General features: G+C 37.6%; 7 protein-coding genes, 1 long non-coding RNA gene and 1 pseudogene across 10 annotated transcripts; 1 reads left to right on the top strand and 8 right to left on the bottom strand.

The window, feature by feature from the left end:
• Positions 1 to 25,033: 25,033 nt before the first annotated feature.
• On the bottom strand, positions 25,034 to 32,635 carry OR5K1 (olfactory receptor family 5 subfamily K member 1). The gene is made up of 2 exons (XM_055381742.2): positions 32,529 to 32,635; positions 25,034 to 28,383 (listed from the first exon to the last, which is right to left on the bottom strand). The coding sequence occupies exon 2, from the start codon at positions 28,370 to 28,372 to the stop codon at positions 27,446 to 27,448; it is 927 nt and encodes a 308-aa protein (XP_055237717.2). The 5' UTR covers positions 28,373 to 28,383; positions 32,529 to 32,635; the 3' UTR covers positions 25,034 to 27,445.
• Positions 32,636 to 37,946: 5,311 nt separating this feature from the next.
• LOC109026182 (olfactory receptor 5H14-like) lies at positions 37,947 to 267,458 on the bottom strand. 3 transcript variants are annotated; one of them, XM_063703947.1, is made up of 3 exons: positions 267,064 to 267,458; positions 160,902 to 160,940; positions 37,947 to 38,138 (listed from the first exon to the last, which is right to left on the bottom strand). In XM_063703947.1, the coding sequence occupies exons 1-3, from the start codon at positions 267,118 to 267,120 to the stop codon at positions 38,007 to 38,009; spliced, it is 228 nt and encodes a 75-aa protein (XP_063560017.1). In that variant the 5' UTR covers positions 267,121 to 267,458; the 3' UTR covers positions 37,947 to 38,006. The 3 variants fall into 3 exon arrangements, with proteins under 3 accessions (XP_063560017.1, XP_063560016.1, XP_055237715.1); XM_063703946.1 differs by lacking the exon at positions 267,064 to 267,458 and adding an exon at positions 163,859 to 164,632; XM_055381740.2 differs by lacking the exons at positions 37,947 to 38,138; positions 160,902 to 160,940 and adding an exon at positions 257,256 to 262,469.
• On the bottom strand, positions 61,074 to 63,831 carry LOC101132877 (ubiquitin domain-containing protein UBFD1-like; annotated as a pseudogene).
• Positions 111,375 to 112,815, bottom strand: OR5K3 (olfactory receptor family 5 subfamily K member 3). Its single transcript, XM_004035957.3, has one exon. It carries the CDS (start codon positions 112,499 to 112,501, stop codon positions 111,536 to 111,538), a length of 966 nt encoding a protein of 321 aa, XP_004036005.3. The 5' UTR covers positions 112,502 to 112,815; the 3' UTR covers positions 111,375 to 111,535.
• LOC129532403 (uncharacterized) lies at positions 134,950 to 135,481 on the top strand. Its single transcript, XR_008678139.2, has 2 exons — positions 134,950 to 135,086; positions 135,194 to 135,481. It is a non-coding gene; the product is annotated as an uncharacterized lncRNA (long non-coding RNA).
• OR5K4 (olfactory receptor family 5 subfamily K member 4) lies at positions 147,584 to 149,154 on the bottom strand. Its single transcript, XM_019023258.3, has one exon. It carries the CDS (start codon positions 149,149 to 149,151, stop codon positions 148,201 to 148,203), a length of 951 nt encoding a protein of 316 aa, XP_018878803.2. The 5' UTR covers positions 149,152 to 149,154; the 3' UTR covers positions 147,584 to 148,200.
• On the bottom strand, positions 188,676 to 190,153 carry LOC134758073 (olfactory receptor 5H8). The gene has a single exon (XM_063703948.1). It carries the CDS (start codon positions 190,116 to 190,118, stop codon positions 189,189 to 189,191), a length of 930 nt encoding a protein of 309 aa, XP_063560018.1. The 5' UTR covers positions 190,119 to 190,153; the 3' UTR covers positions 188,676 to 189,188.
• On the bottom strand, positions 215,908 to 216,852 carry LOC101127832 (olfactory receptor 5H2). The gene is given in 1 exon segment (XM_004035956.2): positions 215,908 to 216,852. A coding segment is annotated over 1 exon segment (945 nt).
• Positions 234,225 to 235,563, bottom strand: LOC101127473 (olfactory receptor 5H6). The gene has a single exon (XM_004035955.4). It carries the CDS (start codon positions 235,415 to 235,417, stop codon positions 234,440 to 234,442), a length of 978 nt encoding a protein of 325 aa, XP_004036003.4. The 5' UTR covers positions 235,418 to 235,563; the 3' UTR covers positions 234,225 to 234,439.
• Positions 267,459 to 274,292: the final 6,834 nt, after the last annotated feature.

Raw genomic sequence — 274,292 nt, 5'->3', positions numbered from 1 at the left:
CCTTCATTTATTATAGCTACGTTTGGAAGCATATATGCATTGTCCTGATGTTGGATGCCTGTTTTATGTTACTTTCTTTAAAAGGTAGTTGAGACTGTTCTAGATATTTACAGATTGATAATTTTCTGGATAGTTATTGACCACAAGTACACTCCAAATTTCAGGAACAGAGAAAATGTTTTGGAGAGACATAGAAAGACCCCTTCTATTTTAGTTTCCTGAAAATATTGCTGACTTTTAAATATCAGATTATTTGGGGGATGGTATCTTTAGAAACAATATTTTAAAATGAACTTTGAAATGTATATAAATATAATTTGAATACTTTTTCATTAACTGGTTACCCTTGCCAGTTTAAAGTCACATAACATAAGGTTTCCTTCAGTTTTCTCAGTTCATTATAGTAAATTAAACAGAAATAAGGTTTATATTGGTATTTGATTTCTCTAAGAATCAAAAGAGAAACAAGAACACTCCCTAAAATTATATTGGGGGTTTAAAAGGTTGGTTTGAAATTATAGTCCTTGCTCATATAATTTTTTTAATACATAGGGAATGCCAAATACATTTTCAACACTATTTCACTGTAGAGGTTACCACATTATTTAAAGAAGTTTAAAAATCTTCCCTAATGTATTCTGTTATTACTACAAAAGTATGCTCTTATTCATTTTTGAATCAGTGTAGGCTCCTCTTGAATTCATAAGTGATACAAATGAATGATAGTAAATTGTCTAGAGTTTACACAATAGACTTTAGATTTAGAAAAAGAATACAAAAATCTGAAAAAATTGAAAAATTAGAAACATAAGGAAAAAGAAAACCATAAATAAAGAAAAAATGTTTCAGGATATCAATTTTTCTAGTTTCTAATTTAATAATAAGTGTTAAATTCTCACCTCGATTTTCCTGATAAGAGTTGTATAGAGACCAGTTGGTTGCCTGGTACTAGTTTTTAAATTAGATGCAGCAATTAAACTATCTTCTTGATCATTTAGGAGAATATATGCACAATGAGATCAATGTTAATATTTATGTTGTTGTAGAGAATGGCCCAACTATTCAAAATAATTCTAAGAGGATTTATTTGGCATTGACATCAAAGTATAGCCTAAGAGACTTAATCTTCTGAACATTACAAACATACTAAATTGGATTAATTAGCATATCCTTTGAGACCTGGAGAATAAGCCAAAAGCTGATTAATAAACAAATTTTAAGGGCCATATTTTGATTTCCATTCATTTGAGTTTATGCCACTTATCCTTATCATCAATCTGAATATAAAATCCTTAGTGGGAAAAAATATTCATACTGGAGAGGTCAGCAAAGGCTTCATGGAGGAATTGGAAACCAGGATTTGTTGCCTTAGAGGGGAGATTGCTTTTTGTGAGCAGAGGTTGGAAATTAACACATTCTCCATATTTTTTTCTTTGGTTAGTGATAGTATTTTATTTCAGGAGCTCTGGCCTTACTGTAATTTTTAAAATGTATTTTTTAATCGGCTCATAAAAATCGCGTATGCTTATGGCATACAACATGATGTGTTAATATATGTATATATTGTGGAATGGCTAAATCAGGCTCATTAACACGTATTGCCTAAACACTTATTATTTTTGTGTGAGTGATAACATTTAAAATTTATGTTCAAATATTTTCAAGAAATCAATACATTGTTTTAACTATAATCACCATATTGTACAAAAGTCTCCGGAACTAATTCCTTCAGTCTAACTAAAAGTTTGAATCATTTGAGCAATATCTACCCACTTCACTGTCCAACCGTTCATAACCACTCCACTGTACTCTGCTCTATGAGTTTGACTATTTTTAGATTCCACATATAATCAGATTATATGGTACTTGTCTTTCTGTGTCTGGCTTATTTCCCTTAACCTAATGTCCTCCAGGTTCATACATGTTGCAAATGACAGAATTTTCTTCTGTTTTAAGCAGAATAGTATTCCACTCGGTATATTTATGATGTTTTCCTTATTAACTCGTTTGTTTATGAACAGTTAGGTTGATTCCATATCTTGGCTATTATAGATAATGCTACATGGTTATAGGAGTGTAGTTTTTTTTGACATATGGATTTCATTTCCTTTAAATATATACCCAGTAATGAGATTGCTGGTTAATATGGAAGTTCTATTTTTAATTGTTTGGATTTGCCTCTATATGTTTTTCACAATGGCTGTATTAATTTTAATTACCATTAACGGTGTGCAAGGATTCCATTTTCTCCATATCCTCACCAAACCTTGCTATCTTCTGTCTCTTCAATGATAGTCATTCTGATAGATGGAAGGTCATATCTCTTGGTTTTAACTTGCGTGTATCTGATGATAGTGATGTTGAGCAATTTTGTATATATCCATTATTCATTCCTTTGAGAAATGTCTATTCAGGTCCTTTGTCCACTTGTAAAATCAAGTTGTTTTCTTACTATTGAGTTATTTGGGTTCCTTATGTATTTTGGATATTAATCCCTTATCAGATGTGTGGTTTGCAAATATTTTCTCCCATTTTGTGGGTTTCCCTTCATTGTATGCATGCTTCCTTTGCTGTGCAGCAGCTTTTTAGTTTAATGTAGTCCTATCTGTCTATTTTTGCTTTTGTTGTCTGTGAGTTAAAGGTTATATCCAAAAAATTATCATCTAGACCAATGTCAAGAAGCTTTTTTCCTATATTTTCTCCTAATAACTTTATGGTTTCAGGTTCTACATTTAAGTAATAACATTTTGAGTTGATTTTTGAATACAGTGTGAAATAATGGTTTAACTTTATTTTTCTTCATGTGGGTATTTACGTTTCCCAACACATTGAATAGAGGACTGTCCTTTCCCCACTGTATGTTCTTTGCAATTTCATTAAACAGCAATTGATCTTAAATGCATGGATTTATTTCTGGGCTTTCTATGCTATTCTACTGGCTTACATATGGAATGTCAGTACTATGCTGTTTTGATTTGTAGTAAATTTTGAAATGGGGCCAGTTTTGATCTTTTTGCTTTAGACTGCTTTTGTCATTTGAAATTTTTTATGTTTCCCTTGTAATTTAATAATGTTTTCTATTTCTGTGAAAAATGTTATTAAAATTTTAATATTTCGTTGAATCTGCAGATAGTTTTGAGTTGTATGGACATTTTCACAATATTAATTCTTCCAATACATAAACATGGGATGGCTTTTGTTTTATTTGTGTCTTCAATCTCTTTTATCAATGTTTAATAGCTTTCAGTGTACAGATTTTTTGCCTCACTGGTTAAATTTATTCTTAAGTATTCTATTTTCATTTAATGTTATGTTAAATGATATTATTTTCTTGGTTTCTTTTTCAGATACTTTGTTGTTACTATTATATAGAAATAGTAATTTTTGTATGTTGATTTTGTATCCTGCAAATTTATGGAATAATTTATTAATTCTAATGGTTTTTTGGTGGAGTCATTAAAGTTTTCAATACTTAAGACTATGTCACCTTCAAATACAGAAAATTTTACTTCTTCCTTTCCAATATAAATACATTTTATTGGTTTTCTTGCCTAATGTCTCTGGCTAGGACTTCCAGTTCTATTTTGCATACAGGTAGTGAGGGTGGACATTCTTGTCTTGTTTTTTTATCTTTCAGAAAAAGCTTTTAGTTTTTCATGCTGAGTATGATGTTACCTCTGGGTTTGTTCTATATGGCCTTTATTATTTTTAGGTACATTTCATCTATACCTAATCTGTTGAGAGTTTTTATCATATGAAAGCATGTTGAATTTTGTCAAATGCTTTTCTGCATATATTGAGATGATTTTTTTAAACTCTCTCATTCTGTTAATGTGGTATATCATATTTGTTGATTAGTATGTCAATCTTCTTTGCATCCCAGGGGAAAATCACACTTAATCATGGTGTGTGACCCTTTTAATATGCTGTGGTATTCAGTTTGCTAGTATTTTGTGGAGGACTTTTGTGTCTATGTTCGTCTGGGAGAGTAGCCTTGTAATTTTTTTTTCCCTGAAAAGTCCCAATCTTGCTTTTACCAGTATAATGCTGGGCTCATAAACTGTGTTTGGAATATTTCCCTCTCTTTAATTTTTTTGAAAAGTTTGAGAAAAATTAGCATTAATCGTTCTTTAAATTTTTTCCTAGAACTCACCAATGAAGCTATCAATTTGTGGACTTTTTTTCATTGTAAGTTTTCTGATTACTGATTCAATCTCTTTACTTGTTATTGATCTTTTGAGATTATTTCTTTATGATTCAGGCTTGGTAAGTGTTATGCTCCTAAGACTTATATATCTGTTTCTTCTAGGTTAACCAATTTATATATATATATATATATATAATCATTCATAACAGTCTCTTTTGATGCTTTGTATTTTTATGATACCAGTTGTAATGTCTCCTCTTTTATTTATAATTTTATTTTTGTGAGTCTTCTTTTTATTTTTCTTAGTCTAGCTAAAGGTTTCTTGATTTATCTTTTCAAAAACAACTCAGTTTCATTCATATTTAATTTTTTTTCTAGTTTTTGTTTTATTTATTGATGATCTGATATCTATTATTTTGTTCTAGTTCCTCGAGATGTAAACTTATGATTTTTATTTGAGATCTTTACTCTGTGTTAATATTGGCATTTATTGCTATAAACTTATCTCTTAGAACTGCTTTTGCTGCATCCGATATGTTTAGGTATGTAGTTTCCATTTTCATTTGTCTCCAGATATGTTTTTATTCTCTTTTGATTTTCTCTTTGTCCTATTGGATGCTTAGGAGTGTGTAATTTAATTCCTATGTGTTTGTGTGGATTTTCCAATTTTCTTCCTGTTATTGTTTTCTGGATGCATACCATTGTTGTTGGAAAGGACACTTGATATTATTTCAATTTTCTTGAATTTTTAGACTTGTTTGGTGGCCTAACATATAATCTACACTGGAAAATGTTTCATGTGCACTTAAAAAAAATAATACTGCTCAAGTATACTGCTGCTGTTGGTTGAAATATTCTGTATATGTCTGCTAGGTTCCTGTGGTCTATAGCGTTGTTAATGTCTACTGTTTCTTTATTGATTTTTTGTCTTAATTATCTGTCCATTGTTGAAAGTGGGGTATCGAAGTCCCTGACTATTATTATATTGCTATCTATTTCTTCATTCAGTTCTGTTACATTTGCGTTATGTATATTTAAGTGTGTCATGATTGGTGTATATATATTTATAATTGTTACATTATTTTGTTGAAGTGACTTCTTTATCATTATATAATGACCTTCTTTGTGTTTTATATCAGTTTTTGACTTAAAGTCTAATTTGTCTGATAAAAGTTTAGCCACTCTTGCTCCCTTTAAGGTCAATAATTAAGTAATTATTGATAGGTAAGGACTTATTACTATGATTTTTTAGTTGTCTTCTAATTATATTATAATTCCTTCATTTCATTCCTCTTCTTTTGTCATCTTCCTTTGTAATTTAATGATTTTTTTTTGTGGTGGTATGCTTTAATTTCTTCTCTTTATCTTTTGTGTATCTGCTGCAGGGCAACCGTTGTTGTTGTTTTGTGTGTGTGGGTGTGTGTGTGTATACTTACCATGAGGTGTACATAAAATATCTTATAGCTGATGAGTTTAAGCTGATGACAACTTAGCTTTGACTGCATACAAAAACTATACATTATATTTACTTCTACCCTCACATTTTATGTTGTCAATGTTACAATTTACTTACTTTATATTTTGTGTATCCAAACCTAAATTATAGTAGCTATAGTTATATTTATCCTTTTATCTTTTAACTTCATACTATAGTTAAACGTCATTTGTGTATCACCTTTACAGAATGAGAGTATTCCAGATTTGATTATATTCTTACCTTCACAGTGAGCTTTATACATTCATATATTTTCATGTTGTTAGGTAGCATTCATTTGTTTCAAGTTGAAAAACTCCCTTTAGCAATTGGGCTTTATTTTTTTTTGTCTGAAAAAGTTATTATCTCGTCTTTATTTCTGAAGGATATCTTGCTGAGCATAGTATTCTTTGTTGGTGGTTTTATCCTTTCAGCACTTTGAATGTATCACTCACTCTCTTCTAGCCTGAAATAATAGCGCCGAGAAATCTACTGATAGTCTAATTGGGCTTCTCTTGCATATAACAAATTGCTTTCCTCTTGCTGCCATCAAAATTCTGGGTTTGTCTTTGACTTTTTGGGCATTTTAATATAATGTGTCTTAGTGCAGATTTCCATATACTTAATGTATTTAGGGTTCTTTGGGATTCATGGATTTAGATGTTTATTCCCTTCTTCAGATTTGAGAATTTTTTTCATCATTATTTTTTCTAAATAAGCTTTCTGTCTCATTCTTTTTTGCTGACACTTCTGGATCGTCCATAATGTATGTATTGGTTCACTTAATGATGCCCCATAATTTTCATAGACTTTATTCCCTCTTTTTCTTTCTTTTTGCCCTCTGTTTCTCTGACTGGGTGATCTCCAATGCAATGACTTTTCTTCAAGCTCACTAATTCATTGTTTTACTTGATTGAGCCTGCTGTTGAACTCTTTGTGGAATTTTTCATGAAGTCATCTAAAGCTCCATAATTCCTGTTTGGCTCTTTTTAATGGTTTCTATTTCTTTAAGTTTCTAATTTTATTTATTGATTTCATTATTACATTTATTTGTTTATCTGTGTTCTCTTGCATCTTACTAAGCTTCTTTATTATTTTCATTCTTTTTAGGCAGTTCATAAATATCCATTTCTTTAGGGTCCAGTTATTGGTGCTTTATTTTGTTCCTTGGTTAGTTTCATTTCCCTGATTGTTCATGTTCCTTGTGGCTGCGTATTAGTGTCTGTACGTTTGAAGAAGTAGGCACCTATTTCAGTGTTCACAGACTGGCTTCAGCAGGAGATGCCCTTCAGAAGTCAACCAGTCTAGAGATTCTTGTTAGGCCATTTGGTGGAGTTCATGGGTGGGTGGACTTACTGTTGGAGTTCTTGGCAGTTTGGCCTGGAGCTAGCGTTCACTGGGATGGGTCAGGATCTTGGATCCATGGGGGGAATTGCCTACATTGTTGGGCTGCAGGGTTTTGCCTGGATGTTGGGTTGTTCTGGGGTGTCCTGGGGCTCTGGATGTCAGCTTAGTCCATGGAGCTGCAGGTGTTATCCTGGAACTGGGTTGGGCATGGAACCTGGGTCTGTAGGAGGTTGGGCTGGAGTCATGGGTTTTGCAAACAGGTCTGTCACAGGGTTGGCTTGAAGCTTGGGGCCGCAGGAGCTGGCCTTTTGATGTGGTGGGCCTGCAGTCTAGGGCTTCAGGGTTGGCCTGATACCTGGGTCCCTGCATACTTACCTGGAGCCTGAAGTTGCAGGGGCCAACCTGGCATGGATGTCAGCCTGAAGTGTGGGACTACAGATAGGGGCATGGCACAGGGATGAGCCTGAATTCATGGGCTGTGAGTGCTGGTCTCATCTGGGTCTGCAAGGGCTGGCCTGGTTCTGGGGTAGGTCTGAGACCTTGGAATGAGAGGCAATAAGTAAATGAGGCCAGCCTGGAGGCTCAGCTCCTGTGTACTGGATGGGAGTCTGAGGTCATAGGGGATGGCCAAGCGCTTGCATCCATAGTAAATTTGGGTAATTATTTCAATCTCCTTTCCCCAAGCAGAGTCTACCTCTCTCATAGCTGTGCATATCATACAGGCATAGGTATGTGTTGGGAGGGCGTGACGTGAGACATATGAAATTGTTCTTTTTACTCTCTTTAATCTGTCTTATTTCTGTTTTATGCCCATGTTCTGTAACCTTCAACCTGGTTTCCTTAGTTCTTGTGAAGGTATCTTCATGCATGGATAGTTGTTCTAATAGATGTTTCTCCTAGGAGACAAACACTAAAAAGTCTTATTTCACCATTTTGGTCTACCTTCAAGCTTTATCTTCTTTTTTTTTTTTTTTTTTTTTTTTATTTTATTTTATTTTATTTTATTTTTTATTTTTTATTGATCATTCTTAGGTGTTTCTTGCAGAGGGGGATTTGGCAGGGTCACAGGACAATAGTGGAGGGAAGGTCAGCAGATAAACAAGTGAACAAAGTTCTCTGGTTTTCCTAGGCAGAGGACCTTGCGGCCTTCCGCAGTGTTTGTGTCCCTGGGTACTTGAGATTAGGGAGTGGTGATGACTCTTAACGAGCATGCTGCCTTTAAGCATCTGGTTAACAAAGCACATCTTGCACCGCCCTTAATCCGTTCAACCCTGAGTGGATACAGCACATGTTTCAGAGAGCACAGGGTTGGGGGTAAGGTCACAGATCAACAGGATCCCAAGGCAGAAGAATTTTTCTTAGTACAGAACAAAATGAAGTCTCCCATGTCTACCTCTTTCTACACAGACACGGCAACCATCCGATTTCCCAATCTTTTCCCCACCTTTCTCCCCTTTCTATTCCACAAAACTGCCATTGTCTTCATGGCCCGTTCTCAATGAGCTGTTGGGTACACCTCCCAGACGGGGTGGTGGCCGGGCAGAGGGGCTCCTCCCTTCCCAGTAGGGGCGGCCGGGCAGAGGCGCCCCTCACCTCCCGGACGGGGTGGCTGGCCGGGCGGGGGGCTGACCCCCCCCACCTCCCTCCCGGACAGGGCGGCTGGCCCGGCGGGAGGGCTGACCCCCCCACCTCCCACCCAGACGGGGCGGCTGGCCGGGTGGGGGGCTGACCCCCCACCTCCCTCCCGGACGGGGCGGCTGGCCGGGCAGAGGGGCTCCTCACTTCCCAGTAGGGGTGGCCGGGCAGAGGCGCCCCTCACCTCCCGAACGGGGGCGGCTGGCCAGGCGGGGGGCTGACTCCCCCACCTCCCTCCCGGACGGGGCGGCTGGCCGGGCGGAGGGCTGACCCCCCCACCTCCCACCCAGACGGGGCGGCTGGCCGGGCGGGGGGCTGACCCCCCACCTCCCTCCCGGACGGGGCGGCTGGCCGGGCAGAGGGGCTCCTCACTTCCCAGTAGGGGTGGCCGGGCAGAGGCGCCCCTCACCTCCCGAACGGGGGCGGCTGGCCAGGCGGGGGGCTGACCCCCCCACCTCCCTCCCGGACGGGGCGGCTGGCCGGGCAGAGGGGCTCCTCACTTCCCAGTAGGGGTGGCCGGGCAGAGGCGCCCCTCACCTCCCGAACGGGGGCGGCTGGCCAGGCGGGGGGCTGACCCCCCCACCTCCCTCCCGGACGGGGCAGCTGGCCGGGCAGAGGGGCTCCTCACTTCCCAGTAGGGGCGGCCGGGCAGAGGCGCCCCTCACCTCCCGGACGGGGTGGCTGGCCGGGCGGGGGGCTGACCCTCCCCACCTCCCTCCCGGACAGGGCGGCTGGCCAGGCGGGGGGCTGACCCCCCACCTCCCTCCCGGACGGGGCGGCTGGCCGGGTGGGGGGCTGACCCCCCCACCTCCCTCCTGGACGGGGCGGCTGGCCGGGCAGAGGGGCTCCTCACTTCCCAGTAGGGGCAGCCGGGCAGAGGCGCCCCTCACCTCCCGGACGGGGGTGGCTGGCCAGGCGGGGGGGTAACCCCCCCACCTCCCTCCCGGACGGGGCGGCTGGCCGGGCAGGGGGCTGACCCCCCCACCTCCCTCCCGGACGGGGCGGCTGGCCGGGCGGGGGGCTGACACCCCCACCTCCCTCCCGGACGGGGCGGCTGGCCGGGTGGGGGGCTGACCCCCCCACCTCCCTCCCAGACGGGGCGGCTGGCCGGGCAGAGTGGCTCCTCACTTCCCATTAGGGGCGGCCAGGCAGAGGCGCCCCTCACCTCCCGAACGGGGGCGGCTGGCCAGGCGGGGGGCTAACCCCCCCACCTCCCTCCCGGACGGGGCGGCTGGCCGGGCAGGGGGCTGACCCCCCCACCTCCCTCCCGGACGGGGCGGCTGGCCGGGCGGGGGGCTGACCCCCCCACCTCCCTCCCGGACGGAGCGGCTGGCCGGGCAGAGGGGATCCTCACTTCCCAGTAGGGGTGGCCGGGCAGAGGCGCCCCTCACCTCCCGGACAGGGCGGCTGGCCGGGCGGGGGGCTGATCCCCCCACCTCCCTCCCGGACGGGGTGGCTGCCGGGCGGAGACGCTCCTCACTTCCCAGACGGGGTGGCTGCTGGGCGGAGGGGCTCCTCACTTCTCAGACGGGGCGGCTGCGGGGCGGAGGGGCTGCTCACTTCTCAGACGGGGCGGTTGCCAGGCAGAGGGTCTCCTCACTTCTCAGACGGGGCGGCCGGGCAGAGACGCTCCTCACATCTCAGACGATGGGCGGCCGGGCAGAGACGTTCCTCACTTCCTAGATGGGATGGCGGCCGGGAAGCGGCACTCCTCACTTCCTAGATGGGATGGCGGCCGGGCAGAGACGCTCCTCACTTTCCAGACTGGGCAGCCAGGCAGAGGGGCTCCTCACATCCCAGACAATGGGCGGCCAGGTGGAGACGCTCCACGCTTCCCAGACGGGGGGTCCGCCGGGCAGAGGCTGCAATCTCGGCTCTTTGGGAGGCCAAGGCAGGCGGCTGGGAGGTGGTTGTAGCGAGCCGAGATCACGCCACTGCACTCCAGCATGGGCGCCATTGAGCACCGAGTTAATGAGACTCCGTCTGCAATCCCGGCACCTCGGGAGGCTGAGGCTGGCAGATCACTCGTGGTTAGGAGCTGGAGACCAGCCCGGCCGACACAGCGAAGCCCCGTCTCCACCAAAAAAATACGAAAACCAGTCAGGCGTGGCGGCGCGCACCTGCAATCGCAGGCGCTCGGCAGGCTGAGGCAGGAGAATCAGGCAGGGAGGTTGCAGTGAGCTGAGATGGCAGCAGTACCGTCCAGCTTTGGCTCGGCATCAGAGGGAGACCGTGGAAAGAGAGGGAGAGGGAGACCGTGGGGAGAGGGAGAGGGAGAGGGAGAGGGAGAGGGAGAGGGAGAGGGAGAGGGAGAGGGAGAGGGAGAGGGAGAGGGAGAGGGAGAGGGAGAGGGAGAGGGAGAGGGAGAGGGAGAGGGAGAGGGAGAGGGAGAGGGAGAGGGAGAGGGAGAGGGAGAGGGAGAGGGAGAGGGAGAGGGAGAGCCAAGCTTTATCTTCTAATTCTTAATTTTTTTTAAAAAAAATCTGCTTTTTATAATTTAACATTTCAAATTTTTTAATATTAAGTTTCACTTCTATATTGCTTCTATTCTTGTATTTTGAATGCTACAAATTTTTAATTTGTTTGTGATATGATTACTTTTGGAAATTTTATTTTGTTTTCTGATTTGCGTCTTTTTCTCAAAGTATTTTTCCTTCTTTCCTTTTTGTTTTAAAAAAAAAGTTTGCTTGTTTTCCCATGAGATCTATGAAGCCCTTCTATGTCCAGGACTCCTGTGGGGTTGATTCAGGCTGTCAAGTGTCTATTGTATTGAATTCCTCTAGCTACCAAATCCTTTTTCTTTCATCCCTTCCATAAGAATTGACTCCAAGAGCATTCCCTATTAAACATCCACACACTAAACTCTATATAATATCTTATTGCTCTTGAAATCCAATCACTGACAATTAGTTTTGAGAGAGATGGTTTTGGCATAAGAAGGAGAATATATTTTTCATTTCTGGTATGGCCCCTACTTGATTAAGCCCCTCTAGAGAGAGATGTGAGGCAGAACTTAAAGTCTGCGTGAAGGATCTGCTGAAACTGTCAGCAAAGGCTGAGGGCCAATCTGCTTATGGAATATCTCAAAGATATTTTAATGAGATTATAGTTTTAAGAAAAGTTTGATGATCATGCCTCATATTGGAATTATTTGTGAAAAAATATATTTTGACGAGCCATCAAGTTGCCAGTATTATACCATTTTTTTGGTTAACAAAAAGGTTTCATATGGGTTAGTCTAAAACATTTTAGCTTCTTGAGTACAAGTTTTACTCTTTCAAGTTGACACCAGGTCTTATTTAATTTTTGTTTTAACTCAGCACCTACCTTAATGCTTCACATATTGCAAACCTCAGAAGTGGGTTGGCTGAATAAAGGAATAGATCTTGCACATATGGAAAAAATAAAAATGAAAGAAAAAGTCTTCTGAATTGATTAAATTAATGGAAAAACAGTAAACAAGGAAATAGTCAGACAGCATAATAAGAAAGGAGTGATGTTTTACAACAGTCTTAGGTGAAAATTGGAATTGCCATTTATATGTTATCTCCAGGGAAGGTGAGAAGAGGCCGTGTGGAAAAATATTTGTACCATATAATACTCTGAACTTACCCAACTTAGCACTGTAAGAAGTATAGACAGGAGAAGAGCAGCAGAAACCAGAAGCTTAGCCTAAGATAAATTTTGAAGAAATAAAAATGACTGATCTTTGCTACTACCTAGGAAACTACAAAGTTCTTGGTTAGGCAGAGCCAACATGGAAAGATTCAGGTATAAGTTGCAGGCTGTATGTTTAATGTTTAATAGAATGAATAATTAGTAAATGTTTCTTTAAGAAATATTAAAAAACAAATTATTATAGAGTCTTAAGGTTTTTATAATTATTTTAAAAATTATCTTTAAAATTTGGTTTTCTGAAGTTTTGAAAGTGGGTTATTCATTAACTACCAAGGACCAAGGAGGATCAATATATTTTGATAGTATCAGGACAATATAAATGTTTGTAGGAAAATGTAACCTCTTCTACTTGTGACTGAAGAGCTACAGAAAATGGAACTAAGTTATGAATATATGTATTATGTATATGCACATGAAATATCTTTTGAATACAGGTAGTAAATTTATTGTATATTTTTGTTGTTTTTGTATCACTGCATACATTTTTTCTTGCTATAATTTAGTACGTATCTTTTGAAGAAAGGAATAAGTTCAGCCCACTAACAAGGCTATTCCCTTTGAAAAAGAAATAGAAAATTATATTTTCAAATAGTTAAAATTTTATTATTTATTTTTAATTTTATTTAAATAAACACATTTATGACATTTCAAATAATAGAAATAATTCATCATAATATCAGTTTTAAATCTTTGAAAGACAGGCAAGACTGACACATCAAAAGGTAGAATAAGGTCTTTTATTTGCTCTGATACAGAAACAATTTCCTAGTATTACATATAACTTTTTTCTCCTCCTGTACATAATCTTAATACAGTCCCATCTTAATATATTACAATTACTACCTGAGAGTTATATTAAACTGAAAAATTAATATTTCAACAGTTAGTATGACTCTAGAGTTGAATGGGCTATAGTTATTACATTCTACTTCTCAAATGTTTAATCAGCATCACTTATGACCCAACATTTAAAATTGTGTTAGCTGGGCATGGTGGCTCGCACCTGTAATCCCAGCACTTTGGGAGGCTGATGCAGGTGGATCACTTGAGGTCAGGAGTTTGAGACCAGCCTGGCAAAAATGGTGAAACCCTGTCTCTCCTAAAAGTACAAAAATTAGTCTGGTGTGGTGGCAGGCCCTTTTAATCCCAGCTACTTGGGAGGCTGAGGCAGGATAATTATTTGAACCCAGGAGGCAGAGGTTGCAGTGAGCCAAGATCACACCACTGCACTCCAGCCTGGGCAATGGAGTGAGACTCAGTCTCAAAATAAATAAATAAATAATAAAATAAAATAAAATTAAGTGTTGAAATAGGCTTGCTGATAAAGCAGACTTCTACAAATAAACAGTGTCAACTTTAGAGCACTTTTCCTGAGCTGGAAATGTGTAGGAATTGAAGACTAATATGATCTGAAGGGGCATGATCTGTGGAAGGGAGATATATGGTGTCCCCAGAGATGAATATATAAAATAAATATTCTTGAGTCTACCAAACTTTGGATACTCAGTTAGTTGGCAATTCATCCTGGATGACAGGAAATGGCATATTAGGATTTGGGTAATACCTCAATAATTAAAATGTAAAAAGAAAGTGTTAGCAACATTAAACATTTCTACAAATTAGTTTTTCTTTTTTGAAAATAATGGCAGACAGGAGGCAGGACTAACTTGCAGCTCCCTCTCGGATGGACAGAACAGCATATGGAGACTCACATAGTGAGTCCAAGAACTCCAAGAACTAGCACAGGAACATACGAGGAAAACTGAAAGAATCCACAGACGTTTTGAAAGAAGTAGCTTGCTGATGCAAACTTTGTGAAGCAGCTGAAAAACTGTGAGTGCCCAAAGTGTGAGTGGGGAAGGTCCACCTCCTAACACACATCCTCACATCCTCACCGGGGAACCTGAAAACCCAGATCATGGGAGAAGAATTTAACCTTACCTAGAGCTGAAAAGAATTTAGAGAGCTGAACAAAATATAAAAGTAAAAGAAGTACTGAAAAAGCCCTGTAGGCACTCCTGGTTCGCAGGGAAGCCATTTCTGACTTTATCTCACCGAAGACATTGGGTAGGGCTGCCAGGGGAATTGGGGAAGGACAGGTAGAAGAAAACTTTCAGCTGAACTTTGTAATAATTTTGACCGAGTGCAAATTTTCCTGGGCAGAATCCGGGGTGGAGGGAATGGGAAGTACAGACAGGAGCACAGAAGCTGTGGCAGGTAGGGAGGGGTGGGGCCTGAAAGCCCTGCTTGCTTTCTCAGCTAGAAACCATGCAGCCTGGGGCAATATCCCAGCACTGTTCGTTGGCTGCCTGGATATAAACTAGGTGCTATTGGTGGGGCATGGTGGGATTGAGACTGGCCTTGCTGGCTGCAGAGGAGACGAGTGAGGCTTGTCATTGCCAGCTTTCTCCACTTCCCTGAGAACCCGTATGATGCAACAGAGGCAGACATTATGCCCCTGGGAACATAGGTCCATTGGCCTGAGAACCACACCCCCATCACCCACAGCAGCTGCAGCAAGTCCCACACAAGGAGAGTCTGAGCTCAGACACCACGAACCCTGCCCCCACTTGATGGTCTTTCTCTACCCACTCTGATAGCCAAAGAAAAAAGATACTATCTTTTGGAAGCTCTGTGGCCCTGCCCATCACTTGAGAAACCCAAATATTTATCCAAGTGACATTAGAGCAAGCTTGTATCTCCCCTATACTACTGCAGCTGATGCTGTCTTGAAACTGCCATCTCCTGGCTGGAGGCTGACACACTCAAGTGATTATATCAACTCATAAAAGAAAATCCCTGCTCCAAGAAAGGAGAAAACAACAGCTAATTCCACCACCGAAACATCCTGGCTAACCAGAGGTCCTGAGTCTGTCCAGGTGACAACTTCACTGCTAGCACAACCAACATTCAAGAAAATCAGCACACTAAAAACTACAATCATGGACCCTCAAAGAGTCTACTTCATATCCCTGCTACCACCACTGGCCCAAGTGCTGGTATCCATAGCTGAGAGACTTGAAGATGGATCACATGACAGGACTCCTTGCAGACACTCTTCAGTACCAGCCCAGAGCTCAGTAGCAGTGCTGGGTGGCTAGACCCAGAAAAGCAGTGACATCCACCGCAGTCCGAATCTCAGGAAGCCCCATCCCTAAGGGAAGAGGGAGAGCACACATCAAGGGATCACCCTGTGGGACAAAAGAATCTGAATATCAGCTCTTGAGCCCCAGATCTTTTATTTGATATAGTCTACTCAGATAAGAAGAAACCAGAAAAACAATTCTGGTAATATGACAAAGCAAGGTTCTTTAGCACCCCCAAAAGATCACACTAGCTCACCAGCAATGGATCCAAACCCAGAAGAAATCTCTGAATTGCCAAAAAAAGAATTCAGAAGGTTGATTATTAAGCTATTCAAGGAGGCACCAGAGTAAGGTGAAAACCAACTTAAAGAAATTAAAAAATAATACAGGATATGGATGAAAAATCTCCAGAGATATAGGTAGCATAAATCAAAAACAATCACAACTTATAGAAATGAAAGACACACTTAGAGAAGTGCAAAATACACTGCTAACTTTCAGAAATAGAATTAAACAAGTCAAAGAAAGAACTTCAGAGCTTGAAGACAAGGCTTTTGAATTGTCTTTGAACAAGGCTTTGAATCTGACAAAAGAAAAGGAATAAATGAAAAATGACCAAAGCCTCCAAGAAGTTTGTGATTATGTTAAGCAATGGAACCTAAGAATAATTGCTGTTCCTGAGGAAGAAGATAAATCTAAAACTTTGGAAAACTTATTTGAGGGAATAATCAAGAGAAATTTCCCTGGCTTTGCTAGAGATCTAGACATTCAAATACAAGAAGCTAAAAGAACACCCTGGAAGTTCATCACAAAAACATTTCATCACCTAGGCACACATTCATCAAGATATTTAAAGTTAAGATGAAGGAAAGAATATTAAGAGCTATGAGGCAAAACATCAGGTAACCTATACAGGAAAATCAATCAGATTAGCAGCAGATTTGTCAGCAGAAATCCTTCATGCTAGAAGGGATTGGAGTCCTATCTTTAGCTTCCTTAAAGCAATTATCAGCCAAGAATTTTATATCCAGCAAAAGTAATCTTTATAAATGAAGGAAAGATACTGTCTTGAAAATTAATAAGGATATTCAAGACTTGAACTCAGCTCTGGACCAAGCGGACCTAATAGACATCTACAGAATTCTCCACCCCAAATCAAGAGAATATACATTCTTCTCAGCACCACATAGCACTTATTCTAAAATTGACCACATAATTGGAAGTAAAACACTCCTTAACAAATGCAAAAGAATGGAAATCACTCACTCAAAACCACACGACTAAATGGAAACTGAACAACCTGTCCCTGAATGACTACTGGGTAAATAATGAAATTAATATGAATTAAAATGAAGAAATAAATAAGTTCTTTGAAACCAATGAGAACAAAGACAAAATGTACCAGAATCTCTGAGACACAGCTAAAGCAGTGTTTAGAGGCAAATTTATAGCACTAAATGCCCACAGGAGAAAGCGGGAAAGATCTAAACTCAACATCCTAACATTACAATTAAAATAACTAGAGAAGCAAGAGCAAACAAATTCAAAAGCTAGCAGAAGACAAGAAATAACTAAGATCAGAGGAGAACTGAAGGAGATAGAGACATGAAAAACCCTTAAAAAATGAATGAATCCAAAAGCTGTTTTTTTGAAAAGATTAACAGAATAGGTAGATCACCAGCCAGACTAATAAAGAAGAAATAGAGAAGAATAAAATAGACACAATAAAAAATGATAAAGGGGATATCACCACTGATCCCACAGAAATAAATACTACCATCAGAGAATACTAAAAACACCTCTATGCAAATAAACTAGAATATCTAGAAGAAATGGATAAATTCCTAGACACATACACCCTCCCAAAACTAAACCAGCACAAAGTTGTATCCCTGAATAGACCAATAACAAGTTCTGAAATTGAGGCAGTAATTAATAGCCTACCAACCAAAAGAAGCCCAGGACCAGATGGATTCACAGCCTAATTCTACCAGAGGTACAAAGATGCCCTAGTACCATTCCTTCTGAAACTATTCTAAACAATAGAAAAAGAGGGACTCCTCCCTTATTCATTTTATGAGGCCAGCATCCTCCTGATAAAAAAACCTGGCAGAGATACAACAAAAAAAATAAATAAAATTTTAGGCCAATATCCCTGATGAACCTCGATGCGAAAATCCTCAATAAAATACTGGCAAACCAAATCCAGCAGCACATCAAAAAGCTTATCCAACACGATCAAGTCGGCTTCATCCCTAGGATGCAAGGCTGGTTCAACATATGCATATCAATAAATGTAATCCATCACATAAACAGAACCAATGACAAAAACCACATGATTATCTCAATAGATGCAGAAAAGGCCTTTGACAAAATTCAACACCTCTTCATGCTAAAAACTCTCAATAAATTAGGTATTGATGGAACATATCTCAAAATAATAAGAGCTATTTTTGACAAACCTGCAGCCAATATCATATTGACTGGGCAAAAGCTGGAAGCATTACCTTTGAAAACCAGCACAAGACAAGGATGGCCTCTCTCATCACTCCTATTCAACATAGTATTGGAAGTTCTGGCCAGGGCAGTCAGGCAAGAGAAAGAAATAAAGGGTATTCAAATAGGAAGAGAGGAAGTCAAATTGTCTCTGTTTTGAGATGACATGATTGTATATCTAGAAAACCCCATCATCTTAGCCCCAAATCTCCTTAAGCTGATAAGCAACTTCAGCAAAGTCTCAGGATACAAAATCAATGTGCAAAAATCACAAGCATTCCTATACACCAATAACAGACAAACAGAGAGCCAAATCATGAGTGAACTCCCATTTACAATGGCTACAAAGAGAATAAAATACCTAGGAATACAACTTACAAGGGATGTAAAGGACCTCTTCAAGGAGAACTACAAACCACTGCTCAAGGAAGTAAGAGAGAAGACAAACAAATGGAAAAACATTGCATGCTCATGGATAGGAAGAATCAATATCGTGAAAAATGGCCATAATGCCCAAGGTAATTTCTAGATTTAGTGCTGTCCCCATCAAGCTACCAATGACTCCTCACAGAATTAGAAAAAACTACATTAAATTTCATATGGAACCAAAAAAAGAGCCCGTATAGCCAAGACAATCCTAAGCAAAAAGAACAAAGCTGGAGGCATCACATGACCTGACTTGAAACTATACTATAAGGCTACAGTAACCAAAACAGCATGGTACTGTTACCAAAACAGTTATGTAGACCAATGGAACAGAATAGAAGCATTAGAAATAATGCCACACATCTACAACCATGTGATCTTTGGCAAACTTGACAAAAACAAGCAAGGAGGAAAGGGTTCCCTATTTAATAAATGGTGTTGGGAAAACTGACTAGCCATATGCAGAAAACTGAAACTGGACCTCTTCCTTACACCTTATACAAAAATTAACTCAAGATGGATTAAAGTCGTAAATATAAGACCTAAAACCATAAAATGATACCTAGAAGGATACCTAGGCAATACCATTCAAGACATAGGCATGGGCAAATACTTCATGACTAAAATACCAAAAGCAATGGCAACAAACACCAAATTGACAAATGAGATGTAATTTAACTAAAGAGCTTCTGCACAGCAAAAGAAACTATCATCAGAATGAACAGGCAACCTACAGAATGGGAGAAAATTTTTGCAGTCTATCCATTTGACAAAGGGCTAATATCCAGAACCTACAAGGAACTTAAACAAATTTACAAGAAAAAGAACAAACAACCCCATCAAAAAGTGGGTGAAGGATATGAACAGATACTTCTGAAAAAGAAGACATTTATGTGGCCAACAAACATGAAAAAAAGTTCATCATTACTGGTCATTAGAGAAATCCAAATCAAAACCACAATGATATACCATCTCATGCCAGTTAGAATGGTGGTCATTAAAAAGTCAGGAAACAACAGGTGCTGGAGAGGATGTGGAGAAGTAGGAACACTTTTACACTGTTGGTGGGAGTGTAAATTAGTTCAACCATTGTGGAAGACAGTGTGGCAATTCCTCAATGATCTAGAACCAGAAATGCCATTTGACCCAGCAATCCTATTACTGGGAATATACCCAAAGGTTTATAAATTATTCTAGTATAAAGACACATGCACACACATGCATATGTCTATTGCAGTACTATTCACAATAGCAAAGACTTGGAACCAACCCAAATGCCCATCAATGATAGAGTGGATAAAGAAAATGTGGCACATAGACACCATGGCATACTATGCAGCCATAAAAAAGGTGAGTTCATGTCCTTTGCCAGGACATGGATGAAGCTGGAAACCATCATTCTCAGCAAACTAACACAGAAACAGTAAACTTAACACTACATGTTCTCCCTCACAAGTGGGAGTTCAAAAATGAGAACACATGGACACGGGGAGGAGAACAGCACACAGTGAGGCCTGTCAGGGGTTGGGGGGCTAAGGGAGGGATAGCATTAGGAGAAATACCTAATGTAGTTGAAAGGTTGATGGGTGCAGCAAACCACCATGGCACATGTATATCTATGCACCACACCTGCACATTCTGCACATGTATTCCCGAACTTAAAGTATAATAATAATAATAATAAAAGGAATGGGAAAAAAAGATACTGTCTTTTTTAGACAAACAAATGCTGAGGGAATTTGCCACTTCCATGCCAGCACTACAAGAACTGCTAAAAGGAGTTCTAAATCTTGATATAAAACCTGAAATACATCAAAATAGAACCTCTTTAAAGCATAAATCTCTCAGGGGCTAGAAAACAATAACACAATGAAGAAAACCCCAAGGAATTCAGACAACAACTAGCACTTTGAATAGAATAGTACCTCACATCTCAATAATAACGTGGAATATAAATGGCATAAATGCTGCATTTAAAGGACACAGAATGGTAGAATGGATAAGAATTCACCAACCAAATATCTGCTGCCTTCAAGAGATTCACCTAACACATAAGGACTCACATAAACTTAAGGTAAAGGAGTGGAAAAATATATTCCATGCAAAAGGACATGAAAACCAAGCAGGAATAGTATTCTTATATCAGACAAAATAGACTTTAAAGCCACAACAGTTAAAAAAGACAAGGAGGGACATTATATAATGATAAAAGGACTAGTCCAACAGGAAAATATCACAATCAAGATGTTTATGCACCTAACACTGGAGCCCCAAAATTTATAAAACAATTACTGCTATACCTAAGAAATGAGATAGATGACAACATAATAATAGTGGGGGACTTCAATACTCTACTGGCAGCACTGGACAGGTCATCAAGGCAGAGAGTCGACAAAGAAAAAATGGACTTAAAATATACCCTAGAACAAATGAACTTCACAGATATTTACACAGCATTCCACTCAACAACTGCAGAATATACATTCTATTCATTGACACATGAAATATTCTCCAAGATAGACCATATGATAGGCCACAGCACAAGTCTCAATAAATTTAAGAAAATTGAGATTATATCAAGTACTCTCTCAGACCACAGTGGAATAAAATAGGAAATCAACTCCAAAAGGTACCCTCAAAACCATGCAAGTACATGGAAAGTAAATAACCTGCTACTGAATGATTATTGGGTTAACAATGAAATGAAGATGGAAATTAAAAAATTATTTGAACTGAACAGTAATAGTGACACAACCTATCAAAACTTCTGAGATTCAGCAAAAGCATCCTAAGAGGACTGATCATAGCATTAAATACCTACATCAGAAAGTCTGAAAGAGCACACATAGACAATTTAAGGTCACACCTCAAGGAACTAGAGAAACAAGAACAAACAAAGCCCAAACCCACAAGAAGAAAGGAAATAACCAAGATCAGAGCAGAAATAAATGAAATTGAAACAATAACAAAAAATACGAAAGATAAATGAAACAAAAAGCTGGTTCTTTGAAAAGACAAATGAAATTGATTGACTGTTAGTGAGATTAACCAAGAAGAGAGATCTAAATAAGCTAATTAGAAATTAAATGGGAGATATTACAACCAATACCAGAGAAATACAAAACATCATTCAAGGGTACTATGAACATCTTCACACGCACAAACTAGAAAACCCAGAGGCGATAGATAAATTCCTGGAAATATATAACCCTCTTAGATAAAACCAGGAGGACACAGAAACTCCAAAGAGACCAATGAGAATCAGTGTTATTAAAATGGTAATTAAAAAATTGCCAACAACAAAAAGTCCAGGACCAGATGAATTCACAGCTGAATTTCATCACACATTCAAAGAAGAATTGCCTCCAATCTTATTGGAACTGTTCCAAAAGATAAAGAAAGAAGGAATCCTCCCTAAATCATTCTATGGAGCCACTGTCATCCTAATACCCAAACCAGGAAAGGACATAACAAAAAAAAAAAAAAAAAAAAAAGAAAATTACAGACCAATATCCACGATGAACATAGATGCAAAAATCCTCAACAAAATGCTAGCTAACCAAATCCAACAGCATATCAAAAAGATAATCCACCATAATCAAGTCGGTTTTATACCAGTGATGCAGAAATGGTTTGACATATGCAAGTCAATTAATGATACATCACATAAACAAAATTAAAAACATAAATTCATGATCATCTCCATAGGTGCAGAAAAAGCTTTTGACAAAATCCAGCATCCCTTTATTATTAAAACCCTCAGCAAAATCGGCATAGAAGAGACATACCTTAAGGTAATAAAAGCCATCTATAACAAACCCAGAGCCAACATTATACTGAATGAGGAAAAGTTGAAAGCATTCCCCTGAGAGCTGAAACAAGACAAGTTTGCCCACTTTCACCACTTCTATTCAACATAGTACTAGAAGTTCTAGCCAGAGCAATCAGATAAGAGAAATAAATAACAGACATCCAAATCAGTAAAGAGGAAGTCAAACTGCTGCTGTTCACTGATGATGTGATTGTATGCCTAGAAAACCCTAAAGACTCCTCCAAAAAGTACCTAGATCTGATAAATGAATTCAGTAATATTTCAGGATACAGAATTAAAGTACACAAATCAGTAGCACTGCTATACACTGACAGCGACAAAGATGAAACTCAAATCAAGAACTCAACCTCTTTTATAATAGCAGAAAGAAAAACAAAACAAAACAAACAAACAAACACTTAGGAATATACTTAACAAGGAGGTGAAAGACCTCTACAAAACTGCTAAACACTGCTGAAAGAAATCATAGATGACACAAATAAACGGAAACACACCCCGTTTTCATGGATGGATAGAATCAATATTGTGAAAATGACCATACTGCCAAAAGCAGTCTACAAATTCAGTGCAATTCCTGTCAAAATACCACCATCGGTCTTCACAAAATTAGAAAAAAAAATGCTAAAATTCATATGGAGCCAAGAAAGAGCTAGCATAACCAAAGCAAGACTAAGCAAAGGGAACAAACTTGGAGGCATCACATTACCTGACTTCAAACTATACTATAAGGCTATAGTCACCAAAACAGAATGGTACTGTTATGAAAATAAACACATAGACCAATGGAACAAAATGGAGAACCCAGAAATAATGCCAAATACTTACAGCCAACTGATCTTCGACAAAACAAAGAAAAACATAAAGTGGGGAAAGACACCCTATTCAACAAATGGTGTTGGGTTAATTGGCAAGCCACATGTAGAAGATTGAAACTGGATCCTCATCTCTTGCCTTATACGAAAATCAAGTCAAGGTGCATCAAAGACTTAAATCCAAGATCTGAAACTCTAAAAATTCTATTCTAGAAGATAACATCAGAAAAATCCTTCTAGATATTGGTTTAGGCAAAGACTTTGTGACCAAGAACCCAAAGCAAATGCAACAAAAATACAGATAAATAGATGGGACTTAATTAAACAAAAAATCTTCTGCACAGCAAAAGAAATAATCAGTAGCCTAAACAGACAACCCACAGAGTGGGAGAAAATTTTAACAACTTTGCATCCAACAAAAGACTAATATCCAAAATCTACAAAGAACTCAAACGAATCAGCAAGAAAAAAACAAATAATACCATTAAAGTGGGCTAAGGAATAGATAATTCTCAAAAGAAGATATAAAAATGGCCAACAAACATATGAAAAAATGCTTGACATCACTAATTATCAGGCAAATGAAAATTAAAACCACACTGGGATACCACCTTACTCCTGCAAGACTGCCCATAATTTAAAAATAAAAAATATTAGATGTTGGCATGGATGTGGTGAAAAGGGAACACTTATGCACTGCTGGTGGGATTGTAAACTAGTACAACCACTATGGAAAGCAGTATGGAGATTCCTTAATGAACTAAAAGTAGATCTACCATTTGATCTAGCAATCCCACTACTGTGTATCCACCCAGAGGAAAAGAAGTCATTATATCAAAAAGACACTTGCACACACATTTATAGCGGCACAATTCACAATTGCAAAAATATGGAAACAGCCCAAATGTCCATCAATCAATGAATAAAGAAAATGTACACCATTGAATACTACTGAGCCATAAAAAGGAAACAAATAATGGCACTCACAGCAACCTAAATGGAGTTGAAGACCATTATTCTAAGTGAAGTAATTCAGGAATGGAAAACCAAGCATTGCATGTTCTCACTTATAAGTGGGAGCTAAGCTATGAGGACGCAAAGGCATACGTATGATACAATGGACTTAAGGGGCTCAGGTGGAAGGGTGGGAGGGGAGTGAAGGATAAAAGACTACAAATTGGGTACAGTGTACACTGCTCCAGTGATGGGTGCATCAAAATCTCAGAAATCACCACTAAAGAACTTATCAATGTAACCAAATACCTCCTGTTCCCCCAATACCTATTGAAATAAAAATAAAATAGAAATACCTACAAATTAACCCGTGTTAATATTTGTATACATAATGAGGTAAAATTATGATATTAACTGATGAGTCAGCAAGGAGATTCACATTATCATGTCATTCAATATGTCAGTTCCTGAAGTGACAATGCTGTCTAGGCAAGTAAGAATTGTCAGAACACAAATATTTCTACGTGAACCAACCACTTCTAGAATTACTTTCCCCTTAACCATTTCTCCATGCTTCACTCTAGTGTCTATCTTCAGCCATTGTTCCAATATCTCACCCACTAATTTTCTGATACAGTAAACATGCTTGAACTTTAGTGTGAAATGATCTTGAGAAAGATGTGATCGATTTCATGAAGTGGATGAAAATTGTGTTGGATTGCCACTTGAATGAAATGTAAAGCCCTATTGACAAGTAGGTCCTTGCAGACATAAAACAATTAAAATGTGAAAAAAGAACAAATGAGAAAAATATAAACAAATTCAAAAGAGAAAAATTTGTACAATAAAGAAGTGATGCCCCTGTAGTGTCACTGACTGTTTTTTTAAAAAATCAATCTATTATTATTATTATTATTACTATTATTCCTTGAAGTAAAAAAGTAAAATAAAGGTTGTTTTGAATTTTCATACTTTAATTTTCTGAAAAATAATACCAAGGAAAATCCTTTATGTTTGATTCACTCTTTTTAAAATTTTTAAAAAATTATGTACACATTTGTGATTATAACTAAACTTTGATTAAGGATGAGATAAAATATTTATAATTTTTAATTTTATTTTTCAAAATATTGTTTTAAACATGTCTGTTTTCCTCTGCATACTATGAGTTGAGATTTTAAAAATATTCATTTTATCAGATATTTTTCTCCCATAACCAGTAATTCTCAGATAAAGCCTGCCTGTAATTCTGTCTTACCCAATAACTATGCCTGCCGTTTCAGACAGTAACCAGGGCAGTTCACATTTATTGATATAAGAAAAGGAGGCCAGAGCCATACAACAGTGTTATCCCTCACTTTTTTTTTTATTTCTGAGCATACCTTTGATATTCCAGACAGAGAGAATAGACTAAGACGGAGTCTCATTTTTGAGTCCAATTTTACTCCATAAAAGTACATCCGGGAAACATTTGTAATGATGTGAAAACTAAGTATCATCCTAGAATTAAGGATTCAGTCAGTTGGGAAAAAAAGCAACATCAAGAAGGGAAGAGTTCGTGTTGCCTGGAAAAGGTTCTGTGGTTTCAATTCCCAGGGGGTGTCCTGGCATGGGAGTGGGGTGACAATTGCTCAGGGAGGTTTGGTGACCTATGTGCAAAAGGGACCTTCAAAAGGGACCCATGTAAGCTTTCAAAATCCTACATTGTACTGGTATTGTGTAGCATCGGAAGTGCAAAAATGATGCATTTCAACATTTCCTGGACCCACTGGGAAGAGGTCAAGAGAATTTACTCAGAAATTAGCAGATGAAGAGTAAGAGAGAGAGAGCCAGCCAACCCAAAGCCTTGTGGGTTGGATAAATAGACATTTTAGCTGAAAATCAATGCAGCCTGAGGAGTAGACATGGACGTAGATACCTGAAGTGATGGTGGCATGAAGAAATAACCAACGGGTCAAATAGGCTCAGACATCTCACAGAATCATAGCTTGGACAGAGCTCATATATAATCTGGCACCTGTGCTCAGTGCCATGATACCAGGCAAGGACCTATACATTTATATGTGATGAAGGAAAGATGTAGGTAGTGTTGGGTAAATCCTAAATTGATGGAATTTAATTTGAAACAAACAAGATCTTCACGTGTCCAAGTATAATTGGAATGAACTAGGTTAGATTTTCTTGGAGGTTACAAAGAAAAACTAGGTGGTTATATTTTTGCATTGATGAGTTAGGGAATTGGAAATTCATCTGCTCTCCTATTACTTTTTCTGTGCAGACTCAGCATATTGATTTTTCCTGTGATGCCAGCCTCTGGCTAACCTGGAGCACTTGACAATTGCTTTCTGGGAATTTAGACAGGTCCTCAGAGCAAGAGGTGGAAGGGAGATTTTTTTTCTATTATGTGACATAGGTCCTTCTTAATCCAGAAGTTAGTAATAAAAATCGTGGTAATATTCTATTCTTCAAGAAGATGGAAAAACTGGCATTTTTTGTAACTGATATGGCCCAACACCCAGAACAATGCCTACCTATAGCAGGATTTCAATAAATATATGTTGAGTGAATAATTGGAAAGTAATTTTTAAAATGATATCACATTAAGGTCATTACTCTACCCACAATCCCAACTTCAGGTTTTGCAATAGTGAAAAGAAAAAAAAATTAGATAAACTCTACCTACAGTTTAACAACACTACGTTTTACATTTCTATATATAATATACCCAGGGTAGTGGTCTCTATTGTTGAAACCTTTCCTCACCTCTCAAGTAGGAGCACAGAGACATTGCACCTAACTCACTAACAAAGAAGCTCTTCAAATCCTACATGAGGTTTGAACTGCTTTTCTGGAAGTTTATGTTATGGTATCTTTATGCAGGTAGATATGGGAGTAGATAAAACTCTCTTAATGTCTTGAAAATTGACATTCTGTGTTTAATATTTAACTCAGTAATAATTTAAATTTGGAAATCTGATATTCACTATTATTTGACACCTTCGTTTTCCTAATACTTCCTTTCTAACTATAGTAATGTCCCCATAATGCTATTAAAATTGATTTCTCAAAATTCGCTTGTCACAATTTTGTTGCTCATGGATGTAAGTGATTTTACTGGTTGACCATCATATGATCTTAAACTCTTTCAGTTTAACCATAATGCTCATGCTCTAAGCTATTAAAATAGCTTATCTGGTTATCAATGCTTAATGGAATGGTCCTTTGAACTTGTAACTTCCAGTTTTGCTGTGTTCTTTTGGATGCTTATCATCCCTTATGCCAACACAGACCAAGAGCTTGACAACATATTACATTGTTACTTGAATGAGTTCAAAATTAGAATTTCATTTTTGTTATTTTGAATTAAGATTTACCACAGTTTACTCTTTTTTGTATATTCTACCCTTACCTCTTGCCACTTAATTTGAATGTATTCTTATATATTAAAATTTTACTTATAATTTGTGCATTTCCCCTGTGTAATTTCACATGGAAGTTTTTGCTGCATTTAAATCATTAAGCTATAGTAGATGTCACTTGTTTCCATCTTTCTTGAGATTATTTCTTCATCAGAATTTTTCTTAAGACACTTATTACTTCCCTATTTCTCAGGCTATAAATGAAAGGATTTAGTAAGGGAACTACTATTGTAAATAAAATTGCAGCTGGTATATCTTTATCCCCTTCTTCAAGCAAATTTGGTCTAACGTACATGAAGAAAAGAGATCCATAGAATAATGAAACTGACAAAAAGTGGGATGCACAGGTAGAAAAAGCTTTGGCCCTTCCCTCCTTGGATTTCATTCTGAAAATAGTAAGAAGAATATAGAGATAAGATATTAAGACACTACCTATGGTAAAGACTTGAACTGAACCTGAGAAGATGAATAGAACCAGTTCATTGATATAAGGATCAACACAAGAGAGTCTATACAAGGGAAGAATATCACAGTAAAAGTGGTTGATGTGATTCGATCCACAGAAAACTAACCTAAATACAAGCCCTACATGAATCATGGAATGCAGGTTTCCAGCTATGAAGGCCCCTGTGGTCATCTGAATGCAGAGTTTCTTGGACATCATGATGTGGTACTGCAGTGGGTTGCAGATGGCCACATAGCGGTCATAGGCCATTGCTGCCAGAAGAAAGCAGTCTGCAGTTTCCACAGTGCAAAGAAAATAAAACTGTACTGCACATTCATAGAGGGAAATCCTTTTGCCCTCAGAAAAGAAGTTCTCTAACATTTTGGGGGTAATAGCACAGGCACAGCAAGAATCCACAAGAGCCAGATTTCCCAGAAAGATGTACATTGGTGTGTGAAGCTGACGGTGTTTAAATATCAGTGCCACCAAACTAATATTCCCCACCACGGTGATCAGATAGATGGCAAAGAACACCACAAACAGCAGAGTCTTCAGCTCAGGGTGATCTGTAAATCCCATGAGGATAAACTCATTTTTCATGGTATGATTTTCTTCAGCCATTCCTGACTTGTCTGAAAAATAAATGTGGAGAAAGAAGGCACTAATTTATAATATGCCACAATTATTGAGGTCTCTTTGGCTTAAAGGAAGGAGAGCATCTTCCACAATGTTTCCTCATGTTGCCTGGACTTTGGTGCATGCCCCATTCATGGGGAGAATGAATTTCCATAAAGGAATTACCTCTTTGGCTAGTGATGAAATATATTTTCAGCATCTTTTAAAATCATTTTTAAACCATTTTAATAGTACCTAATAGTAGTTTTTCAGTCTCTCTGTCCTTCCACCCTCCACTGTCAAGTAGGCCCCACTGTCTGTCATTCCATTCTTTCTGTACATGTGTACTCAGTGTTTAGCTCTCACTTATAAGTGAGAACATGCAATACCTGGTTTTCTGTTCCTCCATTAGTTTGCTTAGGATAATGGCCTCCAGCTCTGTCCATGTTGCTACAAAGGACATGATCTCGTTCTTTCTTATGGCTGCATAGTATTCCATGCTGTGTATGTACCACATTTTCTTTATCCAGTCAATTGTTGATGGGCATTTAGGTTGATTCCATGTCTCTGCTATTGTGAATATTTCCAGCACATTTTGAGGAAGAAAGACATCAGATTATCTTCACAAAGATGGCTTTTGAGGTCTTGACAGAAAGATCCAGAGAACAACATTTCTCTATATGGGTTAAGTAAAGCTGATTCATAATTTAAATGTCAGCAATTAGTATCAACATTCCCCAAAATTTCAATGAATATATATGTACTGATTAACAATGTTGTTTAAAAGAGTATTTTTATATGCCAATGTTAATAGCAGCATTATTCATAATAGTCAAAAGGTGGAAACAACCCAAATGTCCAAGGGTGATGAATAAATAAATGGTGGTATATACATATAATGGAACATTATTCAACCCTAAAAAGGGAAGAAATTCTGACATGTTACAACATGGGTCAACCTTGGAGACATAATGCTAATTGAAGTAAGCCAGTCAAAAAAGGACAAAGATTCTATTATTCCATTTACAGGTACCTAGAGTAGTCAAATTTATAAAGACAGAATACAGAGTGGTGGTTGTCAGTGGGAGGTGGGAACAGGGAGCTATTTCTTAATGGTTACAGAGTTTCAGTTTGGGAAGATAAATAAAGTTCTGGATGAGTAGTGGTGACGGCTGTATTAATACAACATTGCAAATGTACTTAATTCTATTGAACTACACTCTTAAATATGGCTAAGATGATAAATTTTATGTATCTTCTATCACAATAAAAAATTTAAATGCCTATTTTCAGTTGTATATTCTTAGTAATTAACTATCTCCAATACTGCTGGAGTGTACACTTAAACATAACATGCTTTGGAAGCAGGCTATTTTTAAGGTTTTTGTACCCCTCTGGGGTGGGGAGGAAAAGGGATGTGGACGGAAGTGGGGAGGAGACAGAGAGATTAGGGGAAATGAGAAAAAATGCCTATACTAGAAACCATTCAGGTTATTTACAATACAATTTATGCATACAATGAAGAATTATTCATGTGTGCATGAAATTTAAATGCTATCAAAAATTCAAGAAAAAGGTTAAAAATTGACAAATTTATTTATATATGTCAAAAATCATGAATAAAAATTAAGCATCAAACAAAAACTGGGTGACTGGAATAAATAGGATATTGTTTCTCTAGTTGTATTCTAGGAAGGAATCAGTACAAATAATCACTAGAAAATAGGTCAATGGCGGAACAGAAAAATCTGAAGGAAATATAATTTTTTACAAATTAAAAATTTTTAACTTCATTACTAATCAGAGAAACATAATTTAAAATGGCTATGAGGCTATATTTATTTTGCCTATTAAAATGGCAAGATGTTTTTAAAAAGAAATGATAATATATAGTGTTATCTAAAATTGGTGCAATTACTGGAAAATAATTTGTAATAAATTAAAGAAACTCTTAAACATTCACATCCTTTGGCCAATAATAATGAATTGACCAGAAAGAAATAATTAGACTCTTCTACAAAGATTGACATAAAATGATGTCCATTGTAATTTCATTCATAATCATAAAAAATTCAAAACATCTAAAAGTGGTGGTATAACCATTTAGTAAGTTATGATGAAATAAATGTGAATCATTCACACGATGGCATATTGTACGATCATTAAAAATGCTGTTTACCTTGAAGATTATTGTAATGATAAAATAGATAGAAATACGTTATGTAAAAAACAAAATAGAAAGTTTTATAAACAAAATAAATGCAATTTCCAAATAAATGCTTACATATGAAGGTTAAAAAAAGCAGCATGACAATACATCCAAATATTACTAGTTTTTTCTATGCAATAAAAATTAGAGGTCAATTATTTTTCTGCTTTATATTTTCCTCCATTTCAAATTGTCTGCAATGGCTATTGCTTCAATAATCAGGAAAGAAATTTTTTATTAAGTAAATAAAAAGGCATGCTCTTAGGTCTGCAGTGTTTTATAACTTGATTAAGTGCACAATAATCATGGGAATTTAACTAATGTTTTCTGCACTTTACAATTCTACTGTGAATAACGTTACAACGGATTCATTGAGCAAATGCCTACTCCACTTTTACGATAATGGCATCACCAGTTATAAATAATAGTAGTTTGCTTGCAATCCTGCATCTCAAACTATTCAGGCATATGTCCACATCATGTGGTAGTGCAATCTTAAGGTCACCTCCTCTATGGAAGCAATATCTCTTTGGTGTCAACTTTTACTCTTTCAAATGTCATGTGTTTTCATTGTATTCCTAGATTCTAGGGTGTTCACATTTATTAAAATTTTGGGATATTTTAAAAACTTTCATTATCTACTCATTATATGTACTTATAGACAAAGAGTTCTTACCTATTGGGGAGCATTTTGTTTCAATCTACCTTATTTATCTTTGTTACTTTGGGAATCATGTATTCATTGAGCTGATAGTCATTGGATGCCTGCTTTATGCTACCTACTTGCTTTGAAAGGTTAACTGACCCTCCTAGATATTTCTAGATAGACAGTTTTCTGGATATTCATTGACCACAACTATACTCCGAAGTTTGGGAACAGAGGAAAACCATTTTGGAAAGATATAAGAAGATCTCTTCTTTTTGGTTTCTGAAGGTGTTACTAACTTTCAAATCTCAGATTACTTGAAGATGGTGTGTATATATAATTTTTAAAGTTTATTTTTTGAAACGGGGTCTTACTGTGTTGCCCAGGCTGGAGTGCAGAGGTACAATCTTGGCTCACTGCAACCTCCACCTCCCAGGTTCAAGGGATTCTCCTGCCTCTGCCTACCAAGTATGAAATTACAGGCATGCGCCACCTGCTTGGCTATTTATTTTTTGTATTTTTAGTAGAGGTGGGGTTTCACCATGTTGGCTAGGCTGATCTCAAACTCCTGACCTCAAGTGATCCTCCTGCCTCAGCCTCCCAAAGTGCTGAGATTACAGGCATGAGCCACTGCACCTGGCTGATGTAGCTTTAAGATCAATATTTTTAAAATAACGTTTGAAACTTATGTAATTTGAATAACTTTTTCATTAACTGCCTTGCCCTTGCCAGCTTGAAGTTATATAATATAAAATTTCCTTCAGTTCACCCAGTTGTCCATTGGTCAGATAGAAATAAATTTTACATTGATATTTTATTTCTCTAAGAATCAAAAAGAAACTAGAACATTCCCCAAAATTATATTGGGATTTGAAAGACTGGTTTGAAATTATAGTCCTTACTTATATAATTTGTTTAATACATAGGAATGCCCAACACAAAAATTTTAAACACCATTTCATTGTAGAGGTTAATAATTCATTTCATCAAGTTTATAAGTAATAGGACAAACTACATTATTCAAATAAGTTTCAAAGTCTTCATTAATGTATTCTGTTATTACTATAAAAGTGTGCTTTTATCTCTTGGTATAAATTTAGGCTTCTGTTGAATTCAGAAGTGATACAAATGAATGATAGTCATTTGTCTAAAGCTTACACAATAGACTTTAGATTTAAAAATAATTTAACAAGCTTAAAACATTGAAAAATTAGAGTTTTAAGAAAAAACCCTTAAATAACTTAGAGAAAGAAATGTTTCATGTGATTAATATTTCTAGCAAAAATAAGTTTTAAATTCTTTCTCACCTGAATTTTCCCTGGTAAGAGTTTTAAAGGGGCCAGTAGGTTGCCTGATAACAGTTTTTAAAGTAGATCCCGCAATTAAGCTCTATCTTCTTGATCATTTAGGAGAATAGTTTTACAAAGAGGTTGATGCCAATATTTATGTCACCGGTAGAGAATGGTTCAGATGTTCGAAATAATTCTAAAGGGATTTAGTTGGCATTGACTTCAGAGCACAGCCTGAGAGACCTAATCCTTTGAACATCAGAGACCTACTAAATTGTAAGAGCACAGTCTGAGAGACGTAATCCTCTGAACATCACAGACCTTACTCCTTTGAGACCTAAAGAGTAAGGCAAATTCCAATTTCTAAACAAATTTTAAGAGCCATGTTTTGGGCACACATTTACCTATGTAACAAACCTGCACATCCTACACATGTTTCCTGGAACTTAAAATAAGATTTAAAGAAAACAGAAATGTTTTAATTTTTATTCATTTGAGTTTATACTATTTATCCTTACCACTAATCTGAACATAAGATCTTTAGTGGGAAGAAAAAATTCCCACTGCAGTGGTCAGCCAAGGCTTCGTGGAGAAAGTGGGAACTGAGCTAGGATTGAGGGCCTCAGAGAGGCGATTGCTTGCTGTGATAAGAAGATAAAAGTGGCACGTTTCCCACCTCTTTTTAATGGCAATATTTAATTTGTAGAATCTTCCTTTGACATTTTATTCATAATGTTGCTAACTTTATACCTTAGTTACTAAAATAAACTTTAGAAAATTTCTTCCAAATCCAGAAGCAGCTGCATGAAAGCCTTCTTTCTTCATAATACCATCCCTCTTTCAGGACTCTCCTATCATTTTGATGTGTTTTTTTGTTTGTATGTTTGTTTCTTTTCTTTTTTTTTTTGATGGAGTTTCGCTCTTGTTGCCCAGGCTAGAGTGCAATGGCGTGATCTTGGCTCACTCCAACATCTGCCTTCCAGGTTCAAGCGACTCTCCTGCCTCAGCTTCCTGAGTAGCTGGGGTTACAGGCACGCACCACAATGCCTGGCTAATTTTGTATTTTTAGTAGAGACGGGGGTTTCTCCATGTTGATCAGGCTGGTCTTGAACTCCTGACCTCAGGTGATCTGCCCTCCTTGGCCTCCCAAAGTGCTGGGATTACAGGCATGAGCCACCATGCCCAGCCCACTTATGGTGCTATGACACCTACTGTTTAATTGATTGCCCACCAATTTCAAGTGTCCATTTGTTTAGGAGAGCTCATCAGGATTTACTGGGGGAAAGCCTCCACCAAAGGAACAATGGAAGAATGATGAATATTGCTCCTACCCAGGAAACTATGTAGAGTCAGTGGAAAGATTTGTAGGAGTCAGTGAAAAGAATCATGTAACTCATTTCTTGTTACTCTGATTTTCCTACAAATTTATGAAAATTTTTATGCTTTCTTTGAAATTACGTAAAGTCCTCATATTCAGAACTACAAATCAGCTTCCACTTATTGTATCATTTATTCATGCATTCATGTAGTAAATACTATACGGTGCCTACTTGTTACTGTCATAATTATAGATTCTGTTCTCATGGAACTTACATTCTAATAGAGGGGAGCAGGCAAGCATATATAAATAAATACATGAAGAAGAAAAAAGCAGAAATTACTAAGTGCTATGCTGGAGGTAAGATAGGGTGGATGTGATAAAGAATGCCTAGGAGTTACTTTAGATACAATGATTAGAAAACATGTATAGGAAAAGGTGAGCAGTCAAGCTGAGACATGAGTAGGAAGAAGTCAGCCATGGCAGATGGACACGGTAGGTTATGGAGGAGAGGCAGTGAAAATTCCTCAAGGCAGAAATCACCTATGCATATTTGAGGAACCCATAAAAGACAGACCACAGTTGTTGGTGATGGGATTGGAGACTTGATCTTTTTGGGTTTGTAACATAGATTATGAAATTTGTATTTTATTTTTAGAACAAATGAGAAGACTTGGGAGAGTATATTGGGAGAGTATATTAGTTTCCTATTGCTGCCCTAACAAATTATCACAAACTCAGTAGTTTAAAACAACAAAAATTTATTACTTCACAGTTCTGGGGATTAGAAGTCTGAAATATGTCTCACTGAACTAAAACCAAGATGTTAGCAGGGCTGAGTTCTGTTTTGGAAGCTCTGGTGAGAAATTTACATTTTTATCTTTTCCTAGATTCTAGAGTCGCTCTTATTCCTTGGCTCGTGGGCCCCCTTCCATCTTCAAACCCTGAAATGATTGGTTAAATTTTTTTCACATTTTCCAGCCAAAGTGAATGGCTTAAGTAAAAAAAAAAAAAAAAAATTCTCACACTGTATCACTTTGATTTAAACTCTTCTGCTTCTGTCTTCAACATATAAAGTATTATTTTGGACCCATCTGGATAATTTTTTTATTTTAAAGTTAGCTGATTAGCCACTTAATTCCATCTGCAACACATTGCAGTTTCCCGGGATTAGAATGAGGTTATCTTTGGGTGGCCATTATTCTGCCTGCCAAATGAGAGATTTTTAAAGCAGAGAAATGGCGCACTCTTATTACATTTTAAAAAGGAACATTGTGTCAGTTTTTAAGAAAGTGGGTCAAGAAGCATTTATTGAGTTGAAGGAGATTGGAAGAGGAATAATCTCTTTGGGGAAGTGGGGAAGTAAAAATATGAGTTCTACTTTATCCATATTGTGTTTGAGATACCTATCAGTTACCTGAGTGGGGATGTCAAATAGGCAATTGAATATAAAAGACAAAGCTGCAGATTGGAGGTTATCAGCACATATAAAGTGCTAGAACTGAATAATATCATCTAGGTGCAGTAAGAAAGTAGAAAAGAGAAGGGTGACTGGCCAAGAGCCCTCTGGGTCTCTATGGTTTAGACTAGACCACAATGTCTAGCAATGGCCTGGTGGGAGGAAAATTCAGTGGTATAGAAGTTACAGGAAGTACCCTAAAGCAGATGAAGCCAGAATGCAAAGTTACAGAGCTTGACATTTCTTTAGTTGGTCTCGAATAAATTTGTCAAGGTTCTGACTCTATTAAATCTGAGTTTCAGGAAAACAACTTTGTGTTTGACTCATTGCTTTATTCTTCATGCTACATTTTGCAGGTTAATATGACATAGATGAGAAATCAATCAACAAATATTACATTGAGTGCCTTCTATGTACCACAAAAGATTAAAACTATGAAATAAAAGTAGCTTTAAACTGAGATTGTTATAAAACAACAACAAGAACTCAAATTGAATGTAATGAATATTGGTTTTCTTTTCTGATCATGTTCGCCAAAAAGCTCTTTAAGCTGATAACTTCAGTAAAGTCTCAGGATACAAAATCAGTGTGCTAAAATCACTAACACTTCTATATACCAACAGTCAAGCCAAGAACCAAATCCCATTCACGACTGCCACAAAAAGAATAACATATCTAGGAATACATCTAACCGGGAAGGTGAAAGAGCTCCACAAAGAGAACTACAAAACACTGCTCAAAGAAATCAAAGATGACTCAAACAAACAAACAAAATCCATTTTCATGGATAGGAAGAATTAATATTGTTAAAATGGCCATACTGTCCAAAGCAATTTATAGATTCAATGCTATTCCCATTAAACTGCCATTGATATTCTTCACAGAACTAGAAAAAAACCATTTTAAAATTCACATGGAACCAAAAAAGAGCCTAATTAGACAAGGCAATCTTAAGCAAAAATAACAAAGCTGGAGGCATCACACTAGCTGACTTCAAATTATACTATAGGACTACAGTGACCAAAACAGCATGGTACTGGTACAAAAACAGACATAGAGACCAATGGAACAGAATAAAGAACCCAGAAATAAGGCCACACCTACAACTATCTGATCTTGAAGAAAACTGACCAAAACAAGGAATGGGGAAAGGACTCCTTGTTCAATATGTGGTGCTGGGAAAACTGGCTAGCCATATGCAGAAGATTGAAGCTGGACACCTTCCTTAAACCATATACAAAAATCAACTCAAGGTGGATTAAAGACTTAAATCTAAAACCCAAAACTATAAAAATCCTGAAAGACAATCTGGGCAATACCATTCTGGACATGGGAACAGGCAAAGATTTCATGACAAAGGTGCTAAAAGCAAAAGCAAAAATTGACAAATGGGATCTAATTAAACTAAAGGGCTTCTGCATAGCAAAAGAAACCATCAATAGAGTGAATAGAAAACCTACAGAATGGGAGAAAATCTTTGCAAACTATGCATCTGACAAAGGTCTAATATCCAACTTCTATAAGGAACTTAAACAAATTTATGAGAGAAGAACAAACCCATTAAAAAGTGGGCAAAGGACATGAGCAGACACTTTTCAAGAGAAGATATACATGAGGTCAACAAGCATATGAAAATAAGCTAAACATCACTGATCATCAGAGAAATGCAAATCAAAACCACAATGACATACCATCTCACACCAGTCAGAATGGTTGTTATTAAAAAGTCAAAAAACAAGGATGCTGGAGAGGTTGTGGAGAAAAAGGAACACTTTTACATTGTTTGTGGGAGTGTAAATTAGTTCAACCATTGTGGAAGACAGTGTGAAAATTCGTCAAAGACGAAGAGACAGAAACACCATTTGATCCAGCAAGCCCATTACTGGGTATATACCTGAGCTAATATAAATTTTTCTATCATTAACCTGCACACGTATGTTCATTGTAGCACTATTAACAATAGTAAAAACATGGAATTAACCTAAATTCCCGTGAATGGTAGACTGGAAATGTGGTACATATATGCCATGGAATACTATGCAGCCATAAAAAATGAGATCATTCCTTTGCAGAGACATGGATGGACCTGGAGGCCATTATCCTTAGCAAACTAAATGTAGGAACAGAAAACCAAATACCACATGTTCTCACTTATAAGTGGGAGCTAAAGGATGAGAACACATGGACATGTATCGGGGAACAACACACACTGGGGTCTATTGGAGGGTGAAGGATGGAGGGTAGGAGGTGGAAAAGGATCAGGAAAAATAAGCAATGGGTACTAGGTTTTTACCTGGGTGATGAAATAATCTGTACAACAAACCCCCATAACACAAGTTTACCTATATAACAAACCTGTACATGTACCCCTGAACTTAAAAATTAAATAAAAAGAAATATTTGCTGGTTCTTATTCCAATGCCAAGCATAGTGACCATAAGAAATAGTAATTCAAGGCAGTGTGAGGCCCAATCCCTGCTTGCTGTGACTTCTCAATGTACTTGGGAAGTGTTCATGTAAACAAGTAATTAGAATGCAAAGTGATAAAATCTATACTATCACACATTCCTAACTATGGGAGGACAGATGGGATATGACTTAACTTGCCAAGGGGAGTTAAGAAAATCTTTCTGTAAAAATAATTTCATTTTCCATAATAAAATAACACTTTTAATTTTGCAGTAGAGAGCAAATCTCCATGTGAAAGGAGTCATGGGCATTATAACCCCCAAACCTTTTCCCAGATACTTGTTTTCCCCTTGGGGAAGTAGTCACAACTGCTGCCCAAACCATGGTGATCGCAAGAAGGCACTGCTCTTCCATTCACATTCACTCTGGCCCAGATGATCCCCTGTAGCAGAGAAGAGTAGGAAGGATTATTTACTAGATCTAGGAGATAACCACTGGGAGCAAAATTCAGTAATATTCAACTAGAAGAACAGTTCTTCTTCTTCTTTTATTATTATTATTTATTATTATTATTATTTTGAGACGGAGTCTCGCTCTGTCACCCAGGCTGGAGTGCAGTGGCACGATCTCGGCTCACTGCAAGCTCCGCCTCCTGGGTTCACGCCATTCTCCTCCCTCAGCCTCCCGAGTAGCTGGGACTACAGGCGCCCGCCACCACTGGCTATAGCCCGCCATCACCGGCTAATTTTTTGTATTTTTTTTTTTTTTTTAGTAGAGAAGGGGTTTCACCATGTTGGCCAGGATGGTCTTGATCTGACCTCGTGATCTGTCCGCCTCAGCCTCCCAAAGTGCTGGGATTACAGGCATGAGCCACCGCGCCCGGCCTAGAACAGTTCTTACTTAATCCTTTCACCCTACTTAGAAAGCTGGCAAGCTGGCAGGTGACATGACTTTATGACATACTCCCATGTGCCCCCCAGGTTTTGAACAATTGCCCGTTAGCTAGCTAGCTAGCTGGCTCTGATTCCTCTTCATTTTCTCCCAAAGAGAGCATATTGTTTTGCAGAGCAGTGAGGAAGTTATCACTGAAGTAATCTGGAATCCACTCTACTTACTTTTTTTTCCCCCTGGAGATGGAGTCTCGCTCTGTCGCCAGGCTGGTGTGCAGTGGTGCTATCTCAGCTCACTGCAACCTCCTTTTCCCGGGTTCAAGCAATTCTCCTGCCTCAGCCTCCCGAGTAGCTGGGACTACAGGCATGCGCCACCACACCTGGCTAATTTTTGTATTTTTTGGTAGAGACAGGGTTTCACCAGATTGGACAGGATGGTCTTGATCTCCTGACGTCGTGATCCACCCGCCTCGGGCTCCCGAAGAGCTGGGATTACAGGTGTGAGCCACCACGCTTGGCCCACTCTACTTACTTTTTAAAAAGTTAGTCATATTTCAACTATGGAACTTTATTATTAGTAACACTTTAGTTGTGATACATCTCATAACCAATTGTGACAGGTCAGGGTGTTGAAATATTAATAGTATGAAAGCTGCTGATCGTGATAATCTGGTTTATACGACTGAGTTGCTCATCTTGTGCTTATGGTTCACTATAGTGAGACCTCCTTACCCATCTCCACATCTACCTCTGAAAGACAGTTGCTGCCTTTTCCTAGTCATCTGGCATAGCTCAGCTCCAGAGATCCATTTCCAAGAGTCTGAGGGACAGACGAGCAGGAGGGAGACTCACTCCTTTTTGTTGTTTAGGGCTTAGCTCTTCCCCTGTGTAATTGACACTAGGAATGGCCAGCTCTTCAGGGGAGAGTCCAACCTTAATAACAAGATTGTAGCCATATCTTTAATAGTATAATCATATCAAAATATCCTACAATTAAGCTTAGCATCTGTGTAAGACTGGGAGATGACATTTAATCTTGACCTTGAAAGATACATAGACATTTTCTCAGCAAAGAAGGGTTGGAAATGGAATAACAAGCAATATACCAGAGGCATAAAAGCCCATGAAGTTTTAGAGGAATGAAAAGTAGTCTCCAGTCTTGCTGGATGTAGGATGTATTAGAGAACTTGGTATTCATAATTATGCGATGGGTAAATTACTCAATGGTGATACAATTTTGATATTTTCTGCCTGAAATAAATATTAAATGAATCAGCTATTCATAATCAAGTAATTGCTCAGGAGAAGTTCTAAACTCATTAGGTACATACCAGAAAGGATGTCTGATTTTATTGTAGGCAGAGTAAAAGTCAGATTTCCTAAGGTAAATGTAGGAACCAAGATAGAATGTGGTAGACCAAGCTGTGCTCAATAGAGAAATTCATAGCTAGAGACATGGGACCCACTTTCTTTCACTTTTTTCTTTCCTTCTTTCCCTTCATTCTTTCTTCTTTCATATATGCATACATTTATTTTGTATCCTTTCCCCCAAATATATTACATGTCTACTTTATGCCAGCCACAATTCTAGGCACCATGATTAAGCAATAAACAAAGGTAGATATGGTATCTGCACCTCCCCTTAAAGAATTTGGGGCAAGGTATAAGAGAAAGACATTAACCAGTCACCCAAATGCTGTGGAATTACACCTTCTCTATTATGAAGATCCCTGGAGATATAAAACTTGTAATAAAGAATTGTAGCCTAGTCTGAAAAGATCATATAATGTAGCAGTTAACCCCATGAACTCTGGAATCAGGATGCCTAATTTTGAATCTTAGCTCTATCACTTTCTAGCTGCTCTTGGGAAAATTACTTAACCTGTCTGAGCTTTAATTTTCTCATAGAATAATGTATATTATAATGAATTATGTTCCAAAAATGGAGACTAAAAAAGATAGTTTTAAAAATTTACTACATTATTAGGTGTAAAGCACTAGAAAAGAGCCTATTACATACTAAGTGCTTGATAAATGCTAAATGTTCTCACCATCACCATTATTACTTATGGTGAGTCACAGTCGGGTTGCGGGGGGTGCTTAACAGAAAGATTTCCTTGAAGAAGTGATAACTGAGCTGAAATCTGGAGACTGAAGAGAAGTTACCAGGGAAGGGTAGACTGAGTGAGTTGTGAGGAGAACCTATATAATAAAGGCTTTATTTCTGGAGGGAACATGGCAAGTTCAAGGTACTGAAAGAGGGTCAGTTAGGCAAAGAGAGTTGGGGAAAATTGTGCAAGAGAGGTGAACAGGGAAGAGATAATACGTGGTATTGTAAACAATATTAATAATTTGGGTCTTTATTCTAAGAGCAATGAGAACCCATGGAAGGTTTTGATAAAGAAGGCTGACATAATTAGATTCTCATTTTGTAAAAAATCTGGGCCAGGCGCAGTGGCTCAGCCTGTAATCCCAGCACTTTGGGAGGCCGAGGTGGGCAGATTGTCTGAGCTCAGGAGTTCAAAGAAGGGTCTAAAATTCTGGCTTATGCAAGAGGGTGTTGATGACACTCACATAGACTGGACCATGGAACAGGATTAGGTTTGAAGAAAGAGGACAGCAGGAAGTAAGTTTGATTTCACACATGCTGAGTATGAGGTACATTTTTTTTTTTTCTTTCCAGAGACAGTGTTTTGTTCTGTCGCCCAGGCTGGATTGCAGAGGTATAATAGCTCACTTTTACCTTCAACTCCTGGGCTTAAGCAATCCTCCCACCTCAGCCTCCCAAGTAGCTAGGTGCACATCACCATGCTCAGCTAATTATAAAAAATATTTTTTAAGAAACTGGATCTCACTATGTTGCCCAGGCTGATCTGGAACTTCTGGCCCCAAGTGATCCTGCCACCTCAGCCTCCCAAAGCCCTGGGATTACAGGTGTGAGCCACATTGCCTGTTCCTGGGACTTCTAAAAGAAGATGTCTAGAAGGTTTGAGGCATAGCAATGATGTCTGAATGTGTTTCATGTGAAGATATGTATTTGCATATCAATTATTTAGAGGTGGTGTCTGAAGCCTAGGGAGAATGTATAGATAAGAAAATCTAGAGCAATGCTGTCCAATAGAACTACAATGTAAGCTACATATGTAATTTACTATGTTCTAGTAACCTAATTAAAAAATAATAAAAATGTGAAATTAATTTTAATAATGTTTATTTAATTTAATATATCAAAAATATTGTCATTTCAACATGTAATAATGTAAAAAATTAATAGGATATTTTACTTTGCTTTTATCTCACCTAGCTTTAGAAATCTGATGGGTTCATCACACTTAGAGCACATTGTAATTCAGACTATATACATTTTAGGCACTCAGTAGCTACATGGCTGGTGCTACCAGTTGGACAGCACTTACTTGTCTTGGAAAGGAGTGGAAAGGGAGGATAAAAGAAAGAGAAGAAAGAGGGCAAATGGGAGAAGAGGAGAGATAGTGCAGTGTGGTAAAAATCAAGGAGATAGTATATCCTAGAAGAAGTGAGTGGTCAAAATGTTCAACTGACTTCAGCCTTCGCTGCTGTAATAGGTATATTTTCCCCTGAAACTGCGTAGTTCTGCCATATTTTGGAAAACCTTAATTGACTGCACTGTCAATTCTTTAGTTCATGACTCATTTCTCTCATTTTTAACATTAAACTTCTTAAAAAAGAGTCTATACACGCTGCTCTTATTAACAATCTGCAACCCAACTTTTGTTCCCATCATTTTTCAAAAACTGGACCCTGTAGTGACCTATTCATCAAGTCAAATGATCTTTCCAGAACTTTTTATCCTTTCCTCTCTAAAATACTGAATAGCTTAAACATTCTTTCATTATTAAAATGGTTTCTTTCCATCTCAATATGGGCATTTGTTTTATCTCTGACCATCTCTTCTCTCTTAGAAAACATTAACTCATAGCTGGATGCAGCTGGTTCTCAAATCTTCATTTGCAGTCCTAATCATGTTGGATATGTGGGATAGTCCCATAATATCTAATTATTGCCTCAAATTCACCATGCTTGAAAGGGAAATTACTTTGTCCAATAAAAGAAATTTTCTTCCTGAGTAGTCTGTCACAGAATACAAGAGATGAGTCAGAAAGGGCATCCCTGAGGATGCTCACATAAGGTGAGGCTGGGGTGTACTTTGTAGTGAACCAGATAGCAAGGAAAGCAGGGAGAGAAACAGCATTTCAGGTTGTAGAATCTGTTTGTTCACTCATTCTTTTGTGCCTTTATTCAACAAAGAGCATCAGCTGCTTGCTACATGCCATGCATTGTGCTACTCTCTTCGGATAGGCAGTGAGCAAGTCAAGCACGGACTCTTCCCTCATTGGGCTTATCATCTCGTGGTGGAGAGAGACACATTAAATAAATCATGACAACTGGATTAAATAGTGTGAAGATAGCATTTGGAGGCTTTGAGTTGGGAAGTAGCTTAGTGCGTTCTGGGAACTGAGAAGTCAGTGTGAATTATGGGAATAGTAGCAGCAAATGGGGCTAGAACAGGAGTCAGTGTCAGCTATCATAGGGTTTTATAGTCCAGGCTCAAGACTCCCAAGTGTATACTGAGACCAATCGGAAGACTTCAACTTCTCCAGGCTCTGTACTATCATCTATGGCACTGCCATTATCCTCACTCCCTGTATCCAACTTATTATCAAGTTGTCATCAAGTTCCATGGATTCTTCCCTAATAAACGTCTCTCATTCTAGTCACTTGTGTTGTTGTTCAGGTCTGTATCCTGTGATTCTCATCTCATGTAATTCAGGGCTCTAAAATACCATAACAAACATTGTTCAGTACCATAACATTGAACTGGTACCAAAAATATTAAAATTCTGTCTCATAAATACTTAAGAGAGCTTGGTCATATCAGTGAGCAGTTCTGTTAAGACAGAAACAGTATGAGGGACAACAAAGAAAAGATTTCATTAATCATGGATACTTTTATAGACATTATAAAATGTTATTATACTATAGTAGTAATTTTGTTGGAATTATTGATGTCTTATTTAATGCTCTTGTGTCTTCGTGTTTTAGATAATGGTGCTAAAATAGCTAATATTTAAAGTGTATTATAAAAAACACAAACATGTTTGAGAATCATTTCTTTTTTTTTTTTTTTTTTTTTGAGACGGAGTCTCGCTCTGTCACCAAGGCTGGAGTGCAGTGGTGCGATCTCGGCTCACTTCAAGCTCCACCTCCCGGGTCATTCTCCTGCCTCAGCTTCCCCAGTAGCTGGGACTACAGGTGCCCGCCACCACGCCCGGCTAATTTTTTTTGTATTTTTTTAGTAGGGACGGGGTTTCATCATGTTAGCCAGAATGGTCTCGATCTCCTGACCTCGTGATCCGCCCACTTCGGCCTCCCAAAGTGCTGGGATTACAGGCGTGAGCCACTGCGCCTGGCCGAGAATCATTTCTTTATTGTCTCATTACTGCACTATTACAATACTGCCGCATGTGATGGTTCTTTGTCTTGCTTACATCCATTTTATACATAGGTATATCACATTTTATTGCATTTCACTTTATTATACCTCACAGATATTGTTTTTTTTACAAATTGAAGATTTGTGACAACCCTGTGTCAGACAAGTCTGTCCATACCATCTTTCCAACAACATGTGCTCACTTTCTGTCTCTATGTCATGGTTTTGTAAGTGTCACAATATTGCAAAACTTTTCATTATTATTCACTCTGTTATGATAGTCTGTGATCAGTGATCTTTGATGTTACTACTGTAATTGTTTTGGATGCTACAAACTGCACTCTTATAAGACAACAGACAATTAATAAATGTTGTGTGTGTTCTGACTATTCCACTGATTAGCTGTTCTCTCATTTCTCTCTCTCTTCTTGGGCCTCTCTATTCCCTGAGCCAAAAAAATATTGAAATTAGGCCAACTAATAACCCCATGATGGACTCTTAAGTGATCAAGTAAAAGAGTCACACATCTCTCACTTTAAACTGTAAACTAGAAATGATTAAGCTTATTGAGGAAGTCATGTCAAAAGCTGAGATAAGAAGAAGGCTATGCCTCTTGTGTCAGTTAGGCAAGCTGCAAATGCAAAAGAAATTAAAAGTTTTTCTCTAGTGAACACACAAATGATGAGCAAAACAGCCTTACTGCTTATATGGAGAAATAAAACAACAAAATTGAGGTGACAGCAAACCTATTTACAGTATGGTTTACTCAATATTGTAAGCCCATTGTTGAGACCTATTGCTCAAAAAAAAACCCAATTTATTTCAAAATATTATTGCTCATTGACAATATGCCTGTTCACCCTAGATCTTTGATAGAGATGTATAAGGAGATTAATGTTGTTTTCATATCTGGTAACACAACATCCATTCTGCAGCCTGTGAATAAAGTAGTAATTTTGACTTTCTAGTCTTATTATATAAGAAATATATTTCATAAGGTAATAGGTGCCATACTTAGTGATTCTTTGGATGGATCTGAGAAAATTAAATTAAACTTTCTGGAAAGAATTTATAATTCTAAATGCCATTAGGAACATATGATTGGTGGGAGGAGGTCAAAATATCAAAAATAACAGGAGTTCGGAAGAAGCAGATTCCATGGACGATTTTGAAAAGCTCCATACTTCAGTAGATTAAGAAACTGCAAACGTGGCAGAAATAATGAAATAACGAGACCTAAAATTAGAAGTGGAGCTTGAAGATGTGACTGCATTGCTGCAATACTGTGGTAAAACTTGAACAGAAGAGCTGTTTCTTATGAATGAGTAAAGAAATTTTTTTTTGAGATAAAATCTACTCCTGGTGAAGATGCTGTGAACATTGTTGAAATGACAACAAAGGATTTAGAATATTACATAAACTAAGTTGTTAAAGCAGCGGCAGGGTTTGAGAGGTTTGATTCTAATTTTGAAAGAAGTTCTACTGTGGGTAAAATGCTCTCAAACAGTATCACATGCTACAGAAAAACCTTTTGTGAAAGGAGGGTTCAGTCAATGTGGCAGGCTTTATTTTGTCTTTTTTAAAGAAATTGCCACAGCCACGCCAGCCTTCAGCAAACACCATCCTGATCAGTTGATGGCTGAAGCCGTCAACATGAAGGCAAAACCCTCCACCAACAAAAGATCACTATTCGCTGGTCTCAGATGATGGTTAGCATTTTTTAGAATTAAATTATTCTTTAAGATATATACATTGTTTTTTGACATAATGTTATTTATTGCACAATCAGTGGACTATAGTACAGTGTAAACATAACTTTTATACGTACTAGGAAACCAAAATATTTTATATATTCATACCTTCTGAAGATATCTGCATATATGGCCCCTTGTTTATAGAAACTTTCCTACAACGGCCAAACTTGTGAGCTACCCAACTAGGCCACAGGCTTTCCTGCTTCCTCTTCTTGCCTTTGCCAACCTACCTAGCCTGTTTGTTACTCATTTCCTTCTAGAATCTGCCTGATGTCAAATTGATCTTCAGTGTTTTTCTCGGTTATCCGGGTTAGAACTCTGTGCCACTTTTTAGGTCCTATGATAGACACAGTTGCCCTGCCCTTTGCCCCGGACCTACTCTGTGGGTCACACGCACACAGTTGCCCTGCCCTTTGCCCCGGACCTACTCTGTGGGTCACACGCACACAGTTCCTGTAGAAATTGACTAAGGCTTTTCGTGCCTTTTTTTTTTTTTTTTTAAAGTTCCAGGCAGAACTTGCAGGTACATTTGTGCCCTGGTGGTTTGCTGCACCTGGTAACCCATCATCTAGGTTCCCTCCCCTCATCCCCCACCCCCCACTCCCTAACAGGCCCCAGTGTGTGTTGTTCCCCTCCCTGTGACCATGTGTTCTCATTGTTCAACTCCCACTTATGAGTGAGAACATGCAGTGTTTGGTTTTCTGTTCCTGTGTTAGTTTGCTGAGGATGATGGCTTCCAGCTTCATCCATGTCCCTGCAAAGGACATGATCTTGTTCCTTTTTATGGCTGCATAGTGTTCCATGGTGTATATGTACCACATTTTCTTTATCCAGTCTATTATTGATGGGCATTTGGGTTGGTTTCCATGTCTTTGCTATTGTGAATAGTGCTGCAATAAACATACATGTGAATGTGTCTTTATAGTAGAATGATTTATATTTCTTTGGGTATATACCCAGTAATGGGATTGCTGGGTCAAATGGTATTTCTGGTTCTATATCTTTAAGGAATTGCCACACTGTCTTCCACAATGGTTGAACTAATTTACATTCCCACCAACAGTGTAAAAGCAGTCCTATTTCTCCACAGCCTCACTAGCATCTAATGTTTCTTGACTTTTTAATAATCCCTATTCTGACTGGTGGGAGATGGTATCTATTGTGGTTTTGATGTCCATTTCTCTAATGATCAGTGGGTTTGAGCTTTTTTCATATGTTTTTTGGCTGCATAAATGTCTTATTTTGGGAAGTGTCTGTTCAATCTTTTGCCTACTTTTTGATGGGGTTGTTTGTTTTTTCTTGTAAATTTGTTTAAGTTCCGTGTAGATTTTGGATATTAGCCCTTTGTCAGATGGGTAGATTGCAAAAATTTTCTCCCGTTCTGTGGGGTGTCTGTTCACTCATGATAATTTCTTTTGCCATGCAGAAGCTCTTTAGTTTACTCTGGCCATGCAATTTCACTTCGCTTTGGAAAGGGCCAGGATGACATCATCAGAAATTTAACACTGAGGGAATGACCCTCAACCAATAAAAATGGGGGCTGGGGCTGGGCGCAGTGGCTCACACCTGTAATCCCAGCACTTTGGGAGGCTGAGGCAGGGGGATTACCCGAGGTCAGGAGTTTCAGAACAGCCTGGCCAACACAGCAGAACCCCGTCTCTACTAAAAATACACAAAACTAGTCTGGCCTGGTGGCGCATATCTGTGGTCCCAGGTACTCAGGAGGCTGAGGCAGGGGAATCGCATGAACCCGGGAGGCGCAGGTTGCCGTGAGCCGAGATTACAGCCACTGCACTCCAGCCTGGGCAACAGAGTGAGACTCTGTTTCAAAAAAAAGGGGAGGCGGGGGTGGTCAGTGGATATGTACTTTGACTTTCACTTTCTCACTGCATGGTGAAAAATGTTGACGTGTGTTTTTAAGTCTTTCAGAAGGTCCCTGATTTCTTATAGATGTAACCTACTCATTAATGCATTAACGGGCTTTCCTCCTTCCTCTATCTCACTTCTTCATGCTCATTATGCATCTTGAATTACTAACCACATAAACTACTTGCACCCCTATCCTTTTCTCAAAGTCTGCTTTTGGAGAAACTCAAAGTAAGATTGGACTGGACAACATACTCACCAGCACTGTTTTTTTACATTTTCTTATTCAACCCTTACTTACCCAACTGTCATGTTATCTCTTTGAAAGTGAAACTTTGGGGTTTTGTTGTGGGAGTTTTATTAAATGATATTTGTAAAAATCTTAAGTTCTCTGTAAGAGGAGCCATTATGGTTGTTACTGAGTGTTTTTGTAGTTGAAAGCCCTCACAACATTATATAAGAGAAGAAGAGCAAGGAATAGTTATTGACTAAATTATTACAGTGTGATGGTGCTAGAAGGAATTCAGGCCAAAACCAATTCAAGGTCCTTCACTAAAGGGGCTATACCATTTTAAAGCTGAAGAGTGTAGAGATACTTTATGAAATAAACCTTTGATATAGATTACCCTGGAGACAGGGCACTAGGGTGATTTGTCGGAGGTTAGATTGTTGTAGGTTTTTTTTTTTAAAATAAAATAAATTATTTTAAAAAATCAGCTTTCTGAAGAGATTTTCTAGGGTTCTCTGTTTCATATAATAAAAATGTAATCCTCAAAGAGTAAACTTCAGCTCTGCCAGCTAATGATGTCTCTGGGCCAAAGGGATGACTCAATTCAAATGCTCTTCTCATTCTGTCTCACTAATGTATCTTTACCAGAAATCCCTGTCTAGTTCCTAATTACATCCATTGTGCATTGCTTACAAGTGAAACACAACCTCCTTACAGTTATGGAACTTGTCCAATTCCCAATCTCTGAGAGGCCAAACTTTTAATAAAGTCTCCAGTGAGGACATTCAGGTTTACTAAAACTTTCACTGAATATTATCAATTTAGGCAAATCTCCCCAGCTAACCAGTTAAAGTTAAAATTAACCAAGTCATACACAGATTTAATAATTCTCAGTGAGCTTAATGTCTTTTCCAAGAGCAGTACCCAAGAAAATCTTCAATTTTTTTTCTAGTCTGGAGTAAAAATAAAAAACAAAAACAGAAAGAAGCACCTATAAACTGGGCTGTTTAATGTATTTTGGTACTCTGTATTAGAATCTTTTATTTATATTTATATAGACATAAAATAGCAATATTAATATATTAATATACAAATATAAATATAAAGTTATTTATATTTATAAACTTGGTGGTGATGATAACATCCAAGCCTAAGGTGAAAGACTGAAAAGGGATTTCCATGTGATATTGTTTTTGGAAGAAGCCATAGTTTTTCTTTTCTGTTTTTTTGTTTTCTTATTTATTTGTTTTTACTTTGCTTCCAATTAGCAGGAATGGATTCTCTCTGACTCAACTCTTTAATTACCAAGGCATTTTCAGCCATCATACCCTGAGTTTACAGCTGAGGCTTCATGTATTTTTAAAAATTAAGATATAATACACTTGGGATATAGTATAAAAATCTTCTGCATATCGATGAATTGTTATTTATCCACCTGTGTAATATAATCACCTTAGTTGTTGATATCCTCTAATGTACAGCACTTTTCTTCATTGTATATATCCTTTTCTTCTGCCTCACCTTCTTTTCCATTTTCCCTCTTCCCATCTCTATGTTTATCCCTACTACCTCCCATTTCTCCACATTCTCTACATCTCTCTCTACTTACAGCTGCTCTCCACTTCTATTCTCCCTTTTGTTCTCCTACCTAGTCTCACTTCCTCTTGTGTAGGTGTATCTGGAAGTTCCTGTGCTGGTTATAACCTGTTGCTTGATTTTATTACTCACCACTGTAGAGTCTTGCTGAAGCTCTAATTGAGCCCAGGATCAAAGCACTTCTATAGAGGATAAAGTGGGACGGCTATGATTGGCCATTTCGTACCCACAGTGTTTGGGAGAAACAGTCCAGCCCCTCTTTTAAGAAATGAGCAAGACACTGATTCCATCACATTGACTCAAGCTGGCTTTCAAACCAGAGGACTGGATGCCGAATCAAGCTGCCTGATCTGTCTGGACATGTCACTCTGACACTGGCATTAAAAACAGTAGGTGAAGGTAGCTTTACGGACAGAAGAAAGAAAGCCAGTATTTACCAGTTCCTTATGTATTTACATTTTTTTCAAAATGAAAAGTTTTTATCATAAAATTGTAACTTTTATACACCATGCATAGGAAAAATGAAACAAAAGAAAACACAGCCAGAAATGTATAAAAAAGAACTTAAAAATCTATGAAATATACACACTTGGTGGCTAACTAAAAATAAGTATTATTGACATTTTAATTTATATCTTTCCAGAATTATTTCTCCTATTGTTTTAGAAACTTGGAATCATATTGGAAAGAGTGTTTTAACTTAACATATTAGAGAAATATGTCTCTATCAGCAAGCAAAAATTATATAATTAAACATAATCAATATGTACCACTATTTTAAATTAATTCCCTTTTAATGGGTATGTGGCTTAATTCAATTTTTCTATTATAAATAAGCTACTAATTAATATCCATTAAATATATCCTTGCTCTCTAGTCTAATAGAAATGAAATATTTGGATCAAAGTGTATGAACATTGTAAAGGCTTTTGATCTACTTTGCTGAAGTGCTCTCCAGAAAGATTGAGTTAATCTGGGAAAAGTCTCTGCCCTATTACACCACCAACAAACTGACTAACATCATCCTTTTTAGTTTTTGCCACACTGATATTTCTTCTTTTTCCTTGCTTCAGGAAAATAAAATAGATAGAACCCCAAAACTTGTTTGCCATTTGTATTTCTTCTTTGATAAATGTCCATTGATCTTTCCTTTTATTCAAATGTTTGCCTTTTTCATCATGATGTGTTAAGAGCCTCTTATACGTCAAAGGTGTTAATATTTCCCTTTCTCCCATAAATGTCCTGAATATTTTTCTTATAATACTATTTGTCTGTTAACTGTTTTTTTTTTGTTTGTTTGTTTGTTTTACATATAGAAGTTTTAAAGTTTTACATTGTCACTGTATCAGGGTATACTCAGGAAAACGGAGCCCTTGCCAACTATTTAAATAGAGAAAATGCAATTCAGGAAATAATTACAAAGGCTGTGAAAAGTAAAAATTCAAACAAGGTAAGCTGCGATAAGCTCCTACTGGGAGGACTGGTGTTAACAGAACTCAGAATTCTGTCCATAGGAGAGGTTATTCTGCAGAAGCTGGAACCTCTCTGGGGATACAGCCAAGTGCTAGAGACACTACCTATAGCAGACAAAGAGTGCAGAAATATTGTGGCTTATATCCTCCACTCTCCAATTTCTTATTAGTGTCTGCCACTGGGAAAATCTAGCCAGAAGTCATTTGAAAGAAATTCTGGGAAATATAGCATACAAAGGCAATTTGATTGTGATACAGAACTGACCAGGGGAAGCCGAGAAATAGAAGGGGAAGCTGAGAAATAGATTGAGGGTAAACAGTGAGTGTTTAAGAGAATCATATACATTAATTATTTCTATTTATGACTTCTGGCTCTGGCGTTAATAAAGTCCTCTTTTTCCCCAAGATTATTTCTTTTATTTGTATTTAATTTTGAGTCTTACATTTTTAGTTTACATAAAATATATGTTGGTGTAAAATGTGAGTATGTTCCCTGACAGAGGAAGGTCCAGCTGATTGTTCTCGAGTTCTAATAACGAGATGCAGACAAACTAGGAAAGATGGGAGTTTATTTCTGCAACCAGTTACAGGGAGAAGGTCAGAGTAACTCACCAGACCATCTCAAAGTTACAAGTTTTTTTCTGGTACTTACATACATTTTAAGCTCCATGCTATGTGCGGGATTGCACCTACAAGCAGAAGAGTTTCATTCAATCTATGTCTAATCTTTAACTAGGGGGTCTGGGGTCTGGAAAGCTTTCTTTAGAGTCTTAGTTTCTTAATCTTAAGACAGAACCAGGTGTATATGTAGGAATGCTATTACTATTCAATCACACTTCAGGGTCTGAGAAAACCCAGGGGGGATCTTAATGGGTTTGTTTTCATATTCCCATCCTCATACTCAGGCACCAGTTTCTCCAGTTCTTTATTTAACTTATCCACTCATCAAAATTATAGTAAAGGGTAATGGAAACTAACCGCCTGGTTGCTAATGGAAACCTGACCTGCCACAAGTAAGGATCTAACTAGATTGTTTAATGACAGCCTAGTTGGCCCAACACCATCATTTGAATTAGATCTTTACCATATTGATAATTTTTAAAGAAGTTTGGGTTTATTTTTGTACTTTTTACTTAGTTCCATATATCTCTTTGTATGTGTTACGGAAGCTAAATTTCAGGTAAGTGTGAGCAAAAGTTTGGGGAATTCCTTTTGCTACCCATTCATAGGGTAGAAGCTATACCTTAGGCATGGCATGACAACAATGCAGAGACAACAATCACTTTTGCCCCCCCTCATTGGTAAGGCAGAGGTTCCACACTGGGAAGCCAAGCTTAGAAAATAAGAGGCTATGGTCCACACCCAATGCCTACTCCTAAAGCAGGGATGTCACTCACAGAGAAGGAGGCCACTGTTCCCACCGCCAAGCTTGGGAGTGTAGTCTCAGAAATTTTCCCAGGAGAAAATATGATTATTCACATACAAAAGAATGAAATTGAACCCCTATTTCACAACATACACAAAAATTAGCTCAAATGGCTCAAATACCTAAATGTAATAGATAAAACTATAAGCTCGAATAAAAATAAGTATAAATATTGTGACATTGTGTTATGCCACAGTTTCTTAAATATGACACCAAAAGCACAGGCAAAATATCAAAAATAGGTGAGATTTCGTCAAAATTAGGAGTATTTTTGCTTCAGAGGACACCAGCAAGAAAGCAAAGGACATTACTAGATTTGGAGAAGATATATGAAAATCACATTTATGAGAAGAGAGTTTTATCTAGAATATATAAAGAACTCTTATCACTCAATAATCAAACCTCAAATTACCCTGTTTAAAAATTGGCAAAGGATCTGAATAATTATTTCTCCATAGAAGTTATACAAATTTCAAATAGTACATGGAAGATGCTCAGCATTATTAAACACCAAGGAAATGCAAATCAAAACCCAGTGTGACACCACTTCACATGAAATATAATAACTATAATAAAAAGACAGAAAATAGCAAGTCTTGGCGAGGATGTGGCAAAATTGGAACCCTCATGCACTACTCTTGGGAATGTAAAATGGTTCAGCTACTTTGAAACACAGTCAAGCTATTCCTCAAAAAGCTTAACACAGAGTTACCATAAAACCCAGCAATAACACTCCTACCTTAATACCTAAGAGAAATGAAAAGATATGTCCATATGCAAAGTTGTATGCAAATATTCAGAGCAGCATTATTCATAATTGACAAACTAATGCTAAAGCTTATAATGAAAGATAAAAGACAGGTATAGCCGGCCGGGCGCGGTGGCTCACGCGTGTAATCCCAGCACTTTGGGAGGCCGAGGCGGGTGGATCACGAGGTCAGGAGATCGAGACCACGGTGAAACCCCAGTCTCTACTAAAAATACAAAAAATTAGCCGGGCTTAGTGGCGGGCGCCTGTAGTCCCAGCTACTCGGAGAGGCTGAGGCAGGAGAATGGCGTGAACCCGGGAGGTGGAGCTTGCAGTGAGCTGACATCGGGCCACTGCACTCCAGCCTGGGCGACAGAGAGAGATTCCGTCTCAAAAAAAAAAAAAAAAAAAAAAAAAAAAAAAGGCAAGTATAGCCAACACAATACTGAAGAAGAACAAAGTTGAAGGAAATCACACTACTGATTTCAAGATTCACTATGTAGCGACAGTGATCAAGATAACATAGTATTTCTGAAAGAATAAACACAGAGTTCAAGGGAACAGCATAGACAGCTCAGAATTGACTCACACAAATGTCGTCAGTTGATCTCTGACAGAGGAGCAAAGGGAATCTATTGAATAAAGATGGCTTTCAACAAATGGTGCTGGAACAATTGGACATCCATATACAAAAGCTATAAAGCTAGATATACATCATACGTAATTCACAAACATTAAGTCAAAATGGATCATAGGTCTAAATGTAAAACTAAAACTACAAGCTTCCGGAAGAAAGATAGGAGAAAATTTAGATAATCTTTGGTGTGATTATGAGTTTTAGATACAATGCCAAAAGCATAATCTATAAAAGAAAACATTGATGTTTGTTATAGTAAAATAAAAACTTCTGCTATAAGAAAGACACTTTCAAGAGTGTGAAAAGACAAGCTGCAGACTTAGAGATGACATTTGCAATACACATTTTTGATGAAGAGCTTGTATTCAATATATACAAATAATGACTAAAACTCAACAATAAGCAAATAAATAATCCAAATTTAAAAGGACCAAAATATAGGAATAGGCATCTAACAAAATAAGATATACAGATGGGAAACAAGCATATAAAAATACACTAGACAAAATCCAATAATTCTTAAAATACAAAACGCTAATGAGGATGTGAAGCAAGAGACACACACATACATATCTTCAGTCTGCCAGCTGAGAGGGCCTAGAAACAATGATACAGAAGAAGCAATGAACACACCTATTACCCAGATCTTGGTTTCTAATACCATTCTTCAATAAAAGGAACTAGAGTTCTTGATTCTAGCAATGGAGCAAGAAATATACAGTATGAGTCTGGAGCATCTGGCAATGACCAAATAAAAAGATGCTAAAAAACCCCAACCCTATAAATAGAACTTGGGAGAAGGATTTTAATCCATATTTCAATAAGAATGCAGTAAAAAAATGGAGCAAGACAGGGTAGGGGCACATGTACATAAATGAACAAAATACATACAGCTAGAACTAGAGTCTGATGAACTTTTTTTGCCCTGAAGAGAGTCATCCCATTGAAAACAAAATTCCTGGGAAAAACACACCAGATGACCAGGACCATGCACAGAGACAAATCAGACACAGTGATTTTGAAGAAAACATGTTGTCCTTTTGTTACCAATATAACTGGACTTATTTTTTTATTCTATGTTAAGTGACTGAACTTCAGTTTTTACCTGTCAAAAGTAAAGAGAGCCTCTTTTAAGAAAAGCCCAAAGCAAACAAACAAGCAAAAATACAACCCAATATATACACAATGACGTGTATATGTACAGGGACGCAGGAACCAATGGAAACAGCTTCCAGTAGCCAAAGATTACATGATTTGATCAACAAAATTAAGGAAGTAATATTTGGATATGCTCAAGTTATAGAATAAATATTGTGTGTCAATACTAACGTCAATGAATGATTGAATAAGTAAACAAATAGGTTGAATAAACAAATATTCTGTACAAGAATTTCAACTGATTTATGTAAATATTTTGCCTTCAAAGAGTTGATGTATAAACTCTCCATTCCTTAAGTGTGTTTTGTTTGTAGTGACTTCATTCCAAAAAGTACAAGTTGGAAAGGGGAGAATCAGTTGAGTTTATGGTAGAGAAAACTGGCAAATACTGCCTTAGCCAGGTGGTCATAGTCAACATCAAGAGTTATGAGTCATGACAATAATATTTACCATTGATACAGTGTGATAAGAATGGCAGTTTGTTCATAGTCTTTATCCCCTAAACCCATAACTCTAGTCTAACTATGAGAAAAATATCAGAGAAATTCCAATTAAGTGACATTCTATAAAATGCCTGACTAGTACTCCTCAGAACTTGCAAGGTGATCAAAAACAAGGAGTGGCAGAGAAACTGTCACAGCCAAGAGAGGCTAAAAAGACACATGAATAAATATAATGTGGATCTTAGATAGGATTCTGGAACAGAAGAACAACATTAGGTGTAAACTATGGAAATCTGAGCAATAAAGCATGGACTTTAGTTCATAACAATGGATCAATGTTGGTTCACGAACTATAAAACATATACCATACTAATTAAGATGCTAATAAAATGGGTAACAGCTGTGTGATATACGGGAACTCTCTGTATTATCTTTGTAATTTTCTATAAATCTGAGGCTGTTTATTTATTGAAAAAGGCTTGGAGATAAAGTTCTACTTTTTAGAATGAATCCACATAGCAACTGGAAACATTTCTCAATTTTTATATCCTCAAAGGTAATATTTTGATTCATGCAAGAATTTTCAATGGGTGCTAACATCATTTATAAAAAATTATTGAGAACAGTAAATTCACACAATATCAGTGCATCAAACCCTACAAATTAGATTTTAATTAGTAAGGAAATAAGTTATCTTTTCATGAAAAGATCTGATGGACACTGCCTTGACCAAGTTATCAAACTTAGCATCCAGTAAGAAGAAAAACTGATGTTATGAATCTCTTGTGATGCAAAAGGGAAAATACAGCATACCTATATAGCCATAATTATTTAACTTGAATGAGTCAAATTATGAGGAAACATCAGAAAAATATACATTGCAGGATATTTTATAATACATCTGACCAAAATACTTGAAAACTTAAATGCCATTGAAGGAAAAAAATAGGTAAGATAATTCTCTAGATCGAAGGGGGCTAAAATATAATAGTAACTAAAAGCAAATAGTGACCAGTAATTGAATGTTTAATTAAAAGATAAACTGCTATAGGGAACAATTTTGGGATTATTGGTGAAAATTCAAATGTAAAATACATATTAGTGATGTTAAATTTCTTTGGGATAATACTGATATGATGACTATGTAGAAAATGTCTTTGTTCTTTTGAGATATACATTATTTATTGATAAAGTGTCCTGATATCAATTAACTATATATGTATTACATGTACATATATATATATGTATACATGTATTATATGTATGTACATACATATTTGTAGATAGGCAAATGTGGTGAGTTGTTAAAAGTGTCCAGCTGTTAACAACTATTTAACAATTGTTTAAATGTTTAGTTGGTTGAAAAACCAAAAATGGGTATTAATTGTATAATTCTCTGGGCTTTTCAGTAGGTTTTAATTTTTTCTAAATAAATTCAAGGGAAAATGTTATTGATCCATATCTCTCTTGAATTTCTGTGCTATCTGCCTGCCCATTTCACAGGTTAACTTCTGGAAAAGTTTTCTTCTCATGCTACACTTTTTAATGTTATGTATACTGTGACTTAGTGGTAAAGCATCAAAATTCTGGAGGCAAGCAGCCTGGGTTTGATTCCTGAGCTCCACCTTTGTATTTCTGTGGACAAATTGTAAAATCTTTCTGTACCTTAATTTTTAAAAGTGTTTTTTTAGAAATTAAAATGTAGTTGAGTAAAAAGCTTAATAGATATGCTAAATAGTAAAATAGATGCCTCTGATAAGTCACTAAATGTTTCAAAGTATGAGACTTTTATTGAGGAAAAGCATAAAAAATAATGCCTAGCTAATTTGTAGGTAGTATATACGGAAAGTCCAGTGACTAAGATTCTTTGCTTGGCCAAACTTTAGGCCACTTCTAAGCCTTCTTCTAGGCCCATCTGTGCACTTTTTTGTAAAATCCAGTTATAGAAAATAATGCTGCTAAGACAGTTCACAAGAATCCCCCACTCTCAATACCTGATCACCTTTGATATCTGATCAAATTGTTTCACTCGTTACCCCTGATATCTGATCACCTTGGCCTGCCCTCAGCAGGAATCCTGGTAGGTTGGTTTATTCAGCCAGAATTCTCCATATACTTGATATGTCTTCTTAGTAATTTTCCATCCATGAAACCCCCTTGTTCCTTGGCTACAAATCCCCACTTGTCCTTGCCATATTGGAGCCCAGTTCTATACTAGGGTCTCTCTCTCCCTACTGTAATAGTCCCGAATAAAATTTGTCTTCACCACTTTACTTGTCTGGCTGCTTTTCTTTGACAGTTTTTGGTGCTGAGATGCAGATCTGGATCAGAACTACCACTGGATTCTCAGATGTAGCAACAAGACCTCTCAGCACACACCAGGACCCTTGTCTCCAGACTGTCTGCTTGCTCATTCAGGTACTTGATGGTGAGCCCAACTCCAAAATCCATTGCTCCAGATAAATGTCCACTGATGCATGGTGAGGACAAATTTCGATTATTAAGATTTTGAGTATACTCTCTGAAGCTGGGTTAGAGTCTCGGGCTTCTTTTGAAAGGTGCCTCCTAGGCTGGAAGGGCTTCCTGCCTCCTTGTTCAGAGTGGGAATTATTATTCCCTGCTTCCCTAGGCTTAATGTCTTTCTTCCTGGCTCTCTGTGAGGCCTCTCTAGTCTTTCTCTTTTCTCTATTGGATCCTGCTTCTCCCACGAGAACTACTCGGTCAGCTGAAAACCCCTAGTTTAAAACCTCTGCTGACTATATAGTCAGCCACTATGGTCTAAATACTGTTTGCTTTCTTTCCCGTGGACAAAACTTTACTGAAAACTTTCCTGAGCCACAGTGGCTCCTTTGGTGCTCCTGAGATCTCTTCAAATTAGTCCACCTGAAAGGGAGTCCTAGAGCAAAACAAAACACAAATTTCAGATGCACATTGGCCTACTTATTTTGCCTGGTATGAAGAAGGCAAAAAATGGCTAAATCATTCAAATCTTACTCAAACTACTGAAGTTATTAGACAACATCTCCAGAAAAAAATTTCCAAGCTGATAAACTTCCTAGAGCCTCCACAACTCTTCCACCCTCCCCCTTCAGCTTTCTTTTGTATCAGTTTCTCCCAGAATGTCCCTCACCAGCTGCATCGCCAGCCCCTGAGTTCTCTGTAATCATAAGGTTCACTGAGCTTCCATCTCTTGCTGATAATAAGGGTGAGGCTGGTACACATTCTCAAGCAAGGTTAACAGAAGAAATTACATTTAAACATAGGTCTTGATTCAAATTATATGCCATCGCTAAGGACTTTCTGACCCCAGAAGGAAAGGGATTTATTAAACAATTTAGAATATTTCTCAGGGGACACTCTCTAAGATTCCTTCACTTACCACAACTTATCTACCTACTGGTTGGACCTGGAGATGCCTCCCTTTGGTTTGAAAAAGCCAAATGGACCACTATCTCTGAAGACCTTCAAGGATATTGGACTATTACTGATTTTCATCAGAGAATGAGGCAAATAAGAGAAAAATTACTAGGAGCCATCTCTCAAGTCTATCCCACCAAAATTGATTGCTTACATATCCAAAATTGTAAGCAACTAAAGGATGAAACTTGCTATCGTCATCAACTATAGATAACATGGGAAGAACACTTAAAGCTGGAACTGACTTACTTGACAGTTACTGCTCTGCCCACCAGCTTTGTAAATGGTCTCAGACTGGAGATTCATGATGCATTAAAGAAAAATCATATTAACTGGCAAAATTAAAACATAACTGAGTTCCACACATTAGTCTAGCATTATGTAAATAGTATTTCAGAAAGATTGGAAACCACACGCCACAAGCTTATGGCATCGCAAATGAAACAGTTAAAACAACCTGAGAATTTAAACTCACAGGAAGCTCCAAAATCACTGGCTCCTATTGATTTAGACACTTGCTGATATTATATGGAAAACAGTATCTGTGCCTGGGATCCTGCAGACCTCAAGAAAAAAACAACAACAACTGAGTACCCTCCACATCAAAGATTGTTCCCTCTCTTCCAGGGAAGTAAATGTCCAGTGCCTTCGGCTACCACTAAACCACAAGGAGAAATACCTTCTTTAGGCTTTAGCAAAACAAAGGTCAAAAAGTGGCTAGAGAAAAAATTCAATTATGCTCACTGTTTTTGTTTTATATTTTGTAATATATATATACACATATATAAATATATAAAATATATACATATATAAAAATATATGTATATAAATATATATGTGTATATATATATATATAGTTTGTTTCTTTTTTGAGACAAAGTCTTATTCTGTCACCCAGGCTGGAGTGCAGTGGCATGATCTCGGCTCTTTGCAACCTCTGCTTCCCTGGTTCAAGTGATTCTCCTGCCTCAGCCGCCCTAGAAGGTGGAACTACAGGTACGCACCACCATGCCCGCCTAATTTTTTGTATTTTTAGTAGCGACAGGGTTTTGCCATGTTTGTCAGGCTGGTCTGAAACTCCTGACATCAAACAATCTGCCCGTCCCAGTGTCCCAAAGTGCTGGGATTACAGGCATGAGTCACCGTGCCTGGCAACTGTGTGTTAAATATCCAGGTCATGATATTTCATCTTCAAGTAAAATCATTAGGCTGAGTCTCTCCTGCTAATCACTTTTATCTCCCTGAAACAAAATGACGATAGAAAATGTTGGGGGTTCTTGTGGCATATTGTAAAGTAAATACCTAATTTCTGTATGACTGCCTCACTCTTTATGACTAGTGATGAGGGATTTATCCCCAAACCCAGTAGCCTGGGACCCTCTAATCAGATTCTTCGGAAAACTTTAAGGACTCTCTACTTTCACCTCTCACTCTTAGACTTCCCAATTACTCCCTGCCCTTTTACTTGTTTTTGCATGAATGGGAAGAACATGTCCTTTGAGCGTTACCTCAAAAGCATAATGGACACCAGAGATATCTAGGGTATTATAGTTTAGCCTTAGACCCATTAGCTAAGGTATATCCTTGTTGCCTGCAAGCCATGGCCACAACCACCAAATTTGTCCAAGATCCTATTATTAATAAAGCACAACACTTTTCTGCATCTGTACTGATCTCTTATGAAACTGTAAAATTCTCCGCCTCCCACATCACTGTACATCACTTTTAAAACATTAACCTTGCCACTTGCTTCCTTTACCAACTGATGAGAAACCTCACAATTATGTCACTAACCCTAGATCATTACCTTATTCTAGGCTAAGTTTATCAGAAAGCCCCCTTGTTCAAGTTTGTGTTGATGGCTCCTACCTCAGAAGGCACGATGGGACTTGTCAGGCCCTATAAGCTGTCACTGATCAATATAAATCTCTTGAATATCATGCTTTGTCAAACTTAATTTATATTTAAACTTTTTCTCAGAATTCAGATTTATTGATTTCTGTTATGTTGACTTTTAAAATGGTATTAAGCGGTCAGATTGCCAGTCAGCAAGAAAGGGAACTGGTGATTTCAAGAGAAAATTAAGCTGATGGTATAAGTACATCACCACTGGCTGCAGTCATCACGTCTTAGATTGAATATGGATTTTTTTTTTTGAATAAAGTTCCAGAGCTCTGATATCCACGGACGCTGCAGATGTTTTCTGGCAATATCCTTCATTTTGGTCAGTCTCCTGAGCCAGCAGTGAAAGTGCTTTCAAAAACACTGTCATTTTCCCAGCACAGTGTTTTTGATTGCATCAACATGTTGAGTTGGAATCCAGCAGTAAGAGCCTCCTGTGGGACCCTACTGAAATATCACCATGTTGTAGTATTCATGACCCTAGTTTCGCTGATCGCATTTTTAATGAAGCCCGTGGGCACTTTCTCAATCTGCCCTTGAACTCTGAATACCTACAGTGCTGGCCAGAAACTGGTGAATTAGGCATGTTTGCTTCTGTCCAGGAATCTTTAGTGCTGATCTGGCCTTGTTCTAGCTTAAGTGAAGTCTCACTTTTCCCCCAGACTAATTGTACATGCCAGACAGGGGTAGTGTTGGAAGGGTTCCTGGGCACACCTAACAGATCATATCTTTAGGTTTTCCTTTATTTAACACTTATCTGTGTTGTTTCTGCCTGCAGAGAGGCTCCTTCTCGTTCTTTCTGGCATTTGCATCCTGCTGTGTAGTATCTTTGGGTGGGTTTACTGCTTAAACACCGCATTGTGGAGCCAACCACCATGATCTTGGCCCTACTGGTCACTTTTATTTCTCTCAATGGGTCTTATACTCAATGTCCTATTCTCAATATCTTGTACTTGGGGACCAGTCCCTTACACATGACTTTCTGCATGGCAGGTGGAAGACCTGTAATCAAGTGAATTTTCTCTTTTAGCTTGGAGCTTGTGCTGTCCAAAGGGAACTTCATGTTGTGTTTGGTTTTGTTTCAGAGGACCTTCGGGTGGTCCACCAACTCCCTGTCTGTGCTGCTTCCCATATCCTCGCTTTTGCTGACCAAGGCCTGGGCCAGGGGACTGGGCTGAGGCCAGTAGCAGGCTGCCTCAAGTGGCTCAGGAGTCCTTGGCCACCATCCCCACTGAAGCTTCAGCCTCTATGCAGTTGAGGGGCCAGGTGGGTGCCTCAGGCACCACTGTCTCAGTTACCATGTCCATGCCAGGTTTTTCCATACCATCTCGGGCTCCAACTGCCACTATGATGATTGTGTCACCAAATTTTAAATCAGCCCAAGTGGCTGCTAATTGCTCTTACTTGTGCTTGCGTAAGAGCAGAGGGAATGAAGGTTAACATTTATTGTGATAACCACTCTTCCTTTGGATAGTACATGACATTGGCATGTTATGGAAACAGAGAGGATTCATGACAGCAGCTGGCATCTCAGTCAAAAATGGAACCCAAATAGCAGAACTCTTAGAGGTAATGCTATTACCCCCAGCAGATTGCTGTATTTTAAAAGATGGACAAAAAATTCCAACGAGGCCTGGAGAAATGGATTGGTTGATAAATATGCTAAATTATCAGCTTTTTCCACAATCACCCAAGACATTCAGGTGGTTTCTAAGCCTTGATATTATGCCTTTGGGTCTCACTTCAAGGCCCTAGACTCCCAGTGGGATTATTCACCCTCCTTTGAAATAGTTCTTTGGACACCTGCTAAGAAAATAATAAAAGAAATTGCCATGGAGAAAACAACAGCTTCAGACACAGAAAACAATTGTATGGGTGAAAGCCAAACATTTCATTCACTTGGATGGGCCATGGAAACACGAAGGTGGCCACATGGTAGCTTCTAAGTTCGTGGCCATGGCTTGCAGGCAACAAGGATATACCTTAGCTAATGAGTCTAAGGCTAGACTATAATACCCTAGACATCTTTGGTGTCCATTATGCTTTTGAGGTAACGCTCAAAGGACATGTTCTTCCTACTCATGCAAAAACAAGTAAAAGGGCAGGGAGTAATTGGGAAGTCTACTAAGTTTATCTCCCAAGTTTTTGTATATGGTTTACTTAATGTGACCCACCACAGAAATGACAAAATGGGAGATATATTAGATAAGTAGTGGTTTGCACTGTTCAGTTTTTATTTGGATCAAGTCATTGCCACACTTGACTCATCTGCCAGAAACATAACCCTGGAAAAACTGTAATGTGGGGCAAGGAAGGGAAGTGATTCCCCTGGAATCTTCTTTCACTCGCAAATAGATCTTATCCAATTACCAAAAGCACAAGGTTAATGATATAGTATAGATATTTGTCATCTCCAAATCAGATGTTGAAATTTGATCCTCAGTTTGGAGTTGGTGGCTAGTGGAGGTGTTTTGGTCATAGGGGCAGATCCTTCATGAACATCTTGGTGCCAAGATGTTCATGGCTAAGTTTATCAGAAAGCCCTCTTGTTCAAGTATTTGTTGACGGCTCCTACCTCAGCAGGAGCTCACAGTAATGAGTGAGTTTTCACTCTATTAGTTCCTGTGAGAACTGATTGTTAAAAAGAGCCTGGTATCTCCCTCCTCTTTTTTGCTCCTTTTCTCACCATGTGACACACTGGCTTTCCTTTACCTTCTTACATGAGTGGAAGCTTCCTGAAGCCCCCACTAGAACCAAATGCTGGTGCCAGGCTTCTTGTACAGCCTGCAGAACTGTGAGCTAAATAAACATTTTTTCTTTTATATTTGTGTAAATATAAGGGATACAAGTGCAATTTTTTTACACAGCTATATTGCACAGTGGTGAAGTCTGGGCTTTTAGTGTATCCACTGCCTAAATAATGTACATTGTACCCATAAATAATTTCTCATCATCTACCCCCCTCTATCCCCTGTCACTGTTCCCAGTCTCTGATGTCTATCAGTCCACACTCTATGTCCAGGTATACACATTATTTAGCTTCTGCTTATAAGACCATGCTGTATTTGTCTTTCTGCTTCTGAGCTGTTTCACGCTTAAGATAATTACCTCCAATTCCATCCATGTTGCTGCAAAATACATGATTTCATTCTTTTTTGTGTCTGAATGGTAGACTATTGTGTACATATACCACATTTTCTTTATCCAATAATCTGTTGATGGACCGAATATTTAAGTTGATTCCCTATCTTTGCTATTGTGAATAGTGCTGTGATAAAGATATGAGGGCAGGTATCTTTTTGAGATAATGATTTCTTAATCTTTGAGTAGATACCTGATGGTGGGATTGCTGGATTGAATGGTAGTTCTATTTTCAGTCCTTTGAAAAATCTTCCTACAGTTTTTCGTAAAGATTGTACTAGTTAGCTGAGCACTGTGCCTCATGTCTGTAATCCCAGCACTTTGGGAGGCTGAGATAGAATTGTTTGTGCCAAAGAGTTTGAGACCTGCCTGGGTAACATAGTGAGACCCTGTCTCTATAAAAATAAAAAAAAATTAGCTGGATGTGGTGGTGCACGCTTGTGGTCCCAGCTACTTGGGAGGCTGTTGTGGAAGGATGGATTGAGCCCAGGAGATCAAGGCTGCAGTAAGCTGTGATAGCGCCACTGCACTCTAGCCTGTGTGACAGAATGAGACCCTGTCTCCAAACAGTCAAGCAAACAAACAAGATTGTACTAATTTACATCCTCACCAACAGTTTAATAAGCATTCTCTTCTCTTCATCCTCACCAACTGTAATTTTTTGTCTTTTTAACAGTAGAATACAGATCTGATTGGTATAAGATGATATATCATTGTGGTTTTAATTTTCATTTCTGTGATGCTTAGTGATGTTGAACATTTTTTCATATGTCTGTTGGCCATTTGCATGTCTTATTTTGAAGCGTGTCTGTTAATATCCTTGGCCCACTCTTTAATGATATTATTTTTATTTCATTTTATTTTAGTTGTATTTGGTTGTTGAATTGAGTTCCTTATAAATACTGGATATTAGTCCCCTGTCAAATGCATAGTTTGCAAATATTTTCTCTCGTTCTGTAGGTTGTCTATTCAATCTGTTGATTATTTCTTTTGCTGTGCAGAAGCTTTTTAGTTTAATGAAGTCTCATTTGTCTATTTCTGTTTTTGTTGTTTGTGCTTTTGAGCTTTTAGTCATGAATTATTTGCCTAGACCAAGGTCTTGAAGAATTTTCCCTAGATTTTCTTCTGGTTTTCTCATAGCTTCACGTCTTATGTTTAGGTCTTTAATTAATCTTGAGTTGGTTTTTATACAGGGTGGGAGAAAGAAGCCCAGTTTCATTCTTTTGCATATGGTAGTTCAATTTTCCCAGCATCATTTATTGAAAAGAATGTCCTTTCCCCAGTGTATGTTCTTGTCAACTTTGTCAAAGGTCAGTTGGCTGTAGATGTGTGGCTTTACTTCTGAATTCTCTATTCTATTCCATTGATCTATATATCTATTTTTATGCCAGTACCATGATGTTTTGGTTACTATACCCTTGTAGTATAGTTTGAAGTCAGGTAATGTTGGTAGAAGAGCTGAGGCAGGACTAGCTTGCCTGTCATAGTGTAAAAGAGTCTTGGAAGATGTCTGGAGTCCAGGGTCTAAAACCCCTTGTGGACTTTGGAACACCAAGCTCTGTGCCAAAGGGTGGAAGGCTGCCCTGCCGCACCACAGATCTAAGCCCAGGGCATAAAACCCCTTGTGGCTTGGATGGAACCCAGGACTCAGGGCATAAAACCCCTTGTAGCCTCTGGAATGTGCACAGACACAGAATATAGCTAATTGGGCTATATTTAAGTTATTAAAGGAATTTAAACAAGCCATTAGTCCGTCTCAGTACTTGCAGTTTAAAACTTGGTGGGCTGATGAAGCTCAAATTCAGGCAAGAGAAAACAGATTTTGTTTCCTACCCTGAATGTTGTTTGTTTACCTGCATTAATTCAACTTTTAATAAAAATTAGACTATCCTAATAATTAAAGCCAGGTAAGGAATCTGGATCCTTATGTCTTTAAATGGACCATGGGAGGCATCTCCATCCATTCATATAGTAACTGAAATCCTTAGAAAACTTTTATCCCATTCAAAAAGATTTATAGTTGCTCTCATAGTTGCTATAATTGGCCTCATTGCTGTTACTACTACTACTGCAATAGCTGGTGTGGCTCTACATTCATCTGTACAAACTGTTAAATTTGTCAATAAGTGGCAAAAGAATTGCACAAAATTATGGAACTCTCAAACTCAAAAAAATCAAAAAATAGTTAACCAAATTAACAATCTCCATCAAACAGTAATTTGAATGGGAGATGGTACTATAAGTTTAAAAAGTAAAATTCAAATGCAATGTGATTGAAATACCTCTGGTTTTTACATTACTCCTCATCTGTATAATGAAACAGAGCATGAGTGGAAAAAAGTTAAGAAACATTTAAAAGGTCATATTGGAAATTTATCTTTGGATATTGCAAAACTAAAGGAACAAATATTTCAAGCCTCTCAGGCACATCTGACACTAATGCCAGGAACTAAAGTGCTTGAAGGAGCTGCAGATGGATTAGCAGCTATTAACCCGCTAAAATGGATCAAGACACTTGGAGGCTCTGTGATTGCAATGGTGATTGTGCTTTTAATCTGTGTTGTTTGTCTTTATATAGTCTACAGATGCGGAAGCCACCTCTGGAGAGAAAGCCGCCACTGGGAACAAGCAATGATAGCTGTGGCGGTTTTGTAAAAAAGAAAAGGGACACATGTTGGCAGAAGAGCTGAGGCAGGACTAGCTTGTCTGTCATAATGTAAAAGAGTCTTGGAAGATGTCCAGAGTCCAGGGTGTAGAACCTCTCGTGGCCTTTGGATCATCACGCCAAAAGGTAGAAGGCTGCCCTGCCGCACCACGAATCTAAGCCCATGGCATAAAACCCCTTGTGGCTTGGATGGAACCCAGGACTCAGAGCATACAACTCCCTATAATCTCTGGAATGTGCACAGACTTGTTGGTTCCTTGCTTCTTACTTGTAAACATGTTCTCTATTATCTCAAGCAGCAGAGCATATTCTATATGAGTCAAAGAAAATGCTAAACCGTCACAGCTATGCTTAATGCACCACTGCCTTTCTACCCCCATGTCCTCACACCCTCACCTGTTTACCCTCATGTCCTCACCACCTGTTTCTTTGATCACCAATAAATAGTGTGGGCTCCCAGAACGTGGGGCCTTCGCAGCCTCCAATCTAGTGCTGGCCCCCTGGACCCACTTTATGCACTCTTAACTTGTCTTTTCTCATTCCTTTGACCCCACCAGAGTTTGTAGCCCCCACGACCTTGTGTTGCGCCTGATCACCCCAACAGGTAATGTAACTGTTCAGGGTTTCCATCTCTTTCTGGCTCAATCTTGGGAAGTTGCATGTTTCCAGGAGTTAATCCATTTCCTCTAGGTTTTCTACTTTGTGAATGTATAGTTGTTCATTATAGTCTCTGATGATCTTTTGCATTTCACTAGTATCAGCTGTAATATCTCCTTTTTCATGTCTGATTTTATTTGTTTCTTTACTTTTCTTGTTTAGTCTTACTAGTGGTCAATTTTGTTTACCTTTCAAAGAACCAAATTTTCATTTCATTGAATGTTCTGTAAATGTCTCTTAGTTCCATTTGGTCTAAAGTCTAATTTTAGTTTATTTATTTTTTGTTAATTTATTTTTTGAAGATCTATCTAGTACTGTAAGTAGGGTGTTGAAGTCTCCCACGATTAATGTATTGTTGTCTCTCTCTTTAGGTCTAGTAACATTTGCTTTATGAATCAGTGTTCCAGTGCTGGGTGCATATATATTCAGGACTACAATGTCCTCTTGCTGAGTTGATGCCTTTATGATTATACAATGACCATCTGAGCTTTTTTCTTTTTTTTTTTTTACTGCTTTGGATTTAAAGTTTGGTTTATGTGATATAAGCATAGCTATTCCTGCTCACTTGGTTTCCAGTTGCATGGAATATTTTTTTTCCATCCCTTTACTTTCAGTCTATATGTGTCTTTATGAATAAGTTGAGTTTCCTGTAAGAAGTATATAGTTGGATCATGGTTTTTTACTCATTACACCAATCTATATCTTTTAATTGGAATATTTAATCCACTTACATTCAAGGTTAATATTGATATGTGAGATCTGGTTTCTGTCATATCATTAATAGTTATCTAGTTATTTTATAAATTTTTTCTTGGTTCCTTTTTTCTCTGCCTTTTTCTTTGTGGCTTAGTGGAATTCTGAAGTGTGAACATTGATTCCTTTTTCTTTCTCTTTTGTGTGGTTGTTTTATAAGATCTGTGAGTTTTATACTTTTGTGGTTTTAAGATGGTGAATATCAACCTTTTGTTCCCATGTTTAGAACCCCTTTTAGCATTTCTGGTGGGACCAACCTAGTGGTGACAAATTCCTTCAGTGTTTGCTTGTCTGGGAAAGACTGCTTTTTTCCTTCTTTATGAAACTTATTCCAGCTGGATATAAAATTCTCGGCTTATAGTTTTTTTTTTTTTCTTTTGCACTTTGAAAATAGCATCCTATTTTATTCTGGCTTCTAAGTTTTTTTCTAAGAATTTGGTTTTTAGTCTGATGAGATTTCCTGTATAGGTGACTAGATGATTTTCTCTTGCTAATGTATTTTAAAGATATTCATCTCCTTGGTAAGTTTCTTGTTCATATTCTTAATTGATTTTTAAAAAATTTCTTTGTATTGTTTTTCAGATTTATCTTGCATCTCATAAAGCTTCTTTAAAATTAGTATTTTGAATTCTTTTTCTGATGTTTCAAGGATTTCTCATTTTTAGGTTCCATTGCTAGAGAATTACTGTGTTCCCTTGGAAGTGTTGTAATATCTTGCTTTTTTGTGCTTTCTGTTTTATTACACTGATTTTTGTGCATCTGGATAAATAGTTGCTTTTTCTTATTTTGAGTTTACTTTTGTTGGGGTAGGACTTTTTATTTTTTAGGGTGTGACTATGATGTATGTTGACTAGGACCATTTGGCTTTGCTTCTGATTTTACAGGCTCATGGGTGGAAGGAACTTGCCTTATCTCAGATGAGACTTTGGACTACAGACTTTTGAGTTAATGCTGGAATGAGCTAAGACTGGGGGTCTGTTGGGAAAGCATGATTATGTTTTGAAATGTGAGAAGGACATGAGATTTTGAAGGGGCCAAGGGCAGAATGATATAGTTTGGCTCTGTGTTGCCACCCAAATTTCATGTTTAATTGTAATCCCCAGTGTTGGACATGATTGGATCATGGGAGTGGTTTCTAATTGTTTAGCACATCCCCTTAATGCTGCCTTGTAGTAGAGTTCTCATGAGATCGGGTTGTTTAAAAGTGTGTACCACCACCTGCTTCTCTCTCTCCTGCTCCACTATGTAAAGACATGCCTGATTCCCCTTTTGCCTTCTGACATGATTGAAAGTTTCTTGAGGCCTCCCCAGCCATGCTACCTGTACAGCCTGCAGAACTGTCAGCAATTAAATCTCTTCTTCATAAATTACCAAGTCTCAGGTAGTTCTTTATAGCAATGCAAGAATGGACTAATACAGGAAGCCTGCACTTGAGCCCCCCATTGGCAGGTACAAGTACTGGCCCTGATAGTGATTGGGAGACAGTCCTCAGGCTTCCTGAAGAAATGTCTAGGCAAAGAGCAGAGTGACTGCTACTGCACTGATGTGTCACATGGGGGATGGAGATCCTGGCACCACATCCTAACAAGTAGGAATTGGACCTACTTGCCTCTCTTGCCGCAGACCCTTCAAGGTTTAATCCCCTGCTACAACCATGGCAGCAAGTTGGGACATTTAGTCATGGGAGTTTGCTTTCACTCTGCAAAGCTCCTCTGGGCCACAGAACTCACTGCCTGGGTTAAAACCATGCCTCCCCAGCAAGTTCCTCCTGCTTCAATTCTGTGAAAAGGGGATACTGGTTCTCACACAAGCAGCTGATGTCCATACTACACTCATTTCTCAGTTCTAGCTGTGGGAGCCCCTCCCACCTCAAGTCCTAGCTCTCTAATCTTTGACCCAAGTCTCTCTCATGCCAATGGCTACCACCATTGTTAGCCTGAAGAATCCTGCACAACTTGCTATGAGCTGGGATGAAGAAGGGCATCCAACAATCAGCCCTCAGACCTGGAAAAGTGAGTGAGACACTTCCCTGGAGTTGTTCTTTCTCACAGTCTGTTGGCTGCTTTCTAAGTTAGATCCAAGGCTTGGGAGGATCAAGATGCTCTCTTGTGAACTGAATTGCATGATTCCCTGGTTGGAAGTTGGATCACAGAGAGACATTCATCCTCCCTCCCCCATAATGGGCATTCACCATTTTCAGCCAGACCTGGCTGCACAAGCTATCTGCTCATCTTCTCTATACCAGTCTCAGAAGTTTTATTTTGCTCTTCTGTGTTTCTCCCTGGATAAAAGTTCAAAGTGCAGATCTCTACAAAGGGTTTTGCTTCTTCCAAATGAGTGAGACAGGTTGGAAAAACTTCTAGTCTACCATCTCCAGAAAAAAACCTCCAAAACCTATTTTCTTTATAAATCACTCAGCCACAGATAGTCCTGCATATCAATGCAAATAGACTGAGACAGAAAGCAATATGTACTCACTCTAGCCTGCATGTGTTTTAAATAGCTAAACTTTTTTCTTGCTAAAATGCCCCAGAAACATCAGTTGCCAAAGTTTTTCTGTAATAAATCTTCCCAACTTTAGGTGTACTCTCTACCACTTCTACCAACTCTAAGCTAACATTTTATTGGTAGAATTATATAGGAAATAGAAAACACAACACACAGTACTCAAAGACTCCACTGCCCCTACCATGCTCAGCCATCAGGAGACACAGAAAGAGCCGATGGGATTCTCAAGACCAAACAGACTAAACTAGCTAAGGAATTGGACTTACCATAAACATGAATCATAAGATCGTCACTTTTGGAATTATCATGGGAAATCTCATGAGGATTATTTATCTTGGCTAGTGGAGGACTTTAACCTAACTCTATCTGACATTTTTAGATGCTGTCAAGGGTTAATAAAATATGCTAAATTCTATAATCAACAAGTCAGGACTGTCTTCATTTTAGAGCTTCCTCATCAACAATTACTCAATTTACAAGCAAGCAGTCTGGTATTCTGGAAATGCCACTTTAGGAAAACTATTCTTGAGTTCAGAAGAAAAGGACATTATGCTGTTTTATTTGGGCTAACGCAGGTACCAAATTACAGGGTGTTTAACCTTAGATTTATGCTTAAAAACTAAAGAAATACAAGAGCAATTCAAACTGGAAAAATATTCAAACTGGAAGCCTCCACTGAGGCTCTACTAGGAGTTTCCCAAAGCAGACAAAGGCTACAGAAAGACAGTTACTTTAACAACCTCAGAACAAGTAGATATCTTTACAAGGTAATCAGTTTCTGCCCAAGACCATGGAACAAGACCCACCTGGATGCCCCCATCTCTTTATTTCTTTAAAAAATCATTGATACATAATAATCATACATATTTTATGGGGTACATGTGATATTTTGATACATGAATACAATGTATAATGATAAAATAAAGATAATTAGTATATAAATCACCTCAAACATTTATGACTTGTGTTAGAAAAATTTCAAATCTTTTCTTCTAGCTATTTTGAAATATTCAATAAATTATTGTTAACTATAGTCACCTTACTGTGCTATTGAACACTAGTACTTATTCTTTCTATTTACCTGTTTCTTTATAAGAGTAACCAACCTCTTTTCATTCTCCCAAAGACTTCCTATCTCCAGTACCATCATTCTACTCTCCACCTTCATGAGAACAACATTTTTAGCTCCCACATGTGAATGAAAATGTGATATTTGTCTTTCTCTGCCTGGCTTATGTCACTTACCAAAATGACCTCCAATTACATTCATTTTGTTGTCAATGATATAATTTCATTATTTAAAAATTTTTAGTTTTTCATTTATTAATACATATATTATGCATATTTATGGGATTCATGTGAGTTTTTTTTACATACACAGAATACATAATGATCAAGTAAGTGTATTTGTAATATCAATCATCTTAACTATTTATTATTTAGATGGGTCGATAACATTTCAAGTTCTCTATTCTAGCTATGTTGAAATATAAAAGGCATCATTGATAACTATAATCATCCTAGTTGCTGTCAAACAGTAAAACATTTTTTTTTATTTAACTATGTGTTTATACCCATTAATCAATCTCTCTTCATTGCCCCTTGCCACCCAAACACTTCTCCAGCCTCCAGTGTCTATCACTCTATTCTCTATCTTCATAAGATCAATTTTTTAGTTCCCACATATGAGTGAAAACATGTGGTATTGTTCTTCCTGTGCCTAGTTTATTTCACTTAACTTAATGACCTCCAGTTCCATTTGTGTTGCTGCAATGACATGATTTTCTTGTTTTGTATGGCTGAATAGTACTCCATTATGTACATATACACCACATTTTCTTTATCTATTCATCCATTTATGGACACTTAGGTTTATTCCATATCTTTGCTCTTGCGCATAGTGCATATGGATTTGAAAACCTATCTTCTTTTGTCCCTTTACCTTCAATCTATGTGTGTCTTCCCTGGTAAGGGAAGTTTCTCATTTGCAGTATATGGTTAGATCATTTTTAAAAAATCCATTTAGTGAATTAATATTTTTACGTTGAAGATTTAATCCATTTACATTCAAAGTTACTGACATGTGAGAGTTTATTCTTATCATATAATTTTTGGTGGTTTTGTGTATTATTTCCTTATTTTTCTTTTATTGTTTCTTATAATAGTTTAATAGTCCTCTGTAGTGGTGACATTTTATTCTTTTCTCTTTCTTGTTCATGTGTTTGCTCTACCAGTGGTTTTTATGTTTCCTTGTGTTTTCATGATAGTAGGTACTATTCTTTTGCTTCCAGGTGTACAACTCCCTTTAACATTTCTTTTAGAATGGATATAGTAGTGAAAAATTCCCTCAGCAATTTCTTATCTGGAAAAAACTTTATTTCTTCTTCATTTATGAGTGATAATTTTGCTAGGTATAATAATCTTGGCTGGCAGTTTTTTTCTTTCAGCACTTTGAATATATTATTTCATTTTCTCTTAGCCTATAATGTTTCTGCTGAGAGGTTCACTGTTAGTCTAAAGGGAGTTTCTTTATAGATGACTAGACTAAATGCTTATCTCTGGCTGTCTTTAGTATTCTCTGTCTTTGACTTTAACTATACTGTGCCATGGAGAAGACCTTTTTGTATTGTATCTGGGGATCTTTGAGGCTCCTGTATCTTGTTAGACTTGGGAAGTTTTCATCTATTATCTGGTGAAATACGTTTTCTAAACTTCTCATTTTCTCTTTGTTTTCTGGGACTTCAAAAATTCAAATATTTGGTTCCTTTATGGGGTGTCCCATGTGTCATGTAGGATTGCCTCACTCTTCTTCCATTTTTCTTTATTTTTGTCTATGTTATTTCAAAAGACTGTCTTCAAATTTTAAGATTTTCTTTTCTACTTGATGTAGTCTATTGTTAAGACTTTCAAATGTGTTTTGTATTTCATTCAATGAATTCTTCAGTTCCAGAATTTCTGTTTGGTTTTCTGCTATGATATTTATCTCTTTGGTAAATTTATCATTTATATCTTAAATTGGCTTTTTTATTTCTTTATGTTGTTTTTCAGAATACTTGTATTTCATGGGCTTCTGAAAAATCAGTATTTGAATTCTTTTTCTGGGATTTCTTAAATTTGCTTTTGGTTGAAATTTTTGGCTGGAGAATTATTATTTTTCCCTTTGGAGGTTTCATATTTTCTTACTTGTTAATGTTTCCTGAGTCCTTATATTAATATCTGGGCATCTAATGTAACATTCACTTCTTCCAATTTTTAAATTTGCTTTCATTGTGGAGAACTTTTTCTTGAAGATTTATCTATGGCTTTGCTTCTGTATGCTTGCTTGCAGTAGTGTTGTCTTTGTATAATTTGTTTGTTGGTTTGTTTTTTTGGCTGTAAACAGTATCAGTGATATATGTGATTTCCTTGGTGGTTTAGGTTGTGGTTATTAGTAGAGGCTGTGATAAAGGTTTGCTGGGTACTGGGACAACAGGTGGGCTAGTTTTCAAGCCCCAGTGGTGACAGCAGTGGGCCAAGTATGCCTGTCCTTGGGCCCCAGGGTGACATGGGACACCAGTGTTAGTGGGTCCAGATGGCCCAGTACTTGGGTCCTCAGGTAGCTAGCTTGGATGTGGATAGTGATAGTGGTGAGCCAGTTAGTGGGTAAGTTTTTGGGCCCCTGAACAGTTGGTGTGGCATGGGTGATGGCAGTAGCAGTGGCAAGACAAGCTGCTGATTCCAGAGTGGTAAGCAGTTGTGTTGTCAGTGGTTGTGATGCAGTTGGTGAAATAATAATTAGGCCTGTGTGTGACATGAGCAGGTAGGTGCCAGCTGTGGTGGTGGTGGCAGGGTGATAGGCTCACCATGGGCCCCCAGGAAGAGTGCTCCAGTGTCAACATTGGTAGACTGGGCCGGGAAATCTCCAGGCCCCCAGATTGCATGCTGTGGCATAGGGGGAGTGAAGCTGAGCTCAGTGGGCTTGTCCTTGTGACCTCTATGATGTGGGACCTCTATGATGTATGTACCAGCTATGGTAGTAAGGAATGGGGCTATCCCCAAACACCTGACAGTGCTCAGGTGAGAGGCAGCAGTGGCCTCACTGTGGTACTGCCACCCAGGAGGTGGCAGGAGGTGCCTTCATTGGTGGCTGTCCAGGCCAGAAGGTGTCACATTCATGCCTCAGCCAGAGAGAGTAGCCCACAACTTGTTCATGCCTCAGTCCATACAGCAGTATCCCATGCCCATGCCTTGCTTATGCCTCAGCCCCAGCTATCTCAGCCACATCTCACTTAAAGTTCAGTTCCAGTGGGAGCAGTCCATGCTTTGCTTGTGCCTCAGCCCCAGCACCTCTGGGCCCCAGGACAGTGTAAATGGAACCTTAGGTCTCAGGGAGTGTAGAACACAATATAAACTCCCTCTCTGAAGCAGTGCCATTGCGTAGTTTTCCAGCAGCTCCTTGTGTCAGCTTCAGGGTCTGCAAGGATCAAGGGATTCTCCTGTGGCTGGGCTTGCAGGAGTCCACAGCAGGAATGTGCACTACTGGAGGCTTCTCACTTAACATTTTCCCTGTGTCAGGAAGTCTCTTCTGGCTCTCAGCTGATTCCAGCTGAGCAGGCTGGCTTGCTTCACTCTTTTTCCTTTCTTTAGGTGTTTTCCGTCACTTTTCTCTTGAATTCTAATATTCTCTCTTGGACAATGTATTCAAAGTGTTATTATCTACTCACTATTTTGGTTCTTCTTAGTGGAGAAGGCATCTTGAAGCCCTGACAACAAATTTTATTCTTTTTTTAATGGCTGAATAGTATTCCATTGTGTATATATAAAACTTTTTTTAGTTAATAAAGAGATTTTTACATTCGTGTCAGCCACTGCAAATAAGAATGGAATGTGATTTGCAAATTTACTATGCCATTTGCATTAGCAAATAGTAAAAGATGCACTTTTTTTTTTTTATTTCCACAGGTTATTGGGGAACAGGTGGTGTTTAGTTACATGAGTAAATTCTTTAGCAGTGATTTGTGAGATTTTGGTACACTCATCACCCGAGAGTATACACTGCACCCTTTTTTTACTCCTTTATCCCTCACCTCCTTCCCACTCTTTCCCCCTGAGTCCCCAAAGTCCATTGTGTCATTCTTATGCTTTTGTATCCTCATAGCTTATCTCCCAATTATAAGTGAGAACATACAATGTTTGGTTTTCCATTCCTGAGTTACTTCACTTAGAATAATAGTTTCCAAAGTCATCCAGGTCACTGTGAATGCCATGAATTCAGTCCTTTTTATGGCTAAATAGTATTCCTTTGTGTGTTTGTGTGCGTGTGTGTGTGTATATATATATATATCTCTATCACAGTTTCTCTATCCATTCCTTGATTGATGGGAATTTGGTTGGTTCCATGATTTTGGTTGGTTCCATGATTTTGCAGTTGTGAATTGTGCTGCTATAAACATGCATGTGCAAGTATCTTTTTTGTATAATGGCTTCTTTTCCTCTGGTAGATACCCAATAGTAGGATTGCTGGTTCAAATGGTAGTTCTACTTTTAGTTCTTTAAGGAATCACCACACCATTTTCCATAGTGGTTGTACTAGTTTACATTCCCACCAGCAGTGTAGAAGTGTTTCCTGTTCACTGCATCCACACCAACATCTACTATTTTTTGCTTTTTGATTATGACCATTCTTGCAGGAGTAACGTGGTATCACATTGTGGTTTTGATTTGCATTTCCCTGATTATTAGTGATGTTGAGCATTTTTCATATTTTTTGGCCATTTGTATATCTTCTTTTGAGAATTGTTTATTCATGTCCTTAGCCCACTTTCTGATGGGATTGTTAGTTTGTTTTTTTCTTGCTGATTTGTTTGAGTTTGTTGTAGATTCTGGATATTAGTCCTTTGCCAAGGGTATAGATTGTGAAGATTTTCTCTCACTTTATGGGTTGTCTGTTTACTATCTTGACTGTTCCTTTTGCTGTGGAAAAGCTCTTTAGCCTAATTAGGTCCCATCTATTTATCTTTGGTTTTTATTGCATTTGCTGTTGGGCCCTTGGTCATGAAATCCTTGCCAAAGCCAATGTCTAGAAGTGTTTTTCCAGTGTTATCTTGCATTTTAATAGTTTCAGTCTTAGATTTAAGTCCTTAATCCATCTTGAGTTGATTTTTGTATAAGGTGAGAGATGAGGATTCAGATTCATTCTCCTAAATGTGGCTAGCCAATTATCCCAGCACCATTTGTTGAATAGGGTGTCCTTTCCCCACTTTATGTTTTTCTTTGCTTTGTCGAAGATCAGTTGGCTGTAAGTATTTGGGTTTATTTCTGGATTCTCTATTCTGTTTCATTGGTTTGTGTACCTACTTTTATACCAGTACCATGCTGTTTTGCTGACTATGGTCTTATAATATAGTTTGAAATCAGGTAATGTGATGCCTCCAGATTTGTTCTTTTTGCTTAGTCTTGCTTTGGCTATGTGGGTTCTTTTTTGGTTTCATATGAATTTTAAAATTGCTTTTTTCTAATTCTGTGAAGCATGATGGTGGTATTTTGATGGTAATTGCATTGAATTTGTAGATTGCTTTTGGCAGTGTGGTCATTTTCACAATATTGATTCTACCCATCCATAAGCATGTGACGTGTTTTCATTTGTTTGTGTTGTCTATGATTTCTTTCGACAGTGTTTTTGTAGTTTTTCTTGTAGAGGTCTTTCACCTCCTTGGTTATGTAAATTCTGAAGTTTTTTTTTCAGCTATTGTAAGAAGAGTTGAGTTCATAATTTGATTCTCAGCTCGGTTGCTGTTGGTGTGCAGAAGAGCTACTGATTTGTGTACATTAATTTTGTATCCAGAAACTTTGCTGAATTCTTTTATCAGTTCTAGAAGCTGAATTTTTTTATCAGTTCTAGGAGGAGTCTTTAGGGTTTTCTAGACAGTCATATAATCAGCAAACAGCAACAGTTTGACTTCCTCTTTACTGATTTGGATGCCCTTTATTTCTTTCTCTTTTTTGATTGCCCTGGCTAGGACTTTCAGCACTAGGTTGGAGAGGAGTGGTGAGAGTGGGCATCCTGGTCGTGTTCCAGTTCTCAGAGGGAATGCTTTCAAGTTATCCCCATTCAGTATTATGTTGACTGTGGCTTTGTCATAGATGGCTTTTATTACATTGAGGTATATCCCTTGTATGCCAAGTTTGCTGAGTTTTAATCATAAAGAGATGCTGGATTTTTTGAATGCTTTTTCTGCATCTATCAAGATGATTATATAATTTTTGTTTTTAATTCTGTTAATGTGGTGTACCACATTTATTGACTTGCATATGTTAAACCATCCCTGCTTCCCTGGTGTAAAATCCACTTGCTTATGGTGGATTATCTTTTTGATATGTTGTTGGATTCTGTTAGCCAGTATTTTGTTAAGGATTTTAGCATCTGTATTCATCAAGGATATTGGTCTGTGGTTTTCTTTCTTGTTTATATCCTTTCCTGGTTTTTGTATTAGGGTGATACTGGCTTCATAAAATGATCTAGGGAGGGTTCCCCCTTTCTCTATCTTGTGTAATAGTGTCAATAGATTGGTACCAATTTTTCACTGAATATCTGGTAGAATTCTGTTATGAATCTGTGTGGCTCTGGACCTTATTTTGTTGGTAATTTTTAAATTACCATTTCAAATTTGCTGCTTGTTATTGGTGTTTTCAGGGTATCAAATTCCTTTTTATTTAATCTAGGAGGGTTGTATCTTTCCAGGAATTTATCCATTTCTTCTAGGTTTTCTAGTTTGTGTGCAAAAAAAAGTACATAGTAGCTTTGAATGATCTTTTGTATTTCTGTGATGTCAGTTGTAATATCTCCTGTTTCATTTCTTATTGAACTTATTTGGATTTTCTCTCTTCTTTTCTTGGTATTTTTGCTAATGGTCTATCAATTTTATTTATCTTTTCAAAGAACTAGCTTTCATTTGATTTAGCTTTTGTAATTTTTGTTGTTTCAATTTCATTTAGTTCTGCTCTTATCTTGGTTATTTCCTTTCTTCTGCTGGGTTTGGGTTTGGTTTGTTCTTGTTTCTCTAGTTCCTTGAAGTGTGGCCTTAGATTGTCTGTGCTCCTTCAGACACTTCAATGTACGTGTTTAGGGCTATGAACTTTCCTCTTAGCACTGCCTTTGCTGTATCCCAGAGGTGTTGATAGGTTGTGTCACTATTGTCACTCAGTTCAAATAATTTTTAAGTTTCCATCTTGATTGCACTTTTGACCCAATGATCATTCAGGAGCAGGTTATTTAATTTCCATGCATTTGCCTGGTTTTGAAGGTTCCTTTTGGAGTTGCGTTCCAGTTTTATTCCACTGCGGTCTGAGAGAGTGCTTGATGTAATTTCAACTTTTAAAAATTTATTGAGGCTCGTTTTGTGGCCTATCATATGGTCTATCTTGAAGAAAGTTCCATTGACTGTTGAATAGAATATATATTCTGTGGTTGTTGGATGGAATGTTCTGTTTGTATCTGTTAAGTCCATTTTTTCCAGGGTATAGTTTAAATCTGTTGTTTCTTTGTTGACTTTCTGTCTTGATGACCTGTCTGGTGTGGTCAGTGGAGTATTGAAGTGCCCTATTATTACCAACACAATAATATTATTGTGTTGCTCTCTATCTCATTTCTTAGGTGTATTAGTAATTGTTTTATAAATTTGGGAGCTCCAGTATTAGGTGCATATATGTTTAGGATTGTGAAATTTTCCTGTTGGACAAGGATTGTGATATTTTCCTGTTGGACAAGGCCTTTTATCATTATATAATGTCCCTCTTTGTCTTTTTTTTAACTGCTGTGGCTTTAAAGTTCGTTTTGTCTGATATAAGAATAGCTACTCCTGCTCACTTTTAGTGTCCATTTATATGAAATGTCTTTTTCCACCCCTTTACCTTAAGTTTATGTGAGTTATGTGAGTCCTTATGTGCTAGATGAGTCTTTTGAAGGCAGCAGATAGTTGGGTTGGTGAATTCTTATCCATTCTGCAATTCTGTATCTTTTAAGTGGAGCATTTAGGCCATTTACATTCAATGTTAGCATTGAGATGTGAGGTACCATTCCATTCATTGTGCTATTTGTTTTCTGTATACCTTGGTTTTTTGTTTTTTTAAATTGTATTTTTACAATTTTGTTTTTTAAATTGTATTTTTGTGTTATAGGTTCTGTGAGATTTATACTTAAAAAGGTTTGGTTTTGATGTGTTTCCAGGATTTGTTTCAAGATTTAGAGCTCCTTTTAGCAGTTCTTGTAGTGGTGGCTTGGTAGTGGTGAATTCTTTCAGCATTTGTTTGTCTGAAAATGACTGTATCTTTCCTTTATATATGAAAGCTTTTCTGGATACAAAATTCTTAGCTGATAATTGTTTTGTTTGAGGAGGCTAAAGATAGGGCCCCAATGTCCTCGAGCTTGTAGAGTTTCTTCTGAGAAACCAACTGCTAATCTGATAGGTTTTCTTTTATAGGTTACCTGGTGCTTTCATCTCACAGCTCTTAAGTTTCTTTCCTTCATCTTAACTTTAGATAACCTGATGACAATTTACCTAGGTGATGATCTTTTTGTGATGAATTTGTGCTTCTTATATTTGGATGTCTAGGTCTCTAGCAAAGCTGGAGAAGTTTTCCTTGATTATTCCCCCAAATATGTTTTCCAAACTCTTAGATTTCTATTCTTCCTCAGGAATACCAATTCTTCTTAGGTTTGGTCATTTAACATAATTCCAGACTTCTTGGAGGCTTTGTTCATATTTTCTTATTCTTTTTTCTTTGTCTTTGTTGGATTGGGTTAATTCAAAGGCCTTTTCTTCGAACTCTGAATTTCCTTCTTCTACTTGTTTGATTATATTGCTGAGACTTTCCACAGCATTTTGCATTTCTATAAGTGTGTCAATTGTTTCCTAAAGTTTTGATTGTTTTTTATTTATGCTATCTACTTTGTTGAATATTTCTCTCTTCACTTCTGATATCTTTTTTTTTCCCTTACATTAGCCTTCATCTTTTTCTGATGTCTCCCTGATTAGCTTAGTAACTAACTTCCTCAATTCTTTTTCAGGTAAATTAGGGATTTCTTCTTGGTTTGGATCCATTGACGGTGAGCTATTGCAATTTTTGGGGGGTGTTAAAGAACCTTGTTTTGTCATATTACCAGAGTTGGTTTTCTGGTTTCTTTTCCAGTTTCCTCTGGCTCTGTCAGAGGAAAGGTCTAGGGCTGAAGGCTGTTGTTCAGATTCTTTTGTCCTCTGGCATGTTCCCTTGATATAGTACTCTCTTCCTTTTCCTATGGATGTGGCTTTCTGAGAGCTGAGCTGTAGTGATTGTTGTCTCTCTTCTGGATCTAGCCATCCAGCAAGTCTACCAGGCTCCAGGCTGGTACAGGGGGTTGTCTGCACAGTCCTTGATGTAAACCTTCTATGGGTCTCTCAGCCATGGATACCAGAACCCATTCAAGTGGAGGTGGCATGGGGGTGAAATGAACTCTGTGAGAGTTCTTAGCTTTGGTGTTTTAATGCACTATTTTTGTGTTGGTTGGCTTCCTACCAGGAAGTGGTACTTTTCAGAGACCATCAGCTGTAGTAGTATGGGGAGGAAGAGGTGGTAGGTGGGTCCCCAGAATTCCCAAAAGTATACGCCCTTTGTCTTCAGTTACCAGGGTGGGAAGGGAAGGACCATGGGTGGGAGCAGGGCTAGGCATGTCTGAGCTCAGATTCTCCTTGGGTGGGTCTTGCTGTGGCTGCTGTAGGGGATAGGGGTGAGGTTCCCTGGTCACTTGAGTTATGTTCCTGGGAGAATTATGGCTGTCTCTACTGTGTCATGCTGGTTGTCAGGGAAGTGGGGGAAAGCCATCAGTCACAGGCCTCATCCAGTTCCCGCGCAATCCAAAGGGCCAGTCTCACTCCTCCTGTGCCCCCACCAACAGCACCAAGTCTGTTTCCAGGCAGTGGGTAAGCAGGGCTGAGAACTTGCTCCAGGCTACCTGCCCCCCAGCTGCAAAAGCAAGTATGGCTTACCTTCTTCCTCTGTCTGTGGAGTCTGCACACCAGATTCATGCCCTCCCCTGAGTTCTGGCCAGGAGACTTCTCGATCAGTACAAATTGTTCCAAAGTTCAGTGGAGATTTCCTTCTCCCAGTGGCCTTTTCCCAGTACCTCTGGCTGCCCTTCTGAAGGATTCCTGTGAGGCCAGGCAGAAATGGTTTTCTAGGTGACCCAGCAAGGTCACAAGGCTTTTCCTGCTGCTTCCTCTACCCCTGTATTTTGCTAAGCTCTCTAAATTGATTCAGTTCCAGTTAAGGTCAGAATCTCCTCCCATAATCTAGACCTTCGGTTTCCCCAGTGGGGGTGTGTGTTCTGGGGTGGACAATCTTCCTTTCCCACTTTTACAGTTTGGGCACTCACAGAATATGGAGTGTCTCCTGAGTCCTGCAGGAGCAATCCACTTCCTTCAGAGTGTCTGTGGGTCCTCTCAGATTTCCTGATTTATTCCTGCAGTCGTTCTGGAGCAAAAATTCATGATGTGAGCCTCCACACACTACTCTGTCTGTCTGAGTCAGAGCTGCAATCTAGTCCTGCCTCCCTTCCACCACGATCCTATGATCTCCCCACATTTTCTTTATTCATCCATTGATGGGCACATAGGTTGATACAATAGCTTAGCTTTTGTGAATAGTACTGCAATAAACATATGAGTGCAAGATATTCTTTACAAAAATAGCACAGGCAATCCTAAAATGAGTATATACCTTTGATATACACTTTTCTTTTCTTTCGGATAAATGTCCAGTAGTGAGATTGTTGGAACACATTGTAGTCAGATTTTTAGGTTTTGAGAAACCCTCATACTGTTTTCTATAATGGCTGTACTAATTTACATTTCCCCTAGCAATATGTAAGAGTTCCCACTTCTCCACATTTTTATCTTCATGTGTTATTTCTTGTCTTTTTGATAACAGCATTCTAACTGGGATTAGATGACATCTTATTGTAGTTTTGATTTGCTTTTCCCTGATAACTAGTGATATTGAGTATTTTTTCATTTACCTGTTGGCCATTTGGATGTCTTCTTTTGATAAATGTTTATTCAAATCTTTTGCCCACTTTTTAATGAGATTATTGGGTTTTGATGTATTTTTGTTTGAGTTCTTTGTATATGCTAGATATTGGTCTTCTGATGGAAATATAGTTTGCAAATACTTCCTCCCATTCCACAGATGTCTCTTCACTTGGTAGATTATGTCCTTTCCTTTGCTGTGCAGAAGCTTTTCAGCTTTTCTGTCCCATTTCTTTATTTTTTTTTAACTGTGTTTGCATTTGAGGTCCTAGCCATAAAATTTTTGCAAATATCCCAAAATGTGTTCCATATGTTTTCTTCTAGTTTTAAAAGATAGGTTTGAGTGTTACATTTTAGTTGTTCACATATTTTGAGTGATTTTTGTATATGATGAAAGTATGGGGTCTAGGTTTATTTTTCTGCATATAGATATCCAGTTTTCCTAGCAATATTTGTTAAAGAGGATATCTTTTCCCCAATGGATGTTCTTGGCACCTTTGTCAAATATCGGTTGATTGTCAATATGTGGACTTATTTTAAGTTTTTTATTCTGCTTCATTTGTTTATGTGTCTGCTTTTATACCAATACCATGATGTCTTGATTAGTAAAGATTTGTAGTATATTTTAAAGTCAGGTAGTGTAATGCCTAAAGCTTTGTTCTTTTTAATCAAATTGCTTTGGCTATTCAAGTTATTTTGTGGTGCCATACAAATTTTAGGATTGCCTGTACTATTTTTGTAAAGAATATCTTTTGTATTTTGATAGGGATTGCATTGAATCTGTTGATTACTTTGGGTAGTTTGATCACGTCAACAATATTAATTTTTCCAACCCATGAGCATGGATTGTCTTTCCATTTGTTTGTGTCCTCTTCAACTTTCATCAATGTTTTCTAGTTTTTCTTATAAAGAATTTTCACCTTCCTTTTTATATTTATTCTTACTTTTTGAAGCTATTGTAAATGGGATTTTTTTCTTGATTTCTCTTTCATCTAGTTAATTACCGATGAATAGACATGCTACTAATTTTTTCTATTAAATTTGTATCCTGAAACTTTACTGAATTTGTTCACAGTTCTAAGAGTTTTGTTGTGATGTTTTAGATTTTTCTGTATATAAAACCATGCCATACGCAGAGAGGAACAATTTGACTCCCAATTTCCGATTTAAATACCATTATTTCTTTGTCTTTTCTCATTGCTTTTGCTAGGACTTGCAGTACCATGTTGAATGAAAATGGGAAAAGTGGTCATCCTTGTTTTTGTTCTTAAGGAATGGCTCCAGATTCTCCTCATTCAGTATGATGCTAGAAGTGGGTTTATCACATATAGCCTTTATTATGTTAAAGTATGTTCCTTCTATGTATAATTTGTAGAGAGTTTTAATCACAAAGGGAATTTTATTAAATGCGTTTTCTGAATCAAGTGAAATGATCAGTTGTTCTTTAGTTGTTGGAGTGATGCATCAGATTTATTGATTTGCCTGTTGAATCATCCTTGTATCCCTGAGATAAATTCCACTTGATCATGGTGCATTATCTTTTTGATATGTTATTGGATTTAGTTTGGTGATTTTTTAAAAATGAGTTTTGTACCTATGTTCAGCAGGGATATTGGCCTGTAGGGGCCTTTGTGTTTGGTTTGGCTTGTTTTGTTTCTGGTGGTGGTGTGTTCTTGTCTGGGTTGGTATTAGGATAATGCTTGATTCATAGAAAAATGTATAAAGAGTTCCCTGTCCTTCAAATTTTGGGGAACACTTTGAGAAGTTTATACATGTTAGTTCTTCCATATATGTTTGGTAGAATTCAGAAGTAAAGCCATCTGTTCTTGGACTTTTTGGTGGGGGAGATTTTTATTATTGATTCGATCTCCTTACTGATTATTGATTCCTTCAGGTTTTCTATTTCTTCCTGATTCAATCCTTGTAGTTTGTATGTATCCTGTAATTTATCAATTTCCTCAAGAGTTTCTAACTTGTTAAGATATGCTTGTTTGAAATGGAAGGACATTCCATGCTCATGGATAGGAAGAATCAATATCGTGAAAATGGGCATACTGCCCAAGGTAATTTATAGACTCACTGCCATCCTCATCAAGCTACAAATGACTTTCTTCACAGAACTGGAAGAAACTAAAGTTCATATGGAAACAAAAAAGAGCCCGCATTGCCAAGACAATCCTAAACCAAAAGAACAAAGCTGGAGGCATCACACTATCTGAATTCAACCTATACTACAAGGCTACAGTAACCAAAACAGCATGGTACTGGGGCCAAAACAGAGATATAGACCAATGGAACAGAATAGAGACCTCAGAAATAACACCACACATCTACAACCATCAGATCTTTGACAAAACTGACAAAAACAAGCAATGGGTAAAGGATTCCCTATTTAATAAATGGTGCTGGGAAAACTGGCTAGCCATATGTAGAAAGCTGAAACTGGATCCCTTCCTTACACCTTATACAAAAATTAATTCAAGGTGGATTAAAAACTTAAATGTTAGACCTAAAACCATAAAAACCCTAGAAGAAAACCTAGGCAATACCATTCAGGACATAGGCATGGGCAAGGACTTCATGTCTAAAACACCAAAAGCAATGGCAACAAAAGCCAAAATTGACAAATGGATCTAATTAAACTAAAGAGCTTCTGCACAGCAAAAGAAACTACCATCAGAGTGAACAGGTAACCTACAGAATGGGAGAAAATTTTTGCAATCTACTCATCTGACAAAGGGCTAATATCCAGAATCTACAAAGAACTTAAACAAATTTACAAGACAAAATCAAACAACTCCATCGAAAAGTGGGCAAAGGATATGAACGGACACTTTTTAAAAGAAGACATTTATGAAGCCAACAGACACATGAAAAAATGCTTATCATCACTGGCATCAGAGAAATGCAAATCAAAACCACAATGACATACCATCTCACACCAGTTAGAATGGAGATCATTAAAAATTCAGGAAGCAACAGACGCTGGAGAGGATGTGGAGAAATAGGAACACTTTTACACTGTTGGTGGGAGTGTAAACTAGTTCAACCATTGTAGAAGATAGTGTGGCGACTCCTCAAGGATCTAGAACTACAAATGCCATTTGACCCAGTGATCCCATTACTGAGTATATACCCAAAGGACTATAAATCATGGTACTATAAAGACACATGCACACGTATGTTTATTGTGGCACTATTCACAATAGCAAAGACTTGGAACCAACCCAAATGTCCATCAATGATAGACTAGATTAAGAAAATGTGGCACATATACACCATGGAATACTATGCAGCCATTAAAAAAGGATGAATTCATGTCCTTTGCAGGGACATGGATGAAGTTGGAAATCATCATTTGGAGCAAACTATCGCAAGGACAGAAAACCAAACACTGCATGTTCTCACTCATAGGTGGGAATTGAACAATAACACTTGGACCCAGGGCAGGGGCATCACACACCGGGGCCTGTCATGGAGTAGGGGGATGGGGGAGGGATAGCATTAGGAGATATACCTAATGTAAATGACGAGTTAATGGGTGCAGCAACCCAACACGGCACCTGTATACATATGTAGCAAACCTGCACGTTGTGCACATGTACCCTAGAACTTAAAGTATAATAAGAGAAAAGAAAAAAAAATACAAAAAAATATATATTTGTTTGTAATTTTCTCTAACAACCCTTTGTAGTTCTGTGATATAAGTTGTAATGTCACCTTTTTCACTTCTGATTTTATTTATTTGAGTCTTCTCTCTTTATTCTTGGTTAGTATAGCTAAAGTATATTAATTTTATCTTTTCCAAAAATATACTTTTCATTTTGTTTTCTATTTTGTTTAGTGTGCTTTGCTCTTTATCCTTTTCTTCTACTAATTTTGGTTTTGCTTTTCTAGCTCTTGAGGTGTGTTGTTGGGTTGTTTATTTGAAACATTTCAATTGTTTTAGTGTTGTAATTTACTGGTATAAACTTCCCTCAAAATTCTGCATTGATTGTATCCCACTAGTTTCAATATATTGTGGTTTTTATTCAACTTTTATTATAGGTTCGGGGGCACATGTGCAGGTTTGTTACAAAGGTATATTGCTTGCATGATGCTGAAGTTTGGAGTAAGAATGAATCCATCTCCCAGGACCCAAGATGAAGTTTTTCAGCCCTTGTTCTCTCCCCCTCTCCTCCTCTCTTGTATTCCCCAGTGTTTATTGTTCTCATCTTTATGTCCATGTGTACTCAATGTTTAGCTCCCACTTATAAGTGAGAATATGGGATATTTTATTTTCTGTTTCTGCATTTTCATTTGTATTTGTTGCTAACATTTTTTTGATTTCCTTTGTAATTTCTTCTTTGACTCAGTGGTCATTCAGGAACATGTTGTTTAATTTCTATGTATTTGCTCAGTTTCCAAAGTTCCTCTTGTTAATATTGAATTCTATTATATTCTCAAAGTTACTTGATATGATTTTTTTAACAATTTTTGTTGAAGTTTTTTTCTGTGGCCTAACATATTGCCTAGCCTGAAAAGTGTTCCATGTGATGAGGAGAAAAATGTGTATTCTGTAGCTGTTGGGAGAAATATTCTGTAAATGTTTGTTAGGTTCATTTGGTCTAAAGTGAAGTTTAAATCCAATGTTTCTTTGTCAATTTTCCGTCTAGATGATCTGTCCAATATTGAAAGTTAGATGTTGAATTCTCCAACTATTATTTTATTGGGGTCTCTCTCAGTGGTTCTAATTATATTTGCTTTGTATATCTGGGTTCTGCAATTTTGGGTGCATATATATTTGAATTGTTACATATCTCTGATGAATTCAATTTTTATCATAATATAGTGACCTCTTTGTCACTTTTTATGTTTTTCTGACTGAATTTCAATTTTGTCTGTTATAAATATAGCTTCTCTTGCATACTTTTTGTTTCCATTTGTATGAAATATTTTTCCCATCCCTTCACTTTCAGTCCTTGTATATCTTTGCAGGTGAAGTGAGTTTCTTAAAGGCGGGACATAATTTTTCCCCATCTATATTAGTTCATTCTTGCACTGCTATAAAGAATACCTGAGACTGGGTGATTTAAAAGAAAAGAGGTTTAATTCACTTATGATTCTGAAGGCTGTACAGGAAGCATAATGCTAGCACCTGCTTCTGGGGAGGCCTCAGGAAGCTTGCAATCATGGCAGAAGGTGAAGGGGGAGCAGGCATCTCTCATGGTGGGAGCAGAAGCAAGAGAGCGAGTGGCAGAGATGCTACACACTTTGATCAGATTTCACGGGAACTCACTCACTGTCATGAAGACAGTACAAAGAGGGATGTTGATAAACCATTCATGAGAAAATTTCCCCCAAGATGCAACCACCACCCACCAGAACCCACATTCAACATTTGGGGTTACATTTCCTCATGAGATTTAGGTGGGGACACACTTCCAAACAGTCACCATCCATTTGGCCAGACTATATCTTTTAATTGGGAATATAAATTGTTCACATTCAAGGTTTTTGATGATAGAGGAGATCTTACTTCTGTCAATTTTGTTCATTGTTTTCTGATTATTTTGTATATTCTTTGTTCCTTTTTCTGTTTTATTGTTTACCTCTATAAAATGATGTTTATTTGTAGTGAAAACATTGCACAGAGGTACTTAGAAGGTGCTGGCAAGTATCTCTAATGGTGGTTAGGGTGAAACAATTCCCAGACCCTCAGACAACCTGTGTAGGTGGCAGCAGCAGTGGCAAGCTGGGCAGGTCTGTCAGGATCCCAGATGGAACATGATGACATTAATGGCAGTGGCTGAGGTTGGCCTGTCCTCAGGCACCTAGATGATATGCAGAGAGGCCCATACTCAGGCCTCCTAAAGGTGCGTGGAGGTGCAAGGCAGCTCTGCTCCTGGGGGTGGAGTTTTACTACAGCTGCTTGGTTTTGAGGGTTGTGTGAGATCTGTCATGAATGCACTGTCTGAAACAATACTTGATAGTATTATTGGACTGCCATGGACTCCAGGCAGCTCCTGATACTAGTCTCAGAGCCCATGAGGGCTGAGGAGTCCTATCATCAATGATAGACTGAATAAACAAAATGTGGTACATGTATACTATGGAATACTATACTGCCCCGGAATGAGATCTTGTTCTTTGCAGGAACATGGATGGAGCTGGAGGCCATTAACCTTAGCAGGCTAATGCAGGAACAGAACACCAAATACCACAAGTTCTCACTTACAAGAGGGAGCTAAAGGATGAGAACACATGGACACATAGGGGAAAAAACACCCACACTGGGGCCTGTCAGAGGGTGGGAAGTGGGAGCAGGGAGAGGATCAGGAAGAATAGTTAGTGGATGCTAGGCTTAATACCTGGATGATGGGGATAATCTGGGCAGCAAACCACAATGACACATGTTTACCTATGTAACAAACCTGCACATCCTGCACATGTACCCCTAAACTTAAAATAAAAGTTGAACATTTTTAAAAAGAAGCATAAATAAACTACGAATTGTTTCAAATGAGTGAACGTTCCTATATTCTTCCACATAATCAGGAAAAGCTTCATGGGATGGGTAACATTTCACATGCATCTTGAAAAAAGATATCATTTCAGGAGTCTACAGTGGGAATGTGGACTGCTGGGGATCTCTCATTTATCTTTTCTCCACAATGGGGAATTCTCCCTGGTTCCAAGTGGAGCTCAGCTGGGCTGACTGCTTTGATTCCCTCTACTTTCTTCTATAATTGATGGAAATTTAGGTGGATTCCACATCTTTGCTATTGTGAACAGTGCTGCAGTGAACATACATGTGCATGTTTTTAATAGAACAATTTATATCACTTTGGATATATACTCAGTATTGGGATTGCTGGATCAGATAGTATTTCTGCCTCTAGGTCTTTGATGAATTGTCACACTGTCTTCCACAATGGTTGAACTAATTTACACTCCCACCCACAGTGTCAAAGCATTCTTTTTTCTCCACAACCTTGCCAGCATCTGTTGGTTTTTGACTTTTTAGTAATAGCCATTCTGACCGGTGTGAGATGGTATCTCACTGAGGTTTTGATTTGTGTTTTTCTAATGACCAGTGATGTTGAGCTTTTTTTTCTATTATTTTTGGCCACATGTGTCTTCTTTTCAGAACTGTCCATTTATGTCTTTTGCCCACTTTTTAATTTTTTTTTGCAAATTTGTTTAAGTTCCTTATAGATGCTGTATATTAGATCTTTGTCACATGCATAGATCACAAAAATTTTCTCCTATTTTGTAGGTTGCCTGTTTACTCTGTTGTTAGTTTCTCTTGCTGTGCAGAAGGTCTTTTAATTAGATCCCATTTGCCAATTTTTTGCTTTAGTTGCAATTGCTTTCAGTGTCTTCATCATGAAACCTTTGCTCATTCCTATATCCTGGATGGTACTGCCTAAGTTGTCTTACAGAATTTTTATAGTTTTGGGTTTTACATTTAAGTTTTTAATCCATATTAATTTTTGTATGTGGTGTGAGGAAGGAGCCCAGGCTCAATTTTCCATATATGATTACCCAGTTAACCCAGCACCATTTACTGAATAAGTAATCCTTTACCTGTTGCCTGTTTTTGTCAGATCCGTCAAAGATCAGATGGTTGTAGGTGTGTAGTCTAATTCAGGCATTCTTTATTCTGTTCCATTGGTATGTTTCTGGTCTTGTACCAGTACCATGCTGTTTTGGTTACTAGAGCCCTGTAGTATAGTTTGAAGTTGGGTAGTGTGATGCCTCCAGCTTTGTTATTTTTGATTAGAATTGCCTTTGCTAGTCAGGGTCTTTTGCAGTTCCCTATGAATTTTAAAATGTTTTCTTCTAGTTCTGTGAAGAATCAAATGATAGGAATAGCATTGAATCTATAAATTGCTTTGGGCCATATGACCATTTTTTAAAAATTTTTTTATTATTATTACACTTTAAGTTTTAGGGTACATGTGCACAATGTGCGGGTTGGTTACATATGTATACATGTGCCATGTTGGTGTGCTGTACCCATTAACTCATCATTTAACATTAGGTATATCTCCTAATGCTATCCCTCCACCTTCCCTCCACCCCACAACAGGCCCCGGATTGTGATGTTCCCCTTCCTGTGTCCATGTGTTCTCATTGTTCAATTCCCACCTATGAGTGAGAACATGCGGTGTTTGGTTTTTTGTCCTTGCGATAGTTTGCTGAGAATGGTGGTTTCCAGTTTCATCCATGTCCCTACAAAGGACATGAACTCATCATTTTTTATGGCTGCATAGTATTCCATGGTGTATATGTGCCACATTTCTTAATCCAGTCTATCATTGTTGGACATTTGGGTTGGTTCCAAGTCTTTGCTATTGTGAATAGTGCCACAATAAACATACATGTGCATGTGTCTTTATAGCAGCATGATTTATAATCCTTTGGGTATATACCCAGTAATGGGATGGCTGGATCAAATGGTATTTCTAGTTCTAGATCCCTGAGGAATGACCACACTGACTTCCACAATGGTTGAACTAGTTTACAGTCCCACCAACAGTGTAAAAGTGTTCCTATTTCTCCACATCCTCTCCAGCACCTGTTGTTTCCTGACTTTTTAATGATTGCCATTCTAACTGGTGTGAGATGGTATCGCATTGTGGTTTTGATTTCTCAGATGGCCAGTGATGATGACATTTTTTCATGTGTTTTCTGGCTTCATAAATGTCTTCTTTTGAGAAGTGTCTGTTCATATCCTTCACCCACTTTTTGATGGGGTTGTTTTTTTCTTGTAAATTTGTTTGAGTTCATTGTAGATTCTGGATATCAGCCCTTTGTCAGATGAGTAGGTTGCAAAAATTTTCTCCCATTTTGTAGGTTGCCTGTTCACTCTGGTGGTAGTTTCTTTTGCTGTGCAGAAGCTGTTTAGTTTAATTAGATCCCATTTGTCAATTTTGGCTTTTGTTGCCATTGCTTTTGGTCTTTTAGACATGAAGTCCTTGCCCATGCCTATGTCCTGAATGGTATTGCCTAGGTTTTCTTCTAGGGTTATTATGGTTTTAGGTCTAACATGTAAGTCTTTAATCCATCTTGAATTAATTTTTGTATAAGGTGTAAGGAAGGGATCCAGTTTCAGCTTTCTACATATGGCTAGCCAGTTTTCCCAGCACCATTTATTAAATAGGGAATCCTTTCCCCATTGCTTGTTTTTCTCAGGTTTGTCAAAGATCAGATGGTTGTAGATAAGCGGCATTATTTCTGAGGGCTCTGTTTCTGTTCCATTGATCTATATCTCTGTTTTGGTACAAGTACCATGCTGTTTTGGTTACTGTAGCCTTATAGTATAGTTTGAAGTCAGGTAGCTTGATGCCTCCGGCTTTGTTCTTTTGGCTTAGGATTGACTTGGCGATGCGGGCTCTTTTTTGGTTCCATATGAACTTTAAAGTAGTTTCTTCCAGTTCTGTGAAGAAAGTCATTGGTAGCTTGATGGGGATGGCTTTGAATCTGTAAATTACCTTGGGCAGTATGGCCATTTTCACGATATTGATTCTTCCTACCCATGAGCATGGAATGTTCTTCCACTTATTTGTATCCTCTTTTATTTCATTGAGGAGTGGTTTGTGATGTGAGGACTTACAAGGTCCTTCACATCCCTTGTAAGTTGGATTCCTAGGTATTTTATTCTCTTTGAAGCAATTGTGAATGGGAGTTCACTCATGATTTGGCTCTCTGTTTGTCTGTTATGTGTGTATAAGAATGCTTGTGATTTTTGTACATTGATTTTGTATCCTGAGACTTTGCTGAAGTTGCTTATCAGCTTAAGGAGATTTTGGGCTGAGACGATGGGGTTTTCTAGATACACAATCATGTCATCTGCAAACAGGGACAATTTGACTTCCTCTTTCCCTGATTGAGTACCCTTTATTTCCTTCTCCTGCCTAATTGCCCTGGCCAGAACTTCCAACACTATGTTGAATAGGAGTGGTGAGAGAGGGCATCCCTGTCTGGTGCCAGTTTTCAAAGGGAATGCTTCCAGTTTTTGCCCATTCAGTATGATATTGGCTGTGGGTTTGTCATAGATAGCTCTTGTTATTTTGAGATACGTCCCATCAATACCTAATTTATTGAGAGTTTTTAGCATGAAGCACTGTTGAATTTTGTCAAAGGCCTTTTCTGCATCTATTGAGATAATCATGTGGTTTTTGTCTTTGGTTCTGTTTATATGCTGGATTACATTTATTGATTTGCAAATGTTGAACCAGCCTGCATCCCAGGGATGAAGCCCACTTGATCATGGTGGATAAGCTTTTTAATGTGCTGCTGGATTCTGTTTGCCAGTATTTTACTGAGGATTTCTGCATCAATGTTCATCAAGGATACTGGTCTAAAATTCTCGTTTTTGGTTGTGTCTCTGCCCAGCTTTGTTATCAGGATGATGCTGGCCTCATAAAATGAGTTAGGGAGGATTCCCTCTTTTTCTATTGATTGGAATAGTTTCAGAAGGAATGGTACCAACTCCTCCTTGTACCTCTGGTAGAATCTGGCTGTGAATCCTTCTGGTCCTGGACTTTTTTTGATTGGTAAGCTATTGATTATTGCCACAATTTCAGATCCTGTTATTGGTCTATTCAGAGATTCAACTTCTTCCTGGTTTAGTCTTGGGAGGGTGTATGTGTCGAGGAATTTATCCATTTCTTCTAGATTTTCTAGTTTATTTGCGTAGAGGTGTTTGTAGTATTCTCTGATGGTAGTTTGTATTTCTGTGGGATCAGTGGTGACATCCCCATTATCATTTTTTGTTGTGTCTATTTGATTCTTCTCTCTTTTCTTCTTTATTAGTCTTGCTAGCAGTCTATCAATTTTGTTGATCTTTTCAAAAAACCAGCTCCTGGATTCATTGATTTTTTGAAGGGTTTTATGTGTCTCTATTTCCTTCAGTTCTGCTCTGATCTTAGTTATTTCCTGCCTTCTGCTAGCTTTTGAATGTGTTTGCTCTTGTTTTTCTAGTTCTTTTAATTGTGATTTTAGGGTGTCGATTTTGGATCTTTCCTGCTTTCTCTTGTGGGCATTTAGTACTATAAATTTCCCTCAACACACTGCTTTGAATGTGTCCCAGAGATTCTGGTATGTTGTGTCTTTGTTCTCGTTGGTTTCAAAGAACATCTTTATTTCTGCCTTCATTTCGTTATGTACCCAGTAGTCATTCAGGAGCAGGTTGTTCAGTTTCCATGTAGTTGAGCAGTTTTGAGTGAGTTTCTTAATCCTGAGTTCTTGTTTGATTACACTGTGGTCTGAGAGACAGTTTGTTATAATTTTTGTTCTTTTACATTTGCTGAGGAGTGCTTTACTTCCAACTATGTGGTCAATTTTGGAATAGGTGTGTTGTGGTGCTGAAAAGGACGTATATTCTGTTGATTTGGGGTGGAGAGTTCTGTAGATGTCTATTAGGTCTGCTTGGTGCAGAGCTGAGTTCAATTCCTGGGTATCCTTGTTAACTTTCTGTCTCATTGATCTGTCTAATGTTGACAGTGGGGTGTTAAAGTCTCCCATTATTATTGTGTGGGAGTCTAAGTCTCTTTGTAGGCCACTCAGGACTTGCTTTATGAATCTGGGTGCTCCTGTATTGGGTGCATATATATTTAGGATTGTTAGCTCTTCTTGTTGAATTGATCCCTTTACCGTTATGTAACGACCTTCTTTGTCTCTTTTGATCTTTGTTGGTTTAAAGTCTGTTTTATCAGAGACTAGGATTGCAACCCCTGCCTTTTTTTGTTTTCCATTTGCTTGGTAGATCTTCCTCCATCCCTTTAGTTTGAGCCTATGTGTGTCTCTGCATGTGAGATGGGTTTCCTGAATACAGCACACTGATGGGTCTTGACTCTTTATCCAATTTGCCAGTCTGTGTCTTTTAATTGGAGTATTTAGCCCATTTACATTTAAAGTTAATATTGTTATGTGTGAATTTGATCCTGTCATTATGATGTTAGCTGGTGATTTTGCTCGTTAGTTGATGCAGTTTCTTCCTAGCCTTGATGGTCTTTACTATTTGGCATGTTTTTGCAGTAGCTGGTACCCGTTGTTCCTATCTATGTTTAGTGCTTCCTTCAGGAGCTCTTTTAAGGCAGGCCTGGTGGTGACAAAATCTCTCAGCATTTGCTTGTCTGTAAAGGATTTTATTTCTCCTTCACTTATGAAGCTTAGTTTGGCTGGATATGAAATTCTGGGTTGAAAATTCTTTTCTTTAAGAATGTTGAATATTGGTCCCCACTCTCATCTGGCTTGTATAGTTTCTGCCGAGAGATCTGCTGTTAGTCTGATGGGCTTCCTTTTGTGGGTAACCCAACCTTTCTCTCTGGCTGCCATTAACATTTTGTCCTTCATTTCAACTTTGGTGAATCTGACAATTATGTGTCTTGGAGTTGCTCTTCTCGAGGAGTATCTTTGTGGTGTTCTCTGTATTTCCTGAACCTGAATGTTGGCTTGCCTTGCTAGATAGGGGAAGTTCTCCTGGATAATATCCTGCAGAGTGTTTTCCAACTTGGTTCCATTCTCCCTGTCACTTTCAGGTACACCAATCAGACATAGATTTGGTCTTTTCACATAGTCCCATATTTCTTGGAGGCTTTGTTTGTTTCTTTTTATTCTTTTTTCTCTAAACTTCCCTTCTCGCTTCATTTCATTCATTTCATCTTCCATCACTAATATCCTTTCTTCCAGTTGATCGCATCAGCTCCTGAGGCTTCTGCATTCTTCATGTAGATCTCGAGCCTTGGCTTTCAGCTCCATCAACTCCTTTAAGGACTTCTCTGCATTGGTTATTCTAGTTATCCATTTGTCTAATTTTTTTTCAAGGTTTCTAACTTCTTTGCCATTGGTTTGAATTTCCTCCTGTAGCTCAGAGTTGTTTGATCATCTGAAGCCTTCTTCTCTCAACTCATCAAAGTCATTCTCGGTCCAGCTTTGTTCTGTCGCTGGTGAGGAGCTGCATTCCTTTGGAGGAGGAGAGGTGCTCTGCTTTTTAGAGTTTCCAGTTTTTCTGCTCTGTTTTTTCCCCATCTTTGTGGTTTTATCTACTTTTGGTCTTTGATGATGGTGACGGACAGGTGGGTTTTGGTGTGGATGTCCTTTCTGTTTGTTAGTTTTCCTTCTAACACACAGGACCCTCAGTTGCAGGTCTGTTGGAGTTTGCTAGAGGTCCACTCCAGACCCTTTTTTCCTGGGTGTCAGCAGCGATGGCTGCAGAACAGCGGTGGCTGTAGAACAGTGGATTTTGGTGACCCACAAATGCTGCTGCCTGATCGTTCCTCTGGAAGTTTTGTCTCAGAGGAGTACCTGGCCATGTGAGGTGTCAGTCTGCCCCTACTTGGGGGTGCCAACCAGTTAGGCTGATCGGGGTTCAGAGACCCACTTGAGGAGGCAGTCTGCCCGTTCTCAGATCTCCAGCTGCATGCTGGGAGAACCACTACTCTCTTCAAAGCTGTCGGACAGGGACATTTAAGTCTGCAGAGGTTACTGCTGTCTTTTTGTTTGTCTGTGCCCTGCCCCCAGAAGTGGAGCCTACAGAGGCAGGCAGGCCTCCTTGAGCTGTGGTGGGCTCCACCCAGTTCGAGCTTCCCAGCTGCTTTGTTTACCTAATCAAGCCAGGGCAATGGCAGGCACCCCTCCCCCAGCCTCACTGCCGCCTTGCAGTTTGATCTCAGACTGCTGTGCTAGCAATCAGTGAGACTCCGTGGGCATAGGACCCTCCAAGCCATGTGCAGGATATAATCTCCTGGTGTGCCATTTTTTAAGCCTGTTGGAAAAGCACAGTATTAGGGTGGGAGTGACCCGATTTTCCATGTGCCGTCTGTTACCCCTTTCTTTGACTAGGAAAGGGAACTCCCTGACCCCTTGCACTTCCCGAGTGAGGCCATGCCTCGCCCTGCTTCGGCTCATGCACGGTGCACTGCACCCACTGTCTGGCACTCCCTAGTTAGATGAACCCAGTACCTCAGATGGAAATGCAGAAATCACCCGTCTTTTGCGTTTCTCACACTGGGAGCTGTAGACCGGAGCTGTTCCTATTTGGCCATCTTGGCTCCACCTCATGACCATTTTTATGATATTGATTCTTCCTATCTATGAGCATGGAATGCCTTTCCATTCATTTGTGTCATCTCTGATTTCTTTGAGCAGTGTTTTTTAGTTCTTGTAGAGATCTTTTACCTCCCTGGTTAGCTTCATTTCTAGGTATTGTGTTCTTTTTGTGGCAATTTTGAATGAGATTGCATTCCTGATTTGGCTCTTGAATTGACTGTCATTGGTGTATAGGAATGCTTGTGATTTTTGTACATTGATTTTGTATCCTGAGGCTTTGCTGAAGTTGTTTATCAGCTAAAGAAGCTTTTGGGCTTAGACTCTGGGGCTTTCTTGATATAGAAACATGTAGTCTGCAAACAGCGATAGTTTCACTTCCTCTCTTCCTATTTGGATGTGTTTTATTTCTTTGTCTTTTCTGATTGTTCTGTCCAGGACTCCTAATACTATGTTGAATAGTAGTGGTGAGAGTGGGCATCTTTGTCTGGTGCCGATTTTCAAGAGGAATGCTTCTAGCATTTTCCCTTTTAGTATGATATTGTCTGTGGGCTTTTCATAGATAGCTCTTATTATTTTGTGGTACATTCGTTCAATATCCAGTTTCTTGAAAGTTTTTTTAACACAAAAAACATGTTGAATTTTATCAAAAATCTTTTTCTGCATCTATCGAGATAATCGTGCATTTTTTGTCTTTAGTTCTGTTTATGTAATGAACCATATTTACTGATTTGTGTATGTTGAACCAGACTTGTGTCCCAGAGATGAAGCGTACTTGATAAGCTTTTTGATGTGCTGCTGTATTTGGTTTGCCAGCATTTTGTTGAGGATTTTTGCATCAATGTTCATCAAGAATATTAGCCTGAAGTTCTCTTTTTTCTTTTTTTTTTTTTTTGTATCTCTACCAAGTTTTGTCATCAGGTTGATGCTGGCCTCATAGAATGAGTTAGGGAGTAGTCCCTCCTCCTTGATTTTTTGCACTGGTTTCAGCAGGAATGACACCAGCTCTTCTTTGTACATCTGGTAGAATTCAGCTGTGAATCTGTCTGGTCCTAGTCTTTTTTTAATTGGTAGGCTATTTATTACTGACTCAATTTTTGACCTTGTTATTGGTCTGTTCAGAGATTCAATTTCTTCCTGGGTCATTCTTGAGAGGGTGTATGTGTCCAGGAGTTTATCCATTTCTTCTATAGTTTCTAGTTTATGTGCATGGAGGTGTTCATAATATTCACTGATGTTTGTTTGTATTTCTGTGGTGTCAGTAGTAATATCCCTCTTGTCATTTCTCATTGTGTTTATTTGAGTCTTCTCTTTTTTCCTTTATTAATCTAGCTATCAGTCTATCCATTTTATTAATTTTTTTTCAAAAAATCACCTCCTGGATTCATTGGTTTTTTGGAATGGCTTTTTTGTGTGTGTCTAAATTTCCTTCTGTTCAGCTCTGATTTTGTTTATTTCTTATCTTCTGCTAGCTTGGGATTTGTTTGCTCTTGGTTCTCTAGTTCTTTCAGTTGTAATGATAGGTTGTTAACTTGAGATCTTTCTAACTTTTGATATGGTCATTTAGTGCTATAAATTTATCTCTTAACACTGCCTTAGCAGTGTTCCAGAGATTTGGTACATTGTCTCTTTGTTCTCATTAGTTTTGAAAAACTTTTGGACTTCTGCCTTAATTTCTTGTCCCAAAAGTACTTCAAGAGCAGGTTATTCAACTTCCATGTAACTGTATCATTTTGAGTGAATTTCTTAGTCTTGATTTCTAATTTGATTGCACTGTGGCCCAAGAAATTGTTTGTTATGATTTTAGTTCTTTTGTATTTGCTGAGGAGTTTTTAACTTCTGATTATGTTATCAATTTTAGAGTACATGTCATGTAGTGATGAGAAAAATGTATATTCTGTTATTTTTGGGTGAAGAATTCTGTATATATATATCATGTCCATTTGATTTAGTGCTGAGTTGAGGTCCTAAATATTTTTGTTAATTTTCTGTCTTGATGATTTTTAATTTTCTGTCTCAATGATCTGTATAATATTGTCAATGGGATGTTAAAGTCTCCCACTATTATCGTGTGAGAGTCTAAGTCTCTTTGAAGGCCTTGAAGCACTTGCTTTATAAATCTGTGCTCCTGTGTTGGGTCCATATATATATTTAAGTTAGTTAGGTTGTCTTGTTGGATTGAACCCTTTACCATTGTATAATGCCCTTTTTTGTCTTTTTTGATCTTTATTGGCTTATTGTCTGTTTTGTCAGAAACTAAGATTGTAACCCCTCCTTTTTTTCTGTTTTCCATTGGCTTGGTAGATTTTCCTCCATTTATTTTGAACCTATGTGTATTATTCCACATAACATTGGTCTCTTGAAGACAGCATAACAATGGATCTTGGTTCTTTATCCAGCTTGCCATTGTGTGTCTTTTAATTGGGGCATTTCACCCATTTACATTCAAGGTTAGTATTGATATGTGTGAATTAGATCTTACCATCATGATGTTAGAGGATTATTTTGCAGACTTGTTAATGTTATTGCTTTATAGTGTCACTGATTTCTGTACTTCAGTGTGTTTTTGTAGTAGGTGATAATGGTCTTTCCTTTCCATATTTAGTGCTTCTTTCAGGAGCTCTTGTAAGGCAGGTCTAGTGGTAAACAATTCCATCAGAATTTCTTTATCTGAAAAGGATCTTATTTTTTCTTCTCTTATGAAGCTTAGTTTGGCTGGATATGAAACTCTGAATTGGAATTTCCTTTTTTAAAGAATATTGATATTGGCCTCCAATCTCTTCTAGCTTGTAGGGTTTCAACTGAGAGGTCCACTGTTAGTCTGAAGGGCTTCCCTTTTTAGGTGACCTGACCTTTGTCTCCAGTTTTCTTTAATATATTTTCTTTCATTTTGACCTTAGAGATGATTATGTGTCTTTGGGATGATCTTATTGTAAAGTATTTTACTGGGGTTGTCTGCATTTCCTGAATTTGAATATAGGCCTCTGTAGCTGGATTGGAGAATTTCTCATGGATGATATCCTGGAATATGTTTTGCAGGTTGCATCATTCTCCCCGTCTCTTTTAGGAACATCAATGAGGTATTCTTTTTTCTCTATTCTTGTCTAACTTTCTTATTTCAGAAAGCTAGTCTTCAATTTCTAAGATTCTTTCCTCTGCTTTGTCTATTCTGCTAGTAATATCTGTGATTGTATTATGAAATTCTTGTAGATGTGTTTTTCAGCTCTATCAGGCCAGGTACATTTTTTCTATACTATCTATTTTGTCTGTCACCTCCTGCATTGTTTGTCATGACTTTTTAGCTTCCTTGCATTGGGTTTTAATGTACTCTTGTAGCTCAATGATCTTGTTTCCTATCCATATTCTGAATTATATTTCTGTCATTTTAGCCATCTCAGGCTGGTTCAGAACTCTTGCTGGAGAGGTGATGTGATCATTTGGAGAAAAGAAGGTACTCTGGCTTTTTGAATTTTGAGCATTTTTGTGCTGATTCATTTTCATCTTTGTGGGCTTATCTACTTTTAATCTTTGAAATTGCTGGCCTTTGGATGTTTGTTTTTCCTTTTATCTTATTTGATAACCTTGAGGGTTGGATTGCGGTATAAGGTGGATTCAGCCAACTGGCTTCATTTCTGAGTGATTTTAGGGGGCCAATGCTCAGCTCCCAACTCCTGAACTGTGCGCTCTAACTCTGGAGGACTAGTATTTGGCCCCAACTTTCACTCTTCAGGGTTTGGATCCACTGCAGTTGGTGGGGGGTTGCTGAGGTGCAGCTGTGACAGAGTGATAGTGGGTGCTGGGGTGCCTGCTTTCCTGCAGGTACTTACCGCAGTGGCAGAGGAAATGCAGCTGGGGGGAGGATGGGGAGCCTCCCCCTAACTTTACGGTGTGTGTGATTGCATTGAAGGTGGTGTTGGCTTGGGGGCAGGGTGCTTGTGGGTGCAGGTCTGGGTACTTTCTCTGTGCCTCAAAAGCAAGAGTGATCATTCAGGTTAGGGGAGGATCTGCTGTTCTCTTTGCAGTGTTAGTACAAGTGCAGCATGCTGACAGGGCAATGGTTGCTGCCTCTGGCCCTGCCAAGGCTCCATCTGCAATGGTGGTTGGTAGCAGAGAGGCAAACTGCACTTCCATGTGCTGGTGAGGCAATGAAGTAAAACCCACCTGTGCAGACGTGTGCCAACAAAGTGATGTGGGGAGTCACTGTGGGCCTGGAGGAAGCTGCAGTATGGGAAGGGAGTGGGCAGACTAATGCGTGGCTGTAGTGGCCACTTCACTGGGGCTTGCCACTGGTCACGCACAGTCTACAAGCAGAGAAGCTCTAATGTAGGCCCCCAGTGTACCCAAGACTGTCCTGCAAGCAGACATGGCCAGGCTGTGGCCCTGGGAGAGGCCAGCAGACCAAGGGGTGCGCAGGTCAGACCAGTCTCATCTGATGGGCAAGACTGCCCTGTGGATATCAGGTCTGAAAATTCCCCTAGGTCTAAAGCCTCCTATGGGAGCAAGTCTAGCCTAGGGGGATGGACCTCCCTGACTATGCTCTGCTACAGATGCTACCAAACCAAACCCTCTGGGCTTTACCTCAGCTGGCTTGCTGCCCCTGCTACTTTTTAAGGGGTCTCCTCCTGCTGGGGCTCCAGAAGCCCATGGTGAGAGCTGCCATGGTCCAATAATGCAGTCCTCATTTTGGCAATGAGTATTTGTCTCTACATTTATCTAGTTGTCACTAAGTCCAATATAAAGCCTCAAAGCCACTATAGATTCCCAGGATATCCATAATGTAAATGGAAATGTTCTCATTCCCCCTCCCAGCCTAATTTCCAGCTGCATGTAGACCACATCCAATAAGCCCTTTCTACATCCTCAAAATTTGTATCCTGTTGTCACCTTAAGATATCAGATAATTATTTTTATGAACATTTGTTAGCTCCTGATGTTTCTTATTTTGTCTGTGGAACCTATGCTTATTGTCTTTTACTGACCTACTGAACCAGATCTTCTTTTCTTACCAATTTTACTAATCCCTTTATGTTGCTTGATTTTCTACAATTTTCTTCTTTTATTGAACTATCACCCACCTTCTCCAGTTTACCTAATTCTCACTATTGGAAAAATAAGGTTTTCAGAAACTCAGAGGTATTTTTGTAGCTGATCTCAGTTCCTAAGGAGATAATTTAGGAAAAACAGCTATAGAACAAGTTCCTTTCATGATCTAATTACATTTTCAGAAAGGTTTGCCACCCTTTGGGTACCATTCCTAGGAATCTACCACCTGGCTGAAAAAGTTAGACTCAACAAAATAGAATCATTTAGTCATTACTTATACAATTCATCATGGCCATGGACAACATCACAGCTGCTGTCAAATCAATGGCTCACCAATTCTGAGGTAAGTCCCTTCTACTAGGTTGGTTCAAAAGTAAATTGTGTTTTTTTGCCATTACTTTTAATGGCAAAACAGCAATTACCTTCTGCAGCAACCTGATATAACTACTTTATTGAAGGTTTTTATCATAAAGTGATGCTGGATCTGATAGAATGCTATTTCTGCATCTATTGAGATGATCACATGACTTTCGTTTTTAATTGTGTTTACGTGATGTATCACATTTATTGACTTCTGTATGTTAAACCAGCTCTTAACCCCAGGATGAAGCCCGTGTGATCATGAGGTATTATCTTTTTGCTGTGCTGTTGGATTCAGATATTTAGTATTTTGTTGAGGATTTTTGCGTCCATCTTCATCTGGGATATTGGTCTGTAGTTTTGTTGTTGTTGTTGTTGTTGTTATGTCCTTTCCTGCTTTGGGTATTAGGGTAATACTGGCTTCATAGAATGATTGAGGGAGGATTCCCTCTTTCTCAATCTTTTGGAGTAGTTTCAGTAGGATTGGTACCAACCATTCTTTGATTGATTGGTAGAATTCAGCTGTGAATCCATCCGGTTCTTGAATTTTTTTTATTAGCATTTTTTTTTTTTTTGGTACTGAGTCAATCTTGCTGCTTGTTGTTGATCTGTTCAGGGTTTCTGTTTCTTCCTAATTTAATTAAGAGGGTTGTATGTTTCCAGGAATTTATTCATTTCCTCTAGATTTTCTAGTTTGTGCACATAAAGGCATTCATAGTAGGCTTAAATGATCTTTCATATTTCTGTGGTACTGGTTGCAATGTTTCTAGTTTCATTTCTAACTGAGTTTATTTGGATCTTCTCTCTTCTTGGTTAATCTGGCAAATGGTCTATCTATAAATTTTTGTTGCCTTTTTAAAGAATCAGTTTTTTGTTTCATTTATCTTTTATACTTTTTTGTTTCAATTTCATCTTGTTCTGCTCTGAACTTTGTTAGTTTCTTCTGTTGCCTTTGGGTTTACTTTGTACTTACTTCCTTAAGGTGTGACATTAGGTTGTCAATTTATGCTCTTCAAGACTTTTTTGAGGTAGGCATTTAATGCTATGAACTTTCCTCTTAGCACTGCTTTTGCTGTATCCCAAAGGTTTTGATAACTTTTTCATTATTATTATTTCATTTGAATAATCTAAAATTTCCATCTTGATTTTATTGTTGATCCAAAAATCATTCAGGAGGAAATTATTTAGTTTCCAAATATTTGTACAGTTTTGACTATTCCTTTTGGAGTTGGTTTCTAGTTTTATTCCCCTGTAATCTGAGAAGATACTTAATATAATTTCAATTCTCTTATATGTATTAGACTTGTTTTGTGCCTATTGTATGATCTCTTTTGGAGAATGTTCCATGTGCTTATGAGAAGAATATATATTCTGCAGTTGTTGGGTAGAATGTTCTGTAAATATCTGTTAAGTCCACCTCTTCTAGAGTGTAGTTGAAGTCCATTGTTTCTTTTTTCTTTTTTTTCGAGATGGAGTCTCACTCTGTCTCCCAGGTTGGAGTGCAGTGGCACGATCTCTGCTCACTACAACCTGTACCTTTCAGGTTCAAGTGATTCTCCTGCTCAGTCTCCCGAATAGCTGGGACTACAGGTACCCACTACCATGTCCAGCGAATTTTTGTATTATTAGTAGAGACAGAGTTTCACCATGTTGCCCAGGCTGATCTCCAACTCCTGACCTCAGGTGATCTGCCCCTGTCAGCCTCCCAAAGTGCTGGGATTACAGGTGTGAGCCACCATGCCCAGACTAAATCCATTATTTCTTTGTTGACTTTCTATGTCAATAATATGTCTAGTGCTGTCAGTGGAATAGTAAAGTCCCACACTATTATTTTGTTGCTGCCAATCTCATGTCTTAGGTCTAGTAGCAATTGTTTTATACATCTGGGAGCTCCAGTGTTAGGTGCATGTAAATTTGTAATTTGATATTGATTGTAATATCTTCTTGTTGGATTGACCCTTTTACCATTACATAATAACTTTCTTTGCCTCTTTTTTTTTTTACTGTCGTTGCTTTAAATTGTTTTGTTTGATATAAGAATAGCTGCGCCCACTCTCTTTTGGTTTTTATTTGCATGGAATATCTTTTTCCACCCCTTTACCTTGAGTTTATATGAATCCTTATGTGTTAGGTGAGCCTCTTGAAGACAGCAGATATTTGGTTTGTGATTTTGTATACATTCTGCCATTCTGTATCTTTTAAGTGGAGCTTTTAGGCCATTTACATTTAATGTTAATATTGAGATGTTAGGTACTGATCTCTTCATCATGTTCATTGTTACCTACATACTTTTTTTTTCTGAGTTTTATGCTTTCAAGAGGTTCTATTTTTGTGCATATCAAGCTTTTGTTTCAAGATTTAAAACTCCTTTTAGCATTTATTGTAGTACTGGTTTGGTAATAGCAAATTACCTCAGCATTTGTTTGAAAAATAACTTTTTCTTTCATTTATGAAAGTAACTTATTTTGCTGGATTCAAAAATTCTTGACCGACAGTTATTCTGTTTAAGGAGACTAAAGATAGAACCCCAATACCTTTTAGCTTTAATGGTTTCTGCTGAGAAGTCTGCTGTTAGTCTGATAGATTTTCCTCTATAAGTTACCTGATGCTTTTTTCTCCCAGCTCTTAGTATACTTTCCTTCATGTTGATTTTAGATAGCACAATGACTATGTGCCTTGGTGATAATCTTTTTGCAATAAATTTCCCAGGAGTTCTTTGAGTTTGTTGTATTTGGATTTCTAAACCTCCAGCAAGGCCAGGGAAGTTTTCCTCAATTATTCCCTCAAGTAAGTTTTCTAAATTTTAAGCGTTCTCTTTTCCCTCAGGGACACCGATTATTGTAAGGGTTAGCTGTTTTACATAATCTCATATTTCTTTGAGACTTTGTTAATTTCTTTTTTTTCATTTTTCCTTATATTTGTCTGATTGGGTTAATTAAAAATCTTTGCCTTTCAGTTTTGAGATTCTTTCTTCTACTTGTTCTAGTCTATAGTTGAAACTTTCCACTGCATTTTGTAATTCCCTAAATGAGTTTTTCATTTTTGGAACTTCTGATTGGTTTATGATACCTATTTGTCTAGAATTTTTTAATTTGTATCCTGAATTTTTTAAAATTTTCTTTATGTTGGTCTTCACCTTTCTGTAGTATCTCCTTGAGTAGCTTAATAATTGACCTTCTAAATTCTTTATCTGGTATTTCAACAATTTCATTTTGGTTTGGATTCATTACTGGGGGAATCTTTTCAGAATGTTATAGAACCTTGTTTTGTTATATTTATTACCAGAATTACTCCTCTCGTTCTTTCTTATTTGGGTAGACTATTTCTTCTAAGTGTGCTTGAATTTATTTTTGATTTGACTTTTTCTAAAATTTCATTTTTTCTCCCTTAAGGATGCGACTTTAATGTTTATAGTTTTCTTTTTACCCTAATTTTGTTCTTGATGGTGCTTTTAGGGGTGAAGACTCTGTTTGAGGAAGACTCTGTCTGAGTTCCTTGATTATAGTCTTTGTATGACGGCTTCCTCAGATATTAGTTGTAGTAGCAATGTACTCAGTGTGTGGGCAAGTTCACTATCTCCTATAGAATTGGAATGGCAGAGGTCTTTTGAAGTTTATCTCATTCCCCCATAGTATGTACTTTTTAATTTATTTAATTTACCCCCAGTATTTTATTTACTGAGTTGATGGTTCAGACTTCAGGCCAGTAGAGGAGGTGTCCCTGGGTAGGAACAGGTTGTAGCTAAAGCATATGGATAAATGCAATACCCAATGGTGTGCAAAGATCTTAGCCTTGATGAAGGTGGCTGGAGGCGCTCTCAATTAGGCACACTGAGGTCTTATCAGGGAGAAGGATGGGAGCCAATTCAGTTCTTCCACCAGGTCAGCAGTAAAGCTATCCACCTTCAAGACTCACTCGTGTCCCAAGAAAGGCACCTTTTTTCATCTGTAAGGATGTTGATATTCCAAATAAAGAGAAATTGTGACTCTGCCTCTCATGCAAACCTCAACCTTGGGAGTGCTCCTTCTGTGGGAATACAGTACTCTGAAGTGTTCCAGGAAGACTGTCTTTCATGCACGTCCATGTGAAGAGACCACCAAACAGGCTTTGTGTGAGCAACATGGCTGTTTATTTCACCTGGGTGCAGGTGGGCTGAGTCCGAAAAGAGAGTCAGCAAAGGGAGATAAAGGTGGGGCCGTTTTATAGGATTTGGGTAGGTAAAGGAAAATTACAGTCACAGGGGGTTTGTTCTCTGGTGGGCAGGAGTGGGGGTTGCAAGGTGCTCAGTGGGGGTGGTTTTTGAGCCAGGATGAGCCAGGAAAAGGACTTTCACAAGGTAATGTCATCACTTAAGGCAAGGACTGGCTATTTACACTTCTTTTGTGGTGGAATGTCATCGGTTAACGTGGGGCAGGGCATATTCACTTCTTTTGTGATTCTTCAGTTACTTCAGGCCATCTGGGTGTATACGTGCAAGTCACAGGGGATGCGATGGCTTGGCTTGGGCTCAGAGGCCTGACACTCTCTACAGGTGCACCCATGCTGAGCTCCCATGGGAGAAGACCCAGCTGTGTCTGCAGTGGTGGACAAGGAGGGAAAGAATTCCCCTTCTGTAAGATCTTTCATGAGCACCAAGGCTGCCTGACTGTTAGAGTAGAGCTGCAGAATTTCCCTCCAACGCCCAACACTGCAACTGTGTCTCTGCTGAAAGAAGCTTCCCACCAGTGGAAAAATCTGGGATTTAAGGCTTGCCATCCAGATTCTTTTGTCCCAGGTATTTTAATAACTCAAGTTAAGGAAACAATGGAATTTTTATAGAGATGCTCCTGATTCTGTTGAGAATTTTGTCTTCTTTGCTTCAGGGTCCTTCATGGTAGGTAGGGACTTCTTTATTAGGAACCTAGGCAATCAGTTCAAAAGTAAGTGTAGGCAGTCTTGGCATTGCATGGTTCCAATATGCACAGATTTCATACTAGTTGAACATATATGGAATTACAGAAAAAAAATAGCTGACCAGGGAAATGTTGACATGGTTGTGTTTTGAGACAGATATTCACCCAGAAGAACTGGATTGTTTTGTCCCATGGGGTGTTCCATTGATGAGGTGCTCTCTCCCATACTCTAGGAGTATGAGTTCCTGAGAGCCAGACTATAGTGATTGTTCTTCTGGGTCTGACCACCCGGTGGGGCTGTTATACTCCAGGCTGGTGCTGGGGAAAGTCTGTAAGGGTTCTAGTGATGTTACCTTTCCTCAAAACCACAGCAGTTGGTACCAGTACTGGCTGTGACGGGAGTGGCAGGGGAGTGATGTAGACTTTGTGAGAATCCTTGATTATAGATAGCCTTAGTGTGTTGTTTTTCTTGAATGTTGATTATGATGGTAGTGAACTCGGCATGTGGACAGACTCAGACCTCTTGGTTAGCCAGTGTGTTGCAGGCAGTGGTGGTAGCTGAGGTCAGATACCAGTTTTCTTATTTCTAGGCACACTCTTATTCTATCTAGAGATGCTGTAGTGGACTGTGTTGGCTGGCCTTCAGCCAGGAGGTAGCACTTGCCAAAGAGTACCTGCTCCTGTAATAGTAGCAGGATTTGAGCTTTCCCTGCTTTGCCCAGAGGAGATATTCTGGTTTCTCAGGTGATGGGAAGGGCCATAAAGCTCCTAAATGTTTCTGTCATTTGTGTTACACTACCAGGGAGGGTGGAGGGGCACAGCCAGGTTGGGGCTCCACATGAGTGGCAAGCTGCAGCTTCTCTGAGGGTCAGAGGGCATTTATCAGGCTGCTGGGGTAATGCTCCAGAGGGGAGTGTAACTGCCTCTGTTGCACAGAAGAGAGTTTGCACAGGGAGTAAAGAGTAGCAGGTGGCAGTAAGCCTCACCCAGATCCCACACAGTTGGCAAAGTTGTTCTCACTCCTGAAGTGTTCTGCTAGCAGCACTGAGCTAAGCTCCAGGCAGCCTTGGCAGCCTGGCTCCTGCACTCATGGCTGCAGTGTACTTCCCACTTGCCCCTGGGTTCTGGCCAAGGGAGTTTGCTCCCACTCAATATTATATCCCAAAATTCAATTGGAGGCTTCTTTCAAACTGTGACCACTGTCTGAGCTACTTGGCTGACTTCCCTGAGTCCCTGTGAGGTATAATAAGGAATGAATGGTTTCCCCCAGTCCATGCTAGAGATTGGGAATGCCTGCAAGGTGCTTTCCACTACTGCCTCTACTTTTATATTTCTCACTATTCCCTAAATCAGTCCCAGCTCTGGGTAGGGTAAAGGCCTTCCCCCATGGCCTGGATTTCACGTTCCCTGATGGGAATGTGTATCCTGGATGCAGTCTGTCCCTTTCTCACACTTTGGGGACTTAGAGTTTTTTGGCTGTTTCACAGTGTAGGCTATAGCCTGCCACTTCTTTCAAACAGCCTGTGCTTCTTTCGGTTTTCTTGTTAAGTTCCTGTGTTGCTTCTTGAAAAAAGTTCACAGCATAAATCTCTACATGCTATTCTGTCCTTTCAAGTGGGAGAGGTGTGCTAACACTGCTTCTAAGCTTCCTTCTTGGAAGAAAAAAAACCCAGCAGAGCAGCCTCTAATATTTATCATTCTGTTTTTCTTTATGGGTATCCCTCTCATTAAATGTCTCATTGATCTCACAATACAATTAGCAACCTGCACCAGGTACCAGCAGATGGTTTTGCTAGTCATAAATGAGCAAACTGGAGGAGAAATAAACTTAAGGGAAGAATGCCTCTTTTTCCCTTGAACAAACTATAGTCAGGCTTCTGAACCTTCTCTTCGGCTGACTTGTGTACTTTCTTGTAAATCTAGTTCTAGTAAATAATGCAGAAAGACAATCTAGCAAGAATCCTCCCATCCTCAATACCTGATGACCTTCTATATCTGATCAAAATTCTTCCCTTCCCATTCTTGGTATCTGAATACTCTGGCTTGCCTTCAGCAAAAATCTTGTTAGGATTCAGGTACTATGGATTCAGTGGGCTATGATCATACCACTGCACTCCAGCATGGGTGACAATGTGATTTATTTATCTCAAATATAAATAAATCAAAGAATAAATAAATCCTTTTCAATTGGTTCAACCAGAATTCCCCCTAGATTTGATGTCTCTTCTTAATAATTTTTCATTCGCTGGCCACCCCCTGCTTCTTGGCTACAAGACCTCCCTTTTCCCTGCTGCATTTGAAATGAAGCCCAGCTCTACACTGGGGTTTTTCTGCCCCTATGGCAATAGTCCTGAATCAACTTTGTATTTAGCACTTTAACTTTTGTCCTGCTCTGGTTTTCTTTGACACTAGCTTAGTGCATAGCAAGATAGCAATTTCTCAGTAAATTTTTTTTCATATTTGTGTATTTAATAAATAAATATTGTTTAGATGCTTGGAATCCCTATTTTCTGCATCATTTATGCCTAACAACATCTTAATGTTTTGTTATTGCTGTGAGCCCATCAATAATTTACAATTAAAGTAGTTCAGGTTGGTGGAACTTCTAATAACAAGCCAGTGCCCTATTTAGATGTTTTGATTATTAAAAAATGTATCTATGTATATATGTATTAACTGTATGTATATATGTATTGTAAGTATATATTTATGTGTATATGTATCATTTGTATAATATCCATATGGACATGTAATATATATGTACATTTGTATTACATTAATGTATATATGTATTATAAGTATGTATATAGGTATTATATACCTATATACACATTTGGTGATAGGCAAGTATTGTAAAATGTTAACAATTGTTCAATAATTGTTAACAATTGTTTGATTGCTTAATTGGCTAAAAGAAGTATATGAATGTTAATCATATACTTTTTTCAACTTTTCTGTAGGTTTGAAATTTTTCAAAATAAATTTGGAGGTAAATGTCTTTGATCCATATCTCTTTTGAATATCTGCCCTATTTCTCTGCCCACTTCACAGCTTAGATTGTTAAAATGTTTCCTCTCCTGCTTTTAGTTTGTGCTATGTACAGTATGACTTAGTGGTTAAGACCATGGATTCTGGAGCCAGATAGCCTGGGTTTGGTTCCTGAGCTCTACCATTGTATTTCTGTAGACAAGAAATTTCTCTGTCCCTCATTTTTTTTAAAGTAAGGTTATTAGAAATTAAAATAGTAATAAGAGTAAAAAACCTAATAAATTTACTGAACAGTAAAATGGATACCACTGAAAAGTTATTTGAAAACTAAAAGATCACCTGAGGATTAATTTAAAATAGAATATAAAGAGACAAATATGAGTGATAGTCAAGAAGCAGGAATGTATCCGTTAGTATTTATTCAGTCATGAATAAAACATCTTTGCCAAATAAGCTTAAAAGATAAGAAGGTCTATTGGATTATACAGTCAGAAGAGATGGTTTACTCCAGAGATTTTGGGTCTATTTCTGTGTGATTTCTTCAGCTTTGCCCTCATTTGAGTATTGACTACAACCCCAGGCTGGTTTTCCTCTTGATGGTGAAAGGGAATTGGCTCTGCTGGGTTTCATATCCGCATACTATAACACTCAGAGAGAGAAAGACTATTTTTTGTGGCTCTCTTTTAAAATAAGAAAACTCATTTTTCAGGAAAAAATCACCTTTTCTGTCTCACTGGCTCCATATAAGTCACAAACTCTTCCCTGAATAGATGTCTGGGATTCAGTGTTACTAAGAGTTGAGAGTGAATGACACAGAAACACACTTTTTATTTATTTCTATATATTTTTTGAAGCAGAGTCTCACTCTGACACCAAAGCTAGAGTGCAGTGGCCTGATCTAAGCTCACTGCAACATCCACCTCCAGGGTTCAAGCGATCCTCCTGCTTCATTCTCCTAGGTAGTCGAGATTATAGGGATGCACCATGCCTGGCTAATTTTAAAAATTTTAGTACAGATGGAGTTTCACTATGTTGGCCAGGCTAGTTTCAAACTCCTGACCTCAGGTGATCTACCTGCCTTGGCCTCTGGAAGTGCTAGGATTACAGGCATAAGCCCAGATTACCGTGCCAAGCCCAGAAATACATTTTTAAAATTATGGCATTATAGAAAGGGAAAAGCAATCAATACAGGTACTCTGTTTCATAGAACTTGAGAATGTAAAATGACTAGTGAGTAACACTGAATATGAAAATATTATTGATTAGAGAATACATATTCTGCATGAATAATTTTTCAAGCAATCTCTTGAAAGAACTCAAAAAAAGTTAGAATCAAATTCAAACAGACAATTTACTTCTCACAGATGATTCTGCTTAAAAAGGGACTAATGTTTGAGAACTTGGAATGTGCCTGAGTTTGTAAAATTATGCTTTAAGATTCCAGAAATTTGCCAACAATAGTAAATGCACACTACCGTTATATGTACTGACATTTATTCCTAGTATTTGTTGGATTTGCTGAAAATTGTAACTAATTACACTCTGACACAATCTGAGACTTCATGAATAATTTAGTTCACTTTTGATGAACCCTAGTAGCTTAGATTTTGAAGTATATTTTACAGGAATTTCTCCTTTCTGAACATTTTGAACTCATATATCATTATTTTTAAATAATTTAATATTTTATATTCAAAGTGGCCTTGTACACTGCCTCACTATCCCTTGATTTAAAATAAAGTATTATCAAGTTGCCAGAGGGGATGACACTTGTTTCAGAATGTTACAAAATTTTCTCTTCTTCATAATTTTTTTCATAATATTTATTACTTCCTTATTTCTTAGGCTATAAATAAAAGGATTTAATAAAGGCATAACTAAAGTATAAAATATAGCAACAGGTATATCTTTATCCCCTTCATTAACTGCACCTGGTCGAGCATACATGAAGAGAAGGGAACCATAGAATATTGACCCAGAGAGAAAGTGAGATGCACAAGTAGATAAAGCTTTGCCTCTTCCCTCCTTGGATTTCATTGTAAATATTGTGAAAAGGATGTAGAAATAAGGGACTAAGACTATAGTAAAGATTTGAATTGATCCTGCCAAGATAAATAACACCAATTCATTGATATAAGGGTTAATACAAGAAAGTCTATATAATGGAAGAACATCACAGAAAAAGTGATTGATTTGATGAGACCCACAGAAAGTTAACCTCAACAGAAACCCTACTTCAATCATGGGATGCAGGTTGCCAGCTAGGTAGGCTCCTGCAGTCATCTGAATGCAGAGTGTCTTGGACATCATGGTGTGGTACTGCAGTGGGTTGCATATGGCCACATAGCGGTCATAGGCCATTGCTGCCAGAAGAAAGCAGTCTGTAGTTTCAGCAAGACAGAGAAAATAAAATTGTGCCATACATTCATACAGGGTAATCCTTTTGTTCTCAGAAAAGAAGTTCTCTAACATCTTGGGAGTAATAGCAGAGGAACAGCAGGAATCCATCAGAGCTAGGTTGCCTAAAAATATGTACATTGGTGTGTGAAGACGTTGCTCTATATAAATCAATGCCACCAAACCAATGTTCCCCACCATGGTGACCAGATAGATGGCAAAGAACACCACAAACAGAACAGTCTTCAGCTTTGGATGATATGTAAATCCCGTGAGGATGAACTCAGCTACCAAGGAGTGATTCTCCTTATTCATCTCCACCTTGTCTGTTGAGAGATGAATGAGGGGTTATAATATTGTAATTGAGAGCATATTATTGTTCCTTCAATTTTTTTCCTTTTACAACAAGTAGAGGAATTTCTTTGTCATATTTCCCCTGCTGTTTCTAAATACATCCTCACATACTTCTAGGGGACATTTGTTCTCCTAAAGTGTCAGTGTCTATGACCTCAAGCTCTGACCCTTAGGATTCACAAGGATATTTTGAAAATTCCAGGGAAGATGTTTAAAGTGGAAATGGTTCATCTTTATAAATTTATGCAAGGATAGCATAAAAAACTAGGGGACCCCTATCTGGTTCATTGTTCTCAAATAATTTCACTGTCAGTTTTGTATTGAAGATCCTCCTTAAAACAAATTTATAATACATATATGTGTCATATAATATAGAATATATATATTATATGGGGCTATATATATATATATATGTACACACACACACACACACACACATCTCTCTCCAAGAAAATAATTTTTATATATTCTTCCAGTAGATTGAATGTTTTAAAAAAGCATATAACAGATATGTTAAATTTATATCTTAGGAACTGTATAAAATTCACTAAGAACTGAGGAGGAAAATATTTATCTTTAAAGAAAATTATCTTGTAAATTTAAAGAAATAAACATCCGTAGATTATCACTTGTCTCATCCCTTTCCCCAGTGTCACACCCATTTCATAAACATTGACTCTATCCATTCTATTATTCCTGTTGATTTTCTCTTACATGCCTAAATCCCTCCTCCTTTTGATAAGGAATACTTTTTATATAATGCTACTTAAAGTTTTAACTAATTGCCCCAGGCCACACAGATTTCCATTTTCTGAACAGTAGACGCTCTCTTATATACTCCATACAATTCAGAATTTCTTGCCTATATATACACTGCTTCTTTAAAATGTCAGTCTATTCAATTTTCTTATATTGTAAGCATTTTGAGGTTAGTTGTGATTTATACTTCTGTGAAAAGAGCTGTAAAATACTATGGGGGAAAAGGCAGTATTAATTTCAGTATTAGCTCCACCCTGATGACCTGGAATGAGTAAAGTTGCTTTATGAATTCTACTAATGATCCTTAATGATTCTTTGGTTTCTGCAGACTATTAGCTTTAAAGGAAAGTCTACAAAGAAATATATAAAATCATTACATAAAATTTTAGGTGTCTCTTTTATCTAAATTGACTCTTTTCTACCATTTTTCTGTTTCTTCAGAAAATTATATAAGATTTTCTGAAGTATACTATAGCAGATTAAAAGCTGCTAAGTAAAAGCAAGCTCACCTTTATACTATAGCCTTCTAACACAGGAAAAAGGAGAAAATCCTTTATATCTTAATAGGATTTTTGAAGTCAAATTTTGTTTTGCTTTAAAAGGCTATTTCCTTTCCCTGCATAGTGATTCATTAGGACATACTGACTGATAATTCGAATCATATAAGTTCTATGGTCAAAATAGACATGTTTTTATATTCAAAATATTAAAACAAAAACATGGGCTATTTTATTAATTTGTTTTAAAATAATAAATGTAAGCCATGTAGTCAGTTAAGTTAGCAATAACTTTCTATGTACATGCCTAAATTATTTAACAGAATTTCTTTGTAGCTTTACCTATGTGTTTTGAAATTCTATGTTACAATCAGAAAGTCAGACAAATTGCAGTATTGTGTCTCATCCTAGTTCTTCATAGCATTCAATTTTGAAAAGTGCTAGAAAGATTAGAAAAAAGCTGAAATTTAAGAACAATAAAAGATACTAAATAATTCAGAGGTACTAAATAATTCACAGATTTATGGTTGCTAAAATTAGAAGTAAAAATAAGTTAGCTCGCTTCTCTTACCTAGATTTTACTGAGAAGAGCTTTGTAACAGCTTTATGATGTGGTTTTCATAAAATTAAAGAATATAAACCTTGGCCTCTAAAACATTTGGGATTAAAAGAATGAAAATCTAGGAGACTACTAGTAGGTCAGTGTTGATAATTATATCTGTTATACTGCAAAGTTAAAGTTTTCCACCAAATCCTAAAGGGATTTCTCTGCACTGACATCAGTGTAATTCTGTGGACTCAGTCCTAAAAATATATAAACCACTTGAAATTAATTAAAGATGTCTTGTGAGATAATGAGGTAAAAACAAATGACCTTCACTAAAGTCTGTTTGATGATCATCTTGCTGATTCATATGAAACCGATCTCATTTTTACAATTTTATTCACTATTCTGAACATACAAGATAAAACAGGCAGAAAATAGTCTCAGGCTGGTTTGACCTCTTACTGGGGGAAGTGTGACTAATATGCTTTGTAGAAAATAATTAGCATTTAAAGAGGATCCAAGAAAGTGTAGAAAGTGCGGCCAAGGTCATCAACTTCTTCACTCTGTGAGGTGAATTTGTTCCCACATCCTACAATGCCCTCAGGGAAACTTTGATATTATTATTATCTGGCTCCCCATATGAATTATTGAGATTGCTATACTGTCTTTTCTGCTCATACCAGCTGTCCTTTATCCTGTTGTTTCCTTCTTCACACTTCACTCCTCGATATACTATATATTCGTTAGGACATCTATAATCGGTCACTCCTGTCTCATCACTATCATTAGCATATAGGCTTAAAGGGAAGGGGTTTCTTTGACACATTCAGTCCTGTATTTCAAATATCTTGAACAGTGTCTGGCACTCTTTTTTTTTTTTTTTTTTCTTTTTTGAGACGGAGTCTCACTCTGTTGCCCAGGCTGGAGTGCAGAGGCACGATCTCGGCTCACTGCCAGCTCCTCCTCCCAGGTTCACGCCATTCTCCTGCCTCAGCCTCCCGAGTAAGCTGGGACTGCAGGCACCCGCCACCATGCCCGGCTAATTTTTTGTATAGTTAGTAGAGACGGGGTTTCACCATGTTAGCCAGGATGGTCTCGATTTCCTGACCTCGTGATCTGCCTGCCTCGGCCTCCCAAAGTGTTGGGATTACAGGCGTGAGCCACCACGCCTGGCCGTGTCTGGCACTCTTTAGTGCTAACTGAGGACTTGCTGAATGAAAGGGGGAAAAAATAATACTGCACTGCTCAAGAATTTATAAAATTCCCATTACTTTTCAAACCAAATCAATTTTTCTTATTTTGGTGTTCTAGATATCCCATTGTTTTCTGTATCTTACCATCAACTTGTTTTCTCCTCCTTATCTCAGCAAACTCGGCCATGTGCTCCCTTCCTTGTTTCTTGTGCATTTGCTTCAATTAATTTGCTAGTAATGTTTCGCTTATCTAAAACAGCTTCTCCCTCTTTTCCATCTCAATAGTTGAGTTCAAAGAAGATCTTGCAGCCTTTCTTAATCTTTGAAATCAAATTGATTTTTCTTCTTCTTGAAATACACAATACTTACCTGCTCTAGAATATACTTATCACTTAATAAGGTGTGAGTAGTATATCCCATGATTGTGTAAATCTTGATTAAATATCATCAAGTCACAGACCAATTCATAAATCTTTTGGGCACTTTGTAGCAAACTGAGCTAGATCCTCAGACCCTCAATTCATACTTACTACATTGATTGCTAAAATTTCAGTTTTATTTTCCCTTTATTAAGTACTTACAACATACAGGGCAGTGGAAAAAAAAATTGGCATAGGGGTACTGGGGTGTGAACAGGGTGAGGATAAGAACTTCTTAAAAATGGCTCCTGACAAGAAGCTCATAATCTAGTTGGGAAGAAAGACACATAGATTGCTAACTAGAGTATAATTCAGGCTGTGATATAAAAAAGGGTAAATAAGTTTTTTTGTTTTTGTTTTTATTTTTATTTTTTTGAGACGGAGCCTCGCTCTGTCTCCCAGGCTGGATTGCAGTGGTGTCATCTCAGCTCACTGCAACCTCTGCTTCCTGGGTTCAAGCAATTCTTTTGCCTCAGCCTCCCAAATAGCTGGGACTACAGGCATATGCCACCACGCTCAGCTAATTTTTTTTTATTTTTAGTAGAGACGGGGTTTCACCATGTTGGCCAGGCTGTTCTCGAACTCTTGACCTCAAATGATCCACTTGCCTCAGCCTCCCAAAGTGCTGGGATTAAGGGTGTGTAATCCCAGCACCTGGCCAAAAAAAGGGTAAATAAGTTTTATAAAAATATAAAGAAGAAAGTGCATAGTGACCCGAGGAATAAAGAAAGATTTCTCAATGGAAGTGTCAGTTGAGATAAACTTTGCAAAATAAGTAGGATTATAATAGGCAGAGAGAATGAAGAAGAGGAAGAGGTGAGGGAATCATACCACAAAAGTCTGGAATTTTGAAAGCACAAGAGCTAATCAAAAAATGGTTTGTAAACTAGGGTGGCTGCATCTTACAAGAACTCATAAGCAACATAAGGGGAATGGGCAGTTAGATTACAAATTGTTCTACTTAGATCCCTCAAATTTATGGTTTCTGCCCTCACCATTTCACTGAAACTTTTCTCTGAGTAAGATCGCAATGAACTCTAAATGTCACCTTCAAAGAACATCTACCTGTCTTCCTAACCAAGCTGTAGTGTTTGGTGCTATTGAAAGTCCCTTCACCTCTGGGTTCTGTGATAATACTCACTGGTTCTATCTTCCTCACTTTCTCACCTCAGTCTTTGATGCTGGGCCATGTTTCTCTCTTTCCCCTTAATGATGCTTCTATTCCCCTCTGTTGTATTCTTGGCCTACCTCTGTTATTCTACAATTCTCCATAGATTGTCTCATTTACTCTTATTTTTTAACTGTTGTATACTCTTGTGGCTTCACTAGAGGGGGGATTTACAACCATTTTTATTGTACATTCATATCAGTAAAATCATTTGGAGTACATCTTAAATATATACATACTTATGTAAATATTAAATGTCACTGTACTAAATTATTATGTATAGTACAACATCAAAAATAAAAATTTAGAAAGTACAAGATTAAATAAAATAATTAAATTTTTAAATTTTATGTAGTAATGATACAAAATATTGTTTAACAAGCACCATTATTAAAGTAATAATAATTTTATATTCAGCAAAATAAGTGTAATGATATGTTGCTTATTATTCTTAAAATCTTAGTCCAGCAGTGTAATGCAGTAATTTAAGGACTTATTTAAAAATTTTCCAAAACTTTTCTTAATGTCTGACACAGTTGTAAAAATTCTACTCATAGACACATCTGTCTAAATGGGAGAATAATGACAGTTTTGAGTGGGTTCCAGGACAGAAAAGGGCTGTCCACGGTTCAAGCTGTGGCTTAAGCAGTCCTGACATTTGGGCAATATGACTTAGCAGACCTATGATAATAGAGATATATGACGTTGGAAGAGATGTGGAATTAATGGAAAACTTAAAAAACTTAAATTGAGTCACATTAGTCCTTTTGAGGCTATTTGAACAAATTGCAATTTATGAATCTGGCATTATTCAACTGAGGATTGTGGTTGGGGGTCTACTGGGGATGCTCAAAAGAAAAGCTTTATAGGATGAATAGAGAAGGAAAGTCAAAAAAAAAAAAAAGATCAGTTTGTTACAGTAATATAATTGCCTTATTTGAATTACCTATGTGGACGATCCCTAGTTATGTAATTAGAGGTTATTTGATGGTTTCTGATTGGTTGAACTTAAGTTTTACTTTCTCTAAGTTAGTCACTTAATGACAAACACATTCACGTTAGATTTTGGTTTGCTTCCATGGGAACACAGGTCTCAGGGTCCACCTTAGCCTAAAAGCATCCTATTAAATTATTTTAATAAGTCCTCCCTTCTGATCAGCCTCTTATTTATTAATGATTGGCCAAAACTTGGGTGTGTGTGTGTGACTGTCACAATCGTGGCTGGTTGGCCTTTGTTTCAGCATGGAATTCATAAGTCATGATGTCAGGTTCATTGAGTAAACTTTTCTTGTGTTGTTTATCTTGTTCCTTGTTCTCACTGCAACAAGATAACCTGGTGTATTGTTGATGGTTATGAGCATGCATTTAAGGTTCTTGAGAGGACACAGCATACCAGGGAGATTAGAATGGTTACTATTAAGAGAATAGTACAAAGAAACTAAAGTATGCTTCTTAGCCAAGCCCCCAAGGAACCAACCTAACTACAATCAAATAAATCAAAGAATGAACTAGAGGAGAATTTAACCTGTCTTAACTAAATGGCTTGCTTATTAATTTTTTTTGTAATTGAATTTTTACAACACCAGATGTGTTTATCCAGGTATAACAAGAAATATTAGCCATTGCAGAGACACCTCCTTGTTTAGCCAACAAATAATCTAAAGCAATTAAAACAACTTGAGCTGGAGAATCTAGAGATTTTTATTTGTCAGCTATAGCTTTAGTTGTGGAATCAGTTATACTAGCTAATGTGAACGACAAATTTTATTTATACTAGTTGAAGCCATGGAAACACCCAGCGGGATTGATACCTGCTGATAAGTTCCTTTTTTATCTATAGTTTAAGTTTAGAGGAGAGGACCAATGCTTATTTTCTGATTTGTTATGAAGCGACAGTGGCACTAGTCTGCATTAGTTTTTCATTCTCCGTTTGTTAAGCCATGGAGTGACCCATGCATATGATTGCTTGTTAAAACTTCCACAGATAAAAATGTGTACCCTGACAGTGCTACTAAGAATTATTTATGGAGCCATTTGTTGGAATAAAGACATTGGCTATTTCTAACCAAGGACTGAGTTGTTACTTATTGAGAGGCTATCAAAATGTAGCTCAATAGGCATTCTTGCAAAGAGTTTTATTTAAGCTTTCCTTTCGGTTGCATATCTCCCTTAGACTATTGTCAGAGGATCTGGTATTTCAATTCTGGCTTAAGTTATGACAAGAAGTAAGAGTTCCTCTGGTACCAAAAACAGACAGACACTATAAAAAAGTAGAAACGAATACCCCTGATGAAGATAGATTCAAAAATCCTCAAGAAAATACTAGCATGCTAAGTCCAACAATATATCAAAAATATAATATACCATGATTAGGTGGGATATAGCCCAGCGATGCAAAGATGTTTAACATATGCACATCATGGAACATGATACATCATATCAACAGAATAAAAGACAAAAAACATGATCATTTTAATAGATGCCAAAAAGCATCTGATAAAACTCAACATCTTCTCGAGATAAAAACTCTTAGACAAACGAGGGACATTACGTCAACCTAATAAAGGCCATATATGACAAACTCACAGTTAATACACTGAATGGGAGAAAGCTGAAATTCTTTCCTGTAACATCTGGAACAAGACAAGGATGCCCACTGACACCACCCTTATTCAAATGTTGGCAAGGATGCAGAGAAAAGGGAACTCTTTTACACTGTTGGTAGAATGTAACTTAGTACATTCACATGAAATGTATGCGAAAAACAGTAGAAAGACTTCTCAGAAAACTAAAAATAGAACTGCTATACGATCCAGCATTCCCATTATTGGATATTTCTTTAAAGGAAAAGAAATCAGTATATCAAAGGGATACTTGCACCCCCCGTGTTTATTGCAGCACTATTCATGATAGCCAAGATATGGCTTCAACCTAAATGTCCATCAAGGGATGAACAGATAAAGCAAATATGGTACATATACACAATGGAATACTATTCAGCCATGGAAAAGAAGAAAATCCCATTATTTGCAGCAACATGGATGGAATCAGAGGTCATTATGTTAAGTGAAATAATCCAGGTGCAGAAAGACAAATATCACATGTTCTCATTGATATGTAGAAGTTAAAAAAGTTGATTTTCATGAAAGTAGAGAGCAGAATGATAGCCACCAGAGGCTGGGAAGAGTGGGCTGGAGGAAAAAGAGAGGTTGGTTAATAGATACCAACATGCAGTTAGACAGAAAAAATGTTCTAGTGTTTGTTAGCACAATAGGGTGACTATAGTTAACAATAATTTATTATATATTTTAAAATAGCTAGAAGAAAAGATTTGACATGTTTTGACACAAAGAAATGATAAACGCTCAAGGTGTTGGGCACCCAAATACCCTGGATTGATCATCATACCATCTATGTGTGTAGCAAAATATCACATTTACCCCATAAATATGTACAATTATTATGTATCAATTAAGAAAGTTTTAAGAAGAATTAATGTGTCTTGAACTCTAACTTCATAACGTAGATCAGTAGTGCAATCTAAACAGATGGTCAAATTTGGGATTCTGGTAAAATCAGTTAAGAATGGGCTAGAACATTCTTTTCCTCATGTATTGATTTGGATTTGGCATGGCAAACACAACACTCAGTTAAAATCTCTGCTGAAACTACAAACTATAAAATTTCAATTATAGCATTATTTTGCAATGCACACATGGAAAGAAAAAGTGAGAACCAAAAGAGAAAAGAAGATTGGAGTTCCATGAGGGGACAGGGAAGAGGTTTTTGATCCATGATCTTTAAAAATCTGTTCACCTCAAGGATACCATCTTCTTTTGGGGGGAGAGATCTCTCTGGTCAGTTTTACTTTGAGATCTCCAGGTTGCATACAGTTCCAACAATCTCGAGGAACCCTTTTGAGCTGAGAGACTGGAACCCAAGTCTTGAAGTCCTGAAGCTTTACCATAGTATGAGTGATGATAAGAACTTGTTATGGTTCATTCCAATGAGACTCAAGAGAAGTATTTATTTGGTGTCATTTCTAAAAGACCCAATCTTCAGGTTCTATATTATGGAAGGCCTGGTCATCAGTCAGTGGGTCACAGAAAGCTTCCTTTACTTGGTGGAAATATTCTTCGCCATAATGCATCAAGATGTTGCAATACCTACTCATACAGAGTTTAGAAGTATAAGAGATAAATGAGGTTCTATAATTAAGGTCATAGGTCTTCCTGTTACTATTGTATAAGCTGTTAGCATGTGCTTTTCAGCACAGATATGACTGCAACTAAGGCCAGTGGTAAAAGTTTTGGCCAAGGCAATCCAGATTATTTTGTTAGTTTAGGCAACTTAGATTTAAGATATAATTTTTTCATTCAATTTTTCCAGAAGACTAGGGATGATAAGGACAACGGTAGTGCCATCGTACTTGTAAAACTTTATTTCATTGTTTAATAATTTTTCCAGTAAAAGGAGTTCCCTTATTGCTGGAAATTTCTCCAGGAATGCTCCATAAAGGCTATGTATGCCCCATAGTAATTTAATTTGCTACTGTTATGGAGCTGGTCTTTATGCATGGAAAGGGTGCAATTCATCCTGAGAACGAAATACGATTACAAGACTATATTGGTAAGTCATTGAGAGTGGCAACTGCACGAAATCCATCTGTAGATGCTCCACTGGTCTAGTGGGAGGCGGAGACATTCCATCTGTAACTGGACTTTGGTTACAAACCAATTTTTCAATCCAAGAGCTATTATCACCTCACCAATGCTCTTTTCAAAATTTGGACCATTTTCTCTACACTATGAAGAGTTAAGGAGTATAGAAAGGGCTTTTAATAGCAGTAGTTTTAAAGTCTTTGAAACCAATGAGAACAAAGACACAACATACCAGAATCTCTGGGACACATTCAAAGCAGTGTGTAGAGGGAAATTTATAGCACTAAATGCCCACAAGAGAAAGCAGGAAAGATCCAAAATTGACACCCTAACACCACAATTAAAAGAACTAGAAAAGCAAGAGCAAACACATTCAAAAGCTAGCAGAAGGCAAGAAATAACTAAAATCAGAGCAGAACTGAAGGAAATAGAGACACAAAAATCCCTTCAAAATATTAATGAATCCAGGAGCTGGTTTTTTGAAAGGATCAACAAAATTGATAGACTGCTAGCAAGACTAATAAAGAAGAAAAGAGAGAAGAATCAAATAGATGCAATAAAAAATCATAAAGGGGATATCACTACCGATCCCACAGAAATACAAACCACCATCAGAGAATACTACAAACACCTCTACGCAAATAAACTAGAAAATCTAGAAGAAATGGATAAATTCCTCGACACATACACCCTCCCAAGACTAAACCAGGAAGAAGTTGAATCTCTGAATAGACCAATAACAGGAGCTGAAATTGTGGCAATAATCAATAGCTTACCAACCAAAAAGAGTCCAGGACCAGATGGATTCACAGCCGAATTCTACCAGAGGTACAAGGAGGAGCTGGTACCATTCCTTCTGAAACTATTCCAATCAATAGAAAAAGAGGGAATCCTCCCTAACTCATTTTATGAGGCCAGCATCATCCTGATACCAAAGCTGGGCAGAGACACAACCAAAAAAGAGAATTTTAGACCAGTATCCTTGATGAACATTGATGCAAAAATCCTCAATAAAACACTGGCAAACTGAATCCAGCAGCACATCAAAAAGCTTATCCACCATGATCAAGTGGGCTTCATCCCTGGGATGCAAGGCTGGTTCAATATATGCAAATCAATAAATGTAATCCAGCATATAAACAGAACCAAAGACAAAAACCACATGATTATCTCAATAGATGCAGAAAAGGCCTTTGACAAAATTCAACAACCCTTCATGCTAAAAACTCTCAATAAATTAGGTATTGATGGGACGTATCTCAAAATAACAAGAGCTATCTATGACAAACCCACAGCCAATATCATACTGAATGGGCAAAAACTGGAAGCATTCCCTTTGAAAACTGGCACAAGACAGGGATGCCCTCTCTCACCACTCCTATTCAATATAGTGTTGGAAGTTCTGGCCAGGGCAATTAGGCAGGAGAAGGAAATAAAGGGTATTCAATTAGGAAAAGAGGAAGTCAAATTGTCCCTGTTTGCAGATGACATGATTGTATATCTAGAAAACCCCATTGTCTCAGGCCAAAATCTCCTTAAGCTGATAAGCAACTTCAGCAAAGTCTCAGGATACAAAATCAATGTACAAAAATCACAAGCATTCTTACACACCAATAACAGACAAACAGAGAGCCAAATCATGAGTGAACTCCCATTCACAATTGCTTCAAAGAGAATAAAATACCTAGGAATCCAACTTACAAGGGAGGTGAAGGACCTCTTCAAGGAGAACTAGAAACCACTGCTCAAGGAAATAAAAGAGGATACAAACAAATGGAAGAACATTCCATGCTCATGGGTTAGAAGAATCAATATCATGAAAATGGCCATACTGCCCAAGGTAATTTATAGATTCAATGCCATCCCCATCAAGCTACCAATGGCTTTCTTCACAGAATTGGAAGAAACTACTTTAAAGTTCATATGGAACCAAAAAAGAGCCCACATTGCCAAGTCAATCCTAAGCCAAAAGAACAAAGCTGGAGGCATCAAGCTACCTGACTTCAAACTATACTACAAGGCTACAGTAACCAAATCAGCATGGTACTGGTACCAAAACAGAGATATAGATCAATGGAACAGAACAGAGCCCTCAGAAATAATGCCACATATCTACAACTATCTGATCTTTGACAAACCTGAGAAAAACAAGCAATGGGGAAAGGAATCCCTATTTAATAAATGGTGCTCGGAAAACTAGCTAGCCATATGTAGAAAGCTGAAACTGGATCCCTTCCTTACACCTTATACAAAAATTAATTCAAGATGGATTAAAGACTTAAATGTTAGACCTAAAACCATAAAAACCCTAGAAGAAAACCTAGGCAATACCATTTAGGACATAGGCATGGGCAAGAACTTCATGTCTAAAACACCAAAAGCAATGGCAACAAAAGCCAAAATAGACAAATGGGATCTAATTAAACTAAAGAGCTTCTGCACAGCAAAAGAAACTACCATCAGAGTGAACAGGCAACCTACAAAATGGGAGAAAATTTTCACAACCTACTCATCTGACAAAGGGCTAATATCCAGAATCTACAATGAACTTGAACAAATTTACAAGATAAAAACAAACAACCCCATCAAAAAGTGGATGAAGGACTTGAACAGACACTTCTCAAAAGAAGACATTTATGCAGCCAGAAAACACATGAAAAAATGCTCACCATCACTGGCCATCAGAGAAATGCAAATCAAAACCACAATGAGATACCATCTCACACCAGTTAGAATGGTAATCATTAAAAAGTCAGGAAACAGCAGGTGCTGGAGAGGATGTGGAGAAATAGGAACACTTTTACACTGTTGGTGGGATGGTAAACTAGTTCAACCATTGTGGAAGTCAGTGTGGCGATTCCTCAGGGATCTAGATCTAGAAATACCATTTGACCCAGCCATCCCATTACTGGGTATATACCCAAAGGACTATAAATCATGCTGCTATAAACACACATGCACACGTATGTCTATTGCAGCAGTATTCACAATAGCAAAGACTTGGAACCAACCCAAATGTCCAACAATGATAGACTGGATTAAGAAAATGTGGCACATATACACCATGGAATACTATGCAGCCATAAAAAATGATGAGTTCATGTCCTTTGCAGGGACATGGATGAAGCTGGAAATCATCATTCTCAGTAAACTATCGCAAGGACAAAAAACCAAACACCACATGTTGTCACTCATAGGTGGGAATTGAACAATGAGAACACATGGACACAGGAAGGGGAACATCACACTCTGGGGACTGTTGTGGGGTGGGGGGAGGGGGGAGGGATAGCATTAGCAGATATACCTAATGCTAAATGATGAGTTAATGGGTACAGCACACCAGCATGGCACATGTATACATATGTAACTAACCTGCACATTGTGCACATGTACCCTAAAACTTAAAGTATAATAATAATAAAATTAAATTAAATTTAAAAAAATGACTTTGGGAGAATGAAGCAGTGGTTCAGGCTCTCAGTCAGTTCCTATTTAATATTAAATTTCATTCTTTTAAGAGCCAATTTTGTTTGTTTTGCTGATTCAGGTTCATAGCATTCTTTATTAAACAAATTATAGATTTGGATCAATTTTGTGGAGTTCATTCAAAGTGTTTTTCATTCAAACATCTCAGTGGTATCAGTACTAGTTTATTTAGCATGAAACACTTCTAGGGTATTTTCTCGGTATTCAGTTTCAGTTTTATGGGTGTGGCCTTCCATTTTAATAGCCATTTATGAAGGCAGCAAAACAGCAGAAAGACACTCATCTACTTGGGGTGCATTTTTGATGGGGGTTCCACCAAAGGTGAGGAACTCTCTTACTTTTCATAGCATACCAAACTTATAAACTACGCCAAAATATATCTACTATCTGTAGAAATGTTGACTGATTTGCCCTTAGATATCTGACAGATCCAAGTGAGAACTTACAGCTCTGCCTTTTGGGCTGACTTAAATTGGGGAAAGAGTTACATTTTCTATTACTTCACATTGAGTTGTCACAGCATATCCTGCTTGGTATTTTCCTTTTGCATTTTTGGCATAAGATCCATAAACAAAAAGCATTAACTCAGGATTGTTTAATAAAATGTCTTGTAAATCAATGCAAGGGGTCAACAACGGCAATACCATATTTATACAATTATGGTCTTCATCACTGTCAGGAAAGGGTAACAAGGTAACAGGGTTAAATTGATTACAGCACTGAGACAGAGATTAGAAGATGATGGGAGCAAGTTTCTTAAGATGTTAGTCTGCTCACAGAAAAATGTTGCAAGAGTGTTAGCAGCTAACAGTTGTCAACTGAGTCCCTTGCTAGGAAATGGCCTGAGCTGAAGAGAGCTGTCTTATCAAAGTTGTATCTCTTCCTTGGGGACAGCTTGCAACCAATGACTATTCATGGGAGGTGTAAATTCCAGAACACCTAGCCCTAATGCAATTCGGTCTCTGAAGGGACATCCAAAATCCTCACTTCCCCGCAGTAGTGGCTAAGGCTCTTGTTGTGACTACATTCAGCTATTCTTTCCTTAATAAATATAGGCCTGAGGATATTCCTCAACAAGTTTTTACATGTACATCTCCATCTCAGAGTCTGTTTCCTGGAGACTGTAGATTAAACAATTTGCTACACCCAAAATAGAAAATTACAAGATCAGAAGATGCAATTTATAACCCTCATAGATAAGCCATATATTAAAATATATCAAGTCACTGTACCAGCAAAGGATAGTGTCCCAAACTAATGGCTTTCAAAATATATTATTCCCTTATCCCTGATAGAATAAGCTATCATTATGATCCTAAGAAAAAAGGCATTTCAAAACAAACAGAAAAATAATAGACTACATCCACACAAAAATAATATTAAAAGAAGATAGAAAATGAAAATCAAAGCATTCCATTTGATAAAAACTTTTTCAAAGAATCTAACCATAGAGAGAAAAACTGACACAATGCCGCAACCTGAATTCATTATATTTAAGCACGTACTTCCTGATAGGTAAAATCATATTTTATGTAAAGTAAAAAATTAGAACAGAGATGGACAAGAAGAAATATATAAAATGGGAACTGGCTAAATGTAAAACATAAATTGGAGAAATAGATGCAATTATTTTAAAAAACTAATACTAAATTTTAAGATTTTCAAGGAGTAAGAGATTCTACAATTTACATAAGGGCTGTTGAAGAGAGAAAATAAAACTACTAGGGGAATAAAAATAAACACCAAAAGTAATAAAAAGAATTAAAGTCAACCTGATCAGCCTATGAGATTAGCAAGGGCAATACACAACACATAAAATTGGAATTTCCAAAAAAGAAGAAAATGGAGAAAAAATAATATTTTAAATGATAATCTAAGAAACTTTGGGAAATAACAGAAGACCTGAATCTGCCTATTGAAACACACTTGTCATAAATCATCCAGAATAGTGAGCTCAAATATATATCCTAATAAAAGTGTTAGACTTTAAGATAAAGAAAAATCATATGCACCTTCACATGAAAATACAAACTCACTTCCAAGGAAAGAAAATCAAAATGGTATCTGACTTCCTAACAGTAACATGCAAAGCAAGATAACTGTGGATCAATATTTTCAATAAACTCATACACAATGTGTGTGCCAAGAATTTTACACCTAGCAAAGCTATACTTTCCAATTTATACATATGGAAAGAATCAGAGAAATAGAAAATAGCATTAGAGCATCACAGTTATAATTATTGAAAACAAGATCAGCCAGTGGATAAAACTTTGAGAAACAGGATATCTGTATAGTTTCAATGTATCTCCCCAATATGTTCATCAAATATTGGGGTGCTGTTATAATGTTTTCACAAATTATTTGATAGTTCTGTTTCTAGGTGATAGAGCATAGTTCCTATCCCCTTGAGTGCAGCCTGGAATTAGTGTCTTATATGTAATGAATGAAGTGGCAGACCCTTCTTTAGCCAAGTGATACAGGCTAACAAAACCGGTAGTAAATCATGTTGATATCATGTACCCTCAGATACGATACAATGACAAAGACTCTTCCATTCTGTGATATTCTTCCCTTAAATCCCTAACAAAAGCCTAATCATGAACAAATATCAGACAAACTAAAACTAAAGGACATTGTATGAAATACGTAGCCAGTAATCTTCAAAAGTGTCAAAGGCATGAATGGCAAGAAAAGACAGAGGAACCTGTCATAGATTGGAGGAATCCAAGAAGAGTTGACAACTTTGGCTTCTAATAGGATCTCAAAACAGGAAAATGACATTAGTGGAAAAATCTCAAGTTCAACATAAAGCCTATATTTTAGTTAATGGTACTACAACAATATTAACATCTTAGTTTTGATAAGTGTGTCACGATTATGTACGATGTTCAAATTAGGGAACTTGGATGAAGTCTACATAAAAGCTCTCCATACCATCTTTGTGACTCCTCTGTAAATCTTAAATCTCTGTAAGTAAGGCATAATCATTATTATGATGAATGCATCATAATAAAAAAGTAAATGAAAAGTAAAAACAAAATAAGTAGAGGTAAGGAGAGAAAGCTAAAATAGAACAATCTCACTGATTGTCATATAAGTACTAGTGGTAGTCAAAAAATATTATTTAAAGCAGAGAAACCAAAAATAGCATTATAAGTGCAGACACAGAAGAGTGAGTATGTAATAAAGGTGTTAATGTAAAGATAACTAAAACAAAAATGTAAACTGTCTGAAATACCAGGAGAAATAAAAATCATATAAAACAAGATATAAATAAACAGTAAATACAACATCATTGATAAATATTAAATGAAATAATATGATAGAATTTGGACTAAACATGTCAGTCATTGAAGTTAATAAAAATGAATTCAACTAAACTATTACAGGAAAGATATTTTCAGACTTGCTTCAAAAGAAAAAATCTAGCTCTATACTTTGTACAAGAGATGTAGCTAAAACAAAGGAGAGTCAAAAAGTTACAAATAAAGTGATGATTGAGATGTATCAGATAAAGTATTGGAAAGAAACTGTATCTATAGATATAAAAACAGTTAAATAAATGCACAGTGGAGTGCTATGTGAGCGTTAAAAAGGAAAATATTAATACCTACTGATATGTAACAATTTACAGGTTATGTTGTAAAGTAAAAAAAAATAAAAATGAAGAGCAAAAGCCAAAATCAAGGCAAAATATGTGTTTGGATGCACACACACACACACACACACACACACACACATACACACAGTCTTATGAGTAAGAAAGAAGGGGAAATAAGAGTGTGTATATTTGTGTTTGGAAAGTTTGTTTCTTTTTTAAAAAAAGAAACAGAAATTACAAACCAGAAAACTGTGAAAATTATTACCTATTGGCCTCTGGAAAAATATCTAATATCCCATTGTGAGGCAGAAAAAAAAATACACATGAGTAGCCTAGACATTTTTTCTTTTTTTGTGAGACAAAGTCTCACTTTGTCAGCCTTGACATCTGTACCAGACAACAAGAAATCTGTCAGAGACTACTGAGGTCATATCCGAAGGACTGAGAAACCAATATGGTATTTTTGATTTGAGCTCCTATCGGTCAAAGAATAATAATTATAATTTATTAAGTTGATAACATGTTAAAATCTATGAATTCATAGTGATAATTTTGAAAATAATAATCTTCATAGGCTATTAGACAACACTTATTATTCTGAAAACTGACAGGTTTATTTATTCTGCTTTTTAATGTGGATTGTATCTATTTGGAGCTCTCAGGTTTGTATTCACTGAGAAAATAAAACTGAATTTGTAAAGAGTAAGAGAGAAAGAAAGGCCGGGCGCGGTGGCTCACGCCTGTAATCCCAGCACTTTGGGAGGCCGAGGCGGGTGGATCACGAAGTCAAAAGATCGAGACCATCCTGGCCAACACGGTGAAACCCCGTCTCTACTAAAAATACAAAAAATTAGCCGGGCGTGGTGGCGGGTGCCTGTAGTCCCAGCTACTCGGGAGGCTGAGGCAGGAGAATGACGTGAACCCCGGGGGGCGGAGCCTGCAGTGAGCGGAGATCGCGCCACTGCACTCCAGCCTGGGCAAGAGCGAGACTCTGTCTCAAAAAAAAAAAAAAAGAGAGAGAGAAAGAAAGACAGGAGAAAAAGAGGAAAAGAAAAGGAAAGACATGGGAAAGGAAAAAAAGAGTAAAAAAAGTAAAGACAAAACAGGAAAAAATAGAGCTAGGCAGAGAAGGAGGACAGATGCAAGGAATCCAACACAATCTAGAAAAATTAATTTTTTTAAATGCCAAAAGTATTCATTCTGAGATGCCATTAAGCCTGGGATAAAGAAAATCTTCTTAATGTTTCCAGAGAGATAATCAAGAAATGGGAATGAGAAAAACATACAATTTCTCAAAAGCAACACAGCATGCTAGACTATAAAAGAAAAATGCCTTCAGAGTGCAGAAGAAAAATTATTTCAAATTTAGATTTCCACACAAATTAAAATATAAATCGCGTGTGAACAAAGGCTGCCAAAGAGCCCGTCAAGATTTTTTAGTAAAATGATAGAATGAACCATGAAGAGGAAGATGGAGAGTTTGGAAACAGAATATCTAACAGGGAAATCAGCAAAAGGGAAGTCTCTGCTGGAAGGATGAGCATTGGGTCTAGAGTGCAACCTGTCTGGACTGGAGCAGGCGGACTGATCAATGAACAGGGGGAGGTAATATTGAGCACCTTTTCTTTTCTTTTCTTTTGTTTCGTTTCTTTTATTTTTTCTTTCTTTTCTTTTCTTTCTCTTTTCTTTTCCCTTTTTCCTTTTCTTTCCTTTCTTTTCTATTCCTTTCCCCTTTCCTCCTTCCTTTCTTTCCCTTTCCCCTTCTCTTTCTTTCCTTGTCCCCTTTCCTCCCCTTCCCTCCCCTCTCCTCCCCTCCCCTCCCCTCCCCTGCCTTCCCCTTCCCTTTGACCATGAGAATGCAGGTATTTCTTTACGATTTTGATTTCATTTCCTTTGAATAAATATTCAGAAGTGGGATTACTGGGTCATTCGGTAGTTCTAGTTCTAATATTGTGAGGAAATTCTTACTGTTTTACATAATGGCTATACCAATTTTTATTTTCACCAACCATGTGCAAAAGTTTTCCTTTCTCCTCATCTTCATCAACACTTGTTATCTCTTGTCTTTTTTTATAATAGCAATTTTAACAGGTGTTAGGTGATGTCTCACTGTGGTTTTGATTTGCATTTCCTGGAGAGTTAGTGATATTGACTGACCACCCTTCCCTTCCCCTTTCCCTTTCCTTTCCTTTTTCCTCCTTTCTTCCTTTTCTCTCTCTTTCTTTTTCCTTCCTTCCTTCCTTTCTTTCTTTTTCTCTTTCTTTTTTTCTTCTTTCTTTCTTTCTTTCTTTCTTTCTTTCTTTCTTTCTTTCTTTCTTTCTTCTCTCTCTCTTTCTTTCTTCTTCCTTTTTCTTTCTTCTTTCTTTCTTTTTTTCTTTCTTTTTGAAATAGGCTCTTGCTCTGTCACTCAGGTTGGAGCAAAGTGGTGTAATCACAACTCATTGTAGCCTCAAACTCGGACTCAAGGGATCCTCCTGTCTCAGGCTCTTGAATAGCTTGAGTAGCTGGAACTACAGGCACATCCTATCACACGCACTAATTTTTAAAATTTATTGTAGAGATCGGATCTCTCCATGTTGTGCAGGATGATCTTGAACTCCTAGCCTCAAGCAATCCTCCCCACTTGGCCTCCCGGAGTGTTGGGATTATAGGTGTGAGCCACCACCCCTTGCCTGAGCACCTTTTCTTACACTTGCTGGACATTTGTATATGCTCTTTGGAAAAATATCTTTGGAGGTCCTTTTTCTATTTTTAAATTGGCTTGTTTATTTCCTATTGACTTGTATGATTACTTATATATTTTAGACAATCTCTTATTGAATCATGGTAGGCAAGTATTTTCTTCCACTTGGTAGTTTGCCTTTTCATTTTGTTAATCTTTTTTTCTTTTTCTTTTTCTTTCTTTTTTTTTTTTTGCTGTGCAGACAGATTTTAATTTGATGTATTCTGTATTCTGTTCACTTGTTTTTCTTGCTTGAGATTTTGGTGTGATTTTTAAAAATAATCAAGGAACTTATTTGTTATTTTTAAGGAGTTTTACAGTTTCAGGTTTAAGTCTTTAATCCATTTTGAGCTGATTTTTGTGTATGATGTAACCTAAGAGTCCAATTTTATTCTTTTGCATGTGCATTTCTACTTTTCCAAGCATTGGTCATTGTTTAGATTATCCTTTCCCCAGTGCGTATTCTTCATGCCCTTGTGAAGATTTTTGATTATATATGAACAGTTTTATCTGTGGGCTTCTATTCTTTTCCATTGGTTTATTAGTCTATTTCTTTAATAATAAAAATAAAGCTAGGGGATTCACATTTCCTGATTTCAAAATGATTAAAAATCTAAAATAATGAAAACAGTTTGGCACTGGTGTAAGGATGGAAGTATAAATCAGTTGGGAAAGAATAGTCTCCTCAACAAATTGTGTGGAACAGCAGGGAATCTACATGTAAAAAATGAGTTTGGACCCCTATTTGTAAACTAAAGCTGTAATGTGTTAGTAATAAAACTATAATGTGTTAGAAGAAACACAGATATAAATATTTGTGGCCTTGGATTTTGCAACATTTTCTTAAATAAGACACCAAGATCATAAGTGACATATCAAAAATAGACTAGACTTCACCAAAATTAGAAACTTTACCTCAGAGAATGCCATCAAGAAAATAAAAGACAACCAATGGAATAGGATAAAATATATGAAAATCATATGTTTGATAAGGGAAATATATCTATAATTAATAAACAGATCTTACCACTTAATAATAAAATTACAAGTTACTTCTTTATAACAATGTCAAAGGATCTGAGTAGTTGTTTTTTCAAAGAAGAGATGTGAATAGCTAATAGTACATAACAAGGTGCTCAACATTATTAGCCATCAAGGAAATGCAAATCAAAACCACAATGAGATACCAGTTTACATGAACTCTAATGGCTATAATAAGAAAGACAATAACAGATGTTGAAGATGTGGCAAAATTGGAAGAATCATATATTGCTATTGGGAATATACAACACTGCAGCTACTTTGGAAAGCAGTAAAACATTCCTCAAGAAGTAAACAGAGTTGACATATGACCCAGCAATTTCACTCCTAGTATGTACCCAAGGGAAATGAAAACACTTGCTCATACACAAAATTCTACACAAATGTTCAGAGTAGCATTATTCATAATTAAAAATATTATTCTAAAGTTTATATGAGAAAACAAAAGACTAGCAGAGCCAACACAACACTGAAGAAGAACAAGGTTGGAACACTCACACTACCAGATCTCAAGACTTCTATAAAGCTAAGGTAATCAGTACAGCATGGTATTATTAAAAGAATATACACAAGTTTAAGATAACAGAATAGACAGACCATAATAGGCCCACATAATTATAGTCAAGTAATCTTTGACAAACTAACAAAGGCATTTCAATAAAGGATGATCTTTACGCAGATGGTGCTGGAACACTTGGATGTTCATATTCAAATAACGTAAGCCTAGACATACACCATACATATTTCACAAGTGCTGACTCAAAGTGGATTATAAGTCTAAAATGTAAAACTAGAACTATAAAACTTCCAGAAGAAAACATAGGAGAAAACTTAGGTGCTCTTCAGTATGCTCATGAATTTTAGATACAACACCAATAGCACAATCCATAAAAGAAAAAAAAAAAGAAAAAAAAATAGGTAAGTTTAAGTTATATTAAAATGTAAAACGTCTTCTCTGAGAAAGACACTTTTATGAGTATTAAAAGATAAGCCGTAGACTCTAAGTAAACTTTAACAAACACATTTCTGATGAAGGGTTTGTATACATAATATAAAGTTCAACAATAAGCAAAGAAACAATCCAATTTTAAAAAAAGGTAGCCGGGTGCAGTGGCTCATGCCTGTGGCCGGGTGCAGTGGCTCATGGCTAATCCCAGCACTTTGGGAGGCTGAGGCGGGTGGATCACCTGAGGTCGGGGAGTTCAAGACCAGCCTGACCAACATGGAGAAACCCTATCTCTACTAAAAATAGAAAAAGTGAGCTGGGCATGGTGGTGCATGCCTGTAATCCCAGCTACTTGGGAGGCTGAGGCAGGAGAATTGCTTGAACCTGGGAGGCAGAGGTTGCAGTGAGCCGAGATCGTGCCATTGCACTCCAGCCTGGGTGACAAGAGTGAAACTCCATCTCAAAAAAAAAAAAAAGGGTAAAAGATCTGAACAAACATCTGACCAAAGAAGATATAAAGAAGGTAAATAACATGAGAAGATGTTCAACATTATTTTTCATTAGGTAATTGCAAATTAAAACAATAAGTAGATACTTAGAATGGTTACAATAAGAAATTAAATATCAATTATCGGCAAGAATGTGGAGCAGCAAGAAGACACATATGCTCACTCTGACAGCTGAGAGCACCTAGAGCAATAATACTCTAGAAGCAGTCAGCACATCTATCACCCAGATCTGGTTTCTAATACCATCCTCCAATTACAAAAATCCAGGGCTTCTGAAAGAAATAGCTGATTCTAGGAATGCTGCGGGAAATATATGAGATATACTAGCAGCCAATAAAAAAGTGCCAAAAAATAAACCAACAAAAACACATCCCATATACACAATTATGGGTGTTTGTCAAAAGCACACAGGAGGTGAGGGAAATAGCTTCAGTGGCCAAAGTTTGAATGATTTGAGCTACAAAATCAACAAAGTAAAAGTAGAGGGAGGTAGAGCAAGATGACCAAATAGAGTCCTCCAGTGACTGTCTCTCCACACAAACACTAAATTAAACAACTATCCACACAAGAAAGTACCTTCATAGGAACAAAAAATTGAGTGAGTGACCTCAGTACCTGGTTTAAACATAGTATTAAGAAAAGAGGCACTGAATAACTTGGGAAGTAAAGACCTGCATTGTCTATACCACCCCTCCCTCAACTGCAGGTAGCATAGCATGGGAGAGATCATCTGTGTGCTTGGGGGAGGGAGAGTGAAGTGATTGTGGAACTTTGCAATGGAACTCAGTGCTGCCCTGTCACAATGGAACATAGCACAGAGCAGAATTCTGCCAGCTCACACAGAAGAAGCATTCCAACAAGCCCTGGACTAGAGGGAGATTCCCTGCTTCAGTGGTAAAATCTTGAGTCTTGGCTTCACCATTTGCTTGCTAAGGTGGTCTGGGGCCTGGAAAAAATTTGAGTGCTAGTCAGGCCACAAGGTCTACGGTTTAGGGTAAGCTCTGGTGATACACTTGGAGGCAGAGAACATATGGTGTAACCAAGTGTGACACCAGCTGTAGTGGTCAAGGGCTCACCTGTATTACCTCTCCCCAACTCCAGGCAGTGCAGTTCCAGGAGAGACTCCTGCTTGGTGGATGGAGAAGGAAAGATGTGGAGGACTATGGCCTACAGCATGGATACCAGCTCAGCTCCAGCAAAATAAAGCACCAAGCAGATTCCTGAAGCCCTGGATTCTAGGTCTTTGCTTTGCTCCTGAATGACATTTCTAGAACCACCCTGGGCCAGAAGAAAATTCATTGTCCTGATGGGATGAACCCAGTCCTGGCAGAATTCACCACCTGCTGACTAATGTCGTCTAGAGCCTTGAATAAATATCAGTTGAAGCCAGCCAGGTAGTAGTGGCTGCAGACCCAGGTGCAACCCTGCACAGTGCCAGCTGAGCTGGCCACAAGGGTGCACCCATCACCCCTCCTCCAACTCTAGGCAGCCCAGGGTGAAGAGATACTCCTTCTGATTGCAGAAAATAGACAGAAGAGAGCAAGAGATGTTTCCTAGTAACCCAGCAGATTCTCCCTTATCTACGAACCCCCAAAATGTGAGATAGGTCTCAGTTAATTTAGAAAGTTTATTTTTCCAAGGTTGAGGATGCACCCGTGACACAGCCTCAGGAAGTCCTGATGACATATGCCCAAGATGGTTGGGGCACAGCTTGGTTTTATATATTTTAGGGAGACATGAGACAGCAATCAATATGTAAGAAGTACATTAGTTCCATGCAGTAAGGCTGAGACAGCTCAAAGCAAGCCCCCCTACCCCAACCCATGAACATTTCAGCTCTCCATGAGTCCTGAAAGTTTTTCCTCTATTCTGATGTCACAATCTCCAGAGTTATCAGACACCTGCATTTAAGAGCACCTGTAGGAGTTTTACAGCTGATTATAAAGCTACGTTCTAAACAAGACCTAAACAAGACAATCATGTCCAAGAACACTCCAAGAACAATTGTCTGTGGATGAAAAAAAAGGTGTGAGGCAATCATAGTCAAAAGACACAATTGACAAGGAAATTTGTTATATCTGTGGTTCACAATAATTTTGACATAATGATTATGATTATTACTGATAATGTACAATAAGTTTTATCAGAATTACAGGAGTTTCCCATAATTTTGGAACACATACTAATAACATATTTATACAAATACAGCCCAAAGAAAACCAAACACTATTTCATATTTGACAATGCTTCCTGTATAATTTTTATACCCAGTAAGCCAAACTATGTCATTTTTTTGGACTTTAAAGAGCCTAATGTCTTAAAAGATTAATTAGGTTACAAAAAGACATAATTTATAATTTGATTTTGGAAAGTTTGTCAAATATAAAAGGTTTTAAACACTTGATATTACAAAATAAGATTACAGGTCATTGTAAAGTCATTTAACCAAAGTGATAATTCAAGGATTTCCAAAAAAGTAAAAACCTTCATTCTTTGAGCAAGGAGACTTAATTTTCTAACTAAAAATTCTAATTAAAAACAGCATGAAGCCAATTAGTTTTTCAAAATTTTGTAAACAATCAATAAAATTTAATTTTGATTATAAAATATAACTTCCATAAGCCTTTTATAACCTTTATTAAGGAGTTGGTTAATGTTTCAAGAAAACCTTATTCATCTGACATGGGAGTCTATATACTGGTTTTGCATCACTGTGCCTTCTATACTAATGATTAATTTATAGAGGAATGGAACTTATTTTATCTTTCAAAATTTGCCCTTACAATCTTATGTTCTCACTTGTTCTGCAGTAGTCCTTGGCCTGGGCTTTGAGGAATTGAATAGCTTATTCTTTGCCCTGTGTCTCAGGAATGCAGTTTATTTTGATTGGCATCTTCTATGGGGCCTGAAGATGAGGCTTTAATTGCTGTCAGTGTTTAAGATTTAGCAGGACTCTGTGTCCTTTTTAGACCCAGGAGTTAAAGCCCTGTAACCCAATGTTACAATGACTTAAAAGAACATACAGGAAAATACATGGATGTAATAACCTTAATTTAAAAAAATTATCTCAGTTTTTGTTTTCCTAAGCAAAGCAAAACTGACCATATAATACTTTTTCTTAAATAAAATTATTTTTCCTTAAGCATGCCTATAAGATTAAGAACATAGCCACAAAAGGGTAAATCTAAGAGTTATTGGCCTTAAAGGTGATGCAGAGAGAGAGATGCAGTAGAAAGTTTATTTAAAAAATAACAGCGAGAACTTTTCAAACTTAGAGAAAGACATGAATATCTAGGTACAAGAAGGTTAAGGAACCTCAAAAGATTCAACCCAAATAAGACTACCTTAAGGCGATGACAATCAAATTCTCGAAGATCAAGGATAAAGAAAAGACCCTAAAAACAGCAAGAGAAAAGAAGCAAATAAAATATAGAAGAGTTTTGATACATCTGGCATCAAGCTTCTCATAGGAAACCTTACAGACTAGAAAGGAGTGGGATGAAAGGTTCAAAGTGATGAAAAAAAAATTCCAACTTAGAATATTATGTTCATTAAATTATCATTCAAACATGAAGGAGAAATAAACCCTTTCCTAGACAAACAAAAGCTAAAATATTTTATCAATACCAGACCTGTCTTATAAGAAATTTTAAAAGGAGTTCTTCAATCTAAACAGAAAGTACCTTAACAAGCAACAATAAATCATCTGAAGGTATAAAACTCACCGGTAACAGTAACACAGAGAAATACAGAATTCTCTAACACTGTAATTGCAATGTGTAAAACCATGTATACCTTTAGTGGGAAGACTAAAAGACAAATCAATAAAAAAAAATAGCTACAACAACTTTTAAAGAGATAGACTAGATAAAAAGATATAAATAGAGATAACAAAAAGTCAAAAGGCAGGGGAAATGGACTTGAAGACTAGAGTTTTTTACTTTTCTTTTTGTTTTTTGTTTGTTTCTTTGTAATCACAGTTAAGTTGTCATGAGTTTGAAATAATTGGTTATAGAATGTTATTTGCAAGCCTCCTGGTAACATTCAAAAATACCTATAAAAGATATGAAAAAAATAAAAGCAAGAAATGTAAACATATCACCTGAGAAAAATCACTTTTACACAAAGAAAAATAGGAATAAATAAATAAAAGTGAGAGAACCAACAAAACAACTAAAAAACAAATAATAAAATAACAGTGTAATTCTTACTATCAATAATAAAATTGAGTATAAATAGTCTAAATTCTTCCCGAAAAAGATGTGACTGAATAAATAAATAAATAAATAAAACCCAAGGCCCAACCATATGCTGCCTACAAGAAATTCACTGCACCTATAAAGACACACATAGACTAAAATTTAAGAAATGGAAAAAGACATTTTATGAAATAAGAACCTAATAAAGCAGGAGTAGCTATATTTCTATCAGAAAATACAGATAAAATACATTTGAAGATAAAAACTATAAATAGAGACAAAGAAGGCTATTATTTAATGAGAAAAGGGTTAATTCAACAAGAAGATATAAAAATTGCAAATATATATGTACCCAATGCTGGAGCATTAGAAGAAATAAAGAAGATATTATTCAAGCTAAAGACAGATATAATAATACCTGGCACCTCAGCGTCCTATCCCAGAATTGGACACACCATCTAAACATAAAATTAGCAAAGAAATATCAGATTTAACTGCACTATAGATCAAATGGACCTAATAGACATTTACAGAATATTTTGTCTAACAGCTTGCAGAATACATATTCTTCTCCTCAGCACATGGAACATTCTCAAGCTTAGACCACATGTTAGGCCAAAAAACAAGTCTCAGTCTTTTTAAAGAAGTTATATTAAGTATATATTCTGACCACAATGGAATAAGACAAGAAATCAATAACAAGAGGAACTTCGGAAATTCTACGAACAAATGAAAATTAAACAATGTGGTCCTAAACAACATTGAATGAATGAAGAAATTAAAAGGAAAATTTAGAAATTTCTCAAAATAAATAAAAATGGAAACACAATGTATCAAAACCCATGGGATATAGCAAAAGTGGGGTAAGAGGAAAGTTTATAGCAATATGCGGCTATATCAAAAAAGTAGAAAGATTCCCATAAACAACTTAATGATGCATCTTAAAGATCTAGAAAAGCAACAGAAAATGAAACCAAAAATTATTAGAAGAAAAGAAATAAGATTGGAGCAAAATAAATGAATTTGATAATAAAAGAACAGAAAAGATTAATGAAACAAAAGTTATCCTTTTTCTAAACTCCAAAGGATGTAAAGAAAAGGCAATATTGACTCAGAGTCTATCTCTATCCAGATGAGCTGAATGAATTTGGGCAAGACATTCAGGATCTCAAGACATGAGATTTCTACTGAGGAAATGTGTAAGAATTAAGGCCTAATCGGTAGTTTATATATATAAAAAGTCTAGTAGTGCCTAGCAGATAGGTGGATAGGTGTATAAATTAGTTTTCTTTCATGTTTGTACTTTTAAGTGATGAAAAGATATTTTTGTTTAGCTATTAGGAATTTTTATAGGGAAAGAAAGGGAGATCAGACTGTTACTGTGTCTATGTAGAAAGGAAAGACATAAGAGACTCCATTTTGAAAAAGACCTGTACTTTAAACAATTGCTTTGCTGAGATGTTGTTGATTTGTAGCTTTGCCCCAGCCACTTTGACCCAACCTGGAGCTCACAAAAACATGTGTTATATGAAATCAAGGTTTAAGGGATCTAGGGCTGTGCCTTTTTAACAAAATGTTTATAAGCAGTATACTTGGTAAAGGTCATCGCCGTTCTCTAGTCTCAATAAACCAGGGGCACAGTGCACTGCGGAAAGGCGCAGGGACCTCTGGCCTTGAAAGCAGGGTATTGTCCAAGATTTCTCCCCATGTGATAGTCTGAAATATGGCCTCATGGGATGAGAAAGACCTGACCGTCCCCCAGCCCAACACCCGTAAAGTGTCTGTGCTGAGGTGGATTAGTAAAAGAGGAAAGCCTCTGGCAGTTGAGATAGAGGAAGGCCACTGTCTCCTGCCTGCCCCTTGGAACTGAATGTCTCGGTATAAAACCCGATTGTACATTTGTTCAGTTCTGAGATAGGAGAAAAACCGCCCTATGGTGGGAGGTGAGACATGTTTGCAGCAATGCTGCCTTGTTATTCTTTACTCCGCTGAGATGTTTGGGTGGAGAGAAACATAAATCTGGCCTACGTGCACATCCAGGCATAGTACCTTCCCTTGAACTTAATTATGACATAGATTCTTTTGCTCACATGTTTTTTTGCTGATCTTCTCCTTATTATCACCCTGCTGTCCTACTACATTACTTTTTGCTGAAATAATGAGAATAATAATCAATAAAAACTGAGGGAACTCAGAGGCCGGTGCTGGTGCAGGTCTTTGGTATGCTGAGCGCCGGTCCCCTGGGCCCACTGTTGTTTTTCTATACTTTGTCTCTGTGTCTTATTTCTTTTCTCAGTCTCTCGTCCCACCTGACTAGAAATACCCACAGGTGTGGAGGGGCAGGCCACCCCTTCACCTAATAGCTTTGTTTAGCTATTAGGAATTTTCACTACTTTCTGCCTCACTTATGCATGTCGAGCATCCCTTTCTGTGAATGCTGTGAACACATCAACAACATTCATTGAAATCACGGCAGATTGGTGGAATTTCTAACAAATAAGACAAGAAATAATACTAGGGTGAAAAGCAACTTGATTTAATCAATACTGTCAGAAATGGCGCTGTCATATATGATGAGCAATTAAGCAAACTATATGAAAAATTTAAATCCATAGGCATTTCGGTAAAAATAGACTTATTTTCAACCAGAGATAGAAAAATCACCATCATACAGATACTCTATTTCTGAGAACTTGAGAGAAAGTTTTTAAAATTTTAATTAAAACATTTAAATTTAAAATTAAAATTTCCATCAGTAAATATAAAAATTTTCTTCGTTAGAACATAAAAATCCCATGTGAATCCATATTCAATATAATCTTTTGAATGAATTCAAAGGAAGTTGAGAATAATATTCAAACATGCGATTTACTTCTCACAGATAGTGTTGATTTAAAAGGGATTAATAGTTTCAAACTTAGAATATGACTGATTTTGCAAGATTATGCTCAGGATTCCAGAAATTTTTCACAAATTTTGAATGGAAGTAACTTATATATGCTGACTTCCATTCCAGTATTTGTTGAAAATTATAACTACTTACAATGTGACAACTATTTCCTCGGGTAAGTAACTGAACTCTGAATCCATTTGTAACCTCAAATTAAGTATTTAGAAGCAAGATGGTGGGATAAGAGGCTTCCTTGATCATCATCCTTTCCCAAGGACACAGATTTAACAACTATCTAACAAAAAACCACCTTCATTAGAACAAAAAATCAGGTGAGTACACACAGTACCTGGTTTTAACTTCATGCCACTGAAAGAGGCACTGACGAGATAGAAAAAACACTCTTGAAGTGCCAATGCCACCCCTCCTCCACACACACTCCTCTCAAGGCAGTGGCTTGGTACAGAGAACATTGTTGTGTCTTGGGGAGAAGAAGAGTCAAACTATTGTGAGGCATTGAACTCAGTGATGACCTGTTATAACAGAAAGCAAAACCAGACCAACTTAGCTGATGCCTGCCCTCAGAGAGAACATTTAAACGAGCACTAGCCAGAGGAGAGTCGTGGATCCCAGTGGTCAGACCTTGAGTTCCCACAAGCCTTGCCACCACAGGCTAAAGTGCTATGGGGACCTAATAAACTTGAAAGGATGTCTAAGTCACAGGGACTGAAACTTGGAGGCAAGTCCTAGTGCTGAACTTGCCTCAGAGGCAGTGGAATGGGGGGGTCACACAACCTACTCAGACACCAGTCAGGATGGATAAGGGAGTGCTGGCATCATCACCCTTCCAGTAACCCCAGGCTGCACAGCTCATGGCTCTAAAAGAGATTCCTTTCTTCCACTTGAGGAGAGGAGAGGGAAGAGTAAGGGGGACTTCGTCTTGCATCTTAAATACCAACCCAGCCACATAAGTTAGTGCACTGGTCAGAGATGTGAGGCCCTTTTTCCAGGGCCTGGTTCCTGGATGACATTCCTAGACACATCCTGGGCCAAAAGGGAATCCACTACCTTTAAAGGAAGGATTTTAAAGGAATGCTGCCAGCCCTGGCAGCATTAATCATCAACAAACTGAAGCGCAGTTGGGCCCTAAATGCCAGCAGCGATACACAGGTACCCATCAAAGGCCTTGGGTGAGACTGTGAGACTTGCAGACTTCAGGTGAGACTCAACACATTTCCAGCTGTGGCAGCTATGGGGCAAGATTTTTTTCCACTTGAGAAAAGCTGAGAGAAAAGTAAGGGGATTTGTCTTGCAGCTTAAGTGCCAGCTTGGCCACAGGTGGGTAAAGCATGAAGTGGGCTCTTGGGGTCCCTGATTCTAGAACTTGGTTCTTGAATGGCATTTCTGGACCTGCCCTGGGCCAGAGAGGAGCCCACTGACCAGAAGGGCGAGTACCAGGCCAAGCAGCATTTACCACAAGGTGACTTCAAAGCCCTTGGGCCTTAAGAGAACATCAACAGTAGTCTGGCAGTATTCCCCATGGGCCTATGGTGGTGGTAGCCACAGAGTGAGGCTCCTCTGCCTTTAAAAAAGGGAGAGAAGAGTGAGAAGAACCGTATCTTGTGATTTGAGTTTCAAACAACTAGCATCGGAACAATAGAATACCAGGTAGATTTCTAAAGTTGTTGACTCCAGTCCCTGGCTTTTGAACAGCACCTCTCAACCCTCCCAGGGCCAGCACCTGTAAAACTCTCTAAGAGCCTAGGGGAACTCATCACCCTGAAGGGAAAGACACAGGCCTGGCTTGTGCTGCCATCTGTTGATTGTAGAGCCCCAGGACCTTGAGCAAACAAAAGTGGTAGCCAGGGGGTTGTTACAGCAGGCCTTGGGTGAGACCCAGGGCTGTGCTGGCTTTAGGTCTGACTCAGCACAGTCCTAGTGGTGGTGGCCACAGGGGTTCTTGTGTCACCCTATCCCCAACTTCAAGTTCAGAACTGAGAGGGAGAGAGACTCCATCTGTTTGAGGAAAGCAAGGGAAGAGAACAAGAGTCTCTGTCTGGTAATTCAGAGAACTCTTCTGGATATTGTCCAAGACAATCAAGGTGATAACTCTACAAGTCTGCAAGAACCACAGCATTAGTGGGCTTAGGGTGTCTCCAAAGCAGATAAAACTTATATCAAAACATCCATGTCCTTGTAGATATCTGTAAAGCCTTTTCAAGGAGTACTGGTACCAACAAGCCCAGACTTGTAAAGACTACAATATACCTAATCTTCAATGCCCAGACACTGACAAACATCTAGTAGCATAAACACCATCTGGGAAATCATGACCCCACCAAATGAACAAAATAAGGCACCAGGAACCAATCCTGGAGAAACAGATATGTGACCTTTCAGACAGAGAATTCAAAGTAGCTGTGTTGAGGAAACGCAAAGAAATTCAAGATAATGCAGAGAGGGAATTCAGAATTCTATCAGAAAAATTTAACAAAGAGATTCAAACAATTTTTAAAAAGCAGAAATTCTGAAGCTGAAAAATGCAATTGGCATGCTAAAAAATGCATTAGAGTCCTTTAATAGCAGAATTGATCAAGCAGAAGAAAGAATTAGTGAGCTTGAAAACAGGCCATTTAAAAATGTACAGTCAGAGGAGAGAAAAGTAAAAAAAAATAATAAAAATAATGAAGTACACCAACAGGATCTGGAAAACAACTTCAAAAGGGCAAATCTAAGAGTTATTGACTTAAAAAGGAATACAGAAAGAGATGGGGTAGATAGTTTATTCAAAAGGATAACAGAGAACATCTCAAACCTAGGGAAATATATCAATATCTAATTACAAGAAGGTTATAGAACACTAAGCAGATTTAAACCAAAGAAGACTACCTCAAAGCACTGAATAATCAAATTCCCAAAGGTCAAGGATTAAAAAAAAGATCCTTAAAAGCAGCAAGCAAAAAGAAACAAATAACATACAATGGAGATACAATAGGTGTGGCAACAGACTTTTCAGAGGAAACCTTAGGACCAGGAGAGAGTAGAATGACATATTTGAAGTGCTGAAGGAAAAAAAGTTTTACCCTGAAATAGTGTGTCCAGTAAAGATATCCTTCAAACATGAGGGAGAAATGAAGACTTTTCCAGAAAACAAAAGCTGAGTTCATAACGGCAACTTTTAAATTGTTAATGTTTTCACAGTCATTAAGAAAACATTTATGATTCTGAAAACTGGTAATTTATTTATTCTCCTCTTTCTATGTAAATTTTATCTGTCTTGTACATTCAGGATTGCCTTAATTAAGGAAGTAAAACTTTGAATTTTTAGAGAGAAAAGAAGGGAGGGAAGAAGGGAGGAAAGAAAAGAGGGAGAAAAGACAAGGCAAAGGAAAGGAAAAGACAGCTAAGCAGGGAAGAACGAGTGAAACAAGACTCCACTACTATCTAGAAAAAGTGATGACAACATTGCTAAATTTTTTCATTCCGATACTTCATAAAGTCAGAGATAAAGAAAATATTCTAAATGTTTCCAGGGAATGAACAATTAAGAGAAAGATGGAGAGCTTGAATACTGAGTTACTTAAAACAGGAAATCAAAAATAAAAGTCTCAGCAGGACGGCTGAAAATTGGGTCTAGAGAGCAAATTGTCCAGACTGGAGCAGGAGGGTGGAAGCCACCGGAAAAGAAGTCTCCAGGGTAAAAAAAGAACTCATGATTATTTAATATGGTTGATTAATTTGATGGATACATAATGGATGTGAATGAGCAAATAGGAATATAAAGTTTTTATTAACTTTAAAAAAATTTACAGGTGTAAAGAAAAAGAAATATAAGCATGGTAAACTAGTTCTTGTATTTGCATGTCCCTCATAAAAAGTGGTTATTGAATTATAAAAAATTTTGTTGGGCCGGGCACAGTGGCTCATGCCTGTAATCCCAGCACTTTGGGAGGCAGAGGCAGGCAGATCACGAGGTCAGGAGTTCAAGACCAGCCTGGTCAACATGGTGAAACCCCCGTCTCTAGAAACAAATATAAAAAATTAGCTGGGCACAGTGGTGTGTGCCTGCAGTCCTGGCTACTCGGGAGACTGAGGCAGGATAATTGCTTAAACCCGGGAGGCAGAGGTTGCAATGAGCCGATATCATACCATTGCACTCCAGCCTGGCCAACAGAGTGACATTCTATCTCAAAAAAAAAAAAAAAAAAGTTATATCATCAAGGATGAAGGGAAGGGGAGGTGTTTAATAAATAACTTAATATTCATTTACCATAATGGGAAATTGATTAATATGACTAAAACTGATACTGAGAAATATAAGGATAAATTTTCAGAGAAATAGTTTAAAAAATTAGAAGGTTGTTGTGGATGAAACACCTAAGTCATGGTAGGCAAGAGACTGTAGTTTTTGGAATTCACCTTTTAGTACTATTTTTAAATCGTATTATAAATATACATTAAAAAATAAATATAAAGGAGCAAAAGCACAGAGACGAGTTTGAAGCTAATGATATTGTTCAGGTGAGAGATGAAATTATGTACAGGTGGTGTAAGTGGAGAGATTTGGCACATTTAAGATAGACTTCAGAGACTAAGTTGACAGATATCATGAAAGTTTGGTTGTGATAGGAGAGAGAGTTGTGTGGGGTTCTCTTAATTTCTGCCTTGCCCAGCTGGTTGGGCATGTGACCATCATAATGGAGAAGACCAGGGAGGACCATGTTTAGTGGGAAATTCAAGACTTGTGCTTTGATCATGTTGAATTTGAGATGTCTTTGCAACATTTAAGTAATTATGTGAAGTAGGCAGTTGCACATGTGAGACTGGAGAGCAGGGAGGATATCAGAGCTGGAAATATACATTCTGAGCCATCTTCATATTGATGAAATTAAAGGCCAAAAAAAAAATAGATGAGGTCACATAGAAAGAAAGAATAGAGTGAATAGATATTTTATATATAAATGTTATAGAGCCCTAACAATAGACTTTAGGTAGAAGCAGAAGAGTCTTCCTCAATTATAACTTATAGCTTTTTAGTTTGATTGCCTTTTAAAATGTCCATCTTCCCTCCTGAGACAGAAGTGTACGAACTAGAACGGTCTTGTTTTTGTTGTACAAACAGGCTAGAAATAGACCTCTCTGTGTATGCATGTACATGAGAATGTATGAGCATAAATGTACAAAAAGGAGGCATAAGAAATCAGTTAGAGAAGAGTTTGTCAATAAATGCTTCTGGGACTACTGGTTAGCCATAAATCAAATTTTAATTCTCACCTTATAACATTATAAAATAAATCCCAGTTGGGTGCTGTATATTAAAAATCAAACTATGAAAAATGAAGGAAATACACATTTTGTCTATAAATATACATCTACATTTTAACACGAATGGAAGAGATAGTTACCCAGTTGACCCAGGGCTACTGAACAATCCTTTATTTCCTTGTTATTTGTGATGCCCTTCTTATTTTATATGAGAGTTTACTTTTGAACAATCTGGTTTGTTCTGTTGGTTTGTTTATTGATTCTTGATTTAAAACCAAACTGTTATCATTATTGGAATTTTATCATATATTTTAATATATAACATATAAGGTCTATTTTTTTATTTTCTAGAAAAATCTAGAATATGAAAAGATTTTAAATTCATTTTGCCAGGTTCCCAAAGAAGTTCTCCTGAGTGTTTATTTGAATTAAATTAGTTTATAAATATTTTTTAGAGAAACAGCCAAATAAAGTTATATCTTTAATATGCCATATACTAAATAAATTCCAGGAAGAATCAAGAGTCAAGTTGCAAAATTTTAAAATATCAAAAAAGGAAGGAGGAGGAAAATAAGGAGAAGGAGAAGAAGATAAATAAGAAAAGGAGAAAAAGAAATATTGGTTAATAGTAGACTGGATTAAAAAAGAAATTCTGGATGAAATGCACGAAAGAGATCATAGAAAAAATAAGTAAATATGAGTATATTAAATTAAAATGTTTATAAATATCAGAAACAAATACCAAGACTATCAACCCACAGAGGAATCATTTGCCACAAATAGCTGTGATGTCTTTTCTCTGTAAACAATGATATAAATAAGAAACAAAACAAAGCAAAAATGACAGTTCATAAAAGTAAAAATGGTCAATAAACACATAAAATATTGGTACAGCTTACAATTACTCAAAAATAAAACAATGTCATTATTAATGTGTTTTAAAATGTTTAATGAGTGTTTAATATGTAAACTGCAGTTCTATAATACATAGCAAATAACATGGTTGATGCCTTCAAGAATGAAAAGGACCTTAATTATGCTTCTGGCTAAAGTAGACCTTAATATACTCTGTCCAATTTGTTATAAGTCACTATTAATTATTCTGCAAAAAAGAATATTTTGTGGGTGAGCCTCTTTGCATGTGTGTATGTGTGTGTCTGTGTCTGTGTCTGTATATGTCTGTGTATGTGTGTGTGTGTTCCTTTTCATTTTATTTTTTTCATTCTTGGAATCTTATCTAAATAAAACTTTATTACCTTAAATATAAATTACTGCAGTTAGTTTGCTTCTCGTCTTTTCCACTCTAAAGTAATCCATATGTGTCTGTCAGGTCAGTTTTCTGAAAGAAAACTATCATTTCACTTTTCTGCCAGGAAATTTTAAATGTTTCAAATGCTCTACATAGGATTGGATATAATGTCTTCCATTAACTAGGAAACATTAATCAAAGAAGACTCTTCTACACATTTAAACATTTAACTTTCATGCTATGTTGATTAATTGAGGTTTAGGATAATACTCTCTGACAATTCCATGAGAGTCATGAAAGGTAGTAATAACAGTTACCAGTGAGTTTCCCCGATTCATTCTGGTTGTGGAATTTGGATAAAGATTTGTCAAACAATTTTGAAATTCCATTGATATATTTTTTAAACAAACATAGCCTAATGATTTAGAAGCTTACATTTTGTGTAAAATCACATATTAATTTTTCTATGTTCCCTATTTATGAAAGCATTTTAATAAATTAAAAATCAATTTGCTATAGAGCAAGTTGGTTTAAGAATGTTATAATTCCTCATAATTTTTTTAAGAACATTTATCACCTCCTTATTTCTCAGACTATAAATAAAAGGGTTTAGTAATGGGATCACTATTGTATAAAATATTGCCACTGGTATATCTTTATCTCCTTCTTCAAATGGTCGAATATACATGAGAAGACAAATGTAAAATATTGAGACAGAGAGAAAGTGGGATGCACAGGTAGAAAATGCTTTACCTCTTCCCTCCTTGGATTTCATTTTGAAAATAGTCAAAAGGATGCAGAGATAAGAGATCAAGACAGTAGTAATGGTAAATATTTGAATTGGTATTGAAAAGATATATATCACTAGTTCATTGATAGAAGGATCAGTACAGGAGAGTCTATACAGTGGAAGAATATCACAAAAAATGTGGTCAATTTTATTAGACCTGCAGAAAGTTAACCTTAGTAGAAGCCCTCCATGAATCATGGAATGCAGGTTTCCAGCTATGAAGGCCCCTGTGGTCATCTGAATGCAGAGTGTCTTGGACATCATGGTGTGGTACTGCAGTGGGTGGCATATGGCCACATAGCGGTCACAGGCCATTGCCGCCAGAAGAAAGCAGTCTGTGGTTTCAGCAAGACAGAGAAAATAAAATTGTGCCATACATTCATACAGGGAAATGATTCTGTCCTCAGAAAAGAAATTCTCTAACATCTTGGGGGTAATAGCACAGGAACAGCAGGAATCCATCAGAGCCAGGTTGCCCAGAAAGATGTACATTGGTGTGTGAAGACGACGCTCTACGTAAATTAATGCCACCAGACCAAGATTCCCCACCATGGTGACCAGATAGATGGCAGAGAACACCACAAACAGAAGCGTCTTCAGCTCTGGATAATTTGTAAATCCTGTGAGGATAAATTCAGCTGCTAAGGAGTGATTTTCCTTAGCCATTCCTGGCTTCTCTGCTGAGACATAAATTGTAAAGAAATGTGAGATTCCAAAGCAGAATGTTTCTAATTCTCACCCTCTAATTTCCCTGTATACAAAAGGGAAGAAAGTCTTCTTCAAATCATCCTGTGCCATCTCCTAAACACTAGCACACTCACTGTGGGCCAAATCAAGTGAGAAAAAATGTATCACGGATTGTGTACCCAGGGCTTGTCTGAAAATATCTGTGTGAATTCCTAGGGCAGGAAAGCTTTATCTGCATGAATTATCCTATGCCGATGTAAAATTTGTGATCAGTACATATAATTTTCCATTTCCAAAATTAAGACATTTTCTTATGGTATCTTTTCCTCCAGGTAAAAGTAACCAAGTTTTAAATCGTATCCTATTAGATCAATGTGACGCTTAAAATGAATTACTCTTTAGGCATTTTAAATGTCTACATTTTAAAAACTGCACAGAAACACAGTGATTTGAAGAATGCTTTTGCTAGCTTAGTAACGCTTTCCAGATAAGGTCACCAATTGCATATTTTATGAGATATCTACTCATCCTTTTAGAAAGGATAAGAATATGAAACATCTATGAGTGTTCTTAATCATTGTATTGGATATCATTTTTATGTTCATTTCAACATATTCTAGATACTATTCCAATCTTGGTATGACAAATTTCCCAAAGAGTTATTACTCTTAATTGCTCACTTATCCTAATACTTTCTGTCTCTAGTTTTAAGAGTTTTACATGCATGTCCAACATTGTAAGATTTGGTGGCAAAATCTCCACTCATAATGTGAATATTCTTCATGGTAAATATCTATTTTGTATTCACTCAGACATCTCTCATAGAAAGTAATGTCTTCATTTTCAGTGAGTTCCATGGAGGTTCTCCATTTATTTACTTAAGTTTTAAATTTATTTAAATTTACAAACTCATTATCTACTCTTTACTGGCTATATATTTATTTGAGTTTAATGATCAACTAAATTTATTATATAGTTCTCATAGTTTGGCAACTATACATTAAAATATTTCAGGTACAGAAACAATTTGAGTTTTAAAGAATAATAAAATTAACTTTCTTTTCTTTTAGAAGTTTCTAAAAGTCTGTAGCCTTAGCATACTCCCAACAGACAATTTTGGAGAAGAGCCTACAATAGTTAATTCAAAGCACATTTTTGTTTTTTTGAGACAGAGTTTCAAGCACTTCTCCTGCCTCAGCCTCCCAAGTAGCTGGGATTACAGGCATGAGCCACCATGCCTGGCTAATTTTGTATTTTTAGTAGAGACGGGGTTTCACCATGTTGGTCAGGCTGGTCTCGAACTCCTGACCTCAGGCGATCCGCCCGCCTCGGCCTCCCAAAGTGCTGGAATTACAGGCATGAGTCACCTCGCCCGGCCAGTGCATTGCTTTGAAAACATTTTGGTTAGGTTTTCTCTGTTTCTTACTTTTGTTTTTCTATTCACTCACATAATATGATGAGGTTTTCTGGAGTTTTATCACTAGAGACTTGTAATCAAATGAATACAATAAAATGTCCTTTATATTTTAGGTCTATACCTCTTTTAAAAAATCCTTCAGAATTATATTTTTAAAAAAACTTTGTAAAAGTGTAAAATGCTGCTCTTTATCATTATTTTAGTAACACCTAATGGAAAATCAACTGAAAATATTTATCAGGTGGACTGTGGAAAAATGGATTTATTATCAATAATTATTTTATATAGATCATATTTCAGAATATAATGAGTAAAATCTCATTTTCTCTTCACCAATGTAAAATATAATTTTTGAACTAAATCAAAAATTAATTTGCCTATAGATCCCAGAATTACTGTACAAGGTCATCATCAGCCTTATCTGTGTATTTGCTGATAAAATTATGGTACTTTTGAACAAAGAATAGGTCAGACTTATCCACTTACTGTGTCTCCTTATGGCTTTCTATAATGGCTTCACTTTAGAGACAAAGAGAATTATTAAGTGGATAAAATTTAAAAACAATAAAAATACTGAAGTATATTAGAAAATTTATATTCTGCATTTTGATACTATAATATACATAAATTAGTAAATAAAATTAAGTCCTCATATTTTGAGTTCACTGAGAAACATTTTATAGTAGCTGACTGGTCTCCTGATGTTTTTTCTTTGTAGGGAAATTAAGAATAAAAACATTGGTTTTTAAATCATTAGGGAATAAATTATAAAAATCTAGGACACTCCCTACCAATAGGTCAGTGACAATAGTTATGCAAGTCTCAGGCAAAGTTAAAGTTTTCTATTCTAAAGGGACTTCCTCGGCATTGGCATCAGAGTGTTTCTGCAGAGACTCTAATCTGATGAGCATGGTTCCCCCAGCACCAGTAAATCAAACAGCATGTAAAGATGGATGCATTTTGAGATTCGGAAGTTAAATCAAAATTGCTATCACTAAAAACAGCTTAAGGTTCATCTTGATTTTTCACATACTTGGAATCTCTCTCTTTCTCTTACACACAGACACACACACACACACACACAGACACACACACACCCCTTGATTACCTGAAAACTATGATGGAGAGAAAAAGATTTACATTGATCAGTTGAGGTGGAAGTTAAACAGAGATTTGAAGAGAGATTTGTATTTGTGGACAAGAGGCAAAAATGTGGCAGCATCACCCAGGGTTGTATTCCTTTCTTTTGCTCCCCAAATTAATCTGGTCAAATCTTGTATATTCATCCTCTGAAGTAAGTCTGACATTATGTTCTTCAGTTTCACTTATTTGTCATAAGGTAACTTTAAAAAACTTAATTGAGGTATGATTTATGTGCAAAAAGCTATACACATATAATGTATACAACTTGATAAATTGGGACATAAGTATACACCCACAAAACTATTACCATAATCAATGCCATCATCATAAGATAACTTACTTGTTAATTGGTCTCCTATCCCCATCTTTTCTCTAGCGTGTAGATATGCTCTTATGCATTAGAAATATTTTTGGCTTCTCATTAGTCTTCAGACCAAGTTTTGTCCTTTATCTTGGTACTCCAAGGGCTCCATACAGAGGGCTTATATCACTTAAGACTATTTTCTACTATTCACCTTTAAGAATCCATCTCCAGAGACACGCCTATAACTTATCTATTCCTTGATGTGTTAGAGTTTAACCTTGACCTCAGAATATTTACTCAGAATCTACTCTTCACATGAAATGCCCTCTTTGATTTATTCTTCTATCCAAATCTTACTCAATTTTTATGAGATCTGATTCTCATTATGAAGACATCCTCAACTTTCTGATCTGCAAGATAATGACTGTTTGTGTGATGCAAAGAGCTCTCAATTGTACTTCACTCCTGTGTTCATTCAGCTGTTCTTCATGTGCAAGTTTTGTTTATTCTCAGATAGATTGATTTTCTTTTTGGTTTTCCACACTGCAAATCCCTCATAGTTCCAGAAAATGTAGGCCGTCGGTGAATGCTTATTGAATAGCTTGCAGAAATTTCAATTAAATTAACTTCAACATTATAGAGTGACTACAATAGAGAAGTCATGGAGTAAGACATTGGGCAAGGAGGGGTATGTGGTAGGAGTGAGTTAGGGCAGGAACCTGAATAGATAAATAAGAAATAATCCTGCCCTTGGAGAGCTCCCAATCTAGAGGGTAAAATCACTTATACAATGATATAATACAGAAACTCAGGCTGAGTTAAGTATTACAAACTGAACTACAAGCAAGGTATATGAGAACACAAAGAAGGACTTAGAGGTCGGGCGCGGTGGCTCACGCCTGTAATCCCAGCACTTTGGGAGGCCGAGGTGGGCGGATCACGAGGTCAGGAGATCGAGACCACGGTGAAACCCCATCTCTACTAAAAATACAAAAAATTAGCCGGGCGCAGTGGCGGGCGCCTGTAGTCCCAGCTACTCGGGAGGCTGAGGCAGGAGAATGGCGTGAACCCGGGAGGCGGAGCTTGCAGTGAGCCGAGATTGCACCACTGCACTCCAGCCTGGGCGACAGAGCGAGACTCCGTCTCAAAAAAAAAAAAAAAAAAAAAAAAAAAAAAAGAAGGACTTAGAGAACTAAGGGAAGACATTATACAAAATGACATTTCTCATGATTCTTGAAGGACAAATTAAATTTCAATAGGCAAGAAGAATGTGTAGCAAAGAATTACAGGTTGAAGGAGTGGCATGATTAAAAGTAAAAGCATGGAAACTTGAAAGCACAAAGCATATTTAGTGAATGGAGAGTGAACCAGAGTAGCCAGAGTCTGGGCTCATGACAGGAAGGAGCTGGAGGTTCTCATCGCCACTCTCTCACTAAAATCACTACTCAACTCCTAATTACCACACCTAAAGCATTTTTTAAAATTATTATCTTAACTAATTAATTTTATGATTTGGCACCATTGACCACACTCTGAAGCATATTTGCTTCTCAGGCTTCTGTGATTTAATACTTATTTATTGCTACATCTCGGGCTGTTCTTTCTCCATGTTTTCTCTTAGATCCTCTTTTCTTCCTTTCCTCACACGCACAAATTCCTTAAAATAAAAGTACAACCTTGGGTACTTTTACAAAATTATGGCACTTTGTTTTAAATACTAGACACTAATTTATTAAAGGCTTGCCTGATATTTAGCCAGTAAATTACCATATTCTCTGATGTCAATCAGTTGTTTTGTAAGCAAATTAAAAAGTTCTGAATTTTTACATTTGAAAAACAAGTTCAAATTTCTCTTAAAATATGTGGAATATTTTTATGAAGGTGGAAACATTCTGTTTCCAAATTTTTTTAAAAATAAGCAAACATGAGAGTTTTTAATATGTTATCAGATAATTTTTGCCCAGAGTATTATATGAGGATATATAGAAACACCCTAAACATGTTTTCAAGATTTTTTCTGTGTTGCACGATTTCATATTGATAGTAGTTACAGTTCACTTAGTTAAATATCATACTGACATCAAAGGACAAAATAAAGGTTTTAATCATTTAAAAATATTTGTTGAATAGCTACTTATCATCAGAGAATGATTAGCAAATTTGGAAAACCTATCTTTTATTAGAAGAAAAATAAATAATTCATCTTAAATTCAGCAATTCTTTTAAGTATTGACATGATTCCCAGTGAACCTCCATGTGGCATGTGGTCACTCATTGTAAGATATCATAAAGTTTCTAGTATTTTAAATATCGTATTTATTTTAAAAAACTAATCACATCAGTGACATGCATTTCATGCACTCCTGGTGTCAGTTTCTTTGCTGTAATACCTTGTCTATCAATGATGAAAATAGTTATTTTCAAATGAAGTGATACCTCTACTTGTTCTATTCATTGATTCATCATGAAAGTTTTTTCATGATAAATAAACACATTTTACTTTGTTGCCACATTGCTTTTCTGCATTATTTCCACTATTTTTTAGTCCAGTGTAGGTATTTTTACTAAGGAAGAATAAGCATTTCTCTAATGATAAATTGCTTTAATTTTCACTTTTAACTAAATAACATGAGTAATAAACTTTTTAACTTAAAAAATTGTAATTGATACATAATATTTTTTCATAGTCATGGGATACATGTGATATTTTCTTACATGCATAAAAAATACTTAATGATCAAGTCAAGATTTTTAGGATATCCATCACCCTGAGCATTTATTTCAATGTGTTAAGAGCACTTCAAGTCCTCATTTCTAGCTATTTCGAAATATGTGATACATTGTTGTCAACTATAGCCACCCTGTTCTACTATTGAACATTAGAACTTATTCATTCTATCTGACTATATGTTAGTACCCTTTAATCAACCTCTCTTCATCCCCTGCACTTCCCAATTTCTTTCCAGACCCTGGTAACTATCATACTCTCTACCTTTATAATATCAATGTTTTCTTAGCTCCCACATATGAATAAGCACATGCAATATTTCTTTTTCTGTGTCTGGTTTATGTTACTCAACATAATGAGCTCCAGTTGCAGCCGCGTTACTGCAAAGAACAGAATTTCTTCGCCTTTTATGACCAAAAAGTATTCCATTGTATAAATATACCACATTCTATTTAACCATTCAGCCATTAATGGACACTTAGGTTGATTCCACAGCTATTGTTAATAGGGCTGCAATACAAATGAGGTCACAGATATCCCTCTGATATACTGATTTTCTTTCCTTTGGAAAAATACCCAGTAGTGGGATTCCTGGATTGTATGGTAATTCTATTTTTAGTTTTTTGAGAAACCTCCATACAGTTCTCCATTATGGAAAACAGTTCTAATTTACATTCCCACTAACAGTGTATAAGACTTCCCTTTTCTCTACATTTTTGCCAGTATCTGTTATTTTTGTCTTTTTGATAATGGCGATTCTAGCTGGGATAAGATTATATCTCACTGTGGTTTTGATTTGAATTTCCTTGATGATTAGTGATGTTGAGCATTTTTTAATATACCTGTTGGCCATTTGTACATCTTCTTTTGGGGATGTATTCAAATTCTTCGCCCACTTTTTAATGGCATTTTTTTGTAGGGTTGCTTGAGTTTCTTGAATATTCTGGATATTATTTCTTTGTTGGATACATAGCTTGCAAATATATTCTCCCATTCAACAAGTTATCTCTTCACTTTGTTGATTGATTCCTTTGCTATGCAGAAGCTTTTTACTTAGATGTGACCCATTTGTCTATTTTTGGTTTTGCTGCCTGTGCTTTTGGGGTTTTGGCCATAAAATCTTAGTGCAGACCTATGTCCTGGAGTGTTTTTCCTTTGCTTTCTTCTATGTGTTGTCTTTAAGTTTTTAATCCATCTTGAGTTGACTTTTGTATATGAGGAGAGACAGGGGTCTAGTTTTATTCCTCTGAATATGGATATTCAGTTTTCCCAGGACCGTTTATTGAAGAGGGTGCCCTTTTCCAAATGTATGTTCTTGGCACCTTTATTGAAAATCAATTGGCTCTAAATACATGAGTTTAATTCTGGTTCTCTAATCAGTTCCATTCTTCTGTACATCTGTTTTTTTATACCAATACCATGCTTTTCGGTTGTGATAGCCTTGTAATATATTTTGAAGTCTGGTAATGTGATGCCTCTAGCTTTCACATTATTTTTTTTTCCTCTCAGGATTGCTTTGGCTATTTGGGCTCTCTTTTGGTTCCATACAAATTTTAGAATTGTTTTTTCTATTTTTATGAAAAATGTCATTGGTATTTTGATAGGAATTGCAATTAAGCTGTGGATTGCTTTAGTAGTATGGTAATTTTAACAATATTAGTTTTTTTAATCCATGAGCATGAGGTGTCTTTTCATTTATTTGTGTCCTCTTTAATTTCTTTCATCGGTATTTTGTAGTTTTCTTTGTAGAGATCTTTTGCCTCCTTGGTTAAATTTATTCTTAGGTATTTTGTGTTTCTTGTAGCTATTGTTTATAATATTCCCCCTCTTGATTTCTTTTTCAGTTAGTTTGTTATTGGTGTATAGGAATGCTACTAATTTTTGTCTGTTGAGTTTGTATCCTACGACTTTACCAAACTCGTTGATCAGATCTAAGTGCTTTTTGGTGAAGTCTTCAGGGTTTTCTAAATATGAGATCCTGTCATCTGCAAAGAAGGCCAATTTTACATCGTCTTTACAATATGGATGCCTTTTATCTCCTTCTCTTGTCTTATTGTTCTGGCTAGGACTTTTAGTATTACGGGTTTTCAAAAATTTTTAATTTTAGTTTTTATTTTAAGTTCCTGGGTTCATGTGCGGGGCTTAGTATTATGTTAAATAGGAGTGCTGAAAATGAGCATCCTTATCTTGTTGCAATTCTTAGGGGAAAGGCTTTCAGCTTTTTCCCATTCAGTATGATGTTAGCTGTGGGCTTGTCATATATGGCCTCTCCAGACAAAGCTGTCTGGTTTGCTTCCCTCTCCTTTGGTACCTCATGTGTTTCCTCCTGTTACTTCTCTACTGAATTCCAGCATTATCTCTTAGATATACTATTTGAAATGTAATTATCTACTCACTATTCTAGTTCTTCATTTTGAAGGAGGCTGCTGAGTGGTGCCTCCAGTCAGTCATTATGAAGTCCCTCCTGGGCTTCTTAACATTTTATCGTTTAGTTAAATTAAATTTGTAAAATCATTAAATGAGTAGGGCATAATGATAGTTGGCATTTATCAAACAGTTGCATTTCTCTAGGCACTCTTGTAAGAAATTAAGTTTACTAACTCATTTAACCTTTATAATAGTCCTGTACAGTAGGTTATATTTGAGTTTTGTAGATGAGGAATCAAATGTACAGAGATGTTGAGAAACTACCTCAGGTTCCTTACCCAGTAAGTGAAAAAAAACTGTATTTGAACCCAGTGGGTTTTATTCCAGAGTCCAGAGTCTGTGCTCTTAAGCACTATAATATATTATTTTTTTGTTGTTGTTAAATAGAACTCTGGATTCTGAACCTACAGTAACCCTTCTAGGAAACCAACCCTTTGTCTACAATAAACAGCCTAGGAAGTCACCCAGCCGTAAGTCAGACTGGCAGGAAACCAGATTGCTATTTTTGGTAACAATTCAGGAAGCTACACAATAACTTTTGTAAAGATCAGCTGGAAATGATCAGGACTTGATTAATAAATGTCAGCTTTCTAATTTTTGTTTTCACTTCCAATTTAGGATGATCCGGAGAATACCAAATATGCACCCCTCATCAGTCACATTGCATAGGCTGTCCCAATCCAGTTAGCATGGCTACATCTTCCCCATGGCAGCAGCCTCAAATCAAGGCACACATGAAATCTTCCTTTTTCTCCACTCCTCTGTCTGCATTTGAGTCTCTGGCAAGACACAAGTGATGGTGGCTGACTCTCTTGCTATAGCAAGCTATGAATATATAGCCTTTGTCTTCCTCATTTATTCATTTTTTAAAATTATTTTCATAGGACAATCACTAATGCTAGGAGACATTAGGAATCTACTTTGTATCTGGCCTAGGCATAAACTAGAGAATAAGTCCCCTGACTAAATTTGGTTAACTAAGAGTAATCAGTTGGACCTTATCTTAATTGACTGATGGTAACACTTTTCCTAAACTTTCCACCTAGGCATCAGTTATTGTCTTGCCTGGCCGATAAATAATTGAGACCTTTCTCTTATTTAGAACTCTTACAGTCAACAAAGCCATGCTAGTGTCTAGGTGTGTTGCATATGTACTGGTAAATTATCACTTCAGGCCCTCAATGAGTAACCAGAAGATTTGTTTTATATACATGGAAAGGCCAGTCAATATCAACAACAATATCCAGTGCAAACATTTTGCACTGGAAAGCATTGAAAGGCCATCTGATTACAGAAGGATAGTGCTGTGGGTATATTCTCAGAGGATAAAAAATTGCAATTGCAGTCTGAATTTAATCAGTGAGTCTGATTTCTAAAATTCTTTATGCAAAAAAAAAAAAAAAAAAAATGGCCCTGTTGAGGCACGTAGATGCCTTGGAGTTAATCCTGATTAGAAAGCACACGGGCTGGTAAACAAATCTGACAGATGAAAATATTAACAGTCATGGCAAATTTTTAAGAATGAAATTAATGAGTCCAAAGAGTTTAAAGAAATAAGGCAGCTTAGGGAAGACTAAAAAGCACTAGGAATTATTTTTGAGGCTTTACCGAGATATAATTTATGTATAGTAAATTCATCCATCTTAAAAGTACAATTTGGCAAGTTTTAGAAACTGTGTGCAGTTGTGCCACTACCATAGCCAAACTTTAGGACATTTTAATAATCTCAAAAAGTTCTCAAATGTTTCTTCGCAGTCAATCTCTGCCCCTAATCTGCTTCCAGGCATCCATTAATCCTGTCTGTCACTATAGGTTTGTCTTTTCTAGAATTTTATAAAAATGGAAACATACGGTTTATAGTCTCTTGCGTCTGGCTACTTTTATTTAGCCTACTCCTTCAAAATTCATCCATATTGTGGAATGTATCAGTAACTTGTTGCTTTTCCTTGCCGAGTACGACTATCCTTTACCAACCATATTTGCTGGAGCTGGCTCCAGGGAACACATCTCCTTCTTTGGCTGTCACCATGATAAACTTTGTCAGTAGAGGGCGCTGGAGAGACACTGCAGGACAATGAGTGTTTTCTAGTTTTCTTTCACTTTCTCTCTTTTTGCTGCAGTAACCGAACTACCTGTGGCTACCCATGGCATGCATCAGGAATCCTCAGTGACTCTCACCCTCCAACAAATTTTGTTGCTAAAATCACCTCCGTTATAGGCTCACCAATTGACAATCCTGGCCCACGGCGTCGCCTTTGCTTGCCTCAGCTAGCTGACTTCAGATGAGCTCTGGCACAAGAGGACCCAGCAAACTTCGCCATACAGTAATCTGCAGATCTTGCTCTCTCCAACAAGGTCTGGATCTCAACGGTGGGAAGGAAGTTTTGCTTCTAAGTTTGTCTCTTCTTTGGGTACGTTTTCTCAACCTCAGGCTATTATTTAGCCTTGTCTTTTAATTTCCTCCTACCTCCTGACTTCTCCTCTGTTTTCTAACTGAAAATTTACTGATTCGGATTTGGTGTTGGGAGCTGCCCAAGATGATAGACTTCTCAATATGGGATCATGGAACAGATTTGGCCCTTGGGCTTGAGCCCTGTGCTGAGACTGAGATCTTTAATAATGGCTGGTTTGTTGTTGTTGTTGTTGTTGTTTTGAGATAGGGTCTCAATCTGTTGCCCAGGCTGGAGTGCACTGGCACAATCCTGGCTCACTGCAGCCTCCACCTCCTGGATTCAAGTGACTCTCCTGCCTCAGCCTCCCAAGTAGCCAAGATCACAGGCATGCACCACCACACCCAGATAATTCTTGGATTTTTAGTAGAGATGGGGTTTTACCATGTTGTCTAGGCTGCTCTTGAACTCCTGACCTCAGGTGATCTTCCTGCCTCAGCTTCCCAAAGTGCTGGGACTATAGGCATGAGTCACCACACCAGGCTGATAATGACTGATGCTAATTCATAGCATAGCAATATCACAGTTAATCAAGCTAACACCTGTAGTAGCAATTGAAGCATGTGCCTTGGAAATCCAACTGGCTAGTTCATTTGGCCAATAATGACTTCAAGGACTGTGGTGTGGGATAGATTCTCAGTGCACTAGAGTGCTTACAGAAATAAAATGGCATATACAGGTCTTTGCCTCTTAACTGAAATCACAGCCTGATGGGATGTCAACAAGAGGGCACAATAGGAAGCCCTAGACCCTCCTCATGGACACACGGATTCAACAGCAATACACAGACCAACTTCCTTTGTAAGAAATCCAGAGACTAGTTGAGAGGTTTCTGTAGCCCAGGCAAGCATAAAACTGCCACGTTGAAGCCAGTAGGAAAGTTCAAGACAGCCTCTTGCCATAATCCCTGCCCCTGGCACAGCACTATGATTAGGGAGAATCCTCCAGCTCCCCACTTCTCCCTGGGGAAGTAAGATAAGAACTATACGGCATGTTCAATTTTCTGATTTCTCTGGGGGCTGCTTGAGGCACTAAGTTTTGGTTTTCTGAAAAGACAACCCAACTGAGAAAACTTTAGCTAGACTTACTAAAAGAAGAAAAAGGGAGCATGAAGACAAATAAAATGTACATGAAAGAGGAGACTTTAAAACTGATGCCACAGAAATACAAAAAGATCATGAGACTACTATGAACAATTTCACATATATAAATTGGATAACTTAGAAGGAATGGATAAGTTTCTACAAACATACAACTTACCAAGAGTGAGTCATGAAGAAATGAAAAGTCTGTACAGACCTATAACAAATAAAGAAATTGAATCAGTAATCAAAAATCTTTTAACAACAGCAACAACAAAAAACCCAGGACCAGATGGTGTCACTGATGAATTCTACCAACTGTTTAAAGAATAACTAATGCCAGTCCTTCTCAATCTTTTCCAAAAATCAGAGAGAAGGAAACACTTCTAAACTCATGTCAGGCCAGTATTACTCTAATACCAAATCCAGACAGAAACAATACAAGAAAGAAAAGTTGCAGGCCAATATTGCTGATAAACATTGATGTAAAACTCCTCAACCATACACTAGCAAACCGAATTCAATAACATATTTAAAGGACCATACACCGTGACCAAGTGACATTTATCCCTGGGATGCAAGGATGGTTCAACATACAAAAATCAATTAATGTGATAAGCCATATTGATAGAACAAAGAAGAAAAATCACGTGATCATGTCAATAGATGCAGAAAAACCATGCGACAAAATTAAGCATTTTTTCAGGGTAAAAACTCTCAACAAACTCAGGATAGAAGGAAATTACTTCCAGCTACTCAAGGGGCTGAGGTGGGAGGATCGCTTGAGCTCGGGAGGTGGAGGTTGCAGTGAGCCATGATTGCACCACTGCACACCATCCTGGGTGACACAGGGATGCTTTGTTCAAAAAGAAATAAAAATAAAATAAAGAAAGAAAAGAAATTGAACCCTTATCTTAAACCATCTACAAAAATCAACTCAAAATGAATTAAAGACTTAGATGTAAGACCAGAAACTGTAAAATTCCTGGAAGAAAACACAGGGGAAAAGCTTCATGGCATTGGTCTTGGCAATGATTTCTTGGCTATGACACCAAAAGCAAAGGCAATTACTGTCCGATGCTGAGGCCTCCAGTTACATCCACATTACTGCAAATACATGATTTTCTTCTTTACGGCTGTGTTGTATTCCATGGTATATATGTACCATATTTTCTTTATCAAGCCATCGTTGGTGGGTACCTAGGTTGATTCTATGCCTTCGCTATTGTGAATAGTGCTGTGATGAACATATGAGTGCATATGTCTTTTTGGTAGAACTTTTTTTTTTTTTTTCTTTTGGAGAAAGAACCCCATCTATGGGATTACTGGTCAAATGGTAGGTTCTGTTTTAAGTTCTTTGAGAAATCTCCAAATTGCTTTCTACAGTGGCTGAACTAATGTATTCCCACCAACAGCGTATAAGCATTCCCTCTTCTCCACAGCCTCTTATGATTAAGCAATTCAAAGGAAGTATAGCAATGGGCTCATGACCATAAAATTAACTTATCTTACTCCATTACCTGGAAGCAACGGGCCTACATGAAAGATTCAATTCTTTCTGAAGACTCGGTTACATAATAAATTGGAGACAACACCCTCAAAGTATGAAATTTTGTCTTACATGATTGATTATATTCTTTTAATTAAATTCTGTTATATAGTGCAATCTCCCCATAGCCAGAATACATGAGTCCAGAAATAATTGGATAGAACCACAAATGGGCAGGTCCTCTCACTATTTTCCCAAATAACCTACACACAGAATTTTGGAATTTTGCTCTGGCAACTAAGCTCTGGTATTTTGGAGGTCTTGGTCTCTAAGATGGAAATGCTTCCATCAGGGATGAAACAATGCTTCCATTGAACTAGAAATTGAGACTGTTGCCCGACCATTTTGGGTTCTTCATGCTACTGAACCAACAAGTTAATTAAAGGGCTATTATACTGACTTGAGTAGTTGATACTGTTTAGTAGAGAAAATTGGATTGCTACTCTACAATGGAGACAGAGATAGCTACTTTGAAACACATGGGATTCTCTGGGGCTGCTCATAGCATTTCCTTCCTTATAGTAAATTTTAATGGAATATTACAACCACCAAATAAATGAATGGCTATTAAGGACTCAGACCCCTTGGAAATTAAGGTTTACAGCACTCCACCAGGAAAAGAATTCCAACTAGGTGAGGTTTTGTTTGATGGCAAGGGAGACTTAGAATGTGTAAGTGAAAGGAAAAGGTCACAGATATCGACTTTAGCCTCATGACCAATTACAGAAATGAAGACTAGTGTCTTTACCCACTTTCTTTCTATGTGTTGTATTAGTTCATTGATAAACGCTGATAAAGACATACCCCAGAATGAGCAATTTACAAAAGAAAGAGGTTTAATTGGACTTACAGTTCCATGTGGCTGGGGAAGCCTCACAATCATGGCAAAAGGCAAGGAGGAGAAAGTCACATCTTACATAGATGGCGGCAGGCAAAAAATGAGAGAGCTTGTGCAGGGGAATGCCTCTCTTTAAAACCATCAGATCTCATGAGACTTATTTACTATCATGAGAACAGCATGGGAAAGACTTGCCCCCATGTCTCAATTACCTCCCATCGGGTTCCTCCCACAACACATGGGAATTCAAGATGAGATTTAGGTGGGGACATAGCCAAACAATATCAGTGTTATACTCATGTGTTTATTGGTATATGCTAACCATTTTCTTCTCTGTTTTTCTCATTAATCTTTTACATAGAAATTGTTGGAAGAAAACTTTTCCATTTAGTCTTTAGGCAAAAGAATATTCAATGGGACCATGACTGAATTTTAAGAGTAATTAATAAAGCTGGCAACAAATACAATGACTTTTGGGATGGTACCTCTTCTCCTATCTTGTCAGGCAGAGATATAGAGTTGCTTTATTGCTGTACAGTTGTCCAAATGCACACAGTAAGGTGCACATGGAAGCTGAATAGCCAAAGTGATAGACTAAGTTTCTCAGTTTCAAATTCTCCCTTAATTTCTTTGCTTTATGATACTAGAGCTGAACCCTGTCAACATTCCTTTCTCAGCTGGCAAAATATTAAGTTTTACCGGTAAAATACACTTTAAATATACTTTAGGAGAAAAGGACTTCTCTTACTGGATGTGATGAGCTACTCCTTTTGCTCCCATTGCACACTTTCCAGTGACATGTATGACGGACATGCAGTTACACTCCCATCCAGTAACTTTTGTTGTCAACCTTGCCTGTGATGTCCTTCTCACAAGGTATGGTTCTCTGGTCCACCAGCTCCCTGGAAGAAAGGTTCCTGTCATTCCTGGTCTCAGCCTGCAATTCCTGCCACACCAGCCTCAATCAAAGGTTGCTGACAAGCTCTGACCTGCACAATCCGACAAATTTCTTTATCATCCAGTAGGTAGCAGAAATACACTCTCCAGATACACCTGATTCACAGCTTTGAGGAAGATCCTTTCCAAGTTTGTTCCTCCCTTAGGAACTGTCCCTCAGCCCTAGGGTATTTTTAGCATTCTCTTTTATCCCCTCTTAAAGGCTAACCTCCTGATAGCAGTTGGGGATTTTTTTTAGCAAAAATTCCCTATTAAAATTACTGAGTGGTTCCTCTGCCCTGACTGGATTCTGACTACCACAGTAATATTCCACTGTATGTGTGGCATGCTACAATTTGCTTATCCGTGTACCAGTGAAAGGATATTTCGGTTGTTTTCAATTTGGGGCTATTGTGAATTAAACTACTATCTGCATACAGATGTAAGTTTTTGTGTGGAAATAATCTTTCATTTCTCTTGGTAACACACCAAGAAGTGGGATTGTTGGTTTGTGTGGTAAATGTATATTTAGTATACATTTTAAGTGGCTTCTTGTTTTACAAAGTGGCTGTCCTAGTTTTGCATTTTTAGAATTATATGAAGATTCCAGTTTCTCCACATTAGTATCAGCACTTGTTATTATCGGACCTTAATTTTAGCTATTCTGGTGGGTGTATAGTGATATCTAATGGTGGCTCTAATTTTTCATAATCCTAATGAGCAAGGGGTTGAGGATCTTTTCAAGTGCCTTTTGGTTTCTCCTATATCTTCTTTTATGAAGTGTCTGTTCAACTCTTTTGCCCATGTGTTTTCGTTTATTTGCCCTTCTGGTATTGAGTTATAAAAATTTTCTATATATTCGGGTTACAAGCTCATTGTCAGACATATATTTTGTAATCTGTGACTTTACTTTTTATATTTTTTAATGTTTAAGGTAATCTTTCAACAAAATTTTTAGTTTTGATGAAGTCCAGTTTAACCCAACTTAACATTTTTTCTCTTTTATGTTTTTATGTCCTATTTAAAATATTTTCTTAATAACATCACAAAGATATTCTACTATATTGTCTTCTAAAAGTTTTAAGATTTGGGCTCCTATGTTTTTTGAATTCATCATCCATATTTTATTTTTTTTTTACTTGACACGTGGTAATTGTTCATATTTATGGAGTAAATAGTGATATTTTGATATATACAATGTATAGTGATCAGATGAGGGTAACATTATCCATTTTGAATGCATTTTTGGTCACAAAGTGAGTAAAATTTCAAGGCTAGGTTTTTTTCCAGCTGAATACTCAGTTATCCCAGTACTATTTATTGGAATGTATATCCTTTCTCTATTGAATTACCATGGTGCCTTTGTAAAAAATCAATTGACAATATGAATGTATATTTATTGCAGGAAGCTATCCTATTCCATTAAAATACATGGGTGTTTTTACTTATTGAAGTAGCAATGATTATTGTAGCTGTACAGTAAGTCTTAAAATCAAATGGTATATAAATTTTAGAATCAGTTTTTCTACTTCTGTAAAAAGCCCGTTGGGTATTTGACTAGGATGCATTGAATCTACAGATCAATTTCACAAGACTTGCCATCCCAACAATATTAAGTCTTTCAACATTTTTATTTTGATATTACTTGATTTTCCTAAGCAATTTTTGTATTTTTTAAGTGTACCAGATTTTGCACATCTGTTATTAAATGTACTATGTTTTCTACTTTTATATGCTGTTATGAATGGTGTTCTATTTTTAATTTCATTTTCTGTTGCTAATATGTAGAAATAGTTGATTTTTGTTTACACAGTATTGTGACATTAAATTAACTTACTAGTTTTATATATCTTATATAATTGCAGTGGGTTTAATTTGGATTTAATTTAAATCCATTAACATGGATTTAATTTGCTAGTATTTTGTTAAAGATTTTTGTGATTATGTCCAATGTAAATATTGGTCTGTAGTTTTTCTTTCCTGTGATGTCTTTGTCTAGCTTTGGCATAAAAATAGTACTAGACTTCAAACCTGATACATGAATTGAGTAACTGAAAATCATCTATCAATCCAGTTCAAATATAAAATCCAGCTCAATTAGTTAAGGGCTGAGATCATGAGATACATTTCAAATTCTACTATTAGCAACCTTACTGATAACAAAGAGGCCATATGCTTTGTGTGACTATTTGGATTTTTGCATTAGTATATGGATATATTAGTACATATGAAGTTCTTATTAGTTCAGATACATAAAGGGAGCAAACATAAATCTATACTTAAATTGAGTACAGAACAAAAACTTGTTTTGAGAGCCTCAGAGAGGGCTTTCTCTTAAGCAGTGCCATAATGGCCGTATGATCCTAAAGCAAAATGACTTTGTAAGGAAAGTATCCCTATATATGCAGACTAGAGTCTTTGGCAAAAGGTTCATGCTGACTCCCAGTGCCCCCCAGCCCTCAGCACTGACTAGTGTGATTTTGCGATCAAATGCTCTACATCTGAGCTGTACCTTTTCATCTAGTGTGATTTTGGATTCATAAGTCTACTGAAGCTAGATACAGTTCCTTCAGGAGTAAATGACTAGTCTGTTAGTGTACTTTGGTGGAGCCAGCTTTCACCACTAAAAGCAATCAAATAATTCTAATACCCCAAATGCCTGTTTTATAATGGGTAATGCCAAAGACACATTCCAGTAAGAGTAGATCACTGACAAAAGGAGAATGGTCATCTCTAGAGGAATATATTATATCTATGAGGGGTTTGCAGCCTTGTCTTTGGTACTGTCAATAGAACCTCTCAAACGACTGTCAATACCAGCTTCTAAAAGGTGTAAACTCTATGATTCTCTCTCTGCCAGGGGAAAACAAGCTGACTTAATTACTAGTGCAAGTCTCTAAACGGAGGAACATGATGCCATTTAGAAGTCTACAACCTTTTCCCCATAGATCGTAAAACTAAAACTGGTAGAAAACAGAAATGCAAAAACAGAATAGACTCCTCCAAAATTTTATGAGGTTTCCACAACCTGGTTATGAGAGAGAAAATTTACAGGAAAGTCTCATTTATGAACATACACATTAAAATACTTAAAAATCAGCAGACTGAATCTTGCATTATACAAAAACTGTAATATTACCAACAAGGTTTCTTCCAATGCTGCTTTGGTGTTTGAAAATGTATTACTATACTTTTCCCCCTTAATAAATTAAAAGAAAATATGCAAAAAAGTATTGGACACATTTAGTAACATTTATATGATAAAATTGTTAGTGGGGAGGGAAGAAGAGGAGTATGGATTGAAAAACTAACCTATCAGGTGCTATGCTCACTACCTAGGTGACAAGATTCATTTCCCAAACCTCAGCATCATACAATATCCCCAGGTAACAAACCTGCACATGTGCCCCCTGTATCTAAAATAAAAGCTGAAATTTAAAAAGTGCTCCAAAATTCTAGAAAGTCATAAAAGAACCTGCTTATGCACCAGAGTGTTCAATACCTATATATAATGAAAGATTCCACAAGTCCATTTGTCATTAGCCTCTTCTCTGACCTGGAATAAGTGTGTGCTTTCAAGAAGGCTTCAGTGTTGTCAAGAACATTAGAGTGTTCTGACTAGCATTTACTGGGCTCTATTTGCCAGACTCTGCCCTACATATTTCACAATGGTCACCCTTGTACATCTTCATAACAGAGTTCTACAGCTAATGGTATTATTCTCACCCCCTCCCCACTTACAAACGAAGAAAGAGGCAGAGAGAGTTTCCGATTTAGTCAAGGTTATATGGTTAGTAAGTGGTAGAGCCAGACTTCAAAACCCAGGAGTCTAAGCCTAGAGTTTATGTACTTCAGCACTCTCTTTTGCCGTAATTGATAATTGAGGCTACTTCTGCCCTGTCCATTTCTTGTATGTAATAAGTTCAGGGAGATTAGGGCATGGAGGGTGTAATTAGACGTACTAATGAACTCTTGATACAAGTTTCAATTAATGTAATCTGTGATCAGCTTTGGATTCAGATAAGGAAAATAAGACCACTCCTTTGGAGATTTGGTTAGATCCCCTACCACATCTAAGGGATCTCCAGTAAGATGTGCAATAGAGCACAGAGCTAGATATTGTGGGGGGAAAAGAATAAGTGCTAAGAATTAGAATGAACAGAGTAGAGTTATAAGAAATTTCAGAGAACAGCCATTATCGCTAGCATCTTGCTCTAATGAGCTTGATAGCAGATGAGAGTGTGTGAATGTGCAGTCAGCTTGGCTTAGTGCCCGAGTAGAGAAGAAATCCTCTTTCCTTCATGCCAAGATTGACTCTTGGGTCTCCTCAGTATTACTTAAACAGTGTTCTCATTTGATGACAGCAATGTTGCCCTTCCTAAGAAATCCCTACTGATTCCCTAATAATGTCTGCTGAGTATTGCATGTAAATTACGAATACATATTTACAATTACAGAAGTTTCCCAATTCCCAGTCTCTAAGCATCAAACTTTTAATAAGTTCTCTAGTGAAGACTCTCAGATTCACTATGATACTTTGAACAGGGAGTGTTAATTTTCTATGTATGTCCAGGGTTAACAAGTGAATTACAGTGTTAATCAGGATACTGTCCCCAGTGACTCTCAGTGGATGGATCATTTTTTCAAAGACTAATGATGATAATCTCAAAAAAGGAAATATTTTAGTCATTTCTGTTCTGAGAAATAAATGAAGATGCCCCTCCCCTTCATTTCATAATAAAATAAGAGAAGAGTCTCTGGGTCTCCTGTATCAGATTTGTTGAAGCTATTTATTTATATTTATAATACATGAAAAATCAGTATTAAATATTAGGGACTAGCCTCTAATAGCAAACTTTGAGATAATAAATAGATTGAAAGAAACTGGAAGAAGCCATTATTCTTAATTTCATGAATGAAAGCCTTGATTTCTTTTCACTTTTAATGTAGTAGGGAACTTTAGTGGGTAAAAGGCATTAGAAAGTGACTATGACTCTTTTCTTCCCTTTTAAACCCCTTCTTCTCTTTCCCAGTCTCTAGCTCTGGCACTTGTACTGAATTAAATAGTTCTCTTTTCCTCATCTCCTGTCTCTCTCCCTAGTCTTTTTCTTGGTTCCTTTTCTTAGAACTCTCACGCTCATTCTTTTTTTTTTTTTCTTCTGTCTTCAGGTGTGGGACTGAAAGTAGGAAGATTCCATGTTTAATCCTGATCTTCCCAACACCTTCAATCTTTATATTAGGTTTATGCTGGGATTTCTTTTTTTAGATGCTTTGGGTTTATCTTGGACTAGATCAGATTACTTTCAAAGGCAGATTGATCTGATTTAAATGAGAGGAGTAGAAAACTTTCATTGTTTTTCTTTAAGTTCTGCAGTGAGAAAAACAGAAACTAGCTCCTTGATTATAGATTAGCAGATTCACCATATTAATTAGTATATTCAGCTGCCTGCTTTACATCTCTATGTAAATGTCTAATAGGCATCTCAATTATTTTCGGGGCCAAACCCAAGCTTCTCTATAATTGCCACCCCTTAATATTTCTCCTGTATCTTCTCCATTTAAACAATAATGGTGATTTCATTTTTCCAGTTTTTTCCATTTTCCAGGTGATTTCATTTTTCCAGAACAATGCCTGATACATAATAAAGATTGACAAAGAATAACTTTGGTTTCCATATCCCAGGACTATGGTTTGAATACAAGCTAACCAGAACCAAACTGAATTTTTTAATAACTGATAATAGTAAAAGAGAAGCATGCTTTGTGGGTGAAGAAAAGCTGAAGCCCAGGTCTGAAATGTTAAGACTCCTACACTCATTAATACCTTGTCCAGACCGCAAATGCTATACGAAAGACAGTGTGTGATTTTATTCTATGTTGTCGTTTCTGATTGTGCTTACTTGGATCTTCTCTTTTTTTTTGTTAATCTAGTTAGGGGTCTATCAGTCTTAATTATTCATCTGAAGAATGAACTCTTGGTTTCATTGACCTTTTGTGTGGATTTTTGCATCCCAATTTCATAAAGTTCTCTAATTTCACCTACTTATTTTCTGGTGCTGGCTTTGGAATTGGTTTGTTCTTGTTTTGCTAGTTCCTTTAGGTGCAAAGTTGGATTGTTAATTTGAGACCTTTCTGACTTCTTGATGAAGGCATTTAAGGCTGTAAACTTTTTGGGTGGATCCCAGTGATTTTGGTAAGTTGTGTCCCTATTTTCGTTTATTTTAAAGAACTTCTTATTTCTGCTTTGATTTTGATGTTCACCCAAGAATTTTTCAGGAGTAAGTTGTTTAATTTCCAGATATTTGTGTCATTTTGAGAGATCTTTTTAGTACTGATTTTCTTTTTATTGCACTGTTGTCCAAGAGTACACTTTGTACAATTTCATTTTTTTGGTTTATTGAGGTTTGCTTTATGACGGAGTCTATGGTTGATCTTAGAATATTCCATGTGCAGATGAGAAGAATGTATACTCTGTGGTTTTTGGGTGAAGTATTCTATAGATGTCTATTAGGTCTAATTGGTCAAGTTTTGAGTTTAAGTCCGGAGTTTCTTTGCTTGCTTTTTGCTTGATGATCTAACACTTTCAATGTGGGTGTTGAAGTCTCCCACTATTATTGTGTGATTGTCTAGGCCTTTTTGTAGGCCAAGAAGAAGTTTCTTATGAATCTGGATGCTCCAATGTTGGGTGCATACATATTTAGACTAGGTAAGGCTTCTTGTTGGTTTGTACCTTTTATCATTATACAATGCCCTTCATTCTCTTTCTTAATTTTTATTGGTTTAAAGTCTGTTTTATGTGATATAAGAATAACAACTCCTGCTCTTTGTATTTGTTTTCTGTTTGCATGGTAGATGTTACTCTGCCCTTTTAATTTGAGCCTGTGGGTGTCATTACCTGTAAGATGGGTCTCTTGAAGACAAGAGATGGTTGGATTTTGACTTTTAATTCAACCTGCCACTCTGTGTCTTTTCAGTGGGATGTTTAGCACATTTACATTCAAGGTTAGTATTTGTATGTGTGATTTTGAACCTATCATTGTTTTGTTAGCTGATTGCTATTTAAACTTTATTGTGCAGTTGGTTTACAGTGCCTGTGGGCTATGTGTTTAAGTGTGCTTTTGTGGTAACTGGTGTCATTCTTTCAAATCCATGTTTAGCACTCCCTTAAGGATCTCTTGTAAGGCTGGTCTAGTTTAAATATATTACCTTGGCATTTGCTTGTCAGAGAGGATTTTATTTCTCTTCAGTTATGAAGCTTAGTTTGTCAGGATACGAAATTCTTGGTTAGAATTTCTTTTCTTTACCGACACTGAAAATAGGTCCTCAGTCTCTTCTGGCTTGTAAGGTTTCTACCGAGAGGTCTACTGCTAGCCTGATGCTGTCCCTTCTGTAGGTGACCTACTGCTTATCTCTGGCTGACTTTAAGATGATTTCTTTTGCATTGATTTTAGTGAATCTGATAACTGTGTGTCTTGGGGATTGTCATCTTGTACAGTATCTGGCTGGGATTCTCTGTATTTCTTGAATTTGCATGTCAACCTCTTTGGTGAGATTAGGAAAGTTTTCATGGACTATCTCCTAAAGTATATTTTTCAAAGTTGCTTATTCTCTCTCCTTCTCTCAGGAATGCTGATGAGTTCTAGATTTGGTCTATTACATAATCCATATGTCTTGGAGGTTTTGTTCATTTTCCTTAATTCTTTTTGCTTTATTTTTGTCTGACTGAGTTGATTCAAAGACCCAGTCTTTGAGCTCTGAGATTCTTTCCTCAACTGGATCTGTTTTGCTGGCAATACTTTCAATTATATTATGAAATTCTCATAGTGAATTTTTCAGCTCCAGAAGTTTACTTTGGGTCCTTCTTAAAATGGGGATTTCATCCTTTAGCTCTTGAATCATTTTACTGTATTCCTTGGCTTCTTTGGATTGAGTTTCAATGTTCTCTCAATCTAGATGAGCTTCCTTGCCATTCAGATTATGAATTCAATGTATGGTCATTTCAGACAATTTAGGCTAGTTAACAATCATTTCTGGGGAGATAGTAAGGTCATTTGGAGGTAAGGGGATATTCTGGCTTTTTGAATTGCCAGAGTTCATGTACTAATTCTTTATCATCTAGAAGTGGCGGTATTCCTTTAATTTTGGTATAAAGTGAATATACCAAATTGGCTTAGTTTCTGGAAGTTTTCAGAGGGCTAAGGCTCTGAATAGGATCTCTTGCTGAGATAGGATCTCTTGCTGAATAGGATCTGTTGAATTCTTGCTCTTAGTTTCTCCGTGAGGGAGAATAATAATTTTTGGTGGTGTGGTTAGGGATGTGATCCAGCAGATGGCGCCTGAAGGCAATGGACAGTAAACAGGCTTTGGTCATGCAGTTCCTTTGTGTATCTTCACGTTTTTTTATCTGTTCTGTGGTGCAAGGCAAGAGCTGTGATCCCCTCACCAGGTCTGCTCGTGGGCCTTGGGAAGTCACCTCTGATTGCTGGCACTCTGCCTAAGATTTTTGTTATTGTCATTGTTGTTGCTAAGTCTTTCAGGCCATGGGGCTCCCTTAGGGAGAGGCCAGGTAGGGAGATAGGCCGCACCCTTACCAGACCAGCCCTGTGGAGGCCGACACAGCTAGGTCCCACATCAGCCTTCGAATCTGTGCAACTCAGCCCTCTCAGTCTTCCGAGAGAGTGTGGGATCCTCCTCCATTCAAGTGCAAAGCACAGATTCCACCTCCTTGGCACTCCTGAGCCACATCCTTGGGGCGCCAGGACCTGTTCTCAGCTCCCTCCTTCGGATGCTCAGGGTTGGGTTCCAGGTTTGCAATGGCTCCCAGCTGGAACGCACTCAGGTGGAGCAAAGCATCTAGGCTGGGTAGTGGAGGTTGCACTGTGTAACTGCTCCTTCCAGGCAGCCAGGCAGGGGCTCTGGGAGGGTCTGGTGCTCAGTCAGCCTGCAGAACAGATGTGCCCCAGGCCCATGGGGAAGCAGGCCCTGCTTTCTCCCAGGGGTTACCTGGGGCTAGACTTTCTCAGAGGCAGACAGGCAGCCCTGGCTGGTGGGCTTTCATGACTGGGTTCTGCTGGAGCTAACCTGTGCTCTGCTCCATCTAATCTCTGAGAGATCCCCCTTGCCAGCTCACACATCCTAGGGGTGTGGGGCCCCTGTATTAGGATCCCAGACGTTTGTGGTGAGAGTGGGCAGTCCTCCAGTCCTCTCACGCACCGCTTCCTCAGGTGCTGTTCAGGGCTGGGAACCAGTTATAACATTCAGGCATCCCATGAGGAGTTCCCAGCTCCCTCCCTCTTCAGCCTCAGCAACTGCATCTTTTCTGTATCCATACTTGGCATTTTCTCTGCAAATAATCTGTTCAAATTATGTTGGTGTAGGTGAAATCATTGTCTTTTCCTGTGGAAGTAGCACTTCAGCTCCATCTAGTTGGCCACCTTGGTAAAACCTAAATTTTTAAAAATTAAATACCTTTTACTGTGCCAAATAGCCTTCAGGAAAGGGAAACTGGAATCAGGCACACTAACAAGGAAACTTAGTTACTATTGTCCAATGTGTCTCAAACAAGATTATATATCAGAATAAACTGGGTACCTTTTTTTGTGCAAAATATGGATTATAAGGTATTACTGTAGAAATAGTAGTTCAACAAGGAGGCCTAAAAGTCTCCATTTTTAACATGCTCCCCAAGTGACTCAAATGCATGCAAAGTGCTTAGTCCTTGTATGATGTGACTTTGGGGGTGATAAGGAGGACAAGGCAATAGATTCAAAAGAATTTAAAATGTAGTGTCATAAGGACTTAATGACATTTTGGATATGTAGGGGGTGACCAATGAAGGAGAATGGAATTATATGGGCTGGGCAGATGGCCATCAAAAACGCAGATTGAGAGCTCAGATGCGTTGGCAAATTTGTGGAAGGAGAATGTAAAAAGTAAAGCAGAGGTTCCTCTTCAAAGACTTTCCTCCCCGTCTAATTAGGAATAAATAGTAACTTCTCTTAGAAGCAAAATGTATTCAAAGACCTGTGCTAACATTCTTAAATATCTGCTAGCCATAATAAAGAAATCAACGTACTTTATGTTCTTAGCTTCCACAATTTAGCCTAAATATTTGCCCTGGCATACTTATACTGGTCCAAGCAAGCGTTAGGTCATAGCCTGTTCCTCTTGCTTATTTAAAAGTGTTTTTACCTTTCTCAACATTCCACAAGTGTCTTCCTCCTTTCTTTGTTCTCCTCTACCTTTGCCCCTTTTAAAAAGTTCTAAGTTGCTAGCCAGTCGGGACAAATACAGAATGTGAGGTCCTGTTCCAGCCCACAGAAACCTGACACAGCACTAGGGTGGATGCGTCAGGATGCATCTCCTTTGTTTGGTGTACTCTTGTGGCAGAACTGCTGGTGAGTGTACCGTTTGTTTCTGCAGAAAGTAAAAATGACCTTACTAAATAAATTAAATTTATGTTCAAGTGCTATTTCTTTATGGCACGGGAACAAGCATTTCAAACAGAGAATCATCTGAATATCCAGGTCAGATGAACTTAGTAGTATGAATTTACTGGAACTTACTAGAAATAATGACTTGGTTTGGAGTAGATGAAGGCATCATTATGGAAGACCTAGCAATTGGAGAGTACACAAAGAGGAAGGAAACACTCAAGGAAGTTGTATTACAGAGGTGATAATATGTATATGCCTCATTTATTAGAATTATTAGCCATCCCCTTTTCGTCTACATATGTCTTGGTGGTGGGAAGAAGTTACCACCCATTCTAGAAACCAGAGAGGTAGAAACACACTTTCACATTTATCTTGCACCTAGAGTGAAACACTTGATCTGAGTTTAGCCAGTCAAATTGTAACTGCCAGAGGGGTTCTTCCTGCTTGCTGCACAAACAAAATCAATTCACAGAGATGATGGCATTGCAGTAAAGGAAGAGTTTAATAGACATCAGGCCAGCTACACCACGTGGGAGACAAAGTTAGTACCCAGATGAATCTCCCCAAAGGCCTGTAGTTAGGGGTTTTTCAGTGGCAGTTTGGGGGAAGGAGTGGGGGTGGCCAGGTAATGGGTGCTTACTGCTGATGTGTTGGGTCAGAGATGAAATCGTAGGGGTTTGAAGCTGTCCTCCTGTGCATTGAATCACTCTGAGTGGGGCCACAGGAGATGGGTTGGTGGGTCCAGGTGGAGCCATGGGTGTCAGACATGCAAAAAAACCTGAAAAGATATCTCAAAAGGCCAATCTACAATACTGGTATTATTTGCAGGAATGGTTGGCAATCATTTATGTCTATACCTTAGCAGAATTGATTCCTCTCCTCCCCCAACCTGAGGGCCTTTCATTAGCTTTACAAAGGTTGTTGAGTTTTGGGGAAGGCCTATTATCATTTAAACTATTAACTAAATGTCTGTCAAAGTTAGTTCAGCCCAAAATCCCAGGAATAATTAAGGGAAAGGCATAATGGGAGGTGGGTTAGATAGATCTCTTTTACTGCCATAATTTTCTTACTGTTATAATCACTGCAAAGATGGTTTAAAAACCAACCCTCCATAGTTTTGCAATTTGGAGAGGGAAGATAAAGGTACAGGAACAAAAGAGAATTTGGTAGCAAAGGCAGCAATGACAAGACTCTAGCTAATGCATCCTTGACTTTGGCAACAGTGGCATCAGCAGTGGAGGCTGTGGCAACCAAGTTCAGCAGCAGTAAGAACAGCCCTCATCAGCTAGTGTTGGAACGTGGCTTTAGCTGTTGACTGGCTGTCTTGCTTCCTTCTGTTTCTGCCTGTTTTTCCAGCTGATCCTCCAACTTCCTTAGCATTTCTATTTTAGACAGATTTCCATGTAATTAGCTTACTTCCTGTTGTAACTGAGAATCCTGGCTCAAACAAAAGAGAGACAACAAAGAGACCAGAAAAAGATACTGAAGGAAGTGATCAGAGAAGCAGGAGGGAAACTGGAAAGCTGAGAGTTGTAGACATAAAGAGGGAAGGATATTAAAGAAAGACAAAATATAGTACAGGGCTAAATGCCAAAAAAAATGCTACAGCAAGACAAGGAGTGAGAAGAGATCTTTGAGTGTGAAAATTAAAAGATTTTTAGTGATGTTAGTAGAGCACTTGCGTCAGAGTTAAGGTCAGAGAGTAATTCAAAATAAATGGGAAACAATGGAAAATGCTACAGAAAGCTCCATGAAATGTGAAGAATGGTTGGCATGTTTTTACTGCCCATAGACAAATGTAAAAAAGAATTTCCCATAGAACAATTTAATAAAAGTTTTCAAAGGAAGAGAGGAGAGGAATACATTTAAAGGAGAAAGGGGACAGAAAAGTGGAAAGAGAATTTGGGTAGGTGAAAAGAAAACAAGATGGAGAACAGAGAAATAAGCAGAGAATTATGGGGTCGTAAATGGAAAAGTGCAGGAAAGACAAGCCAGAGAAGGAGAGGGGAAGTACCAGAGAAAGACTGAAGTGGAAAAAAATGGAAAGGCTCAAAGGCTTTAAGATAAATATTTATCCTAATGAAGCGGCATTGTTTGTCTGGGGTAATATCTGAGGTTCGTTGCCTCATGCCAAGGAAAACAAGGACGCGGACACACCAGAGTGAAATTAAGAGCAGAAGTTTAAAAGCAAAAGAAAGAGAAGAGCTGTCTGCGCAGAGAGGGGTCCCGGAGAAAAATGGGTTGCCAGTTTCATGGTTAAGTGCACAGGGTTTTGTAGAGGAGCTTGAGGAGGCAGCGTCTGATTTACATAGGGCACGAGAGATTGGTCAGGCCAGGTGTGCTGTTTGGATAGCCCGCTAAGAAGCTGGCCGCCCCACCCTAATCTTTTACTATGTATATAAGTTCTCTACCTGGCTGGCACCACGTTGCCTACTCCCTGACTGCACACGTGGTGACAAAGAAAAGCAAAGAAAACGGAAGATGGCGCCTCCATGTTGAACATGCCTGGCTCCCAGGTAGCCTATTCTATCGGCACAGCTGCCAGCATTTATCTATGCAAGCTTCCAGGTTGCTTATCTATGTTTGCAGCTTGATATTTCAGGCTGCTCTTTGTTAGAAAAGAAATGATTTGGGGGCTGCTTTTTATTAAAAGGGAAGCCTTACCCAGGACTCCTTTACCCTCACTGTCTGCCTAAATAATTTCTTTTTAGCTCCTGTATCACTAACTTTGGTGTTAAAGTGTCAATTCTGGGAATCTTTTCTTCTCTCTTAATTCAAATTTCAAAGTTCATTTTCTGAGCAGAATTTGTGTTTGAAAGGGAAATCTGACTTTAAGTTTTACTTTACAAACTTCAAGTTGTTTATTAATATATTAGCATTATCTGAAAGTTCTTTCCATATTTAAAAGGTTATCATTGTGATTAGTTATTAAAACAGACTTTTTCTAGTAATTCTGCTGGTTTTACTTGAAAGTAACTTTTTCTCCCCCATTTTTATTAGCAAAAGAAAGTTGAGCCAAAGCCTTGAATCTTACTCAGGATATAATAAGCAGTGCTGATAATTCCAGTTGCTAAACGTATTTTTATTTGGAATAGGTTTTCCTCTGTATAATCCCAAATCAGTAGATAATTGAGAATTCTTTAATTCATTTTGTTTGGGGTTACTTATTATGTTATAAATACTGGAAATAGTATTAGAGTAGTGAAGGTGTATTTTCTGCATATTTTCCACTATATATTAAATAATCAATAAAATAATAGAAAGAAGTGGATGGAAGGATAGAAGAGTTAATATTTAAATGACTTAGCTAAAAGTGTTAACCAGAGTTATGGTTTATGATACAGAATGAGTCTTTTTATAAAGTTATCAGAAAGGTTTCCATATAAGAAGCATTAGGACCCAAGTCTTTAAACCCAGTTTTAAATTGTTTAAAGTTCTAGTTCACCACAACATCTCTTAAAAAGTCATTATAGTGAAAGTAACAGGTGAGAAAATATAATTAGAGAAATTAATTTACCTTTGCAGCTATTTTGCATATTCAGATTTTAGTTCATGAAAATAAAATAGATAATTCACTAATAGCTTTGACGTCTTACATCTGGCTATTTTGGCATCTTGTAAACCCAATCTAAATTTACTATAAATTAAACAGCATTTTCAATCTTATATGTAAAGAATAACAAATATTGTATAAATCATTTCTGTCTTACCCATATCTTGAAAGAAATGGTCAAAATCCTTTAAAAGTATTAGGTTTTCTAAAGTAGAAAAAAATACAACAGCACAGGAATGACAATAACACAGGTAGCAATTCTTTGTACATAAATTTGCTATGGAGGCTTCATTTCCCACATTCAGAAAAATGTCATTTATATAAATTTGCTTTAAGTGGAGGGGTCAACCAATTGCATGTACTACCATGTGCTTTTGACAGAAGAGGGAGGAGTAGAGAACTGAAACTCCTCTAATAGCACCCAAGGGTTCCCTTTAGGGCAAGTTAGGATGTATTACTGGGCATTATAGATTTGAATGTGTATAAGAAGTCTAGGCTGTCCCACAGGGCATTATAGACTTTGAAACCATAAACATCAAGTCATTGTATACAGGTCTAGTTTAACAACTGAAACTGAAATTGCACTTTGTGCCACTATTTTCTACTATAGATGACACTTCTCACATGTTTATATAAACCTCAGATTATATGTAATATTCCTTTCCCTGTGATCTTTGATTAGGCAGTCTTGTCTGAGTTAATCAAATCATGATTTTAATAAGGCTGAAAGTCTAGATTACCCTCAGGAGCCAACTCCAAATGAAAGTGTCCTCATGAAAACTGCAAATTAAATTCCAGACATATCACTAGTTCCCAACTTTGAGTTGAAATCTGATGAAAAATCTTATTAGCAAAGATCAAAGAGAAAGAGAAAACAAAGACCACAGTGGGAGGTGGCCTAGGTCTCTGTTCCCCAAATTTCAATGTCCGTACATATTTTGGAGATCTTGTTAAAATGCATATTTGGTTTCAGTAGTTCTGGCGTGGGGCTCAGAATCTTCTTGTCTAACAAAGTGATGCCTGCTGTCCACAGGGCCTTCATCATTGAGGACTTAGATTATCAGAGAGGCTAGATCATTGAGAAACAAAAAATTATAAATGTGGCTGACAATCAGAGAGAGAAGCAGGGAGGAGCCAGATGAGGCCAGGGAGGTGGTATGAATGGGCCTGCATAGCTCTTGGGAGCTAGGTCAGGGACTTTGTTCTTTACACGAAGAAAGGAAAACTATGGAGAAATTGTAAGTGTAGTGGTAACATGTTTAGATTTGCATTTTTATCTTTAACAAAGTATTCAGCAAACATTCACTTAGAAAAATAAAACAGTTTACTCATTTGTGACATTTAGACTTTATAAATGAATAATGCTATGTAACTATCTCTACAATAAAAAATGTTCAATCTAAACTTGGGTTATGGCTGGCAAGACACTGGGAGAAAGCATAGGGCATGTTTTATGGTAGACTCATTAATCAATTATCCTCCTTTCTTAAGATTTTGCTAGTGAAAGACAAAGAAGCAGAAGAAAATAATAAAGAGGAGTCAGTGTGAAACCTCTGCGGAAGTGTGGAGTAAGCAGCGTGATGTGCAGAGGTAGCTTTTAACATGACCAAAACTTGACTTAAATGTATTGCCCTCTTAAATTTTGTATGATTACCTCCTAACTCATTTTGTTGCCTATCTGTGAGGACAAAAGCACTATAGTTCTGCACTGACAATAGGTAGTCTTTTCAATTTTGGTCTTTCAAATGATTGGGTCATGGCATCTCATTGTGGTTTTAATTTGCATTTCCCTGGTAACTAATGATTGTGAGTATCCTTTTCTGTCCTTATTTGACATCTGTTTGTTTTAATTGGTGAAGTGTCTGCATAATCCTTTTGTTTATATTTCAATTAAATTATTTATTATTTAGTTTTGAGAATTCTTCATATATTCTGGATACAAGTCTTTTTACAGATATGGAATGTGTAAATATTTCTTCATGATTGCCTATCTTCAACAACAAGGTATCACACTGATTCATTACACTGATGACATTATGCTGATTGTACCTAATGAGTAAGAATAGTGGCTACTCTGGACTTATTGGTTAGACATTTGTGTAACAAAGGATGGGAAATTAATCTGACAAAAATCAGGAGACTTCTACCTTGGTAAAATTTCCAGGGCTCCAGTGGTGTGAAACATATGATGATATCCCTTTTCAAGTGAAATCTGGCTCTTCCTACAATCAAATGAGAGAAACATATTCTACTGGGCCCTTTTGGATTCTAGAATTAACATATTGCCCTTTTGGTTGTATTACTTTATTCCACTTACCTAGTGACCTGAAAAGCTGTTAGTTTTGAAAAAGGTACGAAAAAGGAAAGGCTGTATAATAGGTCTGGGCTGCTGTGGGAGATGCTCTGCCTCTTGAGCCATGTGATCCCACAGATCTAATGGTACTGGAAGGGTGAGAGGCATAAAGGGATGCTGTCTGGAGACGTTGACATGCCTCTACTGATGAATCACAGCACAAGCCCTTTGAATTTTGAAGCAAAACCTTGCCATCCTTCATAGATAACTATTTTTCTTTTGAGAAACAGCTCTTGTTCTGCTACTGGCTGGGCATTAGTAGAGACTGAACACTTAACTATGGACCACCAATTTACTATGTGACATGAGCTGCAAATCATGAACGGAGTGTTTTCTGACCCAATAAGCTGTAAAATTTAGTATACACAGCAACACTCTAACGTCAAATAGCAGTGATATATACATGATTGGGTCTAAGCAGGCTCTGAGGATAAAAGTGTATTACATAAAAAATGGCCCAAATGCACATGGTCACCACTTCTGCTACACTGCCTTTTCTCTCTTGGCTTGTACCAATGGACTCCTGAGTTGTTCTCTGTGAGCATTTGAAAGAGGAAGAGAAGACTGGAGCCTAGATACAGACGTTTCTATAGGATATGCAGACTCCCCAGAAAGTGCACAGCTGCATCACTGGACACCCTTTCTAGGACATGTCTGAAAGAGAGTGATGAAGGGAAATCCTCTCAGTGTGCAGAACTTAGAGTGGTGCACTTGGTCACTTACTTTTCTTGGAAGGAGAAATAGTAAGACTTGTGATTATATATTGGCTTGTGGGATGTGGCCAATGGTTTGGTTGGATGCTCAGGAACATGGGAGAGAAATAATTGGAAATTTGGTAACAAGGAAATTTGGGAAAGAGGTATGTGGATAGACATCTCTGAATTGGCAAAAAATGTATAAATATTTGTATGCTATGTGAATTCCAACCAAAGGATGACCCCAACAGAGAAGGACAGTAATCATATGGATAGAATGATGTATTCTGTGGACATGAGAAATCCACTTTCTCCATCCACCCCCATCAACACTCAATTGACTCATGAACACAGTGGCCATGGTGGCAGGAATGGAGGATAGACAAAGTCTCAGAAACATGGACTTTCACTCACCAAGTTTGTACTGGACATGGTCACTGCTGAGTGCCTAATTTCCTAACAATGGATAGCAACAGAGTCATCAATTTGTCACCATTCACCAGGATGATCAGCCAGCTACATTAGACCACTCCCAAAAAGGAAGAGTCAGTGTTTTGTTGTTACTAAAAAACTACTTGTGGCTGGGCACGGTGGCTCACGCCTGTAATCCCAACACTTTGGGAGGCCAAGGGCAATGGACTACCTGAGGTCGGGAGTTCAAGACCAGCCTGACCAACATGGAGAAATCCCGTCTCTACTAAAAATACAAAATTAGCTGGGCATGGTGGCACATGCCTGTAATCCCAGTTATGCAGGAGGCTGAGGCAGGAGAATCGCTTGAACCCGGTAGGCGGAGGTTGCGGTGAGCCAAGATTGCGCCATTGCACTCCAGCCTGGGCAACAAGAGTGAAACTCTGTCTCAAAAAAAAAAAAAAAAAAGCTACTTGCTTTGGATACACATTTGCCTCCCATACACCAATGCTTTTGTCAAAACCACTGCCCTTGGACTTACAGAGTACTTACACACCTCACGGTATTTCACATAGCATTGCTTTTGATCAAGGAACTCACTTCACAGCAAAAAGGTGAAACACTGAACCCATTCTCTTGGAATACACTAGGCCTGCCATGTTCTCTACTATCCCAAAGCCACTAATTTGATGAAAAAAGTAAATGGCTTTTTGAAGACCCAGTAACAGCATGGTATTGTCACATCAGAGATGTGGCAGTACCTGATAGGGCTGGGACAAAGTTTTCCAAAACACTGTACATGCTCTGAATTAGAATCCTATATATGGCACTGTTTCTGTCATAGGATGCTTGGGCCCAGGAAAGGAACTGGTGAAAATGAGAGTGGGCCACTCACTATTAGCCCTAATGATCTTGTTAGCAAAATTTTTGCTTCTGGTCCCCTGACCTTATTTTTCTCCTGGCCTAGAGGTCTTAGTTCCAGAGGAAGGAATGTTCCACTAGGAGACAGAACGATTCCACCAAAGTGAAAGTTCATACCACCACCTGGCCACTTTAGGTTCATCATTTCTCTGAATTCCCTAGCAAAAAAAAGAAGTAACTGTGCTGGCTTGGGTGGTTGAGATTTGGGTCACTATACCAGGTGAAGAACCATGTCCAACAGAAGTGCTTACTAAAAGCAATTAGAATAAAGTATGGGTAATGGAAGAAGGTTATATATACCAGCTTTGACCACATGAACAGTTACAGAAATAAAGAATGTAATTGGCATGAGTATTTTCTGTTTGTTTTGAACGCATTTGTGTTTGCGTGTGTGTATAGTAAAAGTCCTTGTTTTCTTTCTTCGATTATTTCATCATGTAACATAAGATGTATTGACTTTATATCACAGTTTTTAACTATTGTTAATTTTGCATCATAATATTTTAGTTCCCAGATATTAAAGGAAAGAGTAAATATTAACAAAGATCTTTACCTCCAATCCTGTGGAAGTTGCATTGACAAGTGGTGGGCAGGGGATGATTTTATGCGTCAGCTTGACAAAGCCAGAGATGCCCAGATATCTTGTTAAACCTTATTTCTGTGTGTGTCTGTGAGGGTATTTCTAGCAGATACTTGCATTTGAATTGGTGGACTGAGTAAAGCAGATGGCTCTCCTCAGTGTGGGAGGGCATCAGTCAATTGATTTAGGGCCTGAGTGGCATAAAAAGACAGGGGCAGGTCAAATTTGCTCTCTGGCTGACTGAGCTGGCACATTGATTTTCTCCTGCCCTCAGCACTCCTGGTTCTCAGATCTTCAGACTTGGAGTATAGCTTATAACACATGTATATTTTAACTCTTTCCTAACATCTCTTGAAATGACAAAAATGACAAAAATATTATATCTATAAAGAAATAATTTGTGTCGGGAAGACATAAAATAGTTGGAATTATATTCAAGGACAAACCAGAGAACAAGTACCTGTAGACTAGACATACGCAAGAAAAAGGCTTCAGAAGAAGTCTGAGTTTCTGAGAGGACCTCTTTCGTACTCATCCAACATGAAGTATGACTTAACCTGCTACACACATTGCCACATGCTCAAAGCTTGATGTCCACCTTTTCATTGAAGAAAAAGGCCAATCAGGGAACTAGACCTTTAAAATGGCAAAAAAAAAAAAAAAAAAAAAGTGGACATCAGATGCTCACATTACCAATCTAATCTTTGGGTTATAACAATGAACAAACCACCAAAAAGACAGATAATTCACAGGAAACCATCAGTACATTGAAAATATTACATAGCAATAAAAATTTTTAGAAAAGCTACAGACACATGTAGTAACATGGATTCTCTAAGGGAAGGAGTAATAGCAGTTGAAGTGTTCCATATTCACTCTGTTTCTTGGAGTTTGGTGGGATTTCTTGGGAGAACAAAAAGAGGGTAGATGATTTTGTTAAGTGGATGTCCACAAATGTAGAATAATATTTATTTTAAATATTTATATATTTTTATCCTTTATACCAAACATCTAACTGAATAGCTTCCCCTTGATACTTTCTCCTACTCTATCCCAGAAACCAATCCTAGTAATAAGAATATAAATAATTTATTTAGCTGTATAATATTTTCATTTGTCATGAAGGAAACATAAGGCAAGTTGCCTGCAGCAGACATCCCAGGCTCAGTAATCTCCTTGGGCTCCTATCAAGGTTAAAAAAGACTGATGCACTCTTGCTGCATTCTAGGAATTTGTGCTGTCAGTTTCATTTTAATTTCACAAATATTTCATAAATGCTTATTTAGGCCCTTATGTGAATAAGCCACTGTCTAAACACTGCAAAATACAGAAAGAGTAGTTAGACTATATATTGTAATCTACAAGATCCTTTGGGCCAAAAATAAATACTATGCAAGGATAATTTTGGCCTTAAAAGAAGAAAAAAATTGCTAAATATTTCAAATGAGTTAGTAGGAACATTTGAGATAGATCTTGAAGAAAGAGTGCCATTTCAATTGTAAATGAGGATGGACGCAGTCAAGGGAGGAAAGTTTCTCTGTGGTTGGACCTATCTGAGAAAAAGCATGTACCTGAGAGACTAAAGTATGTCCAGAAGTCTCTCAGTAACTGATGTTGGCTACAACACAGATTCCATTAGGACAACTGTAGAGGAGACTCCAGTTAAACCAAGGTTTCATTGGAAATGAACTCAATGTCAGGGTGAGCAAATGCAGTGTGACAAAGATCTATCTATCATCTATAAACACACACACACACACAAAGACAAGCACATATAGTTGGCTCTCTATATCTGTTGGTTTTGCATTTGTGGATTCAAGCAATTGTGGATCAAAACTATTCAAGAAAAAATAATTGCATCTTTACTAAATATGTAGAGACTGTTGGTTTTGGTCACTATTTGCTAAACAATACAGCATAACAACTATTTACTTAGTGATTACATTGTGTAGGGAAAAGAAAGAGAGATCAGACTATTACTGTGTCTATGTAGAAAAGGAAGACATAAGAAACTCCATTTTGATCTGTACCCTGAACAATTGTTTTGCATTGAGATGCTGTTAATCTGTAACTTTACCCCCAACCTTGTGTCACAGAAACATGTATTGTATGGAATCAAGGTTTAAGGGACCTAGGGCTGTGCAGGATTTGCCTTGTTAATAGTATGTTTACAGGCAGTATGCTTGGTAAAAGTCATCACCATTCTCCATTCTCAATTAACCAGGGGCACAATGCACTGCGGAAAGCCACGGGGACCTCTGCCCAGGAAAGCCGGGTATTGTCCAAGGTTTCTCCCCACGAAGATAGCCTGAGATATGGCCTCGTGGGATGGGAAACACCTGACCATCCCTCAGCCCGACACCCTCATCCCGACACAGGATTAGTAAAAAAGGAAGGCCTCTTGCGGTTGAGATAAGAGGAAGGCCTCTGTCTCCTGCATGCCCCTGGGAATGGAATGTTTCAGTATAAAACTGATTGTACGATTTGTTCTATTCTGAGGTAGGAGAAAACCACTCTGTGGCTGGAGGTGAGACATGCTGGTGGCAATGCTGCTCTGTTATTCTTTACTACACTGAGATGTTTGGGTGGAGAAAAGCACAAATCTGGCCTACGTGCACATCCAGGCATAGTACCTTCCCTTGAACTTGTGACACAGATTCCTTTGCTCACATGTTTTCTTGATGACCTTCTCCCCACTTTCACCCTGTTCTCCTGCCACTTTCCCCTTGCTGAGATAGTGAAAATAGTAATCAATAAATACTGAGCGAACTCAGAGACCGATGCTGGTGCTGGTCCTCCGTATGCTGAGCGCCGGTCCCCCGGGCCCACTGTTCTTTCTCTATACTTTGTCTCTGTGTCTTATTTCTTTTCTTAGTCTCTCACCCCCATCTGACGAGAAATACCCACAGGTGTGGAGGGGCTGGCTGCCTTCAACATTGTATTAGGCATTTTAAGTAATCTAGATATGATTTAAAGTACATAGGAGGATTTGCAGAGGTTATATGCAAAATGCTATACCATTTGATATTAGCGACTTGAGCATCCATAAATTTTGGTATCCGAGGGCAGTGCTAGATCCCCAAAAGATCCAGAAGCCCCAGGGATTCAGAAGGATGACTGTATATCACACTTATTTATTTATATTTTATATTTATATATTTTTATGTGTATGTGTATCTATATGTATATCACAAAATCTGTACATACAAATTAACAATTAAGCATATGGATAGTTACATGCAGTCATGCATCGCTTCATGATGGGAATATGTTCTGAGAAATTTGTCATTATGATTACATCCTATAGTGTTCTTGCAAGAAGTAAGTGATTTTGTCATTGTGAAAACATCCTAGAGTGTACTTACAAAAAATCTAGATGGTATTGCCCACACACCTAGGCTATACGGTATCACCTATTGCTCCTGGGCTACAAACCTGTACATCATGTTACTATACTGAGTACTGTAGGCAATTGTAATACAATGGTAAGGATTCGTATATCTAAATACATCCACACATATAAAAAGTAGAGTAAAAAAACGACATAAAAGTTTAAAAATTATACAACTTACCGTAAATGGAGCTTGCAGGATTGGAAGTAGTTCTAGGTGAGTGAGTAAGTGATGAGTGAATGTGAAGGCCTGGGACATTTCTGTCCACTACTGTGGACTTTATTTTATAAACACTGTACATGTAGGCTACCTTAAATTTATTTCAACATTTTTCTTTCTTCAAAATTAAATTAACTGAGCTTACTGTAATGTTTTTGCCTTATAAATTTTTAAACTTTTTAAAACTTTCTGACTTTTTTGTAATAGTACTTAGCTTAAAAGGCAAACGTTGTACAGCTATATGACAATATTTTTCTTTAAATTCTATTCTATAAGCTTTTTTCTATTTTTAGAATTTTTATTAAATTTTTTATTTTTAAAATGTTTTATTAAAAACTAAGACACAAACACACACATTAGGTTAGGCCTAGTTAGGGTCGAGATCATGAATATCACTGTCTTCCACCTCCACATCTTGTGCCACTGGAAGGTCTTTAGGGGAAATAACATGTATGTACCTCTCATCTCCTATGACAACGATGCCTTCTTCTGGAATATATCCTGGAGGACCTGCCTGAGACTGTTTTATAGTTAACTTTTTTATATAATTAGAAGGCATATACTCTAAAATAATGATTAATAGCATAATAAATATATAAACCACTAACAGTTGCTTATTGTCACTATCAAGTATTATTATGGACGGTACATAAATATATGAGCCATACATTTATATGACTGACAGTGCAGATTTGTATACACCAGCATCACCACAAACACATGATTAATGTGTTCTACTGTGACATAATGATGGCTATGATGTCACTAGGTGATAGGAATTTTTCAGCTCCTTTGTAATCTTATGGCACCACCATCCCATAGGCAATCAAAATGTCATTATGCGGTACACGACTTTATTCAGCTCTAGGAACATATATCTTATACGCATATAATCTGGTAGCAGTGACAATCCATTAAAGGTTATTGAAGAGGAATATGATTCAATGAGAGTCTTGTTTATGAAAAATTATCTGGCTACAGTGCTTAGAAGGTAAGACAGTAAGAGCTAGATGAAAAAGATAAGAAACTTGAGTTTTGCAAAACACACAGCTGAGTATGTTTTGGGGTGGGAACCTGAGTGGTACCAGCGTGAACTTACAGAATTTCAAGTGTGAAGAGAATAAGGGCAAGGATGACCTAAAGATGAATCACTCATTATATTTAAAGAACACTGAGTTTGAGGAAAGCTATCAAGGACCTTTCAGCAACAGAATATCCAAACTCTTGCTCATTTTCATGTCTTTTCTATTAACCTCTGTGCAGTATGACAAAATATATAATAACTTTATCTGTGCTTTTTTTCCTGAAACAGTGTCTCACTCTGTTGCCCAGGCTGGAGTGCAGTGGCATGATCATAGCTCACTGCAGCCTCCACCTTCTGGACTCAAGGGATCCTCCTGCCTCAGCCTCCCAACTTGCTGAGACCACAGGTGCACACAACCATGCCTGGCTAGTTTTAAGTTTTTGTTTTAGAGATGGGGTCTTCCTATGTTGCCCAGGCTGGCCTAGCTATACTTTTATAATATAAAGTTCTCATCATTCAGTCCCCACATCTAAGTGAGAACATGTGTTATTTGTTTTTCTCTTCCTGTGTTAGTTTGCTAAGGATAATGGCCTCCAGCTCCATCCATGTCCCTGCAAAGGCATAAAGTCGCTCATTGTTAAGGAATATAATTACATTACAATTACATTACAATATAATTACATTATAATTACATGTAATATAATTACAGTATATTCCTTGTAATATAACCTATAAATATCACTGATTTCTTGATCTTACAAGGTTCCTTTCTTTTTAATTCAGGGAAAATTTAGACCATTTAATTCTTATTCTACCGCTTCTGTTTTTTTTTTTTCTCTGCACTCAACTTAATTATTAAGTCTAATGTGTTAGCTTTCCGAATTAGTAAAGGTTTTCAGACTGCCAACAAACATACAAACACAGCTGGAAATGTTCTTAGAAGGCATCACAAACAGGGAGAAGCAACTGGACTCTCCTCACTCACAGAAGCACACTGAACTAAGAGAATCCTCTCATAGTTTCCTATTTCTGTTCATTTCTGTCTATGATATGTGAATTGAATCTCTACAAGAGAAGAAATTAACCATTTCCCAATAAAGTGGAATAAAACACTTTGTGATGGTTAGCTGAATTCATGAGATTTGTTTGGGTTCATGCAAACACAGACTTGTTCTATGGAGGAATTGTGCTATGAATCTCCAGTTTATAAACCTGGATTAGTAACAAAGACATCATACTCAAGTTGTTATTAAAGGATCTACTATTGTAGCACCTGATCCGTTTATAAAGCCACATTAAAGAGCAAGAAACCTGTAAAATGTTTTTATTTTTTTCTGCTCTAATCTAGTATGTCATGAACAGTTGACAAAATTTTCTTGTATGCTTTTCAATAATATATACAAATATCTTAAAGAATTCATTAGATACTAATGACTTGAGTCGTAAAAAGTTAGGACAATTGTAACTGCAAAAAACTTTAAACATACACTAACATATACTGACATCTAGCCTGCATGATTATGTGACTTTAAATAGAGAATACATTCCAGTATGAGATCTAAACATTTCCTTTTAATGCTTTTGTCAGTGAATCTATGACTTGCTTATTTCTCAGGCTGTAGATAATGGGATTTAAGAAAGGAATTATGACAGTGCAAAATAGAGACTCCACCATATCTTGATCATCTGCTTGTGGAGATGCAGGGCGCACATACATGAAGAGAAGGGGGCCATAGTATAAAGAGACAGATAAGAGATGGGCTCCACAGGTGGAAAAGGCTTTCCTTATGTCTTTGGCAGACTTTTTTTTTAAGATTGTAAAGAGGACAAATGTATAAGAGACAAGAACAGTCAAAATAGTGAATACCTGTATTGAACCAGACAAAATAAAAAGCATTAAAAAATTAATAGAAGGGTCAGTACAGGAAATCTTTAACAATGGGATAATGTCACAGTAAAAGTGATGTATTATGTTGGAATTACAGAAGGTTAATCTGAATAAAATACCTTCATGAATTAAGGCATGAAGAAAGCCACCTATAAATGACAAGACTAATAGCCGGATACACAGTCCATTGGTCATAATGACTGGATAAAGTAAAGGTTTGCATATGGCTACATAGCGATCATACGCCATTGTTGCCAAGAGAAAACATTCTGTGGTTCCACTGATTCCAAAGGAAAAAAATTGTATCTTGCATTCAGAGACAGAAATAATCATACTCTTAGCTAAAAAGCTGATCAGCATCTTAGGGGTCACTGAGGATGATAACCAAGCATCCACAAAGGCTAAACTCCCAAGGAATAAGTACATTGGAACATGAAGGTGTGAGTCTTTCCAGATGACAGCAATCAGACCAAGATTCCCCATGATGGTGATGAGATATATTACCAAGAATGCCAGGAACAGGGGTATTTTCCACTCTGATTGATATGTAAGTCCTGTGAGAACAAACCCTGTCAGCAATGTTGCATTTTCGTCATCCATGTCCTCGTTGGATGTACCCTGAGTGAACTGAAATAAATATAAAAAGAATATTCAATAAGAATTTATAAAGTGAATACTGGAGGAGAGGAGTCAAAATAAAATCATACACTCATCAGAATGTCCTCTTCATGTATTTATTACACTGTGCTGACGAAAACTATAGTAGGGGAACTGAAGAGGTGGAAAAATGCAATTATTTGAGTTTATAGAATGTTGCGGGAAGTCAGGGACCCTGAATGGAGGGACCAGCTGAAGCCATGGTAGAAGAACATTAATTGTGAAGATTTCATGGACATTTATTAGTTCCTCAAATTAATACTTTTATAATTTCTTATGCCTGTCTTTACTGCAATCTCTGAACATAAATTGTGAAGATTTCATGGACACTTATCACTTCTCCAATCAATACCCTTGTGATTTCCTATGCCTGTCTTTACTTTAATCTCTTAATCCCATCATCTTCGAATGCTGAGGAGGATGTATATCACCTCAGGACCCTGTGATGATTGCGTTAACTGCACAAATTGTTTGTAGAGCATGTGTGTTTGAACAATATGAAATCTGGGCACCATGAAAAAAGAGCAGGATAACAGCAATGTTCAGGGAACAAGAGAGATAACCTTAAACTCTGACTGCCAGTGAACCGGGCGGAACACATCCATATTTCTCTTCTTTCAAAAGCAAATGGGGGAAATATCGCTGAATTCTTTTTCTCAGCAAGGAACATCCCTGAGAAAGAGAATGCATCCCTGAGGCCTTTAAAATGGCCGCTTTGGGGGGCGGCTGTCTTTTACAGTCGCAGCTGTGGGAAGAAATAAGCCCCCATCTCCCATAGTGCTCCCAGGCGTATTAGGACAAGGAAATTCCCACCTAATAAATTTTGGTCAGACCGGTTGTCTGCTCTCAAACCCTGTCTCCTGATGTTATCAATGATAATGTGTGCCCAAAACTTCATTAGCAATTTTAATTTCGCCCTGGTCCTGTGGTCCTGTGATCTCCCCCTGCCTCCATTTACCTTGTGATATCTTATTACCTTGTGAAGCATGTGATCTCTGTGACCCACACCCTGTTCGTACACTCCCTCCCCTTTTTGAAAATCACTAATAAAATCTTGCTGGTTTTACGGCTCAGCTCAGGGGACATCACAGAACCTGCTGACATGTGATGTCTCCCTCGGACACCCAGCTTTAAAATTTCTCTCTTTTGTACTCTGTCCCTTTATTTCTCAGACTGGCCAACATTTAGGGAAAATAGAAAAGAACCTACATGAAATATCGGGGGTGAATTTTGCCTGATAATAGAATGTGCATGAGTAAACATATTTAAGCAAAAAGAGAGTCATTCTATAGATGTGATTAATTTATGTGGACACTGGAGGATGGTACAAAATTTCTGTGTCTGATACATGGAAACAAGGTCAAGGGAAAAGATCTTTGTAAGGTCAGAAACACAAAAAGAGTTAAAAGCCATGTGAAGGACTTTGAACTTTATTCTTCAGGAAATAGTCAGGAATTTAAAATTCTAAGACAGACAGTGGCATGTAAGATGTATTTTAAGTTAAATAATTGGTGTTATAGAAAATAGGCTGCAAGGAAGGGAACCTGCAGTCAGAGATACTAATCCGGAAGCTGTTTCTATTGCAAAGGAATCCCAAGCCAGATTACATATCAGAATTGTCTGGGGAACTTTCTTACCAAAATATAGGACATGAGGGATTACTAATAAACTCTGTAGTTCAAGAATGAGGTCTAGGAATATGTATTTTTAAGAAAATGCTATTCATGTGATTCAAATGCAGGCAAAGTACCTACTTCATGTGTGATAAGGAAGTGATGATGAAGACAAAGAAATAGATTGAAAAGAATTCAGAATGTAGAGTCAACAGGGCTCCATGACATATTAGATGGGAAGAGAATAGTCACTGAAATAAAGAGGACTCATTTGGTGATTCAAAATGAGATTCAGAACTCAGGTTCGTTGGCAGATATGTGGAAGAAGCATTCACTGAACATCCAGGTGAGGTGTACTTAGAGATGTGACTCTACTAGAACTTAATAAAAATAATGATTGAGAGGCATTGGGGGTAGTTTAGGGCATAGTTATAGATGTCTTATGCATTGGAGAGTGTATCAAACATAAAAGAGGATCAGAGAGGCAATACATTTAAATTACATTAAACAGGTTATAAAGTGTATCCAATTTACATGTCATTTATTAGATGGCCAGCCCCCGGTCCTCTTTTCTACCACATGAATCTTGGTGGCCGAGAGAGAATACTACCCATTCTAGAGCTAGAAACTTACTTTTCCATCCTTCTTGCACCTAGAATGAGGCTACTTGACTAGGTTTGGCCAGCCAAACCCACCAACATAGATTTGGAATTTGGAAGGTGGGAAACAAAGGAACAGCAATCAAAGAGAATGTCTGATGCAAAAGCAGCCAAAGCAGCAATATCAAGACCCTGACAAAAGCATCTGCACACAACAATGGAACTGACAGTGTGAGCTGTGGCATCTGAAATTTCAACCATGACAATGGGAGCTTCTGTTGAGCTAGCGTTGGGCCATGATTTGGGCTGTTGACTGGCTGTCTTACTTCATTCTGTTCCTGACCATTTTTACAGCTGATTCTTCCAATTTCCCTGGCATTTCTATTTTAGATAGCTTTCCATTCAATAAACTCATTGTCCAATGCAACCAAGAGTCCTGGCTCAAACAAAGAGACAAGGGCGATGTCAGAAAAAAATACTGAGCAGAGTGATCAAAGAAGCAGGAGGGAAACTGGAAAGCTGAATGTTGTAGACATAAAGAGAGGAAATATACTCAAGAAGGATAAAGTACAGGGCAAAATGCCAGAAGAAATGCTCTGGTTGGACTAAATATGAATAGAGATCACTGATTGTGGAAATTAGAGATTTTTAGTGGCTTCAGTGAGAGCAGTTTGCATTTTCTGATAGAATTAAAGTCAGAAAAAAATAAGAAGTGAATGGGAAACAAATGGCACAACAAATGAGGGGAATGAACTACAGCACTGCACTCCAAGTAACGTGAACAACATTTGCCATTTGCCTACTGTTGTAGAAATGTAAATAAATTAGTCCAACCATTGTTGAAGACACAGTGGTGATTCCTCAAAAACCTAAAGACAGAAATACCATTCAACCTAACAATCTCATTACTGGGTATGTACCCAAAGGAATATAAATTGTTCTACTATAAAGACACATGCCTGTGTGTGTCCACTGCCGCACTGTTCACAATATCAAAGATATGGAATCAATGACGGAATCCAGTCCATCAATGATAGACTGGATAAAGAAAATGTGATACATATACATGATGGAATACTATACAGCCATAAAAAAGAAGGAGATCATGTCCTTTGCAGTGACATGGATGGAACTGGAGGCCATTATCCTTAGTAAACTAACACAGGAACCAAAAACCAAATACTTCATATTCTCACTTATAAGTGGGAGCTAAATCATAAGAACACATGGACACATAGAGGAGAACAACACACACTGGGGCCTGTCAGAGGGTGGAGGGTTAGAGGAGGGAGAGGATCTGGAAAAATATAATAACTAATGGGTACTAGGCTTAATACCTGGGTGATGAAATAATCTGTACAACAAACCCAAATGACACAAGTTTACCTATGTAACAAACCTGCACATGCACCCCTGAACTTAAAAATAGACATTTTCTGTAAGCCTTTTAAATAAAAGTTTTCAAAAGCAAGGAGAAGAAAGGAAGGCAAGGAGAGGAGGAAAGGAACCAGAGAAGTGGAAAAGAAAATCTGGGTAGTGAAAAGAAAATAAAAAAGAGAAAAATAGAAAACAAAAAAGGCATATATGAATGAATGTACAAAAGACAAGAGAAGCAGAAAAGAAACTGGAAAGCTGAGTGTTGGAAAGCCGAAGAATAGGAAGAGAGGAAGTATCAGAGAAACACAGAGGATTGGAGGTAAATAGATGTTTTAACCCTAAAGTTCATTAAAAGATGTGAATTAGATGTGAATTCTAGGAATCTTTTCTTTACTGTTACTCAAAATTCAAACTTTAGTTTCATATGGTCTTTTTGTATGAAAACAAGATCCAATTTTAAATTTTACTTACAAACTTTGTATTATTCATAGATACACTAGCACTGTCTAAAAGTTCTTTCCGTATATAAGTCATTTTGTCTTTGTTATTCTAGTGGTTAGAACTGACTTTAGGAATTCTGCTGGCTTTACTTGAGAGCACTTTCTTCTCCAACAATTTTTTTTAAGCAAGATAATATTGAGCCAAGACTGCAACCTGAAACAGGCTATAAAAATAGCCAACAACAATAATTTCAGTGATTTTTAGATGTATTTTAATTTTGAATTAAATTAAATTAAATCAAATTGGGCCCCATTCATGCAATCTCAATAGAAAAATAATTGAAAATCTCTAATTCTATTTGTGTGTGGATACTTTTTAAGTCATAAATATGGAAAAAGCAAGCATTGGTGGGACATTTTTCTGCATTTTTATGTATTTTCTGCACATAAATAAATATAAATAATGAAATTATTTGCAAAAGTGGGTAAAAAACTAAGTATTAAGTGACACCTTAAAAGTTTTAATCATAATATGTATTTAATTAAAAAATAGATTATTTTATCAGAATCAACAAAAGGATATCTTATATAGTGATCATTATAATTGAATCTTTAAACTTAATTTTAAGTTGTTCTGGTTCACCAAAACTTGCCTTATAAAGTCACTATAATTGGGTTAACAAGGTAATAAAACATCATTGAAGGGAGCAAATCAGTATTACAGCTATTTTGCTTGTTGAGGCTTTATTATTATTTTTATTTTCTAACTACTAGAGAAGTAGGGAACAGACTTTAATTGTAAAAATAAATTATGCAAAAAAATTTTTAAAAGTATGCAGATAATTCACTAATATTTTTCATATCTACCTATTCTGACATCTTGTAAACCTAATCTTAAATTATTATTAAACAAATTTTAAACTTTCTACCTAAAGAATAATAAATACTATAGAAATTATTTTACTCTTACCCATTTCTTGGAGGAAATTGTGGAGATCCTTTAAAGGTGTTAGGTTTTCTAAAGTAGAAATAAACACAATTATAGCACTAAAATGACAAAAACATAAGTAGCAATCGTGGCACGCTGATTCGTTTCAGAGGTTTTATTTCCCAAGTTGAAGAAACATGTGTATAAATTTTCCTTGAACGCCAAGTCAACTAATTGTACAACTGTGCACTTTTGCCAGAACAGGAAAAAGCGGAGAACTGAAATTGTCCCAAGAGAGCTTGAGGATCCCCTTAAGGACAAAGTTAGGGGTTCTACTGGGCATTGTAGGATTGGACATGTATGAAAAGTTCAGATTGTTCCACAGGGGATTACAGACTTTAGAGTCATAAACATCAAGTTACTGTAGACAGTTCTAGTTTTAAGAATTGAAATTATACTTTATGCCTTTTTTTTTTTAACCACAGATGACACTACTGACATATTTGTACAAACTTTGGTTTACTTACATAATTTGATGCTCTGAGTTCTTTGGTTAGTATGGTCTCATCTGAGTTAATGAAAACATGATTTTAATAAAACCGAAGATCTAAATTCCTTTCAGAAGCAAACACCAAGTTGTCCTCCTCATGCAAACTGCAGCTCAAATTCCAGACATATACCTAGCTCCCCAAATTTACCTAAATATACCTAGCTCCCCAGATATACTTAGCTCCCCAAAAGTCTGAGGAGAAATTTTTCTAGGCAAAAGTTAGGGGGAGGAGCAAAGAAAATAAAAGACAAAGGACCTCTGTGGAGCGGGCATAGATCTGTGCTTCCCAAATTTCAATGCCTATGAATTTCCTGGGGACATTGTTAAAATGCAAATTCTGTTTCAGTAGTTCTGAGGTGGGGCTCAAGAGTCATCTTGTTTAGGCCTGTGCGGTGACTCACGCCTGTAATCCCAGCACTTTGGGAGGCCGAGGCGGACGGATCATTTGAGACCATATGAGACTAGCCTGGCCAACATGGTGAAACTCCCCTACTAAAAACACCAAAAAAAAAAAAAAAAGAAAGAAAGAAAAAAAAAAGGTGGGGCATGGTGGCTCACGCCTGTAATTCCAGCACTTTGAGAGGCCAAAGCGGGCGGATCACCTGAGGTCAGGAGCTCGAGACAAGCCTGACCAATATGGAGAAACCCCGTCTCTACTAAAAATGCAAAAAAGTAGCTGGGCATGGTGGCGCACGCCTGTAATCCCAGCTACTCGGGAGGCTGAGGCAGGAGAATCAATTGAACCCGAGAGGCGGAAGTTGTGGTGAGCCAAGATTGTGCCATTGCACTCCAGCCTGGGCAACCAGAGTGAAACTCCATCTCAAAAAAAAAAAAAAAAAAAGAAAAGAAAAAATTAGCTGGGTGTGATGGAGCTTGCCTGTAATTCCAGCTACCTGAGAGGCTGAGACACAAGAATTGCTTGAATCCAGGAGGCGGAGGTTGCAGTGAACCGAGATGGCCTGGGCTACACAGTGAGACCCTGTCTCAAAAAGAAAGAAAGAAAGAAAAAAAAAAAAGCAGTTTTCCTGTCTGAGCGATGCCTATGGACACTTGCCTTCCACATAACATTTATCATTGGAGGGCCTAGATTATAAGAGAACCTATATCACTGGGGAAACAAAAAATGACAGATGTGGCTGGCAATCAAAGAGAGAAGCAGGAAGGAGCCAAATGTGGCCAAAGAAGCAGTATGAGTGGGACTGCACAGGGTTTGGAGACTAGGTCACAGACTTTGTTCTTTAATCTCAATTTGGAGGAAAACTATTGAGAGATTGTAATTGTGGTAGTAATACGTTCAGATTTTCTTTTTGAGAATTAACATAGAAATTTGTCAATGAGCATTTATTCAGAAAAGTAAAAATGTCCTTATTTTTGGCATTTAGATTTGATATCTGAATAGTGATAAGTAACTACCTACACATTAACTTTTTAAAAACTTTAATCTCCACCAGCAAGATGGGAGAAAGCAAAGGGCATAACTTTTGGTAGGTTTATTAATCAATTATCTGACTTTCTTAGAATTTTTCTAGTGAAAAAAATATACAGAAGAAAATTGCCTATATAGAAGCAAAGTAATTGTGACTGCACCGCAGAAAGATGGAGTAAACAATATGATGTGCCGAGTTAGCTATTCACCCAACCAAAATTTGACTTAAATTGACTACCCCTTTAAATGTTATGTAATTATCTCCCAACTTGTTTCCCAGTTTTTACTACCAAAAGTCTGCATCATTGTTTTCAGTATAAATAATCTTTTCTTTTCAATTTTGTTAATTTAAATACGTGGCTCATAGCATCTCATTGAGGTTTTAATTTGCATTTCCAAGATGACTAATGATCCAGCATGTATTTATGACCTTATTTGGCATATCTGTATTATTTTTGGTGAAGTTTCTTCTGTTGCTTATTTAATAAAACTGGGTTATTAGGTTTCTTTTCATTGATTTTGAGAGCTTGCTGTATATTCTGGATACAATTCTTTTGTCGGATATATGAGTTGCAAATATTTGGGAACTTGATCCTCTTTTTTTTCCCCGAGATATTCCACTGATGATATACTGATGACATTGTGCTGATTATTCTGATGACATGCTGATTGTCCTATTAAGCAAGAAATAGCAACTACTCAAGACTTATTGGTAATATATTTGCATGCCAGAGAGTTGGAAATAAATTTCACAAATATTCAGGGACTTTCTATTTCAGTGAAATTTCTAGGGATCCAGTGGTGTGGGGCATGTTGAGCTATCCCTTCTAAAGTGAAGGAAAAGTTGTTCCATTGAACCTATCCTGCAGGCTAGAAAGAGGCATAAAGCCTTAATAGGTTCTTTGAATTTTGGAGACAACATGTTCCTAATTGGAGTGTGTTATTCTGGCCCATTTAACCAATAACCCAACAAGTTGCTGGTTTGATTGAGGCTCAGAATACAAGAAGGCTCTGCAACAGGTCTAGGCTGCTGTGCAAACTACCTAGAAGGATAAAGGGGATATCATGATGTTACCATTATCTATTGCCCTCAAATAAGTCTCATGTAGAAGGTACTTTAGTAGATGTGGTAAATACCATACCATTATAGCAAGTGCACATCTTATAAATGAACTTTTAAAAAATTTTAAAATAATTTTGTGGGTACGTAGTAGGTGGTATATATTTATGGGGTACATGAGATATTTTAATAGAGGCATACAATTCATAATAATCAGATCAGGGTAAATGGGTTATCAATTGCCTCAAGCATTTATTCTTTCTTTGTGTTACAAACAATCCGATTATACTCTGTTATTTTTAAATGTACAATAAGTTATTGTTGACTGTAGTCACAATGTTGTGCTATCAAATACTACATCTCATTCATTCTACTTAACTATATTTTTGTGCCCATTAACCATAACCACTCCTTCCTGCCTACTATCCTCACCAACCTCTGGTAGACATTCTTCTACTCTATCTCCATGAGTTCGATGTTTTAATTTTTAGCTCCCACAAATAAGTGAGAACATGCAAAGTTTGTCTTTCTGTGCCTGACTAATTTTACTTAACACAAAGACCTCCAGTTTTATACATGTTGTTGCAAATGAAAGGAGCATACTTTTTAATGGCTGAATAGTATCTAATATCTAATATATTAGCTCCAGAATTTCTGCCTGATTCTTTTAAATTATTTTAAATTATTTCAGTCTGTTCGTTAAATTTATCTGACGGGTTTTTCTTTGTTTGGAGACTTCTTATTAAAGCTTCAGTCTCCTTACTTGTTATTGGTCTGATCAGGTTTTGGATTTCTGCATGGTTCAATCTTGGGAGGTGGTATCTAGGATTTTATCCATTTCTTCTACATTTTCAAATTTATTTACATATGGTTACTCATAGTAGTCCCTAATAATCATTTGCATTTCTGTGGTATCAATTGTAATGTCTCCTTTTTCATCTCTGATTTTATTTATTTGGGTTTTCTGTCTTTTTTTCTTAGGTAGTCTGGCTAATGGTTTGTCAATTTTGTTTATCCTTCTCTAAAACCAACTTCTCATTTCCTTGATTTTTGCATTGTTTTCCTTTTTTCTTTTTCATTTATTTCTGCTCTAATTTTTATTGTTTATTTCCTTCTACTAATTTTGGATTTGGTTTGCTCTTGCTTTTCTAATTCTTTAGGATGCATTGTTCTGTTGTTTATTTGAAGTTTATCTATGTTTTTGTATGTAGACACTTATGGCTATAAACTTTCTTAATACCAATTTTGCTGCATCCTATAGGTTTTGGTATGTTGCATTTTCATTTTTATTTGTTTCAAGAAAATTTTCAGTTTTCTTCATTGACTTACTGGTCATTCAGGTACATATTGTTTAATTTCTATGTGCTTGCATAGTTTCCAGAGTTCCTCTTGTTATTGACTTCTAATTTTATTCCATTATGTTAAGAGATGATACTTGATATTATTTCATTTTTTTAAAATTCTTTGAGACTTGTTTTGTGCCATAACATATAGTCTATCCTTGAGAGTGATCTATGTGCATAGGAGAATAATGTGTATTCTGCAAGTGTTGGATGAATTGTTCTGCAAATATCTATTAGGTCCATTTGGTCTATAGGGCAAATCACATTTAATGTTTCTTTGTTGATTTTGTGTCTGAAAGATCTGTCCAATGCTGAAAGTGGGATGTTGAAGTCTCCAGCTATTATTGTATTGGGGTCTATCTCTCTCTTCAGCTCTAGTAATATTTGCTTTATATATCTGGGTGCTCTAGTGTTGACTGCATATATATTTACAATAATTATATCTTATTGCTGAGTTGACCATTTTATAATCGCATAACCTTCTTAGTGCCCTTTTATACTTTTTGCCTTAAAATCTATGTTGTCTGATATAAATGTAGCTATTCCTCCTTTTTTTTGTTTCCATTTGCATGCAACATCTTTTTCCATCCCATTATTTTCAATCTGTGTGTGTCTTTATAGGTGAGGTGTGTTTCCTGTATGCAACAAATCATTGGGTCTTTTTAAAAAAATCTATTCAGCCACTATATATCTTTTGATTGGAGAGTTTAGTCTATTTATATTCCATGTTATTGTTCATCAGTAAGGTCTTACTCTTGCCATTTTCTTATTTGTTTTCTGGTTTTTTTTGGTGGTATTCTGTCTTCTGTTCTTTTCTTCCTTCTTGTTTTCCATTTAGTGAAGGTGATTTTTCTTTGGTGGCATGTTTTAATTTCTTGATTTTTATTTTTTTGTGTATCTGGTGAAGGTTTTGTGATTTGAGATTGCCATGAAGCTTGCCAATACTGTCTTATAACCCATTACTTTAAACTAATGATAAATTAACACTGATTGCATAGGCAAACAAACAAATCAACAAAGATAAACAAATACAATTCACCTTATCTCCCCACTTTTCAATTTTTTATTGTTTCTATTTGTATCTTATTGTACTGTCTATGCTTGAAAAGTTGTAGTTTTGATTATTGATCATTTCATATTTAGTCTTTCTATTCAAGATGTGAGTATGCCACATTTACATTATATGCCATACATTATATGCCACAATTACAGTGTTGTTCTGTTTCTCTGTGTACTTACTACTACCAGTGAGTCTTGCATCTTCACATTATTTCTTATTGCTCATTAATGTTCTTTTCCGTCAGATTGAAGAACTCCCTTTAGCATTTATTATAGGACAGGTCTGATGTTGGTTAACTCCCTCAACTTTTGTTTGTCTGGGAAAATCGTTATTTCTCCTTCATGTTTGAAGGATATCTTCACTGTTTGTATTATTCTAAGATTAAAGTTTTTTTCTTCAGCACTTCAAGTATGTCATGCCACTCTCTCCTGGCCTGTAAGGTTTCTACTGAAAAGTCTGCTGCAAGACATATCGGAGCTCCATTGTATGTTATTTTTTTTAATTTTCTCTTGCTGCTTTTAGAATTATTTCTTTATTTTTGACCTTAGGGAGTTTGATTGCTAAATGTCTTTAGGTAGGCTTCTTTAGGTTAAATATATTTGGTGTTCTATAACCTTCTTGTACTTGGATATTGACATCTTTCTGTAGGTTTGAGAAGTTCTCTGTTATTATCCCTTTGAATAAACTTTCTACCCCATCTCTCTTTTTATCTACTCCTTAAGGCCAATACCTCTTAGATTTTCTCTTTTAAGGCTATTTTCTACATCTTTTAGGCATGCTTCATTCTTTTGTATTATTTTTTTCTTCCATCTCCTCTGATGGTGTATTTTCAAATATCCTGTCTTCAAGCTCACTAATACTTTCTTATGCTTGATCAGTTCTATTTATTTCAATTGCATTTTTCAACTCCAGAATTTCTGCTTGATTCTTTTAAATTATTTCAGTCACTTTGTTAAATTTATCTGACGGGATTCTGAGTCCTTTTTTTGTGTGTTATCTCAAAATTCGTGGAGTTTCCTCAAAGCAGCTATTTTGAATTCACTGTTTGAAAGGTCACATATCTCTGCTTCTCATGGATGGATTCCTGGTGTCTTACTTAGTTCATTTGGTAGGTCATGATTTTCTGGATTGTCTTGAAGCTTTTGGATGTCTTTCAATGTCTGGTATTTATTATTGTCTTTGCAGTCTGGGCTTATTTGTACCCATCCTTCTTGGGAAGACTTTATGGGTATTTGAAGGAACTTGGGTGTTTTAATCTAAGTTTTTGGTCACTACAGCTATATCTGTATTAGGAGGCAATCCAAGCCAAGTAACACTGTGGTTCTCACAAAGAGGTAAAACCTTGGTGGTCTTGGATAAGATCTGGAAGAATTCCCGGGGTTATCTGGTAGAGACTCTTGTTCTCTTCCCTTACTTTCTCCAAAACAAATGGTGTCTCTGTCACTCTGCTGAGCTGCCTGAAGCTGGGGTTTGGGTGCCGTACACTACTGGGGCTGTGCTGGGTTAGAAATGAAGCCAGCACAGCACTGGGTCATACCCAAGGCCCATGATAACCACTACCTGTCTACTGCCTATGTTCACTCAAGGCCTTAGAGCTTTACAAAGAGCAGGTGGCAAAGCCCTCCAGTATTCTTTCCTTCCCTTCAGGGCAGTGAGTTTCCCTCATCCACAGGTGGATTCATAGATGCTATGTGGGAGCCAGGACCTAAAGTCAGAAACCTTAAGAATTTACCTGGTTTTCTGTTCTGTGGCTGAACTTGCACCCAAGCCACAAGACAAAGTCTTTCTCACTATTCTCTTTCCTTTCTACAATTAGAGGTGTCTCTCCTCATGGCTACTACTGCCCCAGTCCCATGATGAGTACTGCCTGGCTACTGCTAATGTATCCAGTAATGTAATCCAAACGCAAAGGCTCATTAGTCAGCTTGTGGTGAATGCTGCCAAGTCTGGGACTCTCTTTCAGAGCAGTGGGTATCCCTCTGGCTGATAAAGGACCAGAAATGCCATCCAAGAGCCAAAGCCTAGACTCAGAGACCACAAGATCCTGCTTAGTACTCTATCCCCCTGTGGCCAAACTGGTACCTAAGCTGCAAGACAAAGTCTCCTTTATTCTTCCGCTTTTTTTCCTCAAGCAGAATGAATGTTCCACCATAGCCACCACAGCTGTGAATGTAATGGGTCACATCTGAAACCAGCACATCTCTGAGTCTTACCCAAGGCCCATGGTGAGTACTGCCTGGGTACCACTGATGACTATTCAGGGCCCAAGAGCACTTTAAATAGCAAGGGATGAATCCTGCTAGGACTGGTTTCTTCCCTTCAAGGCAGCAGGTTCCTTTCTGGCCCAGGGTGTGTCTAGAAATGTCATCCAGGAACTTGGACCTGGAACTGGGGCCTCCTGGTGCCTTATCCTACTCTGATTGAGCTGGTATCCAAATTGCAGATCAAAGTCCTCTTTACTTTTTCCTTTCTGCTCCTCAATTGGAAGGAAGGAATGATTCCTGGATTTGCAGTCATTCCTGGATCTGCAAGAATGTACAACCTGGGGTTGGGGGAGGAGTGGCACAAACACTTGCTTGGTCACCGCAGCTGGTTTCTCACTAGGTTGCAAGCCCCTCAGGTCTACTGGCTCTTAGTCTAACACAGCAGTAGGACTTGCCCAGGAATTATGGTCCTTGTGGCCTAGACTGCCTTTCAAGTTTATTTAAGATGACAGAGCACTTTAGACTGTAATATCGAGGCTTGCCAGAACTCAGGTACCAACTGTTGGGATGAGCAATTCCGTGCTGGCTATGACTGGTCTAAATGTTTCCTCTGTGGGCACTGAGTTCTGCCTGGTGTTGCTTTCCTCTCTGACAGGCCAGCACAGAGTTCCAATGAAAAGTCCCACAATCAGTGTTCTCTCCCTCCCCTAAGCACATGTATCCTTTCTCCTTGCCATAGTGCTGCTGCCAGAGGATATGTGAGGGGTGACATCAGCAATTCAAAACTGTGTTTCCTACCCTCCTTAGCACATCTTTTAATGATATGAAGTTGTAACCAGATACTGTGATTACTCACCAGAATTTTGGTTCTTATGAAGGCTTTTTGTTTGTTTGTTTGTTTGTTTTCCTTTTTTTTTTTGACATGGAATCTCACTCTGTTGCCCAGGCTGGAATGCAGTGGTGCGATCTCGGCTCACTGCAAGCTCTACCTCCCGAGTTCACACCATTCTCCTTCCTCAGCCTCCCGAGTAACTGGGACTACAGCTGCCCGCCACCATGCCTGGCTAATTTCTTTTGTATTTTTAGTAGAGATGCGATTTCACCATGTTAGCCAGGATGGTTTCGATCTCCTGACCTCGTGATCTGCCCACCTCAGCCTCCCAAAGTGCTGGGATTACAGGTGTGAGCCACTGTTCCTGGCCTGAAGATGTCTTTTTAATGTGGATAGATGTTGAATTTGGTGTTCCTTTGGGGAGAATGATCATTGGAGGCTTCTATTCAGCCATCTTGCTTCACCTCCTCCGTAGGTTAAATGTTTTGAGAAAATTCTTCCAAAGCTTGATTCCAGCTACACATTTTTTTTTTTTGCCTTTAATCAGTTTATTTTTATTTTTATTTTTATTTTTTATTTTTTAATTTTTTATTATTATTATACTTTAAGTTTTAGGGTACATGTGCACAATGTGCAGGTTAGTTACATATGTATACATGTGCCATGCTGGTGTGCTGCACCGATTAACTCATCATTTAGCATTAGGTATATCTCCTGATGCTATCCCTCACCCCTCCCCCAACCCCAAAACAGTCCCCAGAGTGTGATGTTCCCCTTCCTGTGTCCATGTGTTCTCATTGTTCAAATCCCATCTATGAGTGAGAACATGTGGTATTTGGCTTTTTGTCCTTGCGATAGTTTACTGAGAATGATGATTTCCAGTTTCATCCATGTCCCTACAAAGGACATGAACTCATCATTTTTTATGGCTGCATAGTATTCTATGGTGTATATGTGCCACATTTGCTTAATCCAGTCTATCATTGTTGGACATTTGGGTTGGTTCCAAGTCTTTGCTATTGTGAATAGTGCCGCAATAAACATACGTGTGCATGTGTCTTTATAGCAGCATAATTTATAGTCATTTGGGTATACACCCAGTAATGAGATGGCTGGATCAAATGGTATTTCTAGTTCTAGATCCCTAAGGAATGACCACACTGACTTCCACAATGGTTGAACTAGCTTACCGTCCCACCGACAGTGTAAAAGTGTTCCTATTTCTCCACATCCTCTCCAGCACCTGTTGTTTCCTGACTTTTTAATGATTGCCATTCTAACTGGTGTGAGATGGTATCTCATTATGGTTTTGATTTGCATTTCTCTGATGGCCAGTGATGATGAGCATTTTTTCATGTGTCTTTTGGCTGCATAAATGTCTTCTTTTGAGAAGTGTCTGTTCATATCCTTCGCCCACTTTTTGATGGGGTTGTTTGTTTTTTTCTTGTAAATTTGTTTAAGTTCATTGTAGATTCCGGATATTAGCCCTTTGTCAGATGAGCAGGTTGCGAAAATTTTCTCCCATTTTGTAGGTTGCCTGTTCACTCTGATGGTAGTTTCTTTTGCTGTGCAGAAGCTCTTTAGTTTAATTAGATTCCATTTGTCAAGTTTGGCTTTTGTTGCCATTGCTTTTGGTGTTTTAGACATGAAGTCCTTGCCCAGGTACACATTTTTTTCGGATGAACATAGGTCCCTCCTGTTACCCTTACTGAAATGAGACAATAGAGTTTTGATTGGATATCATCAGTCAATAGTAATTCCCACAAAAAAGTATTTTAAAAACACCACAATACTTCATCCTTTGCAACAGATGTCCTATTGAATTTTACATCTAACTGTCAAAATAGTGAGGAAAGGAAAAAGTGGAGGCTGGAAATTCCAAATTCCCAGGCTTAGAACAATGCTGTTTTAGTTTTTATTGCTGTTTGCATTTACCTAAATTCTAATTATATTGTTTCTTTGAGCACAGTATAGGATAATTTGTCAGCAGTCTCATGAGCAGTAGAAGATAAGACAAGAAGTAAACAAATATGCATAGAGAGAGACACAGAGAGACTATATATGTATATGTATACATATATATATAGAGAGAGAGAGAGAATGAGAAATCTATGAATACTTAAATGTCAAGATTAAGTAAAAGATACATCTTCATAATAAAGAGTATTTCTACTGCTATTGGTAGTTCCATAGGGTGCTTTCAACCCAACATGAGCAGTGTTATAGGCAACATATGAAATTTCAATATGATATTATTCTTTATGTCTAAATACTCATTAAATAATATATATATTTCTATAATTTCTTTTTAAAAAATACAGACGAATATCTTGTCCAAAATGGGAGGGGTTTCCCAAGTGTATAATTTATCTATTTTCTAATATCCCACTAAATACAAAAATAATGTACTAAAAGGAATAAATCTATAACACAAGTGAGAATGAGATTATATCAATGGACTATCAATTTTGGTGAATTTCTTGAAGGCATAAAATAATTGGGATTATACTGAAGGAAATGCCAGAGCAGATACATTTTTTAACTAGAAATGTACAGGACAAGGCTGCAGGGAAATTCTGAGCTCTTCAGAGCTCCCAATTGCCTGTTCCATTTCCCCCGCCCCCGACCCCACCTAAAGTAAGACTTGTGACGCTATATATCCTGCCCATGTACTCATAGTTTGTTTTCTACCTTTTCATTAAAAGAAAAGCCAACTGCGGAACTAGGCCTTTAAAATGGCAGAAGAGACACCAGATGCTTGTATTAATATTATCAATCTTGTCTTTGGGTCACAACAGTGAACAAACAAGCAAAATATAGATAATTGACTGAAAACCATAAGTACATAAAGAATGTTATACAGCAATAAAAATCAATAAACTATAAACATATGCAATAACATGGATTCTCTGCGGAGTAAAAATAAAAGCAGCTATACTGTAATCCATTAGCTCTGTTTCCTGCCACTTAGCAGGCACCTCTCTGGGGAACAAAAAGAGGGCAAATGATCTGGTCTAATTTTGTCAGCCGAGCTCTGCAAATATAAAATAATGAATTTTTTTTAAACATTTATATGTTTTATATCCTTCAATTTTTAAGATTGAGTAGCTTCTCCATGATATTCCTCATAGTCTATACAAAGAGTCAATCCTCGTGAAAAGGAAAGCAAGAATAATTCACTATATTCTATGCATTTGTACTGTTGGTTTCTATTTGATTTCACAAATATTTCACAAGCACTTATTTTGGGCTTCATATATGTAAGCCATCGAGTCTCCCATAGCAAAAGAAAGAAAACGTAGTAGGACTTCTGATTTGTAATGTAAAAGATCTTTAAGACAATAAATAGAAAGCCAAATGTAGCTTAAGAAGAATAAATAAGGAGGGGACCAGGATGGCAGATTAGAAGCAGCTGCAGTGTGTTGCAGTCACAGAGAGGAATGAAAGGATCAAGAGGATATAGCACCTTCAGCTGGAATATTCAGGTACTTGCAGTGGAACTGATCAGGGAAACAACTCAACCCACAAAAAATAAAGAAAAGCTGGGCAGGGCAATGGCCTTCCCAAGAGTGATAGTGATATGTCGCCAAGGGAATACCCACCTCCCAACCAAGGGAAGCAGGGAGTGAATGTGCAACCCTGGGAAGTCACAGTGCAACCCTCAGATCAGAAGATCCCCTTGTGAGCCCACTCCACCAGGGTCTTGGGTCCGACACCCAGGGCTGTGTGGAGTCTCAGCAGAGCACCTGCTTAAGCACACACAGAGACCCAGGAGCTTTACATACAATGGCTCCGGAATCCCCAACTGCAACTCAGGCAAGGTGGGAGGTTCATACATATCCCTAGGAAGGGAGCTGAATCCAGGGGACCAATCAGCGTCAGTATGTGGGCCCTACTTCCATGGCACCTCACAAGATAAGACTAGCTTGGAATTCCAGCCAGCCACTGGCAATAGGGTAGAGCCTGACTGAGACAGGACAGAGTCCCCAGAGGAAGGGAAGGGAAGGCCACCATCTTTGCTGTTTGGACAACTCAGCTATTCCAGCCCGCAGGCTTTGGAGATTCCAGCCCGCAGGCTGTGGAGATTCCAGCCCGCAGGCTTTGGAGAGTCCAAAGGGTCCAGACAAGGAAGAGACTTCCCAGCACAGCACAGCTTGTTTAACAAAACATGGCCAGACTACTTCTTTAAGTGGGACCCCGATCCATTACTCCTCACTGAGTGGAACCTCCCAGCCAGGGCCTCAAGCCATGCCTGCCCATATTCTTTGGACAGAGCTCTGATCTCTCCTTGGGACACACTTCCTGGGCAGAAGGGCAAGCTGCCACCTTTGTTGTTTGGACAACTCAGCCATTCCAGCCTGTGGACTTTGGAAAGTCCAAGCTGATCGAGGCAGAGGCAGTTCTCCAGCATGACACAGCTCTTATGTTGAGGTGTGGCAATGCTGCTTCTTTAAATGGGACCCTGATCCATTCCTCTTTGCTGGGCGGATCCTCCCAGCCAGGGCCTCCAGCCACCCCTACCCATGTTCTACGGCTGACAGAGTTCTAATTTCTCCCTGGGATGGATTGCCCAGGGGGCAAGGCCAGCCAATGCCTTTGCTGTTTGGGCTTTTCACCCAGTCCAGCTTGCGGGCCTTGGAGAGCCCAAAGTGATCAGGGGCTGAAGGGATCCCCAACACAGCACAGCTGCTCTGCCAAAACGCAGCTAGACTGCTTCTTTAAGCAGGTCCCTGATCCTGTTCCTCCTGACTGGGTGAGACCTCCTACAGGTGCGTTCAGGCTGGCGACAGGTCAGTATTCCCCCGGGACAGAGCTCCCACAGGAAGGGGCAGGTTGCCATTTTTGCTATTTTGCAGCCTTCACTGGTGATACCTCCAGGTACTAGAAAAACTGCAGTGACTAGGGTCTGGAGTGGATCACCCAGCAAACTGCAGCAGCGCTACAGAAGAATGGCCAGACTGTTCAAAGAAAAACAAACAACAACAACAACAAAACACAAAAATCCCATCCAAAGGTCAGCAACCTCTAATATTGAAGTTAGATAAGCCTACAATGATGAGAAAGAATCAGCACAGAAACACTGAAAACTGAAAAAGCGAGAGAGCCTCATTTCCTCCAAATGACTCTAGCAAGGATTTGAAATGGGGCTGAAGCTGAGATGATGGAAATGACAGATGAAGACTTCAGAATGTAGATGAAAATGAACTTCCCTGAGCTAAAGGAGCACATTATAGCCCAATGCAAGAAAGCTAAGAATCATGATAAAATGATGCAGGTGGTGACAGGCAAAATAGCCAGTACAAAGAGAAATATAACTGACCTGACATAGCTGAAAAACACACTACAAGAACTTCACAATGCAATCACAAGTATCGATAGCAGAATAGACCAAGTGGAGAAAAAAATCTCATAGCTCGAAGACTATCTTTCTGAAATAAAACAGGCAGACAGGAATAGAGAAAAAAGAATGAAAAAGAATAAACAAAACCTCAAAGAAATACGGGATGGGATTATGTAAGGGACTGAATCTATACCTGATTGAGGTACTCAAAAGAGACATGGAGAATGGAACCAACTCAGAAAACATATTTCAGCGTATCATCCAGAAAAACTTCCCCAACCTGGCTAGACAGTCAACATTCAAATTCAGGAAATGCAGAGAACCCTGGTAAGATACTACATGAGAAGATAATCCCTAAGACACATAATCATCAGATTCTCCAAAGTCAAAATGAAAGAAAAAATGTTAAAGGCAGACAGAAAGAAAGGTTAGGTCACCTAAAAAGGAAAGCCCATCAGACTAACAGTGGATCTCTCAGTGGAAACCCTACAAGGCAGAAGAGATATGGGTCAATATTCAACATTCCTAAGGAAAAGAAATTCCAACCCACAATTTCATATCCAGCCAAACTAAGCTTAATCAGTGAAGAAGAAATAAGATCCTTTTCAAAGAAGAAAATGCTGAAGGAATTCATTTCCACCAGGCCTGCCTTACAAGAGCTCCTGAAGGAAGCACTAAATATGGAAAGAAAAAGCTGTCACCAGCCACTACAAAAAACACACTGAAGTACACAGAGCAGCGACACTATGAAGCAACCATATAAACAAGCCTGTAAAACACCAAGCTAGCATCATGATGACAGGATCAAATCCACACATAATAATACTAACCTTAAATGTAAAGGGACTAAATGGCCCAATTAAAAGACACAGAATGGCAAGCTAGATAAAGAAGCAAGATCCATTGGTATGTTGTCTTCAGGAGACCCATCTCACATGCAAAGATACACATAGTCTTAAAATAAAGGGATGGAGGAAAATTTACCAAGCAAATGAAAAAGAACAAACCAGTGGTTACAATCCTAGTTTCTGACAAAACAAACTTTAAACCAACAAAGATAAAAAAAGATAAAGAAAGCCATACGTAATAGTAAAAGGTTCAATTCAACAAGAAGAGGTAACTATCTTAAATATATATGCACTCAATACAGGAGCACCCAGATTCATAAAGCAAGTTCTTAGAAACCTTCAAGGACACTTAGACTCCTACACAATAGTGGGAGACTGTAACACCCCACTGACAATATTAGACAGATCATTCTGACAGAAATTTAACAAAGATATTCAGGATCTGAACTCAGCTCTGGATCAAGTGGACCTAATAGATGTCTACAGAACTCTCCACCCCAAAACAACAGAATATACATTCTTCTTATTGCCACATGGCACTTCTTCTAAAATTTATCACACAATTGGAAGCAAAACACTCTTCAGCAAATGCAGAAGAACTGAAATCATAACAGTCTCTCAGATAATAGCACTATTAAATTAGAACTCAAGCTTAAGAAATTCACTCAAAATCATACAACTACAAGAAAATTGAACAACCTTCTCCTGAATCACCTTTGAGTAAATAATGAAATTAAGGCCGAAATCAAGAAGTTCTTTGAAACTAATGAGTACAAAGACACAATGTATCAGAATCTCTGGGATGAAAGTAAAGCAGTTTTAAGAGGAAAATTTATAGCACTAAATGCTTACATCAAAAAGCTAGAAAGATCTCGAGTTAACAACCTAACATCACAAGTAAAACAACTAAAGAACCAAGAGCAAATAAACCCCAAAGCTGGCAGAAGACAAGAAATAACCAAGACAAGAGCAGAACTGAAGGAGATAGAGACACGTAAAACCTTTCAAAAGATTAACAAACCAAGTGCTGATTTTTTAAAGAAAATTAATAAAATAGATAGACCATTAGCCAGACTAATAAAGAAAAGAGAGAAGATTCAAATAAACACAATCAGAAATGATAAGGGGGATATTACCACTGACCCCACAGAAGTACAAACAACCATCAAAGGATATTATGAACACCTCTGGACATAAATTAGAAAATCTGGAAGAAATAGATATATTCCTGGACATCTGCACACTTACAAGACTGAACCAGGAAGAAATTAAATCCATGAATAGACCAATAATGAGTTCTAAAATTGAGGCAGTAATAAATACCCTACCAACCAAAAAAATTCCAGAACCAGACAGATTCACAGCTTAATTGTACCAGACGGGTGGAAAAAAAAAAAAAAAAAAAAGGCTGTACCAGTCCTACTGAAACTATTTTTTAAAAAAATTGTGAAGAAGGGCTGTGGTGGCTCACACCCATAATCCCTGCACTTTGGGAGGCCAAGGCAGGCAGATCATGGGGTCAGGAGTTCATCACCAGCTTGGCCAACATGATGAAACCCTGTATCTACTAAAAATACAAAGATTAGCTGGGCGTGGTGGTGGGTGCCTGTAATCCCACCTATTTGGGAGGCTGAGGCAGGAGGTTGCAGTGAGCCGAGGTTGTGCCATTGCACTCCAGCCTGGGTGATAGGGCGAGACTCTATCTCAAAAAAAAAAAAAAAAAAAAAAGAAGAAGAAGAAGAAGAAGAAAAAGAAGGGACTCTTCCCTAACTCATTCTATGAGGCCAGCATCATCCTGATACCAAAACGTGACAGAGGTACAACAAAAAAAAGAAAACTTCAGGCCAATATCCTTGATGAACATCAATGCAAAAATCTCAACAAAATACTGGCAAATCCAGCAGCACATCTAAAAGTTTATTCACCACTATCAAGTAGGCTTCAACCCTGGGATGTAAGGTTGGCTAAACACAGGCAAATCAAAAAATGTGATTTATCACATAAACAGAACTGAAGACAAAAACTACATGATTATCTGAAAAGATGCAGAAAAGGCCTTCAATAAATTTCAACATCCATTCGTGTTAAAAACTCTCAATAAGCTAAGTATTGAAGAATCAAGCCTTAAAATAATAAGAACCATATATGACAAACCCACAGTCAATATCGTACTAAATGGATAAAACCTGGAAGCACTCCCCTTGAAAACTGGCACAAGACAAGGTTGGCCTCTCTCACCACTCCTATTCAACAAAATATTGAAAGTTCTTACCAGGGCAATCAGTCAAGAGAAAGAAATAAAAGTATTCAAATAGGAAGAGAGGAAGTCAAACTATCTTTGTTTCCAGATGATAAGATCCTATATCTGGAAAACTCATTGTCTCAGCCCAAAAGCTTCTTAAGCTGATAAGCAACTTCAACAAATTCTCAGGATACAAAATCAATGTGCAACAATCACTAGCATTCCTATACACCAACAGACAAGCCTAGAGCCAAGTCGCAAATACACTTCCATTCAAAGTTACCACAAAAGAATAATATACCTAAGAATACAGCTCACCAGGGACGTGAAAGATCTCTACAAGGAGAACTACAAAACACTTCTCAAAGAAATCAGAGATGACACAAACAAATGGAAAGACATTCCATGCTCATGGATAGGAAGAACCAATATCATTAAAATGGCCATACCGCTCAAAGCAATTTATAGATTCAATGCTATTCCTATCATTAGATTCTTCAAACAACTAGAAAAAACTATTTTAAAAATTCATATGGAACTAAAAAAGGGCCTGAATAGCCATGGCCATCCCAAGCAAAAAGAGCAAAGCTGGAGCCATCATGCTACCCACCTTCAAACTATACTACAGGGCTACATTACCCAAAACAGCATGGTACTGATACAAGAACACACACATAGACCAATAGAACAGAATAGAGAACCTAGAAATAAAACCACACAGCTACAACCATCTGGTCTTCCACAAACCTGACAAAAACAAGCAACAGGGAAAGGATTCTTTATTTAATAAGTGGTGTTAAGAGAACTAGCTAGCCATATGCAGAAAATTGAAAATGGACTCCTACTTTACACCATATACAAAAATCAACTCAAGATGAATTAAAGTCTTAAACGTAAAACTCCAATCTATAAAAACCTTAGAAGAATACCTAGGCAATACCCTTCACGACATAGGCATGGGCAAAGATTTTATGATGAAGACACCAAAAGCAAAAAAGCAAAAATTGACAAATAAGATCTAATTGAACTAAAGAGCTTCTGCACAGCAGAAGAAACTATCAACACCGGGTAAAGAGACCACCCAAGAATGTGAGAAAATTTTTGCAATGTGTGCATCTGACAAAGGTCTAACATCCAACATCTATAAGGAACTTAAACATATTTACAAGAAAAAAACAAACAACCCCATTAAAAAGTGGATAAAGGACACGAGCAGACACTTCTCAAAAGAAGACACACATGCAGCCAACAAGCATATGAAAAAAAACTCGACATCACTGATCATTAGAGAAATGCAAATCAAAACCACGATGAGATACCATCTTGCATCAGTCAGAATGGCTATTACTAAAAAGTCAACAAAAACACCAGATGCTGGTGAGGTTGTAGAGAAAAAGGAATGCTTATTCACTGTTGGTGGGAGTGTAAATTGGTTCAACTATTGTGGAAGACTGTGACAATTTCTTAGAGACGTAGAGGTAGAAATACCATTTGACCCAGCAATCCCATTACTGTGTATATACCCAAGGGAATGTAAATCCTTTTATTATAAAGACACATGCACACACATGTTCACTGCCACATTATTCACAGCAGCAAAGACATGGGATCAACCTAAATGCTCATCAATGATAGACTGGATAAAGAAAATATGGTATGTATTTATCATGGAATGCTATATAAACATAAAAAGGAATGGAATCTTGTCATTTGCAGGGACATGGATGGAGCTGGAGGCTATTATTCTTAGCAAACTAGCACAGGACCAGAAAATCAAATACTGCATGTCCTCACTTATAAGTGGAAGCTGAATGATGAGAATACATGGACATATGGCAGGGAACAACGCACACTGGGACCTGTTGAAGGGTGGTTGGTGGGAGGAGAGAGGGGGTCAGAAAGAATAGCTGACGGATGCTGGGCTTAATACCTGGGTGATAGGATGATCTGTACAGCAAACCACCATGGCACACATTTACCTATGTAACAAACCTGCACATCCTGCATCCCTGAACTTAAAAGTTGAATTTTTTTTAAAAGAAACATAAATAAAGTGCTAATTGTTTTAAATGAGTGAACACCCCCATCCGCTTCCAGGTAGGCAGAAAAAGCTTTGTGGATGAAAGCTTTATACAATGGTAACATTTCATACACACCTCGAAGAAAGTTATCATTTCAATTGCAAGTGACTTAGAGGTGAGTTGCAGTAGTAGGGATTCTCTGTGGAGAGAGCTATATGAACGAAAACATGCACCTGACAGAGTAAGGAGTGTACAGAAGTCTCCTGGTAACTCACTTTGGCTGCAACACAGGTTCCATTAAGATAATTGTGGAGGAAGAGTCTCCAGAGTTAAACCAAGAAGTTTTTTTGCAAAAGATCTCAAATAATTCAGGGTGAATAAATACTAGCTGAGGAATATATATGCATATTATACAATCTGTACAGACATATAAACAAACATATAGATATGTATATATTCATATATAGATATATGTACCACATATGCGTATAATCTGCTAGCAATGACAATCCATTAAAAGGTAATTAAGTAGGACATGAATTAATTAAACTTAAATTCACAAATTATATGGCAGCATTGTTTAGGAAATAAGAGACTATAAAAGGATAAGGGAGATACTAACTAGAGTCTTGCAAAACAGACAGGTGAGTTGTTTCAGGTTGGGGACCTGGGTGATATAAATGGGAATGTGATGAAATGATATACATAGTAATATAGATGAAATTTTAGTGTTGAAAGAGGAAGAGTAGGGGTGACCTGAAGATGGATCACTCATAATACAGCAAGAGGATGTAGTGTGAGGAAAGCTAAAATGTAAGGACTTTTGAGTCACAAAACATCCATACTCTTGCTTATTTTCACATGTTTCCCAGCCACCCACTGGACACGATGAGATCATATCATTTTAGCATTATTTGATCTTTGGTAATATGCATTTAAGGCCACTTTTTATCCATAACAAATGCTAATAATTATGGAAATATTACTGATTTCCTTTTCTTATTGTTTTCATTTTTTTAATGCTAGAAAAATTGATACCATTTACTTTCTATTCTGGCATTTTTCTTCTCTACATCCATGCTAACTTAATTTTTAAATTATCTGTTAGCTTTCTGAATTCGTTAGCAATATGAATCTTTTCATGTTTTCCAGTATCATACAAATACAACTGTAAAAGGCCTCTGAAGGCGTCGTTAATAAAGAGAGGCAAGTTGCCTCTTCTTATTACTCATAGAAATGAATAGAGATAAAAGTACCCTCTTAGAGTTTGGCCTTGCCTTGACGATTTTAACTCACTTCTCATTTTATGATTGCATTTCCCATTCTATTTATTGCTTCAAGTGATACATGAATTAAATTCTTATAAGAAGTGAAGTTTGCCAATTCCATAATCTAGAGTAAAAGACCTTTTGAGGGACAGCTGATTCCTGAGATCTTTATCGGCTCAACCAAACACAAATCTGCCACTGCAATCCAGTTAAATGTGATGTTTCCAGACTATACAATTCTGTCAGCTGTATTATATTTCATACTCAAATACTTTTGAGAGGAACTACAGTGCTTTAACACTTAAGGCATTTATAAAGCCACATGAAGAGTATTTAACCTATAAATGTTTTCATTTGTTTTCTGCTTTAATTATCCAATATAACATGAACACCAGGTTAAAATTCCTTGGATGCTTTTGAATAACATATATAAATATTTTAAGGAGTTTATTAGGTATAAAACCCTAAGTCATTAAAATGCTAAAACAATTATATTTACAATAACTTTGAACACTTAGCAAAACACCTTATCTAACTGCAAAATTCTTTTTACTGAAAATGAGAGATATTACTATGAGATCTAAACATTTCTTTTTACCATTTTTGTGAATGAATCTATTACTTGCTTATTTCTCAGACTGTAGATAATGGGATTTAGCAAAGGAATTATGATTGTATAAAATAGAGAGTCTATCATATCTTGGTCATCTGCTTGTGGAGATGCAGGGCGCACATACATGAAGAGAAGTGGGCCATAATATAAAGAGACAGATAAGAGATGGGCTCCACAGGTGGAAAAGGCTTTCCTTACGCCTCTAACAGACTTCTTTTTTAGGATTGTGAAAAGAGCAAATGTGTAAGAATTAAGAACTGTCACAATGGTGAATACCTGAATTGAGCCAGACAAAATAAAAACCATTAGAAAATTAATAGAAGGGTCAGTACAGGAAATCATAAACAGTGGTATAATATCACAGTAAAAATGATGTATTATGTTGGAATTGCAGAAGGTTAATCTGAATATAAGGACTTCATGAATTAAGGCATGGAGGAAGCCACCTAAAAATGAGAAGGCTAACAGCCGTATGCATAGTGAATTGTTCATAATCACTGGATATAGTAAAGGTTTGCATATGGCTACATAGCGATCATATGCCATTGTTGCCAAGAGAAAACATTCTGTAGTTCCACCAAATGCAAAGGAAAAAAATTGAATCATGCATTCAGACAGAGATATCATCCTGTTTTTGGCCAAGAAATTAACCAACATTTTGGGAGTTACTGTGGAAGATATCCAAGCATCAACAAAGGCTAAACTCCCAAGAAATAAGTACATGGGGATGTGAAGTTGTGGGTCATTCCAGATAAGAGCAATCAGACCAAGGTTCCACACAATAGTGATGAGTTAGATCACCAAGAACACCAAGAACAGGGGCATTTTCCACTCTGGTTGATATGTAAGTCCTGTGAGAACAAACTCTGTCAGCAATGTTGCATTATCCTGTTCCATGTCCTCATTCGACATCCCTGAAATGAAGTGCAGTAAATGTAAAAGAGCATTCACTAAGACTTATACAGCAAATACAGGGGGAGGGAAGTTGATAGAAAAACATACTCTTATTACAATACCCTTTTAATTTTCTTTCATATTCCTGTAATAGATGGAAACTGTTTTGGGAAATATAAGAAATCAAAATAAATGCAATTATTTTAATTCTAAAAATGTGATCAAATAATCTACTTTTAAAATGCAGATGATAGAAATGCATGTAATGTGTGTTAACTTAAGAAAATCACTATTTGTAAATTTAGAAAAGGAAAGAAGACTTATTTCTTATAAGGGTTATAGTCTGCAAGGTGGCCATCAAGTATGCTGGGAAGCATGCCTCTGGCCAAGACCAGAGACAGGCACATCAAAGGAGGAGGGCTTGAGGTAGGAGCTTTAGGCTAAATAAGTTGGCTAAATATACATATTCAACAGGTTACGGGAGGATCTGTGAGTATTCATGAAGGTAGTCTTGGCACATGCATATTGAACAAACATGTATGTAACATACAACCCATGTTCACATTGGAGTGGAGACTTAACATTTAAATTTGTTACAGTTAGGCCCTATACATCAAAAGGTCCTCTCAGGACATGAAGGCACATAAATGCACTGTCTCTGTAAACCAGCCAGAACCAGTCCGTGGTCAGTTTTCCTCTTAACTGGAGAAAGTTACCGACATCAGTCTCTTGTCCAATCAAAGCTGTAGTTATGTCTGGTAGCAGGGGTTCAGTTACTGAGCATCTGGTGCAGCTGCAAATTGTTTTAATCTTGCTTGTCTTGAGGCCAGTGCCTGTTTAGCTACTAGAGAATAAGAAAAACCTTGTGGCAGTTAGAACACAGTTTATTCTTTAAGTGTAGAGGTGGCTGACTTAAACCTTGCCTGGTGTGGCCTTAAGTTCTGTTTATAATTTGGAATCTTATTGTCACAAAGAATATGTTCTGTCAGTCTTATAATCTCTATCTTAACATTAATACCGGTCAGTTGTCATGTCTAAACTGCAAAAGAGAGGAAGTATAACAAGGCACATCTGACTTCCCACCCTGTCATGGCTGAGAACTAAGTTTTTACAGTTTTTCTGGAGAACTTTTGGCCAAGAGGGGGTTCGCTCTGTTGATGGGGGGCTTTGGATTTTAAGTTTTTAAGTGCCTAGTCCATGTGTATTATAATCTTGCAAATAATGAGGATGAAGAAATAGATTCTAAAGCCTTCAGAAAGTAGTGTCACTAGGACTTAGTCACATATTTGATAGAAAAGTAGTATTCAGTGAAGGAAAAAGGAGTCACTTTGTGAGTAGGTAGATTGTCATTCAAAATAGAGACTGAGAACTCAGGGGCATTGACAAGTTTGCAGTGTGAGCATGACTTGAACATGTAGGTGAGATGTTTAGTATTAGTAATACAATTCTACTAGAGTGATAGAAATAACTTGGGAGTCACTGGAGTAGTTGAAGGCATAGTAATGGATGTCTTACCTATTGGAGAGTACATTAAGAAAAGAAAAGCATAGCACCAAAAATACTTGATAGTATAATGACCTAATTTCCTTTGGGTATATACCCAGTAATGGGATTGTTGGGTCAAATGGTAGCTTTGTTTCAAATTGTTGAGAAATCTCCAGGCTGCTTTCCACAGTGGCTGAACTAAAGTATTTCCACCAACAGTGTATAAGCCTTTCCTTTTCTCCACAGCCTCATCAGCATGTTTTGTTTTTTAGTAATAGCCATTATGACTGGTGTGAAATGGTATCTCATTGTGATTTTGATTTGCATTCCTCTGATGATCAATGATGAGCATTTTTTTTATGTGTGTTGACTGCCTGTATGTCTTCTTTGGAGAAGGATCTGTTCATGTCCTTTGCTTATTTGTTAATAGGGTTACATTTTTTTGGTTGCTGATTTGTTTAAGTTCCTTATAGATTCTGATATTAGACCTTTATTGGATGCATAGTTTGCAAATATTTTCTGTCATTCTGTAGGTTGTCTGTGTACTCTATTGATGATTTCTTTTGCTGTGCAGAAGTTCTTTAGCTTAATTAGGTCACACTTGTCAATTTTTGTTTTCATTGCAATTGCTTCTGAGGACTTAGCCGAAAATTCTTTGCTAAGGCCGATGTTGAGAAGAATACTTCCTAGGTTTTCGTCTAGGATTTTTACATTTTGAGGTCTTACATTTAAATATTTAATCCATCTTGAATAAATTTTTGTATATGATGAAAGGAAAGGATTCAGTTTCATTCTTCCACATATGGCAAGCCGCCATCCCAGCACCGTTTACTGAATAGGGTATCCTTTCTCTGTTGCTTGTTTTTTTGTTAGCCTTGTTGAAGATCAGATTATGCCAAGCGTGTGGCTTAATTTCTGAGTTTGCTACTCTGTTCCATTGGTCTATGTGTCTGTTTTTGTACCAATACCATGCTGTCTTGGTTGTTAAAGTCACATGCACTCCTATGTTCATTGCTACACTATTCACAATGGTAAACACATGGAATCAATCTAGGTGTCCAGCAGGGGTGGATTGGATTTTTAAAATGTGGTACATATACAAGATGGAATACTACTCAGCCATAACAAAGAATGAAATCAGGTACTTTGCAGCAGCATGGATGCAGTTGGAGGCCATAATACAAAGCAAACCGACACAGGAGCAGAAAACCAAATGACACACGTTCTTATTTACAAGTGGGGCTAAACATTGAACACACATGGACATAAACATGAGAACAATAGACACTTTGGACTAGTACATGGGAGAGGGAGGGGAGAATGGGTGGAAAAACTATTGAGTACTCTGCTCACTAACTGCATGCAATATACCCATGTAACAAGCCTGCATATATTCTCTCTATATCTAAAATAAAAGTTGACTTTTTTAAAAAAAAAAAAAGAAAAACAGCTTGAGGAGTTATATTGAAAGGTAACATAGGGAATAGATGTCATTTATTGGATGGTCAACATCTGATACTTTTTTCTCTCCCACACGGATCTTAGTGGCAGACAAAGGATTTGACTTTGGTATGTGTAATCAAACCCACTCAACCTAGCTTTGGATATAGAGAAATGGAGACAAATGTACATGGACAATAAAAAAAAATTAGTATGAAGGCAGTTGAAGCAAAAATTTCAAGATCTCAGAACATGCACCCTGCATTTAAAAAACAATGGTACAGATAATATAAGCTGTGTCATTGGCAGTTCAGCAGCAGAAAAAACCACACTCATGAAGCTACTGTTGGAACAGGATTTTGGCTGTTGCCTGGCTGCCTTGCTTCCTTCTGTTCCTGCCATTGTTTTCCAGTGAATTTCTCCAGCTTTCCTAGCATTTATATGTTAAACTCAATATCCATTCAATAACTTATTTCCTGTTGCAACCCCCAAAACCTGGATGTTCAAAAGAGAGATGAGGGAGAGAACAGAAAAGGATATTGAACAGAAGGATCAAGGGAAGAAGCAGGAGGGAAACTAGAGAATTGAGTGTTGGGGACATAAAGAAAGGAAAGATACAAAGAATGACAAAGTGAAGTACAGGGCCAAATGCCAAAATAAATGGTTTAGTAGGACAAGAAGTGAAGGAAAATCACTGTGCTGAGAATGTACATGATTTTTAGTGGCTTTAGTGAGAGCAGTTTCCCTTATGTAATGGAATAAAGTTCAGCAAATAAGACATGAATGGGAAACAAATGGCAAAACAGTGAGGTGATGAAATAGAGTACTCTATGAAATGTGGAGAATGGTTAGCATTTGTCTGCTGCTCATACACTAGTTCAATATTTTTTATTCTGTAGAATATTTAAGAAAAGTTCTCAAAAGAAAATATAGACAAGACAGAGGACAGCAAGATATTTAGAGGAGAAAAGGGACAGAAAAAGTGGAAAGGGAAATTTGTGTGGGTGAAAATAAGAAGGAGGAAGAAAAATAGGCAGAGAATAATTATGCCATATAGGGGTAAGTGCAAAAAAGACAAGCCAAAAAAGAGATAGAGAGGAAGTCTGAGAGAAACATAGAGGCAAATAAAGGGAAAAGCTCAGAAGCTTGGGTTGAATGTGTGCATTAACTCTGATGTTCGTGAATATGACAGAGAGCTCTGAGCATATTTTCACTTTCTTTTTTAAAAAATTCAGTTTGTTTTCCTTTGGAATTTGTGTATGATGAAGAGACTTTTACTTAAAATTTTACCCATAAATGTTCCACTGCTCATGACCATATTGGCACTGTCTGAAAGTTCATTCCATATTCAAATGTTGCTATATCTTTATTATCATGGAGCTTAAAATGAAATTTCTCAAGAAATCTTGCTGATAGTGAGAGCACTTTATTCTCCATCAGCATTTTGTTTGATTGCTTGTTTTTTAGCAGAATTAAATAAACCAAAGACGGGATCCTGAGACAGACTATATAAAGAACAAAGGGCAATAATTCCGCTTGTTATGTAAATTTTTATATAATTGGTTTATTCCATTCAAACCCAATTAACAATATAATCAAACATTCTCAAAGTCAATTTATGCAGGTACTTTTTAAAATTATAAATGTCGAAAAAGGTAGGGGAAGTATATTTGCTGCATATTTTCTGAGATGTATATATGTGAATTACTAGTATTATTTATAAATAAAATACTCAATAAAAATATATTTATTTCTATGTACTAATTTTCTATATTTATTTATATGCCTATATTTAATATGATCAATGAAATTATTGCCATAAGTGGTGATGATATAGAGGAGTTAATATTTAATTAACAGATCTTAAAAGTTTTAATCAGAAATGTTGACTACACAGAATAAACCTTTATGTCAGAATCATCAGAAAGATTTCTTATATAACCATAGAAATGAATTAAAGCTTTAAACCCAGTTTCAAAGCATTTAATGTTCTAGTTATCCAGAATTTATCTTACATAGTCGTTAGAGTTGGGTTTAAAAGATAATATATAAGGGTTCAAAATTTTATTTTATAGTTATTTTGCTTATCTAGATTTTAGATAAGATTTTAGACATAGATTTTAGTTATTTTGGTTATCTAGATAATAAAATAGGAAGATTATTCACTTCTTTTGTTCCATTTGCCCCTGGCAATTTTGGTATGCTGTAAACCAAATACAAAATTATTATAAATTAAACAGCATTTTAGACTTTCATTAAAAATAATAATATGAAAAATAATTTCTCTCTTACCAATATTATAAGAAATTACGGAGATCCTTCAAAAGTGTTAGGCTTTCTAAAGCATAGAAAAATGCATAATAGAACAGAAATGACAATAACACAGGGAGGAATTCTTTGCACACTGATTCATTATGGAGGCTTCATTTTCAATCTTAGGAAAATGTTGCTAACATAAATTTGCTTTCATTACAAGGGTTCACCAATTGTATCTCTTTATTTTTGCCAGGAGAGGATGGTGTGGAGAACTGAAATTCCCCTAAGAACACCTTAGGATTCCCTATAGGGTAAAGTGAAGATCTTCAACTGGGCGTTGTGGATTTAGATGTGTATGAGAAATCCAGATTATCCTACAGGGTATTACAAAGCTCAGAATGGTAAACTTTAAGTCACTGTAGCTAGTTCTGATTTTTACAATTGAAATTACACTTGATGCCACTATTTTCCACAAGTGATGCTTCTGACATTTTATGCAAACTTCAGTTTATATATAAAATTGGATGCTCTGAATGCTTTGATTAGCATGGTCTTACCTGAGCTAGTTAAAACATGATTTTAATAAGACCAAAGATCAAGATTTCCTTCAGAAGCCAACTCCAAGGGAAGTTGTCCTCCTCATGCGAACTACAGCTTAAATTCCAGACATAACAGCTTAGCTTCCAGGTGAGCTGATATCTGATGATAAATTTTACTAGACAAAGCAATCTTGCAATTTATCACTACCCAGTTCATGCTGTAGGTATGTTTTATAATAAAAATGTTATCATAGGAGAAACTGGGGAGGTTAGGAACCTTGTAGCCTCTGGCTGCAAGACTCTAGTGCCATAATTTCTAATTCTGTGGTGGTTAGGTCCACGACTATGCTAAATGTCATGCCCAGGGTTAGGTTCCAGCCCATGCTGAGGTTCTGGGGAAGTGGGTGGGTGGCAGATAGCTGAAAGACACTTGGCGGGGTGGTGTAGGCAGATGAAATGTAGTTTTATTCAGCAGCTTTCTGGTCAGCAGCTCTCTTACACTGTCTGTCTTTATGTCAGCTGCCTGTCTTTATGTCAGCTGCCTGTCTTTATGTCAGCTGTCTGCTCCGGCTCTGCAGCTCCTACCGCCCCTGTGCCTGCAGCTGCACTCCCTGGCCTACAAGCTGCACTCCCTGGCCTCTCTCTTTATGGGGAGAGCAGCTTAACTCTTTCACTCTGGGCACAAGGTGATTCCTAGCTCCCTCCTGCCAACCTTCAAGGCAACTGGCTCTCCCTTACAGGGGTCAGTAGTGTTACTCTCTCTTCAGGTGCATGCAAGCTGAGTCTGTGCAGTGTCAGCAGGGCAGTTATACCCTTTTCAAACAATAGTGGCTCCAATCCAAGTATGAGCTTATACAAACAGATTATATAACAAGTGGAGTTATATGCCTGTGCTCCAAACTCATGCAGGCCTAGATGTCTGCCTTAGCCTAATTCCCTGTACCTTACATTGGCTAATTGGTTAGTTTTACAAAGGTGGTTTGGTTCCCAAGGAAGGAGGGGGTTTTTGTGAGGGGCGGTTATCATCTTTGTTGAAACTATAAACTAGTTCAACTTAAACTAAATTGATACCAAAGTTAGTTCAGCCTACATGCAGGAATGAAGAAGGGTAGCTTGAAGGTTAGATGTAGTGTCTCATTTTCTTATGTCAGATTCACTATCATAATTTTCCTATGTGAGATTTTTCTCATTGTTATAATTTTTGCAAAGATAGTTTCATCTATATTGCAGGGGATTATCCCTTACCTCATAATCCTGAATCTACTAAACATTTGCTTTGTTATGTTTTCACTCCTAATAATAAGAAGAAACTAGGCAAATGCCTTATAAAGTCAGTTTCTCCGATTAACCAGGTCTGCTTGCCTTTGTTTTTTTTTTTTTTTTTTTTTTTTTTTGAGACAGAGTCTCACTCTCTTACCCAGGCTGTAGTCCAGTGGTGCACCCTCGGCTCACTGCAACCTCCACCTCCCGGATTCAAGCAATTCTCCTGCTTCAGCTTCCTGAGTAGCTGGGATTACAGGCATGCGTCACCACACCTGGCTAATTTTTTTTGTATTTTTAGTAGAGGCAGAGTTTCTCCATGTTGGCCAGGCTGGTCTTGAATTCCTGACCTCAGGTCATCTGCTCGCCTTGGCCTCCCAAAGTGCTGGGATTACAGGTGTGAGCCACTGTGCCCGTCCCAGGCCTGCCTTCTTTAACTACTTTTACAGGTTGGTCAAAATCTGGCTCAGAGCAATGGTGAAAAATGTCCCTGTGATGCAGGATTGTTTTCGCTGTCACTTCACCAGCCAGAGACCTCTGCAGCCAGTGACACCCACGCCTGGGCCTTGCTTGGGTCCTGGGCTTGCTGCAGGAGACACCCCACCCACTCAGCCTGGTGGGCTGTGCTTGCCTTGCCCTCCTGCCTGGATCCTACACTCGCTTCAGAATCCGTGCTTAGCCTGCAGCTGGGCCAGGTGTGCTGTGACCTGTGTCCACCTTAGGAGTCAGCATCTGGACAAGGGGAATGTGATGGCACCTGAACAGAGATTCCCTGAAGCCCCAGAGTGGGTGTTACAGCATGCTAATAACTCTTTTAGTCCTTCCATCCACAGCCCAACAAATGGGGCATGTTAACAGCTCTGTCAGTTTCATCGCCCTGCTATGGCCTGCAGCCCTGGGGCTGGGTCCGGCCCTGCATCTGCTTCCCATTGCAAGGGGCAGCCACTGAGTGCTGGCAGGAGCAGAGGACTATAGTCTTACAGGCTTTTTCATACCTGCATTCAGCAAGTCCCTAGTTCTTGTCTCATATCCAAGAAGAATGAGGTTATGCTGACAGCTGATGGGTGCACAAGGTGAAGAGTTTTATTGAGTGACAAACAGCTCTTAGTGGAGAGCACCCCCTTACCTGAAGTCAGATGGTCTCTCTTCTCTCGCCCATAGGTGGGTAGTCCCTAAGTGTAGCTGAGTCCAGTTCTTTTATGGGCTCAGAATGGGGGAGTGCATGCTGATTGGTTTGTGAGTATGCAAAAAAGGCTAAAGTCACCACTCAAAGGTGGGCATGACAGTGTGAAAAACCAATTAGGGAAGGGTAGTTATTTGTAAAATAGGTGAAGGGTGAGGATTAATCAGAGGAAAGTGCACCAAATGGGAAGAGAGGTTCTCAATCCAGTCCATGGATTTATCTGAGACTTGTAGCTTGGATTTCAGGCTTTAATCTGTCTTTGGTTTGAAGGTGGGGTTTCATCAGGGACCTTCCCCTGTCTGCCTATGAATTTGTCTGCCTCCTGCTGCTATCACCTGTTCCAAACAAAAGCTCCAGAAATTTTCTGTGAAATTTTGAATTCTTCTTGGATCACATGATCCGGGACTCCCTGATCTTCACCAATTCATTCAAATGATACTGGAAGCCGGTGAAGCTGGTAGCAGAAGCAAAATGTGTGGTACCTAAGATAGGTAGCAAAGATCTACCCCTCAGTCTTCCAGAGAAAGACAAAAAGTGCTGGGAAAATAACAAATAACCTCTTAGAATCCACCCTCAAATTATTTCTTCAACAACTCACTGGTCTGTCATGCAATCTTGTAAAGAAACAAGGATGAACTAGTCTTTGACTCTAAGGAAAGATTAGAAATACTATTTGTAAAACATTCTGGTCAATCCATGTTGAATGCAGGCACAGAAAATACTTGTCCTATTTATTAATGGGATCCATGCTGAATTCATTGATCTAATTATTAAACAAAGCTGGATTGGGAAGCTGGCCAAATTAATACCCAAAATATTTTGCCTCTCTGGCATAAAGACTATTTCAAGCTGGTTATTTTAAGGTAGCATTAGAAGAGAAATTTAAAGGAATTTCCATTTTTAGGATGTCTCCCTTTCTGGTCCAGAAAGAGTTGGAGAACTAAATCACTAAATAATGGAGAAAGAATTGATTCAATCTACACCACAAACCTGACCTTTTTAAGGTGTTTATCTTGGTTATTTTGTCTTAACTGGGCTTTTACCAACACATTTTTTATTTTTTTGTTTTCACAGATGACTGTACTTAAGCCTGAATTCTAAGCATTGTGCCTTTGTTATATAAATTTTCTAGCCTGTCTGTGCTAGGGCATGAGGGTAAACAGGTTAAAAATCTATATGCAAATTTCAAGAAGATGACACGTTTGAAAGAAAAAAAAGGTATTTGTAAATTGGGCAAGTAAAAAATAGTAAAAGTATTTTCCACAAATATTAGTAAAAAGCTTTAGTCAACTGGACAAGACATCTTAACTTGTTCCAACTACCAGAAACACAGTTCAAATCTAGGTATTCTTCTATAAACTAGTGAGTTCAGCATTATTATACCTGACACATGGCTACAGTTTTAGGATAAACACTATAAGATTTGCTTCTTTCTGTATATTTATGTATGTCTATGTATGTTTGTATGCATGACACTTTTCTAACTCTAGATGATACTGCCAAAATTAAATTGTATTTGAACTCTATTTAACTAGCTTATGGAATAATATATACTTATATAAAGTAAGAATTCCTTAAACTCTTAGAACAACAAAGACTAACCAAAATATTTTTCAAGTTCACATGATCTAGGATAATCTCTGGTAAATAAAAGCTATTTTAAATTTGCTGGTTTAATTAAAATAAACATCTCTAGAGTTTTTAGCATTAAATATAATACAAGAACACAACTTCCATTCAACATGGGTTTACTAGTCAAATAAGTTTAGGTTATCTTTATCTGATGTTCAGCCTAACACAAAATGTGAAAATTCATGTTTACTTCATATAAATCAAGCACATCAGTAAAACAAAAAACTCATGTACTTGACTTTTAGGTTTTTGCTTTCATGACTGACATGCATGTGCAGTAAATATAATTAACAAAAAGTAATGTGAGATGTTGGCTAGCTATGTCTACTGTCTCATGGAATTTTCATGACTAATGCACACATAGTTGTTAGGAACAAGTGAATTAGGACTAGCAAGTGGAGCAAGATGGCACAATAAAAGGCTCCACTGACCATCCCCTCACAAGGACCTCAATTTAACAACTATCTACACAAGAAAAGCCCCTTCATAAGAACCGAAAATCAGGTGAGCACCACAGTAACTGGTTTTAACCTTGTATCACTGAAAGAGGCAATAAAGAAGTTAAAAAAAAAAAGTTTTGAATCTCCAAAATTACCCCTCCCCAACCCGTCCGCACTGTCAGCCTGCTGCAGAAAGTGTTTCTGTGTGTTGGGGGAGGGAGAGCACAGCAATTTTTGAACTCAGTGCTGTCCTATTAGAGCTGAAAACTGAACCAAACTCAGCTGATGCCTCCTTATAGAGAAAACATTTAAACCAGCCCTAGCCAGAGGGAAATTGCTGATCCCAGAGGTTAGAATTTGAGTGCCTGCAATCCTAACCACCACAAGCTGAAGTGCTCTGGGGCACTAAATAAATTTGACAGGAATTCTAGGCCACAAGCACTGAAGATCCTAGGCAAGTCCTACTGCTGGCTGGATCCAGAGTCAGTGGACTGAGGAGACATATCACCTACTGAGACATTGTCCAGGGTGGGTAAAGGGTAAGGGAGTGTCAGCCTTGCCCCTACACTAACCCCAGGCTGCACAGCTCGTGCATCCAAAAGAGATTCTTTCCCTCCACTTAAGAAGAAGAGAGGTAAAAGTGAGGAGGACTGTGTCATGCGTCTTGGATACTAGCTCAGCCACAGAAAGATAGGGCACCAGTAAGAGTTGCTGGGCCCCCTTTCCAGGTCCTAGCTCCCAGATGAAATTTCTAGACATAACCTTGGCCAGAAGAGAATCCACTGCCCTGAAAGGAGGAACCCAGTCCTGACAGGACTCCATCACCTGCTAACAGAAGAGCCCTTGGGCTGTAAATAACCAGAAGCCTCAGTACTATACTGAGGGCCTTGGGAGAGACTCTGAGACTTCTGGCTTCAGGTGAGACTCAGCACATTCCAAGCTGTGGTGGTTATGGGATGAGATGCCCTCTGCTTGAAAAAAGCATAGGGAAAAGTAAAGGGGATTTGGCTTGCACCTTAGGCACTGGTTCAGCCATGGGGGTCGAGCACCCTAAGTGGGTTATTGGGGTTCCTGATTCCAGGACTTGGCTCCTGGACAGGATTTCTGAATAAGCCCTGGCCTGAAGAGGGGCTCACTGCCCTGAAGGGTAAGTCTCAGGGCGGGCAGCACTCACCACAGCTCACTATTTATTTATTTATTTATTTATTTATTTATTTATTTATTTATTTCAAAACGGAGTTTCACTCTTGTTCCCCAGAATGGAGCGCAGTGGCACTATCTCGGCTCGCTGCAACCTCTGCCTCCTGGGTTCAAGTGATTCTCCTGTCTCAGCCTCCCGTGTAGCTGGGATTACAGGCACCTGCCACCACGCCTAGCTAGTTTCTGTATTTTTAGTAGAGACAGGGTTTCACCATGTTGGTCAGGCTGGTCTCCAACTCCTGACTTTAGGCCGTGGTCCACGCCTGTAATCCCAGCACTTTGGGAGGCCGAGGTGGGTGGATTGCCTAAACACACAGCTGACTTAAAAGCCCTTAGGCCTTAAGAGAATATTGGCAGTAATCTGGTAGTACTGCCCATGAGCCTGTAGTTGTGGTCATGGAGTGAGGTTATTATGCCTTTGGAAAGGGTAGAGAAAAGTGGGAAGGACTGTGTCTTGTGGTTTAAATACCAGCTCAGTCATATACAACAGAACACCAGGTACACGTCTAAGATTTTTGCCTCTAGTACCTGGCTCCTGGATGGCAACTGTGGACCTCCCAGGACCTGGGGGACTGGCAACGCTGAAGGGAAGGACACAAGCCTGAGTGGATTTACCACCTGCTGATTGAAGAGCCCCAGGAGTTTGAGGGAACATAGGTGGTAGCAAAGGAGAAATTAAAGAAGGCCTTGGGTGAGACCTGGTGCTGTGCTGGCTTCAGGTCTCACATAGTGCAGTACTAAAGGTGGTGGCCACAGGAGTGCTTGGGTCACTCCATCCCCAACTCCAAATGTCTCAGAATAGAGAGAGAGAGAGAGACCTTTTGTTTGGGAGAAAGTAAGGGAAGAGAACAAGAGTTTCTGCCTGGTAATCCAGTAAATTATCCCAAATCTTTTTCAAGACCGTTAAGGTGGTACCTTTACAAGACCGCAAGAACCACAGTGTTACTGGGCTTGAGGTGCCCCGTAAAACAGATATAGCTTAGATCAAAACACTCAAATCTTTTCAAACATCTAGAAAGCCTCCCCAAGAAGAATGGGTACAAAGAAGCCCAGACAATGAAGATAACAATAAATACCTAACTCTTCAATGCCCAGAGACCAAAGAACATCTACTAGCATGAACACTAATAAGGAAAACATGACCTCACTGAATGATCCAAATAAGGCACGAGGGAACCAACCAATCCTGTAGAAATAGAGATATGGAAGCTCTCAGACAGAGAATTCAAAATAACTGTGTTGAGGAAACTCAGAGAAACTCAAAATAACACAAAGAAGGAATTCAGGATGATATCAATGAAATTTAACAAAGAGATTGAAAGAAGTAAAAATAATCAGACAGAAAATCTGGAGCTGAAAAATGCAATTGGCATACTGAAGAATGCATTAGAGCCCTTTAATAGCAAGATGGATTGAGCAGAAAAAAGAATTGAAAACAGGCTATTTGAAAAGACACTCGGGGGTCAGACTTGGTGGCTCATGCTTTTCATCCCAGCACTTTGGAAGGCCGAGGTGGGTGGATTGCTTGTGGTCAGAAGTTCAAGACCAGCCTGGCCAACATGGTGAAATGCTGTCTCCACTAAAAATACAAAACTAGCCAAGTGTGGTGGTGCATGCCTGTGATCCCAGATACTCAGGAGGGCAAGGCAGGAGAATCACTTGAACCTGGAGGGTGGTGGCTGCAGCAAGCTGAGATCATGCCACTGCACTCCAGCCTGGGCAACAGAGCAAGACTCCATCTCAAAAAGAAAAAAAAATACACAGCCAGAGGAGACAAAAGAAAAAAACAATGAAACACACTGACAGGATCTAGAAAACATCCTCAAAAGGGCAAATCCATTATTGGCCTAAAAGAGGAGGTAGAGAAAGAGATAGCCCTAGAAAGTTTACTCAGAGAGATAATAATAGAGAACTTCCCAAACCTAGAGAAAGATATCAATATTCAAGTATAAGAAGGTTATAGAACAACAAGCAGATTTAACCCAAAGATGACTGCTTCAAGGCATTTAATAGTCACTCAAATATCAAGAACAAAGAAAGGATCCTAAAAGCAGCAAGAGAAAAGAAACAAATAACATACAATGGAGCTCCAATACATCTGGAAGCAAACTTTTCAGTGGGAATCTTACAGCCAGGAGAGAGTGGCATGACACATTGAAAGTACTGAAGGAAAAATAACTTTTACCCTAGAATAGTTTATCTGGTGAAAATATCCTTCAAGAGTGAAGGAGAAATAAGGACTTTCCCAGACAAACAAAATATTTCATCAATACCAGGCCCATCCTACAAGAAATGCTAAAGAGAGTACTTCAATCAGAAAGAAAAGAACATTAATGAGCAATAAATAATCATCTGAAGGTACAAAACTTACCAGTAATAGTAAGTACACAGAATAGGATAACACTGTAATTATGGTGTTTAAACAATTCTAATCCTAAACAGAAAGACTTAACAATGAACCAATCAAAAATAATAACTACATCAACTTTTCAAGACATAGTACAATAAGATATAAACAGAAACAACAAAATGTTAAAAGGCAGAGAGATGAAGTTAAGGCATAGAGTTCTTACTAGCTTTCTTCTGATTGTTTGTTTGTATGTTTGCTTATATGAAGTATTATGCTATTATCAGCTTAAAATAATGGGTTATAAGCTAGTAGTTGCAAGACTTATGTTAACCTCAAACTAAAAACCTATAATGGATACATCAAAAATAAGAGGCAAGAATATAAATCATATCACCAGAGAAAATCACCTACACTAAAGGAAGACAAGAAGGAAGAGAAGACAACAAAACAACCAAAAAACAAATAAGATGGCTGAAGTAGGTCCTTACTTATCAATAATAACATTGAATGTAAATGAACTAAACTCTCCAATCAAAAGACATGAAGTGGCTGAATGGATAAAGAAACAAGACACGTTGATCTGTTGCCTACAAAACACACATCTTACCTATAAAGACACACATAGACTAAAAACAAATAGATGAACAAAGATATTTCATCCCCCCTTAAAAAAACAAGAAAGAGCAGGAGTATCTGTACTTATATCGGAAAAAATAGATTTTAAGACAACACTATATGAAGAGATGAAGAAGGTTACTATATAGTGATAAAGGGGTCAATTCAACAAGAAGATATAACAATTTTAAATATATATGCGCCCAACAGAGGAGACCCACATATACAAAGCAAAAAATATTAAAGAAAGAGCTAGGCCCCAGTACAATAACAGCTGGAGATTATGATACCCCACTTTCAGCATTGGACATATCTTCCAGACAGAACATCAACAAAGAAACATTGAGGTTAATCTGCACTATAGACCAAATGGATATAACAGATATTTACAGAACATTTCACCTAACAGCTACACAATATACATTCTTTCCTCACCACATACATTATTGTCAAGGATAGACCATATGTTAGATTACCAACATGTTTTAAAATATTCAAAAAATTGAAATATTATCAAGTATCTATTCTGAACACTATGGAATAAAACTAGAACTTAAATATCAGGAGGAATTTTGGAAACTATACAATCACATGGAAAAGAAACAATATGCTCCTGGGTGACCAGTGAGTCAATGCAGAAATTAAAAAGGAAATCACAAAATTTCTTGAAACAAATGATAATGGAAACACAACATACCAAAACCTGTCTGATATACCAAATGCAGTACTAAGAAGGAAGGTTATTGCTATGATTGCCTACATCAAATAAGAGAAAAAACTTCAAATAAACAATTTAATGATGCATCTTAAAGAACTGGACAAGCAAGAGCAAACTAAACCCAAAATTAGTAGAAGAAAAGAAATGATAAAGATTAGAGCAGAAATGAATGAAATTGAAATGCAAAAAATACAAAAGACTAATGAAACAAAAAGTTGGTTTTTTAAAAAACTAAAAATTTACAAATCTTTAGCCAAACTGAGGAAAAAAGAGAGAAGATTCAAATAAATAAAGTCAGAAATGGAAAAGGAGACATTGCAACTGATATTGCAGAATTTCAAAGGATTATTAGTGCCTACTATGAGCAACTATATATATATACACCAATAAATTAGAAAACCTGGAAGAAATGAACAAATTCCTAGACACAACTCACCAAAATTGAACCAGGAAGAAATTCAAAATCTGAACAGACCTATAACAAGTAACAATATTGAAGCCATAATACAAAATCTTCCAGTAAAGAAAAGCCTGGGACCTGATGACTTGACTGCCAAATTCTACCAAAGAGAACTAATACCAATTCTACTCAAACTATTTCAAAAAATAAAGGAGGAAGGAATACTTCCAAACTCATTGACAAGGCCAGTATTACCTTCATACCAAAACCAGATATCAAAAAAAAAAAATTAACAGGATAATATCTCTGATGACTATTGATACAAACATTCTCAACAAAATATAAGCAAACCAAATTGAAAAATATGTGATAAAGTTCATTCATCATGACCAAGTGGGATTTATCCCAGGGATGCAAAGGTGGTTCAACATACACAAATCAATCGATGTGATACATCATATCAAGAGAATGAGGACAAAAACAGTATGATTATTTCAATTGATGCTGAAAAAGTATTTAATAAAATAAAACATCCCTTTATGATAAAAACCTCATGAAACTGGGTATAGAAGGAACATACCTCAATATAGTGAAAACCATATACAACAGACCCACAGATAGTGTCATACTGAATGGGGAATAATTAAAGGTTTTTCTCTCAGATCTTGAAAATGACAAGGATGCCCGCTTTTGACACTGTTGTGTAATAGTACTGAAAGTCCTAGCTACAGCAGTTGAGAGAAAGAAAGAAAGGGTATCCAAATTGAAAAGGAAGAAATCAAATTATCCTTGTTTTCAGTTGATATGATCTTCTATTCAAAAAACCTAAATACTTCCCTTAAGAAAGCATGAGAACTGATAAAAAATATTCAGTAGATTTTCAGGATACAAAATCCTAGAAAATAAAGTTACTGAGAATAGAGAATTCTAGTTAATGTATGGTAATTAAAACTGCTAAAGAACATGAGAAACAATCCTGTATGCAAAGTAAGCAAGTAAAGTAAGAAATGTTTTTTTATAAGAAAAGCCACCAGGTATGAGGATATGTGGGGTTTTTTTGTTTGTTTGTTTTTTTAAAGTGGAGTAATATTGTCTAGTTTGGATGGTAGCTAAAAGCTGTTTCAGAATAGATGATGAAAGACAAAAACCAAATGAATGCAGAAAGTTGGAAGAGAAAGAGAATCTTTTGCAGTTAAGTTGCCAGAATTCAAGTTATTATGAGTTTTTAAAATGAGTCTTAATATTAAAACTAAACTAATCAAAAATATAATTTGGTCTTTTCAATTAAAATCACAAAGTTTTAACAACGTGTTGGTCTGCTCTTACTAGACACTGGTTAAGTTTTCTCTTGGCCCTTTAAGTGCTTGGCCTGTGAAACAAAAAGATTTTATGTTTTATCAAGATGATGCTCTGTGATCCATGTTATCTTTAGCCAGTATCTGATTACTTAAGAAAACTGAGTTTTCTCAATATTAAAACAGTTAACTTTTTTGTTTTTTTTTCACAATAACATACCTTTTTTCTACTTGCCTTTGAAATCTTTGTCATTTTGGTATTCTTTCAATTTGTGACTATATTTAACCAATTATTGCAGGTCAAGACAAATGGTATGTTCTTACTGTGACATCATAGCCTGGAGAGTTAGCCTGGAGAGGCTATGATGTCTAATTAAAGATTAAAGTCTAATATGAGATTATTTATTAAAGGTCCTAACATGGCCAAATTAAAAAGAGATGGTCAGTTGCTATTTTTACTGCACTTATACTCAAGTCCTTGTTAGATGACCTAGACTATTTTAGCATTTAATGCATTTATAAAGCCACATTGAATAACATACAACTTTGTAAAATATTTTTATTTGCTTTCTGCTAATATTATTCAATTATGATATGAACATGATTAAAATTTCTTAAATGCTATTGAATAACATTAAGGATATATTTATTAGTTCAATAGGTACTAAAACCTTAGGCCATTAAAGTGCTAGGACTTTGCATCATCTTTGAATGCTGGCAAGACATAGACACCTCTAACTTGCACAATCTTGGGACAATTTTAGTAAATAGAGAAGAGAGATTGTATGAGATCTAAACATTGCTTTTGAACATTTTTGTGAATGAAGCTATTACTTGCTTGTTTCTCAGGCTGTAGATCATGGGATTTAATAAAGGAACTATGACAGTGTAAAATAGAGACTCCATCATATCTTGGTCATCTGCTTGCGGGGATGCAGAGCCCAGATATTTGAAGGCGAGGGGGCCATAGTATAAAGATACAGATAAGAGATGAGCCCCACAGGTGGAGACAGCTTTTCCTATCCCTTTGATAGACTTCTTTTCTAAGATTGTAAAGAGGATAATTGTATAAGATATAACAATAGTTCCAATGGTAAAAACTTGAACAGAACCTGCGAAAATGAAAACCATTAGAAAGTTAATAGAGGAATCAGTACAGGAAATCTTTAACAATGGGATAATGTCACAGTAAAAGTGTTTTATTATGTTGGAATTACAGAAAGTTAATCTGAATAAAAAAGCTTCATGGATTAAAGCATGAAGAAGGCCACCTATAAATGACAAAACTAATAGCTGAATGCATAGTTCATTGGTCATAATGACTGGATAAAGTAAAGGTTTGCAAATGGCTACATAGCGATCATACGCCATTGTTGCCAAGATAAAACATTCTGTGGTTACAGTGGTTACAAGGGAAAAAAATTGTATCATGCATTCGGAGAGAGATATCATCTTACTCTTAGCTAAGAAGTTGATCAACATCTTCGGAGTCACTCTGGATGATAACAAAGCATCCACAAAGGCTAAATTCCCAAGGAATAAGTACATTGGGATATGAAGGTGAGGGTCTTTCCAGATGAGAACAATTAGACCAAGATTCCCCATGATGGTGATGAGATATATTACCAAGAATGCCAGGAACGGCGGTATTTTACAGTCGGGTTGGTGTAAAAATCCTGTGAGAACAAACTCTGTCAGCAATGTTGCATTTTCCTCTTCCATCTCCTCACTGCATGTCCTCTCAAAAATGAAGCAAAGGTAAAGGAACATTTGCAATGGAATTGTGAGTTGAAATTGGGGAAGAGGTGTTGAAATAAACTATGTACTTATCGAGCCCTCTTAATTTTTTTTGATCAGTACTATAATTGATGAACCCTATATCTGAGGATTTAAATACATGGAAATAATAATGAACTTTGGTTTGAAAATTGTGTAGGAGTTAACAGACTGAGAGTTAAAAAGACGCATTATCTGAATGTACTAAATTTTTATGGACTCTACTGAATGTAATGAAAAAATCTGTCTGGGACATGGATGTAGGGTGAAGGAAAAAAGATATTTGAAAGACGCAGGTTAAAATAAATGGAATGAATGCAATGTGAGGAATCTCAAATTTTATTCTTCACACAATAAACATGCACCAAATATTTTAGGATACAAAATGGCATCATAATATATTTTTAAAATTTAGTTCGTGGTAGTGTAAAAGTATGCTGCAGGAAGGAAACAGTGATTCAGGAGTCCTAATTAGAAACTTGATACTAAGGTCAAAGGGAACCCAAATTAGATTACACATGAGAATCATCTGGGAGAGTGTTTTTTAAAGAAAAATACAGATTGTGAAGTTTTATTGTAGAAATTGATGATTTCAGGAATGAGGTCTAGGAATCTGTATTTTGGAAATACCCTCAAGGTGATTGAAATGCATGTGAAGTCTCTAGTCCCAGTTTGAAGTGACATTGGAAGACGTGGTAGGACAAATGAATAGATTCAAAGGAATTCAAAATGTGGAGTCTCTAGTATTCTGTGACATATTCGGTTTGAAGTATGTGGTCAGTGAAGGAGAGAGAAGTCACCTGGTGACTAGGTAGGTGGACATTTAACATTTAGGATGAAAACTCAAATTGCTGGCAAGTTTTTGGAGTGAGCATTACATCTGAACAACTAGGTGAGATTCAATCAGTAATATGGGCCTATTAGAGCTTAATAGAAGTAATTACCTGGAATCATTGTAGTATTTGAAGGCATCATTAGAAATGATTTACAAAGTGGATATAATCTTTTATAAGATGGTGAAGATCTAATCCTCTTTTTTGCCACCCAAGTCTTGGGGGCTTTCTGAGGTTACCTATTGCTATTGCTCTAGAAGCCAAAAGGATTAGAAAGTCATTTTCCCATTCTTCTTGCCTGTAGAGAGAAGAAACAGTGACCTAGGACGACAATGAAACACATTGATCCTACATTTGGAATATGGATAGAAGAAGAAAAGTGGATCAAAAGTGGATTTTAGTTGTAAATTCAGCCATGGCAGAAATACCATGAATCCACTGAATGCATCCTTCATCTACATCAATAACACATACAGTGTGAGCTATCAAATTATGGCCAGAAGTGTGTATATGAATACAAAAGTTAATTTTTAAGTGACTAGCCTTAAGAGTTTTAGTCCGAGAATGTGCATAATTAAAAATAATGAGTATTTTTATCAGAATAATCTGAAAAAATTCTTAGAATCATTATGATAAAACCAGTCTCATTTGTTTAATGTCCTACATCATCACAAATTGTCATATAACATCATAATAAGGTTAACAAAAAAATAAAATATCATTAAAGAAACAATGTTGTCTTATAACTATTTATCCTATCCATATCATAGTCATGAAGCTAAAATACAGAGATAAGCCAGTAATAGTTATCTAATTTCAACCTGGCTATTTTGACAGCTTGTGTACCCAATCTAAAATTATGGTAAGTTAAGTAGCATTTTCAACATTTCTACAAAGTATAATGAAAATTATAGATACTTTTTATTTCTCACCCATATTTTGAAAGAAATTTAGGAGATCCTTTAAAACCATTAGGCTTTCTAAGACAGAAAAAATATAATTGCACAGAAATGAAGATAGCACAGGTAGCAATTCATTGCATATTCATTCTTTATGGTGGCTTCTTTCCCCAAGCTCAGGAAGCTGCTGTTTATATAAATTTGGATTAAACAGAAGAGTCATTCAATTGTACAACTCTGTAGTTTTGCCAGAAGATGATGGAGTGGAAAACTGAAATTCTCATAAGAGTGCCAAAGGAATCCCCATGGAACAAACTGAAGCTGTTCTAGTGTGCATTTGGCATTTGGACATATGTGAGAAGTCCAGATTGTCCCAAAGGACATTACAAACTTCTGGAAACATAAACATAATTTCATTGCGGAAAATTCTAGCTTTAACAATTGAAATAATATTTTATGCACTATTAACCACCACAGATGACACTTCTGTCATGTTTGTACAAACTTTAGTTTACATATGAAAATTACTCAGTGCTTTGATTAGTATAATCTTGTCTGAGGTAATCAAAACATAATATTAATAAGGCCAAAGTTTCTGATTCCCTTCAGAAGCCAAACCTAAATACAATTGTCTTCCCCATGAAAATTGCAGCTCAAATTTTAGACATATACTTAGTTCTCCCATTTTATGATAAAATATGATGGGAAATCTTATTAAAGGCCAAGGGATGAGCCAATGAAAAACAAAGACAAGGACTGCAGTGGGAGGTGCCCTAGAACTTTGCTTCTCAAATTATAATAGCTAAGACCTCTCTAAATGCAGATTCTATTTTAATAATTCTGGTGTGAGTTTCCCAGGAGCCTTTATTTCCAAAAAAAAGTAATATCCATGGACATTTGCCATCTAACAGGCATTCACCATGGGAGGACCTGGATTATCAGAGAACCTTGATCATTGGAGAAACAATAAATAGCAAATGTGGTGGGTATGCAAAGAGAGAAGCAGGGAACGACCAGATTTGTTCAGGGAGTCCAGCATGAGTAGGTTTTTGAGGGATCTTTGAGGGTAGCTCAGGGCTTTGTTCTTTACCCCAACTTACAGAAAAATCAGTGATGGATTTTTGAAGGATTTTGAAAATGGAGGTAGCATGTTCAGAATTTTCTTTAGCGCATTAATAGAGCAATATGTTAATGAGCATTCATTCAGAAAATAAAATCTAATGTACTTATTTATAATATTTATATTCATATTTAAATTTTCTTGGCAGTGAAAGGACTCTTTAAAGAAAAAAAAAAACTTCCTCTTGGAAAGATGGTAGGATAGGAAGGTCTACTGCTCTCTCCCCTGTCCACCTGCACTGCCCTGCAAGGACACCAAGTTCATACCCATCTACTCGGAAAAAAATACCTTCACTAGAACCAAAAGTCAAATGAGCACTCACAATATCTTGTTTTAATGTCATAGCTCTGGAAAAAACACAGAAATGATAGGAAAAAACAGTCCTGAATCAGTAACACCACATCTCTCCCACCCACCAGTAGCAGCATGGTGCTGAGGGACTCACTGGGCCTGTGGGAGGGAGAACAGAGCTATTGTCAGGTATTGAACTCAGTGCTGTCCTATTAGAGCAGAAAGGAAAACCAGACCAAACTCAGCTGAGGTTTGCCCACAGGGGGAACACTGAGACCATCCCTAGCCAGAGGGGAATCACTGATCCCAGTGGTCCAAATGAGAGTAGGCAAACCTCACCAACAAGGGCCAAAGTGCTCTCAGTCTCTAATTAAATTTTAAAGGCAGTCTAGGTCATAAGGACTGCAAGTTGTAGGCAAGTCCTAGGGGAGAACCAGGCCCAGAGACAGTGGACTGGCGGGGGCACATATGATATACTGAGACACCAGCTGGAACAGCTAAGGGAGTGCTGGCATCACTCCTTTCCTAGCTGTCCAGGCTGCACAGCTCACAGCTCTAAAAGAGACTACTTCCTTCAGCTTGAGGAAAGGAGAGGAAAGAGAGGGGAGGACAGTGTCTTGCATTCATGGATACCAGCTGAGCCACACCAGTATAAGGCACTGGTCACAGTCAAGAGGCTCCCATTCCAGGTCCTGTCTCCCAGATGACATTTCTAGACACACCCTGGGCCAGAAGAAGACCCAGTACCTAGCAGGAAAAGACCTAGTCTTGGCAGCATTCATCAACTGCTTACTGAAGAGCCCTTGGGCTCTGAATAACCTGTAGTGATACCCAGGTACTACATCAAGGGACTTCATGAGCCTCTGACACTTGCTAACTTCAGGTGAGACTTAGCACATTATGAGCTGTGTTGGCTATGGGACAAAATTTCTTCTGCTTGAGAAAAGCAGGGAGAAAAGTAAATGGAGCTTTGTCTTGCACCTTAGGTACGAACATCACCACAGTTGGGTAGAGCACCAAGCTGGCTCTTTAGGTCCTCAATTCCAGCAGTTGACTCTTCAACAACATTTCTAGACTTTCTCTGGGCTTGAGGGGAGCCCACTGCCTGAAGGGTGAGTCTCAGGCTAGGCAGCTTTACCACAAGCTGATTTAAGAGTCCTTGGACCTTAAGGGAACATTCAGGGTAGTCTTGCAGTACTCCTTGTGACCAGGGGTGGCAGTGGCAACAGGTGGAGGCTCCTCTGCCTTTGGAAAGGGGAGGGAAAAGGGGTAGAATTGTGTCTTGTGGTTTGAGTGCCAGCTCAGCCACAAACAATAGAATACCGTGTAGACTTCCAAGGATTTTGACTCTAGTCGCTGACTCCCGGATGGCACTTCTGGACCCATCTGAGATTAGGGGGACCTTGCTTCCTGAAGGGAGGGACACAGGTTGGGCTGGCTTTGCCACCTGCTTATTGTAGACCCCCAAGTCCTTGAGTGAAAATAGGCAGTAGCCAGGGAGTGGTTACAGCAGGCCCCGGATGGGACCCAGAGCTGTGCTGGCTTCAAGTCTGACCCAGTGCAGTCATAGTGCTGGTGGCCCCAGGGGTGTTTGCATCACTTTACTCCAGCTTTAGGTGGCTCAGAACAGAGAGAGAGAAAGAGAGACTGTTTGTTTGAGGAAAAATAAGGGAAGAGAGCAAGAATTCTCCTGGATCTTGTTCAAGACCATCAAGGTGGTACCTCTATGATTCTGCAAGAAATGCAGCATTACTAGGCTTGAGGAGGCCCCTAAAGCACATACAGCTTAGATGACAATGCTGAAGTTCTTTCAAATAACTGGAAAGCCTTCTGAAGTAAGACATCTACAAATAAGCCTAGACAGTGAACACTACAATAAATACCTAACTCTTCAATGCCCAGACACTGAAGAACAGCTACTAGCATCAACTCTATCCAGGAAAACAAGACCTCACCAAATGAACAGATTAGGCACCAGTCCTGGAGAAACAGCGATATGGAACTTTTCAGACAGAGAATGCAAAATAACTGTGCTGAGGAAACTCAAAGAAATTCAAGATAACTCAGAGAATGAGTTCAGAATTCTATCAGAAAAATTTAACAAAGAGATTGAAGGAATTAAAAAGAATCAAGCAGAAATTCTGGAGCTGAAAATGCAATTAACATACTAAAGAACGCATCAGAGCCCTTTAATAGCAGAATGGATTGATCAGAAGAAAGAATTAGTGAGCTTGAAAACAGGATATTTGAAAATACACAGTCAGAGGAGACAAAAGAAGAAAGAACAAAAAATAGTGAAGCGCACTGACAGGATCTAGAAAACAGCCTCCAAAGGGCAAATCTAAGTGTTATTGGTCTTAAAGAAGAGGTAAAAAGAGAGATGGGGTAGAAAGTTTACTCAAAGGGAGAATAACCGAGAACTTCCCAAACCTAGAGAAAGATATCAATATTCAAGTACAAGAAGGTTATAGAACCTCAAGCAAATTTAACCCAAAGAAGACTGCTTCAAGGTATTTGATAATCAAGCACCCAGATGTAGGGACCAGCCCCACAGGGTCGATGGGTCTCTCCCTGTGTGTGGCGATGAGAGAGTGTAGAAATAAAGACGCAAGACAAACAGATAAGAGAAAAGGCAGCTGGGCCCGGGGGACCACTACCACCAATGCGCGGAGACCGGTAGTGGCCCCCAATGTCGGGCTGCGCTGTTATTTATTGGATACAAGGCAGAAGGGACAGGGTAAAGAATGTGAGTCACCTCCAACGATAGGTAAGGTCACGTGGGTCACCGGTCCACTGGACAGGGGGCCCTTCCCTGCCTGGCAGCCGAGGCAGAGAGGGAGAGGAGACAAAGAGAAAGACAGCTTATGCCATTATTTCTGCATATCAGGGACTATTAGCATTTTCACTAATTTACTACTGCTATCTGGAAGGCAGAGCCAGGTGTACAGGATGGAACATGAAGGTGGACTAGGAGCGTGACCACTGAAGCACAGCATCACAGGGAGACGGTTAGGCCTCCGGATAACTGCGGGCGAGCCTGACTGATGTCAGGCCCTCCACAAGAGGTGGAGGAGCAGAGTCTTCTCTAAACACCCCTGGGGAAAGGGAGACCCCCGCTTTCCCAGTCTGCTAAGTAGCGGGTGTTGTTTCTTGACACCTTTTGCTACCGCTGGACCATGATCCGCTTGGTGACGGGCATCTTCCCAGACGCTGGCGTCACCGCTAGACCAAGGAGCCCTCTGGTAGCCCTGTCCGGGCATAACAGAAGGCTCACACTCTTGTCTTCTGGTCACTTCTCACTATGTCCCCTCAGCTCCTATCTCTGTATGGCCTGGTTTTTCCTAGGCTATGATTATTGAGTGAGGATTATCATAATATTGGAATAAAAAGTAATTGCTACCAACTAATGATTAATGATACTCATATATAATCATATCTAAGATCTATATCTGGTATAACAATTCTTGTTTTATATTTTATTATACTGGAACAGCTCATGTCCTCTGTCTCTTGCCTCGGTGCCTGGGTGGCTTGCCACCCACACCAAAGATAAAGGATAAAGAAAGGATCCTAAAAGCAGCAAGAGAAAATAAACAAATGACATACAATGGCTCTCCAATACATCTGGCAGCAGACTTTTCAATGGAAACCTTACAGGCCAGAAGATAGTCACGTGACATATGAAAGTGCTGAAGGAAAAAACGTTTTACCCTACATTAGTATATCTGGTGAAATTATTTTTCAAACATGAAGGAGAAATAACTTTCTCAAACAAACAAGCTGAGGGATTTCATTAATACTAGACCCATCCTACAAGAAATGCTAAAGAGAGTATTTTAATCAGAACAAAAAGGACATTAAAAAGCAGTAAATAATCATCTGGAGGTAGAAAACTTACTGATAACAGTAAGTACACAGAAAAAAACACAGAATATTATAGCACTGTAACTGTGTTGTGTAAACTATGCTTATGCTAAGTAGAAAGACTAAACAACAAACCAATAAAAAATATAAGGTATGAGAGTACAAAGGCAGAGGAATGACACAATGGATTTTGGGGACTCGGGGGAAAGGGTGGGAAGGGGATGAGAGATAAAAGACAACAAATTGTGTGCAAGGTATACTGCTCAGGTGATGGGTGCACCAAAATCTCACAAATCACCATTGAAGAATGTATTCATGTAACCAACAGCACCTGTTCCCCAATAACTGATGGAAATAAAAAAATATTAAAAAAAAAATAACTACAACTTTTCAAGACATAGTCAACAAGATAGTATATAAATAGAAACAACAGAGAGTTAAGAAGCAGGAGGGCTAACTTATGGTGAGTATTTATTAATTTATTTATTTTTTGCTTATTTGTTTGTTTATGCAATTAGTATTGTTATTAGGTTAAAATAATGTGTTATAGATAGAAATAAATGAATTATTTTCAAGCCTCGTGGTAACCTCAAGCCAAAAGGCACACACCAGATACAGAAAAAATAAAAATCAAGAAACTAAATCATATCACCAGAGAAAATCATTTTCACTAGAGGAAGACAGGAAGGAAAGAAAGAAAAAAGAGAAGACCACAAAACAAGCAGAAAACAAATGAAAAAATGGTAGGTTTAAGTTATTACTTATCAATAATAATATTAAATGTATTACAAATGGGCTAAACTCTCCAATCAAAATATGGAGTGACTGAATAAATAAAGAAACAAGACCCATTGATCTGTTGCCCACAGAAAACACACTTCACCTACAAAGACACACATAGACTGAAAACAAAGGGAAGAATAATAATATTTTATGCCAATGGAAATCAAAAGAGAGCAGTAGTCACTATACTTATATCAGACAAATTAGATTTCAAGACAAAAACTATAAGAAAAGTGAGTTACTATATAATGATAAAGGAATCAATTCAGCCTAAGGATATAACAATTTTAATTATATATGCACTCAACAGTGGAGCCCCAGATAGATAAAGCAAATATTACTAGAGCTAAAGGCAGAAATAGGCCCCAATACAATAATAGCTGACATTACAACTGATACTGCAGAAATTTAAAGCATCATTAGTGCCTACTATGAGCAATTATATGCCAATAAATTGGAAAACCTGGAAGAAATGAACAAATTCCTGGACAAATTCAATTTACCAAGATTGAACCAGGAAGAAATCCAAAACCTGAACAGACCAATAACAAGTAACAATACTGAAGCTGTAATAAAAAGACATCCAGTAAAGAAAAGCCAGGGATCTGATAGCTTCACTGCTGAATTCTACCAAACATTTTAAGAACTAATACCAATCCTACTCAAACTATTTCAAGAAATAGACAAGGAACCTCATTTGACAAGACCAGAATTATTCTGATACCAAAACCAAACAAATACACATCAAAAAAAAAGAAAACTACAGGCCAATATCTCTGGTAAATATTGATCAAAAATCCTCAACAAAATATTAGCAAACTGAATTCAACAATACATGATAAAGATCATTCATTATGACCAAGTGGGATTTATCCCTAGGATGCAGGTATAGTTCAGCATCCACAAATCAATCAACATGATACATCATATCAACAGAATGAAGAATAAAAACCATATGATCATTTCAACTGATGCTGAAAAGCCATTTGATAAAATTCAACATCACTTTATAATAAAAACCCTCAAGAAATTGGGTATACAAGGAACATACCACAACATAATAAAAGCCATATACAACAGACTCACAGTATCATACTGAATGGGGAGAAACTGAAAGCCTTTCTGTCAGGTCTTTGAGCCCAAGCTAAGCCATCATATCCCCTGTGACCTGCACTATACATTCAGATGGCCTGAAGTAACTGAAGAATCACAAAAGAAGTGAAAATGACCTGTTCCTGCCTTAACTGATGACATTACTTTGTGAAATTCCTTCTCCTGGCTCAAAAGCTCCCCCACTGAGCACCTTGTGTCCCCCGCCCGTCTGCCAGAGAACAACCCCCTTTGACTGTAATTTTCCACTACCTACCCAAATTCTATACAATGAGCCCACCCCTATCTCCCTTTACTGACTCTCTTTTTGGACTCAGCCTGCCTGCACCCAGGTGATTAAAAAGCTTTATTGCTCACACAAAGCCTGTTTGGTGGTCTCCTCACACAGACGCATGTAACACTTTCCTCTCAGATTTGGAACATGACAAGGATGTTTACTGTCACCACTGTTATTCAATATAATACTGGAAGTACAATCATAGAGGAAAAGGTATAAAAGGCATCTAAATTGGAAAGGAAAAAGTGAAATTATCCTGCTTGCAGATGATATAATTATGTATTTGGAAAAAATGAAAAATTCAAAAAAAATTATTAGAACTGGTAAACAAATTCAGTAAACTTGCAGGATACAAAATCAACATACAAAAATAAGTAGCATTTCTATATAGCAACAGTGAACAATTTGAAAAAGAAATACAAAAGTAATCACAGTTACAGTAGCCACAGGTAAAATTAAATATTTAGGAATTAACCAGAGAAGTGAAAGATCTCAGTAATGAAAGCTATAAAACATCGATGAAGGCAGTTAAAGATGACATCAAAATATGAAAAGATATTTTATGTTCATGGATTGGAAGAATCAATATTGTTAAAATGTCCACACTGCCAAAAGCAATCTACAGATTCAGTGCATTGCCTATCAAAATACCAATGACATTCTTCAAAGAAATAGAAGAAACAATTCTAAAATATATATAGAATGACAAAAGAAAACCCAGAATAGCCAAAGCTATCCTAAGCTAAGAGAACAAAACTGGAGGAATCACGTTACCTGACTTTAAATATAGTACAGAGCTACAGTGTTGTGGGAAGACAGGGACCCTGAATGGAGGGACTGGTTGGAGCCATGGCAGAGGAACATAAATTGTGAAGATTTCATTTTAATATGGACATTTATCAGTTCCCAAATAATACTTTTATAATTTCTTATGCCTGTCTTTAATCTCTTAATCCTGTTATCTTCGTAAGCTGAGTATATACATCACCTCAGGACCACTGTGATAATTGTGTTAACTGTACAAATTGATTATAAAACATGTGTGTTTGAACAATATGAAATCAGTGCACCTTGAAAAAGAACAGAATAACAGCAATTTTTAGGGAACAAGGGAAGACAACCATAAGGTCTGACTGCCTGCAGGGTCAGGCAAAAAGAGCCATATTTTTATTCTTGCAGAGAGCCTATAAATGGACGTGCAAGTAGGCAAGATATCACTAAATTCTTTTCCTAGCAAAGAATATTAATATTAATACCCTCAGAAATGAATGCATTCCTGCGGGAGGTCTATAAATGGCCGCTCTGGGAATGTCTGTTGTTTAAGATGTTTATCAAGGCAATACGTGCACCACTGAACATAGACCCTTATCAGTAGTTCTGCTTTTGCCCTTTGCCTTGTGATCTTTGTTGGACCCTTATCAGTAGTTCTCCTTTTCGCCCTTTGAAGCATGTCATCTACTCCCTGTTCTTACATCCCTTCCTCTTTTGAAACCCTTAATAAAAAACTTGCTGGTTTGAGGCTCAGGTGGGCATCACAGTCCTACCAATATGTGATGTCACCCCTGGTGGCCCAGCTGTAAAATTCCTCTCTTTGTACTCTTTCCCTTTATTTTTCATCCATCCAACACTTATGGAAAATAGAAAGAACCTATGTTGAAACAATGGGGACAGGTTCCCTTGATACTATAGAAAAAAAAAAAAAAAACCCAGCACGGTTGACATAAAAACAGACACACAGACCAATGGAACAGAATAAAGAATCCAGAAACAAATGCACACATCTACAGTGAACTCATTTTTAACAAAAATTCCCAGAACACATATTGGAGAAAGACAGTCTCATCAATACGTGGTGCTCAGAAAACTAGATATGCATAAGCAAAAGAAAAAAACTAGACCCCTATCTCTCACCATATAGAAAATTGAGATCAAAATGGATTTAAAACTTAAATTCAAGACTTCAAACTATGAAACGAGTACAAGAAAACATTGGAGAATATATCCAGAACATTGGGCAGGGCAAAAATTTTTTGAGTAACAACCCAGAAGCACAGCAAACTAAGCAAAAATGGACAAATGACACCACATCAAGTTAAAAAGCTTCAGCACAGCAATGGATACAAGCATCAAAGTGAAGAGACAACCCAGAGAATGGGAGAAAATATTTACAAACTACCCATCTGACAAGGGATTAATAGCCAGAATATATAAGGAGCTCAAACATCTCTATAGGAAAAAAATCGAATAATCTGATTTTTAAAATGGGCAAAAGATTTGAACACACATTTCTGAAAAGAAGCCATATGAATGAAAAACGGGCATTTGAAAGGTGCTCTACATGATATTGATCATTAGATAAATGCAAATTAAAACTACAATGAGATATCATCTCACTCCAGTTAAAATGGCTTGCCTCCAAAAGACAGGCAATAATAAATGCTGGCAAGGATGTGGAGAAAAGAGAACCCTTATACACTGTTGTTGGGAATGTAAATTAGTATAAACACTATGGAGAACAGTTTGGTGGTTCCTCTAAAAACTGAAAATAGAGCTACCATATGATGCAGTAATTCCACTGCTGGATATATACTCCCCCCAAAAGGAAAGCAGTATATTGAATAGATATCTGCATGCACATATGTGTTGCAGCATGGTTCACAATAGCCAAGATTTGGAAGCAACCTAAGTATCCGTCAACAAATGAATGGATAAAGAAAATGTGGCGTGTATACCCAAAGAGTCTCAATTCAGCCATAAAAAAGAATGAGACGCTGTCATTTCCAAAAACATGGATGGAACTGGAGATCATCATGTTAAATGAAATAAGTCAGGTAAAGAAAGACAAACATCACACATTCTCACTTATTTATGGCATGTAAAAACCAAAACAATTGAATTCATGCACATAGAGAGTAGAAAAATGTTAACCAGAGGCTGAGAAGGGTATCGGGTATTTCAGGGGGACTTGGGGATGCTTGATGGATACAAATAATAGATAGAAAGAATAAATAAGACCTACTATTTGATATCGGAAAAGGGTGACTGTAGTAAATAATTTTTAAAAATTATTTATTAAGCTTTAAGTTCTGGGATACATGTGCAGAACGTTCAGTTTTGTTACATACGTATACATCTGCCATGGTGGTTTGCTGCACCCATCAACCCATCATCTAGGTTTTAAGCTCTGCATGCATTAAGTATTTGTCCTTATGCTCTCCCTCCCTATGGCCCCCACACCCCAACAGGCTCTGATGCTTAATGTTACCCTCCCTGTGTCCATGTGTTCTCATGGTTCAACTCCCACTTATGAGTGAGAACATGCAGTGTTTGATTTTCTGTTCTTGCATCAGTTTGCTGAGAATGATGGTTTCCAACTTCATCCATATCCCTGCAAAGGACATGAAATTGTTCTTTATTGTGGCTGCATAGTATTCCATGGTGTATATGTGCCACATTTTCTTTATCCAGTCTATCACTGATGGGCATTTGGGTTGGTTCCAAGTCTTTCCTATTGTGAATAGCACTTCAATAAACATACAAATGCATGTGTCTGTATAGTAGAATGATTTATATTCTTTTGGGTATATACCCAGTAATAGGATTTCTGGGTCAAATGGTATTTCTGGTTCTAGATCCTTGAGGAATTACCACACTGTCTTCCACAATAGCTGAACTAATTTACACTGCCACCAACAGTGTAAAAGCATTCCTATTTCTCCACATCCTCTCCAGCATCTGTTGTTTCCAGACTTTTTAATGATCGCCATTCTAATTGGGGTGAGATGGTATCTCACTGTGGTTTTGATTTGCACTTCTCTAATGACCAGTGATGATGAGCCTTTTTTCATATATTTCTTGGCCATATAAATGTCCTCTTTTGAGAAGTTCATATCCTTTGCCCACTTTTTGATGGGATTGCTTGTTTTTCTCTTGTAAATTTGTTTAAGTTCCTTGTAGATTCTGGAGATCACACCTTTGTCAGATGGATAGATTGCAAAAGTTTTCTCCTATTTGCTAGGTTGCCTCTTCACTTGTATGTTTAAAAATAACTGAAAGAGTATAAGTGGATTATTTGTAACACAAAAGAAATGTGTAAAAGGATAGATACTCTATTCTCCATGATGCGATTATTAATACCCAGTATTTGGTAGACAGAAGGTTTACTATAGTCAAAATAATTTAATTGTACATTTTACAATTACCAAGAAATACACTTGGATTGTTTGTATCACTAAGGATAAATGGTTGATGGGATGGATACCTCATTTTCCATGATGTGATTATAATGTGTTGCATACCTATATCAAAATGTCTCATGTACCCCATGTATATATATATGAATATATATGTACCCACAAGTATTATATATAATATATATAGAGAGACTAACACATCAATAAACACACAAATGCATGTGTCTGTATAGTAGAATAAGTATATATATATATAAAAAAACTTGAGGGTACATATATACATATACATACATATACATACATACATATACATATATACACATATATACATATACATATACACACACACACTCACATACATATATATATGTATCCACAAGTATTAAAAATAAAAATTTTAAACTTTTAAGTTCAGGGGTACATGTGAAGGTTGTGCAGGTTCGTTACATAGGTAAACGTGTGTCAAGGGGGTTTGCTGTACAGATTATGTCACCAGCCAGGCATTAAGCCCAGATTTCATTAGTTATTTTTTCGATATTCTCCCTCCTCCCACCCTCTACCCTCCAATAGGTCCCAGTGTGTGCTGTTCTCAACTAAGTGTCCATATATTCTCATCATTTAGCTCCCACTTATAAGTAAGAACATGTAGTATTTAGTTTTCTGTTTCTCCATTAGTTTGCTAGGGATGACGGCCTCCTGCTCTATCCATGTCCCTGCAAAGGACATGGTATCCTTCCTTTCTATGACTGTATAGTATTCCATGGTGTATATGTACTGCATTTTCATTATCCAGTCTATTATTGATGAGCATTTAGGTTGATTCCATGTTTTTGCTACTGTGATTAATGCTGTAATGAACATACACATGTATGTGTCTTCATAATAGAACAATTTACATTCCTTTGGGTATACACTCAGTAATTGGATTGCTGGGTCAAAAGGTATTTCTGTTCTTATGTCTTTGAGAAATCACCACACTGTCTTCCACAGTGGTAGAGCCAGTTTACACTCCCATCAACAGTGTCTAAGTGTTCCATTTTTCTCCACAACCTCACTAGCATATATTATTCTTTGACTTTTTAATAATAGCCATTCTGACTGGTGTGAGATGGTATGTCATTGTGGTTTTGATTTGCATTTCTCTAATGATCAGTGATGTTGAGCTTTTTTTGATATGTTTTTTAGCCACATAAATGTCTTATTTTAGAAGTGTCTGTTCATATCCTTCACCCACCTTTTGATAGGGTTGTTTTTTTTTCTTGTAAATTTGTTTATGTTCATTATAGATGCTGGACGTTAGATCTTTGTCAGATGCACACACTGCAAAAATTTTCTCACATTCTTAGGTTGTTTGTTTACCCCATGTTGATAGTTTCTTTTGCTGTGCAGAAGCTCTTCAGTTTAATTAGATCCCATTGGTCAATTTGTGCTTTTGTTGCAATCAGTTTTGGTATCTTTGTCATGAAATCTTTGCCCATGCCTATGTCCTGAATTGTATTGCCTAGGTATTCTTCTAAGGTTTCTATAGTTTTGGGTTTTACATTTAACTCTTTAATTTATCTTGCATTTATTTTGGTATATGGTGTAAGGAAGAAGTTCAGTTTCAATTTTCTGCATAAGGCTAGCCAGTTCTCTTAACACTGCTTTTTAAATAAAGAATCCTTTCCCCATTGCTTGTTTTGTTGAAGACCAGATGGTTGTAGGTATGTGGTCTTATTTCTAGGTTCTCTATTATGTTCCATTGGTCTATGTATCTGTTCTTGTACCAGTACCATGCTGTTTTGGTTAATGTAGCCCTGTAGTATAGTTTGAAGTAGGGTAGCATGATGGCTCTGTCTTTGTTCTTTCTGCTTGGGATGGCCTTGGCTATTCAGGCTCTTTTTCCATATGAATTGTTCCATATGAATTCTAAAACAGTTTTTTCTAGTTCTCTGAAGAGTCTAATGATAGGAATAGCATTGAATCTATAAATTGCTTTGGGCGTTTAGGCCATTTTAATGATATTGGTTCTTCCTATCCATGAGCATGAAATGTCTTTCCACTTGTATGTGTCATCTCTGATTTTTTTGAGAAGGGTTTTGTAGTTCTACTTGTAGAGATCTTTCTGTTATGCATGCCCGTATGAGACCATCTGAGCAGGCTTAGTGTGAGCAACAAGGCTGTTTATTCACTTGGGTGCGAGTGGGCTGAGTCTGAGAAAGAAGTCAGCAAAGAGTGGTGGGATTATCATTGGTTCTTATAGGTTTGGGATAGGCGGTGGAATCAGGAGCAATTTTTTGCTGGCAGTGGATGGATGTTACAAAATACATTCTCAAGGGTGGGGAGGATGTTACAAAGTACATTCACAAGGGCAAGGAGGGTGTATTGTCAGAAGGGTGGGGAGGATGTTACAAAGTACATTCACAAGGACAAGGAGGGTGTATTGTCAGAAGGGTGGGGAGGATGTTACAAAGTACCTTCACAAGGGCAGGGAGGATGTATTGTCATAAGGGCGGGAAGGAATGTTACAAAGTACATGCACTGGACAGGGAATATCACAAAGTACATTATCACAAGGGTGGGGGGAATGTCATGATGGCTTGACCACGGTGCAGCCAGATCAAAGGACCTTACATTTCTGTTTTTTAATGTTAATAAGGAAGACATAAAACAAGAAAGAGTAGTGAAAACTTGGGGTGAAAATTTTGGGGGTGGTATGGATGGGTGATGGGTGATGTTTCTTAGGGCTGCTTTGAACAGGATTAGAGGTGGCACAGGAACCTTAAGTGGGAGAGATTAGACTTAAGTAATACTTTGGGGTAAGGGGTGATATTGTGGGATTGTTAAAAGCAGCATTTGTTGTATAGAGTAATGAGTGATAGCCTTGATGTGGTTTCGTAGGAATTGAGAGATTAATTGGAAGACACAAAGCCTGAATAAGAGAAGGAGGAGGATAGGTATTGAGGACTAACGATTGGAAGAAGCCAGGATACCCAGTTAGAAAGTGGCCAGGTGGGTCCAGTGTAATTAGTTGCCTGATTAGCAAGTTTTTGAGCTCTGTCTTTGAGTTTTTTGATGTTATCATATACCAGGCCAGATTGATTTAAGTAAAAACAACACTCCTCTTTAAGAAATATACAGAGTCCTCCTTTTTCAGCAGTGAGTAAATCGAGGCCTTGGTGGTTCTGAAGGACAACTGTAGCTAAAGAGTCAAGCTGAGCTTGCAGGACAGATAAAGTTTGTGATATATCTGTAATGCTAGCAGAGAAGTCATAAGAGAGGCTGCAGAATGTTGTGACAGAGGTTGAGACAACTGCTATTTCCAGTTCCAAGTGCAATAGTGGAGGCACAAAGTCCTAGACCCACAAGTAAAGGGATTAGTGGGATGACTCTTTTTTGTCATGTTGGTGTCATGAGGAGGACAAGCAGTTGTTCATTCCCATCTGCAAGCTGGATTTTGGGGGTAAGGAAGATTAGAGTACATGTGCCTGTCCACTTGACAGGTAGGCACATGTAGGTGGAAGAGCCACATAAAAAGAAGAGATGTTGTGTCAGGCAGAACTGGAAATGTAAAGTAAAAAGGTGACAGGGTGTACTGAAAGAAGAGTCCTGCACCCCAAATCCTAAAGATCCAGCAAGGACAGCAGCCATCAGCGGTTGTAAGGGGATTGATGGTGCAACTGCATAGAGGGAGAGGTTCAGTTCTCATGGAATAAGAGAAAGCACATAGTGTCTACAAGTAAGCTTTCACTGCTATTCATGGGTTTGGGCATAAGCAAGCAAGAGGAGGGGCCAGGAGGAGAGACAGATGAGCAGCGGGACGGTAGCCAAGGATGCACGGTAGGTGTCTTCCTAAACAGTAGTGACTGCCAATGTTTTTTAGTTTGTCAATAATGATAGAGGGCTTATCAGTAATGCAAAGTTGGAATGCTCCCATCTGGTAATGTGTGGCTGGAGATAAAGAGTAAAGGAATATTTAGACGGTGGAAGGTTGCCTAAAGGGATTCCAGCAGGCTGTTGTCAGGAGATGCATAAAGAAGCAGCAACAGGGATAGTTGTTTGTGTGGTTAGGGGTCCAAATATGGGGAAGGGGAGTGGAATTGATGTAGGAGAAAGGTGCCATGAGTAGATGTGGAGAAGTGTGGCAGCTTGTTGGTGCAAAATGTCTGGGGAGTTCTCACCAAATCTGTCTAGAAAGTAAAGAAGTTCCTCAGGTGGGTAAAGATGAGGGCTATTAAATGAGGTTTGGAGGTGCAGGGAGACAGGAGAGGTAGCCCAGTTGACCCATAGAGTGGGGATGGCTGTCTAACAGCAGGAAGAAAGGGAAACGCATAGCCAACAATTCTTTGCTAGAGAAGGATTGGAGGCAGTGAGGAGAGAGTGGGTGAGATTTACAGTGTGCTGGAGGTAACTAGGGAGAGGTAGAGAGTGACTGGAGAATGGGGGCAAGGATAAGAGTGAGTAGAAAAGTAAAAAAACTAAAAAAGGACTTCATCAGGATAGAAGAATTGGAGTGTACCTTGCCACTGAAGATCTTCTATTCACTCCAAGAGAGAGTTAAGGGTGGCAGTTTGAGGTAAAACCAGGAGATTTCAGTTAGGATGGTTTGGAGGAAAAGTGTAAACCAGCAGTGTAAACAACGGCAGGGCATTTACGAATAGTTGAGAATGGTGAATAGGAGTATAACTAGACAGAGATAGTAGGGATGACAAATTTATGGGGCACAGTCCAAGAAGTGGTGGCTGACCACGTAAAACCCTGTTGCAAAAAGTAGGGTAAGGCCGAATAGACGTAATAGAATGAAGATCCTGAACCAACCTGTAAGATGTACACATATGTAACAAACCTGCACATTGTGCACATGTACCCTAAAACTTAAAGTATAATAATAATAATAATAAAAGAAATAAAAAAAAAATTTGTCCAATTTCTGGACAGGTAGGATAGGGGAGTTGTAAGGAGAATTGGTAGGCTTTAAAAGGCCATGCTGTAACAGGGGAACAGTAACAGGCTTTAGTCCTCTTAAAGCCTGTTGTGGGATGGGGTACTGACGTTGAGCTGGGTAAGGGTGATTAGGTTTTAATGGGATGGTAAGTGATGCCTGATTGGTCACCAGGGAGGGAGTAGAGGATCCCATACGTGTGGATTAAGGTAGGGATACACGAGAGGAGAATTCAAAGGAGGCCTTGAATCAGGCAAAAGTGCAGCAATGAGGTGTGGCTGTAGTCCAGGAATAGTCAGGGAAGCAGATAATTTAGTTAAAATGTCTCAGCCTAATAAGGGAACTGGGCAGGTGGAGATAACTAAAAAAAAGTGCATAAAAGAATGTTGTCCAAGTTGGCACCAGAGTTGGGGAGTTTTAAAGGGTCTAGAAGTCTGGCCATCAATACCCACAACAGTTAACGGGGGCAAGGAAAACAGGCCTTTGAAAAGAAGGTAATGTGGAGTGGGTAGCCCCCATATCGATTAAACAGGGGATGGACTTACCCTCCACTATAAGAGTTACCCGAAGCTTGGTGTCCGTGATGGTCCAGGGGGCTTCCAAAGTTATTGGGCAGTGTCAGTCTTCAGCTACTAAGCTGAGGAGATCTGGCAAGGAGTCAGCCAAGGAAAGTTGGGTTTGAGCTCCAGGAGCTTTAGAAGCAGCGGAAATGTGAGTCAGACAGTCCAACTTCCAGTGGGCCCCGCACAGACAGGGCATGGCTTAGGAGGAATCCCGGGCTGCGGGCATTCTGAGGCCCAGTGGCCAGGATTTTGGCATTTGAAGCAAGGTCCATGAGGAGGTTTTGAAGGAACCCCCAGCAGCTGTGGCTTAGATGTTCTGAAGGTTTTGTATGCTGGAGACGTGATTGTGGGTTGTCTTACAGTGGAGGCAAGTAGCTGTAACTCAAAGATATGTTGCCGCTTGGTGGCTTCTTCTCTGTTATTGAACACCTTGAAGGCAAAGTTGATTAAATCCTGTTGTAAGGTTTGAGGGCCGGAATCCAACTTTTGGAGTTTTTTTCTAATGTCAGGAGAGAATTGGGTGATAAAATGCATATTAAGGATAAGGTGGCCTTCTGGCCCCTCTGGGTCTAGGGCTGTAAAACGTCTAAGGGTAGCTGCTAAGTGGCCATGAATTGGGCTGGGTTTTCATCTTTACCTGGGGTAATTTCCTTCAGCTTGTCATAATTAACTGCTTTCTATGCTGCCTTTCTGAGCCCCTCAACTAGGCAGGAGACCATGTAATCTAGCCTACCTATACCTGGGGAGTCCGTCTGGTATTGCCAATGGAGATCCTCTCGGGGAACTGCCCTGGTGCCCTCTTGGAGGCCTGGCTCATGAAGCCAGCAGGTGTCTGAGTAGGACTGGGCTAGAAAATGAACTCTTTCTCGTTCATACGGGGAGAGGGTAGAGGTCAGGATGACATTTAAGTCACTCCAGGTTAAACTGTAGGACTGAGTTAGATATTGGAATTCCTATATATACTTAGTGGGGTCTGATGAGAAAGAGCCTAAACGCTGGCTGATATGGGAAAGGTCTGACAGAGAAAAAGGCACATATGCCCTGACTATGCCTTCAGCTCCAGTCACCTCTCTAAGAGGAAATTGTTGGGCAGGTTGCGGGGAGCTAGTTGTGGAATGAAACTGTAAGCCAGACTCGGTGTGAGGAGGGGAGGTAATAGAAGGGTTATAGGATGGTGGAGTGGAGGCTGCGGAAGAATTGGCACCTGATTCAGCCTGTGAAGGAGCGGCCAGGGGAGGAAGAGAGAGGTCAGAGGGGTCAGTAGAAAAGGAGGATTCAGAGGACTCTGAGCTTGGGGTGGAGACCGAAGGAGCGAACGGGAAAGAAAGAAGGAAAATCTGGGAGGAGTCGCACTGGGAGCAGAGACTAGGGAGGGAATGAAGTGTAAAAAATGCCTGGACATAAGGTACCTCAGATCATTTGCCCAGTTGTCGACAAAAATTATCTAGGTCTTGTAGGATAGACAAATTGAAAGTGCCATTCTGTGGCCACTTGGAGCTATTGTCGAGTTTGTATTGGGGTCAAGCAGTATTACAGAAGAAAATAAGACATTTAGGTTTTAAGTCAGGTGTTAGTTGAAGGGGTTTTAGGTTTTTAAGAACACAGGCTAAGGTGGAAGAGGGAGGAATGGATGGTGGAAAGTTGCCCATAGAGGAGAAGGTAAGTTTAAAGAGGAAGGTAGAGACATGGAGAAATGGAGGTGGGAAGCTACCAGGCTTCCAGTAGGCACCCCTGACTGAGTCCTGGGCTGTAATGTGGGTGAGCAGCCAAAGCAGGTGTCCGTGCGATTGACCTGCCACCAAGGGAAGGTGGGTGAATGACCACGGCAGGCGTCACCGCGGTGATCAGACACCAAGGGAAGACTGTCTTCCCATGTCCGTGACCGACGTCGGAGTTTTTGAATGCACGGATAAAATGTGTCTCCTTTTGTCTCTACCAGGAAGGGAGAGAAACTGAAATTGAAAGGAGAGAGATTTAAGGGAGGCAAGAGAGGTTAGGTAGAGAGCAAAAAACCACTTACCCAATTGCGAAAACCCACTTACTGATTTGAAATTGGTGAGATGGTCCTTGGGCTGGCTGGTCTCATGACCCGAGGTCACAGGTGGATCTCCTCACCGTGGGAGCACGAGGACAGGGGACTGCTCTCCCGTAGGAGTTCCCCTGTCACGGGTCTTCGACACCAAATGTTACGCGTGTCTGTACAAGGGACCACCTGAGCAGGCTTAGTGTGAGCAACAAGGCTGTTTATTCACTTGGGTGCAAGTGGGCTGAGTCTGAGAAAGGAGTCAGCCAAGGGTGGTGGGATTATCGTTGGTTCTTATAGGTTTGTGATAGGCAGTGGAGTCAGGAGCAATTTTTTGCTGGCAGTGGATGGATGTTACAAAATACATTCTCAAGGGCGGGGAGGGTGATACAAAGTACATTCACGTGGGGAGAGGATGTATTGTCACCAGGGTCGGGGGGGGGGGGGGGGGGGGGGGAGTTACAAAGTACGTTCACAAGGATGGGGGAGGGTGTATTGTCACAAGGGCAGGGAGGAATGTTAGTTACAAAGTACATTCATAAAGATGGGGAATATCACAAAGTATATTATCACAAGGGTGGGGGAATGTCATGATGGCTTGATCATGGTGCGGCCAGCTCAGAGGAACTTACACTTTCACCTCCCTGGTTAGCTGTATTCTTAGGTATTTTATTCTTTTTGCGGCAATTGTGAATGGGATTGCATTCCTGATTTGGCTCTTGGCTTGACTGTTTTTGGTGTATAGAAATGTTAGTGATTTTTTAGGTGTATAAATATATAAAATATATAAAACATATAAAAATAAAAATAAAAATAAAAATTTAAGTAAAAGGATGTAAGTACAACAAAATTTATAAAGATTTAAACTTTGTTTTATAATTTATTTATAAACTATTTATAATTGTTTTTAAATTATGTTTTATAATGTGCCTGCATAAAAATATCCTCCCAAATCTCTATGGTAATTTATACCCTTAGAGGTTCACAAAGCTAAATTAAATGATCAACATTCATTGAATACCTGGCTGATTTCCAAATAAGACAAAATGTTAAAACATTAATTTCTGAAAATAGGCTTATCTGCTTTGGGCTTCCTATTACATAGGAAATAAAAATATTTGAGGTCACTAGCAAACATATTTCATTGCTACAGTGAGAAATTGTGCTGTGAAGAAACATATGCTTCTACAAATTATAAAATGGTGTATTCATAGGTTTCCACATCTACAGATTTTGGATGTGATATGTACTAGGCAATCACTTATATCCAAGAAAATAAAGCTGCTGAGAATTGAGAGTTCTAGTTAATGTGTGGTAATTAAAACTTCTAAACAGCATAAGAAAAATAACTCTGTATGCAAAGTATCCAAGTAAAGTGAAAAATGTTATTGATAAGAAAACCACCAGGTATGAGGACATATATTTAAGAAAAAAAGAAAAGTGGAGTAATTTTGTCTAGTTTGGATGGTACCTAAAAGTTGTTTCAGGATAGATGATGAAGGACAAAAACCAAATGGATACAGAGAGTTGGAAGAGAAAGAGAATCTTTTGCAGTTAAGTTACCGGAATTCAAGTTATTATGAGTGTTTCAAATAAGTCTTAATATTAAAATTAAACTAATAAAAACTATAATTTGGTCTTCTTAATTAAAATGGCAAGGTTTTAACAATGTGTTGGTCTGCTCTTATTAGACACTGGTTAAGTTTTCTCATGACCCTTTAAGTACATGGCCTGTGAAATGAAAAGAATGTATGTTTTGTCAAGATGACGTTTCGCGATCCATATTGTCTTTAGCTGGTATTTGATTCCTTAAGAAAACTGAGTTTTCTCAATATTAAAAGATCTAACTTTTTTTTCAATAACATCACTTTTTCTATTTACTTTGAAATCTTTTGTCATTTTAGTATTCTTTCAGTCACCAGTGCCTATACTTAACCAATTATTTAAATCATTTGATAGTTTTAACAAACTTCCCAAAATAAAACTGTAAATTAAATCTTTTTTGACCTCAATTAACTTTGAGATTTCCCAGATGAGCCTCTAGAATGTCGAAAGAGAATTTTCATTATCTGTTACAAAAAGAGAGATGTTAAGCTAATGAGGCTTATATAATATGTGAAATTGAGAAGTATTGTCCAATTAAAGCAATCAAGGGAACAAAGAATGTGAGAACTCATCAATTATCATGAGAATGGCATTACCATTCATTAGGAATTCTAGCTCTTGACCCATACACCTCTATTCTGTTTCACCTCCAACATTTGATTCAGATTTCAACATGAGATTTGAATGGGTCCCTCAAATCAAACTACAGAAAGTTTCTCAAGAGAAACTGGCCTGATATCTGCTCACACCTTTCCAACCTTACTGACTGAGAGGAAGGTCACTTTCTAGAAGGCCCAGGAAACTGAAAAAACTTTTTAGGACCTCTTTTGAGTATAAGGGAATTTACCTAAATCTATGGATGTTGCAGGTCAAAACAGATGCTATGTCCTTGCATGACATCATAGCCTGGAGAGAATATTAAAGTCTAATATGAGATTATTTATTAAAGGTCCTAACTTGGCCAAATTAAAAAGAGATGATCAGTCACTATTTTTACTGCACTTATGTAAATACTCAGTTGAAGTTTAATGAGAGTAGACTTATTTTGTAAAGAAATTAGTCTTTCTATAATTATGTTTGGTAGAAATGAAGGGAACTGTAGAGGAAAAAATAATGTTTCAATAGAAAAGTATAGTGCGCCCACTGTTAAATTCTTGTTCTGTCCATTGTCTTTGAGGTTTTATTATCTACCTATAAATTGCCCTATTCCTGAAGCCCTACAAGCTAGGGCTGGGCAACTGGATGTAAACTATAGAGGACAATCTTTATGAATGTAGCTGACTTGGCTGCTCAGGTAGTTGACCAATGACGTAAACAGAAACATTCAGACTGCAAACTAGAAAAATTATCATATTGCAACTGCCACTTTATTTCATCACCTAAAGATGCTTTGAGCTTAAATTTAAAAGTCTTCTCAAATAACTGCCCTCAGGGCTCAGATACTAAGTTTATAGATTGTTATAACCATTGATCTTTTGTTTTTATTGGGTTTATTTCAGTTGGTTCGTGCACACTTTGGCTATGGAGTATACCCCCATTCTCTTGGGACTATCATTGTGACTATTATCATTGTAATCTTCCTGGTGTGCTGTAGTCTCTCAAGAGTCTTAAATGTGAGTTCATAGCCATCACAGTACACCAGGTTTCCTCACTGTGATTAGAATGACAACAACAAAGAAAAAATAGTAAAAGAAACACTTCTGCAAGAGACTGGACATTATGACATGAGTTCCATGTTGACACAAAGCTAAACCAGCTGTGCTCGTCACAGAAAGTGGCCCATGTGCCTAAGTTTTAGTCAATATCCCATAACTGGGAGCCTAACCAAAAGGGAAAAAATAGCTAAAATAGTTAAATAAAAGGATATTGGGCTGAGGTGGGTGCAGCAAAGTGGGTTCCTGCCTAAGCAAACAGAAATCCAACTCAGTGTAAATGGTAAAACAAAAATTAACTTAACAACCACCAACTCACCTCTAACTATTAAATTTCCACATGATCCAAATCATGCCACTGCTTCACTTTAGCCAATAAAATATTTCTTTTTGCCTTACTTTCTCATTTACCCTATAACAGCTTCTTTTCTTTCCTCTTCAGGAAAGCACCAAAGCACCTGCAGTCTGGTGGTACCAAATAAATCAGTTTCCTCAAATAAACTCTGAATTTTAATGCCACTACTTTATACATGTGTATATATACATATATTAGATGACTATACATACACATAAAAAAATGTATATTTACACACACACAGATATAGATACCTAAACCATATATGCATATAATTTGGTAGCAATGACAGTCCAACAAAAGAAACTGAAGAGCTACATAAATTATTAGAGTTATGTTAGCAAAAAACCGATCTGATGGCAATGTTAAGGGAATGAATGAGTACTAGAAGAATGGAGAAAATAAGTAACCAGAGATTTGCAAAACAATACATGAGTAGTTTTTAGGTAAAGGCCTCATGGTATCAGTGAGAATGTAAACAAAATTTCAGTGATGAAAGATGAAGGGCAGAGTGGACTGCTAGATGGATGACTCATGCACTTCAAGAGTATGAGGTTTGAAGAAGGCTAACAAGCAAGGACTTTTTGAGGCAGAAATGTTCAAACTTCCTCATTTTCATGTTTTTTCCCTCCACTCACTAGGCACTATGATGTCAGATCATCTGATCATTATTTGAACTTTGGTAATAAGAATTTAAAGTCTCTGGTTGTCAAAAAATCATTCCAATAATCTTGCAACATCACCGAATATTAAAAATCTCATAGCTTCATTTTTTTTTTCTGGGAAGATTAAGGCCATTTTGTTCTTATTATGCCACTTTTCTTCTCAATGCCTACTTCAACTTAGTTCTTCTAGTTCATCTTTTAATTTTCTGAATTAAGGGAGCTTTTCAGATTATCTAAATACATACAGCCACAGCTGGAAAAGGCATTAGAAACCACTGTAGAAAGTTAGAGGCAACTTACCTCTTCTTACTTTTGCAAGCACACTACATAAAGAGTACCCTTTTAGGCTTCGGCAAGATCTTCACTGTTAACTCCCTTCTCAGTTTTTCTCCTCATTGCATTTCCATTTTTGTTTATTTCTTTACCTGATATGTGAGTTGATTTTCTACAAGAAGTAGAATTCACTCTTTCCCAATGAAGTGGAATAAAAGATCCCTTGATGGCTAGCAGAATTCTTGGGATTTACCTCTGTTCACCAAAACACAAATCTACTTTCACAACAGAGTTAAATGTGTTGAGTGTCTCAGGTAATATAGTTGTATTAGTATCAAAATCATCATACTCAAGTCCTTATCAGATGACATAGACTATCTTAGCATTTAATGCATTTATAAAGCCACATTGAATAACATACAACACTGTAAAATATTTTTATTTGCTTTCTGCTGACATTATTTGCTTATGATATGAACATGACTAAAAATTTTTAAATGCCATTGAATAACATTAGGAGTGTATTTATTAGTTTACTAGATACTAACACCTTAGGTCCTTAAAGTGCTAGGACTTTGCAAAATCTTCAAATGCTAGCAAAACACAGATACCTTTAACTTGAACAATCTTGGGAAAATTTTAGTAAACAGAGAACAGAGATTGTATGAGATCTAAACATTTCTTTTGAACATTTTTGTGAATGAATCTATTACTTGTTTGTTTCTCAGGCTGTAGATCATGGGATTTAATAAAGGAACTATGACAGTGTAAAATAGAGACTCCATCACATCTTGGTCATCTGCTTGCAGAGATGCAGAGCCCACATACATGAAGACAAGGGGCCCATAGTATAAAGATACAGATAAGAGATGAACTCCACAGGTGGAGACAGCTTTTTGTATCCCTTTGACAGACTTATTTTTTAAGATTATAAGGAAGACAAGTGTATAAGATATAAGAATAGTTCCAATGGTAAAAACTTGAATTGAACCTGCGAAAATAAAAACCATTAGAAAGTTAATAGAAGAATCAGTACAGGAAATCTTTAACAATGGGATAATGTCACAGTAAAAGTGTTGTATTATGTTGGAATTACAGAAGGTTAATCTGAATAAAAAAATTTCATGGATTAAAGCATGAAGAAGGCCACCTATAAATGACAAGACTAATAGCTGGATGCATAGTCCGTTGGTCATAATGACTGGATAAAGTAAAGGTTTGCAAATGGCTACATAGCGATCATATGCCATTGATGCCAAGAGAAAACATTCTGTGGTTACAGTGATTACAAAGGAAAAAAATTGTATCTTGCATTCAGAGAGAGATATCATCTTACTCTTAGCTAAAAAGTTGATCAGCATCTTTGGAGTCACTGTGGATGATAACCAAGCATCCACAAAGGCCAAACTCCCAAGGAATAAGTACATTGGGATATGAAGGTGAGGGTCTTTCCAGATGAGAACAATTAGACCAAGATTCCCCATGATGGTGATGAGATATATTACCAAGAATGCCAGGAACAGGGGTATTTTCCACTGTGGTTGATATAAAAATCCTGTGAGAACAAACTCTGTCAGCAATGTTGTATTTTCCTCCTCCATGTCCTCACTGCATGTCCTCTGAAAAATGAAATAAATGTAAAGGAACACTTGGAATGGAGTTGTGAGTTGAAACTGGGGAAGAAGTGTTGAAATAAACTATGTAATTATCAGAGCCCTCTTAATTTTTTAATCAGTACTCTAATTGATGCGCCCTATATTTGAGCATTTAAATACATGGAAAAATAATACATTTTGGTTTGAAAATTGTGTAGGAATTAACAGGTTGAGATTTAAAAAAATGCATTATCTAAATGTAATAATTTTTTGTGGACTCTACTGAATGTAATAGAAAAACCTTCTGTCTGGGACATGGATGTAGGGTGAAGGAAAAAAGATATTTGAAAGGCCTGTGTTAAAAATGGAATGAATGTAATGTGAAGAATCTCAAACTTTATTCTTCACACGATAAACATGCACCAAATATTTTAAAATGGGAAATGGCATATATATATATATATATATATATATATATATATATATATATATTTTTTTTTTTTTTTTTTTGAGACAGAGCTTTGTTCTTGTTGCCCAGGCTGGAGTGCAATGACATGATCTCAGCGCCTCCCAAAGTGCTGGGATTACAGGCGTGAGCCACTGTGCCCAGCCCATCATAGCATATTTTAAAAATTTAGTTCTTGATGGTGTAAAAAGTGTGCTGCAGGAAGGAGAAACTGATTCAGGAATCCTAATTAGAAACTTGATACTAAGGTCAAGGGGATCCCAAATTAGATTACACATGATAATCATCTGGGAGAGTTTTTTCATGAAAAATACAGATTGTGAGGTTTTAATGTAGGAATTATTTCAAGAATGAGGTCTACGAATCTGTATTTCAAAAATACCCTCAAGGTGATTGATATGCATGTGTAGTGTCTAGTCCCTGTGTGATATGATATTGGAAGAGATGGTAAGACAAATGAATAGATTCAAAAGAATTCAGAATGTAGAGTCTCTAGTTACTGTGACATATTTGGTATGAAATACATCATCAGTGAAAGAGAGAGAAGTCACTTGGTGACCAGGTAGGTGGACATTAAACATTGGGGATGAAAACTCGAATTGCTGACAAGTTTTTGGAGTGAGCATCACATCTGAACAACTAGGTGAGATTCAATCAGTAATATGGGCCTATTCGAACTTAATGGAAATAATTACTTGGAATCATTGTAGTATTTGAAAGCATCATTAGGAATGATGTACAAAGTGACTATACGTTCTTTATAAGATGGCCAAGATCTAATCCTCTTTTTTGACACTCATGTCTTGGGGGCTCAGAGGTTACCTACTGCTATAGAAGCCAAAAGAAATAGAAACTCATTTTCCCATTCTTCTTGCCTCTAGAGTGAAGAAATAACTATCTAGGATGGCAATGAAACACACTGATCCTACATTTATAATATGGATAAAAGAAGAAAAAAAAGACAGGATCAAAAGTGGATTTTAGTTGTAAACTCAGCCATGGCAGCAATACAATGAATCCACTGAATGCATCCTTCATTTGACAGTTAGAGTTGTCAGATTATATCCAGAAGTGGGGATAAGGATACAAGAGTTAATTTTTAAGTGACTGACCTTAAGAGTTTTAGTCTAAGAATGTGATTAATTATAAATAATGAGTATTTCTATCAGAATAATCTGAATAATTCTTAGAATCATTATAATCAAAACCAATTTCAATTGTTTAATGTCCTAGTTTGCCACAAGTTGTCAAATAAAGTCATAATAAGCTTAACAACAAAATAAAATATCATTAAAGGAACAATGTTGTCTTATAACTATTTATTCTATCCATATCATAGTCATGAAACTAAAATATAGAGATAAGCCAGTAATAGTTATCTAATTTCAACCTGGCTATTTTGACAGTTTGTATACCCAATCTAAAATTATGGTAAGTTAAATAGCATTTTCAACATTTCTACAAAGTGTAATGAAAATTATAGATATTTTTTCTTACCCATATTTTGAAACAAATTTAAGAGAGCCTCTAAAACCATTAGGCTTTCTAAAACAGAAAAAATACAATTGCATGGGAATGCCGATAACACAGGTAGCAATTCGTTGCCTATTCATTCTTTTTGGAGGCTTCTTTCCCCAAGCTCAGGAAACTGCTGTTTATATAAATTTGGATTAAACAGAAGAGTCATTCAATTGTACAACTCTGTACTTTTGCCAGAAGACGATTGAATGGAAAACTGAAATTCTCATAAGAGTACCAAGGGATTCCCTGGGGAACAAACTGAAGCTGTTCTTGTATGTATTGTGGATTTGGACATATATGAGAAGTCCAGATTGTCCCCAATAGCATTTAACTTCTGGAATCATAAACACTATTTCATGTAAACACTTCTAGTTTTAACAAATGAAATAATATTTTATATACCATTTACCACCACAGATGATACTTCTGTCATGTTTGTATAAACTTTAGTTAAATGTGAAATTTACTCTTAGTGCTTTGATTAGTATAAGCTTGTCTAAGGTAATCAAAACATAGTTTTAATAAGGCCACATTTTCTGATTCCCTTTAGGAGAGAAACCCAAATACAGTTGTCTTTCCCATGAAAACTGCAGCTCAAATTTTAGACATACACCTAGTTCTCCCATTTTATGCTAAAATCTGATGAGAAATCTTGTTAGACAGAGGTCAATGGATGAGCCAATGAAAAATAAAGACAAGGACTGCAGTGGGAGGTGCCCAAGAATTTTTCTGACATAAAAAGAGACACACAGACCAATGGAACAGAATAAAGAACCAGAAGCAAATCCACGCATCTACAGTGAAGTCATTTTTAACAAAGCTTCCAAGAACATACATTGGGGAAAGACAGTCTAATCAATAAATGGTGCTGAGAAAACTAGATATCCATATGCAAAAGAATAAAACTAGACCCCTATCTCTCACCATATCCAAAAGTAAAATCAAAATGAATAAAAAGCTTTAATCTAATACCTCAAACTATGAAACTTCTACAGGAAAACACTGAGGGAAATCTCCAGGACTTCTGGGCAAAGATTTCTTGAGCAATACCCTACAAGAATAGACAATCAAAGAAGACATGGACAAATGGGATTACATCAAGTTAAAAAGCTTCTGCACAAAAAAGGATACAATCAACAAAATGAAGAGACAACCCACAGAATGGGAGAAAATAGTTGTAAACTACCCACCTGACAATGGATTAATAACCAGAATATATAAGGAACTCAAACCGCTTTATAGGAAATAATCTAATAATCTGATCAAATTAAGGGTAAAAGATTTGAATAGACATTTCTCAAAAGAAGACATACAAATGGTAAGCAGGCATATGAAAAGGTGGTCAACATCCCCGATCATCACAGAAATGCAAATCAAAATGGCCTGGCATTTAGTGCCTGTGGTTTTTCCAGGCACACAGTGCAAGCTGTCAGTGGATCTACCATTCTGGCATCTGGAGGACAGTGGCCCTCTTCTCACAGTTCCACTAGGCAGTGCCCCAGTGGGGACTCTGTGTGAGGGCTCCAACCTCACATTTCCCCTTTGCACAGCCCTAGTAGAGGTTCTCCATGAGGGCTCTGTCCCTACAGCAGACTTCTTCCTGAACATCCAGGTGTTTCCATGCATCCTCTGAAATCTAGGCAGTGGTTCCCAAATTCTTTCCTTCTGCACACGCACAGGCCACAGGGAAGCCATCAAGGCTTGGGGCTTGTACCCTCTGAAGCAACGACTCAAGCTATACCTTGACCCCTTTTAGCTACAACTGGAGCTGGAGTAGATAGGATGCAGGGTGCCATGTCCCAAGGCTGCAAAGAACAGCGGGGCCCTGGGCCCAGCCCATGAAACCGTTTTTCCCTCTTAGGCTTCTTGGCCTGTGATGGGAGGAGCTGCCATGAAGATCACAGAAATGCCCTGCCGACATTTTCTGTACTGTCTTGGCTATTAATATTTGGATCCTTGTTACTCATGCAGATTTCTGCAGCAGGTTTAAATTTCTCCCCAGAAAATGGGTTTTTCTTTTCTGCCACATGGCCAGGCTACACATTTTCCAAACTTTTATGCTCTGCTTCCCTTTTAAAGATAAGTTCCAGTTTCAGAAAATCTCTTTGTTCACACATACAATCATACATTTTTAGAAACAGTCAGGTAACAAAACATCTTTAATGCTTTGTTGCTTAGAAATTTCTTCTCCCAGATACCCTAAATCATCTCTCTCAAGTTCAAAGTTCCACAGATCTCTAGGACAAGGGGAAAATGCCACCACTCACTTTGCTAACGCATAGCACGAGTGACCTTTATTCCAGTTCCTAATAAGTTTCTCATCTCCATCTGACTATCTCAGCCTGGATTTCATTGTCCAAATCACTATCAGCATTTTGGTCAAAACCATTCGACAAGTCTCTAGGAAGTACCAAACTTTCCTTCATCTTACTGTCTTCTTCTGAGTCCTCCAAACTGTTCCAACCTCTGCCTGTTACCCAGTTCCAAAGTTGCTTCCTCATTTTCTGGTATCTTTATAGCAGTGCCCCACTCTTTTGGTACTAATTTTCTGTATTAGTTCATTCTCACACTGCTATAAAAAACTACCTGAGACTGGGTACTTTATGAAGAAAAGAGATTTATTTGACTCACAGTTCCATAGGCTGCACAGGAAGCATGGCTAGGAGGCCCCAGGAAACTTACAATCATGGCAGAAAGTGAACGGGAAGCAAGCACGTCTTACCATGGCAGAGAAGGAGGGAGAGTGAGCAGAGAGAGAGAGTGAGCAAAGAGAGAAGTGCCACACACTTTGAAACCGCTAGGTCTCGTGAGAACTCACTCACAAGAACACTAAGGGGGAAATCCGCTCCCATGCAATCACCTCCCATCAGGTCCCTTCCCTGACATATGAAGATTACAATTTGACATCAGATTTGGGGGAGAACACAGAAACACAGAGCCAAACCATATCAATAAATAACACAGAAGTCACTGAAAACTCTTCAGAAGGGTGCACTAAGCAGTATAATATGCATACATAGTTACTGACATTACACAAAATTAAATTATATTCCCGTCTACTTGTGTAACATAATGCTGGAAATAATGAGGAGGATGAAGAAAGAGATTTAAGGTGTTCGGAATGTAGCATCACTAGGATATTGTAAGGCATTCAGAATGTAGCAACACTAGGATGCAAATATTTAGCCCCATACTTGATGGGAAAGTAGTATTCACTGCGGGAAAAAGGAGTCACTTTGTGAGTAGATAGTCATCCAAAATAGACACTGAGAATTCAGATGCATTGACATGTGTGCAGCGTGAACATGCCTTGAACATCGAGATGAGCTGGTTAGTATTAGTAATATAATATTACTAGAGCAATAGAAATAAAAAAATAATTTGGGTGTCATTAGAGTAGATGAGGGCATAGTTTGAATTATTTATCTATTAGAGAGTATACTGAGAAAAGAGAAGTATAGCAAGAAAAAAAATGATGGTATAATGACCTAATTTTCTTTGGATATAGTAATAGGATTGCTAGTAATAGTATCGCTGGGTCAAATGGTAGCTCTGTTTCAAGTTCTTTGAAAAATTTACTGACTGCTTTCCACAGTGGCTGAAGTAATTTACGTTCCCACCAACAGTATATATGTGTTCCCTTTCTCTGCAGCCTCTCCAACATCTGTCTTTTTTTTTTTTTTTTACTTTTTTTTTTGACTGGTGTGAGATGGTATCTCATTGTGGTTCTGATTTGCATTTTCTCTGATGAGTAGCGATAATGAGCATTTTTTCATATGTTTTTTGACCACTTGTATGTCTTCTTTTAAGAAGTGTCTGTCATATTTGCTCATTTCTTAATGGGGGTATTTATTTATTTATTCTCATTGATTTAAGTTCCTTATAGATTGTAGATATTAGACCTTTGTTGGATACACAGTTTGCAAATATTTTCTCCCTTTATGTAGGTTGTTTTTATTCCCTATTGATAGTTTCTTTTGTTGTGCAAAAGTTCTTTAATTAGGTCCCACTTGTCAATTTTTGTGCAATTGATTTTGTGGACTTAACCAAAAATGCTTTACCAAGGCCAACATTAAGAGGGGTATTTCCTAGGGTTTCTTCTAGGATATTTATAGTATGAGGTCTTACGTTTAAAAACTTAATCCACCTTGAGTAAGTTTTTGTATATGTTGAAAGGTAAGGGCTCAGTTTTGTTCTTCTGCTTCAGGCTAGCCAGTTATCCTATCACCATTTATTGACTACAGAATCCTTTAACCACTGCATGTTTACCTTGAACTTGAAGGTCAGATGGTTGTAAGTGTGTGACTATCTTTCTGAGTTTTCTACTCTTTTCCATTGGTCTATGTGTCTGGTTTTGTACAAGTACTATGCTGGCTTAAAGGAAATCACTGCGTGTAGAAATTAGGCAATTTTTAATGGCTTTAGTGAGAGCAATTTTCCTTAAGTAATAGAATAAACATCATCAAATAAGAAGTGAATGGGAAACAAATAGCACAATAGTGTGGGAATGAGATAGAGTACTCAAAGAAATGTGAACACTTAGCATTTGTCTGCTGCTCATAGACTAATTTAATATTTTTTCTCCTGTAGAATATTGAAAAGTTCTCAAGAGAAAAGATAGACAGATTGAGAGGAAAGAAGAGGAAGATGTTGAAAGGAGAAAAGGGACAGGAAAAGCAGAAACGGAGATTTGTGTGGGTCAAATAAAACAGGAAGGAGGAAGGAAAGATAGGTAGAGAATCATGAAGTCATAGACGGGTAAGCGCAAAAAAGACAAGCCACAAAATAGAAAGAGAGGAAGTATCAGAGATTCATTAAGGCAAAAATAGAGGCAAAGACTCAGAAGTTTCCTTTGGATGTGTGCATTGACCCTAATGTTCATCAATACCACCTTGAACTCTGAGAGTCTTTTATAAAAAATTAGAAGTTTATTTTTCCTGTGGAATTTGTGTATGATAGTCTTGGACTTGAAATTTTACTCACAAATTTCCCACTCTTCATGAAAATATTGAAACTGAATGTTTAGTTCATATTTAAATTTTGATCTTCCTTTTTATTAAAGTAATTAAAACTAAATTTCCCAAGAAACTTTGCTGGTTTTGAGAGCACTTTATTCTCCACCAGCTTTTTGTTTTTGTTTTTGTTTTTTTTTGCAGAAAGAAATCAGCCAAAGACTGAAGCCTGATACAGAAAATATAAAAAACAAATGGCAGCAATTCTAATTTTAAGTAAATTTTTATATGGAAAACATTTTCTTCCACGCGATCCCAAATCACAAAATAATGAAAAATTCTCAAAAGTTTTTACTGGAATACTTTTAAATTTGTAAGTGCTGAATAAGTTGGGGAAAGTATGTTTTCTGATATGTATATATATATATATATATATATGTATTACTATTCATATATAAAATGCTGAATAAAAATGTATGTATCTCTACATACTGCTGTATATATGTATCTATATAAAAGATATTTAAATTATTGCCAGAAGTTATAGAGAAGTTAATGTTTAATTGACAGATCTTAAAATTTTAATCAGAATGTGTGATTACACAGAATGTACATTTATATCAGAATCATCAGAAAGCTTTTTTATATAAGAACCATAATGAAAGGAAAGTTTAAACTGAGTTTTAAACCATATCACATTCTACTTAGGCCAGGGATGGTGGCTCACGCCTGTAATACCAGCACTCTGGGAGGCCAAGGTGTGTGGATCACCTGAGGTCAGAAGTTCAAGACCAGCCTGGCCATGGTGAAACCCCATCTCTACTAAAAATACAAAAAATTAGCCAGGAGTGGTGGTGTGCACCTGTAATCCCAGCTACTCAGGAGGCTGAGGCAGGAGAATTGCTTGAACCTGGGAGGTGGAGGTTGCAGTGAGCCGAGATTGCGCCATTGCACCCCAGCCTAGGCAACAAGAGTGAAACTCCGACTAAAAAAAAAATTCTACTTAACCAGAACTTATCATAAAAAGTGATTATAGTTGGGATAACAAGCTAATAAGTCATCATTATAAAAACTCATTTATCAAGAATTTTGCTTATCTAGATTTTAGTCATGATAATAAAACATGAAGATTATTTACTCTTTTTTAATTTGTCCATAATTTTAGCATGCTGTATATTAAATCTAAAATTATTATGAATTACATTGCATTTTAAACTTTAAGAAGAATAACAGATATTATAAAATAATTTCTCTTTTACCAATATCATAGGAAATTATGGAGATCCTTTGAAAGAGTTTGGCTTTCTGAAGTAGAGAAAAATATATAATAGTACAGAACTGATAATAACACAGGTAGCAATTCTTTGTACACTGATTCATTTTGGAGGCTTCATTTCCAATCTCATATAAAATGTTTATATAAACTTGGCTCTATGTGGGTTCAACACAAGGGTTCATCAATTGTATATCTCCACTGTGCCGGGACAGGAAGGTGTAGAGAACTGGAGCATCCCTAAGAGCACCTTAGGATTCCCTGTAGGAGAAAGTGAAGATCTGCAACTGGGCATTGTGGATTTAGATGTGTATAAGAAATGCAGATCATCCTACAGTGTACTATGGACTTCAGAATCATAAACATTAAGTCACTGTAAGCCAATTCTTGCTATTAACAATTGAAATTACACTTTATTCCACCATTATCCACAACACATGACACTTCTGACATCTTATGCAAACTTCAGTTTATAAAATTGGATGCTCTGAATGCTGTGATCAGTATAGTGTGATCTCAGCTAGTTAAAACCTGGTTTTAATAAGGCCAAAGATCTAGATTCCCTTCAGAAGCCAGCCCCAAGTAAAATTGTCCTCCTCATGCAAACCGAACTTCAAATTCCAGACATATATCTTCCAGGGAAACTTATATCTGATGAGAAATAAGGGGTTTTACTAGGAAAAGGTCAGGAGGAAGAAAAAGGTAAAATAAAGACAATCTTGCAGTGTATTGCCTCTTAGCTGGTGCTGTCACTATGCCTTAATACTGCCATTCTATCATCCTATTCATTAGTATATATATATATATTTTTTTTTCCAGAGGCCAGGTGTTAAGTCTTTGACTGACAATTCCAACTCCTTCTCTCTGTATAACCGCCAACTGGGATCTTCTTGCCTTCTACCCACATAGAGTCAATTATCAAGACAGAGGAATTATAATAGTGAAAGAGTTTAATAGTCATAGAGCTGGCTAAATGGGAGACTAGAGTTTTATTATTACTCAAACAGCCTCTCCAAAAATTCAGAGGCTAGTGTTTTTTAAAGACAATTGTTAGTTTTTAAAGATACTTGATCGTTTTAAAGATAGTTGTTGGCAGGGGCAAGGAAATGGAAAATGCTGATTGGTTGGTTTAAGGATGAAGTTATAGGGGGTCAAAGCTCTCCTCTTGAGGTGAGTCCAGACGAGCCGGTCTACAAATCAAAGTGGTGCCTGCTAGTTCATCAGAATACAGTGTCTAAAGATATACCTTGAACACCAAACTCGGATTTGACAATAGTCGTGATATCCATAGGAGTAACTGGGCAGATTAGGAATCCTGTGGCTTCTGGCTGCATAGCTCTTGAGCTACAGTTTCTAATCTTGTGATAATTTGTTAGTTTTTCCAATGTGGTCTGGTCCCCAAGGAAGGAGGGGGTTTGTTTTTAGTAAGGACTGTTATGCTCTTTGTTTCAAAGTCAAACTTAAATTGCTCTCAAAGTTAGTTTGGCCTACACCCATGAATGAAGAAAGCAAGCTTGGATATTAGAAGCACTGTCCAATTATCCTATGTCAGATTCACTGTCATGATTTTCCCATGTGAGATTTTTCTGTCTAAATTTTTGCAAAAGCAGTTTCATCTATATTTCTCTTTATTATCTTCTACCCATTAACTCCAAATGTACTAAGCCTTTTGCTCAATTACCTTTTCACCCCTGACAATAAAAGGAAACTAGACAAATGCCCCATTAAGTCAATTCCTCAGATCAACCAGGTCTGCCTTCTTTAACCACCTTTACACCTTGGTCAATGTCTGAGCTCCAAGCAATAATGAAAAATGTCCCTGTCCCAAATAAAAGCCCCAGAAATTTCCTGTAGAACTTAGAATCCTTCTTGGATCATATGATCCAGGACTCTCTGAATTTCACCAATTTATTCAAATGATACTGGAACCTGGTGAAGCCTGCAGCTGAAGCCAAATGTTAGGTAACTAAAATAGATAATAAAGATCCACCCCTCGGCCAGGCGCGGTGGCTGACGCCTGTAATCCCAGCACTTTGGGAGGCCGAGGCAGGCGCATCACGATGTCAGGAGATCGAGACCATCCTGGCTAACACAGTGAAACCCCGTCTCTACTAAAAATACAAAAAAATTAGCCAGGCATGGTGGCAGGCGCCTGTAGTCCCAGCTACTTGGGAGGCTGAGGCAGGAGAATGGCGTGAGCCTGGGAGGCGGAGCTTGCAGTGAGCCGAGATCAGGCCACTGCACTCCAGCCTGAGCGAGAGTGAGACTCTGTCTCAGAGAAAAAAAAAAAAAAAAAAGATCCACCCTTCAATCTTCCAGGAAAACACACCAAAAGCTGAGAAAATAACAAATAATCTTCTAGAACCCATCCCATAATATTTCCTCAATAATTCACTGGTCTGTCATTCAGTCTTGTAAACACAGAAAGAAGAACCAGTTCTGTAAGGCAAAATTAGAAGTACTATTTGTAAAACATTCCGGTCAATCCATGTTGAGTTCAGGCATAGAAAGTACTTATCCTGTTTATTAATGGGATTCACCCTGAACCATTAATCTAGTTATAAAATAAACCTGGTTTGATAATCCGGCCAATTAATACCCAAAATATTTTGCCTCTCTGGCACAAAGCCTATTTTATGTTAGATATTTTGAGATCCCATTATAAGAGAAATTTAAAGGAATCTCCATTTGTAGGATGTCTCTCTTTCTGGTCCCCAAAGAGAAGTTTGACTAAATCACTAAATAGTGGTGAAAGCACTGATTCAGTCTCTGTTACAAACCTTACCTTTGTAAGTGTGGTTATCTTGGCTATCTTGTCCTAACTGTGTCTATCAACACTCTTTTTGTTTGTTTTGGCAAATAATGACATTTAAATGTGAATTCTAAGCACTGTGCCTTTGATATATAAGGCTGATGGTATCATGAATGTTTAGGTAAGTAGCTATGATCAAAATCTTGACAAGCACATGGAAAAGGCTCTGAGAAGTAAAGATTTCTGGTAACATTAGAACCACAACATCGTACCAGATTTAAAGAATTTTTATCAGAAATTTGGTCAAGTATACCCTTTGTAAACAGAATTAAAACATTTACCTATCTCTCTCTAGCTGATCTATCCAGAATTCAGAAACTGAGTATTCTACTTTTGATGACAATATAGGTATTTGTGAAAGTTTAATAAGAATTTGTTCTTCTTGTAAGATAACACATTTGGAAACATTGGTTGTATGACCACAACTTTGACTGGAATGTCATATTGGAGAATGTGTATAGAATTAGATATGACTAGACAGTTTAAGAAACTGTCTTTATTAAGGAATTGACTTTATGAAGCTAATTATGCCTTGCCTTAGTCCATTCAGTGTTGCCTTAAAGGAATACTTGAAGCTAGGTAATTCATATATAAAAGAAGCTTATTTGGCTTAAAATACTGCAGGCTATAAAAGAAACATTGCACTAACATCTGCTTCTGGTGAGGGCTTCAGCCTGCTTCAGTCATGGAGGCAGGTGAAATGGAGTTGGCATGTGCAGCGATCACATGACAAGAGAGGAGGCAAGAGAGGAAGCAAAGGTGTCAGGCACTTTTTAACAATCAGCCATCATAGGAACTAAGAAAGTTAGAACTCGCCCATTAT

This window comes from Gorilla gorilla, chromosome 2 (genome assembly GCF_029281585.2).
Source record: "Gorilla gorilla gorilla isolate KB3781 chromosome 2, NHGRI_mGorGor1-v2.1_pri, whole genome shotgun sequence".
Lineage (NCBI taxonomy): Eukaryota > Metazoa > Chordata > Mammalia > Primates > Hominidae > Gorilla > Gorilla gorilla.
Note: the sequence above shows the minus strand (reverse complement) of the source record. Positions and strands in the feature narration are given on the sequence as shown.

Coding starts and splice junctions, on each gene's coding strand:
- LOC109026182 (XM_055381740.2), bottom strand. CDS start 267,120: ATGATTGTAAGTTTCCTGGGGCCTCCTAGCCATGCTTCCTGTGCAGCC. Junction 262,470..267,063: donor CCTGTGCAGCCTATGGAACT/GTGAGTCAAATA, acceptor TTCATTTTTCAG/AGGACATGCAGTGAGGACAT.
- OR5K1 (XM_055381742.2), bottom strand. CDS start 28,372: ATGGCTGAAGAAAATCATACCATGAAAAATGAGTTTATCCTCATGGGA.
- LOC134758073 (XM_063703948.1), bottom strand. CDS start 190,118: ATGGATGACGAAAATGCAACATTGCTGACAGGGTTTGTTCTCACAGGA.
- LOC101127473 (XM_004035955.4), bottom strand. CDS start 235,417: ATGTTCCTTTACCTTTGCTTCATTTTTGAGAGGACATGCAGTGAGGAG.
- OR5K4 (XM_019023258.3), bottom strand. CDS start 149,151: ATGGCTAAGGAAAATCACTCCTTAGCAGCTGAATTTATCCTCACAGGA.
- OR5K3 (XM_004035957.3), bottom strand. CDS start 112,501: ATGAATAAGGAGAATCACTCCTTGGTAGCTGAGTTCATCCTCACGGGA.